Source organism: Ostrea edulis, chromosome 2 (assembly GCF_947568905.1).
Source record: "Ostrea edulis chromosome 2, xbOstEdul1.1, whole genome shotgun sequence".
Classification (NCBI taxonomy): domain Eukaryota; kingdom Metazoa; phylum Mollusca; class Bivalvia; order Ostreida; family Ostreidae; genus Ostrea; species Ostrea edulis.
This window is the reverse complement of record NC_079165.1, coordinates 25,670,159-25,897,481: the sequence shown is the minus strand read 5'-3', so window position 1 is coordinate 25,897,481 and position 227,323 is coordinate 25,670,159. Positions and strand designations below refer to the sequence as shown.

The 227,323-nt window shown below is 35.4% G+C and overlaps 11 protein-coding genes and 1 long non-coding RNA gene across 19 annotated transcripts in view; 4 read left to right on the top strand and 8 right to left on the bottom strand.

Annotated features, from left to right (window-relative positions):
• Positions 1–5,135, bottom strand: part of LOC125678933 (uncharacterized) — a 17,286-nt gene extending 12,151 nt beyond the window's left edge. The window contains exon 1 of the mRNA XM_056156516.1: positions 3,691–5,135. Coding sequence (XP_056012491.1) covers positions 3,691–5,040 — 1,350 coding nt within the window. The 5' untranslated portion in view covers positions 5,041–5,135. The remainder of the gene's footprint in view (positions 1–3,690) is intronic.
• Positions 5,136–9,235: 4,100 nt separating this feature from the next.
• Positions 9,236–11,350, bottom strand: LOC125678929 (uncharacterized). The gene has a single exon (XM_048917752.2). The coding sequence runs from the start codon at positions 10,713–10,715 to the stop codon at positions 9,324–9,326; it is 1,392 nt and encodes a 463-aa protein (XP_048773709.1). The 5' UTR covers positions 10,716–11,350; the 3' UTR covers positions 9,236–9,323.
• Positions 11,351–18,161: 6,811 nt separating this feature from the next.
• Positions 18,162–31,730, bottom strand: LOC125681590 (uncharacterized). Of its 2 annotated transcripts, XM_048921747.2 has the most exons (3): positions 29,724–31,730; positions 20,961–21,110; positions 18,162–18,762 (listed from the first exon to the last, which is right to left on the bottom strand). In XM_048921747.2, exons 1-2 carry the CDS (start codon positions 31,056–31,058, stop codon positions 20,997–20,999), a joined length of 1,449 nt encoding a protein of 482 aa, XP_048777704.2. In that variant the 5' UTR covers positions 31,059–31,730; the 3' UTR covers positions 18,162–18,762; positions 20,961–20,996. The 2 variants fall into 2 exon arrangements, with proteins under 2 accessions (XP_048777704.2, XP_056012490.1); XM_056156515.1 differs by lacking the exons at positions 18,162–18,762; positions 20,961–21,110 and adding an exon at positions 25,442–27,016.
• Positions 31,731–42,167: 10,437 nt separating this feature from the next.
• LOC125679444 (uncharacterized) lies at positions 42,168–50,671 on the bottom strand. 4 transcript variants are annotated; one of them, XM_056156512.1, is made up of 3 exons: positions 50,554–50,671; positions 48,716–50,186; positions 42,168–44,119 (listed from the first exon to the last, which is right to left on the bottom strand). In XM_056156512.1, the coding sequence occupies exons 2-3, from the start codon at positions 50,170–50,172 to the stop codon at positions 44,056–44,058; spliced, it is 1,521 nt and encodes a 506-aa protein (XP_056012487.1). In that variant the 5' UTR covers positions 50,173–50,186; positions 50,554–50,671; the 3' UTR covers positions 42,168–44,055. The 4 variants fall into 4 exon arrangements, with proteins under 4 accessions (XP_056012487.1, XP_056012486.1, XP_048774629.2 ...); XM_056156511.1 differs by lacking the exon at positions 50,554–50,671 and adding an exon at positions 50,314–50,453; XM_048918672.2 differs by lacking the exon at positions 42,168–44,119 and adding an exon at positions 46,459–47,693.
• Positions 50,672–50,931: 260 nt separating this feature from the next.
• Positions 50,932–52,606, top strand: LOC125679445 (uncharacterized). The gene has a single exon (XM_048918675.2). It carries the CDS (start codon positions 50,932–50,934, stop codon positions 52,369–52,371), a length of 1,440 nt encoding a protein of 479 aa, XP_048774632.2. The 3' UTR covers positions 52,372–52,606.
• LOC130052196 (uncharacterized) lies at positions 52,558–59,211 on the bottom strand. Of its 2 annotated transcripts, none has more exons than XM_056156513.1 (2): positions 54,697–59,211; positions 52,558–54,585 (listed from the first exon to the last, which is right to left on the bottom strand). In XM_056156513.1, the coding sequence occupies exon 2, from the start codon at positions 54,569–54,571 to the stop codon at positions 53,186–53,188; it is 1,386 nt and encodes a 461-aa protein (XP_056012488.1). In that variant the 5' UTR covers positions 54,572–54,585; positions 54,697–59,211; the 3' UTR covers positions 52,558–53,185. The 2 variants fall into 2 exon arrangements, with proteins under 2 accessions (XP_056012488.1, XP_056012489.1); XM_056156514.1 differs by having other exon boundaries at positions 55,978–59,211.
• Positions 59,212–59,353: 142 nt separating this feature from the next.
• Positions 59,354–62,450, bottom strand: LOC125679447 (1-acyl-sn-glycerol-3-phosphate acyltransferase beta-like). The gene is made up of 6 exons (XM_048918676.2): positions 61,964–62,450; positions 61,216–61,352; positions 60,743–60,924; positions 60,416–60,511; positions 60,092–60,164; positions 59,354–59,993 (listed from the first exon to the last, which is right to left on the bottom strand). Exons 1-6 carry the CDS (start codon positions 62,158–62,160, stop codon positions 59,854–59,856), a joined length of 825 nt encoding a protein of 274 aa, XP_048774633.1. The 5' UTR covers positions 62,161–62,450; the 3' UTR covers positions 59,354–59,853.
• Positions 62,451–65,569: 3,119 nt separating this feature from the next.
• On the top strand, positions 65,570–156,834 carry LOC125679045 (dipeptidyl peptidase 2-like). Of its 2 annotated transcripts, XM_048917948.2 has the most exons (13): positions 65,570–65,758; positions 75,463–75,602; positions 110,479–110,642; positions 111,323–111,458; positions 111,912–111,996; positions 124,511–124,677; positions 140,104–140,164; positions 141,218–141,333; positions 141,983–142,139; positions 148,454–148,518; positions 148,898–148,968; positions 149,728–149,786; positions 155,418–155,556. In XM_048917948.2, exons 1-12 carry the CDS (start codon positions 65,599–65,601, stop codon positions 149,753–149,755), a joined length of 1,350 nt encoding a protein of 449 aa, XP_048773905.2. In that variant the 5' UTR covers positions 65,570–65,598; the 3' UTR covers positions 149,756–149,786; positions 155,418–155,556. The 2 variants fall into 2 exon arrangements, with proteins under 2 accessions (XP_048773905.2, XP_048773904.2); XM_048917947.2 differs by lacking the exon at positions 149,728–149,786 and having other exon boundaries at positions 65,571–65,758; positions 155,418–156,834.
• On the top strand, positions 77,379–95,268 carry LOC125679051 (G-protein coupled receptor 52-like). Of its 2 annotated transcripts, none has more exons than XM_048917961.2 (2): positions 77,379–78,554; positions 90,030–95,268. In XM_048917961.2, the coding sequence occupies exon 2, from the start codon at positions 90,072–90,074 to the stop codon at positions 91,014–91,016; it is 945 nt and encodes a 314-aa protein (XP_048773918.1). In that variant the 5' UTR covers positions 77,379–78,554; positions 90,030–90,071; the 3' UTR covers positions 91,017–95,268. The 2 variants fall into 2 exon arrangements, with proteins under 2 accessions (XP_048773918.1, XP_048773919.1); XM_048917962.2 differs by lacking the exon at positions 77,379–78,554 and adding an exon at positions 82,403–82,643.
• On the bottom strand, positions 103,894–107,175 carry LOC130052195 (uncharacterized). The gene is made up of 2 exons (XR_008800581.1): positions 104,422–107,175; positions 103,894–104,194 (listed from the first exon to the last, which is right to left on the bottom strand). It is a non-coding gene; the product is annotated as an uncharacterized LOC130052195 (long non-coding RNA).
• Positions 156,835–161,177: 4,343 nt separating the features above from the next.
• On the bottom strand, positions 161,178–211,085 carry LOC125679055 (protein O-mannosyl-transferase 1-like). Its single transcript, XM_048917966.2, has 34 exons — positions 210,586–211,085; positions 209,293–209,441; positions 208,991–209,095; positions 208,801–208,872; positions 208,184–208,258; positions 208,044–208,086; positions 207,813–207,882; positions 207,369–207,510; positions 207,250–207,276; positions 206,092–206,170; positions 204,644–204,721; positions 196,827–196,876; positions 195,158–195,264; positions 194,606–194,699; positions 191,170–191,244; positions 184,846–184,861; positions 180,053–180,171; positions 178,445–178,530; positions 177,416–177,519; positions 177,177–177,227; positions 176,906–177,052; positions 176,284–176,392; positions 176,046–176,111; positions 175,697–175,790; positions 173,630–173,785; positions 173,190–173,422; positions 173,000–173,092; positions 172,730–172,826; positions 172,216–172,308; positions 171,937–172,051; positions 170,833–171,050; positions 163,901–164,027; positions 163,328–163,505; positions 161,178–162,763 (listed from the first exon to the last, which is right to left on the bottom strand). The coding sequence occupies exons 1-34, from the start codon at positions 210,701–210,703 to the stop codon at positions 162,571–162,573; spliced, it is 3,579 nt and encodes a 1,192-aa protein (XP_048773923.2). The 5' UTR covers positions 210,704–211,085; the 3' UTR covers positions 161,178–162,570.
• Positions 211,086–211,532: 447 nt separating this feature from the next.
• On the top strand, positions 211,533–221,599 carry LOC125679058 (uncharacterized). The gene is made up of 2 exons (XM_056156506.1): positions 211,533–212,569; positions 218,858–221,599. The coding sequence occupies exon 2, from the start codon at positions 218,970–218,972 to the stop codon at positions 221,472–221,474; it is 2,505 nt and encodes an 834-aa protein (XP_056012481.1). The 5' UTR covers positions 211,533–212,569; positions 218,858–218,969; the 3' UTR covers positions 221,475–221,599.
• Positions 221,600–227,323: the final 5,724 nt, after the last annotated feature.

Below are 227,323 nucleotides of genomic sequence, written 5' to 3'. Positions count from 1 at the left end.
CTATCTGTCTGTAACATTAGTTCTGGATGTTATCTCTAACAGTTCTTGAACTTTGCAATGAAATTATATATGGTGAATCATGAATCCTTATGATTAGAATAAAACCCTATTAATAAATCAAAAGTAAATGTAAAAATTAGTATATTGTAGAACATTCCAGAGGATGAAAGGGAACAGTGATCAATCTCATAACTCCTATAAAGGTGAAGATAACGAACAGTGATCAATCTCATAACTCCTATAAGAGGTGAAGATAACGAACAGTGATCAATCTCATAACTACTATAAGAGGTGAAGATAACGAACAGTGATCAATCTCATAACTCCTATAAGAGGTGAAGATAACGAACAGTGATCAATCTCATAACTCCCATAAGGACATAATTAGTTCCCTTAGAGTATTTGCAGTGGAATTCAATACAATGTCTCTTTATAATGCCTAATGTACCTATCTATGATATAATAGAAAATACCGCTATTGATTTTGAGTTTAAAAGGTTGCACGTCTAGGTCACTAGTTCATGTATTATTGAATCACTGCAGTCTCGTTTGAACTTTTGCAATAAACTTAGGGCAACGACTCTTTATCAATATCCCGTAAGGATCTGAGTTAGAATAGATCCTCAGTACCCATTACTTTTCGTAAGAGGCGACTAAATGGGGCGGTCCTTCAGATGAGACCGCAAAAACCGAGGACTCATGTCACAGCAAGTGTGGCACGATAAAGGTCCCTCCTTGCTGAATGGCCATAAGCGCCGAGCATAGGCCTAAATTTTGCAGCCCTTCGCCGGCAATGGTGACGTCTCCATATAAGTGAAAGATTCTCCAGCGGGACGTTCAACAATATACAACCAACCAACCAATCTTTATCCCTCAAAGATCAAAGTACGAACAGGTCTTTGCCTTCTTCTGTCCTTAAGCATGAAAGGGGTGGGTGAGATTTTCTGAATTATCTCATTTGATAACTGTGAAAATAGTTTAGCTATTTATTTACGTGATGAATTGTATGAAAAAATTATACAAAATACATCTATTCCCTGAAATTCGGGTTGGATTTCACTTCATGACTTAATTGGTTGTGAATAACAAGCTAGGACTATCTTATTTTCAATTAAGTGATTTCATATTAGATATAATTAGTAAATATAAACATAATTAACATAACGTAATGATAGCGTAATAAACATAACAAAGAATCACCGAAACTTAATTTGAATTACATAAATCAACTTACACAGCAACAAAATCTAATTCTTTTATGCAAAATGGCCTGGTACATAAATTTTACTTTTAATACATACAGTGTATAATTGAACAGAATAACCATTTATGGATTGATTTCACACGAATTCATATTGATATGTTTTCTCAAATATTGCTAGTTTTTACCAATAGCTGTTCTCAATAAACCTATTCAGAATGAATTTTACTATGTAGCAGATTTTCTGTGGGGATAATTTGGCTATAATAGAGGTGAAATGTCGCTACATCTTTCCATGGGGGTAATCCTGCTATACAGCCAGTTTACCGAGGGGTGGGGAGAAATGATTAGGGGAAAGACTACTATACAACACCGAGATTCAATTCTTGACTCTGTTGGTCATATCAAAAAATTGGTTCTTGACTGTCCCATCACCAAGCATCCTATATTAGAAGTGCAAAAATCACGGATCTTTCTTGTATGACCTTTAAAGGAACTGGTTTACGTTTTTTAAAGATTTTTTTCTCCATTTTTGATGTTTAACAAAAGAAAAATTATAACTCATTTAAAGTTGACAACCAAAATGTGGACATTCTTAATGCAAGAATATCTTAGTCTTAACTATGTATTATGTAAACAAGACAAATGGATTGTGGAATGTTGAATTTGTAATTTAAAGAATCCTAATTTGCACAGATACAAATATTCAATTTATTGATTCACGAAATTTAACTTTTAAGGATATGCGGGACGATGATCACGTGATGGTTGCGAATTTATTATAAATTTAGAACCTGAGGCAGCGTAGTTAAGCTTCCCGAGAAAAATCACAATACTGTACAGACACACTATACGACGTCATAATAAAAGAAGTATCTCACGACGTTGTATCGCGGGGAAAATGTCATCATATTTTGTTGTAATTTGCTACCGCTGTCAAGTGTTTTGTGTAAATCTGTTGATTGAATTCTTGTCAAATGATAATTTTCATTTTATTTCATAGTGATTACAAGTCTCTTTTTCATATATATGCAAGGTGAAGATAACGAACAGTGATCAATCTCATAACTCCTACAAGCAATACAAAATAGATAGTTGGGCAAACACGGACCCCTGGACACACCAGAGGTGGGATCAGGTGCCTAGGAGGAGTAAGCATCCCCTGTTATATATATTATATATATGTATAGTATGCGCCACAATAATTTTGATAGTATAGCCTACAAGTCACCGAAATCGCTCCTACATGCACATGCAATTTGCATCTCTAGGCATTTACAAAAAGAAAGTCAACCGTCTGTAAACAATGACTCAGTGCAAGTGTAAGATGATGATCGTTTGTTGCTATTTACTATAGTAGTGTGAAACTAGAACTGGACACACATTTCTCCGAATCTTGCTTGGGAAACGTACAAACTATTCAGGTGCTTTTATAATCGATCCTTGTCTGCGAAAAATAGCCCCCCCCCCCCTTATGACGACAATCGTTACTTTTGGTCAAATATTAACGTCCATACTAGGAATGTTTAATTTTTGCAAGCACTTTCATGTAAATATAAGTACGCTTTATCTCTGAAACTATTTCATATTCCAAATTATTTTTACTAACTTTACGAAACACTGCTGCGGAAATGGTAACTAATTTTAAAAATATGACACACGTCGGAATTTATGCGAGAAGCAGACATGTGAAAAAGAAAAAGGTGCAAAGTCACAACATGTGCGATACATAAATACCTTGAAAAATAGCATGGAGACGATCGAGTCGCGGAAATGCTGTTGATCTAGTAAAGGAAGTAGTAGCTCGTATTGACATTAACTAGATCTAACCCGTGGTTTGAAAGAAGACGTATTGTTTAGAGCAAGACTAGACGTTTTGTTCGAAGCCAGGTTTAATATATACATGTATATTTTAAAAAAAAAATTTAATTTGTTTCCATTAACTCAATTTTTCTTCCATAATTATGAAAATTCTAAATATTTCAATAGGTTCAAAACAAATACAATGTATAGTTTTTAACAATGTATTCCAAAACAGGCACGAAGAATTAGGCTGCCCCCCCCCCCCTTGCAACCCCCCCCCCCCCCACCCCCCCCCCCCACCCCCGCCTTTGACAATGAGCTTTTTTTTATTTTGTAGTGCAAATAAATTGAGACTGTCCCATCCCCCATTACTTTTAACAGTAGTTGTACATGAAAAGAATATAAGCTTGAAAGTTATTAACAAATATTTCGCCAAGCCTAACCCCAAGTGAACACTGTTGATCGTATACATATGTACGTGTAGTGTCTACAATGACAACAATGTAATGCAGTATTTACTCAGCCAGTACACTTTATTCAAATTTTATTCATCAAAGTTTGTATTCTGAACCAGTTTCTTGCCATTCTAACTTAGTACTCTCGCGTAAGGAAATTGATGTATGACATCAATGGTTTTAAAACATTTCTAAGGCAGTATCACGAAGCTCATTTTTGAAACATAAAACTTCAAATACTCTTACTTTTGCATTATCGTTATCCCCTACCCAGATCCTATTTTGACTATCAAAACACAAACTAGTAGGATGGCCAAAGCCTCTATTGGGTTTTGTAGTTATGAATCCGCACAAATCACCATTGGGAAGTAAAATATGGAGTGTTCCATCAACAATATTGGCTATCACAAGATTTCCGTCTTGATCATGGCATAAAGCCGTTGGCAGAAAAACATTCAAACCAATACTTATTCCCAAATGTCTGTCACCAATATTTGTAGTTGTACCTTTATACTTTCTAATAACATAGCCTTCCTCTGTCAAAATGAGAACTTGGCGCCATTCTCTATCACCCACACAGATTGTGTCGTTTTGTGGATTTACCGAAACACATAAAGGAACCTTGAATAAGAAGCCGCTACTTTCTTTGGAAATTTCTTTCAATAAAATTCCGTGTGTGTTAAATATCAGAAGAGCTCCATGATTTCCCGAATTTTTGAAAAGATTCTCCATGTCACTGTTAGGCACGCCAACAGCGGCTATTCTTCCGTCCTTAAAGGTAGAGAGTGATGCTGGCATGTATCCGTCACATTTGGCGAAAACGGCTATTCTAGATTCATCGACCATCTGAAGAATACTTCCATCGTTAACGTTTGAAAACAGAATTTTATCGTTTAATGTCTTAGTTATTCCGTGGATTCCTTCACTAAATACTTTCCTGATAAAAGGTCTCCCTTTGAGTGAGCATTCAATCATTTCGGGTCCTAGGCCCATAATAATTAGGCAAGTGTCTCTCGATTTTGGAAAAATGCACGAAACCTTTGGATGTCCATCCCGAGAACTGAAAGGCACTTTAAAAGAAGAAACAAACTCTGCAATTGATCTGGTTTTTGGTGAAAAGTCTACGGTGTGCAAAATGTGGTGCATCGACAAAAGTTGACTATCTTCCGAATAGTCACTTCCTTCAGAGTCCTCGGAGTTTAGACCAGATCCTGTTTTTTCGCCCGACATTTTTAGCGCAAGATTATGAGATGATTTGCAGGAATGGCACAGTTTTTGAGTACAGTGATGGCATTGGTTGATCTCTGCCTCTTCAAAACAGATATCACAACACTGAATAACAGCTACTTCTGGTGGCCTCAAAGTCACGAAGTAATTGTCCATTAGTCCATCTAAACCTCTGTCGTCCAAGCACTGCTTTTGTCGACATAGCGGACAGACAATTTCGTCCACTTCCACTTTTTTCGTGTAATCGAATAGACACGGCTTGCAGAAGGTGTGACGACAGGAAAGAAGCTTTGGCTGCAAGAAAGCATCAAAGCAGATGGCACATGTGCTTGATTCCTCCTCTGCGTCCAACATACTGCGAAATTTACTAAAATATTGTTTGGATGCACACAAATTGCAGTTAGATATTGTGTTGTAAAGTATTATGAATAGGGAAAAAATAGGGAGGAAAACGTGGTGATATCACTTTCAAGGCAGGAAGGAAATGTAGTGCGTACATGAACGTTTTAGTTTGAATCATCTTCGGGAAGTAATTTGTAAACACATATCTTCTAACTATGCAGATGCAATGATATGAAATGATAAAGAACATGCATCTGTTGCGGTTTGGTACCAGAGGTCCTTTTCTCAGTTCCACGCCCTTCTCAGACACAGTTGTCTTTCCGATCCTAACACCGCGTCGTCATAAAGCATAAAAATCTTTTAATGTTTTCAAATCCCCCATTCTCAGATTCAGTGGCCTCTTAAAATAGTTTGAGCACAATAACAAGAGACCCACAGGCCTTATCGGTCACCTGAGTATTAGTTAAAAGTATCACTAACTGCAAGGGCTATTGAATCGATGAGAAAATCCTGTTCTACATGTCTAAGCAAAATTCTGATATTCAGCAACAGTAACAAGATCTGTTCTGAAAACTTACATGCCCCGACAGTGTTAATACTGATGAAAGATTTAACATAATATAACATATGTTTAACATTAACACGATATGACCAATTTGGACCCGTTCTAGAGTCAAAACCCCAGGGTTGCGAAGTTCACAATTTTGGTATATCCTTTTCTACTTTTCCTAAATATCAATTTAATTTTCATACCATATCAGCAAACCTTAAGAAGTCTTTCAAATGATGCACACAATAATCGCTCTAATAATTTTGGCTTCACCCTGGAACCAAACTGTTATCCCCTGGGATCTTGAAATTTACAGTTTTGGTATAGGACGATCTACATGTAGTCCTTCTAAATATCTACTTAGTTTCAATCAAGTATCTATAGCATGAAAGGTGAAGATAACGAACAGTGATCAATCTCATAAACTCCTATAAGCAATACAAAATAGAGAGTTGGGCAAACACTGACCCCTGGATATAACAAAGGTGGGATTAGGTGCCTAGGAAGAGTAAGCATCCCCTGTCGACCGGTTACACCCGCTATGAGCCATATATCTTTTTCATACATATGGAGACATCACCATTGCTAGTAAAGGGCTGCAAAATATAGGCCTATGTTCGGCGCTTATGACCTTTGAGCAGGGAGGGATCTCTATCTTGCCACACCTCCTGTGACACGGGCTCTCGGTGTTTGTGGCTTCATCCGAAGGATCGCCCCATTTAGTTGCCTCGTACGACAAGCAAGGGAGTATTGAGGACCTTTTCTAACCCGGATCTTCACGGGATCAATATATTGGATGATATCATTTTACATGCAGGTAATCAAAATGAACTTAATAGTATAAAAGGAACTTGAGAGATGCCTTGAAAATGTTGTCAAAGTGTTGTATGGCAAAGGGTTTGCGGGTAATAGGACAAATGAGACTTGCAATATTTCACAGGTTATATTCATGGATCATGTGTTGTTGAGTTGTTAACGTTGCGAAGTAAAGTCAGGGAGGTTATCGAAATACACGAGCGTTACATTTCAACAGAAGTGGCGTAGCTTTTTAGAGTCTTTTAACTTACAATTCTAGATTTATTTTTGATCTAGTAATGATAGCTGCCTCCCTTCGCGAGGTGACAAATAATGATAGGGAAAATCTAAATACGAGTAAGGGTTGTCTTGGGGGTGCTATGATAAATCTATATCCACCAATTTCATAGGCAATGTAAGACGTGGGATCGTGCTTGTACAAAAGCAAAAAGGGGATTTTCGTGTTATTTCGTAACTATGTAATCCGTGATTTACTCGCAGACTGAGAGGGTGGTGTTAGCACTTGTGTCGTTGTGCTAACACTTTCATGTTTATCTCTATATGGTGCAGAGTATGAAATACTCAGTGAACACAAACCTTTTCAGGGTATATATTCTCTAAAGTTGCAAAAATGTGCTAGAATTGAACAATGGGCATTGCGAAAGCAACCGAACACGTTGAGAGTTTGGTATGTTTCTGGCCAAAGAATATAGCATACGTTTTCACGACTTGCTAAATAATGACCCTACTGAAATGCCATTAGATTTCGAAGATGGGAACGTTAAACTTGTTTCTAACCAATTTTAATAACAACATGCGAGATTGATAAAGCATAAGAAAATAACCTTAAAATCAATGTAGTTATATCTTGTACCAACAGCGACACCATGCTGATTATAAACAGTATTTGCCAGCACGTGGTAATTTGTGTTCGATTGGAAAGTTAGACTTGCGAGGTACGCGAATTGCAATTCCAACACAATTGCGTGATCAGGTTTTTGCACTTGCCCACGAAAGACACCCAGACAGTGCTATTATGAAATGGCAGTTCAGAGGCAAGGTGTGATAGTCAGGGATGGGTAACTATTGAGAAGTTTTACAAACGATGTTATAGCTGTCAGTTTACGGGTGAACCCTCTAAACCGAATTGCCTTCAGTGCCTTTGCAACATTCTACCACATATCTTTTAGGATCATTGCCGAGTAAGTAGTACATATTTTCGGTGGTTGATCATTACAATCCATATTGTGAGATCGCATTCACGAAATATACTTACGTCAGATAATTTTACAGCTTTTATTTCAAAGTTTTGTTTAACACATGAATTGCCACCTTCAATCCATATTGACATTTTCCTCAGTTTGTCAACACAGTGATTGATTGATTGCGGTTTTCCACCGTTTTTGGCAATATTTCAGCTATTTTACGGCGGATAACTAATTCAAATATGTTTGGTTGTGAGTGTTTGAGTTTCCCTGACGGCCCCCATTGAGCCTACTCGTTTTCATAAATCAGGAACAAAGCCTTTGTACCTGCAGGCAAATGGCTATGTTAAACGCCAAAAATATTGATTATGAAGCGCTTTCGAATTTTTCATGTTGAAATTGGGAATCCGAGCTTCATAAACTTGTGATGTTTCGATATACGCAACATACGACTGGTTCAGTCTGTCTCAGTCTATTTATTGACATTAACTGCGTCCGAAGTTGCTTGTGCTTTTTTTTATCATAATATTGAAGTCATTGGAGTACGCGATCGTGATGCTGAAAGAAAGGAAAACGGAAAATGTATTCAGATAATCACGGTGAGGCATCTAAAAGTGATTGTTAGCAATTATTTTTATTCATCTAAAACTAGCATTAAACTTATCGATTTCAGTGTCTAGGTGAAGACAAGCGGGTACATATATTTAATGACCAGAACCCAACCTCATCTGCCTATGCACTGAAGAAAATTGAGCTTGTTTTGATCCGATTACTCAAATACGTGAAATAGAACTTTTGCAATAGGTTATCTCTTGCAGGGTATTCAATGTCATTCTAGGTAGAAGACATCTAGATTGGCATGAAGTTCTCGCAAGGTTACTTATTATTTTGCTATCGTTACACTTTTCAAAAGACATACGAGTATTGTTATCATCATTGATACCATCATCATTATTCAGAATCTGATATCCGTGAAAATACATATGGTCACTTTTTAAATCGAGGCTAACTACTCACAAACAACTTGATGGTACAGGGATTTCAACTGCCTCGATTGAAGTCAGCATTCCGCAAATTCTATGGTCATTATAACGATCTAGTTCGTCAATACAACCTATCATTGAGTCAAATGCTGCCTGACGTGTTTCATACCGATTGTTAGATCATTCTTGGCACACTGATTTTGACTACGGATAACTCTGTTTACCTGATCAGGATATAGGGCTCAGAGCGGGTGTGACCGGTCGACAGGGATGCTTACTCCTCCTAGGCACCTGATCCCACCTCTGGTGTCCGTCTTTGCCCAACTGTCTACTTTTATATTGCTTGTAGGAGTTTATGAGATTGATCACTGTTCGTTATCTTCACCTTTCATACACGAGATTGTACTTTCTCTCAAAATGTTTGCGTTGTACTGCATTTTCCACGTGATGTTTAACAACGCCTGCGTAAATTTGAATGTTAATTGAATATTATACTAGAATTACTTCATCTAGAACAACTCATTGTTTGAGACGAAAACTGCATCACGAAGCAGAATCTTCAAATTACACTCGTGAAGGTTAATGTTCCAAATTGGCCATGAAATGATATCATATTTTGAATTTCAAGTACCAATGTACAGTACCTTTAAAATATCCAAGACAAAACATTTCCATTTTCATTTCTATTCCTTTATCTCAAATATTTAAAAGTCAATGTCACCAAAGCTCTGTAAAACAATATCATATCTTTCTTCCCAAGTACTAATGACCCCTATCCAGTAGATTATTTCTATAGGACAAAATCTCAAATATTTTTACTCTTCCGTGTTCACAATTCCCAACCCAGAGTCTACTATGACTATCATAACACAAACTAGTAGGATGGCCAAAGCCTCTGTTGGTTTTTGTAGTTATGAATCCGCACAAATCACCATTGGGAAGTAGAATATGGAGTGTTCCATCCACAACATTGGCTATTACAAGGTTTCCATCTTGATCATGGCATAAAGCCGTTGGCAAAAAAGCATTCAAACCAATGCTTATTCCCAAAAGTCTGTCACCAACGCTTGTAGTTGTACCGTTATACTTTCTGATAACATAGCCTCCCTCTGTCAAAATGAGAACTTGGCGCCATTCGCTATCAGCCACACAGATTGTGTCGTTTTGTGGATTTACCGAAATACATAAAGGAGCCTTAAATAAGAAGCCGCTTCTTTCTTTGGAAATTTCTTTCAATAAGCTACCGTGTTTGTCAAATATCAGAAGAGCTCCATGATTTCCCGAATTTTTGCAAAGATTCTCCATGTCACTGTTAGGCACGCCAACAGCGGCTATTCTTCCGTCCTTAAAGGTAGAGAGTGATGCTGGCATGTATCCGTCACATTTGGCGAAAACGGCTATTCTAGATTCATCGACCATCTGAAGAATACTTCCGTCGTTAACGTTTGAAAACAGAATTTTATCGTTTAATGTCTTAGTTATTCCGTGGATTCCTTCACTAAATACTTTCCTGATAAAAGGTCTCCCTTTGAGTGAGCATTCAATCATTTCGGGTCCTAGGCCCAAAATAATTAGGCAAGTGTCTTTCGATTTTGGAAAAATGCACGAAACCATTGCATGTTCATCCTGAGAACTGAAAGGCACTTTAAAAGAAGAAACAAACTCTGCAATTAATTCGGTTCGGGGTGATATATTTGAGGAATGCAAAAGATGATGCCTTGACACAGGAGCACTATCTTCCAAATAGTCACTTTCTTCAGAGTCCTCAGAGTCAAGATCTGATCCTGTTTTTTCGCCCGACATTTTTAGCGCAAGATTATGAGATGATTTGCAGGAATGGCACAGTTTTTGAGTACAGTGATGACATTGGTTGATCTCTGCCTCTTCAAAACAGATATCACAACACTGAATAACAGTTACTTCCGGTGACCTCAAACACACGAAGTAATTGTCCATTAGTCCATCTAAACCTCTGTCGTCTAAACACTGCTTTTGTCGACATAGCGGACAGACAATTTCGTCCACTTCCACTTTTTTGGTGTAATCGAATAGACATGGCTTGCAGAAGGTGTGACGACAGGAAAGAAGCTTTGGATGCAAGAAATCATCAAAGCAAATGGCACATGTGCTTGATTCCTCATTCGAATGCATCATACTGCGCAATGTACTAATATATTGTATAGATTTATACACGAATTGCAATAGGATATTGTGTTGTAAAATATCATGAATAGGGAAGGAAGTATGCTGAAATCACTCTCAAAGAAGGCAGGAAATTTAATATTTGGATGAAAATTAGATGTATTAGTTGAATTATCTTTAGAAATTTGTAGATTTCAATGATTGAGATGAATAACCCTAACCAGGCAGATGGAAAGTAGTTGTATGAGATAAAGAAAACAACAACACGCATCTGTATCGGTTTGGTACAAGAGGTCGTCTTCTCAGAGTTACCCCCTATTCAGACACCGTTGTCGGCTCCATTCCTAAAAGCTGGCCCGACCGTCATAAAACTTAATTATTTGAATGTTCTGAAATTTGAGAATTTTTCAAATCTCCCTTTCTCAGTGGTTTCATAAGATAGTTGAGCACATTAAAAATTATCAAAGTCATTATCACATATTTGAGTCTTCAAAAATGCAGACTTAACGCTCTCAAGAATGACATATGCTATAGTCAGGCGTAGGCCTCGACGAACACCAAATGAGCGTGTTTTAAGACTACCTTGGATATTTCGAGAAGGATATCTTTGTTTTTTTGGCCAGCCTAGAGAAAGACACTGCCAGGAACCGCCCTATTCTTCCCCTCATTCAAGTTTTGATATTTTTACGTAAAGCGAAAAGCTGTATTTCTTATGTTATCCTTATTGCGAGAGTTATCGTCCTTGTCATTTTAATTGCTTATAAGACATACTCCAATAAATATTCCATGATGGTTAGTTTTGAATTAAAGTACATACAATTATAATCATTGTGTGTTTCAATAGTAGATTCTATAAAGATTAGCCAGTTTAGGTATGATTAGTATTTTTTTCTGAATTTGTACGTAATTATACACTACGGATCATATATGGTACTGCGGATATTTAGGATTTTTCTACACGATGGTTATAAAACGGTTCTAGAGGTGAAATTCGTATCAAGGTACAGACTTCCTTACTTCTAATATACGTCTTAATAGTAAGTGTGCGGTCATCCCTGCTTATTACTGCCAGAGTGTGATCAACCCTGCTCTGGATTTGGAATCTCTCAGCTACAAGTGTGCGGACACCCCTGCTTGCTGCTACGCAAGATCAGGTGTGAGGATATATCTGCCTGTTTTGTGGTAGAACTCTGGTGTGCGGACATTCCTGCCAGTGTCTCGGTGTAGAACTGGTAATGATATAGTGATAGGTGTGCGGTCATCCCTGCCTATCACTACGCAAGGGCAGGTGTGCGGACATCCCTGCTTGTTCTTGTGGAAGTGCGCTGGTGTGTGGAATTCCCTGCCAGTGCACTTCTTCGCTACCAGTCAATAGATCCTATATAAGCGCAGTACAACTGATTAAGTCTGCGCATTGTACCTATTTGCAGTATCTCAGGGCTATCCGTTTCTATAACGGGTACGAGCCCGCGGGGGTTCACAGGCAGTGACCTCCCTTGCACGTTACATAAAATTTGGTGGTAGCGGTGGGATTCCTTGAGGTAGCTACACGATAGATGACATAGACAAGGAACTTTCTATGATAGAAGAGAAGCTCGCGGAGCTGAAAGAGGAGAGCATAAGGAATAAGAGTTTCCAGACGCCAACGCCTGTCAAGACGCGCAAGACAAAGTGAGAGACTCTGGCGTTGGTGCATCCCGTTTCTCAGGAGTATTTCAACAGACAGAAGAAAAGTCACCATCCCTTGACAGTGCGCCAGCCAAGCATGCGCATACCCTTACAGAACAGTCTGGTGAACAAACTCTCATGGACATGTATAGAGACGCTGGAGCACGACCCCGTGTTTACAGTGGTCGAGAATCTACTCCCAAAGTTAATTTGTACCAGGAAGGAGAGGCTGTGCGTAACGATAAACCTAGACTTAGACTTCCTCCCAAAGAACCTTACAGAGACGACCAAGACGATTCTCTTCTCCCTGGGATAACTAGAAGGAGATCCAGAGTAAGATTCACCAGTCCCCATAGTGATGATAATGCGTTGGCGGATTTTCTAGTATCGATACAAACGATCAAGCCAGCAACATATGATGGCAGTAGTCCTTGGCTAGATTAACATGCACATTTTGAAGCCTGTGCTGAGATAAGTGGATGGAAATACAACCAGAAGGGATTGTATTTAGCAGTTTCCTTTCGATGAAATGCACAGGGTGTATTTTCTAACATGCCAAAGGGGGCAAGACCGATTTGCACCTCCAAGTCAAAAAGAGCTATACAGGGTGCAGATGAGTGAGAGTCGCCAGAGAGCAGGGGAGTCTCTTCCGGAGTTGGGGCAAGCAATTTGTCGACCTTCCAAATAAGCTTACCCTACTGTGTCCGCTGAGATCACTTTCCAAAGAACAATTCGTGGACGAACTAGTTGACTCGGAAATGCGCATCCGCATTAAACAGACACGTCCTAAAAACCTTAATGACGCTATTCTGTTGGCTGTCGAATTAGAAGCTTACAATAGAGCTGAGAAAAAGAACTATGCGCGTCCCACCACCGTTGAACCCGTGGATGGGAAAACAGGCTCCATGTTTGAAGAATTATGTGCGAAGTTTGAGACATTACAGCGAGATATGAGGGAACTAAAAGCACAAGGAAATAAAGGCTCTCCCCAATCAAAACAAATAGAATAGAATCAAACAATTTTGACACAGAAAATATGCTACTTTTGTCGAAAGCCAGGACATATGCGCAAATATTGTAGAGCGTATCAGGCACAAAGGAAAGCTAAGAATCCATTTAAATCCCCAACTACGGAACGCCAACAAAATCATGGTGGGAGAACTAAGGACTTCGACGCCAAGGCTTCTAGCAGAAGTATCAAGACCAGCGAGAACGCTTCCATAGGAGCAAGTCCAGTCGGATTAGAAGCTGGTCTGTTCATTGAAATGGACGTCTGTAGTGTGAAGGAGAAACTATTAGTGGATACGGGTGCGACAGTGAGTCTAATCTCCACTGAACTGCTGCGTAGAATTCCAAAGGAGTACCAACCTAGATTGAGCTCGTTCAACTGAGATATACTGGATGCTGGTGGCAATTGTCTCCAGATAAGTAGCACGGGAACCTTTCCAGCACAGATAGGTGCCTTCTCTTGTAAATTGGACGGTGTGGTTGCAGAACTGAGCAATGATGGAATCATTGGCCTTGATTTTATGGAAGAAAATGTATATACAATTGATGTGACAAAGAAGAAAATGTGCATCAGAGGAAAACAATATAACCTTATAAAAGAAGGGAGCTATGGGTGCTACTACATTGTAGCGCTAAACACTGACAATACCAACAAACCAAGAGGTAGTCATAAAAGGGAGAGTATGTGCACCAGAGGGTGAAAGCATCCTGCTGATTCATGGTCTGGTGGAACAGAATGAAAAGTTTGTGTCCACGGGTACACTTGTAGGAAGGACTTTAGTCAAAGCAGATAGTGTGGTACCAATTCAGTATTAAATATGGGGCCAGAAAGTCGAACTATTTACAGTGGCACTCATATTGCTGAAATGTCATCCGTCTGCGCAGTCCAGGCAGAGAGGAAGACAAAGAATAGCTCTTTGTTGTATGAAAAGCTTGAAGATCTCTAAAGGCGCAGTAGCACTGACCTCACAGTGGATCAGAAATCCAAAGTGCGGGAGTTTCTGCAGCAATATTCTCATGCGTTTGCACTAAGTAAATCTGATTTGGATGCGACGAACGTGGTTGAGCATGAAATAGATGTTGGCAACGCACACCCCATTAAGGAACCCTTGCGGTGCGTTTCTTATCATGCTGCCAAGGAAAAAGGTAAACATGTAAATGATATGCTGAAGGATGGAGTCATAGAGCGCTCTTCTAGCCCCTGGGCAGCAGGGGTTGTTTAAGTACGAAAAAAGGTGGTAGTACTCGTTTCTGTGTTGATTAACGGAAATTGATTGGATTGACCATAGAAGACGTCTACCCATTGCCGCGTATCGATGATTCGCTGGACAGTATTTCCGGTAATGCATGGTTTTCAACACTGAACTTATGTTCGGGATACTGGTAGGTATCCGTGAAGGAGGAAGACCGACCCAAGACAGCATTTGTTACGCGCAAAGGCCTTTTTCAATTCTGTAAGATGCCATTTGGACTGAGCTACACACCGGCTACTTTCTAAAGGTTAATGGAGATCGTCATGGCTGGTCTTCATTGTGAGATTTGTCTAATCTATCTAGACGATGTGATTGTCGTAGGGAAAATATTTGAAGACATGATTGAAAACCTATCGAAGATGTTTTACCGCATTGTTGATGCCGGACTAAAATTAAAACCAAAGAAATGTGTCCTCTTTTCACGCAAAGTACTTTACTTGGGCCATGTTATCACAGAAGACGAAATCTCCACCGATCCTGAGAAGGCAGAAGCCGTCAGGAATTGGCCAGAGCCTTGTAATGTATCTGAGGTCCGCTCGTTCGTAGGTATCTACGGGTAATACCGGAGGTTTATAGAAAAATTTACCGAAAAAGCAAAACCCTTAAGTAAACTGACGGAAAAGGGCAACTCACGAGTCTGGACGCATGAGTGTCAAGATGTTTTCACCAGCTTGAAAACGCATTTGTGTAATGCGCCCATTTTAGCCATGCCAGATTTCAAACAGCCTTTTATTCTGGACACTGACGCCAGCAATTTTGCAATAGGGGCTGTCCTGTCACAGTGCATAGATGGAAAAGAACGCCCTATTGCATATGCCAGTCGAACTTTAATTAAAGCTGAGAGACAGTATTGTGTTACCAGAAAGGAACTTCTCGCAGTTGTGCACTTTTGTAAAGACTTCAAACACTACCTATACGGTAAACGTTTTACAGTGCGCACTGACCATGGATCCTTACGCTTGCTATTAAACTTCAAAATCCCAGTAGGGTCAAGTTGCACGCTGAATAGAGACTCTAAGTGTGTTTGACATGAAGATTGAACACCGCCCGGGTACCCAACATCGTAACGCAGATGCTCTGAATCGCATCCCATGCAAGCAATGTGGGTTTACGACGGACTGGGACAAACAACGCCCTGGTGAGGTTGTTGGGCAGGTTACCAAGGATGACTTAGGATCTTTATGCAGTCTTCAGGATGCTGATGCACATATCAAGCGGGTGAAAGACTGGGTATTGGCGAACAAGCGACCGGAGTTCTCTAAAATAAGTAGCCAGGACAGAGTACTGAAATCCTTCTGGTCACAATTCAATTCTTTGGAACTGATGGAAGGCATACTATACCGAAGATGGGAAAGTCCAGAAAAGTTAAAGAAAATGCAGGTCATACTACCAATGTCGGAAAGGCAAACAACACTTATGATGAGCCACTACAATAAGTCATCAGGATACCTCGGTGTGCACAAGACCCTTGCAAAGATTCGACAGAGGTACTACTGGCCTGGGCTTCAAGATGATGTGAGGACGTACATTGCTGGTTGTGATAAGTGCAGTCGAAGTACAGCTCCACTGAGAAAGAAGAGAGCCCCAATGAAGATTACTATATCTGGTGCTCCGATGGAGCGCATTGCCACAGACATTCTAGGAGAATTACCCGCAACAGCAAGAGACAACAAATATATCTTAGTTGTCGCAGATTACTTTTCTAAATGGACGGAGTTCTTCCCAATGCTGAATATGGAGGCAGCAACGGTGGCGCGCATTATTGTGTAACAAGTCATCACACGCTTTGGCGTCCCGTATACTATCCATTCAGACCAGGGGACCCAATATGAGAGCCAATTGTTCGCCGATATGTACAAGCTACTTGGTATAAAGAAAACTAGGACCACACCATACCATCCCAAGTCAGATGGTATGGTTGAAAGATTTAACAAGACACTCGCCAGCATGCTGCGTGCATATATTGATCATCATCATCGGGACTTGGATACGCATTTACCATACCTGATGATGGCGTACCGCTCTGCTGAACATGAAACCACGGGCTGTACTCCTAATGCATTTATGTTGGGTCGATAGGTGGTTACTCCTTTAGACATCATGTATCAAATGCCCAGCGAACTCGACCAAGTTCCTCAAAATCAATGGGCCTAGAAATTGAAGGAGAAACTTCAAGATGCACACAATGCTGTTCGGGAGCATATTAATGGCGAAATGCATAGACAGAAACGTTACCATGATGCCAAGCTGAATTTGGAAACGTTCGGCAACAGTGATAAAGTGTATGTATTTTTCCCAACCAGAAAAATTGGTAAATCGTCGAAGCTGACTAGCTACTGGAGGGGCCCTTTTGAGATACTACGCCAGGGCCTATATTTACTAAAGTTCGTAGACGTAAACGTAGCGTAAATCTAGACGTAGCGTACGTTTACGTGTGGGACGGTATTCACTAACAGTCGTAGACGTAGATTTACGTCAGAAATAAGCGTAACTCTACGTGTGATATACTAGTACACGTAAGCTGATCGTAACCTTAAGAATAAACAAAGCAAATGGCGAATTGTCATTTTTATCGATAATTTCTTGCGTAAAGACCTTACAAACCCTCTAGATGCATATAAGCTGGTTAGTAATACACAAATTAATTGTATTTATTCAGATTATCGTTTTCTTTGAGATCATCTGCAATTGTGTGACAATTCTCAAAATTAAAATCAAACCTCTCACTTCGCTCGATATACGGACAGTCGCTGTCCGTACATCGAGCAAAGTGCGAAATTTGATTTTAATCACACTGGGTGGATCTAACCTTGCCTTTAGAAATAGTTGGGAAGCTTTTTATTTTAGTCATGCAGGTTATTTAAAAAAAAGAATATTTGCCATTTATCTTATTATATAGGGTAGGTCTAGCATCTTTCAGGGAAATACATTTTTTTAATTTTCCAAACATGGTGGAATTAAAGTATATATATGCAATCAAACATGCAATGTTTTAGATTTGAAAAGAAGAGAGTCACTGTGTGTACAAGAATACATGGTGATCGACAGCTATAGAAAAACTATTTCTACTTATAGATATGTGATCTTTACTTTGTGGTTATAAGCAAATATCGGTAGTCCAAATAACTATTTGTTACATTGTATCTTACACAACAGGGAAATGAGCCTCTAAATAAATATTTCTTTTTTAAAAAAAAAGATATGCATTTCATTCCAAGAATACAATTTTGTGTAATTTGTTTCAGAGAGCAATTGTGATGCCTACTAGTGTAGTCATATGTAGACTTTCAATCTTTCAGAGTGCCATTTCCTTTAACTATAATCCTACAGGTGTCAAACCTTCATTGATAATGCATATATATGAATCTTTCTACCATTCATGATTTGTATGTAATTGACCTTTATATGTGATCAGCTAGGTAAAAGTCTTTGCAGTGTATATTACCAAACTCCAAGGATGATGCCTTCAACATACATATTTTGTTGAAGTACATCCCCCCCCAATTTACAAAAATCTCACTGATAAAAGTTCATTCTGAAGGCTTCTCACATTTAACCGACATATGTACTAATGCTCCTCTTTACAAATTTTAACCCACCAGACAACTTTGTTGACAAATATTTAAGATTTATTTATTATGTCATCTTTTTAATATCAAGATGTTAAAATCATTCTAGAAATGGAAGTAATACATGTGCATGTCAATATCAATAACAACATGAAAATTCATCTAAAAATTTATCTATTAACAAATATAATTACATGTACATAATTGTATGCATAACAATGCATGTACATGTACTTAATTTCTTAAACATGTATAGTAACAAATTCTATTTTGCTGAATATCAAACTTTTTTTTATTTTACTGTCAATTTTTAAATGTCCATATGATATAAATGAATAAATAAATATATAAGATGACATCAATGTAGCAGATGGACCATCAACATGGATTGATCAGTGGGTAGAGTACCAGACTACGGGTCATGGGTTAGATTCTCAATCCTGCCATATATTTTTGAATCATTCCTCTGCTCGTCCTTTTACACAATCATGGCAATGGAAGATAACATTTCTCGGTTTCGCAAAAGATTTTTCAGGCCATTACAGCAATGTACCCATAGACCTAGAAAAATAATAGTATTACATTGATTTAAATAAACAACTGTCATTACACTGCAATCAAATTTCATAAGGATTGAAAAATACATGCAACATAATTGTTAGTTAAATAAACTGTAAAATTGTGATAATACTGATTTTATTTACAGTATGTTCATCTACTGTACACCATATCTGGGAAGATATCATTAAGTATCACCTACAATTTCTAATTTTAATGATTTATAACCCAAGAGCCCATATTAAGAAAAAGATTTCAAATGACCCCAAGGTCAACTTTAGTATTTTTTCATTAACCATTCCCCTTGTAATGAAATTGGCTTCTTTCCAAACCAGAAAAAAATACTTTTTAACCAAGAATGGTAAGTTTCAGTTAAGGTCATTCACGTTTATAAATAAAAAATAATTTTTTGTGACATTTCATGTACAATTCACTTGCATTCTGTTTTCTTTCTACAAAATTCTCAGGTTTAATTAGTCTAGAGTTAACATATTTTGATAGTTCCTGGTTGTGGCAAGTAAAAATGTAAAATCAGCTGATATGTACTGCAGTAAGGTATATGAATGGGATTTACTGTAGCAAAGAAGGTGAGAAAAATCTTTAGCACAATTGAGTATTGAACCTGGTACCTTTGCACTGAGCTACTCAGGCTGACATATAATACATGGTAGTACATTATAACTTTAAAGGGGCATATTTGCTGTGAAAGTGATGGCAACCATTTTTATCTCTCAAAATCTCCCAATGGCAAAGGGATATGTATTACTGACTAATAAAAATATTTCTTTAGTAAAATAAAAAAACAAACAAACAACAGAAACCTAACAAGAGGCCCACAGGCCTTATCGGCCACCTGAATACTAGTGGAAAAGTATCATTACTTCCATGGACTATGAAATCTAGAAAAAAATTCCTGTTCTAAATATCTAAGCTAATTATAATCTAATGTTCAGCAACAGTATAAAACAAGATGTGTTCTTAAAACTTCACATCCCTCAAAGTGCATACACTGATGAAAGGCTTTAAATAGATGTACTCACATGAAAACATCAAAAGATATGACTAATTTGGACTCATCTTAAACTCATAACCCTGGGTTGTGAAATTCACCATTTTTCGTACATCCTTTTCTGCATTTATATTTTATACAGTATCAGCAAACTTACACATAAATACTATATACTAAGTTTGGCCCCACCCTGGGGTCAAAACCCTTACTCTGGGGGAAATCAAATTTACAATTTTGGTAAAAGATTACCTGCTCTATCCATTTAGTTTCAATTTAGTATCAATAGCATTAAAGAAGATGTAATTTAAGTGTTTTATACACATAAACACTATATAACAAGATTTGCCCCGCCCTAGGGTCAAAACCCCTACCCCGGGGATCATGAAATTTACAATTTTGGTAGAGGCCTGCCTGCTCTACATCACTATGCATTTAGTTTTTCTTATATATGTGTGTTTCTTGATAAGAAGATTTTTGAAAATTGGTCCCCCTTGTCCCAAGGATGCTTCATACCAAATTTGAAAAGAATTGGACTGGTAGTTATTAAGAAGTTAAAAATGTTCAATTGTTAACACACGACGAATGAAAACTAATTGCAATAGGTTACTGAGTATACTCAGGTGTCCTAATAAAAGTACATTTGATAACCACTTTTAGTGTAAAGAAGTATATAAAGAAGAATTATTGGCTTGCAAGATAATAATTATTTAATCACCAAAATTACATATATTCATTTGCTTGCTTTGAGATTAAAAGGTGTTTCAAATAACTGAATACATGTGTTATCACTGATCAGAAATATAATATAATATAGAGCAATTTTTATTGAGTGTTGATTTCAAATTTTGGTGACAAAATTACAGCTATTATTGTGGAAATCATGCAAGAATTTTTAATATCGAGGAGATAAAAAATAATTTCAAAGAAACATAGTGTATGTCCTTAGATTGGTTAAATTTCTATTTGCCAAAAAGGTGAAGATATGCTTAGACACACAGGTACAAAACATGCAAAATGGACAAACTTTGATCATAAAAACTCATAAATTTATGTTCTTAAATCTTTGCCTAAGGATTTAATCATCAATGCATTACAAAAATCATTACATCATGTACCATAATTTGTTTTGGATTTTTTAAAACTTTGTAAGTACAGAAATGATTAAATGTGTACAAACAGTGGATATACTTACATCATATATATGTACTGTACATCTTGCATCCCAATCCTAACCCTGAGGCATCATGGAAAATCTTTCAGGAGAGGACATGAAGAGAAATGCATCTAAATCAAGGAATGCTGCTGTCTGTTGGCAATTTATTTCTTGACCACCTTTATGACCCTTTGATAAATAACAGAGGTCAGCTAACTTTGATATCTAGTGCATGTTACATGTATATCACACCTAATATCTCCAATTAATATATAGTCAATGTTATTCTACATTAAATAAATTAACACTGACTTCACACAGTTGTACAACTGTATTTGAATGCGATTTCAATATTTTCTGAAAGTTTTGCACATGGATGTGCACAAGCAATAATTGAAATGATACTAAAAGAGACTGTAACTGTTCTCATCTGGTACCGAGTCCATTCACCCTATCTACCTGTTCGCCCAGAGTATATATTGTTAAAGCAATAATAATTTTCATATTTTATAACCATGCAATAGAGGGGCACGTACAAATCACACATTTTAGAATTAGTGCCTGAATATATAATGTATATTTTAGATTCATTTTTCACCAATATTCTTGTTTTTCTTTTTTGCGAAATGATGTGAAAGCATGTGCGTACTTGTGTACAGGTAGCTATGATACTGCTTTGATGTTGTCCCAGTCATGAAATTAAAAAAAATGGGATAAATAATTTTGAATTTCAATTGTGGTATTGTCAAAAGTTTGAAGTTACCATGTACACAAATGAGCTTGTGTCTTAATGTGTTAATAGTGGGCACATATAAAATTGTAAATAACTAACACATATGTATATGTGCTCACTATTTAGAAATTAAGATCCAGGCATTATAACAGCTACATAGGTTGAGAACAAAATGAATAAGGGATTATGATTCTGCGATGTGTGTCATGTACTGAATCCCCTTGAAGTCAATTTAACATTATTTAGGGGCCTAGTGACGAGTAGTCAGTGGTAAAACATTTAAGGTTATTACTAGAAAAACAACTTAACTTATTTGTCAGTCTTTTTGAACACCTACAGCATCGCAGATCCATGCACAAGTCAAATGCGTTAAATTTGATGAACCTTCCATTTGGATTTGTAAACAACACTGAATAACGGTACAGTTGATCGACATGCCGTTGGCAGGCATACGTATACGTTGAAATTCGTTGCTTTCTCACAAAGTTCTGTGTTCTTTTTCGTCATAATGCGGCGGTAGCGCAAGGAATTCAAGTAAATGAGCAAATTCACACTTTTTACGCTTCGAAGTGAAAATAGCCACTGCGCACGCGTAAGTGCAATCGTACATCGTAAGTTACCTTTGCGGCTACGAACGGTTTTGTGAATACCATTTTATGAGTACGTAACTCTAATCTTAAATCAGACGTAAATCCTACGTTTACGTTTACGTCTACGAACTTTAGTAAATATGGGTCCAGATCTCTGACCTTCTGTACGAAGTAAACTGTGGTAACCGTGGAAAGCCGCAGGTAGTTCAAGTTGATAGACTTCGTCTGCAAAAACCACAAGACCTGTTCGGGGAGATTGAAAAAAAGAAGACGCAGTTTGTACAGAGGAGGCGGATGATACTAAATCAGAGTGTCCAAAGAATGAAAACACATGTCATACTGTCAATGAATATGAAGGTGGTCGTCGACGCCATTCTCCCCGCTGGCATGAAGACTATGTCTTATGATACACGTTTAACATGTTTGGCTCCATTTACCATTGTGTTAAATAAAATATGGTATTTTGTTTTGTGCAATGGTAAAGACAGACTTGTTAAAAGAAAATGTGATATTTTAGCTCGGGATGACACACACAAGCAGATGCGTGCGCAATTCTTTATTTATTCTTTTAAATTGCCTTTGCCAGTCTGTGAAGTAAAATATTTATATTTTATTTTGAAGAATGATTAACACAAAGTTCACAAAAGCCAAACCTGGTCATCGATGTAGCCTATGTGGGAAAAGATTTCCAACAGAAGATGAGTGGAGCCAGCACACTATCCAGTGCACGAGAGAGCTGAGGGAAGAACTGACCTTTGAATGTCCAGAGTGCGTCTACGCAACCAAAAGAGAGGAATCTGAAGAGGCACGCAAAGTCCCATCACAGAACAGACAATTTCCCATGGCATGAAATGCACGTGCAAATTTGTTGAAGACGTTTTTGATTTCACTTGGACACAATATTGCCAGTTATACAGTTATTAATTTTTTAAACAGAAAAATATCTATTTTCCTTATCAAATTTTGAGTAGTATAAGTTGAGCGATGGAGGTCGTTATCGGAATTCAAATAACTGCACTATTTTTTTTAATTTGGGCTGTTTTCCTGCAGCTATGTTGAAGCCAAAATCAAACAGTGGTTATTGAACCTCAAAATGCCTCGAGATTTAATTGTCATATCAAAACTATATAGTGAATACGTTTCAGGGTGTGTGTTTTTGTACTGGAACACCTACATGATTACGTATTCACCGATGATGACGACAGCTAGATGTGAAGTACCTCAACAAAGAAAAATATGAAATGTGTATTATTTGTACTATATGATATAAAGGGATCTCTCTCTCTCTCTCTCTCTCTCTCTCTCTCTCTCTCTCTCTCTCTCTCTCTCTCTCTCTGCTGGTCATGGTAGTTCAGTGGTAGAGCGTTCACTTCGTAACCGGTAGGTCGTAAGTTCGAGCCCCGCTCGTGTCATGTCCGCGTCAAACCTAAGACGTAAACATAGTTAGTGATTGCTCCTTCGCCAAACGCTCAGCAATTAGAAGTGAGAATCACGGGTAGTTTGGATATGACATTAAAAAATGAGGTCCCATGTCGCGGTAGGCGTTGGCACGTTAAAGAAGCCTCACTGATACGACCCTGAGCGTTAACTTTGTGGTACTTCATCTACAACTGGTGACGTTTCAATGCAAGGTGAAGATAACGAACAGTAAAAAACTATCGACAGGAAATAAAACAAAAAATAAGATTAATATAAACCCTCTCTGCTATTTCATATTGAGCCACCGCCCTTGTTGTATGTTCACATGTTCTCTGTCATAATAAATGAGGTCTTACATGACGCATTCGATATAGAATCGTAGATATTTTTTTCACATTTTACAAGTGTAAATCTATAAACTAATAGTTCATTTCATTCAAATTGATATAAGTTGCCATGGATTGAACGATTGATTGTGGTTTTACGCCGTTTTGGCAATATTTCAGCCATTTTACGGCGGCAGCTGCCACAGAAGATTTGCTACAATATAATGCAAATCATTTTACATGAATTATCTCCCCTTGCTTGAAATGAGAAAAATTAGATTTCATCACAGAATTTGCTTGGTGACCTAGAGCTAATGTTTCCTTTATAGATTATGATAAACAATCGTTTTATACACTTATTCACCAAAGGTTTTCTTGCTATATTGACCGTTGTTTTAGTTTACATGTCAAAAACATATATTTCCAATTGAGTTCAATTAGGTAGCTCAGTCGTAGAGCGTTCGAAGGAAGGTCGTGATGTTGCCGCGTCAAACATAAGTAGTGATTTCTCCTTCTCCAATAGCTCCAGCTCGATATTTAGAAGTGAGAATCACGAGTCTTTCGAATAGGACCTTAAAAACGATAAAGAACCCTCATTGCTACGACCCTGAGCGCTAAGCATATGTCTAAATTTGTGGTAAGTCACCTAAATCCGGTGACGTCTCAATATCATATATATACTCAATTTATATAAGTGAAGGGGGCGAGGTCTGTCCCCCAGGGATCGGTCCTCGGGCCCGTTCTGTTCAACATCTGCACAGCATCCCTGGGGGCCCTTCTCAGAAAGAACAATGTCTTGTACCACATGTATGCTGACGATAAGGAACTGTATATCAGCTTTGAAGTCCAACAGGCCGCTCTTGTAGTCAGTCAGATGGAGTCTTTCTAAAGGTCAGTTCAAACCTGGATGGATTAGCATTCCCTCAAGATCAACACAGACAAGACTGAGGTGCTAGTTATATCCTCCAAACAAATGGCCTCTAAGCTGCATATACCATCACTGCGAGTAGGAGACGACTCTATCACTCCTGTTACTAAGGCCAAGGGCGTTGGTGTAATCATTGACTGTCACATGACCATGGAGGCACATACATCATTAGTGTGCAGAGGTGCCTTCATCCACCTTAAGAACCTGAGCCAGCTGAGGAGATATCTGGACAGGGAATCGCTGGAATGTGTTGTCGATGCCTTCATAACAACAAAGCTGGACTACTGCAACTCTCTTTACTACGGCTTACCATCAAAGCAGATCCAGCGGCTCCAGTCTATCCAAAACGCTGCAGCCAGAATCGTCTCAGGCACCCGCAAATATGACAGGATTACACCTGTACTACGCTCCCTCCATTGGCTGCCAGTTCAGCAAAGTCATCTTCAAGACATTGGTGTTAGTGTACAAATAGTCAATATCATGGCTCCATCCTATCTGCAGGAACTCATAACACCCTATGCTCCCTCCAGAACTCTGCGGTCCAGTGATTAGAGCCTACTACAAGTGCCATTTACCACCTCATCTGTGATTCAAACTCGAGCTTTTAGTGTGGCTGGCCCTAAACTGTGGAATGCTCTACCATAGGATATCAGAACTGCTGCTAGGCTCTGTATCTTTAAATCGAAACTAAAGACTCATCTGTTTACAATTCATTACAACTAGTCTGTGCAGATGAAATCTAAGTCAAGATTACTATGTTGTGCAATCATAACGAACTCCTTATCTTCACCTACTAGTCATTTGTTCTTATACAACTTATTTTATTGTTATTTAAATAGCGTTTAGAGCAATATGGATTTTACGTTTTACAAAAAAAAATTATTATTATTATTATTATTAATATGACAGAAAAATTGTCGACGGTACTTAAAATAAACAACCAACCAACCATTTAAACAATATTTTCAAAGTACAGATTAATTTTTCAAAAATATAAATCCAGAGTTTTTGATCCATAAAAACGATTTTGGGCTGATTATGTAATGGTTTAATCCGTATGTTACCCGATAGAGAATGCTACATTTACAGTAAAATATCAACGAAGATAACATAGGTACAGTGGAACGATAATTGATGTTTCAAATTAAGATTTGCAAGGACTTTCAGAATTTCAATGTAACAAACGTATCTTGCATATCCATCCATACCGGCCGGGTACCGAAGCAACGCTTTAGTTGGGTTGCATCCTCTATATCTTTTCCCATAGCATAGAGTTCAAATGCATAACGCCATATTTACCATTTTGATGCAATCCCTGTCACATCTCCGAAATTCGAAAGTCATCGCAAATCTGAAATTATAAGACCAGCTACCGTAACATCCGAGACTGGTCATTGACAAATGTATTTGTCATAACTTGCTCCGCAAATTACTGCGGAAGAATAAATACATCACATTAGCACCAGAAATTTCAAGAGCTCTGGAAGACAAGCCATCACAATCGAATGTCGACCGCAAGAGGCAGTCATTAATGTTGTGAATAGGACAGTAAACATTCTGCGAAAAGATAAGAGGTAAACGTTTCATTTGTGGGTTCGTTGGTTGGTTGGCTATATATTGTTTAACGGCGTATTGTTAAAACGAATAGTTTTCACTCATATAGGGAAGCCATTATTGCCGATGAATGGCTGCAAAATTTAGGCGTATGCTCGCCGCTTACAGCCTTTGAGCAAGGAGGGATCTTTATCGTGACACGCCTTCTGTAAGACGGGGTCTCAGTTTTTTGTGGTTTCATCCGAAGGACCGCCCCATTTAATCGCCTCTTACGACAAGCAAGGAGTACTGAGGACCTATTCTAACCCGGGTCCCCACGGTGAGCAGAGGACAGGGACCAAAGTGATGATGACATTTGTGTCCGCCAGAATTCTGTACTAAATTGCAGTCTTGTTGTGGGTGTTAGAAATGTTGATCTCACTACTAGTATCATTATAGACTTGGGGGCAAGGTATAACACGATGAGAATGCCTTTGTGGAATTATATGAATGACAATCGTATCAAATGGGGTTCCTTGAAAGTGGCAGGCACATTTACAGCAACCCTGAAATACAGAACAACTTGTTATCTGGATGTGGAATTCGTAATCATCGATGGTAATGGACAAGCTTTAGTTGGTCGGATTACAGCTTTACAGTTTGGTGTTTTACATATTGTGCGCCGTGTCCGTGAAACTGTCAATACAGATAACAGTGCCGTCTTCGACAAGTACCCAAAGTGTTTCAAAGGTGCAGGTAATTTCAAATCCTTTTACCAGGAAATAGAGATTTAGTCTGCTGTTGAGCCAGTATTTCAACCTATGAGACATTTGCCTTATGATTTGCGTGATAAATTCGACAAGAAGTTAAATCAGCTGCTTGATATACATATCAGTGAACGTTTTGAAGAGCCGTGTCCATGGGTGTTGAGTGAAAAAGGTGTTAAGTAACAGTAATAAGTCTCATAAATCCTATAAAGAATACAAAATTGAGACTAGGACAAACACATGTGTAGCAATTTGTGTTTAACCCAAAAAATCAGATTATATGTATTATATGACCAGTCGACAGGGAATACTTACTCCTCCTAGGCACCTGATCCCACCTCTGGTGTGCCCAGGGGTCCATGTTTGCCCAACTATCTATTTTGTATTGCTTATAGCGGTTATGAGATTGATCACTGTTCGTTATCTTCATCTTTCATGTAGACATGAAGCTGGCCAACAGTCATTGGAAGAGTTCGTCATCCTATTCGATCCATAGATAAACTTTTGCATGGAATATCCGCACTATATTTAGCAAACTTGGGCGATATTACCAGATTGAGTCAAAGTTTGATTCTTGAGAAATCACTTCTTTTACGACCCAAGTGTTTAGATACAAACGTCTTATGTTTGGCAAGAATTGTGCTCACGAAATGTATTAAAAGGTTATGCAATGCTATGAGAAGGTGCACTCTGAAGTTAAAATAAAAGATATGCTGAAGTTGCTCATTGACGGTATCTTTGTAGTCTTTGGTGATTAGGTCTTCTAATAGTCTATTGGAATTCCCAAGGGCACAAATTGTGCTCCGTTGTTAGGTGACCTGATTATATATTCTTATGAAGAAGAATTTATTCAAAAACTTCTACGTGAGAAAATAAAATTTCTAGCCGTGTCCTTCAATTCGACATTTAGATATATCGACGACGTGTTATCTATTAAAACCCAAAAAAATACCGTACGGTTTCTTCACGGATCACTGGATGTGGACGGAACTCGTCTATGGTCATTGGTATTTACCTGGCCAAGATTGATTGATTGATTGAATATTGAATAGGGACTCTCGAGAATATTTCACTCATTAGGAGACATCACAACTGCCGGTGAAGGGCTGCAAAATGTAGACCTATGCTCGGCGCTTACGGCAAATGAGCAGGGAGGGATCTTTATCGTGCCATACCTGCTGTGACACGGGACCTCAATTTTTGCGGTCTCATCCGAAGGACTGCCCCATTTAGTCGCCTCTTACGCCAGGCAACTAAAGGGCCTTTTCTAACCCGGATACCCACGGGACTTCAGTGTATAAGTTAAGTTAACTTTTATGACACGAAAGTTACCTATAACTTGACAATTGAGTACACATACAGTGACTCAACCTCTTCTGGCTATTCACAGAAAATAATCAAACTTGTCTTAGTCCAAGTACTCAAATAATAGCACGTGAAAACAGAATTTTTGCAATATTATAAATATGGTAATCTTGGTAGCTGACATCTAGATTCGTATGATGTTTTCGTAAGCTTAGTTATTCAATTCAAAAGGGACTGGTTCACGATTTTTAACAAAACGTTTTCATTTTTGGTGTTAAACATTAAAAATGTAACTCATTTAATGTTGACGGCCAACATTTTGACGTTCTGAATACAAGAATAAAATCAATAATTTAGCTTTAAATCTGTGTTGTGTAAATAAAGACTCGAATCTTTTTATGTATACAAACAAACAAGTGAAATATCAATTTTGTAATATAAAACATCTTAATTTTGCATAGTCACAAATTTTAACTTTTAGATGACTCATTTTACCCAAAGTATGCTTGAAATGTGAAAGATATTATAAACTTAGATCGATATCCATTTCCTTTCTAAATTTTGTTAACAATGACATACCGCAATCTTTGGTTACAAGACAAATAATGAACTCTCCAGAATGAGCTTCTGTGATAATTTTTATGTAAAATATTTTAAACACATAATAGACAGTAGATCTTGATCATTAAACAAAATTTTGGGGAAAATCGTGAATCAGCCGTATTATTATTATATTATCTTTGTTATTACTATCATCATTAAACAGAAGTCTGATACGACCTTGAAAATACATACCCGAGATTGCACTTTCTACCAAAATGATTGCGTTGTACTGCATTTTCCACGCGATATTTAACACCACTCGTGTAAAGTTTCATGTTAATTGTATATTGTACTAGAATTACTTCATCTAGGACAACTGATTGTTGAAGACGAAAACTGCATCACGAAGAAGAATCTTCAAACTTTACGACCAATTACAGAAATGATATATTTTGGATTTCAAGTACCAATATACAGTACCTTGTAGAATATTCAAGACTAAACATTTTCTATTTTAATTTCATATTCCTGTATCTCAAATATTTAAAAGTCAATGTCACCAAAGCTCTGTAAAAAAATATCATATTTTTCTTCCCAAGTACTAATGACCCCTATCCAGTAGATTATTTCTATAGGACAAAATCTCAAATATTCTTACTTTTCCGTGTGCAAAATTCCCAACCCAGAGTCTATTTTGACTATCAAAGCACAAACTAGTAGGATGATCAAAGCCTCTGGTGGTTTTTGTAGTTATGAATCCGCACATATCACCATTGGGAAGTAGAATATGGAGTGTGCCATCAATCACATTAGCTATTACCAAGTTTCCATCTTGATCATGGCATAAACCCATTGGCAAAAAATCATCGATAGCAGCCCTCATTCCTAAGTGCCTGTCAACACAGTTTGTATTTGTACCTTTATACCTTCTAATAACATAGCCTTCCTCTGTCAAAATGAGTACTTGGTGTTTCTTTTCATCAGCTACACCGACCGTGTCGTTTTTTGGATTCACTGAAACACGCAAAATAAAATCGAATAAGAAACCATTGTCGTTTCTGGAAATTTCTTTCATTAAGTTACCGTGTATGTTAAATATCAGCAGAGCTCCATGATTTCCCGAATCTTTGTGTAGAAACCTCATTCTTTGATCGGGCACACCAGCGGCAACTATTCTTCCGTCTTTAAAGGTAGAGAGTGATGTTGGCAAATATCCATCAGATTTTGCGAAAACATCTACTCGGGATTCATCGACCATCTCAAAAATACTTCCTTCATGAGCATTTGAGAACAGTATTCTGTCGTCTAATGTATTAGTTATTCCATTAATCCTTTCACAATATGCTCTTCTTATGAAAGGTCTTCCTTTGAGTGTGCATTCAATTATTTCAGGTCCTCCTCCCAAAACGACAAGACAATTGTCTATTGATTTCGGAAAAATGCACGAAACGTTTAGATGATCATCCTGATAACTAGAAGGCACTTTAAAAGAAGAAACAAACTCTGCAATTAATTCGGTTTGGGGTGATATATTTGAAGAATGCAAAAGATGATGCCTTGCCACAGGAGCACTATCATCCGAAGAGTCACTTTCTTCAGAGTCCTCGGAGTCAAGATGAAATCCTGTGTTTTTGCCGGACATTTTTAATGCAAGATTATGAGATGAGTTGCAGGAATGACACAGTTTTTGAGTACAGTGATGACATTGGTTGATCTCTGCCTCTTCAAAACAAATATCACAACACTGAATAACGGCTACTTCTGGTGGCCTCAAACACACGAAGTAATTGTCCATTAGTCCATCTAACCCTCTGTCGTCCAAGCACTGCCTTTGTCGGCAAAGTGGGCAGACAATTTCGTCCACTTTCACTTTTTTCGTGTAATCGACAAGACATGGCTTACAAAAGGTGTGGCGGCAGGAAAGAAGCTTTGGATGCAAGAAAGAGTCAAAGCAAATTGCACATGTGCTTGATTCCTTCTCGGAATCCATCATAACTTTGAATTCATGATGTATAAATGTACATATTGTGGATAGGGACGGAAATGTGTTCAAAACACTATCAAAGAAGGAAGTAATGGTAGAATGCTTTAGGTTTTAGTTTAACCTATTTTAAGATATTAATATACTCACTTGCTTGTATGATGTGGAAAATGACATACAGTAATACGTAATCTATTGGTCGGTCTTGATACCAGAGGTCCTTTTGCAGCACCACATCTACATTTAGATGCGAGGGCAGATCCCAACACCAGAAACCATTGTATGAAAACAACAATATCCGAGAGAAACTTGAAAATTGCATATCCCATAGGATCAAATCATTTCCTGACATTGCAGGGACGCTAGTAATGAAATGCAGATTGCATCAGGGTCATATCATGTGTTGCAATTGTGTATAGATAGCCACAACTTTACATTAACAAACAATTCAATCACATATTAGTATTTGAGGAAGACTCTCTTCTGAGTTGGTTAAAGATACGATTTCAAGACATTGCACCAGGTTAATTACACTGTGTTTGTGAATTAAATTGGGTTTGTACAAACATGGAAATGAAATCGAGAAGTCAACCTTACATTATTTTAAGATACATCTCATTCTTAAAAAACAATTGAATTACTGCAACAATTAAAACTTGCTAAAAAAAAAAAAAAAAAAAAAAAAAAAAACATCGGTAAAGTTGATATTTGAATTTAACATAAACACGAAAGTAACAAACATATATCATTGATTGATTGAATGAATATTGTTTAACGTCCCTCTCGAGAATATTTCACTCATTTGGAGACGTCACCACTGCCGGTGAAGGGCTGCAAAATTTAGGCCTATGCTTGGCTCTTATGGCCATTGAGCAGGAAGGGGTCTTTATCGTGCCACACCTGCTGTGACACGGGACCTCAATTTTTTGCGGTCTCATCCGAAGGACCGCCCCATTATTTTAGTCGCCTCTTACGACAAGCAAAGGGGTTATGAGGACCTATTCTAACCCGAATCCCCATGAGATTATACATGTATGACATGAAGAACGAGAACATATATCTTATGATAATTACCCAATGTCATCTTGTCATAGACACTCACAGCATAGTTTTGTCTTGCTTCGAGTACTCAAGTTTGTTATTAATATATTTTTACTTTGAAGTTAATAAGCCATGAGGTAGCGGACATTTTGATTGATGAAAAGTTATCTGAGATATTAATGAATCATTTTTAATTGTTAGTATATTTTAGTACAATTACTTCATCCAGAACAAACAAATATTTTTTATGAAAAACGAAAAAGCCCATGAGGGAGCAGTAACAATATTTTTCACCTGTATTTGGTGTTAACGTATCTCAACTGATTTTATATGCAAGAGCATGTTCTGTTATTTTTTTTAATCGAGGAAATCTACTGATTATTGAAAACCTGAAGATAACTAACAGTCATCAATCTCATGAGTTGGTCAAAATCGGATTCTTGGGCCCACCAGAGGTGGTATCAGATGCATATGGGCCTATGAGGAGTAAGCATCCCCTGTTCACCTGTCACATCCGCCGTGAGCCATCTATGGTTCAGTAGAAATATGGAATTTTTCTTGGAAATGGGGACTAATTGCAACAAAAGGTTTCTTTTCATTGTTAGTTAGATATATCTTTAAACACATATAAAAGATTTAGAAAAATATATTGAGGGAAAAACTGCTATTTGGGCTAAAACACCATTCCTTGATCAAAATTCCTCAAAAATTGGAAATTTCTATTAAAATCTCTGTTTCTATAGAGATGTTTTTATTTGTATCATATTTCGATGGATTAATGTATAATTAAACAGATATGACAAGTTCAGAGAAAAATATTGAAAGGATACGTGTTCTTTTGAGGCAAAAACACCATTTGTTGGTGAAAAATCATCATAAATTGGAAATTCCAATAAAAATATCTTCCAGTGGAAACTCTTTGATATCTAACATACTTTGGATACATTGATGTATCCTTACCAGAACAGATATAACACGTTTAGAAAAATATATTGAAGGGAAATTTGTTATTTTGAGGCTAAAACATCATTTTCTTGATGAAAAATAGTCAAAAATGGGAAATTCTAATTTGAAGCTTGATTTGTATCATATTTGGATAAACTAACGTATATGTATCTTTTCACAGATGTGACAAGTTTAGAAAACATTTTGAAGGGAAAGCTGTTATTTTAAGGTTAAAACATCATTTACTGATAAAACATCGTCGAAAATTGAAAATTTCAATGATAATGTACGCTTCAATTGAAATTGTTTGTTTTGTTTCATATTTTGGATAATTCATGATACAATGTATCTTGTAACAAAGAAAAAAGATTTGTGAAAATAGGAATAGGAAAGCTATAAGTTTAAGATTAAAATGTCACTTTTGAGTGAAAACCGACAAAAACTGAAACTCCACCTACGCAAGGATGACTGCATTGAGGATAGGCTGTAGCAAGTTTGGTTAATGTTGGCCGAATGGTTCTGGAAAAGAACCAGAAAATTTGAAAAGTCGGCGATGACACTGGTTAACAATACCACAACGACAGACAAGTTTTGATCAGGAAACCCTCACAATAGTATATGGCTTATGGCGAACTGTAAAGTATAATTCTACATAACTGTCTCTGAGTTAAAGTATATTTCACCAGACGTCTAGGTGTAGTCCAAAATAGCAGTCCCAGTTACTTTTAAAAGGTTACACGGATACAGAAATTAACATACCTGTATATGTACATGAAAAGCAACGTGTGTGTTTTACGGCAAATCGTCGTACCTATATTATGTTCGATTGATCATGATATGTGTATTAAAGCTGACATGAATTAACAAATACGTACACCTTTCTCATCTTATCCGCCATATTTCTCTCAGGTAGCCTAATTTACTCTATCCGTATATACCCCAAATGTGATTGTCACACCTGAGTGATTTTTCTAGGTGGACTCGACCAGTGCATATCTCCGATAGTAATATATAGGGAATGAGAAACAAATAAAATAACATTTTAAAACATCATGCTTTGCTCAAAATTACAAAATATTTATTCTATACCAATGCAACATTCTGGAAATTTAGATAAGTTAGACAAAAATGCAACAAAAAAAGCTTTTCTTGCATACTTGCAAGTGCATCCAAGTATTTGCAGTTTCTTATGCAATAAATGCGGAGAAATAATATGCCAATTACATAGTTTACTGAAAGAATGGAATAAGCAAAGAGCATAAAATATATTATTTATATAAATTCTTCCAAAATAAAGGTGCATGCCATATGCATAATATGTAATGCGCACGGTATATTCGCCCAAAAAACCCGTATCAAATACGAGCGTCTATTCAACAGGTATCGAAGATGTGCACTTACCGAAAATATTAGATTCTCTTTATTCTGATAAATCCACTAAACAAAATGATAAACTCCATGCATTTGCATCTCGTTAGAACTTTACAACAGGTTGTCATTCCATTATACAGACTGCGACACACTTCACCCGTGCCAAACAAGGTGTCTTCAATCAGGGGAGATGTCAGAGTCGAAATTGTTTCCTGCATTGAATGCTTGTCTGGTCGAGATTTTGCAGTTTATAGAAATCAGGAATCTAATATCTGGTTGGATATATTGCGTGCACAATTCGAAATATCTCGATGATCATATACAAACTTGGATATACAAATAAGGGAATAATGATCGAAAATATATATCTGTGTGAAAATGCGTGTATTACATTTGCAATCCATAATAAACAGTTGATTACACAAACACACATATCAAAGGAAATGTATAAACGAAAATATAGTTTTGTTGTCTCTTTTGGAACCACATAATTATTTACGGTCTCTGTATGTCCATATGCATTGATTGAACAGAGAGAGAGAGAGAGCGACCGTCCTACTTCGATGTATAGTATATCATTTCACAGAAGGAACGAAAATTGATCACTTATATAAATGTAAGCTTACAAGCATTAAATATTTCCAGCTATTTAAAAATTTGTGATTGACAATATATTGGAAACTTACAGGAGTTGATGCTTATAATTGAATTCATTACAAATTTTAAAAAAAATATTAGTTTGAACTGTGCATGTAGAAAATACTGACTTTGTATGTTAGAATAACGAGAAAAAAAAGTAAATTGTCAAAAAAGTGGGGAAAGCAGACCAGCCTTCCTGCCCACCCCAACCCCCTGTATACGTGCCTGAAACAACATATCAATTCGTGTTGAAAGAAAGATGCATATCTACATTTCATTAAATTCCAAAGGAGCTCGAATTTATGTGTTCCCCTATTAATTATTTTGTATGCAAGATTCGTTCCCGAATTTAGAATCATGCTTTCAGTCAGAGCAGAAATGAATTCATTTTGAAGTACATTTAGTTTGAATGCAAATGTTGGGTTCTTTCTTTTAATTTCATCAGACTCATTAGAACCCCCTCACCCAAACTATGCAGCTTTGTTTTTATTGATATCTAAATCGGTATAAATGAATCCGGATATGAATTATATAATGGTTTTTCGTGACCATATGGATATTGATACTGATAATGAAAAAAGAAAATGTTTATACTCTTGCCTTTTGCATATCCTACTAATGCATTACAGTATATTGACATTGTATCATATCAAATAAAACGTCAACACGAATTTTACTGATTTATTAAAACTAACATCTTGTCGAATACATTTGAATTTGAAATTTCGACGTTCAGCGGTATGGCCATTGGGCCAGATCTACGAAATGAAAATATTTATGAATAAATTACACTCAAGCCTAAAATTAATCATTATGACATGTTACAGAAACGTTAAAGCACGCATATGCTATAGTCCTCCAATACATGCATGCGATTTTTCTGAATGCATATATTTATGTATTTGTGAATGAAGTTCCTACCCTTGAAAATATCTTGGTCTTTATGCATTTTGTTTTGTGAGTTTGGTTTACCATTCCTTACACTGTGTAAATTAAGGAAAAGTTGGTAAAGGGTACAATTCTACACCATACAATTAGTATACATGCATGTGTTGCAAAGCAAAATGTACATGTAATAACCAGACATGTATCGTCATTTTTCATGGGGGGGGGGGGGTACAATAAGGGGTGGGGGTGGAAAATTGGATTCTTCAAAATTTCTTGCCATTCAAAATAATAATTAGAAAAGATGAACGAAACCAGCAATAAAATAAAACAAAACACCCAAACAAACCAAGATGTTTTATCCGACATTCAAAGTCCTAATGTGGGGGTGAAGGGTTAAAGAGTCTTTTACTTTGACTGCCTCAATAATTTCCCCCTACACTTCATTTACTTCAATCGTTGGGGGGTGGGAATGGGTGATTAGAGTCCTCTACTATGAGCGCCTCATATCTTCATTTTCTTAATTGGTGGCGGTGTGTGTCTTCTACTATTATATCAGAACTTTCAAGCTGGGGTCAAGTGGGGGGAGGGGTTGTCACCCAATATATCTTTTATTTGCATTACAAAATAACAAAAAATGGATATTGTTATTAAAGGTGGGGGACAGACACTCTTGTCCCCTCCCCTTGATTCTATGTGCTTGATAGCGACGCATAATATGATAAACTCGGCTATTACACTTTGCATTAGTACAATTTGCGTCGAGTTCAACGCAGAATGTAATAACGCAAATTGGCATAGAGATATAAGTTCTATTGAGCGCCGAATTAGCATAAAATGAAGTAATTGAAATTAACATTATTTAAAGATATATTTAATTCTTAATTATTGCGTACTTTAAATGAATCAAATAAGTCTGTATTATCAATTAATGAGAGCAATATTGAGTTACTAGTACTGTTCTCTTTTATTGAATTAACGATATCATTGACTTAATAAGAGCACGATTATTACAAGATCATCGGTTCTCTCTCTCTCTCTCTCTCTCTCTCTCTCTCTCTCTCTCAGGGTAAATATTATACTCTGATAATTCCCCTGATTGAAGATAGCTGATCGGCACGGGCTAAGTGTGTCGCAGTCTGTACAATTAACAATGGTATTTACCGTTGGAATGCAAATGGAGTTTATCGTTTTGTTTCATGGATTATGCAAATAAAGGGAGTTTTACTACTACTTAGAGTATTTTCGACAAGTGTACACGTACATCTGCGGTCCTTTACAGATATTACGAGTAGACCCAGGTAAATAGTCGTCCGCATTCGATGCGTTTTCATGGCGAGCATACATGTCATGTTTATAAGTACAGTAGTATTTATGTATTTTCCTTTTACTTGAATTAAATCCACCTATGATGTCATTCTTTTGTTCGAACACTCCATTATTTTTCAGGAATGGAGTGTTCGGAAAGTAGGTCAACCTTTATACAAGTAGATATAAATGCATGCAACAAAAGAATGAAAAACGTAAGACATGATTAAAATGCACAAAGTTTAGTTTTTATTTGGGCCCAGCAAAGGTGGATTTTAAGTGGGTCAATGTACTCGTATCACTCCATTCCTTAAAGCTGTATGGTCCGAATTGCAATATTTTTTTCCATCTCGTAAAAACGCTATTAAAATCATCGCACGTATGTAGTTATGAGACTGTACGACACACCATAAATTATTTCACCTGTTTTAACTCAAATAATTTGAGTATTAAATTGATGTTTTCAAATAACCGCGTCACTCTGCCATTTCAAGTGACAGTCACGTGACCAGTTCAAACTTTCAGATCATCGGTGGTCTTATCTGTGTAAAGCTGTGTATTTTGTTATAACAGTACCGTACCATAAGTTTAATAGAAATAAAAATGTCAAATACCTCTTAGTAAGTCGTTGTTTTTCGCTCTCTCAGCCTTAAAACTAGACATTTGCGTGTAGTAGGGTGAATTAATATCAATAATTTATTTTATTTTTAGTGTAAATAAAATATGTAAGTTGCAAAACATAAACTTTTATTGGGTTCTATAATGGTCTTCCATATTTCTCTATTTAGATATAAGGTGAAGATAACGAACAGTGATCAATCTCATAACTCCTACAAGCAATACAAAATAGATAGTTGGGCAAACACGGACCCCTGGACACACCAGAGGTGGGATCAGGTGCCTAGGAGGAGTAAGCATCCCCTGCTGACCGGCCACACCCGCCGTGAGCCCCATATCCTGTAGTAATGTAATTATGACCTTAATGGCTTTCCTTATGATTAAACCATGCATGCAGTTGTTGTTCATGGTCTATTTAGTTCATTTTGGTTGGCTAGGCTTAGTGTCAAAGGTTATATGTCATGGGTTGTGTGAGTTCTGTTGGATTTTTAGATAGTCAGTTGTATTCACTAGCAGAGTGTTGAAGGGTGGTTTTCTTTGCATATCTTTTGACATCGTTTTTTTCTGACTTGAGGTAAGAAAATGAATCTTAACATATTAATTAGTGTGAATGTGTTAATGAATGAAAGAAATGAAATTATGTACTTTATTTCATATTTAACAAAGGAGTAAAATAGAATTAATATTTTATACAGGTTCCTTGAAAATCAATTATCTTCCTATTTTTGATATTTTGGCTCTGGTACCATATATCTGGTAAGATCATTGTTTTGTATGTATTTCTGTGATGTCTAACTTGTATTTGTCATATAATTTCTTTTGTGTGTGTTCGATGTGTACTTTACCATTTAGTTTGCATAAATGTCATAAATGATAAGATTTATTATATCTAAATGCATTATGGGTAAAGAGCCTCATTTTGAGATTTAAATGTTATTTTATAATTTTTCTTAAACTTTACACAAAATAATGGATGAGTAATTTTGTGTTCATTGTATTAAAATTATTTCCCTAGTATTTGTATATTTTATGTGGTGTGTGATTGTGTATGCTTATAATTGTTTGTTATGTTTCAGAGCTGCTATTTACATGTCAGAAATACATTTATTTCTTCAATAAACTCATAACCTGTAACGGATGGTCTGTGTGGTCATTAGAACCGGTTTGCAACCCCGTAACATGAGTTAATACATCATGTTGGGATTCCCCTGACGCGTGTGGGTCTATTTATAGACGTCTATTATGGGATGTTTTATATATGTAGCCACTATATTTACTTTCTAAATAATATTCGCACTCTTTTCTTTTACATGCAGATGTTTTCAAGCATGTAATTAAGGGAAAGTTAATAACTTTATAAAGTAATTAATCTGCTTTAAAGTAATTATGTACAAAAATAATACATGAACATCGGGTCATACATCTTTAAAAGCAATGGACCTCGACCCCTTCGGGGCCTCGGTCCATTACTTTTAAGGAATGGAGCGATACTCGTGCAGTAAAGTAAAGTAAAGTAAATTTTATTTAAAGTCGGCACTATATACATTCAACATGTCAAACACAAGCTCTGTAGAGCTTTTTAACCAACTATCACATTCAAGTATATCAAGGACAAAGACACATAGCATGCATGTACACATATACACAGACATATCACAGATTAACAAAAGAATACAAAATAAAAGAAAACTTTCATGAAAGAATATACAGATACGAAAGCATAAGACTACGAGGAAGAAATAAAATACTACAAGCAAGAGTATATGTATAAAAAGCATCATTAAATTTCAAACCAATTAGCTATGTTTGCTGTTTCAAGTAAAAGCTGTATAGTATAAGAGTTTTTGAAAATAATTTAAATATAATTAAAATAAATGATGGTAGTAAATTAATCATGTAAATATTTAAAATTTCATTGCTGATGGAATTTACTAAAAAATAAATAATAAAAGTAAAAATAGAAAAGAAAGGTATATTGAGCCATGCAGACACACACATAAACGCTGCATAGATAAAAAGAACAGAAGCAACATATAAAGCCATATACAAATGGACCTAAGATCTGCATGATTTACACTTACATGTGGGGCCAGACCAAGTGGAAATAAAACTTTTAAATTGATTTAAGGTGGTAAGATGCCGAGCTTCATTTGGCAAAGAGTTCCAGATCTTAGGAGCACTGTACCTAAAGGATTGCAACCCATACCTGGTTGTCCTGACACTGGGCACAATGGCAGTGTTTGTGTATCTTAAACTGTAAGAGTGACCTTTAAATGCAATGATGTCATGAAGAAACAGAGGGCTGGATTTGTTTATTATTAACCCTTACGTAATTGTGAATGATATAGATTGTATACCCTTTGCTTATTCCATTTTATCAATAGATAATAGATGAAATATTTCTCCGCGCTTTTGTATAATTTTGACATATTTACTGCAAATGTACGCACATTCACGTAAAGAAAAGGTATTTTATATATATTTATCCAAAGCTTTTAGAATGATTTACTACTATACGATAAGCACTGCGTGGCGTTCCAAAACGTGATTTCATTTCTTCTTGATGTCCTTTAAATTAGTATCGGAGATGTACGTGTTACCTGTCGAAGCTACCCGAACAGGAAAATCGAAGACACTGATGTGAAGTGAAGCGTAGCAAAACTCGTCCCCTTATATACCATGCGAACCCTGATACATATAACAATAGAATATCCAACTAATATGGCGGATTAGCAGAGAAATATGGCGGACATATAGAATTATACTATATTTATTAATTCATGTCACGTTTTTGCATCAATTACATGTATCAGACATATTGGACTCAAAAGTGTTCAGTTACAAGGGGAAACCGTCCATCCATAAGACAAAGTTATCCAATATATAAAAACATTAAACAGTCTTTACAGAATGGACAGTTACAAGTATTAAAACGTTTTTGTTACGCAATCCTTTGTCTTTTTAGGCTTTTATATAGAAGAAAGTCCACTTGTAGTGAAAAGGTTACCTGTAGGTGTCCAATAAGTTGACAATTGCTGTCCATTATTTTTAAGAATGGACAGATACTGTCCGTTCTTAAAAATAATGGACAGTAATTTTCAACTTATTGGACACCTACAGGTAAACCCAATAACTTATTAGACATCTACAGGTTGGCTGAAAATAAGAGAAAGACAATACATTTGTCAAAGAGATACAAATTTAATTTTAAATTCCCTACAAAGTAAGAATCAACACAGATATCGGAAAAATCACTGAAACACTTAAAAATGATATTTCCCTTTAGTAGAATTCTCTGCTTCAACTCGTAAAATTCACAATTTTTTAATTCCAATGGCCATTACTATATCGCATCAAAACTTAAATTTGAAAGACATATTTCCATACTGTATTTGAATTTCGCTGGATTCAGAGGCACATTTCGAAACTTCTTCATAACGCTTTTTTATGTTTTCTTTATTAGCATATCCTAATTCTGAATTATTATTTTCGCTTTCATGAATAATTTCATTTCACGAGATAGGTGTATTGGGTTCTTTTGGCTGGTATTAGTTATTTCCTCATCCAAATATTCGCAAACACAATGTTTTTCAGATCAAAATTTGGCTTCATAACTTTTTCACCCTCCATATCCAGAATATTTGCAATACTTTCACTAAAATCCTTCAATTTTGACTGTGCAATGAAAATGCTCTCCCCATCAGAGGAAGACAAGTTGATATGGCTCAATACTATAGAGACTACTCACCTGACACCGTCCAATAGGTGAACAAAAGAAACAGAATTCTACGCAAGACTGGTTATATTGTCAGACTATTCAAAATAGCTTTATTCATAATTATCATTGTCAATGGGTTTACCTGAGACTGTCCATTCTTAGAACAAAAGATGTAATGTTTTAAGTAGGATATAAGCTTCAAACTGTCCATTCTGTGAGAGAAAGAACTGATCTCGGCCCTACGGACCTCGATCAGTTCTTTCTCTCACAGAATGGACTAACATTCCAACTTCACACCCCTTTAGATTCAGTAGACTCGATGTGAAAATCCAGTTTAGAAGCACATGGTTATATTTACACACGCACTTAGCCCCTACACTGCCAGTATCTACATTCTCAAAATTAATTGAGCGATTCTTCACTCATTCCCGTCAGTGATCATGACATTTTGGGAAAAAAATCTACTTATATTTGAGATCAGTTGACCATATATACCAACGGGTGCCTGGGATTTAGGACAGGTCTTTTCTATGGCAGTAAGTAAATCCAAAGCATTTTTATAGTTTATTTTCAAAAAGAAAAAGCAAACGTTTAAATAGTATTGTATTGTATTGTTTATTGGCTTTAAGCCTTACGCCTCATCAGCATAATACATATTCAATTACAAAGTATAAACAAAAAAGATGTATACAGTATGAAAAGTGGAGTGAATATTAGAGGATGGACATACATGAGGAGAGGTATAAGACAAGTTTACATAAAAAAGAAACCAACAAAAACCAGCATATACATTAGACGATAGTAGTAACTAATGTAGATTTCTACACACACTTCAAGGACCTTATCTAAAACAATATGAATAACACTAGCGCTGCACATGATAATGAAGTTGTGTATGATGAATTGGACAAAGAAATCACATGTAATTAAATTAAACTTGAGGCCAATGGGCCACATCGGTCATCTTGGATCAAATTTAAAGATTTTTCCGATATATTCGCATGCAAAACTTTGATCCCTATTGTCGCCCCATCCTACCCACGGGGGACATGATTTTAATAAACTTGAATCTGCACTATGTCAGGAATCTTTCATGTAAATCTCAGCTTTTCTGGCTCAGTGGTTCTTGAGAAGATTTTTAAAGATCTTTCCTATATATTTGTATGTAAAACTTTAATCCCTTATTGTGGCCCCATCCTATCCTCGGGGGACATGATTTGAACAAGCTTGAATCTACACTATGTCAGGAAGCTTTCATATAAATTTCAGCTTTTCTGGCCCAGAGGTTCTTGAGAAAAAGATTTTTAAATGACCCTACCCTATTTTTCAACTTTTGTGATTATCTCCCCTTTGAAAGGGACATGGCCCTTCATTTGAACAAACTTGATAGTCTTTCACCCAAGAATGTTTTTGGCCAAGTTTGGTTGAAATTGACCCAGGGGTTCTGGGGAAGAATTCGAAATGTAAAAAGTTTACAGACAGACGGAGAGACAACGGACAACAGACGATCAGAAAAGCTCACTTGAGCTTTCAACTCAGGTGAGCTAAAAATCAATTGGAAAGTTGAAATTAAACAAACGTTGTAGTGAGGACTTTATAGTGAAAGAAGTTTTTATTGTTTGTGAAGATATTTTGATGCCTATATTATACAAGCTGTTTAATAAAATATTATAGTCTAGTTTATATCCTGAGGTATGGACAAAAAGTTGTATTGTTCCTTTATATAAAAAAGATTATATTAATGATGTCAATAATTACAGAGGCATTTCAATCGTTAGCTGCTTTAGAAAATTCAAACAATGTCTTAAACATAGGTAGTGATAGCTCCTTCGCCAAACGCTCTTCATCGAATGAAGTGAGAATCACGGGTCATAAGAACTGAGAGCCTGTGCCGCGGCAGTTCACGTTAAAGAACCCTCACTTCTCTGACCCTGACCGCTAAAAGTAAACCAACACAAATAACTAATCTAATCTAAAATTAGCGGTAAAATTTCATCTTAAATGATCTGAATTTTCATTAATTTTTTGTGTAACGAATCCATAACATTTCTGACCAGTTCCGGGCCATTTCTTGAAATCTGATGTCGAATACAAAGCATTTTATTGTTATTCGTTGGGGTTTACCTTTCACTGAAAGCTTTCTAATGTGGTTTTTTTTATTCCAAAAACACCTAGTGCATTAGAGAACATGATTTATTTTCTAGCACGCGAGTATCTTCGAGAGATGAAAATGCATTAACAATATAAATCATACTTTGCATTGTATTGTGCTAAATGTTTGTAGAAAGGATAATGGTAAAAGTCTTAAAATTGCATACATTTATTATATCGTGTGTGATTAGGATCATTAACTTTTCTCTATAATTAGCCATCATCAGAAGCAGTAGATATACTCTGCATCAAAATAAATACTAAAAACAACACAAAGTCTTTGCAAAGCCCTATCAGGCATAGTCCATGTTGATTTATTAGTTACAACTGCTTTCATGAGTTATCCCAGCAAATGGAAACTATCCCAAAGATTGTACACAAAAACTCAAGTAAACGTCTGAAAAATAAAAAGCCTTTTTGGAATGATGAATTACGTGATTTATGGAACAATACACGAGAACAATGATGTACTAATGTTTTTTGGGGAACAGGAATAAAAAATGAACTAGTATTAAAATTATCATAGCAATATATTAAAGGGGTTACTGAACTCGGCTCAGTGATCTTTGATGCCCGCTAAATGTGAAAAATAACTCTCAATAATCTCGTTTATTTGAACACCCGATTTTCCAATTTATACTGAGAGCAGTTAAAGCTGACATGAATTAATAAATATAGTATAATTCTATATGTCCGCCATATTTCTCTGCTAATCCGCCATATTAGTTGGATATTCTATTGTTATATTACCAGGGTTTGCATGGTGTATATAAGGGGACGAGCTTTGCTACGCTTCACTTCACATCAGTGTCTTCGATTTACCTGTTCGGGTAGCTTCGACAGGTAACACGTACATCTCCGATACTAATTTATAGGACATCAAGAAGAAATGAAATCACGTTTTGGAACACCACGAAGTGCTCAAAATTATAATAAACATATCGTACAGTAGTAAATCATTCTAAATATATATATTTGGATAAATATATATAGAATGCCTTTTCTTTACGTGAACGTGCGTACATTTGCAGTAAATATGTCAAAACTATACAAAAATGCGGACAAATATTTCATCTTTTATCTATTGATAAAATGGAATAAGCAAAGAGTATACAATCTATACCATTCACAATTACTTCAAGTAAAAGGCAAAGACATAAATACTACTGTATTTATAAAAATGGCATGTATGCTCGCCATGAAAACGCATCGAATGCGGACGACTATTTACCTGGGTCTACTAGTAATATCTGTAAAGGACCGCAGATGTACGTGTACACTTGTCGAAAATACTCTAAGTAGTAGTAAAACTCCCTTTATTTGCATAATCCATGAAACAAAACGATAAACTCCATTTGCATTCCAACAGTAAACAACATTGTCCATCGTACAGACTGCGACACACTTAGCCCGTGCCGATCAGCTATCTTCAATCAGGGGAAGTATCAGAGTATAATATTTACCCTGTATTGTGCATGAAAGAGAGAGAGAACCGATGACCTTGTAATAATCGTGCTCTTATTAAGACAAATGATATCGTTAATTCAATAAAAAGAGAACAGTACTAATAACTCAATATTGCTCTCATTAATTGATAATACAGATTTATTTGATTCATTTAAAGCACGCAATAATTAAAAATTAAACATATTTTTAAATAATGTTATTTTCAATTACTTCATTTTATGCTAATTTGGCGCTCAATAGATCTTATATATCTATGCCATTTTGCGTTATTACATTCTGCGTCGAACTCGACGCAAATTGTACTAATGCAAAATGTAATAATCGAGTTTATCATATTATGCGTCGTTATCAAACATCAAGGGGAGAGTACAAGAGTGTCTGTCACCCATCTTTAATAACAATATCCATTTTTTGTTAGTTTGCAATGCAAATAAAAGATACATTGAGTGACAACCCCCCCCCCCCCCCCCACTTACCCCAGCTTGAAAGTTCTGATATAATAGTAGAAGACACATACCACCACCAATTAAGAAAATGAAGATATGAGGCAATCATAGTAGAGGACTCTAACTACCCCATCCCACCCCCAACGATTGAAGAAAATGAAGTGTAGGGGGAAATTATTGAGGTAGTCAATGTAAAAGACTCTTTAACCCTTCACCCCCACATTAGAACTTTGAACATCGGATAAAACATCTTGGTTTTTGGGGGTGTTTTGTTTCATTTTATTGCTGTTTTCGTTCATCTTTTTTAATCATTATTTTGAATGGCAAGAGATTTTGAAGAATCCAATTTTCCATTTTGTCCCCTGTTGTACCCCCCCCCCCCCATGAAAAATGACGATACATGTCTGGTTATTACATGTACATTTTGCTTTGAAACACATGCATGTATACTAATTGTATGGTGCATGTAGAATTGCACCTTTACCAGGTTTTCCTTAATTTACACAGTGTAAGGAATGGTAAACCAAAATCACAAAACAAAATGCATAAAGACCAAGATATTTTCAAGCGTAGGAACTTCATTCATGAATATATAAATACATGTATTCAGAAAAATCGCATGCATGCATTGCAGGACTATAGCATTTGTGTGTTTTAACGTTTCTGGAACATGCCCATAATGATTACTTTGAGACTTGAGTGTAATTTATTCATAAATATTTTCATTTCGTAGATCTGGCGCAATGGCCATACCGCTGTACGTAGAAATTTCAAATTCAAATGTATTCGATAAGATGTTAGTATGCATAAATCAGTAAAATTCGTGTTGAGGTTTTATTTTATATGATACAATGGCAATATACTGTAATGCATTAGTATAGGATATACAAAAGGCAAGAGTATAAACATTTTCTTTTTTCATTATTAGTATATATATCTATATGATCACGAAAAAACATTATATGATTTATATCCGGATTCATTTATACCGATTTAGATATCAATAAAAACAAAGCTGCATAGTTTGGGAGAGGGGTTTCTAATGAGTCTGATGAAATTAAAAGAAGGAACACAACATTTGCATTCAAACTAGATGGACTTCAAAATGAATTCATTTCTGCTCTGACTGAAAGCATGATTCTAAATTCGGGAACAAATCTTGCATACAAAATAATTAATAGGGGAACACATAAATTCGAGCTCCTTTGGAATTTAATGAAATGTAGATATGCACCTTTCTTTCAACACGAATTGATATGTTGTTTCAGGCACGTATACAGGGGGTTGGGGTAGGCAGGAAGGCTGATCTGCTGTTCCCACTTTTTTTGACAATTTACTTTTTTCCCATTATTCTAACATACAAAGTCAGTATTTTCTACATGCACAGTTCAAACTAATATTCTTTTTTTAAAATTTGTAATGAATTCAATTATAAGCATCAACTCCTGTAAGTTTCCAATATATTGTCAATCACAAATTTTTAAATAGCTGGAAATTTTTAATGCTTGTAAGCTTACATTTATGAAAGTGATCAATTTTCTTTCATTCTGTGAAATGATATATTATAAATCGAAGTAGGACGCTCTCTCTCTCTCTCTCTCTCTCTCTCTCTCTCTCTCTCTCTCTCTCTCTGAATATGGACATACAGAGACCGTAAATAATTATGTGGTTCCAAAAGAGACAGCAAAACTATATTTTCGTTTATAAATTTCCTTTCATATGTGTCTTTATGTAATGAACTGTTTATTATGGATTGCAAATGTAATACACGCATTTGCACACAGATGTATATTATCGATCATTATTCCCGTAGTTGTATAGTATATAGTTATGAGATTGATCACTGTTCGTTATCTTCACCTTGCATCCAAGTTTGTATATGGTCATCGAGAAATTTTGAATTGTGCACGCAATATATCCAACCAGATATTAGATTCCCGATTTCTATAAACTGCAAAACCTCGACCAGACAAGCATTCAATACAGGAAAAATTTTCGACTCTGACATCTCCCCTGATTGAAGACACCCTGTTTGGTTCGGGTGAAGTGTGTCGCAGTCTGTATAATGGAATGACAACGTGTTGTAAAATTCTAACGAGATACAAATGGAGTTTATCATTTTGTTTAATGGATTTATCAGAATAAAGAGAATCTAATATTTTCGGTAAGTGCACATCTTCGATACCTGTTGAATAGACGCCCATATTTGATACTTTTTGGGCGATTATACCTTGTGCATTGCATATTATGCATATGGTATGCACCTTTATTTTACAAGAATTGATATAAATAATATATTTTATGCTTTTTGCCTATTCCATTCTATCAGTGTGTAATTGGCAAATGATTTATCCGCATTTATTTTATTAGAAAATGCAAATACTTGCATTCACTTGCAAGTGTGCAAGAAAAGTTGGTTTTTTGTTGTTGTATTTTTGTCTACCTTATCTAAACTTCCAGAATGTTGCATTAGTATACAATCAATATTTTGTAATTTTGAGCAAAGCATAATGTTTTAAAATGTTATTTTATTTGTTTCTCATTCCTTATATATTACTATCGGAGATATGCACTGGTCGAGTCCACCTAGAAAAATCACTCAGGTGTGACAATCACATTTGGGGTATATACGGGTAGAGTAAATTAGGCTACCTGAGAGAAATATGGCGGATAAGATGAGAAAGGTGTACGTATTTATTAATTCATGTCAGCTTTAAATATAAATTACCGTAATGTACTACGAAAATAAACACAGCTTAAAGAAAACTTTTTTTAAATAACTAACTATAACACGTGAAGATGACTGATGCTTACATACAGTGCACCATTGTATAATAAATAAATTATGTGTGTGTGTGTGTGTGTGTGTGTGTGTGTGTGTGTGTGTGTGTGTGTGTGTAATCCAGATAGAAAGAGTTGATATCACACAGTCAAAATAATTCAATAAAAAAGCAGGAAAATATGCAGTTCCAAAATGTATTTAAATCACTAGCCCTAGTGATTTAAATATATTTTGGAACTGCATATTTTCCGGCTTTTTTTTATTGAATTATATATATACATTTATTTATGCAACGAACCTATCAGCAAAATGATTGAAAGAGTCTCGTTGATGGAAAGAGTTTTTGTAGCTAGAAATTTCGTAAATTCTAATTCTCCCATCAAGGCGATCACCTAACCAAATTCGATTGTGGGCATCCATCATTATTCCTGAAGGACGACCAAATTGTTCGCTATCTCTTGTTAAAATATAGCCTAGAAATTTCCCATCTGGTTGCAAAACGTGAAGTACACCATCCACTGTATTAGCAACGATAATATTTCCATCGGGATCGTGACACAAGCAAAGTGGAACAAATTCTGTACGATTCCAAAAAAGTCCAAATTGTCTAAAACTCTGCCCCGCGTCATAACGAGTCAATAGCTCACCCGTTTCGCTAAAAATAGACACGCATTTTGAGTCTTGATCAGCAACACATATAGTGTTATTGAAATGACTGACAGATGTGCACATTGGAAACCGCAGAATTGGTCCGTCAGTGCCCTCCATGACTTCTTTCATTAACTTTCCATCTTTGTTATAGATAAGCAACATTCCTTTTCTGTCGTCCTCCTCCTCTTCCTCCTCATCTTCTCCCCCTTCCGGTGACCCCTTCTTTACACGACGTTCGACAAAACCTGCCACGACTATACGTCCATCCTTAAATGAAGATAGACAGATCGGTCGACAACCTTTACAGGGAGCAAAGATTGATATACTTCCTCGAATGGTGATCTCCAAAAGTAAACAATCAGCAGGATGCACAAACAGTCGACGTTTGTCCGGCGTTTCTATGATGTCAGCAATACCGGACTGGAATGTAGACCGGTTTATTTCGGTCCCATCTGGTTTGTATTCCACGATTTCCGGTCCAGTGTTAAGGACCACCAGATATCTATCATCCGCCAATGGAAATATTGTGTATATTGGAGGATTTCTATTTTCTTCAGCGCTATTCATCATAGAGGATACTTTAAAAGCAGTTAAGAGTTTTACATTAAACTGCGTCCGTATTGCTTGACCTGCAAAAAGAAGATTGATTGGTACGTTTGCTTCATCTGTTACATCTCTATCATCCAGATCTAGATCTACCGTGGAATTTTCGTCCGAGTCAGAACTGTGTTCGTAACTCTCTCCAGCTAACTTCAAAGCTAGTTTATGGGATTCTCTGCAACTTGGACAATGCTTTTCGGAACAATGGGAACATGTCTTTAGAATGGTCTCTTCATAGCATATACTACAGCACAACAGTTCCGGTTGTTCAGGCGGGCGAAGCTGAACAAAGTAATTGTCAAGTAAACCATTCAAGCCTTTCCCGTCGAGGATTTGTGTCTGGCGACAGACTGGGCACTTTATCTCTGTGGAATTGTCAGATTTCTTTATATAACCGTGTAGACAAGGTTTGCAAAATGTGTGACGACATCGCAGAATTTTGGGCTGGAAGAAGTCGTCCCAGCAAATGGCACACATGTTCCCGTCCTCGCATGTTTCTGCCATTATCCCTTGAATTTCTAAAGAAAAAGTGAATAGTTCAATTTAACGGGAAATCGAATGCCGTCTGAATGTGATTTTGACGAATAGAGATACAAACGTTTACATGATCATTAATTGCTTTCAAAATCTGTTCAAAGTCTTTACCTCATACAAAAATATCCTGATTGCTCGTCCGTAGTATTTAGTTTACATGAATGTCACAGAACATGATTAAAGAATTCCAAAGCTATGTCATTGTATACATCAATACAGACACACTTAATGACCGTTAATGTCAAACGAAAGTAGGAAATCTAAAAAGAAAATTTCCGGCTATATCTTTTTTTTATATCATGAACATAAACAGTACTGATAAATGTGATTGTGTATTATTCCTCAGTTTACCTGTACTTCGGGATCCTAACGAGTAGTTTACAAAAGTTTTCGTCACCGTTTTTTATGCATAGGGATTTTATACAGTCAAGGTGAGATGTTTACACCCGAGTGATTTGATACACGAAAATCCCCAACACGAAACGAAAGTTGAAAATACTATTAGTTTACGTAAGTACAATTATCATTTATGCATATTATCTTATTCTTTTGATTTAAACAATATTTTATTCACAAATAAGTGAATGGGATTGGACAACAGGCACAGCCTATTTTGTACATACAGCGATTGTATGACATGTATTTTGTGTCTGACTAATTACATATGTATTACAATGAATATATAACTGTTCACGAAGTGTTAATTTTCCTTCAGGTTGAATTTGTATTATGGAGATAGAAGATGCCAGAAAGTGTTCCATTTGTCTGGATAATTTCCGATGTCCTAAGATGTTGCCATGTAAACACTCATTTTGCAAGCGATGCATTTCTGGTTACCACAAGCAAAACAACTCGGATAACGAATTCCGTTGTCCACTTTGCAGAACCTTGCTAAATTTACCGGAAAACGGAGTGGCTGGATTTTGGGATAACTATTTTATCCGAGACATTTTCCCGGACCGCGTATGTGATCTCTGTAATGCTGAGGAAGATGACGTGGACGGCTGCTATTATTGTGGCAAGTACATTTGCTCCTTTTGTGCACGTGATCACGTTTGCAAACGATCACACCGAAGGCATGAGAAAGTATCACTGTGGGATTCCGATTCCAGCTCTGACACTAACTCAGTATCTAGTGAAAGTGAAGATGATACAGTTCCCTTTGAATTTCGCAAACATGGACCAACAACCATTGTAAAGACTGTTTTCTCAAATATTGGTTTACAAATATCTGAAGAAGATTGTGTATCGTGCATATTTCCTGTGTCAGACAACTTAGCGGCATTTCTTACATTCGGTGGTTTTACTTGTCATTATTTCGACACCCACGATGGTTCGGTGACACGTGAGGTGTCAGTTGCTGATGGAGCCACCGATTTGTGTGGAACAGGAGAAGGCACGGTCTTTACATTGATACGAAATTGTTCACTGATAATTAAAACAATCGGGAATGATCAAACTTATACGTCAGTCATTGCTATTAAGGATTGTGATCCTCTGAAAATACGTCCGATTAAAAATAATCGCATTCTAATTTTAGGAATTGGGAAAAAATCTTCCCTTGTTGCTCAAATCTTAGACGTTTCCGGTGAAGAACTGGACCGATTTAACTTAAATGTTGAATTCTACCCTCATTCGGTCGCAATCAATGGTAGCTGTACTGTTATGTGCATATCGTACGCAGAAATAGACTTTGTAGATATCAGAGACATACACGGTCATCTAATCAAAAGATACGCTGGGTGCCCCCTAGAGCAAACTGAAGAGAAATTTAAACCAATGTCTGTGACATCTTTCACAGATGATGGTTTTCTGGTATTGAATGGGACAACTAAAACAATACACATCCTTTCACCTGCTGGAGAATGCATGGGAGTTCTCATTTGTGAGGACTGCGAAAGTCCATGCAGTGTTCACGTCGACAACGCCAATAAAATCTGGGTAGGGGACAGCCAGGATGGTACCCTAAAAGCGTTTACCGTGGACACGTACTTTAATATATTTCCGGGCCCCGAAAACAATATAGAAAACTTGAAATTTAAAAAGGGAGACGATCATTCTTATTTTCATCGAAAAACTCCTTTGCTCTCTTCGAGACGACGTCGTCTTGAACCTCTCTTGAGCTTCTCTAGAGGATTTCGAGATTCGTCTGACGAAGATTTTCCTTAATATTCATGTATAGATAGATATGATGTGTGATATAATACTTCAATACTTGTGAGCAGAAGTAGGTTGAAATGCATTTGCTTTGTCATCATCATTGTTTACATGAATTCAGGCTATTCCTCAGCAGCTGCACATAATGCATGCACTACAAACAGCTTATCCACTGTTGGATATCAATCACTCCAAACAAAATCTTTGTACATTTTTATTTTTATGAAATAAAATACCACAATCATCAGTGCATCTATTGTTGTTTCTGTGTGTAAATCTTATTATATCATGTAGTGAGTAGACTAAATATTTGAGTTCTTGAAATAAAGATTATCTTTATTTTAAACCGTTCGGAATATACCTGAAGTAAATGTACGAGTGAATTCTTTACTAAAATTCTTCTAACATGTGATAATTAGTCTACAGTAGTTTATATATAATTAGTATGGTGATAGTTAATTAGTCTACAGTAGTTTATATATGATTAGTATGGTAATAGTTAATTAGTCTACAGTAGTTTATATATAATTAGTATGGTAATAGTTAATTAGTCTACAGTAGTTTATATATAATTAGTATGGTGATAGTTAATTAGTCTACAGTAGTTTATATATGATTAGTATGGCGATAGTTAATTAGTCTACAGTAGTTTATATATGATTAGTATGGTAATAGTTAATTAGTCTACAGTAGTTTATATATAATTAGTATGGTAATAGTTAATTAGTCTACAGTAGTTTATATATGATTAGTATGGTAATAGTTAATTAGTCTACAGTAGTTTATATATAATTAGTATGGTAATAGTTAATTAGTCTACAGTAGTTTATATATAATTAGTATGAAATTCTTCTAACATGTTATTGAAACTCGAAATTTCGTAAATCCTTATCCCACTGTCATCCATATTCCCGACGCAGATTCTGTTTTCGTCATCAACGTGGAGTGCACATGGCCGTTTAGAGCCTTCTAAGTTCTTCGTTAAAACATAGCCCTGGAAATCTCCGTTTGAGGACAACACATGTAGCATACCGTCCAATATGTTTGCCACAATAATGTTTCCTTCGGAATCGTGGCATAAAGCAGAAGGCAAAAATTGAGAACGATCCCATTGTTCCAATCCAAAATTTCCGTCGTACAATGAAAGGATGACGCCATTTTCTGAAAAGACGAAAACGCAGTGAGAGTCTTTGTCAGCCACGCATATTTTGTTACTTGTGCTGACTGATATCGATACGGGGAATTTCACAAATAATCCATCAGCACTCTGTACGATTTCTCTAATTAGTTTTCCATGCTGGTCATAGATGATAATTGCCCCATGTTCATTACCATCTGACTGATGATAAGTCGGGCCACCGGAGACTATACGTCCATCTTGGAAGCATGACAGAGAGAAGGGCTGATAATGCGAGCTATGTGTAAAGACGCGAGTGTCGCTTTGACAATCCTTTCTCCAGATAATTCTGTCTCCAACACTTGAGTACAATAAATCACCGTTAGGTGCATATATAATATCACTTACACCATCCTGGAGGGAAAATCTGTTGATTTCCCTTCCCATCATATCGAATTCAACCACTTCCGGACCAAGATTAAGGAGAACCGAATAACTGTCGCATCCACTCCGACGTATACAGCGAATCGGAAATAGTCCACTGTCACCGTGATCGAAAGCACTATACATAGATTGCACGTTAAAAGACGATACGAGTGATGCATTGAGTTGCACTTTCATTGGATGACTGGACAGAAACACTGGGGTCGGCGTTTGAAATTGAAAGTCGTCTGAGTGGTCTGCTTCGATGATATCGTCTCCATCTGAAGTGTCATTGCTACAGTCTACCCCGCTTAGTTTCATCGCAAGTCGATGAGATGCACTACAGTCCAAGCATAGGTGTTCCGAGCAATGCTGACATGCTTTTAGGCGAGCTTCTGTTAGACAAACACTACAGCTGAATAGTGTCGGTATCGATTTGTCTTTTAGTGGGACAAAGTAATTGTCTAGTAATTTATCGATGGCCTCTTCATCTAAGTAGAAAACTTTACGGCAGAGAGGACAGGCTATTTCGCCATGCATTGTTGCAGTGTTGAACAAATTGACAATGCAGGATTTGCAGTAAGTATGGCGACATGGTAGAAATTTAGGATTTTTAAAATCATCACAGCATATGGGGCAAATAGGTTTATCAATCCGTGAATTGTGTGCCATTCAGCAATACGGGCCTGAAATGAAGTCAAATGTGGTCAAAGTTAACATAATGTTTACTTCCTTTCCTAACTCTTAATTGAATAATTTTTTTTTACAATGCATTCATAGCCTATATCTATACTTACTTGCTATTTTTAAAAATACACGGTACACACTCTCACTTAACTGGGCTTATTTCATCCATACATGAATACAACTCATAACTAATATAGTGATTGGCGTGAAAATTTTCAGTTTGGCAAGAAAATGTATGCCTATTGTATCAGTTCATAGTTAAAGTAATTCGATCGATATCACAAATTCTCAACATGTTCATGAAAATCCCTTGGTATAATTATAGAAGCACATACCTTTACCATCAGTTAGGGCTAATTAGTTGTAGTTTCACAACCCAACTTTTAATTGTACCTTTCCTAACATTGAAAATTTTCGAAAACTTACCAGGAGTCATTTTTTTTTAAAATTAGGTTGCGTTTCTGAGGTGACTGTTACGGGTTAAGTTTATTTCGCTGAAATGTTCTGTTTTTAGAGTTTCATTGTACTGATTTATTTGTAGTTTCATTGTATTGATTTATTTGTACTTCGCAATTCTACGTTTCTTAAACATGAAAATCCTTCTCTAAATTTTCAATGTTATAGATGTAAATTCATAATCGAAACATCAGATTTTTATAAACATTATATGTTTGTTAAAAATCCTAAATTACCTTTCATTGAAAATTATCAAGTAAACATCAGATATAATTATAAAGATTAATTACAATTCACACCATGCTTGAGAATTGGATAATTATATTTTTGCTGTTTAATGATACACGTATTGCTAGAATAGTTGACATCTCCTCTGCTGTTTAATGATACACATATTGCTAGAATAGTTGACAAAATCTCCTCTTGATTTAAAAGGGCATTAGATGTCATTTTTGTCAACAAAAATTCAATTCAATGAACATTGCTCTATATCATATATTTCAGTAATAACACCGGTATTTAATTATTTCAAACACGTTTTACCCTCAAAAGCAGGTACATGTATGTGTAATTTTGGTGATTAATGTCTTCCAAAACATTAATTCTTCCTTATATATCCCTTTACTTAATAGCGGGGATTTAACTTAGTTTTATTAGGTTTCTCTTATTTTTGTACAAAATTACAAAATAATTTTTTTTTATTAGTCATTGATATATATTCCTATGCCATTGAGAGATTTTGAGAAAAAATTGTTGTCATCATTTTCACAGCTTATTGTCCCTTTAAAATGAAATACCGGGTATGATATGAAAGATTTAAAATGAAACACCTCGTGTAATATCAAAGATTTTGGGATGTGCACAGTGGCGGTTATTAGTGCTATAATTTCATATGGAATCGGTGCATGTATACATTTGGCAGAGACCTGTCTTACATTTCAGGAAATGAAGCAGTAAGTTCTAAAACCATTATGGCGTAGATAAAGCTTCTGCACAGGGTAATGATGATACGGATGCCTGTTATAATGTAACAACCAGATGTAAAAATCATAGACACCACACGAGTGTAATATTTGATGTTTACCTCATACCGAAAGTTTTGTTAAGGCCTATATTTTGTGGCGGATGAATTTATTGAAGATCACAAAAAAGGCTGAAAGCTTTATTTCATCTGCAGTATCTAAACAGCTGGAACAGACATTTTCCGTTACAAGAACTAAAAAAGTATCAATTGCTTACAAATGTTCAGGTGGATTCTAAGCAATGGGATTTATATGATTCAAATTATATCATATTGAATATTTTGTAACATTTGACTTACTTGACTTGTTCCTGTTCGCTCCGTGGGGAGCATAGAGCCGCATAATTTCTTTTTATTTATTTATTGGGGGAGTGGGTTAATATTTACATCTCCAATATTTTTTGCTTTTGGTGTCTTTACAATTTGTGATGATAGCCATTTCCTCATGGGTGCGCCACAGTGATGATAGCCATTTCCTCATGGGTGCGCCGCAGTGATGATGGCCATTTCCTCACGGGTGCGCCGTAGTGATGATAGCCATCTCCTCATGGGTGAGCCGCAGTGATGATAGCCATTTCCTCATGGATGCGCCGCAAACATTGCGCGTGTGAATCTTCAAAGCAATCTCTACCCAGAGTTGTCGTTCCTTGCTCTCACTTACACCTATGTCAACGTCTCAAGGGTAAGATTTTTGTAAAATGGCACGTATGCTCTAACAAAGTATGGTTTTGACTTCAGTTACAAAAATATACGTAAATAAATAAATAAATACTGACCAGATGTCAAGTCTTTTTGTGACACAAGAAGCATTGATTTGGGTTGAAACGTGGATATTAGGTTGTTCTATTGCACCAAGCCTATACATAGGTACATGAAGAATGTATAGTAATGGAAAAAAAATCTACAAATAGTTTCTTGTCCTACATTTTCTCAATATTTTACAAAGTAGTTCTTAGTTTTATTAGCCATAAAAAAAGTGGACATTTTTGTGAGTGCAAGAAACGATAACTCTGGGTAGAGATTGTCTTCAAAGGTATAGTAAATGTACGTCTATGTTTGGGGGGTGGGGGGGGTCTATAGAAATTAAAATAGAATGTAATATAAAAAATCAAATTCATTAGGGTATGAGCTGCAACATGCACATGCAATGCTTCACACAGGCATACTTTTCATAGAGCGTTGACAATATACCCCGGTACCTCGGTTTGAAGCTTTGCAGTTTTCAAAAATTAAATTTATTTCTTGAAGGGGGATTATCTGTAATTTTGTCACCAAAAATTGAATTCAATGAAAATTGCTCCATATTATATGTTTCAGTAATATCACCAGTATTTAAAATTATTTCAAACACTTTTACACTTCAAAGCAGGCATTTTGGTAATTGAATAATTAATTAATTATTGTCTTACAACAATAATTCTTCCTTATATATTTCGTGACACTAAAAGCGGTTATCTAACGTGGGTTTATTAGGTTTCTCTTCTTTTTGTACAAAATAAATGTTTTATAAGTCATTAATATATATTCCTATGCCTTTGCGAGATTTTGAGAAAAAAATTGGTTGCCATCAGTTTCACAGCTATAATGCCCTTTAAATAAACACGCATAAATCAGGGGAAATAGCACGTGTTGATAATAGACAAAAATCTAAATTTCCGACATGAATTTTTATTTTCTCTATACAATGTACATTTATTTAGTATAAGCTCACGACAAATGCTACCTGTGAAGTTTTAAAGAACATTTGCTCACATTAGAAGTAGATATGATAGGTCCAAAAAATACATGGAGAAGATTTTGTAACTTCTTCCAGCTAATTACTATTATCATTGTCAATATTTCATCTTTTTGCACTAAGTCATCAGTGTTCTATATGATATATATATATTCAATTCATCTTGAAAAAATAAAATATCCATCCGTATTATGTATCATTTTGAATTCCTTAGGTGGCCTCTACTCTAGCTCACATATTTCTATATAGAATTTAAAATTTCGTATGAACGTAAATTGTTGGCTTCGTTCAGATTTCTTCAATATAATTCACGCACCTGTAGGTTACTTACATTTGTACTTCGCTGTAATTGATTTCTCTATCAAAGCTGATTGAGTTACAGTTTATTTTCGTTACAGCTGTCATCTGACAACAATTTGTTTTACGTGTAGGCCTACATGTATACCTTAATGCATTGAAATTTTTTCTACAATATTCTGGGTAATTTTGTATACTACGCATAATCCAGCAAGTTTTATGAAATGTTATTGAAGAAATAAATTTCGTTTATGAAAAATACACGAGGGCATGAACTGCGAAGTACTCCGTGAAGAGTTAGCGGTTACGTGAAGCGTTAGTGGTTACGTGAAGCGTTAGCGGTTACATGAAGCGTTAGTGGTTACGTGAAACGTTAGTGGTTACGTGAAGCGTTAGTGGTTACGTGAAGCGTTAGTGGTTACGTGAAGCGTTAGCGGTTACATGAAGCGTTAGTGGTTACGTGAAACGTTAGTGGTTACGTGAAGCGTTAGCGGTTATATGAAGCGTTAGTGGTTACGTGAAGAGTTAGCGGTTACGTGAAGCGTTAGTGGTTATGTGAAGCGTTAGTGGTTACGTGAAGCGTTAGTGGTTACGTGAAGCGTTAGTGGTTACGTGAAGCGTTAGCGGTTACATGAAGCGTTAGTGGTTACGTGAAGCGTTAGTGGTTACGTGAAGCGTTAGCGGTTATATGAAGCGTTAGTGGTTACGTGAAGAGTTAGCGGTTACGTGAAGCGTTAGTGGTTATGTGAAGCGTTAGTGGTTACGTGAAGCGTTAGTGGTTACGTGAAGCGTTAGTGGTTACGTGAAACGTTAGTGGTTACGTGAAGCGTTAGCGGTTACGTGAAGCGTTAGTGGTTACGTGAAGCGTTAGTGGTTATGTGAAGCGTTTTTGTTCATACCCTCATGATGCACGTGTTTTCAAAAATAAAATTTATTTTCACATTTTCATTTTACTTTTATTTCTATTTGAAAATTCCCAGCCGTTAGAATAGTAGTAATTTATTTATCAAAATTCTTACGCACATTGTTCACCTTCATGGGTGGTCATATCACTTGGTAAAGAAACATTGAAAATGGAAATAGACGTATTATAATAACCCTATACAAGTATACTACATTATGTATTTTGATTAACACCATAACTAAATCGTAATGTGCAGGGTTTTACAAGATTGTACCTATAAGTATACGTGGTAACTGTAGTCTGATGTATAAACGGCCTAGTACATGTCCTAACAATTGAATTCACACAGACACAGTAAATGATGTACATGTATTTAGATATAGAAATACAGAACATTTCAATGTAATAAATATACGTACATACAAACATCATTTAAGACAGCACAATCTAGTTTATACTCGCGTAGAAAATGAATCTGATAATTTTTCTCATTAATCCGTGTTTGAAAAGAAAATATAACCCATGACTCAGCAAACGTTTTCCGTCCATAATTGTATTGTGGAAAAAATATACAATCTTGAATCATGAACGTGTACGAACTCATGCCACGTGTAATAAATTATGTAAGCTCTCTGTTCTGTTTATTATAAGCTTTCTACTTCCTCAGTAGTTCTATTTATTATAAGCTTTCTACTTCCTCAGTAGTTCTATTTATTGTAAGCTTTCACCTTCTTCAGTAGTTTTATTTATTGCAAGCTTTCCACTTCCTCAGTAGTTCTATTTATTATAAGCTCTCTAGTTCCTCAGTAGTTCTATTTATTATAAACTCTCTACTTCCTCAATAGTTCTATTTATTATAAGCTCTCTACTTCCTCAGTAGTTCTGTTTATGGTATCCTGCATCACGCTCCGCACTTTGTGTATTAGATCATTGACATCATTTAAAGTCAGTCCTTTTGTTGGAATGGGCGGAAGACACGTCACAATCACAGAGCCTGTTAATGAAAACGTCATCCCAAAGATCAAAAGGAATAATTTGTGGCAAAAGTGATGTTAACATTGTGAATGTATCCAATAATTATAGATATTTTACCTTTTTTGAAAATTTTCTTTTTCTTGTCGTAAAAATGACGGTAACTGGACGCAACAACGGGGAGGATTGGAATCTGCAAGGGAGGTTAAGAAGTCGGGATGTTATATAAGCTTCATGTAACAAACGGGCACTTATATCGATAGGAGGCTTTATTATTATATAACAGTACTTTTATATTGTAATTAGGCCTCCTAGCGATATAAGTGCCTGTGGTGTAACAATACGCACATTGATAACCGCCGGGTATCATTTCTAAAGCAAAAACATAAAGCTACCTGTCCGTTAATCGCCATCACAAAGGCACCCTTCTTGAATGTTACCTACCTGCCCGTTAATCGCCATCACAAAGGCACCCTTCTTGAATGGTAACATTTCCTCCCCCATGTGACGAGTGCCTTCTGGATAGAACTGTGGTTTTAACTGCAAGAGATAATATTGATTTCATTATGTTGTGAATATTGTTTTAATCTATTCCAAGTTCTAAATACTGATAATCAATGAAGACCCTTTGAATATTCATCGGGTATCTAACTTCTTTTGGACACTAGTAGCTGAGAAGTCAACAGTAATTAAAGAGATAAAAGTTGAAGAAGTTGACTATGTGTTATGTGCTTCACATTAATCGCACGTGCATTCCTAATGCCTCTGTACCTTTTCCTTAATGACTTTATCTAGAGCATTATTGAGTGATTCTTTCGCTCTCTCGGGATTTTTCCTATCGACAAATATAGACCCACTACAATAAAAGGCAAGTCCGAGTAGTCCCGAGGCGTACAGCAGGGATTTCTTCAGGATAACCGTGGAACCTTTATAATTCCCAAGGTGGACCATAACTAAAATAAATTACAGCACAAAAATGAAATTAAAGTACCTTAGATATAGCATTGATCAACATAGAGATGCAGAGCAGTAGCTCTCTGGAGCAAAAATGGAATATACCAACTTATATTTTTACTGCCCCCCCCCCCCCCCCAACGAATTTTATAAAAATGTGGAATGATATGGGATAAAATATATAATAAAAATTTGTACTATTCATGAACATTACGTATTCCAAATTTTAAAAAAGCATATTGATTATGGTATATCGTATAGTACCTTGATGTACTACTGTTGGTACTTACAATTACCATCCAGGGAACTTTGATGATTGGATACGATGACACATGCGAAGTCGTCCTCCAGGATTTGCTGGCCCCTCACTATGTACTTAGTTCCGATGAGATATTTGTTGGCGAGTTTTACTCCTATGCTAAAGAACCTAGGAGATAATAAGAATCGTAATATCATTAGCAATTAGCTCTTCTTGTTCGTGTTGCGAACTACGCGGATCTAGAGATCTAATTTTAATTTTAAATTAAATAGATCATGATTATAATATTTCGTAAATTTACCCATTCAGCGTTCTCTCTCTCTCTCTCTCTCTCTCTCTCTCTCTCTCTCTCTCTCTCTCTCTCCCTCTCTCTCTCTCTCTGTGGGGGGGGGGGGTCACTATTTACACCACCACTCTGAAAACAATTTACACGATACCTCTTCTTCATATATAACATTATTTAACATGTAACGGAAGGATGCCCCTCTGTCACAAATTATATCCCACCATCTTGTGAATCACAGTCTTCCTATTCGTAATTCTTCTCGTACAAAGCTTCTAATAGCCTACCATTGTTTAACATTTTATCTTTAAATGAACTCGTGTAAATAAACCTGATATACATGTATAAAGCTGTTTATACGAGTTATCATGCAATGATCAGAGAAACGAATGGACTTTGGAATCATTTGTCAACACACACACGAAAAAAAGTATACGATATAATAATATATAACAAAATATTTAGAAAATATTTGTAGTAGCTATATACAATATACCTTCTGTTGGTAGGAATTCTTCCATAGAATAACGAAGAAATTATAGGAATTAATGAAAACACCTGCCAACTCAAATTGGCGATGAAGTGTTTTGCAAAAAATTGAATTTTATCGAAGAATATCCATGTCAATATCCCCACGCTCAATGAAGTGATGAGCACCGAATAAGAGATCCCAAATATCCCCTCGCTCTCCATCGCCCTGTTTGTTTGTCATACACACATAATAAAACAGCCCGATCGCATCCACGTGGAGATTGTTTGCTTTTTTGATTTACACCTAGTGTTGGCACAGAAAACGTGAATCACATCAAGCAAAGATTAAATCATGGGTACAACGTACGCGATATCAGTCCCTCGAGTCGTGAAGGGTTAAGAATACGGAAGTCTCTGGTTCTCAGCGTGTATATTGCCCGCAGGGTTGATGTACATTGTATACATCAGCTGTGTATGTGTGTTTATAAGAACATACATAATGTACATTACTTCTTTAATGTTATGTAACTCCCTACTGCGTGTGTAACATTATGTGTATACCTCCGGAGTAGCATTTACCTTCGTCATGCCTTTAAATAGGTGTTTGACCTACCTTATCGTTTTGGTCAGGTCAATCAAATCTTATGATGAAATGTTAAGTTGAAAATAGGTCATAGAATTTACTCTCTGTCGGATGATACATTGTGTATCAGTTACTGGTATTGGAAGCTAGAAAGGGGTCTGTTTTCCTCGTTATAAGACATCAGATTTACATGTGTATCTATGCCGTATACAGAAATTGGGTACATCAGTGGTGGATTTTAGGGAGAGGGTACCTCCTTTTTTGTCGGGTTTTGAACAAACTTTAATCTGCACTTCCTGAAAATGCTTACATATTTTAAAATATGAATATTCAAAGCCCTGATGTTGTAGAGGAGAATTTTTTTCTTACATATTCCCATGTAAAACTTTGATTCCCAATTGTGTCCCCACCCAACCCCCGCAAACCATGCCACAATTTGGACAAACTTGAATCTGCAACACAGTGTACCAGCTGGGGAAGCTTACATTTTAATATAAGTAGCCATGGCATAGTTGTTCTAGAGGAGATTTCTCCTGTATATCCCCATGCAAAACTTTTATCCTCTAATGTGGTCCAATCCTAACCCCTGGGACCATGATTTCAATAAACTGGAATCTATACTGTCAGGAAGCTTTCATGTTTGTTCAAACTTTTCTGACTTAGTGGTTCTTGAGAAGATTTTAAAATGATCCCATCCTATTTTTGCCTTTTCTTGTTTATCTCCCCTTTGGAGGGAGCACGACATTTCACTCGAACACATCTGAATCCCCTTTTTATGACAATGACAATCTCTTTATTCTCATAAACTAATTTACATCAGGCTAGAGAACATATAAGATACATACATATATAAAATACAAATCGGCACATACGCAATTAGTAAACCTTTAAAACCAAAACTGCTTCAGGAACTCGAAAACTATATAGACTTATTACTGGTCTGAAGCTTCCGGATAAAAGCGCCCATATTTTAGCGTAAATTAGGGACTACCACAGGCACCTGAAGTGAGGATAGTGTGCGTAGATTGTATATATACCCCTTCCCCCTCTACCCAATGAAAAAATAAATATATCTACCATGCACCAATCGTTTATATCCAAATATATGTGATTTCCCCGCCGATCACCTTTATAAGTCGTTTTAATCAGTTTCTGCAAGCTTTCGAGATGACCACTTGTGAGGTATACTAATCATTAACATATATACATGTGTATTAGTGGTCAAGGGTACTGAAAGTTTATTATAAGCACTGTCTATATAAAATGTACAAAATCATTATAAACTATTTTATAAATTTAGATTAACTTCAAGTATGTGCGGTAGTGGTAAGCAATTTGTATGTGCGGTAGTGGTAAGCAATTTGTATGTGCGGTAGTGGTAAGCAATTAGTATGTGCGGTAGTGGTAAGGAATTTGTATGTGCGGTAGTGGTAAGCAATTTGTATGTGCGGTAGTGGTAAGCAATTTGTATATGCGGTAGTGGTATAAGCAATTTGTATGTGCGGTAGTGATAAGCAATTTGTATGTGCGGTAGTGGTAAGCAATTTGTATGTGCGGTAGTGGTATAAGCAATTTGTATATGCGGTAGTGGTATAAGCAATTTGTATGTGCGGTAGTGGTAAGCAATTTGTATGTGCGGTAGTGGTATAAGCAATTTGTATATGCGGTAGTGGTATAAGCCATTTGTATGTGCGGTAGTGGTAAGCAATTTGTATGTGCGGTAGTGGTATAAGCAATTTGTATGTGCTGTAGTGGTAAGCAATTTGTATGTGCGGTAGTGGTATAAGCAATTTGTATATGCGGTAGTGGTATAAGCCATTTGTATGTGCGGTAGTGGTAAGCAATTTGTATGTGCGGTAGTGGTATAAGCAATTTGTATGTGCTGTAGTGGTAAGCAATTTGTATGTGCGGTAGTGGTAAGCAATTTGTATATGCGGTAGTGGTATAAGCAATTTGTATGTGCGGTAGTGGTAAGCAATTTGTATATATGCGGTAGTGGTATAAGCAATTTGTATATATGCGGTAGTGGTATAAGCAATTTGTATGTGCGGTAGTGGTAAGCAATTTGTATGTGCGGTAGTGGTAAGCAATTTGTATGTGCGGTAGTGATAAGCAATTGGAATATCCAGTTCAACCAACTTGTCGCTGAATTTTCGCATTTTCTGAGGTTTTCGTGATCTTTTATTCATGTATGTGTACGATGCGCAGATGTGTGCAGATTCTTTCATTAAATGGGGATGTTATCTAGCGCACATGTATAGATATCGGCCACTTGACATGTTTGAAGTTTGTCGTCTGATAAACTGATTAAGTATAGGCCTAAACTTATTATAGGATACATTAATCAAAGTACATGTACTCCTTCTTACTTACACGTGTGGCAGTCAGACAGGTTTGATCATCATGGGCCAGATAACTCAGTTGGTAGAGTTTCTAACTAGAAATTCAGGGGCCCGGGTTCGAATCCTGGTCTGCCGGTTCTGTTGCGTCTGGGGAAAAATCCCTTCCTGTTACACACGATATTTTCTTCACCCAAAATGTATTTCTCTCGGAAATAAATTTGATAAATATTTACTATCCTTCATAAATTCATGTACATGTTAGAAAGTCATTTCTGAATATTAAGGACGTACTCTACATCGTCATAATGGCTGACTTCCTTTTACATGGATGAAAATATAAATATCAGCAAATTTTGTCTATTCATTTAAAATATTATTACATAGCTAAGTATTGAGTAGCTCAGTAGGTTAATTAGCACGTCAACTGTTGAACTGTGGATCGCGGGTTCAAGTACAACAGAGAGTTTTTAAAAAAAAATTCAGATATTGCTTTTTACTAAAACTACATTTTTTGACTAGGCCTAAATAAAGTATTTGAAAGTTTTCAATTTCTCTGGTGTAGCATTCCAGCTTAAACTTCATCTTCCATGTGACATAAAATATCAATCGTAACTAGTCGGCTATTTTCATAACCCCAAATGAGCGTGATGCGATTGATAAAACATGTGACAGCTTTAGATATATATGGCATCGGGATCGTCCTTCACAGTATTCTATAGCACGTGACCGGGAAAAATGAAAGGTGGTGTAATTTTTCTGTCTCTGAGTTTGAATTTTTTATTTATTTGTGGTCACTCCGTTCCCTTTAAGGAGCTGTACATAGATCAGTACGTAGATCATTACAACCTCGTTTCATTTGGCGAACGCACATTCAAAGAAAGATATCTAGTGCAAGGTTTGTACTGTTCTGTAGATAGTCGATAGTTGTCAATGGTAGGCCTATTCTAGACTTATTGATTACATTATTTTTCTTGTGATATAATCAAAATTGAGCTTAACTACTTTTTCGGTCTTATTGTAAATGATTGAATTGAAAAGGTTATCGGGATTATATAGGTGTTATGATTTTTCAATTATAAACCACCACACAAATGACATATATACATAATTTTTGACACATTGAAAATAACACTATTCCACATATATGTTATACATATATGCTAATAGCACCTAGATCCCAGATATTACAACTTTTAAAGCTATGCAAGTATTGGATTCATGTATGCAAACATTTTTTCCTGAGATAAACTGCATGTTCAGAACTTGAGTTCTCTGGGGGAATTGGACTTAGAATACAGATCCACCCCTAAAAGCATTAATTTACAGCACAACGTTTATGTATTGCTACCTCAACAATTTTATGTAAAAAAAATTCTTAACAAATTTCCCCACTACACTTCATAGGTGCTTCTAGGCTATTGATGAATGTAAAACTAAAGGAAATAATTTTCCAGAAAAGTTGTAGGCCGTTACATCTGTAACAGAAACAAATTTGAAATGTAATAGCAGTGTATGATATTTCTTCTCTTGATAATAGTATAGAATTGCTGGAAATCATATGCTTGGCATTACTATTCGGTACTTTCATTAAGTGTCGATTTCTCTTTGACTTTCTTTGACCCTTTTTATACAGTAAATTCAACATTAAAGAAGCATTTACTTCCATAGTCATGTTTGCTGACAGTGATTTTTAAAGACCCATTTTAGGTCTGAATATCGGCCCTTTTCCCTCCCCAAATTTCTGATATTTTCCCAATTTAACCTGCACTTTTCCCAATAATAAAATCTGGGGGTAATGTATAAGGTGAAAATCAATTTCAATGTGAATAATTTACAAATGCCTTAAAGCTGTATGACCCAATGTTCATGTATTATTTTTGTGCATTATTACTTTAAAGCAGATCAATTACTTTATAAAGTTATTAACTTTCCCTTAATTACATGCTTGAAAACTTCTGCATGTAAAAGAAAACAGTGAGAATATTATTTAGAAAGTAAATAAGTGTGGTACATATATAAATCATCCCATAATAGACATCTATAAATAGACCCATGCGCGTCAGGGGAATCCCAACATGATGTATTAACTCGTCTAGTTTTAAGGCTGAAAGAGCGTAAAACAATGAATTACTAAGAGGTATTTGATATTTTCATTTCTATTAAACTTATGGCACGGTACTGTTGTAACAAAATACACAGCTTTACACAGATAAAACCACCGCTGATCTGAAAGTTTGAACTTGTCACGTGACTATCACTTGAAATGGCAGTGACGCGGTTATTTGTAAACATCGATTTAAAATCAAATAATTTGGGTTGAAACAGGTGAAATAATGTATGATATGTAATACAGCCTCATAACTACATACGTGCGATGATTTAATAGCATTTTTACGAGATGGAAAAAAATATTGTAATTCGGACCATACAGCTTTAACAAAGATGCATCAATTTTTTTGTCCATCAAATCCTTTAAGATACTGTTCTAAATGTTTTATGTAATCAAGCATTTCTGAAATATTGACAAAATGTACATATAAATGTGGTTGATTATTTGAGGTTGCAATCATGTCTCACAACTCTAAATAGTACTTAAAGAAAATAAAGAAAAAAGATGATAAAGGACTTTGTAAAATTAACCACTTCTTCTCAAAATCACGAGCTAATAGTAATGCAGTACTGTCGCCAGGCCCACAGTGGGCTGTCAAATTGGAACTGTCGGTGGGATCATCATCCATTGCATCTGAAAACACCAAATGGGATGTTGGGATTGTATTGTCAAACAGTACTAGCACATTTATTAACATATCTATCAAAACAATTCTGTCAGATTCCAAGATACCCAGGACCATATCTGAAAACACTAAAAAAAATGGGTTAGATTTGTTGCTAGCATGGAAGATACCAGTTCTGATGTACATTGTCACCATGCAAATTAACAACAAGAGGAAGTACCTGTCATCTACTAGTGTCATGGAAATGAACTGCATTTCGGACTATCATGAAAGAGAACTCTTGTAAGTCTGAAGGAAAAAGAATTTTCACTGTTGGCAGATGAGATCACAGATCTAGCACACCGACGCCAGCTTTATGAAATCAGAAAACATTTCCTTGGATTTGTTAACTTAGACAGGGGTATATTGTAGAAGCAATCATGGAAGCAGTTAAATTGTTTTTAATAGCATAAAAAATTGATGTAATCATGATAATGATGAGAATCATTCTCCTTTGTCCCAATTGACTTTGAATGTATTACACACATGTATCTGTAATATTAAGGGGGGGGGGGATTTAATACAGGGAAGGAAATCTATATAATGATGACAATTATCAATCTCCTTTGACCTAATTGACTTTGAATGTATTTCATGTATGTAATTGTTAGTTTTCATTGGTTTGATATTAAGGAAATTTTTTGTTTAATAGCTAGGGTAGGAAATGCACATAATGATGACAATTATCAATCTCCTTTGACCTAATTGACTTTGAATGTATTACATGTATGTAATTGTTAGTTTTCATTGGTTTGATATTAAGGAAATTTTTTGTTTAATAGCTAGGGTAGGAAATGCACATAATGATGACAATTATCAATCTCCTTTGACCCAAATGGCTTTGATCGAATGTATTACATGTACATACTGTTAGTTTAGTTTTCATTGCTTTGATATTAAGAAGTACATGAACATTATGTAGTTTGTGTATATATACATTTTGATTACAGTGTCCCCCAAAACCTGTTGGCTAGAGATTCGGCTATATACTGTTATCTGGTTATAGATTCCACTCAAAGAATTGGAGTTTCAGTCTATTCCATTCAAAAACCAATTTGATGAAAATAAGATGTGTAGCAGATCAAAGGATCTGATTTTAATCAGATTGTTTCAAAGCACACACTGAGTTCAGATGGTTTTCTAATCTGGACTTGACTGGTTATAATTAGATAGTGAGTTTTGTCCCCAGAATCGCTTAGCTGAAAGTGACAGGTGTTGGAGAGTGTAAGTTTACAACTTCTCTAAATAGTGTAGATTTTTGTGATCGATATATACATTCAGTTGTTTCTTTCCTTACAGTTGTAAGTTTTGATTTGATATGGTACTGAATGTATGAACTTCACACATAGTGAACATGATTTACATTGTGAACTATTAATAAATTTACATTTGAAATGAAATTTATTTTTTAAAATAATCAATACTGCAAATTTTAAATAATGCAAAGGGTTTCCAAATATAAAAAAACCAATGGATCGTCTTTTGTTAGAATGTGGGTAATTAAGAGTCTACATTTTAAGGACTTGGCTACAAGAAGTTGTAATTGTGTATTGTTTTCAGTAGTGAGGTGTTTTGATTCATTTGATTAATATAAATGTAATTTACTATATCCTATAAGTTCATGATATGTTTTAAAACAACATGGAATAAAAATCATTTCGCTGTAAGGGTGGATTCATTATCGAAGTGTGTTCGCTGTAACATATTTTACTGTATATGCATTTAATATATACAGGAAAAAAACTACTACACAAATCTCTTTATGAATTTAATGTATTACGTAGTTGTTATATATACGTACAGGATCAAAAATCTTTTTATTCATCTTGAATTCTTGAGTTTGATTGACTTTTGAAATTTAGTCCCATTAGGACAGTTCTAGTTATGTCCAGGCCTACCATGATACAGGAACTTAGTAAGGTCTTATTCCTAAAGTCCTGTGGCTTTCAGTTCTGATGCAGAATGCGCTTCAAGCAACGGAATCGTCACTTTCTCTTTTCATGCCTGCAGGTCTGACTTTTCTCTTTTCATGCCTCAGGTCTGACTTTAGGATTCAAAACCACAAACATGTGGTTGTTGTTGTTCAAGTGGTATTTGATATATATCAAAACCTAATGTATATGTTATAGACAAACTGATGAACAGCAAGACAGACGGACGGACGGACCCAAATCTTCATGGCCACTTTCACTAAAGCATTAGGTACAAACATTTTAACAACTACAGTGTATTGTGAAGCAGGGGATATGAATTCAGTGGTTTTGTGTTCATGACATTGTTTGAATCATATGACTTGTCACCATGATAGAAGGTCCAAAGATCATAGAATTATGATTGACTTATATCAGTTAGGTGTTGTGGCCCATTCAAGATACAACATTTCTAAATGTTTACATGTACATTTTTGATACTGGGTCAGCTGACAGTGTTGGTATTAAATATCAATTTTTTTTTAAATTTAAACATTTGAATCTAATATATTCTATTAGCTAATTATCACAATTATTAAGTTTTTCTCATTAACAGGAGTTAGCTGTCACATATTTTCCTTCAGGCATTTGGAGTTGTCTCTCTTTAGCTGAATAAACTTATGGTTTCATTTCACCTGTAAACAAAGTAAGGAGGGGGTAGCTGGTTAACATAGAATCACCTTCTTGTTTGTCAGCTCTCAGTGGTCTATAAATGGAGCAAGAATGGCCACGTGGGAAGGAGCACAGGGTACTGCCACATGTAAAAGGAAAAAAAATTCAGCATGAATGAATAGGGAAAATATGTAGTGCATGGGGAGGGGGTCTCTGATGGAGGTCACAGGGGTGGATCAAGGAATTGAGGTGGGGGGGGGGGTGGCACAAGTTTATTAGGCAGGAGATCTGGGGGCCTGGATTTTACAGATTTTATAGGGCCTGAAATATGTCTTCCAAGTAGTCATTTTTCACTATTTTCTTTCATATCTGATAAGGTTAGATTAATAAAATGCAAATTTTAAAAGGATTTTTGGAAAAAATGAGAGTTCTCCTAATAAAAGTAATTCAATAAATCGAAAGATATTGTCATTTATTTCTCAGAGAGTGGAAGAAATTATTGCTTCTTTTACTGTTTGCATTTTCCTAAACAAGAGACCACGATTTACCTTAATTTTGAAAATTTTAGAAAGGGGGGGGGGGGGATGTGCCGGCAGCGACCCCCTTTAAATCCACCACTGGGTCCTTGAATAAAAAATGTTTTGAAAATGGAAAGAAACCCCAGATTTCATGAATTAGAATATTAATAAACATAATAAAAGTTACACATGAATGACACCTAAAGGCTTATAGAGCTAATTATATGGCCATATGCCTGGCGTGCGGTGTGCATCAACTTTTTGGAGAAAGGGCTATATCTCAAGAACCCCTTGTCCAATTTTTATAATTATTATTAAATGGATTTTGATGCATATCTTGGACACTTTTGAGCCTATGATCATCAAAAGTTGTCAGTTGATGGATCATGGGACCTTGAAGTGCGTCATGTGAAAAGTATTTCACCATGACCTACCTTCTGAATTTTATGGCTAATCATTTATGAATACATTTTATAATAATAATAATAATAAATTCTTTTATTTAGACAGGATAGCACAATTAGTACAAATGACTAGTTTACATTGTGATCCTGTATAAAACAGACACGGACAGATAAATGAGAGAATAGAAAAATAGATAACATAATATAAGATATATACATAAAATACACACACGATATCACTGGGGGGAAAATAAACATATACATCATATCTACATGTATATATCACTTATTGAGAAATAATGCTGCAAATATGCTGATTTAAAAGATTTAATAGAACCACAGCTTCTGACAGACTATATTTGGATTTTGGCGGCTATATTTGAATATTTCAGATACTATTTGACTTACAATCATCAAACTTTGTCAGTTGATGGATCTTGAGTCTTCAGAGTGTGTCGACCAAAAATTAGGTCACTGTGACCTACTTTTGGAATTTGATGTTTATATCTGAATATTTCAGATACTATCTGACTTCAATTATCAAACTTTGTCAGTTGATGCATCTTGAGTCTTTGGAGTGTGTCGACCAAAAAGTAGCTAGGTCACTGTGGCCTTCTTTTGGAATTTGATGGCTATATTTGAATACTATTTGACTTGTCATTTGATGCATCTTGAGTCTTCAGTGTGTCGACCAAAAGTAGGTCACTGTGACCTACTTTTGGACAGTTACATTTAAATTTTCAGGTACTATTTGACTTAACATCATCAAACTTTGTTAATTGATGAATCTTGGTTAGTGAGAATGTTTGCCGATTCTACAATGTGTCAGAAGAGCGATTCTAGGCCCATGGGCCTCTTGTAATTAAAATGTTTATGTGTCACTTTTCAATCGTAGAAACTCATCTGTAAATATTACCCAGACATGTCATAAATATTGATTTAGGATCTCAAACTGACTGGACCTGCAGTCTAGGATCTGTTTGCATTAGTGTGAAGTTTGTTATGATGCGACATTGTGGCACATTTATAAACACAATCCACACAAGGAATCTGACACTCAAAAAAACTGCATGTACATTAAGGAATGAAAAGTACTCATGTATTTGTGCATTTTCCATACATTATAAATTGGCATAATTAAATATTATAAATGTATGTGAACATAATGGATGTTTTTCTTATAAATTTTTTTGTAGATTTTTGAGTTTATAATTCAGTGATGTCATATGCATGTGATGACTTTAAGACCCCAATACTCATGCACAGAAGCCTCGAAGATAATGGAATTTTGGTGAAATTCTGTACACTAGCTGGCCATCAAAAAATCATGAAAAACGTCAACAAAAAATGATCAATAATATTTATCAAACAACTTATGTACAGTAGCATGTAATGTTATTATATATTATAAGCAGTGCAGCATTATTGATGCATATTTGGCACAATGCCAAATTACTATAGGGGTGGCCTACATGTACATGTTGATTGTTGAAACATTGAAAACAACTGGTGTAAATTTTCTTTGATCAAAAATATTTGTCATTTTAAGGAAAATATATAGACCAAATTAAAAGTTAACCCTAAATTTTCACATTATAAACACTATTTAGTAAATTATCCCATAAAGCTAAAAAAAAAATATATATCTTCACTAATTGTATCCATGAATTTGTGTACCGTGGCCCACAAAACAGAAAATATTATGAAACAATGAAAATTTCTTGACCATCATGAATTACGTGACATCTCTTGGCTTAACAAAAAATTCACAAAAAAAAAATCACTTTCCTATACTTTAGAATATTAGAATACCGATAATCAGAAATCATCGATTGTTGATGAAAAAATTAAGCTACCGATTCCAATGATCGATGATTTTTTTCATAATCGATCATCAGATGTATATACATTTCTTATACAGTCTGAAACAGACACTTCTAGAAACTTCAAAAGAATTAAAAGGTGCATCTCTATATACATGTATATATAGGAAATGCACAAACAACTTCACATTATAGAAAACACAACAATCAAACATAACTGCTCTAATTAATAAGTGAAGAAATGTGAAATAGAGCACAGAAAAATTTACTACACTGTGTAAGTGGATATCCACTCCTGCTCCTGTCCGGGGTTAAACTCACGACCTGTGAAACTAAATATTGTGGCAGCATGTGACCAGCATGTTAGACCTCTCGAACATTAAGTCAATGAAACTTGCTTTCTCGCCACACTGTTACTTGCTACACAGTCATTGAAAATGGATATTTGACATAACTTTAAGAGGATCATATAAGATTCAAGTGGATTTTGAAATATTATATATAAAGCACAAAGATTGCAATGAACTCTTAAATAAAAAGAACTAAATATATAATTATATTTATTTGTAAACTTATAAATATACATATGTAAATGAAAAAAACTCATGGATTATGCATTTTAAAAAGAAATATGTCTTCCGATTATAATTGGTAAAATCGCATCAGAAGCAGCAACCAATTCCAACTGATGATCAATTATGAAAATTAACTGTTGTCCCATCACTAGTAGGTACCCATGCAGGTCCCAGTTTTACACAAGTATGCATTACTATAGGGAAAGAATTTTGAATGGGTCTTAAAATCTTGTCAACTAAGAATTTAAATGGCTACAAAATTTTAATCTTCTTACATTTTATTGATACTCTCTGATATTACAGAAAGTGCACAAAGAACTCTAAATCTGTCACAGCCATTTTTGACCAAAGAATTGTTTCTTCTTCTTTTTTGATTGCCGCAGTAACTGCATTTCTGAATATATTGGATGGACGTTAAGTGTTTGATACTGAACAATTTAATTATCAGTAAAGGGCAAGGTCAAAAGTTCAATGTCTGACAAAAAACTAAATTCACATAATTTTCACCAAGACCCACCCACCCCTTTAAAACTAAATATGACGAATGGTTAAACGAATTGAATACAAGAAAAAACATATGATTAGACATAACACTCTGCATACCTTTTCTACTGTTTCTTCACAAATGAAAATTTACATTAAAACTATTAAATGTTCATTAAAATTTAATTTACGGTATTATGTGGTTTTTAACTGTCGCTTGTCTTTTTTTTTTTACCACTAAAGTGTAATTGATGTCGGATGACAGAAACTTACAGGAGTTTTTATCCCTCTAGCTCCCTCTAACTATTTGAATTTAGATTTTTATCCATTGTCAGTCTTTTGATCTCATCCCTAATGAACATTTGTTAGTTAAATTAGTTAATGACTATCCATTGCAAACAGCCAGGTTTGTTTCAGCCTATCTGTTAAGAAAAAAATATATCCATATTAGTAACAAAATGCATCTGAATGGAAATATTTACTTACATATAAAGACTGCTAATTTAAAATAAGTGCTTATACAACCTAGGCATGCTACTGGTCTTTATCTGACTCAAACTTACATGTTTTATGGAATATTTACAGAAATAATGGTACCTCCTGTGGTGCAGACACCTTTGCTATTTTATTGTCAAATGCCCAGAGAGAAGCAAATAAGGCATGCTTCATTAAAATTTAGCAGACTGATATTTTATACGATGACATAAACATGGAAATCTTTCATGAATTTTTTGTAAAAACATGCAAAAAAAACCCAAAATTCTGAATATTTTCCTTCAGATAAAATAGTGCACATGTGTTGCCCAACTTAAAATTCAAATATTTGATTATTGATATGACCATGTATAATAATTGATCAAATTATGATGGGTGACACATGTGAATACCATTTCTTAGAACTTGAAAACTACAAAAAATATACTGCAATATATTTACATGAATTTTTCCTTAGATTGTGAATAAATTATGTCACATTTATTAAACATAGACACTTAGCTTGTAACATTTTTTTTTTCAAAACGTCTAGCAAACAATCCCTGTTTGCATTTTGTCAAATCTTGAAATATCTACATTGAGCTACTTTTCAATTTTAAGGTCAATTAATATGTACAGTACCTATCTCTTTGATAAATACATTGTTACGGTAGATCTCTCATTGTATGATTAATTGATAGTTATCTTATTGCAGAAGTTTTAGTCACAAAATGAAAATGTTTGCTATTATTTATTTTGTACCAGCTAGTATTCAGGTTTTACCATGATTGAATAATGACAGGAAAGGAGTTGGTAGCAGTTAGGACTGACATACATTCACCTTCATCAGAGTAACAGCTGCTGTTCTGATCAATTGACTTAACTGATACTTTCCAATCAGTGTATGTATATGCTAAGTCCTAAATGAATTATGATGGCACCATTAGTGATCCGTTTGATTTGTAGATAAATGGTGGAAACCAGGAGTTGGACCAATTTTCTTCTACACAGGAAATGAGGGCCCAATAGACACATTCTGGGACAATACGGGATTAGTGTTCGATATCGCACCAGAGTTCAATGCCCTTATAGTGTTTGCTGAACATGTATGTATCATTTTATGTTCCACGTGGTGTGTCAGTGGTACTGTATTTAATCCAAAATATCCCACTGACATTTAATAATTGAGCAATGATTTACTTCTCTCGGTACTATTTCCATATCTCACACAGCAATCAAAGCAGCTAGTCTGACTTGTATCACTGTACATACACAACAACTGGCCTACACATCAATTCTGACTTGTAAAACTATACACAGCAACCCACACAACTATTCTGACTTGTATAACTATACACAGCAACCCACACAACTATTCTGACTTGTTTAACTAAACACACACAGCAACCCACACAACACAATCATTGAACCACAATACCACACAACAGTTATTGAACCACAATACCACACAACACAACGGTTGAACCAATATACCACACAACACAGTCATTGAACCACAATACCACACAACACAATCATTGAACCACTATACCACACAACACAGTCATTGAACCACAATACCACACAACACAGTCATTGAACCACTATACCACACAACACAATGATTGAACCACAATACCACACAACACAGTCATTGAACCACTATACCACACAACACAGTCATTGAACCACTATACCACACAACACAGTCATTGAACCACAATACCACACAACACAGTCATTGAACCACTATTCAACACAACACAATGATTGATATGAACAACAATACCACACAACACAGTCATTGAGCCACAATACCACACAACACAGTCATTGAACCACTATTCCACACAACACAGTCATTGAACCACTATACCACACAACACAATGATTGAACCACAATGCCACACAACACAGTCATTGAACCACAATACCACACAACACAGTCATTGAGCCACAATACCACACAACACAGTCATTGAACCACTATTCCACACAACACAACGATTGAACAACAATACCACACAACACAGTCATTGAGCCACAATATCACACAACACAGTCATTGAACCACAATACCAAACACAATGATTGAACCACAATACCACACAACACAGTCATTGAACCACTATTCCACACAACACAGTCATTGAACCACTATACCACACAACACAGTCATTGAACCACAATACCACACAACACAGTCATTGAACCACTATTCCACACAACACAATGATTGAACCACAATACCATACAACACAGTCATTGAACCACTATACCACACAACACACAGTCATTGAACCACAATACCACACAACACAGTCATTGAACCACTATACCACACAACACAGTCATTGAACCACAATGCCACACAACACAGTCATTGAACCACTATATCACACAACACAGTCATTGAACCACTATACCACACAACACAGTCATTGAACCACTATACCACACAACACAATGATTGAACCACAATACCATACAACACAGTCATTGAACCACTATACCACACAACACACAGTCATTGAACCACTATACCACACAACACAGTCATTGAACCACTATATCACACAACACAGTCATTGAACCACAATACCATACAACACAGTCATTGAACCACTATACCACACAACACAGTCATTGAACCACAATACCACACAACACAGTCATTGAACCACTTTGCCACATGACAGAGTCATTGAACTGCTATACCACATGACACAGTCAATGATTCTCTACTCAAAACCATGTATAATGGTCAATGAATTACTATACAACATGTATAATGGTCAATGAATTACTATACAACATGTATAATGGTCAATGAATTACTATACAACATGTATAATGGTCAATGAATTACTATACAACATGTATAATGGTCAATGAATTACTATACAACTTGACACAGTCATTTAACTACTATAGCATATGGCATGGTCATTGAACCACTATACCACCAACAGAATTCTGCCAATCTCCCACTTGTATACAGTACCTGAACAACATATGTACTCATTGAATCTGTGGCTTGTGAATGCTATTTAACGAAAATAAGTTCACACTCATTCACAAAACCTGTTATATATAAGGTACTGATATTCTCAGACATGACTAAGCTGTAACCCAGAAGGTACCAGTAAACAGATTGTGCACTGATAACCCCGGGATGAGGTAAACAAGCTTGTTGTTTTTCCTGTGGTAGTTGGTTATTAAAGATTCCCTGTGGTGCATTATTCTAACAATGTTTACTGTAGAATCTGCTTATATCAGGGTCCTGTAATTATGGTATTGCATTAGGTACTAATTATATATGTGTGTGTTACTTAATTCATGATATACTTAACTTTGCAGTATTTTATGACTGTTAAGCAACAATTATTACATAATTCATCATAATAGTAATGGATATTACATTGTATAATCATTTCAGAATTCAGATATGATTATATTGTAGTTTTCATATCTGTCATCAAAATAATCTTATTCCATTATTGATGAATTCAATAATGTGTTTAAAATTTCATTCATATGTGGGACATCTTGGATTTTTACATGCATTATTCACGTCAAGTATTTTACTATGCCAGTCAGCTTATGATTAGTTCTTTACTAGTACACCACTTTTCAATTGCCAAAAATTCTCCAGAAGTACTATAATTAACATCAACAAAAGTATACACATATCAGTTTTATCTGCCTTTTAATTACCAGGGATTGGTAAGAGCATTCCAGTAATTAATTAGTAAAGATTTTACTCCGTGTTTCTCTACAAGAATAGAGAGAGGGGAGAGAGAGAGAAAGTGTTTTATATTTTTGATATATACGTGCAATTTACACCTGTGCCGAGAGCCTCCTTAGAAGTGACTGTCACTATCACAGTGGGCGCTGTCTCCTCGAGTTGGTATTGCTATTGATCTACAAATCTCGCGTACAGTCAGCAGCCATAGCATTAAAGCTGGTAAATGCCAGGCACATTGATAGAAAACAACATGACAAGCAACAGGCCAATTCAGAACCTCCGCTTCAGGAATAAAACATAAACCTATCAGGTAAGACTAGTTTTGTGTCTTTGATATGAATTTTGTATCAGGCATGAATTTCCTTTTTTAATTGTATTAAGGGGTTTATTGTATATGTTTCAGTTTTATCATAATGAAAGTTAGGGGTTTATTGTATATGTTTCAGTTTTATCATAATGAAAGTATCTGTAGTGTAAGCCTGTCACAAATAAAAAAAAATTGCAACATGTTTTGTCATGGAAGTTTGTTAATCACATTCGGTATAGCTTCACACTCATTTTGGTGAGAAATCTTCTGGATCAATTCTCTGGATTTGCTCTTTGATAATATTACTCATTATATAAGAAATGTCTTTTGAAATGATATCAGCTTGAAGTACTAATTACTTAAAATTTAGTAATTAGTTTAATACCTGGGTTCTGACTTTTAAATCTTATCATGGGAGTAATCTGAAAGTAGCTATAGAGCATCTAATACAATACCTATTGTTCATTAAATGTAAACTTTGATCTGTGATATAATTTAAACACTTATATACATTATACAATATCTGTGATATAATTTAAAACTTATATACTATTATACAATAAACACTTATATACTATTATACAATAAACACTTATATACTATTATACAATAAACACTTATATACATGTACTATTATATATGAGAAAAACATAAAGACCACCCTTTGAATTAAAAAAAAATGCTGAGAAGTTCAGTTGGTTTTTGTGCTAGCTAGTACATAATTTTACACAATTTATTGAAGAGAATATGAAAACGCATGGGTTATTGATCTCATTAAAACTCTGAATTTTTTGAGAATGGTGACTGAATAATGGATAACATTAAGTTGTTTGTCAATTTGGAATATGACTCAGAATTTCTGAGAATGAAGGTTTTCATGATAATAGAGAAATCCAAACAATCAATACTAATAGCCAATCAGAACTACAGATTAAAGTCAACTGAGGAGCTGAAATTTAGGAGTTTTAAATGGTGATGCTCATAATTCGTATAATCTATTTAATTATTTTAGATAATGACTATTCTTTTTTTTGTGTTTTAACTGCATATGTTAATTCAGGAAGAGTGTGTTAATAAAGCGTAACCTCAAAGACCAAGATTAGATATATTACCTGATACAAAATTGGATTTGCAGTAGTCTGTAAGAAATATTAAAATAATTAATTTTTTGGCCTACAAAGGAAATTTTATTTCATATGTTATAAAATATTGTAGGACAAGTTTATTCTGAGAGTATATTTCTTAATCATCTAACCACATATATAATTATGATTGGGATTGATTTGGTCATTTTTAATCCAGTTATTCAGCCTAGAATCTGTGTTTTATTTTAAGTATCATCAAGACCATGTCAATGATACAGTTCAGATTGATATCAGATTAAAGTATATGTATCATAATTTTACTGATACCTCTCATGATGGAAACAAGCTCTCCTGAAAACTTGGAAGTAATTGGGCTTGATTTCCAGAATAACATTTAAATTTTTAATGATAGTAGAAAATAATACAAAAAATTATATGAAGATCAGGACCAGATAATGACAATGCAAGGACCTCTACTGTGGGAGGTTGTAACCAAACATCCATTGGGAAATGATAGCCACTAATTCTGCCATTGGATAATGCTTGAGATAGTGAGCTATGAAAGCTAACATCTGATGGATACAAGAAATATTGTCGGTCTGGTTTGGCATCAGCCATACTGTCAGTCTGTGGAGAGCCGATTGTCTCAATTGATGGTTGCCAATAGATGATAGTCAAAGATAATTAAGGTTGATTGTTATTGAATGAGACCATGCATTATATCATGCTATTGAATGGAGGATGTCTGATACAGCAACAATCTGTTGTTCCTGTGCTTTAGCCAGTTCTTGGTAATTCTGAGTTTTATTGCTAATTAACTTTTTCTAATTTTAAGTCAGGCTGTTGAGTGTAGTCACAATAATTTATGTTAGTTTAATGCAAAATAAAACTGTGCAAGTATTTTTTTTTATTTCCATTTTGGAGGGGTGAGATCAAATGTTCAATGTCTGACAAAAAACTAAATTCACATAGTTTTCACCAAGACCCACTCACCCCCCTTAAAACTAATATGATGAATGCTGAAACTAATTGATTAACAAATAAAAATATAGACTCTGAAGTATAAATAACACTCTGAATACCTTTTCTACTATTTATTCACAAATGAAAATGTACATAATAAAAACTATTAAATGTTCATTAAAATGTAATATATGGTTTTTAACATTCACTTGGGTTTTTTTTTCCACTAAAGTGTAATCATGCAATGTTAGATGACAGAAATTTTACAGGAGTTTTTACCCCCTGCCCCTAACTATTTGAATTCAGATTTTTATCCAACATTGATCTTTTGATCTTGCCCCTAACACTTGCATGATTATGATAATCAATTACTTGTTTGAAATTCATTAAAGAAAAGTGTAATTTTTGCCAAGATTCTAGATTGTGAATTTCCTTAACCCACATGAGTAAATTATCTTTCTCACATTTTGAAATTACTTGATATGATTTTTACTCGAATGTGAAAGCTATAATTCAAACTCAGAAAGAGCACCCTTACCAAAAATGATTGTCCTCAAGACAGTGTCATTGGAAAGGAAACTCACTGACAAAAGCAGCAGAAATTTTGCTTCACCATGTAACATAATCTACTCTACCTCAGACAGAAATGTGGTGTATAGAATTTAATACGTGATCGAGATTTCCCATAATTCATTTGTCATTGTGGTATTGTATTGATGCTTTGTTCTTTTCTGTTTTCTATGCTTTGTGTATATATATATATATATATATATATATATATATATATATATATATATATATATATAATCCAAATACAAAGAGTTGATATCGCACAGTCAAAATAATTCAATAAAAAAGCGGGAAAATATACAGTTCCAAAATATATTTAAATCACTAGCACTTTCTGGATTTTAACATCCATCCTCAGGTGAATACAAATTAATAAGGATGGATGTTAAAATCCAGAAAGCGCTTGTGATTTAAATATATTTTGGAACTGTATATTTCCCTGCTTTTTTATTGAATTATATATATATATATATATATATATATATATATAAACCATATTCCTAGCCCTCTGACTGTTTTCAATCCTCTTTAAATAAATAAAGCATTAGAACAAAAATGTGGAAATTTTATAGTTTCTGATTAAGTCATGTGATACACTGTATATTAAAATGTGGAAATTTGATAGGTCCTGATTAAGTCATGTGATGTCCTGTAATAAATGTGGAAATTTGATAGTTTCTGATTAAGTCATGTGATACACTGTAATAAATATGGAAGTTTGATTGGTTCTGATTAAGCCATGTGATACACTGTAATAAATGTGGAAGTTTGATTGGTTCTGATTAAGTCATGTGATACACTGTAATAAATGTGGAAGTTTGATTGGTTCTGATTAAGCCATGTGATACACTGTAATAAATGTGGAAGTTTGATTGGTTCTGATTAAGTTATGTGATGTCCTGTAATAAATGTGGAAATTTGATAGTTTCTGATTAAGTCATGTGATACACTGTAATAAATGTGGAAATTTGATAGTTTCTGATTAAGTCATGTGATACACTGTAATAAATGTGGAAGTTTGATTGGTTCTGATTAAGTTATGTGATGTCCTGTATGAGAGGCAATTGGATGTCAATGGCGGGTACAAACCTTGCGGGATGTCACATTGGCGAATTTTAATTTTTTCCTTTACATGGTGTTTAATCATGGTGTCGAGCATCATCTTAAAACACATTCATGCCACTCCCAATTTCCATGATATACCAACCCTGATAATGTATAGAAAATGAATATCTGATGTTATAATCAATGATGATGTAGAGGTGTGAGGCAGGGAAACTCCCTTGACTGTCTCACTTGGGTATTTCCAGTCTCACATTTGCAATGATTTTTGCGAACAATTCATCTGGTGTAATATGTCTCAATCCGTCTGTCACTATGGGGACGTTTCATTTTTGTGTTGCCTGCAGAAACAGAGCTACACGTTTGTTTGTCTACTGGCTTGTCACACCTTAGAACTTTCAAACTGAAAGAGGTAAGAGTTTGATTCTTGACGTGTTCTTTTTCACGTATACAATAGCCGCTGATGGTCTGAACTTTTAATGTATACAAATGATTGATACTGAGATCTTTGCAAGCAACATGTGTTCCTTAGAACACTCTATAGTAACGAGGCACATGAAAGCTCACGAGCATGAAGAAGGAATTGCACACATAGACACAATTTTCAAACGGGAGTATACCATTGGAATCAGGAATATATTTTTTCTTATCGTTTGAAAACAGATCACTTGTTTTGTTGGCTCAATAGATAAGTATTAGACCGGCATTCAAACATTAGGTTAGCATTATACAGTAGGTCAGTGTTTTATAGATTGAATGTTCGAGTCTAGTGGTCTTAAATTTTCATTAATGATGTTTTACTAAAATTGCAAATTTTTGCCACATAATGATAAGAGGTATATTAGTTTTAGATTTGCAATACCAGTTTTATTATATCTATTCTTGATTTCTGATAATTCTGAGCTAGGTATGTTATTCCTTACTTGTGTAATGATTGGTACGGTAAAACCCCATAGTTCTGACAGAGAAATCAAATTTATGTGGTTGTGTGTACTTTTACTATATATTACACAAGCAAAATGATTGATTAAATTGTTAAAGCAATCAATGTCCTCTGGAGATGATTTTGTGTGATGTTAAATAGCAAAGTAATTCAAAATTCTTTTTCAAAAAATCTTATTCAAATCCATTGAAATGAGCATTTCAACAGCAAATTTTATTAGATGTACTGATTGGTATGGTAAAACCTCATAGTTCACAATTCCTGCCTGAACAACATGCTGGTGAGAAGTAGATGAACCCAGGGAAGAAAGATAATGATTTCATATTTTTTGAGCAATTCTCAGGATTTTTTTTTTTTTCCATTTTACATAGAACAGATTGCAGACAAAAGTATTCAAATAACCTTGTATTAATTAAATTTTGATTTCCTGCAACTATCTATGCTTGTACATGTGAGTCAATATGATGCGACAACCACGGAAATAGCCTGGCTGGTTTCTTGAATGTAATTGGTTAAATTTGCATTATGATATCAGTGTGGTTTGGTTGTGATGACTCACACAGATGACGTTGGGAATTTGAAGATAACCTGTAGCTTGTAATGTAAATGTATATGCTTTTTATGTGAAGTTAATTTGATATATTTTAAATTCTCATTAATAGAGGGCTGTATCTCATGGAAACCCCAAACTTAACAGTTATATTCCTTGATTACATTTTGAAAAATACTGTATATTACTTGTAGGAAAAAAAATGCATTGGGAGACAGTACAATAAAATAGACCATGAATTTAAACAGAAAATTTATTCAAATTGGGAATTTAATTATTATTATTATGGGTTTATTTTTCATACTATAATTAACAAACAATCTTGAAATCTGTTCGGTAATTTTGACAAACGTATAGCTTCAACATCAAATTCATTGCAAAAGAATTTAAAAGAAAATAGGTTAACACAAATATTTTCAGATAAGATGAAAGAGTGATCGATGCCCATTGAAATGTTAAATATATACTGTAGTATTGAATGAATACATTTCTCAAGGAATTAGAAGAAATGTTTCCAATTTAATACATTTCTATGATTTAAATCTGATCAAGTCTGGTAGGCAAGAGTTATATCCCTTGCCTATTATGATACATTTTTATGTATTCCAAAGTATTCCCACTATTTTGACTCTTCATGGAATTTCGCACATGCCAAGCTTGACCAATCACAGCAATTCATTAAGATGCTTTGCATGGTCATTCTTCTTTATACTGTCTACTCCGGATATATTGAAGTTCAAGGGACCAACCTGAATTGTTCATTATATCCAAAGTTCAATATAACCAATTTTGAACTTAGATGTTACTGGAGATTGACTTTTACTTCAATATAACAGACAGTTTAAAATAAGTGACTTCAATATAAGTGGAGTAGACTGTATACTCGGAGTGAAAAGACCACACATTTTGTTTACTGGGAATTTATACCTGCCATTCTTCCCAGCATCCTCCTTTGTGTGCTTATGTGCGAGTGTGGCACCCTAATTTTACTTAAAACCCGGCCACCTTAATATTTGATTGCAGGGAGCACGTACTAGTTTGATATTTCATTCAGTGTTTTAGGGTGTCAGATTGCATTATTAATCATACTTATGGGATACATATGATACATATGTTCTTGTTTGTTTTTTTCTAGTCACTCTGACCCCACTCTAGTTTAGTTTTTTATATAGTTTTTGAAATGAATGACATTTTTTTTCAATGCCTTTATGAAGTGACAAGCAAAGAAATCATATTAACTAAGGAACTTAAATGGACTTTTGCATGGCAAAAATACTTGGAATACAAAAAACTTAAAAGAGTAGAAATTTTCAAAAAATGTCCTTTTCATATTCTTATACTACTAGAAAATTTGAATATTTAAATTCAAGTGTGTGAATAAACTTAACCTTGTGAGTAAACAATTTCTGAAACTTGAAGGTGTATGAATCTCTACACTTAGACAGAATTAAAAAAGTGTATGCAATCATGTGTGAACACATATCCCCCCCTCCCCCCCAAATCTTAGAATTCAATACCCATTGGTTGCTGTAAGCCATATGATATACATGTATATTATGACAAGCATTATTTTATGGCAAACTTTAGAAATCAGTGTTCAGTTGCGGAAGAGTACATGTGCTGTCTGATGCTTTTTTGTTGCCATGGATATTATATATTTTTCATAATCAATATTAGACCTATAACATAAGTTGTTTTTAACTAATAATGCTTGGTTATACAGACATGAGTCTATACTTTGTCATAATTTAGGGCTCTCCTTCCAATTGTTTGATGAACAGCATACCTTACCTCACACAGTCAAGTACCGAGGGATTGTGTTGTGCATTGTGATGAGTTTTTAAGAATTCTGGGGAGATTTGATGTAAACAGAGATTAAGAGGAACCAAGTCCAAGTACTTTCTCCATCAGGGAAAAAAAATCAAGTGTTAAAGAGTTCAGAATCGGCTCTGTGGTTTTTACTGCACTGTACAACTTAAAGTGGCTAGTGACACAATGCCTCTGTTTCTGAACCTTTGGAATTTATTTTTTTTTGGTTGCTTTGATGTATCATTTTTATATGTTTCATTATATACATGTAAGTAACACAGGGTGACGAAACAGAAACCTACAGAAACATCCGATCACACTCGCAGGGAAATGATTAACAAAATACTTTATGTAATAATGAATTAGTTCAGAAAGGGATTTACAATGGAGTGTTTAAAGGGTGCGATTGCAGGAGAAGAGGAATCATTTCTCCAATAAAGCACACATGGGGGGGAAATTGAAAAAGGGGCACTTATTTAATATATAAATTTATGAAATGATGATAGGTCTAAAGAGATATGGTGCAACTTTAAAACTCATTTAATACCCAGTTATGAGAGTTATATACATTTGTATTATTGTACCAGTGGAATATTTAGGTCTATACCTCCATATGGAAGGCAATTCAATGCACAACAATTATATCGAGTCTTAATTCTCTCTCCTGACAATACATTCCTGGGAGTCAATTACTGATCAACTATAAAAGTGAATGATTTATACAATGTATTTTCTGTTGTTATGGTCTTGAAATCAAGAAAGAGCCAACTTTAATGTAACTTTTATTTCAAACTTCTGGTAAATCCTTAGTGCCTGACTGAGAGAATCAGTTATGCAGTAAATTATCTTCTTTCTACTTGTCAACAGTGAAAACTGGGCTGCACATTGAAATATATTGATTTTTGTGAAATTTAAAGTTAAGAGGAGGGATTATAATTATTTCATAAAACTATTGTCAAAGATTCAAAATAATGAAATTGTCACCCCGCCCTTCTTCCAAAATTAATAAAAGAATACCCCGCCCTTCTTCCAAAATTAAAAAAAGAATATCCTATCTAGTGAGTTAGTACAGTTTTTATCAATTAATAACTTGGCATTTAACAGTAAATGAATTTTGCTGAGAAAGAATTTCATTTTAAATGTGATATGTAATACTTCTCATTGATTTTTTAATGGACAACTTATTTTGTTTGGTGTCTTCCTTTAGGTTTTCAGCAAGAGTAACAAAGCTTTTTTTATGTTGGATTAAGTCATAACTTTTGTCATTAAATTGATCCATCGCAAGTTAAATCCATGTTCATGTATACCCATTAAGCTACGATAGTGTGTGTATTGTGAGGATCGTGCTTCTAATGAATTTGTCTATATATACCACTTTGATTGCTGTCCGGCAGTGATTCTTTTGCTGAAAATATATCTATTTTCCCCCCTTTTTTTCGAGATATGAACAGATTTAATTTACACAGATTTAAAAATGGAACATTGCATTATGGTGTTTGATGATGATGTACAATTAAACAATTTAATGACACTAAGCTGGTACTAGCACGTCAGGAAGTACCTTGGATTTGACAACTCACAGAATCTTGGATTGAATTTGAGACAAGTAAATATTTCTATAGAACCATGGAATTAACCTATATTGATTAAAATAAAATAAATTAATGAATTTTTGGATGATTGCCATCTTCTCTTTTTGAAGTTGTTTGCTTTTAATTATATAAATGTGTTTATATCCAAAACAACATGATTTTGCTTTGATAATAAACTTCAAAAAGTTGGTTTGACATCAAAATACCACATTAAATAATAATGCTGACATTTCAATGCCAATCCAATCGATTATGTTGAAGAAAAACCCCACAGCTGTTCAAATTTGTTGACTAATGCGAGCATAAGAGAGTTCTAGAAAATGAAATATTGTACTTTTATCATTCGTCATATCCATCATATATACTGACCAAGAAAATGTCAATAATTATTTTATTATGAAAAGTGAAGATAACGAACAGTCTTCAGTCACATAAGTGAATAATTCAAAACATTGAAACTATACCTGATCGACCATCTTTGTATACAGATAGAGTGCAAGACCGAATCAAAATTGATTAGAGAAGCAAATTTTTATTGGACAACCGAAAGTAATCAATCTTATTAATGTAGGAATTCAATTTATATTTGGTCTCATGCGGGAATACTCAAATGTTATATTCACCTTGAAGGCATGTGGAGGTGAATAGTGTTCTATTTTTTTTTAGCTCACCTGAGCTGAAAGCTCAAGTTAGCTTTTCTGATCATCCTTAGTGTGTCATCCGTCTGTCTGCATGTTAGTAAACTTTTCACATTTTCGACTTCTTCTCCAGAACCACTGGGCCAGTTTCAACCAAACTTGGCAAAAAAACATCTTAGTGTGAAGGGCTTTCAAGTTTGTTCAAATGAAGGGCCATGCCCCCTTCAAAGGGGAGATAATCACAAAAATGTAAAAATAGGGTGGGGTCATTTAAGAGCTGAAATGTACATGAAAGCTTCCTGACATTAAAGTGCAGATTCAAGGTTGTTCAAATCATTGCCCCCAGGGTTAAGTTGGGGCCACAATAGGGGATCAAAGTTTTACATGTGAATAGATAGGTAAAATCTTTCAAAATCTTCTTTTCAAGAACCACAGGGCCAGAAAAGTTTACATTTACATGAAAGCTTCTTGTCATTAAGTGCAGATTCATGTTTGTAAAAATCATGGCCCTTGGGGTTAAGTTGGGGCCACAGTAGGGATCAAAGTTTTACATGCAAATATATATTGGGAAAATCTTTAAATATGGGCCAAGGTGAGTGATGTGACCCATGGGTCTCTTGTTCTGGTATTTTGGATCTCGGTCAGTCAGAAAGCTTGGGTTTATTCAATCCTATGATAATGTGTTATTCAATTTATCTTTATACTGTTGCGTATAATCAGCACAGTAGATATTTATTTTTATGTTTAATGTTAAAATAACCCTTCATTGGTCCAGGAGATTAATTCAGAAGTCTTGCAATATACTAATCATAACTGCTATCAACAAAATCTGATATCCATGACATTACAATGTTTGTTTCTGCGTGATCTCTATTCAGTAAAGTGAGTCTTATTTTGTCTATGAATCTTTACAAAAACCCAATATGGATGAAACCATAAGAATCTTCAAAAGGTTTTTATTGGACATCTGCATGACTATGTACTATGAAACTGTAGCAGTGATATATTTAGATGTTGGATTTACTCTTCCCAGAATTTTATTTATTGATGTATGTGTTCCTTATAAATTTTCAACACAAAATCTTAATTGCTTTGAGGAGTGACTCTTGAGTATCTTCTCTGAATTTTTAAGTTTTGTTTTCGATAAGTCCTCTGAAGCTAGCTGTAGCAGTGCTCTATTTAGATGTTAGTAATTCATGGAATTTAGCCTTCCTCATTCATGAAACTTTTTCCCTGTTTAGGACTTACAGATTTACAACACATCTGTATGTCAGTTCCAAATTTATCCATTATAAATGTTTTGTACATAATCAGTAATGGGTCATTGGAAAGATTGAAAAAAAAATCTTTGATTTTTATTTCTATTTACATTTTTATGTTTATTTTTGTATGCCCTCAGTATTTTTCCTCACAATATCATTTCAAAATTAAAATTTCAGATAAGACTGTGTGATAACAATGTATACTATTAGACTGTTTGTAATAAGTATATACAGTACTACAAGTGTGTTATTTTTATCATACATGATCATTATTCTAAATATTAAACACTTGTTGATGAATTCCACAAATGTTTATAAAATCCTTTCAAATACAATGTACAGTGAAAACTGCCTAATTCGATACCTGTGTAATCTGTTTCCCTGGACACTCCGACCCTTATTTTTATTCTCAGTTTCATATTTTCATTGTATTTTACTCTGTTTATTCTACCACACTGTATTCTGACAAAAGACTTGTCTCTTAGTGATGGTCAGATTAGACAGGTTTCACTTCTGATATCACAAAATGTTTGATGTGTTTCACAATATTGAGAGCAGACACAAGCAATTTGCTTGTCAGATGCCTATATGTTGCACTGAGCACAGACAAATGTATTGTGGTCAGTGTGCTCGATATGAGTGATTAAACAGCACTACCTTTTGTCCTTGTCCCACATGGTCAGTGCTTTATATTAATTAATTTCATTAGCCTCTGAGACATAATTCATGTTAATGACTCATTGTATTTTCAGTTTTATAAAGGTACTGACAAGAAAATTTCAGTCATGTATTTCAAATCCCGATTTTATGGGGGGGGGGGGGATTCATTATTTATTTTATTTCTTTTCCTTTGGGGGGAGGGGATTTTATAGATACCAGAAAAGCTTTAATGATACTCCCTCTTTAGGCAACATGTTTACAAATCTGAAATGCTTAATTTACATGGCATTGCAGACATTCAAGATATGAATTTTCCTAATAGATTTATTTTGTTTGATTTGCAGCATGACCTTGAGATCAGGTCGGAGTGAGACGTTGCCAGGGTGATGGAGTTCAAAGCTGAGAGCCTGGTAACAGTATTCTTCACAGCTCTCATTGTTTGCTTCAACACTCTCACTCTTCTCGTCATTGTGTGGACTGAATCCATTCGTAACATCAACAAAATTTACTTTGCCTCACTGACAGTCTCGGACTTGTGTGTTGGAGTTTTCATTACGCCATTTGCAGTCTTCAGCTCCTTTAGCAACTCGTGGATTGTCAATGATGAGAAATTTTGTCATATTGAGGCCTACCTTTTGGTCATTTTTTTCATCGCAGGTTTGTATTCCCTAGCATGGATCAATGTGGACCATTATCTTGCCATCAGAAAACCACAACGACACAAGGTTGCCATGACAACAGCCCGTTCCCTATGCTGGATCATATTTGTTTGGATTGGAGCTGTCAGCTTCTGCAGCCCAACTCTCTTCTCTTTCAAGAAACAAGCCAAGTATTATGAGGAGGTTTTCCTGTGTTCCATTGATGCTGGCTCTCACAAACCATACTTTGTGACAGCAGGGATTTTGGTTATCTTGCCTGCTTTCTTCGCTTTGGTGTCTACCAATGCATACCTCTTTACCAAGTCATTCCGCAAAAAGAGACATATGTATCAAACCATTCTGGTAGATACAGCTTCACGACCAAATAACTACTTCATGAACTTCATTATATCCATGATTTTTCTAATAGCATGGATCCCATGGTTTGTTCTTCAGATATATGGAGAGTTTATTGAGAAAATATCTGACTATCCACATTCAGTGCATTTTTATCTGTTGTGGTTTGGGATTGGAAATTCCTTTTACAAATTTTTTGTGTATTTGTTGTGGAGTCGAGACTTTCGACGTGGTCTGCGACAATTGTGTTGTCATAATGATTGTCGATGTCCAGAGTGCTCCGTGTCCCATAGCGTGAGTTTGAACTTTGGTACAGCAACTGGTGCTGGCAAGTGAAATCTAGGTCCCATCTTATTGTATTACTGTAAAACAAAGTCATGACTTAGGCTTCTGGGGATGATAAAAAAATTATATGTTGATTCAATGTGTTAACAAATTATCATCATTTTCACCTCTTGTGGATAGACATGTATTACATTTTTAAAACAATTTTCCCCAGTTTTAGCTAGAATTAAGTGAGTTATGATACATGCAACAGAAATTTGTATATTTGATAAACGAAATGATTCTGTAATATTCTCTAAAGAATGCATACTTTCTGATTGAAATGTACATGATAAGTACAGTATACATTCTATAGGCATACCTGAGGTACGTGGAACATATTCACTTCTGCAGATTTAATATTGACTAATACAAGTAATTATTATAAGTATAAATACTTTCAAAGTGATGAAAATAGAAATCTATGGATTAAAAAAGTAAAGATATATATTCTGTAGAAATTAATAATCATTATGTTGTTACTAAGAATTTTGATATTCTGTTGCATTTTTTTTTTTTAGAAATATCACTTTCTGATATTGAAAAAGTTCATTGATTTTTAGGAAATCAAATACAAGTGGATTTCCTGAACATCAGTAAAACTACATATTTTTAGTGCAGTCAAGTCTAAAAATGTTGTGCACAATTTACAATATGAAGCGATCATTGATTTTTTTCTCCTTGTGATAAATTTTCAGCGCACTACTTTGGAGTGGTGTGGTTTTAATGATATTGATAGAGTTTTGAGAGGGTTTTTTCATATTAGTGACTAAAAATTGTTATAATTGTTCATTTTCATAAGCTTGCTGTGATGTTATAGATTTATGCTGTGATACAACTGAAATTCCAGAGCATCAATTTTCTCCATGCATACATACTTGAGCATTAACCAGATTTATTATAAATAGCACCATTTTAACCTGCACTCTCTCCATATTATATAATAATCCATGATGCATATAAAAAGTTATGAATAATTGATCTAATAACAAACTTAGTAGCAAGTGATGCTTACGTATAAATTGTCATTTTCTTTATGAGTTGAAACAGTGACATGTATATAGCTTCCTTTCTTTGAAGATAAAATTGTAAATCAATAGGCAAGTCTTATTCAATCATTAATGGTCAGCTTTAGTATATGGGGAAGTTATTTTTATGCCCCCATAATTGCAGATTCAGAGGCATATAATTTTTCATCTGTCTGTCTGTTTGTCCACAAAAACAAAAACTTTGGTCCTAACTTTTGAATGCTTAGTGCTAGGGCTCTTGTATTTTGCGTGTGTATTTTTTGTGACAAGACCTTTCTTTGGGTGCCAGAATGACTTGGCTGCCGTACAGGGGCATCAGTGTTTCACAAACACATCTTGTTTTATCAATAATAAGGTAGTGATCTATGGGTAATGAGGAAATTTCACAACTGGTACATCCTGAAATTTAATGAGAGTATAAAGAATTTACCTTGTCTGTTAAGAAGTTCTAAAGACTGTTATTTTACTGCATACCGAAGCTGAAATAATACTGGTGAGTTCATGGGACAATGATTATCCCTGGTGATTTTGGGGTCAGTAGGTCAAAGGTCAAGTAAACTGGTCATGTAACAGTATATAAGGAAATGGTTAAGAATTGTTAAAAGCTACTATATTGTATTTCATTTTATGTTGATGCTGAAAAAATTCAAATTGCATCAATATAGTGTACATGGGATAATTAGGGTCATCTCTGTGATATTGGAGTCATTCCATCCAGTCAAGAAGCTTTTAAATCTATTAATAGTTGAACTTACACCAATGGTAAATACAAGAATCATTGCTGGCGATTTTGAGGTCAAAGGTCAATTGTAAACTGGACAGTGATGTGGGATGAGGATGATCACTTTTGATTTTGGGGTCGAAAAGTTCAGATCTGAGATTTATGACATAAATGATTTCCTTTTTTATTGAGTCACATATTTCACACACAACTCAGACTTGCTGTGGGATAAGATTTGATTTTATACACAGTTTTGGGTTTGTCCCACAGGAGATATTATTAGTTTAGTAGGATATAGCTCTAGTTTTCTAGGTCAATTAAGTTACTCCAGGACTTACGCGTACCTTGTTTAGACAATTATTTCACATAGTGATGTACAATTTTAACATACTTAGCATTATGTTCACAGGTTACTTTCTCATAACCCTGTGTGACCAACATTACTATGAATCAGCAGGGCCGTAACTGATTTGTAATGTTTGTCTTATAACATGCATTTAATATGCTTACATTTTTTATTTATCCCCCCCCCCTCTAAAGAAGAAAGAAATAAAAAAAAAAAGATTTTAAAAATCATATAAAAGTAAAGTCAAAGAAATTAAGAAACAAAAACAAAGTTTCTCGTTTGTTATTTGTGTATGTAATAGAAGAAGTGGGGTCATCAGAGCAACTGGTGTGTGTAAAACTGGGTGCAATATATGGCATATTCCCATCTGTTGTTGTAGTATATATGTTACCTGTACACAAGAAATACAGTCAGGTCATATTTTTCTAATAAACCTTTTGCAATGAATTCCACAATTAAAGTAAAGCATGTGTTTGATGAATTTATTAAGGTTTTTGCTATATATATTAAGAAATTGTCAGACCTAAAGCCTACAGGGGTTTTGTCCCCTCTGGTACCACCAGCGCCTCACTCGAGACCAACAACTAAAAGTCTCAGGGGACCCCAGGAACCCCTATCCCAGTTTGCATCTCTTTCAGAAACAGAGATATGGGCCTGAGCTCCTGAGTATACATGAACCCATTTAGATCACCTTATATGTAATGCCACCAGGCAACAGTGACAGCCATGCTTTCTCTCTGAAATGTTTTCATTAGATTGTTATTTTATCAAAACATTTCTAGAAACCTAATCAGTAAATCTTTTTGATGTACACATGCTATAGGTTTTTATAGCGACATGAAATAGGTTTTACAGAATACTCATTTTGTTAACATCATCTGGTTATGTACAGAATTTAAATTTGATGTTGATTTATTTATTGGCATTATATAAACAATTTTATGTATCAATGATGACTTCATGTCTTTTTAAGATATTTTGTTTTCTCTGTTTTAATGCCTAAGAGGTTAAAATATTGTTTTATATGAATTGCCCATTTGTTAATATCAATTCATACTCTGGACATTGCCAGTAAAGCATTGTCTTTAACATTTTTATTTTACAATTTGTTTGTAGTGTACAAATGTCCATTTTTTATATATATACAAAATATATATTCATATTGATTTTGTATATTGTTTCTCGTGTAATTTTATCAGATAAGACACAGATACCATTCCAAACAATTAGTCTTTATTCCAAATGTTATCAGTGAATGAATAATATATTTGTTGTTATTTTGTACCAAATATTAAGAAACTTTTAAATTAGTATTTACCGTAACTGTGTTTTATCCACTTTTTTGGTTTAGAAAATCAAACATTTTACGTTGTATATGCATCATTTTGTGATAGAGAGGAAAAGTTTCCAATAAGGTGCTGAAGTTGTTCAAAGGAAATTGAAATTAGGCTGTTAGATAATATAAATGTATAATGATTTGATAATTGAACTTATATAGGGTGAATATTGGAAAACGTTTGAAGAAAAATGCAGGAGCTTGAGAGTGCATTTTTACACCCAAGTGCCAATATTCACCATTTTAAGTTCATTAACTCCTTTGTTATATAGCTTAAACATATTTCAGATTATTTTTTCCATTTCCTTGTCAAGTTTAGAATTGAAGCATTATGAACACTGATATGAATACACAGATATTTATATTTTACAATATTCACTCAATTGCATGGTTCAGGGCAAGTGTTTCAAATCATGAATAATATTTCATGGTCTTTAACTTAAAGTCTGAATCAAAACAGTGTTCCATTCTCATCAAACTTAATTGATATTTAATAGACAAAACATCAAAATTGGCTACCAGAACTTTTAACCCACACATTAATATCTGGTTCACCATCTTTGTTTACAGCTCGAGTGCAATGACATTAACTTGTGCCTGGAACATTTTAATGCGGATCATATTTCATGAAAAGTTGGCATTCAATTAAGGCCAAGATATATTGCACAATAAAATTCTTTAGAATTTTGGAACATTTCATTACATGTACTAGTAAATAATGTGTTTCAGCTATATAATGATGTGTAGTGTAGCTTTTGAAGTCCTTTGTTTCCATGGTATTGTCTGACATGCATGACTGGATGTATCCTAATAAACAAAGAAAAGACTAGAAATACTTTGTTTTATTTCAGGTACATGTATATTCCACTGCAAGAATAAGTAATATTTCCATGTTATGATTGTATTTCTCTATAAATAGGAACCTGCTGGCTACCAATCATAAATTGACAGCAACAAATAGTGGAGATGCCTGGATGTAGTAGTAGTGAGATTATTATTTCTCCCCTCAAGTGACTGTTGATATGTATGATGTTCTTAATACACAATTCCAACCTTCAAAAGGAGAATCAGATTTAATTAACATAATTGTTGCTGTTGGGTGAACTTTGATAATATTAGGCTAAGCAACTGCGGAGTATGAATTAATAAGTATGAAAAAGCATGCTACGCATCAAAACTTGGGTTGTTCACATACATGTAACTGTGCAGAAAGATAAATTCTAAACATTTTTGTTTGGCAAATAGTATTATCCCAATTAAATACCTGTAACAGTTAATGGGTTTTATTCTCTTGGAACTTTCTTCTAACCCAATCAAGCAATGATAACTTACAACATTGTGAAGGAGAGATGTAGTAAATCGCTTAACATATACTAGAATCTTTTAGATTCAGTCTCACAATGGATTTTTCTACTACAATGCATTGATACATGTACTTCCTGAATCCTATTAAATTTCTATATCTCTGCCTATTTTCTGGATTATCCCAGGCAAAATTTGCTGGGTAGTAAATGTTATGACAATAGGATGTCATTTTGGGAAAAATCTACCAGCAAGTAAAATGCATTTCTTGAAGGAGAAGACATAGAGTCTGCCAATCGGGTATGAGGGCAGGAGATCGAAGACCAAGTCTGTCAATCGAGTAAGTATAAGCAGGAGAAGACTTCAAGTCTGCCAATCAGGGGTAGGAGAGCAAGAGAATTTACTTTGAATCTGCCAATCAGGGGTAGGAGAACATATGAGAATACCAAGTCTGTCAATCAGGGGTAGGAGAGCAAGAGAATTTACTTTGAATCTGCCAATCAGGGGTAGGAGAACATATGAGAATACCAAGGCTGTCAATCAGGGGTAGGAGAGCATGGGAAGACATTGAGTCTGCTAATCAGGGGTAGGAGGGCAGGAGAAGACTTCAAGTCTGTTAATCAGGGGTAGGAGAGCATGGGAAGACTTCGAGTCTGCCAATCAGGGACAGGAGAAGTCATGGGGTCTGCCAATCAGGGGTAGGAGGGCATACTGCTGGACATTGTTCTAATGTCAAAATAATCCACATACCACGTCATGTATCATCAACAATAACCTGTGTGTAAATGGTAGGATAATAAACCAAATACAGTTCTTCCTAGATATCCCATTTATGGCACCCATTGCAATGACAAATATTTAGAATATAAAAACACTCTTCATGCCACTCTGATATTATAGCATAAATGGATATATTTAGAATTACTGTACATGTATTTTGCAATACGTTGAAATGAAAATTGAGAAACGACAGCTAACTTACTGTAAAATATCGACCAATTAAAGTTTTAACTTATGTGGAATTGATTCAGTGATGTACATCAATCAATCAACCTAAGCAGGGCCCATTCATGTGTCACATACAGTGTACTTGTATCAAGCAGGGCCCATTCATGTGTCACATACAGTGTACTTGTATCAAGCAGGGCCCATTCATGTGTCTCATACAGTGTACTTGTATCAAGCAGGGCCCATTCATGTGTCACATACAGTGTACTTGTATCAAGCAGGGCCCATTCATGTGTCTCATACAGTGTACTTGTATCAAGCAGGGCCCATTCATGTGTCTCATACAGTGTACTTGTATCAAGCAGGGCCCATTCATGTGTCTCATACAGACCGTGAGGCTGAAGTGTACTACTACACCCTGTGAACTGTTTCGTTCTCAATAAGAACCATACCATTCCCACACCAAATCGTTCTGTTCAAACTGTTCAGCGTTCTGTCCCCCAACGAAAGCGTTCTGTCCCCAGACCAAAGCATTCTGTCCCCAGACCAAAGCATTCTGTTCCTAGACCAAAGCATTCTGTTCCTTAGACCAAAGCATTCTGTTCCTAGACCAAAGTGTTCTCACTGTTCTGTCCCCCGACCAAAGCATTCTGTTCCTAGACCAAAGCATTCTGTTCCTAGACCAAAGTGTTCTGTCCCCCGACCAAAGCATTCTGTTCCTAGACCAAAGCATTCTGTTCCTAGACCAAAGCGTTCTGTCCCCAGACCAAAGCATTCTGTTCCTAGACCAAAGTGTTCTGTCCCCCGACCAAAGCATTCTGTTCCTAGACCAAAGCATTCTGTTCCTAGACCAAAGTGTTATGTCCCCTGACCAAAGCATTCTGTTCCTCGACCAAAGCGTTCTGTTCGTAGACCAAAGCGTTCTGTTCCCAGACCAAAACGTTCTGTTCCTAGACCAAAGTGTTCTGTCCCCCGACCAAAGCATTCTGTTCCTAGACCAAAGCATTCTGTTCCTAGACCAAAGCGTTCTGCTCCTAGACCAAAGCGGTCTGTCCCCAGACCAAAGCATTCTGTTCCTAGACCAAAGCATTCTGTTCCTAGACCAAAGCATTCTCCCCAGACCAAAGCATTCTGTTCCCAGACTAAAGCATTCTGTTCCTAGACCAAAGCATTCTGTTCCTAGACCAAAGCATTCTGTCCCCAGACCAAAGCATTCTGTTCCTAGACCAAAGCATTCTGTTCCTAGACCAAAGTGTTCTGTCCCCCGACCAAAGCATTCTGTCCCTAGACCAAAGCATTCTGTTCCTAGATCAAAGCGTTCTGTTCCCAGACGAAAGCATTCTGTTCCTAAACCAAAGCATTCCGTTCTCATCTAAAACCGTTTGTTCCTGCATGGTGCACATCTTATTGAAGACCTGAGAGATGTAGATACAAGTATGTTATTTTAAATCATATATTCAGAATTGTACCTCGACGGTTACAGCCTACATTGTTCCTGAGGGACTGTATGTCGGACGTTTGAAGATTTGTATAGATGCTGTACAATTTTAGTGGGACTGACATTCCACCCCAGGGTTTGTAATTGGCATCATTATGAATGCTTAGAAGGTTGCATTCTGGATCTGTGCATGCATTGTGCCCACTGGAATACCATCTTTGTTGTCTCTTTTGATCAGCTTACAGCATATTACAATTTCAGACAGTACATCACAAGAAAATTTTGACACGATGAGATTAATTAAAAGTTAACAAGCTCAGAAGGTGACTTTCTGCTCTAGTTACTGGTACCTGTATCACTTAGGATGACTCCTTCCACACTGATGATTATATCGTTTGTTTCTTTTAATCAATGCATTCATTCAATGTGTTGCTGTTAAGCACTGTAGGCTGCATCAGATCTGTTTCAAATGCTCCAACATCTCTCAAAAATCGACATTAATGTGATATTTTTTATAATTACCCATTGTCAAAGTTTCTCATTGCAAGATAATATCACCCTGAAAGGTGTGATTTTTAATTTAAACATCACAGCCGCCATGACTTTACTTCCACAGGAAAACATGTTTTTTAAATTGTTTCTGGACAATTCAGATTCAAATATTTTACATGAAACTATAGGAAATATACATTGAATATTTGAGGATTATTTTTACTGTTACTCAATTTATTTTGGAGACCTTAGAATAATACATGTAGTAAATGAAACAATTCATAATTACAGTCAATGGCAGATATCAATAAATCAAAAGAACTTTCAGAAAGTACTTAAGTACTGAGTGTGTGAATACTGGTATTTACATGATTTATATGGCTTTACTTCAGCAACATATAACAAGAGTGATTATTAGAATTTTTTGACTTGCAGTAAACTTAATTTTGAATGTGCAATCCATCACAATTGATATTTTAAAGGAAAACTGGATACTAGATCATGTATGCCTATGTAGATACAGGGTTTTCTTCAGGTCCGCTTTATGTAAGGTTGGGTCTAGCTCTGTTCTACAGAGATATATCAGCCAGCTAACTCATTAACGACAATGGCTGCAAGACTGAATTGACATTTAACCCCATAAGGCTAGACTGGTCCTCTATCTGATATCTCATCAGAAGCTATAGCAGACGTATCCCACTTGTTTTCAAAGTCATGCAGCTCCTAGATGGCGGTCATTTGGAAACGCGCGCAAGAACAAATTAGAACATATACCATAAAATTGCTGCAGGTATGCTTAAGTGCTTTAAAAAAAGGACACAATTCTATTCTGATAAGATTTATACCTCATTTGGATATAAAATGATTTTTTTTTTCTTTTAAGATTCCTTGTAACATTAAATACTGTATTAACCGTTATATATACATGTACAGTATATGTTTTCAGTCCCATTTGTATATGTGTGTCTGTATGTTACTGTGACGTGTTATCTTTAGGCAAAATAACATCAAGCCTTTAAAATTGACCTTGGATTTCATTCAAATTTTCACAAAAGAGAGCAAGCACAATGAGAGGCTGAGGAGCCTAAGCAGAGGTTTGCAGTCTTAAAACACTCTCATTTGGCATCTGAATTTTTCGATATTTTCTAAATTTTTGCCTACTGATGAGAGCAAAGCGGATGAAAGATACAGTGGACTTCAATCAATATTTTGGTCATTAGTGCCTTTCCCTAATGACTTAAGGTTTTCCTGATACATAGTGATTAATTTCCTTCCAAATACTATTTGTCCAAGTGGTGAAGAAAGATCATTAGAAGCAAATAACTCCTGATTATTGGATTTAGTTTTTTCTACCATAACAATAAGATTTTGCTTGACCTTAGCCATATCATGGTGGTATAGTGTTGCATGTAGAGATCTAATAACAAATTCATGGATGCTGACACATTTATGGTTTTTTTGCTTCTCAAGGGATTTTATTTGGTATATGGCTTGTTGATTTCACAGCTAGTTTGTTTTGATTGAGGGCTGTTGATCAAGTCTTATCCATGACACTTTGCTTAATGTAGTGTTCAGTTCAGCTTAATCAAAGAGAGTGCAGGGCTCTGATACAGCAATTTCCTACAAGTTATTGGAACATATTTAAGCCTTGCAAGTGCATGGACATTAAGTCAGGTTGAATATAACTTTGCAGTTTTGAAAATCTTAAGAAGGTATCACACATAAAATTAAAGGATATTTGTTAAAAGATGTTGTGATGTTGGAAAAGTAAACTTTGCTTTTTGTTTAGCAAAGAATGCACTTTTAGAGCGAGATTTTTATGAAAAAAATTTAAAAACCCTGCAGGTCTCAAACTTATGATTTACAGATTCTCAGTGGCGAGCGTAATGCTTTAATCCAGTGAACGAGTTCTGAAGAACTTGAAAAGGACTAAGGATATATTAGTATTTATGGTGAACTAGCTCCCATTCAAAAAATTTGTGACATGATGTTCTATTTGTCTATCAATGATGCATTATGCCAAAACTGATTTTTTTTTTTGCACGACAACAAATTATACATTTCTGTTGTTTAGACTGACCTTAAAAATGGAGCACAGGCTGAAAATTATTTGATTTAATTTTAAAAAGAAAGTGCTCTGAACTGTGATTTTTTTCTTCTTCTTTTTGGTCTCTTAATTGTGATGTTCTATATTTATGCCTCCAAGATTGAAGATGGGGCATATATTTTTGTTATTTGTCTGTCTCTGTCTGCCTGCAACTTTCACCCTGATTATAATTATACAAGGTAGATGGGTCGATCATGCTTTGTGGATTAGAGGTTGAATGTCAAAGCTGCGTGACTGATAAATGTCAAGGTAAATTTGTTTAAGGTCAAATCTGACGCATTTGAATGTGACCATGCTGGGGACCATTTAATGTGTCATACACACATCTTTCTATTTTATGAATGATTGATATGGTCAACTATTACAATATAGGAGAAAGGTGCTAAATTTATAGTTGAGTCCTAATTTTTTAATTGTATAGCCAAAAAGTCTTTGATATGTGCATGTTGATCATGGTCTTTTAGTAATATCTTTTCAATCATGCTGGAAACAAATTCACTATAGGGTAAAAATCTGCTGATTCAGAAGGTATGCAAATTTTTTTTCTTTCTCTTTTTTTGTATTGAAAATTCATTTGGGAATGTTAGAATTACACAAATCTTTTGAAGATAAATGAGTACTTTGTTGTCTTTTTTATCTGACAATAGCGAATTGCATGAAGAAAGATTCATTTGATCATTCTATTGTAAGTCTGGTAAGGTTTCTTTTATCTGTTGGCATTACAGGGATCTTAATGAGCAAGAATTCATAAAAATAGCAGTACAACAATTGAAGAACAACAGATCCTCAGACGTATGATGGCACTTTGATCTATATTTACTACAGGTGACTCTCAATGAGTCCAACCTTAATCTATCAATGTTCTTGATCTCTTGAAGTGAAATTACAGCTCCATTTTTCTCTCTATATAACATAGCAAATTTACTCTCGATCTCTCGAATGCTCAACCTCTGGAAGTTCTTGATCTCTTGATGTGAAATTTGGGTTCAGGAAGACATATTTAATTGTTTTCAAGTTTGGATCTCTCGAAATGGTGATATCGTATACACACATCACTAAAGCGAATAGTAACCATTTCTGCTCGACCTTAAATTCCTGGATAATGGTGATCAATGCTTCAGGCTAGCTCGGCCATGTTCATTAGGTATTTATTTAGATATAAGCTCTTCTGTGTCACTGGTCTAGGTGTCTGTACTGCTGTCTGTATTTATAAGATCTTCTGTGTCACTGGTGTAGGTGTCTGTACCGCTGTCTGTATTTATAAGATCTTCTGTGTCACTGGTCTAGGTGTCTGTACTGTTGTCTGTATTTATAAGATCTTCTGTGTCACTGGTGTAGGTGTCTGTATCGCTGTGTCACTGGTCTAGGTGTCTGTATCGCTGTGTCACTGGTGTAGGTGTCTGTACCACTGTGTCACTGGTCTAGGTGTCTGTATCGCTGTCTGTATTTATAAGATCTTCTGTGTCACTGGTCTAGGTGTCTGTACCACTGTGTCACTGGTGTAGGTGTCTGTATCGCTGTCTGTATTTATAAGATCCATACATGACTTACTTTTGACTTAATTCCTTCTCTCCTCGTGGAGAATAGGGCCATGAACAAGTCCTCTCCATTTAATTCTATCCTGGGCTGATCTTGCTGCCTCTGTCCATGACCCAAAACCTAGTTCTTTCCTCTCTCTTTCTATTGTTCTTCACCACGTTTCCTTCGGTCTTCCTCTCTTTCTTTTTCCTTCTGGTGTCCAACTAAGGGCTACATATGGGTGTGTTCTTTTATCCATCCGTAGCACATGTCCAATCCATTGCCATCTGCGTGTTTTTATCATAGTGCTGATCTTTGCTACTCCTGCTATCTCTCTAACTGCTACATTTGATATTTTCATTGGCCAGTAGATCTTTAAGATTTTCCTAAGACATTTGTGCTGGAAGGTATCTACAAGTTTTTCGTCCCCTTTTGTCATTTTCCAGGTCTCACTGCCATACAATAACACAGCTATTACATTTGAGCTGAAGAGCTTCATTTTTGTTTTTCTGTTGAGTTGGTTATTGCTCCAGATCTTGCGTAGCTTATGGAATGCTACTCTTGCATGGCCAATTCTTCTTCTTATATCTTCATTAGTACCTCCTGTCTTGCTTACTGTTGCTCCGAGGTAAATGAACTCATCCACATCGTTTATGTTGTTCCCATTGATGGTTATTGGTGTGATGTTTGCAGCATTTAGACGCATAACTTTGGTTTTTCCTGTATTGATTTTTAAACCTGTTCTAGCTGCATATCTGTTTAGAGAGTTCAGTTTTTGTTGTATTTGATCTTTGCTGCTGGATAATAAAGCGATGTCGTCTGCAAAATCTAGATCGTCTAATTTTGTTGTCATATTCCATCTTATGCCTGAGTTGTTATCTGCTGTTGTCTTTTTCATTATCCAGTCAACTACCAGGAGGAACAAGAAACCCGACATGTTGCATCCTTGTTTGACACCAGATTTAACATTAAACCATTCTGTTGTACCATTCCCATCAACAACTGCGCATTCACTGTCTTCATACATTAATTTAACCATACTGATTATTATGTCTGGTATTCCATAAGATTTCATGATCTTCCAAAGGGTTTCCCTGTGTACGCTGTCAAAGGCTTTTTCAAAATCGACGAAGCATAGATAGAGGTTGGAGTTCCATTCTATAGCTTGTTCTAGAATATTACGTAGGACAAATATCTGTTCCGTAGTGCCTCTTCCTGCCCTGAATCCAGCTTGTTCCATTCTCAAATGTCTGTCTACACCAAGTACAATTCTTTTTATTATTATTTTCCCCATTATATTTATTTTCATGTTAAAATGTCGTGAATTTTGAGCTTTGAAAAAAGGTCGTCGCGCGCAAAATCCCCCATGGGGATTTTTTAAAAGTTGGCATGTATGGATCTTTTTTTTTTTTTTTTTTTTTTTTTTTTTTGCCAAAAAAAAAAGATCCATACATGCCAACTTTTAAAAATCCCCATGGGGGATTTTGCGCGCGACGACCTTTTTTCAAAGCTCAAAATTCACGACATTTTAACATGAAAATAAATATTTGTCCTTTCAAATAAAATATCAATCAAATCATTGTTAATGTATCATATATTAACACAACATCAAATGTGTTTGACCATTAACTATATAAAAAAAACTTTGAAAGATATACATTAATATTTTATTAAAATCATCTATTCAGCAAAAAATCTTCTCCAACAAGTCACATACATAATATCAAATAATATTTAAGGTTGCATCCTTTTACACCATACAATAAACATTGGCCGGTCTATATATCAAAATTTAAATTAAAGCACATGCATTTAGGTACGACTGCAAAGGCGATCTTGCTTGTCTGTAAACATGGGCTTGCAGAGACTGGTGGAATAATCTGCATTGCAACCAAAAAAGGAGTGATCTGCCCTGCTATGAAGTTTGCGAACAAAACCTTTGCACCCATGACATCTGAAATAATTACCAGGAAAAAAAAAACACATCAAAATATTCCGTTTTACTTGTAAATTAAGGCTACTTGCTAAATAAAAAATTCAGTACAGACTTGTGCGAATTACGCATCACAAAGTATATTTAATGAATACTACACTATATAGACTATATAATACATCGCTATAGACGGATAGATTTGGATAGCCTATATTATTATAGTTGGAAAAAATATATACTTGACGTACCTTATTGCAAATTTTGGATGCTGTCAGCGAGAGGCGGAATGTCCGATTGTTTGGTGGTGACACTAGCATCGTTGTCATTCACGTTTGTGTAAAGGATAGGTCAATTTGAAATCCGTCTTCCCGATTAATTACTATCAAAACATGCTTCGTACTGTCCAATAAACACCCCGACACAGGCAGACCAACCCGACACCATGCGACACAGGTAAACAGCAATGGCTGACTATTGTCCCGATTTCTGATTGGCCAGTTCAGAAATGACGCGGGATTTCCAATTCTGGTCACAAGATTTCACGATTATCCCGCTTTCAAACTCGTTTTCAATCGTGAAATCGGAAATTTTGGTCGGAAAAAATTTCAAATCGGGATTTTAGGGTAATTTTGCTTTCCCGATCGGCAAAGCGGGACCGGAGGGTAAAATCGGGAAGATCCCGCCTAAATCGGGAAAGTTGGCGTGTATGAAGATCATCTGTGTCACTGGTCTAGGTGTCTGTACTGCTGTCTGTATTTATAAGATCATCTGTGTCACTGGTCTAGGTGTCTGTACCGCTGTGTCACTGGTCTAGGTGTCTGTACCACTGTGTCACTGGTGTAGGTGTCTGTACCACTGTGTCACTGGTCTAGGTGTCTGTACCGCTGTCTGTATTTGTGAGCTCTTCTGTGTCACTGGTGTAGGTGTCTGTACTGCTGTCTTTATTTATAAGATCTTCTGTGTCACTGGTCTAGATGTCTGTACCGCTGTCTGTATTTGTGAGCTCCTCTGTGTCACTGGTCTAGGTGTCTGTAACGCTGTCTGTACTGTTTGTTAGGTAGGTCACATTGACCTTATTTAAGAGTTATTTTGACCAAGTATGTAAACAATCATCACTCATCATTTGTACACTAAGGGTGTTTATAGAATTATGAAACCTTGTCAGCTGATATGCAGAGTAGGGGAAGGTATGTCGCAAACTAAAACTAGGTGCAGTGCTCTCCATTAAGAATGATTTGTATAGTAAAAGCCTGTCTGGTTTGATTCATCTAATCTTTTTAGTTGATGTGTCTTTGTAGAAAGGAATGTCATGACCCGAAAACTTAGGTCACAGTGATCTGGTTTAAGAATGAGATGACCAACCTTAATAAAACCCCATCAGGATAAAGACATATATTCACAGAGATTAACAACTTTCCCAAGTCTTGTGTTATCTTGCAGTCCCCTGTTTTTCAGTAAAAATGGACACACTGATTTAATGATTATAGAAATCTGACCTATTCAATAGACTCTTGAACTATCTAAAATAGAGCTTTTATATTTTGTATATAGATTTCTTATGGCAAAACCTTTCATTTTATACCACTGATCTATGTGACCTTGACCTTCTCCCAGAACAGCAAGGTCATGTTAGTCATTAGTGTTGAGGCATCACCTTGTTGCGTGAATATATGTTCTGAATCAGTTAAGTCAAGATCGACCATTTAAATTTTTTCATGGGATTAAAGATTGAAAAAAAAATCTTTTAAAAATCACAACAGCTGAACAAAAGCTGGGCCAATGTGACTCAGGTGAGTGATGTGGCCCATGGACCTCTTGTTATTATATTTAATGCATGGGCTGATTCAATATTGATGCTGAAACTCTGTTGAATGATCATGGCAAAAAAGATCTCATTAATTGATATATCCACTGGGCAAGAATAATTAGCTGCCGTGAATGATCAGTGAGGGTTATGTTGATCTTGATGGAGCTTCTAATATCGCTAATACTGTACCAAACGTTGAAGGCTGAAACACACTTGAGAAGGCAAATTGTTGAGAAACAATACACATCTGAATCTCACCCTTTATTGTGAAGAGAGTGACAGTCTTTCTCATCTGCCATTCCCACCATGCAGTACTCCAGGTCTGATTATTACCTCCACAGTGAAAATTCTCTCTCAGCTGGAGGATGTCAAGCATATCTCATCCCACTCATCAAAATGGAAGCATTTTAATGAGTCTGAAGTTGATAGTTAATGGTACAATGTATTTGGATTTTATATAAAAGATGCTTTGGAGAAGTATACACAATTGCAATTGACTTCATGCATGCATGACTCAGTCAGATGATTAACTGAAGGAATATTTGTCTAGTTTGATTGTATTCTAGAGGGTATTAATACAGTGGAAGCATGTGCATGGGATATTATTTGTACATAATCAGCAATATTCATATTATGTAATAAAACCTTTTTTGTATTATGGCTTTTATGTCATTTGAAAGGTCATTGAGAAATATGTTGTGGGGGATATTAAAACAATGAAGGCATGGGGCATCATTTGCATAATAGACAAATTCCATCATGTATTCATATTACATGAGAACACCCCCCCCTTTGGTTTTTGTTTTTGTTTTTAGTTTTGTATTAAAATATAAGCACATGTATTGGCTTTTATGTCAAGTTGAAGGATCATTGAGAAATGAAAACATTGAAACAGCAAATTAAGGTTTATTAAAAATAAAAATAAAAATTGGTGAATATTAATATCTGTAGATTGACATAAATCATAAAACAATATACGTGTAATAGATCTATCATAATCTTAGGTATAACATTCAATACAAATAATAAAACAATATACGTGTAATAGATCTATCATAATCTTAGGTATAACATTCAATACAAATAATAAAACAATATACGTGTAATAGATCTATCATAATCTTAGGTATAACATTCAATACAAATAATAAAACAATATACGTGTTTATAGATCTATCATAATAATAAAACAATATACGTGTAATAGATCTATCATAATCTTAGGTATAACATTCAATACAAATAATAAAACAATATACGTGTAATAGATCTATCATAATAATAAAACAATATACGTGTAATAGATCTATCATAATCTTAGGTATAACATTCAATACAAATAATAAAACAATATACGTGTAATAGATCTATCATAATCTTAGGTATAACATTCAATACAAATAATAAAACAATATACGTGTTTATAGATCTATCATAATCTTAGGTATAACATTCAATACAAATAATAAAACAATATACGTGTAATAGATCTATCATAATCTTAGGTATAACATTCAATACAAATAATAAAACAATATACGTGTAATAGATCTATCATAATCTTAGGTATAACATTCAATATAAATAATAAAACAATATACGTGTAATAGATCTATCATAATCTTAGGTATAACATTCAATACAAATAATAAAACAATATACATGTAATAGATCTATCATAATAATAAAACAATATACGTGTAATAGATCTATCATAATCTTAGGTATAACATTCAATACAAATAATAAAACAATATACATGTAATAGATCTATCATAGTTTTAGGTATAACATTCAATACAAATAATAAAACAATATACATGTAATAGATCTATCATAGTTTTAGGTGTAACATTCAATACAAATATTGAAGATGTTTAAAATTTGACATCTAATAAATATGAGCAGTTTTTCAAATTTCAAAGACAATTGATAATCAACCAATGATAAAGATACCGTAGAGATTCCTTATTTTATGCGAGTATTTGACATCACGAAATTATACTCGTATATATCAAATTGTGAGAACATAAATTTACGAGTGCTCTGTTGATGAAGAGTCATTGCATGTATTGTAGCAATATGCAGTAATTTTAATTTGCAAGTGATACTTGTCGCAAAAATTACTCACTTATATTTCGGAATGTACAGTAATTAAGTCTAATGCAATATGTCATTCTATTGTATGTAAATTTTGTCATTATTATGAATTTAGCTTTGTGATGGTAATATCATAAGCAGCATGTTTTCCATTCCATCACTATATGAACACCTCATTATTTCCTCACAATTCATTGCAAGAGGGATAGCTGAGACCTGTTCATATGTGGGTGCGTGATCAGTCTGTATGTGTGAAATGCTGACCTACCTTGTAGACACTCAAGAGGGTGCATGCTTTGCTTGATTTGATACCTCACATATAGCTTTGTTATCAAGGTAGAAAGAACCCTTACTGCTTTGGAGTTCAAAAGGTGTAAGGGCAAGGTCACTAGAGGACTTAATAGAAAAAGATTGTAGACACTCTAGAGGCTGCATATTTTAATAAATCTACTTTTAACTACTGTACAGTAAAACTCAAATATAGCAACACGGACATAGCTTTATGGCTATAGCGAGGCTCAGCTAAGATGGAACGGTCATGTTATGAGAATGGGTGATGACCGTATCCCTAAACAGCTGTTTCTCTCAGAGCTTGCTATGGACACACGTAATCTAGGAGCTTGCTTTGGGCACACGTCGTAATCTAGGAGCTCCCTTGAAATGCTACAAGGATGCAGTCAAGACTCCTCTCAAAGCCTGTGACATCAAAGTCCATGGATTGGAGTCCCTGGCCAAAGACCATGACAAATGGAGGACTGAGGTCAACAAAGGTGTCAAGCTCTTTGAAACCACACGTTTTGATGGCCTTGAAGTGAAATGTCAGGCAAGAAAAGAGAAACAGTAGGGCACATCCTGCAGCATAGCTTGTCCGCAGTGTGGGAGACTGCACATCCGCATTCAGACTCTGCAGTCACATGAGGCGACACTGAAAGCATCGTCGATTTGACGGCTATCCAAGAAGATGAGGTTAAATCGATTTCCTAAGCAAATTGTTGATGTATTCTAGACAATATAAAAATTATTCATAATGAACACAGATATAATGAATTTAAGCATATTATAATGAAGTGAATTTCTCCCTTTGAATCCTTATTTACATAGCCAGTCTATACTATATGTATGCATCTTGTACCCACCCAAATGTTCAACAGAATACTGAACGTACCTCCATCACAAAAAACTGATATCTCGGAAATTGCGGATTTTTCTGTGTCTGTCGTCCGTTAACAGTTGAACATTTTTAACTTCTTGATAACTACAATTCCAATTCTTTTCAAATTTGGAATAAAGCATATTTGGGACAAGGGGGATATGAATTGTAAATTTCAGGACTTTTAATGTATTGCACCCCTGAGGCCTAGGGCGGGGCAAAGATTGCCAAAAATTTACCAATTTTCAAAAATCTTCTCTACAACTGCACATGTGTAAGAAAAATCAAATGCATAGTGACGTAGAGCAGGAAGGCCTCTTCCAAAATTGTAAATTTCATGATTCCTGGGGTAGAGGTCCCGACTCCAGGATGAGGCTAAACTTGGTAGTAGCTAAGTGCACATGTATATAGTATTAAAGTGTAAAAACATTTTTAAACAGTTTCTTTAATGTGTTTAAATCTAAATTGAAACTAAATGGATTATTTAGAAAGAGCATGCAGGTAGTCCTTTACCAAAATTGTAAATTTCATGATCCTTAGGGTATAGGGTTTTTTGTATTAGGGTGGGTTTTTCTCTTGTTTTGTTGATTTTTGATGAATATATCATGAAATGTGTACATTTGAATTACAGTGTATGTTTTAGCTTCATTCTAATGTGATGGCATACTCGAGAACTGGTGCTCATTTAATTGCTGCTAGCCTCAGTGTATTAACCAATCACATTGCAGATTACAAAACAGTTGTAATAGAATTAAAACTCTGTGATTGCGTAGAGTTTATACATGCCAACATCTGCTAAACTTTACTGCAAAAGTGGGAATGATCCACTTTGCAGTTCCAATGTTAAATCCTAGTAAAGATTGATCCATAGGGCTTGATTGGACCTCTGTTGTTGCTCAGTGTTGAATTTACTGTATCAGGAACAAAATCCTTAATGGTTGTTACACATATTACAAACTCTGGTATTCCATTTTACATTTAATATTCACTGCTGTAAATTTTCATAAAAAATCGATTGATTTTACATGTATGAATAAAGATTATTTCAAAGTTTTAAAAATTTTAAACCTGTCTTGACCTTCATTATTCAGCTGATATCAGAACTTGAAGAACAAATTGAAAAATTACATCCCTTCACCTTCAGGAAATTTTAATTTACAACGAATTGTCATCTTCGCACATTTTCAAGCAGAGGAGACACTTCATATTGACAGCTTGACAAATACTGATGTACTTAATTTTTTTCAGCGTTTTTATGGAAAATCATTACCATTTGGAAACCAGAGTTTCTCCCACCCATATATTGGGTTACTGAGCATTGAACAGGCCCTAGGAGATTATGCTGTTTTGTTGACTACCCTGAGGCAGGAACTGAATGCCACCTCTTGTCCAGTCATCGCTTTTGGTGGCAGGTTTGGCAATATTTTCACTCAGCTGATTTGTCTTAACTATAAGTCATGAATGGCTTTCGCCTACATGCCAAAGAAATTGAAGGCAGTACAAAAATGTGTACAATTCAGATATATGTAAAAGACCTGGCTCTGGAGACATAAAACTAGACAAGTTCTGGTCCATCTTTATTGTCAAATGATTGCAATACGTGGGTGTAATTCCTTAAAACAGATGATACATTGAAATTACATCTCCCATGAACTGGTAAAAAAATCTGCAATCAACGAAAATTAACCTTCTCAAAAAATGATTCCACAGTGTTCTATCTATGATAATGGGACTTAGATTAAAAGTTATAGCTTGTCCAAGTTTTATGGCTCGGAGCATTACCTGACTGCAAGTTTTATGGCTCGTGGAGTCAGAGCATTACCTGACTGTTGTTTTATGACTCGGAGTCAGAGCATTATCTGACTGCATACATCCTTGCCATGGTCTCTTTGAATTACCATTTCAAAAAATTGTTGCAAAAAAAAAAAATAGTTGCCAACCAGTTGCATAGATCTAAACACTCTTGTTTACAGTAATAAAGTTTTACTTAAAAATAAAATGATACTGTTGACAGCAGTCACAGTTTTTGTATGATTGAATTCATGTAATTTGTTCGTCTTGTTTACATTTTCAAAAAAAAAATACATTTTAGTTATGGAGGAATGCTGAGTGCCTACATACGATTTAAGTATCCAAACTTGGTGGCAGGCAGCATTGCAGCAAGTGCTCCGATTAATCTACTTTCTGCAGACTCAAAGAGAGACTTTTTCTGGGAGGATGTTACCAAGGTATTACTACAGGATTGATCATTTCATGTTCGCAGATGTACGGGTTTAGATGACTACAATCTCTAAGGCTCCTCAGCCAAGGATATTACCAAGCTTAAATAAACAGCTCCGAGACAGCTTATGAAGTAATTGGGTGTATCGTATGGAGGCCTAGAATGGTTACATATCACAATTTTAGTTTCGTTAATTGGTAACAAAGATAATTTGTTGAACTAAAACCACTCTATAACCTCAGAATATGTACATATAAAATGAAAAATGTTGTATCCTTGTTTATCCCCCCCTCAAAAATACTAGGACATAAATTCTTGTCCATCTATCAGTCTGTAAGAAAATATTTGGTGAATTAATAATATTTTTCTGAATGCTTTGCTGCTATCTCAACCCCCCCCCCCCCCCCAACCCCTTACACACAAACATTCAAATTCTAATTTGCTTGTGATTTTTTGGCAGGATTTCAATCAAGTTACACCGAAGTGTGTTGACAGAATAAGGAGAGGTTTTATAGAGATGGACACATTATCCATGAAACCAGGGGGTAAGTTTTAGTTTCATCTCCATCTGTTGATTCATAACAGGGAAAGGGGGGGGGGGGCATCAACTCTTCCTGTGAGTCATAATTAAGGCCCTGCAACATGTGGGTGACTTACAGTGATCAGCCTGCATATGCATGCATCTGTCCATCCATACAAATGTGCGCTTCTCTGGCCTTGTTTTATTATTCCTGTAGTTGTTGAAATGGAAATTTATTAATGGGTTACAGATGAAGTTTTGTTGACCTATTTTTGAGAGAGTTATGGACCTTGGACTTTGCAAATAATGCCACAAAGTGGGGCCCCTTTGTGGTGCTTGCCATCATAATATCTAAGTTTATATACTGCATTCCATTTTCCTATTGATTTCTCAGTAAGTGGAGTCAGTATATTTTTTCTTTGATGGGTAATTATGTAACATTTAATAGAAGTTTTTATTGCCTATATACTCTTTGTCTTTGGCCATGACTTTTAAATGGTTCAGCACATGGAGGCAGTAGTGTTTTGTATTGTGTATTGATTTCTGCTTGCAATGGTACTAAGGCATATATTGTATGACACACCCTGCAAATTAGTGATATGAATCTGATAATGGTATATGGTTTGGTTGATATTTCTTGTTAAAAGTAACATCATTACATGAAAGTGTGTGATGCATGTGTTAGCTATACACAATTAATTTCTATAAAAAATTGTATTATTTCAAAAGGCCTCAAAATGTTGATTATCTACATTTTTCTCAGGACAATTATTTTCTGAAATAGACATGACAGGATGGTATTTGTAAGATCACATGATTCCTTTAGACGTCCTGTTGTAGTCAATGCCTGTTTCTTGTGGTGTGTTAGCATTTGAACAAAATTGGTATGTAGCATCTTTAGGGGTAGGGAAACAATGACTGCAATTTATAGTCCTATTACAGCTTGGGACTTTGGGGTAGGTTGAAATCCTCCGTAGTTAGTGTAATCTTTAAAGACCATCTTCTCTACACCAGTGCATCTTAGAAACAACTTTGTATTGTAATTATGCTATCCAGGGACCTGCAACTTTCTACTATGAAGTTATGAAATTTATGACCTCTTGTTTAGGGGTTCAGTTTACTAACAGGAGATACACATAAAATGAAAACTGCCTAATCCGACACCTGTGCAATCTGTTTCACAGGGCATGTTACCCTTATTTCATATTTTCATTGGTTTGTTCACTGTTTGTTCCAAAAAACTGTGTATTCCAACCAAAAAATTGTCTCCCAGTGTATGTCTGATTAGACAGGTTTCACTGTACTTAATGTCTCCCAGTGTATGTCTGATTAGACAGGTTTCACTGTACTTAATGTCTCCCAGTGTATGTCTGATTAGACAGGTTTCACTGTACTTAATGTCTCCCAGTGTATGTCTGATTAGACAGGTTTCACTGTACTTAATGTATCTCGGTGTATGTCGGATTAGACAGGTTTTGCTGTACTTAATGTCTCCCAGTGTATGTCGGATTAGACAGGTTTCACTGTTCTTAATGTACCCCAGTGTGTGTCGGATTAGACAGGTTTCGCTGTACTTAATGTGTCCCAGTGTGTGTCGGATTAGACAGGTTTCACTGTACTTAATGTCTCCCAGTGTATGACGGATTAGACAGGTTTCACTGTACTTAATGTACCCCAGTGTATGTCGGATTAGACAGGTTTCACTGTACTTAATGTCTCCCAGTGTATGTCGGATTAGACAGGTTTCACTGTACTTAATGTACCCCAGTGTGGGTCGGATTAGACAAGTTTCGCTGTACTTAATGTCTCCCAGTGTATGACGGATTAGACAGGTTTCACTGTATATGGATTATGTCTGAAATGCAGTAAATTTTTCATGTAGATGACCAAGCTTAGGCTATGTATGTAAGATATTGGGAAGAAAGGAAAAAACTTGTTTTGTTTAAAGTACTACGGGAATTTCTAATATCCCTGAGTATTGTACGTGTAGTTATTTTTAGTAGAATCAATTTTGTTAAGCATCTTTTACAGTGAAGCAAGAAGAGTGCTAATTTATATGAACATTTCTATTTATTCGATTATCAACACAGAACAAACACTAAATCATATGATAACACCCAATAGTGCATCAGATTCATTTGCAGCAAATTTTGAATACTAGTAAAGTAAGTTCACATGCAGTATAAAGAAACATTAGTTTGAATACTAGTAAAGTAAGTTCAAATGTAGTATAAAGAAACATTAGTTTGAATACTAGTAAAGTAAGTTCACATGTAGTATAAAGAAACATTAGTTTGAATACTAGTAAAGTAAGTTCACATGTAGTATAAAGAAACATTAGTTTGAATACTAGTAAAGTAAGTTCACATGTAGTATAAAGAAACATTAGTTTGAATACTAGTAAAGTAAGTTCAAATGTAGTATAAAGAAACATTAGTTTGAATACTAGTAAAGTAAGTTCACATGTAGTATAAAGAAACATTAGTTTGAATACTAGTAAAGTAAGTTCAAATGTAGTATAAAGAAACATTAGTTTGAATACTAGTAAAGTAAGTTCACATGTAGTATAAAGAATGCTAAAGTAAGTTCACATGCAGTATAAAGAAACATTAGTTTGAATACTAGTAAAGTAAGTTCACATGTAATATAAAGAAACATTAGTTTGAATACTAGTAAAGTAAGTTCACATGTAGTATAAAGAATGCTAAAGTAAGTTCACATGCAGTATAAAGAAACATTATTTTTTCACAAATTGTTTTTTGAAGAGCCAGGTCAAAACAGTTTTCTGAATTGAAATGCAAGTAGACCCTCTTGTAATATTCACAGCTAACATGGGAAAATGACAAGTGTTTAAAGTTTAAGAGAATTGTTACTGCTTAGGTAAGCAATGTGGCTCATGGACTCTTTCCAATTGAAAATGATTTATTTTCAGCACTGAATAATATACACTAATAGAAAATACTTAGCTATGGCATAAAATGATTCTCAGCTCACCATAATTAAATGCGTGATGAGCTTATTGTATGGCCCATGGGACAGCGTGTGTTTTATGATGTGCAGAAACTGTTTGGAATGTGGGCTACATCTTGGAAATGATGCCCACGGGATAGTGAGCATTATGTGGTGTGCAGAAACTGTTAGGAATACCGGTTATGTCTTGGAAAAACTAGGCCAATGTTTACCATATTAGGTCCAAAGTATCATTTAACCCCACCAAAATGAAGGGAATAAATTTGAAAACACACAAAATAGTTGTAGTTAATTTTAAATACCAAAATTGCACATGAGCAACACAGTGTGACATAAACATTTTCAAGCCTCAATATCATTTTGAGTACAATTGACATAATTTTCAGAAACATTATTTGAACTATAAGAGATGAGGTCTAATTCATATCGCATATGTGTATGTCTTGTGACAAGACCTATCTTGTGACCTTGACCTTTGATCTACTTCAAAATAATTTCTGCCAATAACTTTTGGGTTTTTAGGTACATTCTTTTCTACCAAAGTCTTAGTCTACAATTACTCTTTGCTAAATTGTATGGATCAAACCTTTTGATTTTTTAAATGGGCGTATGCAGTAGATAGAAATCTAAAGGTTAAGAACTTAAAGCATCAAAAAAATATCTGCTTAATCCAGATCACGTTGTTTACATCAGTAACCATTAGGCAAACTGGAAATGCAAACTAAGAAAATGTGTGTTTGGTTTATGAATCTCAATAATCTTGTCTTTAAAGAAACTGATCACAACAAAAATAAGATCTACTTCGATATTTATTATGTCCCCCTTCAAAGAAGAGGGACATATTGCTTTGCACATGCCAGTCAGAATGTAGGTAGACCACATGTTGTCCACTCAATATCTAGAAAACCATTCACTTGATCATAATGTTATTTCTTATGTGGGTTGGATATGAGTGAAAGAGGACCCTTATTAATTTTGAGATCACATGGTCAAGGGTAAATCCACTTTGGACATACATGTAGGAAGATACTGTCCACTCAATATCTTGAGAACCCTTTCCTTAACATACATCAAACATGGTACTCTAGTACATTGTAAGAAGTAGATGATCCCAACTGATTTTGAGGTCACATGGTCAAAGGTCAAGAGTCAAACTGGACATACAAATACATTGCCTACTCAATATCTTGAGAATCCTTGCTTGACAGACATCAATCTTAGTACACTGGTACATCCTAAGGAGTAGATTACCCCTATTGATTTTGAGGTCACATGGTCAAAGGTCAATCAACTCTGGGCATAGGAATATACTATCTGCTCAATATCTTGAGAACCCTTTGCTTGACAGATATCAAACTTGAAACACTATTACATCATAAGGAGTAGATCACCCCTATGAATTTTAGGTTCACATGGTCAAAGGTCAAGTGTCAAGCTGGACATGGTAATATATTGTCTCCAACATTTTTAGACCCTTTGCTTGATTGACACCAAACTTGGTACATGTTAAATCCTAAGGAGTAGATGACCCCTATTGATTTTGAGGTCAAATGGTGAAGGGTTTATCCACTCTGGACATAGGAAGATATTGTCTGCTCAATATCTTGAATTGGTTTGGCACTACTATCAATTAAATGATACAAATATATAACCCTTTTCAATTTTGCACCATAGGGGGCATACATGTTTCTATCTTTCATTAAGATGATATATGTAATTGAAATAGAAACACATGGAAAAGCAGGGGACCGTGAGGTAATACAAGACTTGGGGAAGTAGCTTTAGTCTCTGTTCTATGTGTTTCTGCCATAACTTTGTAATACAGGGATAGCAGATTCAAATTTTATATATGGAATAGTTTTTGAGAATTCGTCATTGGCACCAAAATTTAGAACCTTGTAAACCCTTATACCAATTGTGTAAATTTCCTGATAAGCATGTTTTGGGTTTCAGCTTAGTACGTATTAGGATGTAATATCCCATTTAATCAAAAAGCAAGCATCATTTGTAGATGTAATATTCTATAACTGGAGACGATTTTTTAATGGAATGACGTGAAACCAGAAACCAAACATAATGGTTTTTTTCATGAAATTCCAATAAAAAATCATCCATTTAGTGTCTTCGGTCTTTGTTTCCTAGACCACAAAGTCTTGTTTCATCAATTTGTTAGTGCTTTCATTCAGTAAACCTAACTTCAGCCTTGGTATAGATCCATTTTTACTCAAGTAAGCTGAGAGGCAGGACAATATCCTTAAGAATAATGCAATCTTTACCGTAATTAAAAATTTTCTTTTACTTCTGGATATTTATCAGACAGACTGCATGCAGATGCATATTAATTAGAATTCTATGACCCATGGATCAGGGATTCTGGTGCCAGGGTGACATGTAGCTTGACATATAGCAAAAATGTGCATTATTTACTGCTTTATGAATCTTCTTCTTGACTCGTGGACACGTAACTTTATAGTAATAAGTAACATGAAGAACTATACCAAATTGTGAAATTCATGTCCCTATAAGCTCAGGTGTTCAGGGCCAAGGGCAGGGTTATATTGATCATATATGAAAATACATTTGTGTAAAGTCTTCTTGTCCTTTGCGGGTATGTTAAGGCAGGTCATGCTTCATTTATGCACGTAAACTGCATAATTTTTAAAATCTGTCTTACATAGAGAGAGGGAGCTACTAACTCTTAAAAACTATTTTGCTTGTTTACATGAGAACATTTTGTATCATAACAACATGACAAACATGCGCTCCTGTATGACGTCACTGTATGACTGTTATAAATAGAGTATGGAGGTACCTTAATAGAAAATGTAAAGTAGCACATTATCCCAAGATTCAAATATTGGTCTAACTGGCGATAATGATGGTAAAATACCCATAGTATATCAGAATTACTGATAGAATCCTACCACTTTCAATAAGAAATAATTATTGAACATTTAAACACGAAACCATCTAGCTCATATGTTTTACATTTTGCATGATGCTATGTAGTTTTCTTTAAAAGTTTTCTTAACAGAGGATTATGGAGCGCCAAATTAACATAAACTCAAATAATTGAAGATATCTTCAATTATTTGAAGATATCATCAATTCATTTGATGCGCGCATTAATTGAATTAAAGATCTCTTCAAATAATTAATGATATCTTCAATTCTGAATTATTGCGCGCATTAATTGAATTGATGATAGCATTAATTCTCCAACTGAATTGATGCGCGCTTCAATTGAATTAATGATCTCTTCAAATGAATTAATGATATCAACAATTGAATTGATGCACGCTACAATTCAATTGAAGAGAGCAATAATTGATATAATGCGCGCATTAAATCAATTGATGAGAGCAATAATTGAATTGATGCGCGCATTAATTCATTTGATGATAGCAATAATTGATTTAATGCGCGCATTAATTCAATCATTGCTCTCTTCAACTGAATTAATGATATCTTTAATTCATTTGAAGAGAGCAATAATTCTTTTAGAGAGAGCAACTATATAATTAAAGATATCTTCAATTCAACATATCCACAATTGAATTAATGATATCTTAAATTGAATTGTTGCTCTCTTTAAAAGAATTGATGCGCGCATTAATTCCTTATACAAAAGCATTGTAAATGATTTAAAGATATCTTCAATTGAATTAAAGAGATCATCAAATTATTTAAACCGAGCTCTAAATTAATTATTGCGAGCAATATTTCTACTAAATTGATGCTCTCATCAAATGAATTGAAGAGAACAATAATTGAATTAATGCGCGCATCAAATCTATTATTGCTCTCATTAATTGAATTAATGCGTGCATCAATTGAATTGAAGAGAGCAATAATTGAATTAATGCGCGCATTAAATCAATTATTGCTTTCATTAATTCAATTGATTCGCACATTAATTCAATTGATGAGAGCAATAATTGAATTGAAGCGCACATTAATTCATTTGATGAGAGCAATAATTGATTTAATGCGCGCATTAATTCAATTGAAGAGAGCAATAATTGAATTAATGATATCTTCAAATAATTGAAGATATCTTCAATTATTTGAGTTTATGTTAATTTGGCGCTACATAGAGGATTCTATCAGTAATTGCTGTGTACATTTGTTTATGACCTTTCAAATGGTGTATAAAAAGTCTCTAAAAGTATGCGGGCTAATGTGCTACTTTTGCAGTTTTATTTCAGTCTGTGACAGAGGAAAATCGGATCGACATGCTAAATGGAATGCTTTCTCCGTTAAACAAAGTTGTCAATGAATGATATCAACATACCTTCTTAATATCAATAAATTCTCAGCGTTTCACATATATATTCCATATATCCCATGTCATATATTTCAAATACTCTACATTTTGTCGATATTTGCATGGCACACATGAACAAATTCCTTGCATGTGTCAATGTCACTCGATGTATAGTCATGACGTCATCAGTTTACTTTCATATCGATCAGACAGATTAAATTACACAACAGCAGTATAGCATTTCGAATTTCGTTGGATCTTAGTAGCTGGATGGTTTATTTTGTGCATAAATAAAACTTAAAGGACATATCTCATGTTTTCAAAGTATACAATATTACATGCATTTTGTCTTCTTTATGCTTATAGTAATTAATTCTAATAGTTCGTTCGCCGAAATTTTGCGATAATTAACCACAATACAGACTTAAATCTAAGCCCCGATTTCAAAAAGTCAAGTTAATTAGGTAGGTAGTCACGTGGTACAGTGACGTCACATGCGCCCTTCGGATTGTGAAAGTACTGCGAGATATTATTAAAAACTCAACTTTTAGGGGCCTAATTAATTTACCATGGGCAACATTTAAATCGATGTTGATAAATTGTCCGAGTTTTATATGTGTTCGCCACCAGTGCACACATATATAACGATGTAAATACCCAAATATAGCGAGTAAAGCGTGTATGAAATCGGCAAAATTGTGAGTAAATAATGTTTATATGGGTCGCTGTCTACAAACTGTTTGGGGATGTTATTCCTTTATACATCTGTAATTGGCGCTGTTTTTCTAAAATAAACAGTGCAATCATTATTTATTTTTGGATTAGACAAATTATGATACGTTGAATTGTTGACAACTAAGCCCTATGCCAAGCTATTGTCATGCGTGCATTTCGGAAAGAAAGAAAAAGACAACACACACACAAATCAATAAAAATATTCAAATTTAAAGTGGTAATCACATTATTTTATTTTGATAAAGCAATCTTATTACTATTTTTGAATTGTGATCTGCACATCTTTAGGAAGTACGAAGTGGGAGCACGGCGTTATAGCCTACCGAAGCACTCAAGATGCTACGAGTTCAATAAAGAAATAATTTTATAATTCAATCTAAAGTTAGGAAATACAATATTCTATTATTTGTATAATTAAAAGTTCAATTATTTTGTATCTTTATTTTTTGTTGTTGTAAATCTACCAGTTGGTAGAAGTTACATTGTATCGTCGATATATATATGTTGTTACAAGGTGAAGGTCAGTTGATCCGAGTGTGTATTGAATTTGAAGAGCAAAACAGAATGTATGCTATAGGCCTACCAGTGCTTATAGCTTCGATATATCCATTTTTCTCGCAGTTTATCAGGGTCTCTATCCAAGCGATGTTTGAAAAGGTGACTGGGTGTGTTTTTTAAGGTAAAGTTCTTGCTCCAACAAAAAAATTATCCACGTCTTTTTTCTCGTACCTTCCTTCGAAAAATTGAAAAATACTCAGTCTAAATCCTTTCTACCGACAACTAGTACACCCGAGCACGGCATAAAACATCTTAATGCATTATTATTTACAAGCCGTTAACATGACAATTGGTTTTTTGTCGATTAAATCTAATCTGTTTATGAAATGGCTAATAGATGTTTTCAAACCAGAGGGCGCATGACGTCACACAAAATGGCGCGTAAACTAGCGAAAGAAAATATGCATATCGCAAGATTTGAATTTCATCTCTTTCAAACTCGAAAACTACGCAAAATATTTCATTTAAAACACAGTTAAAGTAGTTTTAGGCATAAAAAGAGTTAAATTTGCTGAAAAAATGAAAAAGTTTAGAAACATGCGTTGTGTCCTTCAAATAAAAAATAAAATCGGAATTTAATATATACTTAGTGATATACTTATTTCAATTATGACGTCACATTGTTTCGCGGATTTTATCCCAGTAAAAAATTTCATAACCTGCCTTAACGTACCCGCGTTCAACATCTTGGAAACAAACTTTTTTCAGTTATATTGAGCATCCGAATGCCTTAGGTCCACTGAAAAAGCGAAATTCATGGCCCATGTGAGAGGGGTCCTGGTTGTAGGACGGCGCTGTATGGGTAGTTGTAGGACGGCGCTGTATGGGTAGTTGTAGGACGGCGCTGTATGGGTAGGGATGTTTTAATAAAATATCTTCTCTACCTTTGAATATTTAAAAAATAAACTGGATAGTTATATGGAGGCTAGCTTCCACTAAAATTATGAAATTTTTGCCTATCAGTCAGGGGTTAAAATAGGTCCCCAGGAGGAAGATCATAAAATGAGGAAGATCATAAAATGAAAATGTTTTAACTTTTAACAATCCTCTTATTTTTAGACAACTCGCACGTGAAATCCCTGGGACAGGGGTCTGGACCCTAGGGTACAACTGTATGGCTCATTATAGACTGAAAATACATTTTCATTATCACTCTTTAATTTTGATCATTTAGCTTATAGATATTATTTAGCTTACAGGTAGTAATAGAGATCTATTAAAAACTGAAATATACAGGTAGTGGAGTGAAACTGGTGGTCACGGCTGTTCAGTGGTAGAGCGTTTGCTTTGTAACCAGAGGGTTGTGAGTTCGAGCCCCGCTTGTGCCATAGTCGCGTCAAACCTAAGACGTTAAAATTGGTAGTGATTGCTCCTTCGCCAAAATGCTCAACATTTAGAAATGAGAATCACGGGTCTTTTGGATATGACCTTAAAAAACAGAGGTTCCATATGTCGTGGCAGGTAAAGAACCCTCACTGCTACGCCCCTGAGCATTATAAGGATAGGTCTAAATTTGTGGTATTTCATCTACAACTGGTGACGTCTCAATATGAATGAAAAATTCTCGACGTGACTTGTAAACAATCAATCAATCAATCAATCTTTAAAATCAGAATGCATATTGTATAGACTGTGTGATTTGATTTGAACATACTTGATACAATATACCATATAAAAGGATTGGAAACAAGTTCTGCAGACAACTTACAAGTTTCACAACTGATGTTAGTATATAAGATTCGGTACAATTGTCAAATGGCTATAATTACATCGAAATAAGCTAGTGGTATAAGGTTATAACATGTAATAATGAAATCTACCAAATTCAGTTATATATTTGTGAATTGCTGAGAAAATAAAGCAGTTCATATCGTAAGGATCAAGTCATTACCCCATAAAGCTTCTTCAAGTCTAAACATTTTATTAAAGAGGTTGTTTCTTGCCATATATAGTAACCTTCTGCATATAAAGAAAAACTTAGATATCCTCTTTCATGCCACATGTAAAGTTCAGATATGCTATGACATTTCATCTGAACAGATCGTAGTTCATTAAACATGCAGTTATGTCTTAGTGTGAATAATATTGATAATTCGTTTGCCAAAAAAAATATTTTGGTGGTTTATATATAATGTCAGTAATGTGTTTCTTAAATACACTGAGAGAATGGGTTTCTCTGACTTCGAACTCGGAGTTCGGTTGCGGATTCCATTTTCGTATGGTAGCTACAGAGGTACAAAAGATTTTTTGTACAGTTCAATCTAGTCTGCTGCTTGAAACCTCATAATAGTCTTCACTGTTTGTTATAGAGGGAAACATAATAGTCTTCACTGTTGTTTGTTATAGAGGGAAACCTCATAACAGTCTTCACTGTTGTGTTTGTTATAGAGGGAAACCTCATAATAGTCTTCACTGTTGTGTTTGTTATAGAGGGAAACATAATAGTCTTCACTGTTGTGTTTGTTATAGAGGGAAACATTTGGGGGGGGTGGGGGGGGTATATTGCTTAAATACTCAGGTACTGGCATTTTTAGTATGAATTTTGTATAAAAGTTATTAATTTAGCAGTGTATGTGACAATGATTGACAAAAGGTTTCTAGCCTGTTTCGAAATAAAGTGAATCTTTTTATGCCAAAATTGGTGGAGTTGTAACAATTCTTGTGGCACATAACTGAACCTCTTCCAATCTGTCGATCATATCAAAAATGGCACAGCCATCCCATATTACAGAGGCATATTCAAGAACAGTCGAATAAATGTAAAAATATATACATTTTAGATGTGAGAGTATATTTAGAGTTTTTTGAAGAGGCAGGCTATTACATTTTTTATGCATGGCTAACTATATTACTTGCATTTTAAATAAGAAAGCAATGTATATATGAAAAGATTTTGTGCATTTCATGTAATATTTATATGTAATAGATTAATTTTAAAAGATCAAATACCATAAATTTGGAAATATTTGCAGATATATTTTTGTAGAATTGGGCCCAGATTTCTTTACAGTGTGTGTGTATCTGAAATTTGTAAATGAACATTATTACTTATGAAAGGAAGCCACTTTCAGGGAATTCAAGTGTTTTTGTGAATTACATAAATCCACAGAATTACTAAAGATATATTGTGCAAAAATGTATTTCAACTTTGTGGAGATAAATCACATATTCTCTTTGTTTGCAAAATTTGTAAAAATTCAAAAAAATTAAATAAAGCATTAGGAAATTTTTTCACAATAATCCTAAAATCTGAGTACATTACAATTATAGGTTTAATTGTTCCCAGAAACTGATGTTTCATCTTCTTAAGTGCTGGTCAGGTGGTAGAAATGATTAAATGAATTGACGTAAGTCTGAGCTCAATTTGTCAATTGCAGCTGGATAGTAATGTATCTGTCACTTAATAATGGGGGACTTTGTCAAAATTGTAAGGTAATTTTATCTTCAACTGCTACTTTTACAATTGATGATCATAAAATCTGAGTGCATTACAATAAAATTTTATTACTGGTGGAACATAGAAAGATGAAATGAATTGATGTCTGAGCTAAATTTGTCAACAGACCAGTGCAGCGTAAATTTAACTATTGAAACATACCACTCGCAAGACAAGTCCTAGTGGAAATCTAATTTGGTGTTGAAGATACTTTTTTTTTTTTCCCCTGTGCTGAATTATAGTGTTAAATTGAAATGAATGAGTCCTAAGTTCCTTAAATAACAACAGGCACTCACAGATTGATTGTGCAACAATGCAAAGTATAAAAAATATTTTAGATTGATTGTACGGGAATCTTAAAGATTGATTATACAACACTGCAAAAATATAACTGAAAAGAAATGTACTTTAGATTGTATACACAAGTGAAATAGATAAGAATCTACAAAAATAAAATGATATATATATGCTTGTAGATTACTTGTTTTGTAAGGATAATTGATATTTTAGATATTCTTTCTTTTGAAATCCTATACAAATAATTATACATGTACATTTAAATCCATATTGTAGGTCTGAAGCAACTGTCCACTACATTTGGTCTTTGTAAACCAATGACATCTAAGAATGATTTTCATCATTTTCTGGGATGGATAAGGAATGCCTTTACTTACCTAGCCATGATGGATTATCCCTATCCAACATCGTTCATGGGTAATCTGCCGGGGTACCCCGTAAAGGTAAAACATAATAATCTACGTAATACTATGTGACTATACAAAACGATGTTTCAGAAATAATATCATGCATATTATAGTTCATCAGTAGAAATGACGTCACCTATCAGGCTGACGAAATCTCTAAATCTCGGCTGAGATTCAGCTCGGCTGGATATTTGGACTTATGCCTTCACTGAAAATGATATATGATACAAATGGTGCATGATTATCTAATATAAAATTTGACTTGTGGAGGCTACTTTGATGCATGCATTGGTGTGTGTGATGTCATAATTCCCTTACTTTTTGAGAAATACAAGTATTTTTAATGAGCATTTTCAGGACATGCTTTTCTTTAGAAAAAGATTAATGCCGGTGTCAAGCGCCACCAAACTGATATTTCACAAGTTATATTATAGCACCATATTCTATGTGAATGTCTTATCGCTTCATGTTTTGTTGTGCTCTATATTCACTAATCTAAAACTACCAAATGAAGACACATTTTCTATCACTGTTGATCAAATTCCGGGGTGATTGGTGTATTTGTGATGTCATAATTAAATAGTAAATGAGTATTTCGCAGGAATGTACACTGAATTTAACACTTTACATCTTCATAATAATATCCATCTTGTAAAAACCGCTTTTTGACATTTCTACCATTACTTTGATATTCTTTTATCAATTAAGATATCATAGCAACCATACCTATTCCTTATGTAGTAGCTAGAGTCCCAGTTAACACTTTATCACTCCTCATGTGTACCTTGGAATTACGCCGTGTTGAAAAAAAATTAAGATGAAAGGAAATGGAATAAGATGAAAATGAAATATAATGAAAATAAAAACAAAAACATACATGTGTGATGTAGTATCACTGCAGAACCTCTAGCTGGCTAGATTAGAACCGTCCTACTTTTTAATGCATACTCTAAAAACTTGCCGAATTATCATGATTATATATGTTTCATGTATTTTAAAGCAGATTTGCCTTTGTTTATGTGCAACATAGGAAATAGAATAAACATTTATTAATTCACTTATCATGAAAACATTTCACATGTATAACTTGTCCTTGTAGTATCAAAACAACAATCAATTTTCTCAGAAAAGTAGTTTCTCTAATCAGTTACCAGAGAGACTCATTTCATCAGGAGACATTCCAATTTTCCATTCTCTTTAGCCATCTTAAACAGCCTAGCCATATAAGGTGAAATTGAAAACAGTAAAGATGCCATTAGTAGTCCTTCACTGCTTCATTGTCACTATAAAGGAAGGGAGGTCTTCATTTGAATTAGCTGATTATATCTTGCAAAGTTTCTCTACCACATGAAATATATTGCTTCATGATTGGCATTTCATTGTGATTAGTTTGCAACTGAAACTGGTATTGATCAAATTTGCTAATTGTGTGTTCTGCTGACTAGAGTATTAAATGTGCTAGGATGACAGGTTCAGTATTTTGTTTTTATTAGTTATCATTTTCTTATCAAATGATATGATCAGTATTATACCTACATCTGTACTTCGATAGCGGTGCAATGAAGTGTGACAGTCTGGACAAGGTCCTTAAGATCAAAATTCGCTATACATATTATTTTTGGTCTGTTTTTCTGTCAGTTTCTATCTCACTCAGACTGTACTCCAACAAGTTAGAGCCTCGGTTAATGTCCCTTTTATACCTCAGTTACGCGGTGCCAAGTCTAAAGTATCTCGTTAACCTCTAGTATGCTGGAGTAACTCAGACTGCAACTTTAACTATATTGGTGATGAATTTAAACTATTAAGATAGGCCAAATTAATTAAAAAGTCAAAGTAAATACAGTGCTCCCTTGATAATAATGCCAATTACCTAACACCCATCAGTATTATACCTACATCTGTACTTTAATAGCAGTGCAATGAAGTGTGACAGTCTGGACAAGGTATTCAGGTTAATTACTAATGATTGGAGAATCAAACTCAAGATAATCTAAATGTTTATACAGAATGGAGTCCAAATAACTTTATGGTACTAAATTTTGTTTGACTGCTCAGTGAATTGTCCGTAATGGTGAATTCGTTGTATTGCCACCCCCGCTTTATTGCCCAAATTTGTCTTGAACAAATGTTGGCAATATATCGAGGGAGCCCTGTATATAATGATAATGACCAGGATCATTCATTGAATTAAAATTTTGTCACAATTGACTGTGCATATGCTATGCTTTTGGGCATCGTATCTCACAAACACATCTTGTTTACCAAAATGAAATGGGTTATTGTTGATAAGAACATTTCAGCATTGTCTGCACATGATACTTAATAGTCTAGCAGGCGTGTACTGGTGATGACAAAGTCCAGCTGGTGACAATGTCGAGATCTGAGGTCCTTCGGGAAACCCTGTGGCAAAGCAAAGATGAGGAAAAAGGTGTTGTGATGCTTAAGTCATAAAAAGGGCAAAATCCTTGTAGCCATTGTCCATTTTCATTGAGCTTGCCAATGTGTCCTAAGGAGTGGTTCTAAGAGCTATGATCTGTGTCACTTGGGAACTACATGTAAAATCTCTGAGTAGGAATATGCGCTTATTTGCCAGTATCTCGCTGACCTTAGCATCAAGTTCCTCATAGAATACAGCCATACTTACTTATGCCTGCATAGAGTCATAACTTCAGCACTTAAACATAGTGTGGGAGCATCAGACACAAATGATATTTGTGACTCCAGATGAGGTTAGGAGAGGAAGGGAGCAAGCCCTATGTATAGTGCCTCCTTGTGATGTCATATACCACATCAACTAGGTACCTCAAAGTCCCAGGCTAAACTGCAAGAGATCCATCAGAGGTCTGACCCCCCTAAATGTACGGCATGTGTGGCCCACTAGTGGATGGATACACCCTGCTGCCCACAAGAGGCTGTGTACTCACAGGAAATTGCTTACAATTTATATAATGGTATACACAGTTTGATGTGGTGGAGAAAGCTAAATGATATCTACAAGGGTTCCTACACATAAATATTTTATATCCCCCCCCCCCAAATTTTTGGAATTTTCACATACCTTCTGGTATTTTTGGATCATTATGGGGGTCATGGATGTAATGAACCAGGTATGGAGAAGTTTCCAAAGAAACAATAGATATTAAATGGCAGGTGAAGAACATCATTTGCGATGTGAAACATAGGAAGCCCAAATGACTATTTACAGTATTATTCACCGGCAAAAAACAGTATTTCATTAGTTGTTAAAATGACAGTGTATGGCATGCATATCCAGTGCCTCCAGCCTTATTTCATTTTAAGTTTCAGACTTTTCATTTTAAACAATTCCATACACAGTGTTGAAATTCAGCTGGTGATATAGTACATTGTACATTCAGCTGGTGATATAGTACATTGTACATTCAGCTGGTGATATAGTACATTGTACATTCAGCTGGTGATATAGTACATTGTACATTCAGCTGGTGATATAGTACATTGTAAATTCAGCTGGTGATATAGTACATTGTACATTCAGTGTGGTGATATAGTACATTGTAAATTCAGCTGGTGATATAGTACATTGTACATTCAGCTGGTGATATAGTACATTGTACATTCAGTGTGGTGATATAGTACATTGTACATTCAGTGTGGTGATATAGTACATTGTACATTCAGTGTGGTGATATAGTACATTGTACATTCAGTGTGGTGATATAGTACATTGTACATTCAGCTGGTGATATAGTACATTGTACATTCAGCTGGTGATATAGTACATTGTACATTCAGTGTGGTGATATAGTACATTGTACATTCAGTGTGGTGATATAGTACATTGTACATTCAGCTGGTGATATAGTACATTGTACATTCAGCTGGTGATATAGTACATTGTATATTCAGCTGGTGATATAGTACATTGTACATTCAGCTGGTGATATAGTACATTGTACATTCAGCTGGTGATATAGTACATAGTACATTCAGCTGGTGATATAGTACATTGTACATTCAGCTGGTGATATAGTACATTGTACATTCAGTGTGGTGATATAGTACATTGTACATTCAGCTGGTGATATAGTACATTGTACATTCAGCTGGTGATATAGTACATAGTACATTCAGCTGGTGATATAGTACATTGTACATTCAGTGTGGTGATATAGTACATTCAATGTGGGTTTAAGGACTGCACAACAAACCCAGGCAAAATGTGGACTGAAAATGTTTGAAATCATGTTTAAATTTTACAAGCAAAAGGCAAATTGCTTGTTCCTAGAAATATCCATTGATGAAAATTTTCAAGAGAAAGCAATCTATTCACATCTGAGATTAAAACTCAAACTTAAACTATACATCAATGAATGACTTATAAATTTAATTACTTTCAATGAAAACCATTTTATAACATATAGTTCAACAAAATTTGTCCTATGAGAATTCTTTTAATTTATGAAATCAATTAATGTATTGCAATGATCATTGTGGTATTCTAGAGTATACATATGTGGGACTTAATATAATTCCAAAAATTTCACTGTATTGGAATGTTGAGTTGTAGAGTACTGATTGCTTCTCCATTCCAACTATCTGTTAATTGAAAATTCAGAGGGTTTTTCTGTGGGAGCAAATTTCATTGGTGAAATGGGAGTAATATCCTGATAGAGTTGTTAAAAGCAGGAAACAATGTTCAAAGAGTTGGAAATTATCACATAAGTTTTACCCAGTGGATTACAGTAGTTATTGGTGTCATAATACATATGTTTATATCTATTTAGCAGCAGGCCACATTTGTCTGTATGAACAATAAAAAAAATATCTGATGTTATAATTAGAAAAATTGAGTCCAAACAAATTACTAGTTATCTATCAGACACTCAGCTATGATAGAATGTTCCTCATTGACCTTATTACAGTATGAGGTTGAACTTGAGCAATTGATTTTGCTAAATATTGGACTAATGATAAAATTTCCAAAATCACATTAGAAAATACATGTATTCTATGTATGAGACAAATAATTTTTTTTGCTGAGTCACCTGGCCAAAGAGTAATATGACCTATGGCTATCACTTGGTGTATGTTGCTTGTCTGTTGTTGTGAACATCTGTCAATTTACAGTTAGTTACAGTATATTTTAATATTCTTCTATAGAGTGGCTGCATATAATACAGTTACCATCCTTGATACAAATATATCCTAGTATATTGGTCTTGGGGAGAATTTGATAATGTAGAAATCCATATTCTAATATCATTATGGTGGATCATGTGGTTGACACAAAATTGACTTCTAAAGAACTGCCCAGTCACCATATTTGGTATAAATGTTCCTCTAGTATAGTCACAATGAATGGTTGTTCCACTTTTTAAATGCAAAACTCCAATATAACAGCAATACATTTTAACTGCATGACAAAAAAGTTTTCTCCTCTAGAACCTCGTTAGATTTGTTGCATGCAAACTTGACTTGGTACTATTAATTACACAGTTAGTTAGTGACCTGATATGGAAAAATACATGCATTTTTCCGTATCAGGTCACTAACAAACTGTGTAACGAATTTATCATGTCAAAGACTTCTAAATGTATATATGGGGTCTATATCATACAACTTATTGCTTCGCCAATTTTGTCATGGCTGCAAGTCGAACCCAACAATAATTAAATTACTTGCTCAATACAGATTTTTCTCGCATGATACTTTTTTTTCACGGATTCATGTGACCAAGATCGGACCAATTAGATTTCAACAATTTTGTCTGAGGCGTGATAAAATGTTTCTCTAATGGTCCAGTAGCTGCAGAACTATAGCTCTCGAGGAGGAGGGGGGGGGGGGTATACCAGATGTGGTGTATTTTATTTTTTCCAAGAGATTTACAGTATCATCCAAAAGAAATGTTGACAATTTTAACAAATTTTGAAAATCTGAACCGGGGAGGGAAGAATGGACTGGGTGGTGTAAACTACAATGGAGTAAATCAAGACTTTATGTTTTTCAGATGTCAATTTAGATATGACCAATTAATGCATAACCAGGTTACCCGAATTTGTGCTATTTTATAATAGCTCATGGACTTCCCCTCTTTGGCAAAGGAAAGAAAGTTAAAGAGACACTACAGCTCATTTTGCGCAAAAATCATGAAATGACAATTTCCTCAGGGCTTTTATCAATTTTTGTTGCTTTGTTGAAAGTATGAACTTTGCGAAAATAACACTTATCTAAAGTTAAAAATTCTTGTTTTAACATAAAAATTAATACTTTTTGAAAGCCTATACAAAAAATATCGAGTCTCCTCCTTCGGTCTTCAGACGCATGCGCATAGACAGTAAACAGTGCAGCATGTCGTCCAGTGAGAGAAAGTGTAGTGGATAGATCCAGAATTTTGAAAGATTCTGCGAGAAAAGAGGTAAAAATAAAATGAGATAAAACTCATACGTGAAATAAAATTGACCTTGGGATCAGTATGACCGTTGGAAAAAAAAGAGCTAGGAGAAACGATTGTAACTCAGTGGTGGATCTAGGATTCCCGAAGGGGGATGTGAAAGTCCAATATCAGCCAAAGTAATCGGCCATTCTGGGTGCAGAATTTGGAGTTTCACTCACAATTTGTGGCGAAAAAAGGGAAGGGGATCCTGGCCCCCCTAAATCTGCCACTGGGACAAGCCGCGAAGACACTGCTTTAAAAGTAAGTGTTATTTTCATCTGAACACGACACGTGTTAACTAACTAGTTGTAAAACATCGGTCAATAGGAACATGGGAGGGTTTCTGTTGAAATAATGATTTATATAATTATTTACTTATTATAATGAGCAGGGAATAATTTTATACTTGAAAGGTGAGTGTGGAAGGGGAATTTAAATAATTTCTTACACAACACCTTCGCTGTCATTCAAAACCACGTGATGTAAATAACCATTCAAAAGTCCGAGTCAGCATGAAGAAACCTTTGAATTCCGGATGATCTTCAAAGCGCAGTATAGAGCAAATTGATGCATTCAATTGTTCAAAATTGTCAGTATCGATATGATTTTTATCATTTTATTAATACATGTTTTTAAAAGCACTTTATTAAAATGTGGAAAATGAGCTGTAGTGTCTCTTTAAGGTTTAATTTAGTACATTTATTTAAAAAATCTTTGTACCTTAGATTGATAGAATCCTTCATTAGTATGAGTGTGGGATTGATAGAATCCTTCATTAGTATGAGTGGGATTAATAGAATCCTTCATTAGTATGAATGTGGGATTAATAGAATCCTTCATTAGTATGAGTGTGGGATTAATAGAATGCTTCATTAGTATGAGTGTGGGATTAATAGAATCCTTCATTAGGATGAGTGTGGGATTAATAGAATCCTTCATTAGTATGAGTGTGGGATTAATAGAATCCTTCATTAGTATGAGTGTGGGATTAATAGAATGCTTCATTAGTACGAGTGGGATTAATAGAATCCTTCATTAGTATGAGTGTGGGATTAATAGAATCCTTCATTAGTATGAGTGTGGGATTTATAGAATCCTTCATTAGTATGAGTGGGGGATTTATAGAATCCTTCATTAGTATGAGTGTGGGATTAATAGAATCCTTCATTAGGATGAGTGTGGGATTAATAGAATCCTTCATTAGTATGAGTGTGGGATTAATAGAATCCTTCATTAGTATGAGTGGGATTAATAGAATCCTTCATTAGTATGAGTGTGGGATTAATAGAATCCTTCATTGGTACGAGTGTGGGATTAATAGAATCCTTCATTAGGCCAAAAATAAAAATGGATTTGTTTGATGTACTCCGACCAACCCATCAAATCTGACCCTACCCGATCATTTTTTTTCAGCAATTTAAAATTTCATATTTGGGGGGGGGGGGGGGGGGGGGGTCCCTTGGAAAATAGAAAATCCTCCTTATTTTAAAAGAAAATATAAGAAAAATTAATTGACATTCCAAAAAAACCCACCTACCTACCAACCCACCTTGAAAAATGTGGGTCGGAGTACATCAAACAAAAATATTTTTAATGATGGCTAGGCCAGCTTAGTACAGGTGTGGGAGAGGGAAATTCCACTGAGGGGACAAGATTCGCAGTCCAGGACGAGGCTTTGCTGAGCCCTAGACAGCGAATCTTGTTCCAGAGGTGGAATATCCCTATCCCACACAAGTAAATAGTGAAGGATTATTTTTCTCGCCATGAAAACATAGTCTTGACATAGCAATATATATATATATATATATATATATATATATATATATATATGGAAAGAAGCTTGGCTTCATTTTATTTGACTGACTGACACTATTAGACCCATGTGAGTGTTTTAAGATCTTGAACGCCTCAATATCCAGGGCAATAACACTACATCCTAGGAATGTATTCACAATATAGAATAGTTATATTGTAGTACCTGTGAACTGCCGAATTTTAATGGGAATGATGCAACCAGTTGGGAAACAGGTTGGGAAAGCTGGGAGTTTCTGAAAGGCAGAAGGTCTTGGGGCTGCCTCGGGACCACCAGGGCCTCATGTTAGTCAATGACAGACAGATGTGACCAAGAAGCCTGGGGGAAAATGACCGGAAGCTCTGATTATTCTAATACACAGAAATCTGATTTTCTCTATACTAAGGAGTGTTCAGTGGATGCTGATTCAGTATCATTATACAGCCAAGTCATGCCCAATAACCTACATCATAGAGGATGCCACTCCATCCTTATATATATACAGCCAAGTCATGCCCAATAACCTACATCATAGAGGATGCCACTCCATCCTTATATATATACAGCCAAGTCATGCCCAATAACCTACATCATAGAGGATGCCACTCCATCCTTATATATATACAGCCAAGTCATGCCCAATAACCTACATCATAGAGGATGCCACTCCATCCTTATATATATACAGCCAAGTCATGCCCAATAACCTACATCATAGAGGATGCCCTCCATCCTTATATATATACAGCCAAGTCATGCCCAATAACCTACATCATAGAGGATGCCACTCCATCCTTATATATATACAGCCAAGTCATGCCCAATAACCTACATCATAGAGGATGCCACTCCATCCTTATATATATACAGCCAAGTCATGCCCAATAACCTACATCATAGAGGATGCCCTCCATCCTTATATATATACAGCCAAGTCATGCCCAATAACCTACATCATAGAGGATGCCACTCCATCCTCATATATATACAGCCAAGTCATGCCCAATAACCTACATCATAGAGGATGCCACTCCATCCTTATATATATACAGCCAAGTCATGCCCAATAACCTACATCATAGAGGATGCCACTCCATCCTTATATATATACAGCCAAGTCATGCCCAATAACCTACATCATAGAGGATGCCACTCCATCCTCATATATATACAGCCAAGTCATGCCCAATAACCTACATCATAGAGGATGCCACTCCATCCTTATATATATACAGCCAAGTCATGCCCAATAACCTACATCATAGAGGATGCCACTCCATCCTTATATATATACAGCCAAGTCATGCCCAATAACCTACATCATAGAGGATGCCACTCCATCCTCATACATATACAGCCAAGTCATGCCCAATAACCTACATCATAGAGGATGCCACTCCATCCTTATATATATACAGCCAAGTCATGCCCAATAACCTACATCATAGAGGATGCCACTCCATCCTTATATATATACAGCCAAGTCATGCCCAATAACCTACATCATAGAGGATGCCACTCCATCCTTATATATGCCAAGTATCAAGTAGCACAATGTCATGGAAGTCCTTAATGAAAAGCAAGATGAGAGATTATTGTCAGAAACAATAAAACGTGAACTGACAATGCATTGCCTAATGAGGAAGATTATAGGTATTAAAGGTATATCAACATACACAATGAAGACAGTGAGTTGGATTCTCCATACACTAATATCTGCTAGATGAAGGGTGTAGTCTGTTAGCAGAGGGATGTTTGACATTTCAGCAGGTTCTCATTTTGTATTGATGGGAGGAAATCAAAACATATTCAATTATGAGGTGTTTTGGTTATGGCAAAAGATTTATGGGTAATATAATAGTGATGCCTATTGCAGCCACACACACATGCAAAAGTTGTGCATACACTTATCAGAATATATAACTACAATTTTGGTGTTCATTTACCTAATTCATCATTCATTGTTCATACTTGGCAAACTTTAGTAATGTTTAGTAAGGCCTGCACGCTCTTGGTGTCATGATTTTGTTAATAGTAATACTCTGTTTACAGTTTCCTGTTTCTTACCTCCACGTAATTTAATGTCAGAAAAAAAACTAAATTTAAAAAAAAAATTAATACCAGAAAAACAAAAATTTTAAAAACAGTAATTTGTGTCACTTGCCAAAAAATAGGCAAAGTATTATATGATATACTTATTCTTGCCCGACTTTATTTGATTAGGTTTGTTGATGCAGTCAGTGATGCATCAGCCAGTCTATGAATAACTGTCCAGTCTGTTAATTAAAGTTTGAGTCTCCAAATTTGTTGAGCAATAGGATTAATTATTACTAGCTGTTACAATTTCTTAATGTGTTGTACATATGTGTAGAAATTTTGCTTAGTTGTCGAAGTGCTATATGTCAATCATTTAGGTTTTTGCATGATTTAAACCAATTCATTAAAAATCACAGATTATGTCACTTTGAGATAGTAGTACAGTATGTACTGAGTTTTAATACCAAATAGAACAATTTTCTTAAATAGGGTAGCGCTGTAACCATTATAAATGTATGTGTAATTACTAGATTGGGAAATAAGTCTTTAACCAGGAAGTGAAAATTCCATGAGCATGTAAATCTCACATCTCAATTAAATCATAAAAAATTCACCTCCAGAAATGAAAATTCCATGAACATGTAAATCTGACATTACAAATCATAAAAAATTCACCTCAAGTTAAATGACTTCATGAACATATAAATCTAACATCACAAATCATAGATTTTCAACTCATGAAGTGAAAATCCCATGACAATGTAAATCTAACATATCATAAAAATTTCACCTCATAAAATAGAATTTCCATACACATGTAAATTCTGACATCTCAAATCATAAAACTTTAACCTCAAGAATTGAACATTCTATGAACATGTAAATCTGACATCTTAAATCACAAAAATTTCACCTCATAAAATGAAAATTCCATGAACAGCTAAATCTAACATATCACAAATGAAAGAAATGAACACCCCATGAACATGTAAATTTGACATCTCAAATCACAAAAATTTCACCTCATAAAATGAACACTTAAAAAACATGTAAATCTGACATCTCAAATAAAAATTTCACCCTACGAAATTAAGTGATTTCTGTAATAAATTCTCTTCACTGAAATTTTTAGGTAATGTCAGTAAACTGACTGATAATTCAACTTAAAGCCCTCTAGGGTAATCTGAAAGATGGCATACACAGCTATTGAATCCATAAAAAAGTCCTCTTATATAAGATGCCATCTTACGTAAAACTTGTTCTTTTCTCCTGAGGAAGGGACAGGTTGTCCTGAAAATTTAACAATCTAAGTGTTTGCGTTGGTCATTTTAGTGCTTTATAAAAGAATTATGCCCCAGGAATCGAAGATTTGGGGCACATATGTGTACATGTATATAGTTATTGGCCTGTCTGTCTGTGGCATAAAACTGTAACCTTACACTATAAGAGGTAAAGCTTTCATATGTGGTATGTATTCCTTGAGGCAAGACTTTTCCATTAACACCAAAATCATTGACCTTGTGACCTTTACATTGACCTTTGGCCTCCTTTAAGAAAATTCAAATATAAGCCATATCTTTCAAATTTTAAGAGGTACTGGTTTTATATTTAGCATGAAATTGTGCATATCTTGTGAGATTGTGAGAAGACCTTTCTAACAGTACCTGATTGTGAGAAGACCTTTCTAACAGTACCTGATTGTGAGAAGACCTTTCTAACAGTACCTGATTGTGAGAAGACCTTTCTAACAGTACCTGATTGTGAGAAGACCTTTCTAACAGTACCTGATTGTGAGAAGACCTTTCTAACAGTACCTGATTTGTTGACCTTGTGTCACCCTGACATTGACCTTTGAACTAGTTTGGAAATTTTCAAAAAAAAACCTACAATGTCTTCCAGTTCCATTTTGTTGTAATCCATTTGTTTCACAAATACATCTTGTTGTGTTTGACCTTGTATCCACTACATAAGGTATCTTGTTATGTTTGACCTTGTATCCACTACTATAAGGTATCTTGTAGTGTTTGACCTTGTATCCACTACTTTAAGGTATCTTGTAGTGTTTGACCTTGTATCCACTACTTTAAGGTATCTTGTTGTGTTTGACCTTGTATCCACTACTTTAAGGTATATTGTTGTGTTTGACCTTGTATCCACTACTTTAAGGTATTTAGTATTGTTGTGTTTGACCTTGTATCCACTACTATAAGATATCTTTTTGTGTTTGACCTTGTATCCACTACTTTTTAAAAGGTATCTTGTTGTGTTTGACCTTGTATCGACTACTTTAAGGTATCTTGTTGTGTTTGACCTTGTATCCACTACTATACAATATCTTGTTGTGTTTGACCTTGTATCCACTACTATACAATATCTTGTTGTGTTTGACCTTGTATCCACTATTTTAAGGTATCTTGTTGTGTTTGATCTTGTATCCACTACTTTAAGGTATTTGGTATTGTTGTGTTTGACCTTGTATCCACTACTTTAAGATATATTTTTGTGTTTGACCTTGTATCCACTTCTTTAAGGTATTTAGTATTGTTGTGTTTGACCTTGTATCCACTACTTTAAGATATCTTTTTGTGTTTGACCTTGTATCCACTACTTTAAGGTATCTTGTTGTGTTTTGACCTTGTATCCACTACTTTAAGATATCTTTTTGTGTTTGACCTTGTATCCACTACTTTAAGGTATCTTGTTGTGTTTGACCTTGTATCCACTACTTTAAGATATCTTGTTGTGTTTGACCTTGTATCCACTACTTTAAGGTATTTGGTATTGTTGTGTTTGACCTTGTATCCACTACTTTAAGATATATTTTTGTGTTTGACCTTGTATCCACTTCTTTAAGGTATTTAGTATTGTTGTGTTTGACCTTGTATCCACTACTTTAAGATATCTTTTTGTTTTTGACCATGTATCCACCACTTTTTAAAAGGTATCTTGTTGTGTTTGACCTTGTATCCACTACTTTAAGGTATCTTGTTGTGTTTGACCTTGTATCCACTACTTTTTAAAAGGTATCTTGTTGTGTTTGACCTTGTATCCACTACTATAAGGTATCTTGTTGTGTTTGACCTTGTATCCACTACTATAAGGTATCTTGTTGTGTTTGACCTTGTATCCACTACTATAAGGTATCTTGTTGTGTTTGACCTTGTATCCACTACTTTAAGGTATCTTGTGTTTGACCTTGTATCCACTACTTTAAGGTATCTTGTTGTGTTTTGACCTTGTATTCACTACTTTAAGGTATCTTGTTGTGTTTTAACCTTGAATCCACTAATTTAAGATATCTTGTTGTGTTTGACCTTGTATCCACTACTTTAAGGTATTTAGTATTGTTGTGTTTGACCTTGTATCCACTACTTTAAGATATCTTGTTGTGTTTGATCTTGTATCCACTACTTTAAGGTATTTAGTATTGTTGTGTTTGACCTTGTATCCACTACTTTAAGATATATTTTTGTGTTTGACCTTGTATCCACTTCTTTAAGGTATCTTGTTGTGTTTGATCTTGTATCCACTACTTTAAGGTATCTTGTTGTGTTTGACCTTGTATCCACTTCTTTAAGGTATTTAGTATTGTTGTGTTTGACCTTGTATCCACTACTTTAAGGTATCTTGTTGTGTTTGACCTTGTATCCACTACTTTAAGATATCTTTTTGTTTTTGACCATGTATCCACCACTTTTTAAAAGGTATCTTGTTGTGTTTGACCTTGTATCCACTACTTTAAGGTATCTTGTTGTGTTTGACCTTGTATCCACTACTTTTTAAAAGGTATCTTGTTGTGTTTGACCTTGTATCCACTACTTTAAGGTATCTTGTTGTGTTTGACCTTGTATCCACTACTATAAGGTATCTTGTTGTGTTTGACCTTGTATCCACTACTATAAGGTATCTTGTTGTGTTTGACCTTGTATCCACTACTATAAGGTATCTTGTTGTGTTTGACCTTGTATCCACTACTTTAAGGTATCTTGTGTTTGACCTTGTATCCACTACTATAAGGTATCTTGTTGTATTTGACCTTGTATCCACTACTTTAAGGTGTCTTGTTGTGTTTGACCTTGTATCCACTACTATAAGGTATCTTATATCTATAAGGTCAAACACACTACTATAAAGAAGTGGAAAAACAACTTTTAAAAGTATAGATAAACTAAATCGTTCAGATCTGCTGAAATAAAATAAAAAGAAACAATGTGATCGTGTTCCCTTAGTACTTACCTATTCAAAAGGACTTCCAAATATTCACAACATCTTAAAGAAGCGTCACCAAATCCTGGAAAATTCTGATCGTCTAAAGACGCGTTTAAATTCAAACCTATTGTTGCCTTTAGAAGAGACAAAAATCTGAAAGACATTCTAGTTCATAAAAAACATAACTTATTTTTTAAGAAAGGAAATCTGTGCGAGCCGTGTGGTGCTAAGAAGTGTATTCTTTGTAAATATGTTGTCAAAACAAGCCAGTTTGAGGATGATAATGGAAACAATTATCACATCAAAAATTATATTAATTGTAAATCTTGCAATGTAGTGTATGAAGTTTTTTGTAAAAAATGTAACAAGATTGTGTATGTGGGAGAAACTGGTGGGACTTTATATCAGAAACATGTCTTGAATTTATCACTCATCAGAAGGGAAACTAATGACCATTTTTATTCCGATTTTCACACCATAAATGATTATAGCATAATAGGCATTGAAAAACTGTACAAGAGCGATATTTACCGGAAATATAGAGAAAATCTATGGAAGAAAAAGCTTAATACATATGTACCAGTTGGTATAAACAAAAGGGAACATTACTGTCTATAAACTATCTTAATGAACATTTTTGGGTGTAGTATATGTGTACTATCTATTTTAAATTTTTTTTTTTAAATATATGTTTATGTATATGCAAGAATTTACTTTACACCAATTAGAGTGCACTTACAGGTATGATTGAAAAGGTTATTACAGTAGCTCTCGCAATTTTTCAGATGTTTTTGGCGCAATTTTGATACATGACGTTGCCTTTCAGATGTATGTACATTGTGACATCATAATACGTTGTTCAACGTTAGTTGCTATGCATTTTAATAAACACGACTGATGAAGGCTGGTAAAACGGCTGAAATATTTCGAAAAGTGTTTTAATGTTTTTTTATTATTCTTACAAAAGAGAGACTTTGGATATATATTTATATATATATATTGCTTACAGGTAGCATGTGGTATGATTCTAAACAACACAAATGCACTGCAGGGATTATATCAGGCTTCAGGTACGCAACATGATTATATTCTTAAAACTTTGAAAAATAAAATTAATGGATGACTAGTATCTGTGAATGCTCTACGCTTCCATTGTAAAGGTGTTTTACTTGTGTAGCTGTCTTAAACTTTTCATAATTGAAATTTTGCCCGTGTTGCATATTAAAGTATCTTTCAACAGAAGGGGTTTATTTTTGTTCAAATGAAGGACCAAGGAGAGATAATTAACAAATATGAAAAAATTCACTCAGTAAATTTAAAGATTTATTACAAAGTTTATCAAAGGGCAGCTTCTCAAACAGTGTTGATTTAAGATATGTTGAAATCTGGCTCATCAATGGCCAGCTGTCATTAAAAATGTCCTTTAAAAAAATCCACTACAAATCGTGATATTGTTATGAAATCATCCTATTGTAGATTCTATATTCTGCCTGAGGAGATCAAATTGTATGACATTACTGAGTAATGTGACCAAAGGCAGATTTTAGCTAATCAACAATTTTACGCGATCAGAGCTGATGTGCTGTGGCATAATCGTGATTTAGAGCTCGTTCTGTGTTTGATAATATTTAGAGATATTCATATTTTAATACAACCTTAAATTAGCGGTCTTTTCTCACTGCTAAAGCCACCAAAATTTGAATCCCACTATAATAAGTATGCGTAAAGAAATTTTTTATGTTCTCAAGTTTAGCCTCTACAAAGAAACTTCACTGGTTTCCTTTTTTATTCCAGACATCATAGCAAAACACCATGTAAACTGTAAATGTCATATATTCAATAAATGATATGATATATACAAAACATTAAAAAAGGTTAAAGGACTAACATGGTATAACATAGACATATTAGGCATCAAAAGCCAATTCTCATGATAAATACCTATATTAGGCATCAAAAGCCAATTCTCATGATAAATACCTATATTAGGCATCAAAAGCCAATTCTCATGATAAATACCTATATTAGGCATCAAAAGCCAATTCTCATGATAAATACCTATATTAGGCATCAAAAGCCAATTCTCATGATAAATACCTAATGATATGACTTGTCTTTATCAGCAATATTCTACAATGGAACTGCTCGTTCTTGCTTTGACATCTGGAGTGACTTTATTGAGTGTGCAGATCCCACTGGGTGTGGTCTAGGACTTGATAGTATGGCATGGGATTTCCAGGCAAGTTGATAGTAGGGAGCAGGCTATTAGCAGGGGCATTTACTATCTTGTCCATATCTTTGTATTAGTGTTGTGTCTTTATGTACAAAGTTGATAAGCTGCATTTGTCAGATTTTCATCAAAGTTACAGGAATGTTTCCTTGAGATCTGGGTCTGTTCATTCCTATGGATGCAATATCCAGTTTAAAGGTTAAACGTCAGGGTTACTTGATGGAAACTTGGAACTATTTTGTATCCAATTTCAGTGAAATGTGCAGGGATGCTACCTTGCACATAGATCTGGGGTATCTACCAATTTTCAATTTTAAAGGTCAAAGGACAAGGTCACTGCTTAATATGCTATAATTGAAGCTTTCACGGCATGATACTGCATAGAGTACTAACAGTGATGCGTGTTGGCCAATGTTACTAGGCTTTATCTATGAAGGTTGAATTCAACATAGAAATTATAGAATTTGAATGTATTCACTTATAGTGTAAAAGAAACAATCACTATCAAGCAGTACTTTTTTAATTATCAATGAGAACAACATGTGGGCCTGTGTACATGTGCCTCTTAATAACTCAAATATTGATAATAGTAAGATATATCTCAATGAATACACTTTGTAAGAAAGTGGTCAATATCTGCTGACTATACTTATCAAAGGCATGTACGGAAATTCACCTGCCTGCTGGGAGTAACAATTTGACGGATATGTTTCCTGTGCTTCCATTTACTGAGGAGATCAGAGGCCAGTACTGTCTGAACAAGTGGGGTGTGGCTCCCAGAGACCTATGGAGCCAGGCACAATTCTGGGCCAAAAGTAAGAATGTAGATTAAAGGGACATGGACACAATTTGAGCTGACAATTTTCAATTTATTTATTTTTTTTTTTTTTCATTTTTAATGTTTAGAATGCTTAACGAAGTTATTTTTAATAGTCAGCAAAAATTTGAATGTCAGTAGTTGAGGTACGTGGGTGATACAGAAGTCACAATTTTTTGTAATGTAAACAAGGCTTGTGCCATGTTTTTGTTTAGGCCAATTCAACTTAATTAGTAGATTATCATCCAGGGTCAGCAAAAAGTATGGGGCGGGTGGGAGGATTTTATTTTTTAATTTTTATTTTCTGAGAAAAATATTAAAGACAAACGAATTCTTTTCCCCCCAACAGATCCGCATCATTTAATGGCAGATGGATATCAGTCTATGCTATTTTCATACACTAATTCCAGGTTAAGCTTTAATTTAAGGATATAACAGAAATATACCTAACTTCAAGATTTACATCATTCTGTAAGAACGCGAGAAATTAAGAAAACCATATAAATCTACAATCGGAACACACTCGGCCTTTTAAAAAAAGTTATTTGTCGGTAACGGAAATGGCCGAGTTGTTGCGATTGATAAATCCATTTTCTTCACGTGACTTTTCACGTTCCTATACCGGAAATATAAACAAGAAGTGTAAATACCGGAGTCGGACATGAAAATATTCCGGAAATCGCAAGTTTCGCAAAATAAAAAAATCCGGGGCGGGCCAATTTTTGAGGGGCGGGCAGGGATGATAATCTATCAATTAAGTTGAATTGGACTTACATCCGTTCAATATACATGTACCAGGAAAAGTTTTGTTTAAAGCAGATTTTTTTTTTTCAATTTAAAAGTTAATTCTGAACACAATCAAATAGTTTCTAGTGTTTAGCACCTCTTATTTTGTTTTAAACATGTTATTTTCTATTAAGTATTATATATGTAAACAAAAACATGGCATGGGCCTTGTTTACACAACAAAGAATTGCGAGTGCAGCTGTATCTCACTTGTAACTCAACAACTAATATTCAAATTTTGGTTAGCCATTTGAAATATACTACTCAAAATTTGATAAGGATCACTAGTTTATATGTGTGTAATTTACCACTAACATAACAAAAGACATAAATTTGACTCAGAAATGTGTTTACTCAGGTTATGAATGAAAATTCATGAACGGCCTGAACTTTTATCAATACGGAATGCTTGAAATCTGATAACAACACCAAAAGGCATTTCATTACAAAAAATTAACAGCAAACCAGAGAAAGAATTACACAGTTTTGGGGGATAGTCCATCATTACACTTAGTTGATAAAGTGTCAATACCGGGTATAGCCTCCCCTTGCATCAATGACGGCTTGACAACGTCGAGCCATGCTGTCAATAAGCACCCGGATGTTTCCAATGGGAAGGTTGTTCCACTCTTCCACGAGGGCGTTTCCGAGCTCTGCCAAAGTCGTGGGTTGTGCTCTACGGCGTGAAAGGGCAACCTGCTGCATGTTCCATACATGCTCAATCGGGTTCAAGTCCGGCGAGCACGCTGGCCAGTCCATACGGACAATTGTCTCCTGCTGAAGGTACTGCTCCACCACCCTGGTGCGATGAGGACGAGCGTTATCATCCATTAGGATGAACTCAGGGCCAACAGCACCAGCGTAGGTTCTGACGTAAACATCGAGGATCTCATCCCGGTACCGCACCCCCGTCATTGTTCCTCTCTCCAGGACATGAAGATCTGTCCTTCCATCCCTGCTGATTCCACCCCAGATCATGATGGAACCACCACCATAACGGTCATGTTCACTGATGTTGGCATCATGGAAACGTTCACGTTGTCGTCGCCTGGCACACTCGGTGCCTCCTGTCTGTAAAGTCCAAACAATACCTGGACTCATCGGTGAACAGAACTTGAACCCAATCGTTCGGTGTCAAAGTGACATGATCTTCAGCCCAGTCCAATCGCTCCCGCCGGTATCGAACAGTCAGAGGGACTCGAACACATGCCCTTCTCAAGTTGAGACCTGCATTGTGAAGCCGATTCCGTATCGTCTGAGTGGACACATTCACCCCTGAGGCGTTCAGGGGGTCGTTACGTAGGCTGGTTGCTGCATGTCCAGAAGGGATGGCGTCGTGCCTGAAAAGCCACAAAATGGTCTTGACGTAGGGTTTTCGACCTCTGACGACCACCCCCATGTCGGTGTGCTGCTGTACAAAAAGTTTGCTGTCGGTTCCAGGCCCTGTTTACAACGCTCTGGCTGACATTTAGTGCATTTGCAACGTCACGTTGTGAATAGCCAGCGTCAAGCATTCCAATACATCTGCCCAGTTGTTCTGTCGTCAGGCGACGCCTTACACGTTGAGGAGGCATTGTGTCGATAAACGTAGTGTAAACACTCAAGTGAGTTTGAAATTTTAGAAAGAATCAGACACCGATGCCTGAGTGAAAATCGTGCAATGGTAGTAAAAGCATAAACTGTGATGAGAAACGCATTTCCCATGGTATGAAATGCACGTACAAGTTTGTTGATGACGTTTTTGATTTCACTTGGACACAATATTGCCAGTTATGCAGTTATTAATTTTTTAAACAGAAAAATATCTATGATCCTTATCAATTTTTGAATAGTATACTTTAGTTAAGCATTGTAAACAATAACAAGAGGCCCAGGGGCCTTATAGGTCACCTGAGTATCATGTAACAACCTTCCAATGTTTGAATTAGGTTTGTGTTTAAATATAAGAATTTTACTTTTGGATGGAAGAAACATTGAATAGCTATGTGGTCAGCCCCGCCTTTGCACCAGAACCCCTGACCCAGGGGCCATAAATTTCAGTTTTGAAAGAAGCATCCTTGATCATCATTATCATACTATTAGTTTGTCTACTTAATGCCCAGCAGCAGAGGAGAAGATTTTCAAAGAAATAAAATGCATTTTCACTATATGAACAATAGGGCCCCACCCTAATACCAGAACCCCTGACCCAGGGGCCATGAATTTCACAATTTTGAAAGAGGCATCCTTGCTCATCATAACCATGCTATTGGTTTGTCTACTTAATACCCAAGGACAGAGAAGATTTTCAAAGAAATAATGCATTTTCACTATATGACTTATAGAGCCCCACCCTAGCACCAGAACCCCTGATCCAGGGACCATGAATTTCACAATTTTTAACAAGAGGTACTGTGAGCAATGCTCACTAAGAATACCCCCCGCTTACCCCAATCTCCCAAAGGGTGTTGGTAATAGGTATAAACTACCTCTTTTCTGAGTGTTGCTACTTCAATGTCCAGTGCGCATGACCTTTGACCTTTTGACCCCAAAATCGATAGGGATCATCTTTATCCCATGGGTAGTCCATATATATGATATGGTGACTGTAGGTGGAAAGGATAACGCTTTAGAGCCCGGAAACCATATTGCTACTTCAATGTCCAGTGCGCTTGACCTTTGACCTTTTGACCCCAAAATCGATAGGGAACATCTTCATCCCATGGGTAGTCCATATATATGATATGGTGACTGTAGGTGGAAAGGATAACGCTTTAGAGCCCGGAAACCATATTGCTACTTCAATGTCCAGTGCGCTTGACCTTTGACCTTTTGACCCCAAAATCGATAGGGATCATCTTTATCCCATGGGTAGTCCATATGTATGATATGGTGACTGTAGGTGGAAAGGATAACGCTTTAGAGCCCGGAAACCATATTGCTACTTCAATGTCCAGTGCGCGTGACCTTTGACCTTTTGACCCCAAAATCAATAGGGATCATCTTTATCCCATGGGTAGTCCATATATATGATATGGTGACTGTAGGTGGAAAGGATAACGCTTTAGAGCCCGGAAACCATATTGCTACTTCAATGTCCAGTGCGCTTGACCTTTGACCTTTTGACCCCAAAATCGATAGGGAACATCTTCATCCTATGGGTAGTCCATATGTATGATATGGTGACTGTAGGTGGAAAGGATAACACTTTAGAACCCGGAAACCATATTGCTACTTCGATGTCCAGTGTGCTTGACCTTTGACCTTTTGACCCCAAAATCGATAGGGAACATCTTCATCCCATGGGTAGTCCATATATATGATATGGTGACGGTAGGTGGAAAGGATAATGCTTTAGGGCCCAGAAACCATTGCATCTACAGACAGACAGACGGACAACCCGATTCCAGTATAACCCCCCCCCCCCCCACACACACACACACACACAACTTGTTGCGGGGGGTATAAAGAGGCATCCTTGCTCATCATTACCATGCTATTAGTTTGTCTACTTAATACCCAGAGACAGAGAAGAAGATTTTCAAAGAATTTCTACATTTTCACTATATGACCAATAGAGCCCCACCCTAACACAAGAACCCCTGCCCCAGGGGCCATGAATTTCACAATTTTGGTAGAGGGCTCAACGCTCATTATAATTATGCCCACAGTTTGGCTTCTTCATGTCCAGGAGTAAAGAAGAAGATTTTTTCAAATTACACTCATTTTGATGGGTTTTTGCCCCATCCCTCAGGCCCCACGGGGGCAGGGACCACGAATTTCACAATTTTTGTTCCCCTCCACCCACAGATGCTATATGCCAAAATTGGTTGAAATTGGTTCAGGGGTTTCAGAGAAGAAGCTGAAAATGTTCAAATGTTAACGCACGACGCACGACGACGGACAAAAACAGATAGCAATAGGTCACCTGAATGAATTCAGGTGACCTAAAAATGGAAAAATAAACTTTGAAATTTTTAGGTCAAATTGTGTCCATACCCCTTTAAGGATTAAGATGTGTGGTAAAGAATGTTACGTAAGTTCTAAAACCTCTTAAGTTGATAACATCACAATACATCAGCACACTTTTTTGTTGAGAGAATTGGTTTAACATGTTACGTACAGTAAAAATGATGTACACAAGCTGTAATTCCATTTTATATTTGTTTTTTGCCAATTAATAATGGATGTCTTATCATTGTAGTTTGCATTTAGAAAGATATCAATGAGGATATATCAGTTGATTTGTCCTTATTCCAGTTTCATGTTTTGTTTGATCTGATGATTTGCAGTTTTTAACTTGATGTGATTCAATTCTTTAGATTAGGTTACTGTAGTGTATGTACAGTGTATTGAGATTATATTTCCACCTGAACTTCTGGGAAACGTTTGTGTGGATACCCTCAGGAAAACTAATGAGAGAAATGTGACTTATTGTTTGAGACGTTCATCTGTTGTATTGTTTTTCCATATCATCACTATTGCAAATTAAGCTATGGGAGAGCACTACATGTTCAAAGTTGATTTTACAATAACAAGGGATTAAGTGTGTGCCCTCAGGAAGCCTCTAATATGAAAGTTGATATGAGACAATTTATTTCTGTGATGATGTTTTGTTCTGTAAATGAATATTTTATGTCAGTGTTCTTAATCTTTTGATCTTTTTTTCGTATAAAACAGATTTAGGCTGTTAGTATAAAACAGATATCAAAGCAAACTCTCGGAGTATATTGACCATCAGCAAGAAATCTGGTGAAAATAAATGACATTGAACTCATTTGCCATGTTCCTCAGAAAAATAAACTTACACAGAAATTGTCATTGCTGTGACACTGCTGGGAAGGGGAAATATTTTGTGTAGATTTAACTGAGTAAAATTGGTATAAATTTATTTTAGTGTATTAAAATATTGTGAGATCACCTTTGTTGCATGCTAAAAACATGATAAATATTTCTAGGAATTTATTTTTAAGAATAACATTTCTGTGAATTTGATAGACCCTTAATTAAGATAGCTAATAATTTAAATATCTACAGCAAAAACTGTCATGGAATCTTCTTATTTTGAAAACAATTCAATGTTTCTATTTCAAGATTAAGTTATTGGTATAATTCATATTTTGATTGTATTGTATGTGTACTTAGGAAATTTTAAGGAATTGTGGGAACTAATTTAGAAAGAATTTGAATTCATATAATCATTGTTTCTTTATTTGTTGCAGGTATATAAAGTATACAGATTTATATAATGACCGTGATATTGAATAAGTACACTTTCAACTACATGTACCAATATGAATTCTGCTTCCAAAAAAAAGTACACATGGAATATATTACATATAGTATGCTGTTGTATATGTTCATCTAACCCTGCAGGTCCCTCTATGATGTAAGAAAGAATCATTCTTGATATGACCCATTTGTGACCCTTAGAGCCATGCTTAATTGTAATCTATTTAACTCAGACTCTTAATTGTAATCAGAAAAACAATTATATGTATATACTATTTGATACTTTGATTGATTTCAATGATTGATCTGTTGCAGATATCAAGTCAGCCAGTAATGTAGTTTTCTCCAATGGTGACCTTGACCCCTGGCACAGGGGAGGGGTAAATACATAATTTAGATTTTACATACTGATTTCTTCTGGAATTGAATGATAAATGAAAATAATCAAGCTGAAAACTCTTTCTCTTTTTATTATAATCATAGTCATAATCATTGTCAATGTCATCATGATTGTAATCATTGCCATCATCATGGTTTTCATCATTGTATTCATTGTATCTTTCTTCTGAAATTGAATTAGAGTATGTTAAATTAATGAAGGTTGATCAGAATCATCATCATTGCAGTCATTAATTGTCATCATTGTATCTTTATTCTGGAATATTGGATTAATCAAAATGAAACTCTTAATCGTTTTCATCATAGTCATCATCATCACAATCATCATCGTTATTATTATTTCATACACCTTTGTTTTAGGTGACCACTCCCCCTAACCCCAGTGTAGGAGTGATTACCATAAAGGGAGGGGCTCATCATTTAGATTTAAGGTAAAGCAGACATAAATGATTTTTATCGTTAAGTTTTAATTATATTTCTTTGTTACTTTTTACCTGTATGTTAATTTCATTAAATTTAATCATAATCCGGGACATGATTTGACACTTTGTCTGACATGTTGTACATAATTCATTGACAATACCATTGTAGTCCATTTGGTCAGTTTTATATCTGTGATTCAATGAACACATAAATAAGGTACAGAATATTGCTCAATCTTTTTTAATGTGATTATCATGATTATTTCATGATCATGTTAAGGGTTTTTGGTCCACTTCGCTCCCCACAAACTCTTGGGAGATTACGTGACTAGAACTTGGCCTGCAGTAGGTTGTTCTGAATTTTAACTTCATGTTACCAATTGGGTAAGAGTTTTCCTAATACTGATCAGTTAGTAAATGTAAACAAATTCCAGTTAATGTTGCAAATGTTGTTTGTTTTGAATAATGTAGATTATGTTCAAAATGCAAGTTTTGCAATATTGATGACTCCATGCTAAAAGTACAGATCTTGTAGCATTTGTTTAAAACTTTAAACATTATTTCAGGGGTAATTGACCCACACATAATGACACAGGTTCATCATAGGTATCAATCACATATTTTTTTTTTTATTAAATAGCTGATAAACACATGTGTTGACATTCAATGTTTCTTGTGAATGAAAGCTTTTTTTTTCATTGGTTCTAAGATTGAACCTTGGAGACAATGAAAATTTGGCCCCAGATTTAGTGATGTAATCTACCATAGGTTTGTACAGAACAGAGTTGACGAATAAGCCTTGGCTTGTGAAGACGGTTCATGATTATGTAAGCCATAGTTAATGTGATTATTATGATTATTTCATGATTAAACAATGGGTTTATACATGATTATGAAATAATCATGACATACAGTATTATCTGGCCATAAGTAGTTTTCGGTAGGTCATGACCCAGGTTATGAACCAAGATGATTTGGCCAAGATGAAGGAGGATTAGAATTTTTGTAATGGAGAGAAGCATATAATGGTATACAGGTTACTTATGGCCAGATTGTGTGCATGCATGTCAATTTTTGAAAATCCACATGGGGAATTTGAGTGCAGCGACATTGTGGCTAAGTTTGTGACGTCATGAAATTAAATATTTGTCTAATTTGTAAAATATTGATCTAATACATTTTATCATATATTAACTCAAACTTACAAAGTGTGTTTTATAATCTATTACTTTCAACTAAACTAGAAAAACATCTAATTTGTAGAAAAAATATTTGTTTTATTAAAAACATCAATTTAGCAAAAGGCACACACATAGAGACAAACACACACAAAGGTATTACATAAGTACCAAGTATTCAATCACAAGGAATCACAGGGGAGATGATGAACAGTCCTTGTTATATCCAACACATGCTTTTTCTCTGCTGTTTTTAAGAGGTCCTTGGAAGTTTTCAGGGTATGACATTGCTGAGTATTATTCACTTTAACAATCAGCAGTGCACAAAGTGTAGAGTTGTCCAAGTTTGATCTAGTATTTGTCTGTATTTTTTTCACCATGAAGAAAATCATCTCACACTCACCATTGGAGTTGGGGGTGTTCATCACTGCTCTCACATCAATGGGAATGGGGGATGTTGGTGATTCTGTTCCTCATTGCTGTAACTTCTCCCCAGAAGACTTCAGTCCTTTTACCCTCACAAAATCTGGGAAGCTCCATCGCATGAACTACTCCTCTAACTGCTTCCACTGGTCTTGTGGTATCAAGGAAGGAAATCTCCTGGCTAGATCAATCATGGTGGATGGTGGCAAGTCCCTTATAATTGTAGGGTTAAGGAACCTTAAACTGCTCACTACAGGGTCCTTAAAGGGGAACTTTTCCAGCATTGTTAAAGTGACTGCCTTCCAGAACTTCCTGACGGAAAGAAAGAACCCAGACAAAGATGATGACTGGATCTCATCAGCATGGTTCACCATGTAAATCCTGGTTGTCAAATGACCATGAAGTTGACAGTCAGAATTTTTAAAGGGGACTTTTGTCAGGTCCTCAGCAAATGGTCAAAGATATTTGCTGCAGTGGCAGTAATGCAGACAGGCATAGCAAGGGAGCTGGTTCATGACCGGTCAGTGAAATACCACACAAGGATGGCCAGGGATTTGTCACAATTCCTGTTGTTGCTACCATCTATGGATAGGGAGAAGGAATAGACTGCACAGATGTTGGACAACCTCTTGATTCAGGGATGGGGCTATGGATTGTTTGATGATCAGTCTTAATGTTTTAGTACAACTGCATGAGAACTTGCAAGTGATCTTGCTGTCCATGGACATGGCATTGCAGAGTCTGGTGACACTATCTGCAACCAGGAAAGGGATATTATGATCTGTCACAAAGTTTGATAAGAAAACTTCAGCTGATGTGAAATCTAAAATATTTTTTTAAAAAACATAAAAATACAGATATTGTTCTGCATATCATTGTACACCAGTTAAATTGATATCAAATTAAACATTATCAAGAAATGTTTGTAAAACACATATGCCCCCATGGTGCAAAATTGAAAAGGTTTATACACATGCATTATTTAATGAATAGTAGTGCCAAAACAATTCAAGATATAGAGTGGACAATATCTGCCTATGTACAGAGTGGATTAACCCTTGGCCTTAGACTACATGACCTAGAAATCAATAGGGTCATCTACTCCTTAGGGTGTACCAGTGAACCAAGTTTGTTGTCTGTCAAGCAAAGGGTTCTCAAGATATTGAGCTGACAGTATATTCCTATGTCCAGTTTGACTAATGACCTTTGACCATGTGATCTCAAAATCAATAGAGGTCATATACTTCTATGTTTGATGTCTGTCAATTAAAGGGTTGTAAAGATATCAAGAAGCCAGTATATATTCTGATGTCCAGTTTGACCTTTGCTCATGTGACCTTAAAATCAAAAGGGGTCATCTTACCAGTGTACCAAGTTTGATGTCTGTCAAGAAAAGTGTTCTCAATATAATGAGTGGACAGTATATTCCTATGTCCAGTTTGACCCATGACCTTTGACCATGTGGCCTCAAAATCAATAGAGGTCATCTACTTCTATGTTTGATGTCTGTCAATTAAAGGGTTGTAAAGATATCAAAAACTCAGTATATATTCCGATGTCCAGTTTGACCTTTGCTCATATGACCTTAAATGAATAGGGGTCATCTTACCAGTGTTCCAAGTTTGATGTTTGTCAAGAAAAGTGTTTTCAATATAATGAGTGGACAGTATATTCCTATGTCCAGTTTGACTCTTGACCATGTGACTTCAAAATCAATGAAGTCATCTCCTTACAATATACCAGCTAGTGTACCAAGTTTGATATCTGTCAAGGAAAGGGTATCTTCATATGCCCTGAGTGGGTTAACCCATGACCTTTTGACCTGAGAATCAATAGGGGTCCTCTTCTACTCATAACCAACCCACATATGAACTATCATTACAATCAAGTGTCTTCCGACCGACATACCAACGACCGACCGACAGGTGCAAAGCAGTATGCCCCTCTTCTTTGTTTTAGTGTGAATTCTTCTGTTTCTCATACACACTTTTCCCGACCCATAACTTTTTTGTCTTGACATTTAGTATGTGGGTATACCATGATAAAAAAGTGTGTTGTGTATCATTTTTGATGACCCTTGACCTTTTATGTAAAGGTCAAATAATAGATGATAGAATTGTCTGGACTCCGGACCATAACGTTTTGGTCTTTTGACATAGGCCTTTGATGTTTCAAATTGGTATGCAGGTAAACCATGAAAAGACAGTGGGTCACATGCCATTTTTTGATGACCTTGACCTTTTATGTAAAGGTCAAATAATAGAATTTTGGGGCAATTTTTTTGTCCAGACCATAACTTTATTGTCTTTTAACATAGGTCTTTGATATTTGGTATGTTGGTATACCATGATAAGACAGTGTGTCACATGCCAATTTTGATGACCTTTGACTTTGGTCTTTTCCACTTTAAAGATGATCCCTTAAAAATGTTTTAAAGACTATGGAAAATGGAAGGGAAGACATCAGTTTTAGTGTGCTAAAACAATTCTTCCTAGTTTGTGTTGAATTCATAAGGGCTTTATTCCCTGATAATGAAGAGTCATATGAGCTTTAAAGTTAGTAAAAAGACAGTAAGGAAAAATAAAGCAGCACTAATTAGTATTGCTTACATTTCTTGGTATCCAAAAATTACAGTTGATATTTTTTATCAGAAATTACCTCAAATATTCTAGAACAGCCCTTCAAAATGAATTTGCAATACTCAAACATCCAACCAGAGGTGCTAATTACCAAAAAATAAATCTGCAAGTGTGAAACATAAAGCTAAAACCATGAAAAAAATCACAGAGGATTTTATTGCATAATTTATTTCAATGGGGGTTTCTTCATCTCAGTTTCCTAATGGGACTCAACAATGAGACAAAATAATGGGCATGGTTTGATTTATTTTACCAGAGAATGACGAAGCATAGCCAGAGTTAGTTACTATTATGGAATAAAATTGGTTTCGTGTGCATGGGCAGCAATTTGTGAAGTTTATTAGATCTGTCGCAAATCAATCACAGCTAAATTGTATTGTCGTTTTTCTTCCATGAATAACTTGTTTGAGTTAAATTACCAGTGTTGATGTCCGAGTTGTTAATTTTCAATCGGCAAATATTTTGAGAAAATCCAATTGAAAGAAGATTTCGTTCTTGCTGATACTTCTTTATCTCTGTGCAGCGTAAAAAAATCTGACAATTCTTGTTCAACATTTTACGTCTGGAGCACTGGAGAGAATTGTGTTAAATTTTCCCCATATTGCCTACAAGGCAATGTTGGGGTTCCAGGCAGAAACCTAGCAGAATTGGGTAGGAATTTTAAGTGGAAAATGCAAATTAGTTCTGCCAAGAAAAAATTATGTTCATCAAAAAACAAAGTGATTGATGCATGGAAAAAGCTAGAATTCTTCCAGGAAAATCTCAATCCCTTGTCCAATTGTGCATTTCTACCCTCTGACCTAGCAACTTATGCTAGTGCAGCAATGAATGGTTTCAGTGTATTCATGAATGTGAGGTGACAATGATGTCTGAAACTAATAAGGAAATCATGCACTTAATGTAGCTGCTTTAAGCACTCAGATCTTCAAATCTCTGTAGATCCTGATGTGTCATGAGAAGCCAAAATATTTTGATGTTGATATACTTGCAGCCTTTTGACTAAATTAGTTTTGTAAATGTTGAATTTGTTACTGATATACATCATGTGTTAAGTAAAAATGAACGCTGCATGCTCACCGTCTTCCACAGAACTCCATACACGTGGGAATAACACACAGTGGTCCTCAAATCTTAGTGTCCACATCTATCATTGATAAGATTTATTTGTTTTGCCATGTACATAAGAATTTATTGAAGAAATGTAATGTCATACCATGTACTCAGTTTCTTTTATCCAAGTTCGAAGAAAAATAAAGAATCTTATTTCCATGATGACTCCCTCCTACCTGACCAAATTCAAACTTTACCTCCTAAATGAAAGAGACTGTAATTTGATTAATACTGAAAAGTTGAAATACTAAACTGTTATAGGAATGGGAGGCATGATGTTTATTTATGATTTCCGGTTATTTGTAATATGCTGAAACAATTATGCCTGGAAAATTTTTAAGGGAGGCAGAATTTTCTGATGTGTAATTTTTGAAATTCTATCTCCTCAACTTAACACCTGGATTTGTTAGAACAAATATAAGCCTCCGATTGAAATATGCTCATATTCCATCAATTCATTGACCAAGTCAAGATATACTCTGGACAGATTATGTCTACAGACAGACAGACTGAACAAGGTGAATCCAGTATTCCCACTAAACTTGGGGGGGGGGGGGGGGGGGGTAATGAAGTGATGATTTGACTGTGTTGTCAGTAATGTTGGGTATAGTAAAAATTAAGGGACCAAAATATGCCCTCTCGATATATACCTTTTTACTTTGTCATCAACTATTCTTTATAGTACCACAATAGTCTAAAAATGATCTATTTAAATACCAATAGCAGTTCTTCAGGACGTAAGGATTTTCTAGGAATACAAACTGATTTGACACAAAGTAAATCAAATCAAAATGATGGAAGTACAGTGGAGTTTTGTTTGAGATATTATCACGGCTATTTATAAATCCTACATGTATAGTTCAGTACATGTCTTTTAAAATACAAAAACCAATATGGGGAGTTCAAGTTGAAGAGACATACTCGACAAAGGCAAGGCAGGGTAAATAAAGGGCAAGTAGCCCCATTTGGAGTTATTATTATTTGTGCACTGAAGTAATAAATTTTGAATTAGATTTGTGTCAAGAGCAGGTTCACTTTATGCTGCCCTGTGGGTGTATTCAGTAACATGGTTCTGTCCCTCAGTACATTGGTTTTTTGTGTATTACAGGGGTAAGAACAAAGATGACCCAACCTCAGTAACAGCAGCTCGGAGCCAGGAAAAAGCCTACATAAGGAAATGGATTTCACAATACAGAGCATCGCAGTGATAAAGGAAATACAAAACTTCATGAAATTTTGAGCCGACTGTGATTCCAGTTTACCGTCTATTGTGTAGACCTATAATGCAGATTTTATCTAATGTCTCTTGCTTTTTAATATTCATTTTTCTCTAGAGAGTGACATGGATGTTGTTATAACAGTTATCTAGTTTTTACCATTTAATGAATTATTCTGGATAAAATATTCAAAAGAAGTGATATTTCAATATCATCATGTATACCCCTGTGGCTTTCTATAAGAGGAAATGCCAATGTTAGCAAATTTGATTTGGGTTTCAATCGATTATCAATTTTCGGGAGTTTTGATCGTTTTCAAGTTTTCACTTCTGTAAAATTTGTTTTTCATCAATTTTTTGTTTCAAATTAATGATGATGTACTGCCAAAATGTTTCCATATAAAATCTTGATTTAAGAATTGCATGCCATCATTCAGATCCCAGAAAAGGTAATATTAAAAGTTGGAAAGCAGGCTGTAAGTTGTACCATTTCCCTAAACAATTTGTCTAAAACTTAATTTGTATTTGATAACATCTTTATCCAAATAGAAGAAATTCTGTTGAGGTTTGCAGTGTTATTGTTGGTTTCAATTTACAAATTGAAATTGTATCTTTCAAATGAGATGTGCCAATTGTTGAGCAAAGTATAGATTTTTTTTTCCTCATAAGAGTAATTTGTCCAGAAATTTAGTGTTGGCTTAGAGCCATATTCTGGAACACGTCAATTCCATTATACTTACTGCAAATGAGAAACTCAACAGTGATATTCATATACCACTATACTTACAGCCAACAGGGCATACAATGGATACCGCCATTACAATCATTATATCACTGTCCACAAATTGTACTGTATTATTACTAAAGCCTTCTGGCACACACACAAACAAATCTGAACTCAATACCAATTGTTTATCTGTTTACCTCTCACCTCCTCTATTTCTGGAGGATTTTTTATCCCTAGCTCTCAACAAAGTTCTCCAGGAGATGTACGTAGTATCAGCGTCTTTATATTCAGGCCATGTTTTTACCAAACATTCACAGATGTAAAGGGTTTTATCTATTTTTAAGAATTTGAGTGTATTTTTTATCTCATTTTACTTAGGTGTTTAGCAGCTTTGCACAACAATCCTAGACACATATACATCTATTATTCACTAGATTGATGCTCTTTCTCTGTCTATAAATGAATATAATGTTAGATATTTAAATGGAAATACACCAGTTTGTAATTTCATTTGTAATCCTACAAATAGATGTATTTGTAAAATGAGCAAAATTAATAAAAACAAAACTCTTTTATACTTTAGAGGAAAATATTGATGTAGATTTACATCCCCCATTCCATTTTTTTCCTTGACAAGAATATTGTTATATTCTCCTCGCCTTCCCACCCCCTCCCAACACACTTGAAAAACGATGTTTACGTGCCTATTACATACACATGTTGTTGTCACCTCTCATTGAGTATATACGGATAACTCGGTTTACCTGATCAGGATATGGGGCTCACGGCGGGTGTGACCGGTCGACAGGATATGCTTACTCCTAGGCACCTGATCCCACCTCTGGTGTGTCCAAGGGTCTGTGTTTGTCCAACTCTCTATTTTGTATTGCTTATAGGAGTTATGAGATTGATCATTGTTCGTTATCTTCACCTTTCATACAAACGTGATAGCCGGAGATATCACGGGAGAGGGCATGAATCACTGAGACCTTCAGTGTGGCAAAGCACCATCATTCCAAGGACAGCGAGTCACTTCGCGTGATCGAGTGTGCAATTGGTTGTATGGTTTCAATAAAAGTGAATTTAGATGACCACGCTATGCCAATATTTCAACGTGATTGGTCAATGAGAACAAAGTGAAATCTGTTTCATTTAAGTTTATGAGAAACATCATCCAAAAATGTGTATGTTGGATCAAACGAAGTGACATGCTGTCATTGGAACGGTACAGTTGTCATCTAGACCATCTTTGAATAATCATATTTTAAAAATAAAAAAGAGCTACTTGTCAGATTTGCAATAAGGACAACTTTTCCAGAAATTGAGCTTAATGTAATTTTTATACACACCTCTCTCTCTCTCTCTCTGTATCTTTCATTTTGAAGACGTTTTCTTCGTCTTGTATGATATCTCTGTCAACGCTTACAAGTTGATACTTCACACATCTTAAGGAAGACTCCTATCGAAAGTTAAAAATGAAGGCCACGCGGTGCTACCCCTTGTAGAATGGACTCCGCACAATTTTTGTAGAGTGCATCTTGTAGGGAAAAGAGTACCAATTCATTTCCCATAGACCTCTATGTTAACCTTTGGCCCTCTCACTAATTAACTATATCGATTTTAAACAAATGACCGCAAACATTTCAAAGTTCATTCCAAGTGTTGATAAAAAATGACAAAAAATATATAGGGTCCCGTGCCTTTTATAGGCCATATTTGTACTTTTTTACAACACAGAGCAATCTGCAGTAAATTACACACTTCATTTTAAGCACACCCCTACCATGGTAATTTCCTCAGTCATTTCTCGATTTTGTACGATAATTTTTCATCCTGACAATTAATTTGAACCTCTATAATATTTCTTTCAATTCCAAATAATTTCACTCTTGATATTAGCCAATCACGCAACACCTAGACATTTATACCTCCGCTCAATCTTGGGTAAACTGCGTCCGGGTGACGCATGGGTGACGCATACGGGGGTTGGTACTCTCATTCCTATATTCCCTTTCTTTCACATTGCGAGTTTTCTTATGCCTATTCAAGGCAAAGTTGTCCTTAATTAGATTTATAGCAATCTAACAAGTAGGTCCTTTTTTATGTGACAACTTCTGATACGATTACAAGGGCATAGGAGATGAAAGCAGCCAGGGCATGTGCCCCCCTCCCCACTTTTCAAAGTGGGCGGCACAGCGATGTCTGTGCCCCTACCCTCTTTTCAATATCAGTTATGTAATTAACATTAAAACTTAACTACAGCCCGTTTTGTTTATAGTTGCTGTTGTCGTTATGTTCATTCCTATTTCCTATAGTTGTTTTTGTTTCCTCCTTCCTCTTATTTCTTATTCCACAATTAAGGCTACAGATTGGGGTTTCTTTTTAACTGACTTTCTTTTCACAAACATACGGATTGATTTCTGCCTGTGTTTTAATAATTTATGTTATCGGTTCGGTCATCCATTTGAATGATACTAACTAATATCAGATTATATCACATCGTCGCAAACCACGAGCTTGATTACGTCTATTTAAGAAATTTAGGTCGCGTTTTCGTGTATGTTGCAGGATAACCCCCGAGGTTGAGAAATGTTTTGAAATATAAAAGTTTAGGCGTTAGGCGAGGCTTTTATATTTCAAACAACAAATCGAGGTCGGGGAGGTTATCCTTCAATATATAATACGAAAACAAGCTTTGTTTCTATTCTACTACGGTCAAGAAATATACAGCTGATCGTTAACCTATACAACTACGAATTAAGTCACCATGACGTAATGATATTTTCCGAAACGGACTGTTTCCTGACGAAAAAGATATACTAGATATATTTCAAAAAATATATCAAATATTTTATATCAACTGCTTTGAATATACAGTCTAAGTGTGTGTATCCACATGTTTGTGTACATGTGTATCGATCTCGGAATGCAGACGATTGATTTATACTGAATGGCAAATGTTCTTCAGTCTTTTACAAACTTGTTTTGCAGCATATACATGCATTGATTAATTTTTATAATTATAAAATTGAATTATCAGTTATCAACTTTATTGTTGTATTAAGCAAAACACGAAGTGCAAGCGAGATGTATATACATTTTCTCATCATCGGTTATTACGTAGGAAAGTATATCGCAGAATAATGACCGAGGCATTCCTTTGCAATGACCGTGGTAGAATTTCCATTATTTACAATTAAATATGCAAATTAAGTTATTCATTGGGCGACTGTTCCTTTACTATTATTGATCATAGTAGTGAAGCGGGAAAATGTAAGCTTGAAGTTATGAATATATTGACTCCCACGTACGGAAGAACGAGCGCTATCCCACCCACGCGATTTAGGATTTTAAAGATTTGCAAAAGTAAGATAATTTGTTAGTTTTTTTTAAATCATTTTTATTTTCAGATTCAATTTTATTGTTTTAGACAAATTAGCTTCTCCTCCTGCTACGGATTATTCAAATCAAAATTGGTCCTACTTTACCACAAGTAGGACAGATATGGAGATCTTGTGATTCTATCTTCACTCGTGATTCCTGAGGCCATCATCTTGGCAAAAATTAAAATTTGTACTTTGGCATATATATATGTGAACCCAGCTACCTGATTCCTTCCCCGTGACCCAGCTACCTGATTCCTTCCCCGTGATCCAGCAGCTACCCGATTCCTTCCCCGTGATCCAGCTACCTGATTCCTTCCCCGTGATCCAGCTACCTGATTCCTTCCCCGTGATCTAGCTACCTGATTCCTTCCCCGTGATCCAGCAGCTACCTGATTCCTTCCCCGTGATCCAGCTACCTGATTCCTTCCCCGTGATCTAGCTACCTGATTCCTTCCCCGTGATCTAGCTACCTGATTCCTTCCCCGTGATCCAGCAGCTACCCGATTCCTTCTCCGTGATCCAGCAGCTACCTGATTCCTTCCCCGTGACCCAGCAGCTACCTGATTCCTTCCCCGTGATCCAGCTACCTGATTCCTTCCCCGTGATCTAGCTACCTGATTCCTTCCCCGTGATCTAGCTACCTGATTCCTTCCCCGTGATCCAGCAGCTACCCGATTCCTTCCCCGTGACCCAGCAGCTACCTGATTCCTTCCTCGTGCTATAAGTTAAGAAATACCATCCAATCGAACAGAAAAGACAGTATATGTACATTGATTCTACAATAGGAGCTGAAACCTGTGTTACACATGACACTGAAACCCACCCGGCTCAAACAGATGTACATTCACAAAACTTAGTATAATCCTAATCTCAAAGACAGAAAGCAATGTATTGATGAGGTCTGAAATAAAAATGCAAGAAATGTCTTCAATATAGAGATAATTTTAAGTTTTTATAGTGATCAGGTTAAATTCCATCAACCGCCGAGACTGTCCACGAGTGTTTGAAAGAACTAGCACGATTTGAAAACATTCAAAGTTATCAATAAATCACAAACTAATCCTCACATGTGCGCAGTATTTCCCCCTATAACATCTATAAAACCGACATATTTTGAATTTCAACCAACAGTGTCCGTGTTGAAGCTCTGCCTCGTCACTGACACCCCCCACCCCTCACCCCACCGTTGTTCCAACAAGGCGAGTATTTTTTAATCAACTTCTGTGGATTTTCAAAAAAATAGTTTCCTTAATGCGCGTAATTTAAAAAAAAGCTACTCTGTTTTTATTTCACGAACATTGGTATTCAACAAAAACAAATATCGGTAGTAATAAAACCACAGTATTTGTTTTTACACAGCAATAAAGGTAGACGACTCACAGCGTTCATATTCGTCCACAACACTAAGCAAGACATTGATTGATCTCACACTTGTCAATCATTTTAGTTCCAGGAAATATTTAACCTTTCTTTGTCTGTAAAAACTGAGACAATCATCTTGTAAACTGGTTTGCCCACTTCTTAATAAATTAAAGTCAATTTTTTTGCATTTTTTTAAATGAATTTATTCACATGATATAAATTGTCTAATTGTATTAAAAAAATATATAAATATCACAACTTTGGTTTAGAAAACTCACAAAAAGGCAGTGTCAAAATGTGTTCCTAGGAATGAGTAATCTATACAAATACTATTATGTTAACAAGACATCTAACATTAGAAAGTAGCAAAGTACTTCTATCAAAGGAAATTATTAAACAGTTACATAAATCCTACAGCAGAAGTTATTTTTCAGAACTTTCTAAAACTATGCAATTTAATGCATGTGTGTTTATGAATTGTAAAACAAATACAAGATAATGATCCTTATTTTTGATTTCAGTGTTACATGAAGCAACATAACGGACACAGCTCTACCACATACTGTGACACACAACACAATTGGTTTTTGAATTGCCATAGAAACAGAGAAATTTTCACACTTAGTTCTTAAGGTGAATCTCAGATGTGGGTTTCAAATTCTTGGCTAGAGCGCTACAAAAATAATGTTTCATCACAGTGGAGTCCCTACTTTTTATCATTGACTATTTTCATCAACACTTTTCAATGAATATTACAAACAGTCTACAAGTTTGTCCCTGAAGAGAAAATTCATTGTACATTTTGATATTCAGACTCCACAAAACATAAAATCACAGTATTGTGTTCAATAAAGCATCAATAAAAATCTAAATGCCTTAAATAACCATTTAGAAATTTTTACTTGGATTAAATAATATGTTGACAGAGCTATGATAACCATTAAAGAAAGCACAACTACACGTATATGAGAAGATCCCGGGGTCTACCTTAAGCATTTTTAGGGGTCTAATTGAAATGGACTAACAGGATTAGGGTTTTTTACGACTGGAAGTTGTGTGCCTGACACAACCTCTAACAATGGAACTAAGATATCTGATTTACAAGAAAACGAAAAATATGTAGTGAAGCTTCAGCTTGGACTTTTTCATCAGCTTTAGTCATCAGAGCGGCTCATTGCACTCGCTATGAAAAGCAAATGAACAGAAAGTGATGATCAAGAAATATTTCTGAAAGGGGCGATCCACTATTAAAAGTGAAACTGCATAAAATAGGCAAAAATATGTATATTTGACCAATCTCAAAGGTGTCTCTAACGCCCTCCCTAACTCTGGTTCTGCACATATATAGAGTAGTATTTTCCCACTGCGCCAGTCCCACAAAGAATGAAGACAAAGTGAAAGGTGGATAACTGATTCTGTCTCACGTGTTGCCTGAATGAATGGTCTGCATGTATTTGTATGTAGACGAGAGATTCTTCACTTTAAACTTTACAAAATCTCCTAATGTAGAGCACCTTTCAATTCTCTAAAATTCTCTCTGTAAATTGCATGGAGTCAATCTGCTGTTGGCCTACTGTGGGGGTGGTGATACAGAGGCACGAATGAGGAAGTCCCAAGTGTCTTTCCACATCAGCCCTAAGATCTCCTCGGCCTTCAGACTCGTGCTTCCATAGGAAAATGGTGATAGTTTATAGAAAGCCCACAGCATGGCTATCACCAGTCCTAACATGAGGGTAGTGAGTACAGTTGGAATGTATGCTACCCTGTAAAGAATTCACAGAATGATTACGCACAATGATGGCAAAAGATTGCTTTCTTTTTTTCCTTGTCTTAATAATTGACTTTATTTACAATTCAAATTGTACCTAACCAGAACGAGGGATATACATGTACGTCTAGCAGAACCTTAGATCACTGGAAGAAAAATGTCTCATTCTGTCCAAAGTAACACATGTAAAATATTTGCTAATAAGGTATTCAGTCTTATTAAAACAGCCTTGTTTAAAATTTCCAAAACACAGACTGGATTATTTATAATTAAAGACTGTTTAGCTTATGTTAATGAGTGATGTCTTAGAATGAAACAAAAGCTCACATCATTAGAATTTATAAGATGCATTATACCAATTTATAGGTCACAGCAGAACCATGACTGATAGCATGCATCCCTTTTGCATCATTCTTGTAAGTTTGGACCAGGCAGGGCACATAGTTACTTGGGAATGAACTTATTCTAAAAAAATGAGCAGGGGGTTTATTTGATAAGAGTTTTGTAAGAATTCTCCTGACTTCACCGATTTAATAGTAGAAACACTCGAAAACGCTACCTGTTTGTAAGAAAATAGAAGTGATCTGTGAGAGCTGCCAACACCAATATCTTATACACCACACAAGGGAGATAACTGTGGAGAAATAAGGTGCGGTCTGTGAGGAAGAAGGGGAGGTAATGCAGTAAATATCCTCCCACTAGAAGTTCTCCCAAGAATGCAAATTGAGTCCAATCCTCTGGAAAAAACAAACAGGAAATAGAAAAGTATTGCAACTGCAGAATGTCTTAAACTAATAAAAACAGGCTTTCATTGATGGGTTAGCATGTAATCATAGCTAAGGAGAGTGTATTTCATCAGAAGTCTCGGGGTTTTTTTCGTTTGAAGTGCAACCAATTACAGGTTTTATGAACGACATTTGGCTAAATTGCATTTAACTGCAAGCTCTTTCCAATCATCATGGTAGTTTGTGACAACCTCCTCAGGGGACAATGATGTTCTGATATACTGGAGACTGTAATGTAGTTTTAAAATAGGTCTGTCTAGATGTCATAACTAATATGTTTATTTTTAGCTTCATTGTAATTAAAATGTAGCTATAACACAATTCTGCAATTACAGAATTTTCTTTACCTTCTTCGAGATCAAAGAATCCTCGTTGTCTCCTCATTAAATACAGAAGGAACAGACCTAGGTACACCATTACTGACAAGAAGGCTGAATACCAAATGACAGGATTCCCGATCAGATGGATCTGTTCCTGTAAAACATCAAAGCTTAAGCTTATTGCTCCTCACAGTCAACAATGACAGATGACAAACATACAAATGGACGATTCTAAGACATTTTGTCGTGTAGATGAATTTCAAATTAATATCTCATTACCTGTCAAATTGACAACATCAGGATCTCTATCTGGTAGAAGCAAATGATAAGAGAGGAGATAAGAAGAGGCCCATGGGCCACATCACTCACCTGAGTTACCTTGGCCCTGCTAACTTGTTCAGCTGTTGTGATTTTTAAAAGATGTTTTTATCAATTTTTATTCCCATGAACATTATTGACCCCATATTGTGGCCCAACCTAGCTCTAAAGGATCACAACATAACTGAAAATGAATTCACCTAACACAGAGATGCCTCAACACCAATATGACTGACACGATCCTGCTGTTCTGGAAAAGACGAAGGTCACAGGGTCATAGACCATGGTATGATATCTTGCCAAAAGAAGCCTTAGACTATATACACAAGGTATGAAAGCTCTATCTTAAATAGTTCAGGAGATTGAGTAAGTCAGATTTTTATTAAAAGTAGGTCAAACTTCCAGATCAAGGTCACAAGGTCAAACACCAAGGTATACTGTGAAAGTGGTTATTTACACTGGGGGTTAAGTACGCGTTTTTCCACATCCAACATTATTGGGGAAAAATATGCATGAACTGAATATATTATATTTAATATTATATCAACTATTTATAACTATATACACGTGGGGGAAATTTACACGCTTAACATTTGACTGTGTAATTAGTGTAAATCCCCCCCGAGTGTAAATAATCACTTTTACAGTAACAAAGTCTTGTCATAAAGACTATATATAAAATATGAAAGCTTAAACAGTTTAGGAGAAATTGATTAGGTCAGGTTTTTAAGAGAGTAGGTCATGATCACAATATCAAATACAATTGTATCATAATGTTTTGTCAAAAAGAATCTTCATACAAAATATGAAAGCCCTAGCTTGTATAGTTCCTAAGATATTTAACAGTTTATATTTTCTTAAAGTAGGTCAAATTTCAAGGTCACAAGTCAAAGTTCATAGAATGAAACGAAAGGTCTTGCCACAACTTAACAAGAGGCCCATGGGCCTAGAATCGCTCTTCTGATACATTGTAGAACAGGCAAAAATTCTCACTAACCAAGATTTATCAATTAACAAAGTTTGATGATGTTAAGTCAAATAGTAAATGAAAATTTAAATGTAACTGTCCAAAAGTAGGTCACGGTGACCTACTTTTGGTCAACACACTGAAGACTCGAGATGCATCAATTGACAAGTCAAATAGTATTCAAATATAGCCATCAAATTCCAAAAGAAGGCCACCGTGACCTACTTTTTGGTTGACACACTCCAAAGACTAAAGATGCATCAACTGACAAAGTTTGATAATTGAAGTCAAATAGTATCTGAAATATTCAGATATAAACGTCAAATTCCAAAAGTAGGTCACAGTGACCTACTTTTTGGTGGACACACTCTGAAGACTCAAGACCCATCAACTGACAAAGTTTGATGATTGTAAGTCCAATAGTATCTGAAATATTCAAATATAGCCGTCAAAATCCAAAAATAGGTCACAGTGACCTACTTTTTAGTCAACACACTCTGAAGACTCAACATTCATCAACTGACAAAGTTTGATAATTGTAAGTCAAATAGTATCTGAAATATTAAGATATAGCCGTCAAATTCCAAAAGTAGGTCAAGGTGACCTACTTTTTGGTCAACAACAAACTATGAAGACTCAAGATGCATCAACTGACAAAGTTTGATGATCCTAGCTTTCATAGTGTCCAAAATATGCATCTAAAATTGAAAATGTGAAATTTGAATGTCTGCAAAATTCAAAAAGTAGGTCACTGTGACCTACTTTTTTTTTATAAATATGTTTCGAAGCCTCTAGACGCATCAACTTACAAGGTTTGATGATTCTAAACCTCTCGGTATCTGAAATAACAACCTAAAATGTATTCATAAATGATTAGCCATAAATTCAGAAAGTAGGTCATGGTGACATACTTTTCACATGACGCAGTTCAAGGTCCCATGATCCATCAACTGACAACTTTTGATGATCATAGGCTCCAAAGTGTCCATGATATGCATCAAAATCCATTTAATAATAATTACTTGCGAAATTCAAAAAGTAGGTCACCATGACCTACTTTTGAGACAACATGATATTAGGTCCTAAGATGCATCAACTGACAAAATTTGATGATCCTAGTCCTTATACTAAGCAAAATAATCAAAGTTTTAACAAAACAAAATTTAAGGTCAACTTTGAAGTGACCTTGATACCACACCCTTTGCCCCAGGATGATGCCTTGAACATTTTTTATCTACAACCTATCCTCATCCTTATGCATAAGTTTGGTGATAATTTGCCCAGTGGTTCTTGAGAAGAAGATTTTTTAGCAACCACTACTTTTGTTTGCATTTTCCTAATTATCTCCCCTTGTTAAAGGGTCACAACCCTAGTTTTAGTAAAAATGAAAGCCCTTGGGCCAAAGATACCCTGTGACAAATTTGACAAAAATTGGCCAAGGGGTTCTTGAGATATAGCCCTTTTTCCAAAAAGTTGACGCACACCGCACGCCAGACATGGCCATGATTAGCTCTTTGAGCCTTCAGCTCAGAAGAGCTAAAAATCTACACATAAATTATGAAAAATCTACCTTATGTAGTCCAGGAGATATTGAATAGGTCAGAGATTTAAAAAGTTGGTCTAACTACAAGGTCACAAGGTTGAAATAATAAGGTCTTGCCATAAAGAATCAATATACAAAATATGAAAGCCCTAGCTTAAATAGTTAAAGAAATATTTTAAATTTTTTCCCTATATATCAGCATATAACACTTTGATCCCCTATTGTGGCCCCTAACTACCACGTGGACTATGAATTTTTACTTATCACAGCCATTTTCACCGGTGCCACTAACTACACATGTACCCAAATAAACATCATTATAAATCGTCAAACACCTGTGTCAATGTGATAGATATAAGAAGACATTAGTATCTTTATAAAGACATGTTATTGGCATAATTTATGTATTATGTATAATGAATAAGTATTGATAAAAATTAGTATTTAAGTTTCTAAATTGTTATGGGTCTGTTCATCCTTTTGGGGTAATAGTTGTACTAGTCAAAATGGCTGTAATCTAAGTGAAAGTATATTTATAGTTCTATACCTTTACTCTTTAATAGTAAATTCAAACCCAAAACGATATAATTGCCTGTGGTTTGGAATACAAAGGATCTAATTGTTCGTCTGACGATGAAAAATTGTTGATGTGACTGGCATTTGCATTGATTATGGGTACAAAGTGATATCTTTGTACAACAAACTCGTGTCCCTCCTCCAGTTGCAAATGGGCTTGCATTTAATCCAGTTGCGATCTCTTATGACATCACAAATTTGGGGAATCAGAAGTGATAATCGGCATTCAGCAAACTTCAGCAGATTCCAGTACCCTACATCTAGCCTTGGATGTATGATGGTAAGAGTTATGTAGCTACGCCTAACATTTGCAATGCTGTCGTCTATTTACTCTCCCAGAAAAACTTCCACTTTCAGAAAGCAGTGATCAAAATATTAAAATGAATTTATCAAGTTTTTTTTGGAAAACTGCCCTCTATTTCGAGGGGGAAAAAACCCCATAATTCTCAAAGAAAAATAGTTACAAACATTGAGATTGATGTAAAAAATATGTTAGAATGGACCGTATTTCGTGGGAGCTGTCAGTAGTTCCAGTTGATCAGTGATGTTAAACATGTTGTTATACGTCACTGCATACGTACTATGGCGGAAAACGTCATACATCCGAGGTTAGATGGAATCGATAGAGGTGTTTTGATAGCAATAACCGGGTAACAATTTTCTATTCAGAGTATCTTTGCACTTTGATTTCTTTGAGAATATTGTTATTAATTTTTTTTTTAAAAAAGCATTTTTAGGCCAATTCAACTTAATTAGTAGCTTATCATTTGGGGTAACAAAAAAATATGGGGCGGATGAGAGGATTCTATTTTTTCATTTTCATTTCCCGGGGGAGGGGGGGGGAGAAAAATTAATGACAAAAGGCATCACACAAAGTGTTAGGGTTAGGGTCATTTTCCTCATATTTGGTAAACTTCTAGCATAGAGGACCTTCAATACAAATATTTCCAAGTCATGTGAGGATTCTTGTCATTAAAGGGGGCTATGGATACAGAGGAGTTATCTTCCCTGAAAACCAGTGAAAATCGATTAACATCACCTCACAGTCCTGTTCAACTTTCTCTGAAATTAATTTCCCTCTGAAATTCACACTCACTGTAGGGAATTGATAACTCTTCAATTTTCAGTATCTTTTCACATTTTGTGGTCTAGACAAAAGTGTAATCAATAATGCATAAAACCCCAGTTAAATAGTCTTGTTACAGACACATTTATCTAATTCAATAAGAAAATGTGTAAAATTCTTTTCAGAACACATCAAAATAAACTATTTTTATCGACTTAAAAAAATCATGATCATGCCTATCCTTAAACTGTAACAATAGTAAACTGTGGGCTTGTACTGTAACAATAGTAAACTGTAGGTTTGTACTGTAACAATAGTAAACTGTGGGCTTGTACTGTAACAAAACTAAACTGTGGGCTTGTACTGTAACGATAGTAAACTGTGGGCTTGTACTGTAACAAAAGTAAACTGTGGGCTTGTACTGTAACAAAAGTAAACTGTGGGCTTGTACCATAACAAAAGTAAACTGTGGGCTTGTACTGTAACAAAAGTAAACTGTGGGCTTGTACTGTAACAATAGTAAACTGTGGGCTTGTACTGTAACAATAGTAAACTGTGGGCTTGTACTGTAACAACAGTAAACTGTAGGCTTGTACTGTAACAAAGTAAACTGTGGGCTTGTACTGTAACAAAAGTAAACTGTGGGCTTGTACTGTAACAAAAGTAGACCGTGGGCTTGTACTGTAACAAAAGTAAACCGTAGGCTTGTACTGTACCAAAAGTAAACTGTGGGCTTGTACTGTAACAATAGTAAACTGTGGGCTTGTACTGTAACAATAGTAAACTGTGGGCTTGTACTGTAACAAAAGTAAACTGTGGGCTTGTACTATAACAAAAGTAAACTGTGGGCTTGAAACGTAAACTGTGGGCTTGTACTGTAACAATAGTAGACTGTGGGCTTGCACTGTAACAATAGTAGACTGTGGGCTTGCACTGTAACAACAGTAAACTGTGGGCTTGTACTGTAACAAAAGTAAACTGTGGGCTTGTACTGTACCAAAAGTAAACTGTGGGCTTGTACTGTAACAAAAGTAAACTGTGGGCTTGTACTGTAACAAAAGTAAACTGTGGGCTTGTACTGTAACAAAAGTAAACTGTGGGCTTGTACTGTAACAAAAGTAAACTGTGGGCTTGTACTATAACAAAAGTAAACTGTGGGCTTGTACTGTAACAAAGTAAACTGTGGGCTTGTACTGTAATGAAAGTAAACTGTGGGCTTGTACTGTAACAATAGTAAACTGTGGGCTTGTACTGTAACAGCAGTAAACTGTGGGCTTGTACTGTAACAAAGTAAACTGTGGGCTTGTACTGTAACAAAAGTAAACTGTGGGCTTGTACTGTAACAAAGTAAACTGTGGGCTTGTACTGTAACAAAAGTAAACTGTGGACTTGTACTGTAACAAAAGTAAACTGTGGGCTTGTACTGTAACAAAAGTAGACCGTGGGCTTGTACTGTAACAAAAGTAAACTGTGGGCTTGTACTGTAACAAAGTAAACTGTGGGTTTGTACTGTAACAAAAGTAAACTGTAGGCTTGTACTGTAACAAAAGTAAACTGTGGGCTTGTACTGTAACAAAAGTAAACTGTGGACTTATACTGTAACAAAAGTAAACTGTGGGCTTGTACTGTAACAAAAGTAAACTGTGGGCTTGTACTGTAACAAAAGTAAACTGTGGGCTTGTACTGTAACAAAAGTAAACTGTGGGCTTGTACTATAACAAAAGTAAACTGTGGGCTTGTACTGTAACAAAGTAAACTATGGGCTTGTACTGTAACAAAGTAAACTGTGGGTTTGTACTATAACAAAAGTAAACTGTACGTTTGTACTATAACAAAAGTAAACTGTGGGCTTGTACTATAACAAAAGTAAGCTGTGGGCTTGTAATATAACAAAAGTAAATTGTGGGCTTGTACTGTAACAAATTAAACTGTGGGTTTGTACTGTAACAAAAGTAAATTGTGGGATTGTACTGTAACAATAATAAAAATTGGGCTTGTACTGTAACAAAAGTAAACTGTTGTCTTGTACTGTAAATCTGGACATTTTGTGTGGGGATTTTATTGTTTGTGGTATGGCGATACCCATGATTGTAGATCCTCTATGCACACTAGAAACTGAAGTAAAGCCATGAAATTAAAGCCCACCTCCCCTTTTTTATTTCTCTCCCAAAGATTGAAAGTTTGATCCCATGAAATAAATCATTTTACCATATTACTTCAGTGTTGATCAACTTTGATGAAAAGGAAAATTATCTGATGATCTTCATCTTAATATTCGTAAAATCATCATAAAATGGCTTGAACTGTTACATGTTGTCAAACTGTCGCAGTAGCCACCTCTTTCACAAGGCTACTAGCAGTCAATCCCTCCCTTTGTGCATTTCTATATTAGTGGCCAACTTCCCAATATAGCTAGTAGCCACCTTAATTAAGTCCAGTCCCTGTATTTAGTGGCTAGTTTGTACATGTACCTACATTGCTACACTTACATTGCTATGTGGGCTCATCCAGTAGGCCACGTTCTTGGAGAGGAAGGGCCATTGTATGGGCTCTGAGCTGTACTTGTGCTCCATCTCCACATCTCCCTTCGCCATGAACATCTTGTACTGGAGTTCCAGGAACTTGGTCCAGAAGGACAGGTGAGTGGGTTCTGTGGGTATCATCTCAGCATGGGCCATGTCACGAGTTTGACTCTCTTTGTCTGTACCTGATAGAGAGGGTGAAAAAAAAGTCATACAGAATGAGAGGAATATGTATTATATCAGTGATTTTTCTACATTTATTACAAGGGTCCTGTGGCTTTCAAATTGGGAAAAATTGCCGACATTTCAGTCAAATTGGGAAAAATCAATTTTATCTGTAATAGTTAACTTTTAAATTCATATCAAACATTATAGTATCTTTACTTTACACATCTTATTTTCTGTAACCTTCTAAAATTTTCAACTATTCTATCCAAATCATTCCCATAACCCTTCGTTAAGTCGTATGTACAATGTATATAATACACATCGCATGTTTATTTTTTTCAAATACGTTTTCCTTTCATATTTTTATTATTGGGAAAAATGCAAGCTAAATTGGGAAAAAATTGGCAATTTTTAGGAGGGGAAAGGGCGGAAATTCGGACCCAAAATGGGCCTTAAAAAATCACTGTATAACATGTGGTCTCTAACATGTTCCTTAGACAAGATCAAAGACAAGGTCATAAGACATTATTTAGGCAATACATTTAGAGAAGGCTGTAGACACTATAAAACAGTTATTCTGTAAGAAGCCTTTCATAATTTTCAGTCTTGTTCGTGAAGTGTGAAATTCCTGATAATGTACTATACTAGTACTATCTGATATACTGTCTGTGAAGTGTGAAATTCGTGACAATGTACTATACTAGTACTATTTGATATACTGTCTGTGAGCTGTGAAATTTGTGACAATGTACTATACTAGTACTATTTGATATACTGTTTGTGAGCTGTGAAATTCGTGACAATGTACTATACTAGTACTATTTGATATATTGTCTGTGAGGTGTGAGTTGTGAAATTTGGGATAATGTACTATACTAGTACTATTTGATACACTGGACTTACTTTTGGTGTACCTGTGCTCCTCTACATTCCACACTGTAGCGGGTTGGTCCGTCACTCTGTCTGTAGTCACCTCTAGCTGTGAAAATCCCCAATCTGGCAACTGCTTACCTGTGGACTAACAAAAATCCCACCAAACTGTTCAGCTGTATTTTCAGTATTCCCACCAAACTGTTCAGCTGTATTTTCTCCAATAATTTTCATCAACAATTTGTTAACAAAATGCACACAAATTTCCAAGTTTATAGTACACATAAATCCTTTTGACATATGAGGGCATACCTTGAGGGCCTGTCCTGTCCCCATATGATGTAAGCGGACATGGCTATTGATGGTCTGCCAGGCCTCATTATCTGACTTTCTGTTGACTATCTCCTACAAAATCATATGTATACAGTTACTGTAAACCAAACTGTATTCCTGACTGCTTCTGTTGACTTTCTTTTATTGATCAGCTTTCATGGACTACTTTTAATGGTATATAGCCAATGTGATCTCTGAAAAACATGCACTAAGCATTTGTACATACAGTCAAACCTCGTTATCTTGAACTCGATGGGATCAAGAAAAAACTTTGAGATATCTGAGGATTCGAGATATCGAGGGTAAAATACTTAAAGAATAAGTGGTTGGGATTTCCGAATCACTTTGACATATCCATGGTATTTAAGATATCAGTGTTTGAGATACCCAAGTTCAACTGTATATAAATGAAGTGACTAGCTGGCAAGAACGATCAGACATTTTGAATTCACTAACATCATGTAAAAATGAAAGCTAGTGTCCAAGTACTAACCACTTTCCACAAATTCTGGGCTGGCATGGAGATATTGTAGTCAATATAACAGGACACTTCCTGATTCTGGGGGGTCAGCGGTGCAGCCACATCATGACTAAAACCAAAATAAGACATAATCTGCCAATGTGTTCCTTATTGTATAAAAGAATGGAACTTTTATGTGTCAAACTTTTATCTAAAACATATCTACTTTATATTTCATAATGTATTTGTAAATGAACTATGAAGATTAAAATGCTAGCATTTTAATACTCCTGATCTGAATACCTGTTGAGGGCACGGCTAGTTATACCATGAACAAGTTGTATCAAATCGCCATGTTTGACAGGTTTGGGAGGCTCATCAACAACCAGTAAATTACTAGATAAAGAAAACACATTTCATATAATGACAATGCATATTCACTAAAATAGTATTTAATGGGGAATAACTCTTGCATGGCAAAGAAAAGCATCACCTGTCTGGATGCTTAATGATCCACCAGTTGTTGATATCTTTAAACACATAACATGTGACTTGCTGTTGATGACTGCTGCCCCGCCCATCTGCATACCTGATTGGATAAACATGAGCATGGGAGTGCAGCCAGCATGGCTTCCCTGGAGATAGAGAGTTTGTATGTCTCAGTGTTATCTGAGAACCAAAGGCTATCCTGAGCGGTTGTCCTTTTGTTAAGGCAGCCAGACCTCCCTGTCAAAGGAAAATGCAGTCAAATTCAAAATGTCTGATTCCTCATCTTGTTTTATTCCACATATTCTTTTTTCTTTAAATGAATTCTGAATTCTTTTTGTTTTTTTTTGAGACACAGCATGTCATAATGTTTAGCCAACACATCATGATAAAAGCAATAAGATCTTTGAATTTCAGGAATTACATGTAACTTGCACTACCACGTACCTCTAAACTAGCTTGAAATGCACTTGTCATGATATTATCATGTGGTCCAGCCTTGGTGAGAAGAGACAGATGGATATAGAAGATAAACAAGTAACTGATGATTGGCACAGTGAGCAGGAAGAGAGCTCGGATGAACAGGTGTTTCACCAGGCCCAGCTGAAACGCAGAGGGAAAAATCAACTTTGGCAAAAGTTTCTTGGACTATCTTAGAGAAAAGCTTTTGAAACCTACTTAATTTATCAGGTGCATTTCATCTAAACAAGAGCAATAAGGAATATGTACATGTATTAAAGATGACTGATACATATAGGATCTCCAAGGGTTTGTGGTGTGATATGATTTATATATTTACACACAACGAGTTGAATATATATCAAATCAAACCACAAACCATGGAAGATTCTTTTTATTAAATGTTCAAACACCGCCCACCCCCCACCCCCCCACACACACACTTATTCATTTATGTTACTGTAGTGATTGGATTTACTTTGCTCTCTGACATTTTGTAAACGAACTACGAAAATTGACATTTCTTTGTGATATTACAAACAGCGTAGGAAAACAGAGTGTAATAATTAAAATTTATGTAATGGGTGATATCCACTGAATAAAGGAGTAAACATATGATAAACAAATATATTTCCTTTGATATAAACAATTGTTTAAACTTATCTATCAATGTAGATCATAGTGAACCAATGACATATAAATAGGATATCCATTTGTTTAGATAAAAAAAGACTTAGAAAACTTGAGACTTTACAAAACATTAGAGTGAAATTGACGTACAATACATGGTTCCAATAGGATTTGAACCCACTCATAAAATACAATAGTGTTTACTGGTACTAGTATAACCACTCATAAAATACAATAGTGTTTACTGGTACTAGTATAACCACTCATAAAATACAATAGTGTTTACTGGTACATGTATAACCACTCATAAAATACAATAGTGTTTACTGGTACTAGTATAACCACTCATAAAATACAATAGTGTTTACTGGTACTAGTATCACCACTCATAAAATACAATAGTGTTTACTGGTACTAGTATAACCACTCATAAAATACAATAGTGTTTACTGGTACTAGTATAACCCCTCATAAAATACAACAATGTTTACTGGTACTAGTATAACCACTCATAAAATACAATAGTGTTTACTGGTACTAGTATCACCACTCATAAAATACAATAGTGTTTACTGGTACTAGTATAACCACTCATAAAATACAATAGTGTTTACTGGTACTAGTATAACCACTCATAAAATACAATAATGTTTACTGGTACTAGTATAACCACTCATAAAATACAATAGTGTTTACTGGTACTAGTATAACCACTCATAAAATACAATAGTGTTTACTGGTACTAGTATAACCACTCATAAAATACAATAGTGTTTACTGGTACTAGTATAACCACTCATAAAATACAATAGTGTTTACTGGTACTAGTATAACCCCTCATAAAATACAACAATGTTTACTGGTACTAGTATAACCACTCATAAAATACAATAGTGTTTACTGGTACAAGTATCACCACTCATAAAATACAACAATGTTTACTGGTACTAGTATAACCACTCATAAAATACAATAGTGTTTACTGGTACTAGTATAACCCCTCATAAAATACAATAGTGTTTACTGGTACTAGTATAACCCCTCATAAAATACAACAATGTTTACTGGTACTAGTATAACCACTCATAAAATACAATAGTGTTTACTGGTACAAGTATCACCACTCATAAAATACAATAGTGTTTACTGGTACAAGTATAACCACTCATAAAATACAACAATGTTTACTGATACTAGTATAACCCCTCATAAAATACAATAGTGTTTACTGGTACAAGTATAACCACTCATAAAATACAATAGTGTTTACTGGTACATGTATAACCACTTCAAAACTATTCCTGTATAAAGCAAGTGGACATTTAAATAACAGGCATAATTAAATTTCTTTAGTCAGAGACAGAGCAGGATATCAATCATCACATTAAAATCCTAAAACCATTTATTTTAATTAGAAAGTCTTACATCTGTTTTGGTGACGTCTGCCAACATTTTCCAGTAATCTTTGGCTACTTGCATCAATATCAAAACAGCAGTGAAAAAACCAACATATTTTATACTGTAAAGAAAAAACCAACATATTTTATACTGTTACGGTAAAGAAAAAGCAACGAAGATAACACATACCTACATCTAGGTACCTTGTATTCTTATATTTATTTTTTTTTAATTTATCTTTTTTCATATTCACATAATCATCAATAAAAGTAATGAAGACACATATTAATATGTATATTGTATTCTTAGTCACATGATGATTTCAGATTCTTTTGTTTAAAGTTTTTAAAGATTTGTATCTGATGCAATGTCTTACCTCAAACTGCAGGCAAATGAGACTCCAGTTAAACTGAGCCAAAAAAACCACTGCACTGAAAATTCTCTGAAAAATCACAAGAAAGGTGTCTCATACCTTTAAGATGTTACATGTACGTATAGCAAACTTCAATACACAAATACAATAAACATGCATGTACCATCATTATATGGAGAATAGAGATGCAGTGAAATTTTTCAAGTACATTGTACATGATTGTAAGACTATTATCAAATACCTGTGAGATAAATTTCTAAACTTTAAATAGCTGTACAGCGATAGACACATGAAGAACAGTAACATCCCTTCCATCAACATAAAGCGTGACTGCACTAATATAGCATTATCTGTAATAAATAATATTATCAGTAATAGAAATTATCTGTAATGAACAGCATTATCTAAAATTAGTAGCATGCAAGGTGAAGATAACGAACAGTGATCAATCTCATAACTCCTACAAGCAATACAAAATAGACAGTTGGGCAAACACGGACCCCTGGACACACCAGAGGTGGGATCAGGTGCTTAGGAGGAGTAAGCATCCCCTGTTGACCGGTCACACCCGCCGTGAGCCCCATATCCTGATCAGGTAAACGGAGTTATCCGCAGTCAAAATCAGTATATCAGATCATAATGATGTTATGAATGAGTTTTTACTTTTCTCATTAAGTAATATTGAAAGCACAAGCAAATATTTTATAGTATATAGTGTATGTAATATAATTTGATTTTCATTTCATCCTCAAAAGATTTTTTCTTTCTGCTCAGTATCCTATACAACTGAATGTGGGACATGCATCCATATTTCTAGAATGATTGAGATAAGACTAAGAACTTTAGATTTGAAAACTGCATACCAAAAACAACGCAGAGCCCTGCCAGCAGAGCAGCCCAGCGAGACAGGCGGAGTTCTACAGCGATCTGATACACCAACGGAACAACCAGACTTCCCAGCACCGCAGGAAGCAGACGCATCACGTAAACAGGGAACGACGGAGAGAAATCTGTAACATGATGGAAATTCAGTATGCCAAACAGGAATTTTTTTCTATACAGAAAACGGATGTTCCATTGTGCCAGATTGATATACATTTGTAAATGTACTAGCAATTCATTAGATATTCTAACCTGCACCAATATGACCAAAATCTGCATTGTTTCCCAGTCCACCATATCCTCCTGAAAGAAGATGACAGAATTAAGTACATTTTGTATTTGCAACGTATGGGAAGATACAAATTTTAATCCATCTCCATGAGACTTTCAACAGTTGTTATATCAGAAATCTTATAAAACAGAACATCCAGGTCCATTATATTTGTCAGTAATGATGTGATGTTAATCAGTTTGTAACAATCATCACGTACCTGCTAATGCTAACAGGAGTTTGCCTAGAGGTGGATTAACATCAAAGAAAAATATCCTCTTCATGTACAAGAAAGCAAACTTGGCAAAATGCAATTCATCAAACCTAAAACAGAAAATTAGTCACCATATCATACGTTTGGACTACCCATGGGGCGAAGATGTTCCCTATCGAATTTGGGGTCAAAAGGTCAAGTGCACTGGACATCGAAGTAGCAATATGGTTCATCTCTTATCCATTTCTCCCTAAAGAAGAGACTACCCAAGGTTTTGTCATGCCCTTTCTTTTTTACACTCAGGAAAGAGGTAATTTATACCTACATGTATTAACAACACCCTTTGGGAGATTGTAAGGGGTGGGGGGTATTCTTTGTGAGCATTGCTCACAGTGCCTCTTGTTTTTCATAAAGTTTAAAGAAACTTCAGAAATATGTAGTAGATGTGAATCAAGTCCAAATATTTTTTAGAATTACACACAAAAATCGTCTCACCACACCCACATAATGTTTAAACATCTCTCTTAATTCACGAATCGTCTCACCACACCCACATAATGTTTAAACATCTCTCTTAATTCACGAATCGTCTCACCACACCCACATAATGTTTAAACATCTCTCTTAATTCACGAATCGTCTCACCACACCCACATAATGTTTAAACATCTCTCTTAATTCACGAATCGTCTCACCACACCCACATAATGTTTAAACATCTCTCTTAATTCACGAATCGTCTCACCACACCCACATAATGTTTAAACATCTCTCTTAATTCACGAATCGTCTCACCACACCCACATAATGTTTAAACATCTCTCTTAATTCACGAATCGTCTCACCACACCCATATAATGTTTAAACATCTCTCTTAATTCACGAATCGTCTCACCACACCCACATAATGTTTAAACATCTCTCTTAATTCACGAATCGTCTCACCACACCCACATAATGTTTAAACATCTCTCTTAATTCACGAGAATGGCTTAGCAATTGATTGAAAGATGATTCTGATGAGCAAACACCTACACAACAGCCCGAGGATGACCCAGCATCCACATTCTTGTTGCCAGAGCTGCCAAAAACAGGAGGATCTGCACAATGTCTACTTCAAACTGGACAGAGAATGGTTTGGATTGTCCAACTTTAAATCTTCTGTCCGATTCTTGTAAGTTTCCTGGCATTGGGGAACCATCTCCCTGTACAACAGAGATGACCTCACAAGTTCTTACAGCATTTGACATCAATTTTCCATTCATGTTAAAAGTAAGGAATTCATACAATACATTCTACAATGAATTATTCTATATCAAAATTACATGAGAGATGCCCCCCTGGTCTATGGTTAATTGTAGTAATATTACATTGAATTTCCTGTACGTATCATATACAGTAAATTATCTGTATCTCGAATACCCCACTTACGTCAAAGTCAATTGTCGGTCCCAGTTGTATCGTATTCCCTATATAAATGATTTTAAAAACTCCTGATATCTCGAACATGGTAATCTTGAATACCCCACTTATGTTGAAGTGTCAAGGTCCCAAAATCCTAATTTCACCTTGTTCATCTTGAAGTGCAGTCAAATTTTCGGTCTGCTAGACATAACTGGTCTCATTACTCCAGACATTCTTACCCGCGGTTATTCAAACCTTATTTAACTGGTAGTTGCTAAGTAACTCCCATCATATGCAAGGTTTCCATGTCGCAGTAATTGGTATGACAGCTTGGGTATAGTGCAGTCTTTGAACATTAAATGGGTAAATTCACAGCCAATGATACATAATCCCACCCATTATAGACATGGATAGTGTTTTAATGATAGACAGTTTGATAGGTAAACGCAAAGATTTTCAAAGCACACTGGAAGTTAATAATAATGAAAACGATAAAGTATTAAACAATTTACGCTTTATTATTAACATAGAAAATAGAGAAACATGATTCAAAGAGAACTGAAATTAAACAATTACGATGACAGTTGAATAAAAAAAGAAGTACAAAATTGTTTTCATCATTCCACATGTCTCAACACAGTAAAGAAACAAAGCTACAAGCGATTGCAGACAGGTTCTTTAACTTCAACGCAATTAGCTCCCATTTAAACTTGGGTCAATATAAACACAAGATCTGTGTGGTTATTATGTTTTAGTATAAACTGTATATATAATGAGATGTTTGATGGGGGAAATGGAAATCTTTTTCTTTGAATTACTACAACTCAGATCAGGGTGAAAGTACACCAAATAATAGAATATATTTGAAATTCAATCTATTTACATTTCCAAAGTTTTTTTGTCTTTGATATCTTTACAAATTGTAATGATAGCCATTTACTCCTGAATGCACTGCAGCTGTGATCAATGCAAGTTTGAATCTTCATTATATACAGTACATTTATCCTAATGGCTGGAAATTCTGACAGAAATGAAAGTGAATGTAAATATAAAGCTACATGTAATTCAATTTTTGAAAATCCATGATGGCCTTCACCTTGGCATATTTTTCATGAGGTACTAACACACCTCATGAAGTTTGCTGTCTTGAAGCATTGCCGTTCATACTTTCATGTGTTTTCCAGAAATGAATTTATTTCTTAAATAATATCTAAAGACTTCATATTAAAAAACAAATACCTCAACTCTTTGTGGTTCAGGCATAAGTCGGTGATGAATATCATCTTGTGGATAAGAACTTGACAGAGTTCTTTCCCCTGACATCTCCGGTGACGTAGTGCTTTCCACCTCCATGTTTACTTTACATCCAAGAAAATCTGTTTAAAATCATACTTTATAAATAACATCTACTTGATCAACACCTACGGTATTTCCAAATTTCAAACATCTTCAGATTTTTTTTAAATCAAACAAGAGCTCCACAAGGTGGAGTATATCCCCTCACAATGAGTGTCTACAAGCATTTTCTAAGAAGTCCTGTAGTGACCTTGACCTTTTGACCCAAAATCAATAGGGTTCTTCTTCTCTTCGTAACAATGCTACATGTGAAGTATGAAATAAATGGAGAAAAAATGTGGCTTGTCAAGTGTCTACCAGTCGTGTAGTGACCTTGACCTTTGACCCCCCCCCCCCCCCCCAAAATCAATAAGATTCTTCTTCTCTTGATAACAAAGCTACGTGTGAAAAGCAACAAAACAAAAAGTGGCTTGTACAAGCTTTTTCTATGAAGTCCAGTAGTGGCCTTGACCTTTGAATCTTTAAATCATCAAGTTTCTCTTTTGAATGAAATGCACAAATTATGTATTTTATATTCCTATTTTTCTAATATTGTTCATAAACAACAAATATATGTTGCATTAAAATATGAATGTGTTTTAGGGGTTGGATGCTATTTATTTCAACATGTTTTCCCATATGAAGGCTTTTTGAATGGACTCTAGCATTTGATGGTCTGATTATATTGGCAATAGCTGCTTGAACTTAGAAGACAAATCAAAATTGAATACAAGAGTTATGTCAGAGATTTTGGTTGAGCAATGATAAATAGAGGGCAAAGCCATTTCATGGCCTGAAGGCATGTGAGAGCAGAGCTCTCCCTATAGGTAACACGTATACATGCAGGTTTATTTTAAAAGGAAAATATAGAACCGTTAATGAAAAATTAAACCAAACCTATACCTATGAAACATGAAAATTTTGGTAAAAATGGTGTCTATTTGAATGCAAGCATGAGGACATATATTTCGCCATTTTGAATCTCATCTACCCAAGTTCACGTCGTACTGAGATGTTACACAAAACCCATAAAAGCATGTGAAACATATTTTCTTAATCTTAAAATTACTCCTCGATTGTACGAGGTTGCCTAATTTTGTAAATTTGCTAAACACCAATGTTTAAATATTGACGTCACAATGCACTTTTGACATCAATTGCTTTATATTTCCCGTGATCAATGAATAGGCTGATCAAATGTCTAAAGTTGTGCAATAAGATCTTAGATGCTTTGACGAATGTAAGACAGAGAATCACAGGACAAAAAATCACGGACGAAATGACCATGGACAAAAGTCACAATAAGAAATTTTTATGAAAGTAGGACAAAATGTCACAGGGGAAAAAAGTCAGTTTATAGGAAAATATTGATTTTGATATAAATTTGAAAACATATCTGTTCTCTTTGTAAAGTTTAAGAAACTAATATATGCATTTGGTTACCACCTGTTATTGTTAGCTTAAAAGTATATATATGGAGTCTCATTTGCTAAGTCAATCATCATTCAAAAAATGGAACTCATGCAGAGTAATAAAGGTGGTTTAAAGTTATGGTGTAAAAACAACTTTAAACAATCTGTGGATATTAGATCAATCTAATTAAAATCAGATCCTAAGATAAGCTCACAATCGCTACAATATGCAAAGTATACGGCGTGGATCTAAAAAGACTGATTTTAATTAGATTGATATTAGATAAATGGTGATGTCATAGAACAAGAAACGCCATTTTATTCATGCACAAAATACTGAGAATGAAATGAATATCAGCATCCTATATTTTATAACAGAATAAGTTTGTCTTTTTTTCTTTTCTAATCAAAAGTAATTTTTGTGACTTTGTTCTACTGATTGTGACTTTTTGTCCTGTGACTTTTCATCCTATCTGATCAAAAGTCTTCATTGCGACTTTTTGTCTTGTGACTTTTTGTCTGTATACGGCTTTGACAGCTGTCCATACAGTGCATGGGTGTACATTTCCAGATTACTTTGGAATTTTTTTTATCCCGTAATTTTTTTTATCGGATGAAAAAAAATTATTGCAGCGTTACTTGTAGCTCGATCATTTCGATGGATATACTATCAAAAATACAAAATTGTTTGTACATGTAGTTTCTTCACATGAACAGGTTGGGAACACTTCCCCTATCGCGAGATACTCTCGCTAAAACATTAAAACATGACAATCTCTTTTTAGCGAGAAAGTTAACATTACCATAAATAAACAGGTGTTTTGGTGTCTTTATTGAAAATAATGGCAAATTCTTTGCAATGCTGAATAAGTGTGACACACATTCAGCATGATGCGATTTATCTCTATAAAATTTACAACACAGACAAGAAATTTCATATCAACGTTGCTGCGTAAAAGGGAAGGACGCTGGAATCCATTGCACGTACATCGTGAGTGTTTTTGTTTTTATTAATACATTTGTAGAAGTATCAGACATTTTGGCACTTTTTCTTCTTTCCTCGTGAAACACAAAGAGATGTACTACACGGGTGTAACCGTGTTTCTCTCGGTTGCATCCACAGGCACTTGTTTCATACATGAGTCCCCCATTATTAATGGTATTCATGTATGAAACAAGTGCCTGTGGTTGCATGGGATATATTTTCTCTAGCTTGAAAGGGATAATCGCATTTTAGCGAGAATATCCCGCTGTAGGGGAAGCGTTCCCAATCACAGGGGCCTGTCACGAAATATTTACATTCTTTTATATATGAACCTTCACTATATATAAAATATATAGAGAATGGTCATATATAAAACTAAAAGAACGCAAATATTTCGTGACAGGTCTCTGTGTTCCCAACCTAATGAATCACGATTTCAAAATCATTATGTATATATCTGTAGGTGTTGTGGTGAAATCGATAAAAGAGTACGATTAAAACCCCACTTTCAGAATACTTCGGTCTGTCGGGAAAGGGCAAAAAACTTGAAATATATTACGGCGACATCGAATATTTTTTATCCAATGCAGTCTGTTCCGGAAAATTCGTGCACTGTCCCTGTCGCTGTCTCAATACTTGCCTGCAGGCCTGATATTTGTTTGGCAACTGAAGAGTTTTGTTTTCTGCTGGATATTAGTATGATCTAAAAATCGGCATCATCATACATAATAAAATCACCATATATTCTTTCCTCGGACTAAATCATAGTCACCGAATTTTCTCCTCAATCAATTCATAACCGGAAATACCTACAAACACCTAAAATTAAAATCCAATTATCCGGATTTTCAGATCAATATTGTAGAAAATGGACTAGGCCTAGTCACAGTGGTGGAGCGGACAGAGTAAACGATAAGGAGAGGAAATAGGCAGAAACTCTGGGGATCTAAGCTCTGTCCCCCTTAATGTTTTTGATCTAGAATCTATTATAAAGCTTTTAAATTACTATCATTGAAGGGAAATGGAATTTTAAAATTACTGCAAAGAAGTAGGTACATATATGTACTTGTGTGTATATATATATATATATATATATATATATATATATATATATAGGATTACTTTGTTTTATCTCAAAAAGGGGTTGTTGATACACAACAGAGCATGTGTCGGATCAATGCCAGTTGAGTCTCCCAAGTCCATCAACTACAAAAGTACGCGTAACGTACGGTGACCGCCCAGTATTCCGATGGCCCGATAGTCCGACGGTCCGGTAGTCCGGCACTCCGATAGTCCGAAACTACGAAAATTTGTGGCCACATATAAGAAATCGCTATGTAATAGGCAGCAGAAAACAGGATTAAGTGCCGTACACGTGCCAGAACGATTTTTTTACGTCACAAGAGCAGAACATCGCATAGTGGGAAAACTTTGAACGGGTTCGACCTACATCGGGTACCTGTAAAGTGCGAAACGAAACGAAACAAAATCTACCGAAACGTAACCCACCGAAACGAGACGAAACAGATCGTATATACGAACTCTATTAATTATAATAATTAAAAATGGCGTATAACCGAACTCTATTATAATTATAATAATTAAAAATGGTATCTTAAGCCCAAGTTACAACATATAAATAAAATTCGCCTCCCCATCGATGTAAGCTTTCGGCTTGACAGATACAAAGTTTTAAAAGTTGGAAGGTGGTAAGTAAGTACAGAGTTCATATCCGAAGTTGATTGAATACCATGTGCAATTAGTTTCGGATCCATAAATTTCAGAACAGAGGGTTACAGTTCGGCATAAATACACGTTTCAGTATTTTTTGCTCTAAAGACAAATCTATGTATACATGTGGATATTGTGTATTTGTATGTAGTATATCAAACAGTGGATTCTGAGTATGTCTTCCCGTTCTCTTTGTAATTTCTGCTTCCCTTGTTCATAAGCCTTTTGAGTTTACAAAATGTTGACCTCCTCCTGATATTATTGCATAAAAAATTCTGTTTTCCGTCCCGTTTTCAATTTCCCGTCCTAGCAACACCACAAATGTATAGAGTTATATTTAGACTCACTACATATCAATAATAATTTTTAATAACACATGTATTTATATTTTACCGAATTGCATTCATATAATATGGTATACTATCTAGCTTTTTCCATTATTGAAAGTACTCGCACCTCAGCAGTTAGAGATAAAAACGTTAAGAGCCCTTCCTGCTTTCAAATTTCTCAGACACCAGGCGGATACAATGCCAGCGACCCCACCCCTTGTTTAGTGTGTTTCGCCAGACCTCTGAGACTGTAACTCTCCGTTTTGAAATTTATGGATCTGAAACTAATTGCACATGGTATTTAATCAACTTCGGATATGTACATTTTGCTTACTCACCACCACCCCCCACCCCACCCCTCTTTCCAGAACTGTGTATCAGTCAAGCTGAAAGCCTACATCAAAGGGGAGGCGAATTTTATTTATATGTGGTAATTTTCACAGGGGCCTAAGATACCATTTCTAATAAAAGAGTTCGGTTATACAATCTGTTTCGTTTCGGTAGATTTCGTTTCGTTTCGCACTTTACAGGTACCCACCTACATCTACATGTATATATTTCGGCATCGTCGGAAGCCCATGGTTGATTACGCTTCGTTCCTTTCTCCATCACCCGTGGGTTCATTCATTCCTACTCGCTGTGTGTGTGTGTCTGTCTGCTGAATTTAAGGAACATTTTCATCGTGTCTTTATAGAGAGCTATGTAGATACATGTAGGTATATACACACACACACACACACATATATATATATATATAGAGAGAGAGAGATAAATAGATAGATAAGATAGATAAGTTTATTATTCCAATTTTGGGCCCAGAGGGCATAACAGTAAGACATTTTATAAAGAAGGAAATTCAAAAAAGAAAGAAAGTTTACAACATTAACTACAGGTTACAGAGACTGCAAACTGCGTGTGGATGCAGCATGTTGGGGAAACAAGTACATATATATGAATTGCTAATCATGTATATATACAAGTAGATGGACAGTATCAGTATTATACCAATATATGAATAATAAACTATAATGATTTTTGCAGTTTTAAAGCATCACTTCTTTTTCTGAAAGTTTGCACTAAATATTCACTCAATTTGACAATTACTGGCTTGTAGGGAGGGCTGACAGCGGATACTCGTCAGGGATGTAGCAACAGAAGGGGGGTGGGGGCTGATCCCTTCCCCACTTTTTAAATGTTAAAACTCTTTTTGGTTCGGGTGCCCCCCCCCCTCCTTTTTGGCTGGCCCCCATTCAAAAACGAGGCCACGCGCCTGCTCGTGTCCCCTTAAACACTTTCAAAAGTAGGGAGTGGGGACAAGAGTATGTATGTGCCCCCTCCATACACTTCTGGAACCCCAAACGAGATCCTCATCTTTATATCAAATGTTGTTTGATAACATCCTCCCCTTAATTCTAGTGCAAGAAATTTCTGTTCAAAAATTGTTATTTGTTATAAAGAAAGGTATACCATAAAATTGGTATAAAATTCGGATATATACAGATTTGCGTTGAAAAACTTAGATAGGCTCTGATTGGCGCATACATTTGTAATTGCATTATTGTCGTCCCATACAAAAATTGATTTCCTTATTGATTGTGTTATACAGAAATTTTTCATTTGATAAACTTTTGTCCGGGGATAGGGGGAGGACTTGAGGCCTACTTAAACTTTTAAGACTGAGCAGGGTGTAGGGATTTCTACCATTTTTAGCTTGTTATTTCATGGGTTGGGGTAGTCCGAAAAATCTGACGTTTTCCTGGCTTTTTTAATGATTTTGATTTTTACTGTGCCAGCACAGTAAATATCAAAATCATTAAAAAAGCCAGGAAAACGTCAGATATTTCGGACTAGGGTTGGGGGTGATTATGTAGGTTACCGTCGCCATCTTCATGACGTTTATATGGAAAATTTTGGAATTGAATCCCAGTTTAGTATGTGCCCCAATCTAAGTTTTGTGCTCCCCTACCAACACTTTACGATGTTTCACTACGGAATTGGCGTTGCCTTATAGCTAATAACAAATTCGTTCGAACAAATTGCTAATTCGTCCGATCAAATTACTAATTTGTCCGAACAAATAGCTAATTCGTCCGAACGAATTACTAATTTGTCCGAACAAATAGCTAATTCGTCCGAACGAATTACTAATTTGTCCGAACAAATAGCTAATTTGTCCGAACGAATGTCTATTTCGTCCGAACAAATCCGTAATTCGTCTGAACGAATTACTAATTTGTCCGAAAGAATTACTAATATGTCCGAACAAATAGCTAATTCGTCGGAACAAATTGCTAATTCGTCGGAACAAATAGCTAATTCGTCCGAACAAATAGCTAATTTGTCCGAATAGCTAATTCATCCGAACAAATTGCTAATTTGTCCGAATGATTTTCTATTTCGTCCGAACAAATAGCTAATTCGTCCGAACGAATGATATATTTATATATGGCCTTTCTACGCCGCCGTAAGTTCACACTTGAATGATTTTGGTCAGAAATTGATTGTCTGATTTATAATCAGGCCGTGTCGATTTTGGCGGTTTCTGGTAATTTCCATAAAATAATGCCTGACATGAATAAATTTTAACTCTATTAATTAAAATTTTTGGTGATGGTCAACATGTCGGACTATCGAACCGTCGGACTACCGGCCCGTCGGACGGCTTGAACCGTACAGCACCTACAGCTAGATTTACTGGATCCAGCAGCCGAATAATGATTGATCATGATCTATAGTAGTAAAGGCTATATATGGACGGTGGATAGCTCAGTGATCGATTAGAGTACCTGACTATAATAGATGCACGAGTCCTCTTCCAACCATAAAATTTTTCCTTTCCTATATTACATTTGTTGCCGTTGACCACTCCTGCACTTCAAGTGAAAGGCCTGCCAAGGGCAAAAACAATCTGAGCTGTGTGTCGAGGATGTGAAAGGCCTGCCAAGGGCAAGAACAATCTCAGCTGTGTGTCGAGGATGTGAAAGGCCTGCCAAGGGCAAGAACAATCTCAGCTGTGTGTCGAGGATGTGAAAGGCCTGCCAGGGGCAAAAACAATCTGAGCTGTGTGTCGAGGATGTAAAAGGCCTGCCAGGGGTAAAAACAATCTGAGCTGTGTGTCGAGGATGAAGAATTAGGGAGAAGGGATGAAAATGTGGTAATTAGAGCTATATGAACCAGGGATATCAGTCTGGGTAGCTCAGAGGTTCGAGCACCTGACTAGTAATGCAGGGGTCCTGGATAACTCAGAGGTTCGAGCACCTGACTAGTAATGCAGGGGTCCCACTAGGGGTGTTGCTAAAATGCGGAACAGAAAACGGAAAATATTTTATGCAATAATGTTATGAGGAGGTCTGCATTTTGTAAAATCAAAAGGCTTATTATGTCAACAAGGGAAGCAGAAATTGCAGAGAGAACAGGAAGTCATCCTTAGAGTCCACCATTTCATATTAATACCACATACTAATGCATTATTACGAATTTTTACACGGTGTATTTTGTGGATGAATGTACCAACAGGCGCTTGTTTAATATTTTGCATAGTAAGGTTTAATAAAAATATTATGCAAGCGCCTGTTGGTACATTCAGGGGTATATAAACCACATGTGTTCTTTTCATTCTCTACCTATAGGTGTCATTGCTCGCTAACACCTCTGTCAATGCCGAAATTTCAAAATTCTTGTAAAATGCTTTGTAAATTCTTATACAAACGTTTAACTTAATTCGCTTAATCAATTTATGATGTAAAATTGAGTTCTTTTACCTTGTAAACAATATCCAAATTGTTGATTTTAATCAAATTGAATCATTTCCCCCGATTTTTGGCGTTATCTTATCTAAATTAATCATTTTAAATTCCGTTCCGCGTTTTAGCAACACCCGTCCCACTAGGCAGTTTCAATTTCCAATTCAGCCATAAGTCATAAATGCTCTACTTTCCTATACTACACATACATCATCTCTGCAAGGTTAACCACAAAGAACCTACATGTACTGTAGAAAGATCCTGCTGTAAAAATCTATTATCTTTATCTGGAAAATACACAAAAGTACATGTAGGTTACAATACACAAAAGTACATGTAGGTTACAATACACAAAAGTACATGTAGGTTACAATACACAAAAGTACATGTAGGTTACATGCAGTATCCCAATCATGATGTGTTCATTATCAATAGTTTGTTAAAATTGGACCATTTAAAAAACTTAACCCAGCTGCCTAAACCATGGAATGAGAGTGGTAACATTAACTCTTCGTACATTCATCCTGGCAAGCTGAAAAATTGCTCATGTATGAGTATTTTTAAAAATTCAATGGGACAAAGAACAGAAATCAGAGCAATACTTAATTGCTGTTGCTCTAAAAAAAAAAACCATACAGTCATGTAGAAGATAATGTGTACAATGAATGTTAATTCAAGTAATACCGTCGCACAGAAATGAGTGAAAACAAGGCTTGGAATGTATTGATACATTTTATTTCACAGGCTTTTCTTAAACTGGTTTAAAAAGTTCAATTTCTTCATCTGGTAGGAACCCTGCAACACAACATAGAATTGGAAGAGTTGAGATTTGTTAAAAGCTCTTCCTCATTTCCTGAACCTGACACACTAGCACGATACAAAAAAAAAACAAGAGGCCCAAGGGCCTAGAATCGCTCTTCTGATAAATTGTACAACCCCACCATTTCTATTCTTAGCCTCTTAGTATTCTAAATCTTTAGTTAAATCCTAAGAATTCAAAAAAAGTAAGTCAATGTGACCTACTTTTTGGTTTACACATTTGAGAACCCAAGAAATATCAACTGACAAAGTTTGATGATTTTAAGCCAATTAGTATCTGAATATTGAAATATAGCTGTCAAATTTCAATCGTAGGTCATGGTCACCTACTTTTTGGTCAGCAAACTCCGAACATGCAAGACCCATCAACTGACAAAGTTTGATGACTGTAGGTCAAATAGTATCTGAAATATATAAATATAGCCGTCCAATTCCAAAAGTAGGTCAAGTTGACCTACTTTTTGGTCGAAACCTTTCGAACATGCAAGACCCATCAACTGACAAAGTTTAATGACTGTAGGTCAAATAGTGTCTGAAATATATAAATATAGCCGTCCAATTCCAAAAGTAGGTCAAGGTGACCTACTTTTTGGTCGAAACCCTTCGAACATGCAAGACCCATCAACTGACAAAGTTTGATGACTGTAGGTCAAATAGTATCTGAAATATATAAATATAGCCGTCAAATTCCAAAAGTAGGTCAAGGTGACCTACTTTTTGGTCGACACACTCCGTAGACTCAAGATGCATCAACTGTCAAAGTTTGATGATTGTAGGTCAATTAGTGACTGAAATATATAAATATAACTGTCAAATGCCAAAAGTAGGTCACAGTGACCTACTTTTTGGTCGATACACTCCGAAGACTCAAGATGCATCAACTGACAAAGTTTGATGATTGTAGGTCAAATAGTGTCTGAAATATAGTAATTTACCTGTCAAATACCAAAAGTAGGTCACGGTGACCTACTTTTTGGTCGACACAAACCGAAGACTGAAGACGCATCAACTGACAAAGTTTGATGATCCTAGGTTTTACAGTGCCCAAAATATGCATCTAAAATTGAAAATGTGAAATTTGAATATCTGCAAAATTCAAAAAGTAGGTCACTGTGACCTACTTTTTTATAAATATGTTTCAAGGCCTCAAGATGCATCAACTTACAAGAGTTGATGATTCTAAACCTCTCGGTATTTGAAATAACAACTTAAAATATATCTATAAATGATAAGCCATAAAATTCAGAAAGTAGGACACGGTGACCTATTTTTCAGTTGACGCATTTCAAGGTCCCATGATCCACCAACTGACAAGTTTTGATGATCATAGGCTTCAAAGTGTCCAAGATATGCATCAAAATTAATTTTAAAATAAATACCTGCAAAATTCAAAAAGTAGGTCACCGTGACCTACTTTTGAGACAACTTGACACAAGGTCCTAAGATGCATCAACTGTCAAAATTTGATGATCCTAGTCCTTATAATGACTAAAATATCAAAGATTTAAGGAAATATAAATTTAGGTCAACTTTGAAGTGACCTTGAGACCACGCCCTTTGCCCCAGGGTAATGCCTTGAACAATTTTTAATCTACAACATATCCTCATCCTTATGTGTAAGTTTGGTGATAATCTGCCCAGTGGTTCTTGAGAAAAAGATTTTTTAGCAACCACTACTTTTGTTTGTATTTTCCTGATTATCTCCCCTTGTTAAAGGGTCACATCCCTCTATTTAGTATGTATGAAAGCCCTTGGGCCAATGATACCCTGTAACAAATTTGAAAAGAATTGGCCAAGGGGTTCTTGAGTTATAGCCCTTTTTCTAAAAAGTTTACGCACACCGCACAAATGGCCATAGCATTAGCTCTTTGAGCCTTCGGCTCAGAAGAGCTAACAACCTGTCAATACAAACAACTATCATTTAACTTACTTCATCTTACAAATAAAATTCATTTTTAATGTCTATTTTTTTTATGGGTAACAAAGTTTTTTGTATACGTACAGAGTCTCTATCTGTGGACCCGAATTCTACCAGCACGGCTATCAGTTTTGTGGTATCCAGCACCTCGCCATAGACCTACAAAATCAGTAAAAGACAAGCATGCAAATATCTTCAGTTTAGAAAGTTGTGCATAAAACAGGGCACTCCGAATAGGGCATTTTCTTACAACAGGACGCAATTCAGTGGATACCATTCTTAGATTAGAATACGGAGTCGGTGAGGTAGGATGCTGTAGAGAATTTTTAAAATCATACATTACATGTACTACAACTAAGGACATAGAATTTATAAAAGTTTGTAATTACAGGAGTGATTATGCTCTCTTTCAAAATCTGCATTTCCATGTTTAACTGTAGCATGATTGGTCGATGATTAAAACATGAAAGCTCTAAGTGTCGTAAACTTAATGGGAAGTCTGCTGTAACCTTGGCTTCATGACCAAAAAATCTATAACTGTCTTCTTTTCAGGATCAACTACCTTTGTATAAAATATGAACAAAGATAGTGACAAACACACAGGCAGATGGACAGACACTCATAATCTATAAGTACAGGCAGATGAACAGACACTCATAATCTATAAGTACAGGCAGATGAACAGACACTCATAATTTATAAGTACAGACAGATGAACAGACACTCATAATCTATAAGTACAGGCAGATGAACAGACACTCATAATCTATAAGTACAGGCAGATGAACAGACACTATAATCTATAAGTACAGGCAGATGAACAGACACTCATAATCTATAAGTACAGGCAGATGAACAGACACTCATAATCTATAAGTACAGGCAGATGGACAGACACTCATAATCTATAAGTACAGGCAGATGAACAGGCACTATAATCTATAAGTACAGGCAGATGAACAGACACTATAATCTATAAGTACAGGCAGATGAACAGACACTCATAATCTATAAGTACAGGCACATGAACAGACACTCATAATCTATAAGTACAGGCAGATGAACAGACACTATAATCTATAAGTACAGGCAGATGGACAGGCACTCTATAGACAGACACTCATAATCTATAAGTACAGGCAGATGAACAGGCACTCATAATCTATAAGTACAGGCAGATGGACAGACACTATAATCTATAAGTACAGGCAGATGAACAGACTATAATCTATAAGTACAGGCAGATGAACAGACTATAATCTATAAGTACAGGCAGATGGACAGACACTCATAATCTATAAGTACAGGCAGATGAACAGACACTCATAATCTATAAGACAGTACAGGCAGATGGACAGACACTCATAATCTATAAGTACAGGCAGATGAACAGACACTCATAATCTATAAGTACAGGCAGATGAACAGACACTCATAATCTATAAGTACAGGCAGATGGACAGACACTCATAATCTATAAGTACAGGCAGATGAACAGACACTGATAATCTATAAGTACAGGCAGATGGACAGACACTGATAATCTATAAGTACAGGCAGATGAACAGACACTCATAATCTATAAGTATCTTCTTTTAATAAACAACTACCTCTCTGTAAAATATGAATGTTGTGTGTTGAAAATTGTGTCACAATGAAAGTGAATTAAACTTGGATTGAAGGTCTCACGTGACTTTGACCATAAATTCTGTAGATATCTTTCTTAACTCATCAACTGCCTCCAACAGTATATTATTGGCTTCTGGAATTTTATTTCAGTTCTTGGAATTCATAAAACAGAGCTTCTATAAAATTCGAAACGTCTATGTTGAAAATTTTCAACTTATCATATCACTGTGACAATGAAAGTATAGTATAGTTAAAACATTTAATGTCTGTTGTGACCTTGACCTCTGATCTCAAGATGCAAAAACCTGTAGGTATGTTTCTTCAATGGTCAACTACATATGTATAAAATATGAACGCTTTATGTTGAATACTAATCAATATAGTGTGTCACAACAAGTGTGAAGATAGATGTATAAAATATGAAAGCTTTATGTTGAATACTAATCAATATAGTGTGTCACAACAAGTGTGAAGATAGATGGACAAACAATGTGACACCCATATAGAGCTCCCTCATTTTCAATGCAAGGTCGTAATTAATGACCTTGACATTTGAACTAGATATCAATAGGTATCATCTCCCTCCCTCTTACAATGTTAATACCTAGAATGAGGCTGAAAGATTAAAAGATTGCCTCCACATTTGTTGTATTGTAGACGTATCTACACGGAGTCATAATTTCGTGGATTATAATGATCCACAGGTACGAAATTTCACTGAGTTGCATATGACTTACATAAAAATAGCTTACAGGCTTTAAGTACGCTGGTATGAAATTACACGGATTTTATGTGACTGCAGACAGAGTGGAAATAAGTACCACACGTAATGATGTACATTTACAGTATTTACATGTTGATACTGACAGTGACTTTGACATAACTCCTCTTTTGTTATCTCTGTGCACGAGACAGAGAACAGGTATAGTCATTCCTATATGGTGTTCACAACACTGTTACATTTAACCATTAATTGGGACATTGACTTAGTGAGACTTTTTGACCAATAAATCGATACAGATCTCCTATAGTTCCACCTTATCTAATTGCAGCAAGCATGAGGCTTAATATATTGTTTTACAATGTTCTGGACATAAGCATGGTTAATATACACATACTATATCAATACAACTCCATTACTTAGGAATAAGGATGAATTTTAGTAACCATAACTCAGTAATAATGGTAATCATAATCAATAAGATATTGAAGGTTGATATACATGTACATATTAATGAGATAAATCTATGAAGACTATCCCCTTCATTGGAAGAAACTTGCTGTTTTACTGGTATTAAATTAGCTTTTACTCACCATCTGAAGTTTGGTCGCCTCAAACTCCCTGTTTCCCAGTGGTCTGACAGCTAGGCGTCTGCTGATGTAGTCCCCCAGTACAGAAACTGAAGCCACCTTTACAAGAGCAATGGAGATTTTGTATATCAAAATTACATTTGTGGACTGAAATATCTTTATAAAGATGCTATAAAAACAAAACCTGACAGCTCCTTTAAGTAAAAAGAATGTGTTACTGTGTCAATTTCAATTACAGTAAACCACAGCTAACATCTTACAAATTTACAATAAACACTTAGTTGTAAATGTCATACAGCTTTGGTGTGAGAGAGCAACAATAACATTGCAATAAAACGTTGTCAGGCTCGCCAACTGAAGGAAACAGTTTCCTGTACAATGTACAGTCTACTCCGGATATAATGAAATCCAGGGACCGACCTGAATTGTTCATTATATCCAAAGTTCAATATAACCAATGCTGAACTAAACAAATATTGCTACTGGGGGATTTATTTTAACTTCAATATAACAGATATTTCAATATAACCAACTTCAATGTAAGTGGAGTGGAATGTATATTGTTAGACTTTATCATTACCGGCAAGTACTCTTGCAAACTTGGTGTCCACATTTGTAATTCTGCTCTAATCTCCTCAGACAATTTCAGCTTATGAGCTGGACTTAACACCAATCTGAAAACAAAACAGTGTACACTTGCTCTGAATATCAATTTGCTCCTTGTTCTACAAAATTTACATCACAGCATCCAAATTTTCATGGGGTAAAATGTTAACTGAATTGAGGGAAAAGGCCATATTGATTTCATGGTTGAAGAGAGGATTTAATGAACGGTCATTGTGGACAAGAATTTTGCTAAAATCCACACCATGATAACAATTAAAATTAGTCCCCCCCCCCCCCCCCCCACCTCCCTACCCCGAGATTTGTCACTCTACAGTAATAAGCAATTTACAAACATTATTTCTTTCAAAATAAAACCATAAAACTAAACTTTCAAAATGAAACTAACCTGATTGGTAAATCACAAAATGAAACTAACTTGATTGGTAAATCACAAAATGAAACTAACCTGATTGGTAAATCACTAAATGAAACTAACCTGATTGGTAAATCACTAAATGAAACTAACCTGATTGGCACATCAAAGTTCTTATACAGCTGCACTATAAGCTGTTGTAACTCTTCAAATTTTTCATAGCAGTCTTGCAATGTTGAATAAACTCCAAATAAGTTAGTCTGTGAAGTAAAGAAAAAAAAATGTGAATCTTACAGTTAAAAAAAAGAAAAGAAAAAGTTCAACAGCCTGTCATTTGTGGACTTTTTTTGAAAATATGTGTAAAACTTCTGACAATATGAACAACCTTCAAGTTTGTACCAAGCACAACTGAACAGTACTAACTTGAAAACAAAGAGGATTATTTAGACAAATCATGTGCCCCAAATGCAAAAAAAGTTCATCAACTCTTAAGTGCAAATTTTAAACAAATACATACATATATATTTACATTTCTAATGTTTTTTGCCTTTGATATCTTTACAAATTGTAATGATAGCCATTTCTTCATGAATGTGATACATTTGTGAACAATGCACGTATGAATCTTGATAAATACAGTACGTAAATTTTAATGGCTGGAAATTTAGACAAGTGAAAGTAGAATGTAAATATCAAAGATGAATTTCATTTTTGGAAAAATATGAGGGTATGAACATGAACGCTTCATACCACCACACTTCATAAAGTATGCCGGCGTGAAATGTCGCAGTTCATATCCTGATGCATTATCAACAAGAGCAACGCCAACGTGGCATAATACGCCCATAGATTTTGCTCAAGGAAAACATATTTTAGTGTGATTCATATTTTAGTGAAGTTAGCACTGTCCTCTGTGAGCCAATTCATTATTATGCTTGTAGAAATGGATATCAAGATATAAAGAGGGATAGCTTTAGAATGCACTACTTCATAAATATGTTAACGGTTCGGTTTGTATCCTGCCCATAAGGTTTTCCTAATAAGTGATACTACGACCTTGACCTTTGACCTGGAAAACAATAGGCACCTTCCTCTCATCATGATGATCTAATATACCAAGTTATAATATCCTGGAGCTTACGGTTCGGTTTGTATCCTGCCCACAAGGTTTTCCTAATAAGTGATACTACGACCTTGACCTTTGACCTTGAAAAACAATAGGCACCTTCCTCTCATCATGATGATCAAATATACCAAGTTATAATATCCTGGAGCTTACGGTTCGATTTGTATCCTGCCCACAAGGTTTTCCTAAAAAGTGATACTACAACCTTGACCTCTGACCTTGAAAAACAATAGGCATCTTCCTCTCATCATGGTGATCAAATATACCAAGTTATAATATCCTGGAGCTTACGGTTCGGTTTGTATCCTGCCCAAAAGGTTTTTCTAATAAGTGATACTACGACCTTGACCTTTGACCTTGAAAAACAATAGGCATCTTTCCCTCATCATGGTGATCAAATGTACCAAGTTGTAAAGTCCTAGGGCTTATGGTTCAGTCTGTATCCTGCCCACAAGGTCCAGACAGACAGACGGACGACGCCATACCATAATATGTCCCGGCGTATAAAAATGAAATTTATTTCATAAATGCACAAACACCCTCATATGAAAAGTTCTAGCTTGAAAGCTATGTTAGGAGTTAACTTGACATAGCATGTGTAAACCTAAAATAGGACAGATGGACAGAGGTAAAACAATATACCCCCAACTAAAATTGGGGCAGGGGGGCATAAAATACTCGAAAAGTTTGACTTACTTTTGAGGTTTGTGCTGCAGTAAACAATCCAGGGTACTTTGAGACACTCACTGAAACCAACGGTATAAACAAATAAGTAATGATCTGATAGTCTAACACTGAAACCAACAGTATAAACAAATAAGTAATGACCTGATAGTCTATCTATCACTGAAACCAACAGTATAAACAAATAAGTAATGATCTGATAGTCTAACAATGAAACCAACAGTATAAACAAACGCAGTATTAAGTCTTCCCCGGAAGACATGTGTCGCCTGCTAGTTCATTCTATATGTAATATATCACGTATAATGTTGAAAAAGTAAATTATTCAAATGGTTTTTGTCAGTTTAATACTCCTTTTAAAGGTTTCGAGAATTACTAAACATTCTTTAACGATAACTTAATTGAAATTGAAAGATGAGACATTATTATGCAATGGAATTTGTGGGAGAATCTGTTTGAAATTAAGACATTTATTAAATGTAGACTGAATGAAAACATATGTTTGAAAATATGTATCAACCTGTTACTGTGCTCTTCAAGACAATGGTAATAACCATAAGTAATTATCTGTTGGGTTTACTGCTTAGTGTTGTTGTCTTTTTATATATCCAATTTACTGTTTCTCAAGAAAAATCATAATTAGTGCTGTTCTGAAATCACATATACTGTCCTTTAGTATGGGAATTACAAATACTGTCCTTTTGTACATAAAAATACTGTCCTTCAGTTAATCATAAAATAAAATCTTCAGCAAAAAATTTTTTTGCTGTAAAAAATTCTAAGTCCCGGCAAACAGGAAGTTGATAAGCGACAGATTCGATAATGTCTTACACAATACAGTTGGCCACACTGATGCTCTGTGCCAAATATCAGGGAGTTGCCCCATGTGGTTCTTGAGAAAACCGTGACAGAAATTTTTTTGCTGTAAAAAATTCTAAGTCCCGGCAAACAGGAAGTTGATAAGCGACAGATTCGAAAATGTCTTACACAATACAGTTGGCCACACTGATGCTCTGTGCCAAATATCAGGGAGTTGCCCCATGTGGTTTCTTGAGAAAAGTGTGACAGAAATTTTTTTGCTGTAAAAAATTCTAAGTCCCGGCAAACAGGAAGTTGATAAGCAACAGATTCGAAAATGTCTTACACAATACAGTTGGCCACACTGATGCTCTGTGCCAAATATCAGGGAGTTGCCCCATGTGGTTCTTGAGAAAACTGTGACAGAAATTTTTTTGCTGTAAAAAATTCTAAGTCCCGGCAAACAGGAAGTTGATAAGCGACAGATTCGAAAATGTCTTACACAATACAGTTGGCCACACTGATGCTCTGTGCCAAATATCAGGGAGTTGCCCCATGTGGTTCTTGAGAAAACTGTGACAGAAATTTTTTTGCTGTAAAAAATTCTAAGTCCCGGCAAACAGGAAGTTGATAAGCGACAGATTTGAAAATGTCTTACACAATACAGTTGGCCACACTGATGCTCTGTGCCAAATATCAGGGAGTTGCCCCATGTGGTTCTTGAGAAAACTGTGACAGAAATTTTTTTGCTGTAAAAAATTCTAAGTCCCGGCAAACAGGAAGTTGATAAGCGACAGATTTGAAAATGTCTTACACAATACAGTTGGCCACACTGATGCTCTGTGCCAAATATCAGGGAGTTGCCCCATGTGGTTCTTGAGAAAACTGTGACAGAAATTGTTTTGCTGTAAAAAATTCTAAGTCCCGGCAAACAGGAAGTTGATAAGCGACAGATTCGAAAATGTCTTACACAATACAGTTGGCCACACTGATGCTCTGTGCCAAATATCAGGGAGTTGCCCCATGTGGTTCTTGAGAAAACTGTGACAGAAATTTTTTGTGACGACGACGATGCCAGACGACGACGCAGGACGACGGATAGTGATCCCTATATGTCGCCACTGCGTGTAACGCAGGCGACACAATAAGTAATGACCTGATAGTCTAACACTGAAACCAACAGTATAAACAAATAAGTAATGACCTGATAGTCTATCACTGAAACCAACAGTATAAACAAATAAGTAATGACCTGATAGTCTAACACTGAAACCAACAGTATAAACAAATAAGTAATGACCCGATAGTCTATCTATCACTGAAACCAACGGTATAAACAAATAAGTAATGATCTGATAGTCTATCTATCACTGAAACCAACGGTATAAACAAATAAGTAATGACCTGATAGTCTAACACTGAAACCAACAGTATAAACAAATAAGTAATGACCTGATAGTCTAACACTGAAACCAACAGTATAAACAAATAAGTAATGACCTGATAGTCTAACAATGAAACCAACGGTATAAACAAATAAGTAATGATCTGATAGTCTAACACTGAAACCAACAGTATAAACAAATAAGTAATGACCTGATAGTCTATCACTGAAACCAACGATATAAACAAATAAGTAATGACCTGATAGTCTAACACTGAAACGAACGGTATAAACAAATAAGTAATGACCTGATAGTCTATCACTGAAACCAACAGTATAAACAAATAAGTAATGATCTGATAGTCTAACACTGAAACCAACATTATAAACAAATAAGTAATGACCTGATAGTCTAACACTGAAACCAACAGTATAAACAAACAAGAGGCCCAAGGGCCTAGAATCGCTCTTCTGATAAATTGTACAACCCCACCATTTCTATTCTTAGCCTCTTAGTATTCTAAATCTTTAGTTAAATCCTAAGAATTCAAAAAAAGTAGGTCAATGTGACCTACTTTTTGGTTTACACATTTTGAGAACCCAAGAAATATCAACTGACAAAGTTTGATGATTTTAAGCCAATTAGTATCTGAATATTGAAATATAGCTGTCAAATTCTAATCGTAGGTCATGGTGACCTACTTTTTGGTCAGCAAACTCCGAACATGCAAGACCCATCAACTGACAAAGTTTGATGACTGTTGGTCAAATAGTATCTGAAATATATAAATATAGCCGTCAAATTCCAAAAGTAGGTCAAGGTGACCTACTTTTTCGTCAACACCCTTCAAACATGTAAGACCCAACAACTGACAAAGTTTGATGACTGTAGGTCAAATAGTATCTGAATTATATAAATATAGCCGTCCAATTCCAAAAGTAGGTCAAGGTGACCTACTTTTTGGTCAACATCCTTTGAACATGCAAGACGCATCAACTGACAAAGTTTGATGACTGTAGGTCAAATAGTATCTGAAAAAAATAAATATAGGTGTCCAATTCCAAAAGTAGGTCAAGTTGACCTACTTTTTGGTCGAAACCCTTCGAACATGCAAGACCCATCAACTGACAAAGTTTGATGACTGTAGGTCAAATAGTATTTGAAATATATAAATATAGCCGTCAAATTCCAAAAGTAGGTCAAGGTGACCTACTTTTTGGTCAACACACTCCGTTGACTCAAGATGCATCAACTGTCAAAGTTTGATGATTGTAGGTCAATTAGTGACTGAAATATATAAATATAACTGTCAAATGCCAAAAGTAGGTCACAGTGACCTACTTTTTGGTCGATACACTCCGAAGACTCAAGATGCATCAACTGACAAAGTTTGATGATTGTAGGTCAAATAGTGTCTGAAATATAGTAATTTACCTGTCAAATACCAAAAGTAGGTCACGGTGACCTACTTTTTGGTCGACACAAACCGAAGACTGAAGACGCATCAACTGACAAAGTTTGATGATCCTAGGTTTTACAGTGCCCAAAATATGCATCTAAAATTGAAAATGTGAAATTTGAATATCTGCAAAATTCAAAAAGTAGGTCACTGTGACCTACTTTTTTTATAAATATGTTTCAAGGCCTCAAGATGCATCAACTTACAAGATTTGATGCTTCTAAACCTCTCGGTATTTGAAATAACAACTTAAAATATATCTATAAATGATATGCCATAAAATTCAGAAAGTAGGTCACGGTGACCTATTTTTCAGTTGACGCATTTCAAGGTCCCATGATCCACCAACTGACAAGTTTTGATGATCATAGGCTTCAAAGTGTCCAAGATATGCATCAAAATTAATTTTAAAATAAATACCTGCAAAATTCAAAAAGTAGGTCACCGTGACCTACTTTTGAGACAACTTGACACAAGGTCCTAAGATGCATCAACTGTCAAAATTTGATGATCCTAGTCCTTATAATGACTAAAATATCTAAGATTTAAGGAATTTAAAAAAAATTTAAATTTAGGTCAACTTTGAAGTGACCTTGAGACCACGCCCTTTGCCCCAGGGTAATGCCTTGAACAATTTTTAATCTACAACATATCCTCATCCTTATGTGTAAGTTTGGTGATAATCTGCCCTGTGGTTCTTGAGAAGAAGATTTTTTAGCAACCACTACTTTTGTTTGTATTTTCCTGATTATCTCCCCTTGTTAAAGGGTCACATCCCTCTATTTAGTATGTATGAAAGCCCTTGGGCCAATGATACCCTGTAACAAATTTGAAAAGAATTGGCCAAGGGGTTCTTGAGTTATAGCCCTTTTTCTAAAAAGTTTACGCACACCGCACAAATGGCCATAGCATTAGCTCTTTGAGCCTTTGGCTCAGAAGAGCTAATAAGTAATGATCTGATAATCTAACAATGAAACCAACAGTATAAACAAATAAGTAATGACCTGATAGTCTAACACTGAAACCAACAGTATAAACAAATAAGTAATGATCTGATAGTCTAACACTGAAACCAACATTATAAACAAATAAGTAATGACCTGATAGTCTAACACTGAAACCAACAGTATAAACAAATAAGTAATGACCTGATAGTCTAACAATGAAACCAACGGTATAAACAAATAAGTAATGATCTGATAGTCTAACACTGAAACCAACAGTATAAACAAATAAGTAATGACCTGATAGTCTATCACTGAAACCAACGATATAAACAAATAAGTAATGACCTGATAGTCTAACACTGAAACGAACGGTATAAACAAATAAGTAATGACCTGATAGTCTATCACTGAAACCAACAGTATAAACAAATAAGTAATGATCTGATAGTCTAACACTGAAACCAACATTATAAACAAATAAGTAATGACCTGATAGTCTAACACTGAAACCAACAGTATAAACAAATAAGTAATGACCTGATAGTCTAACAATGAAACCAACGGTATAAACAAATAAGTAATGATCTGATAGTCTAACACTGAAACCAACAGTATAAACAAATAAGTAATGACCTGATAGTCTATCACTGAAACCAACGATATAAACAAATAAGTAATGACCTGATAGTCTAACACTGAAACCAACGGTATAAACAAATAAGTAATGACCTGATAGTCTATCACTGAAACCAACGGTATAAACAAATAAGTAATGACCTGATAGTCTAGCACTGAAACCAACAGTATAAACAAATAAGTAATGACCTGATAGTCTAACAATGAAACCAACGGTATAAACAAATAAGTAATGATCTGATAGTCTAACACTGAAACCAACAGTATAAACAAATAAGTAATGACCTGATAGTCTATCTATCACTGAAACCAACAGTATAAACAAATAAGTAATGACCTGATAGTCTAACACTGAAACCAACGGTATAAACAAATAAGTAATGATCTGATAGTCTATCTATCACTGAAACCAACAGTATAAACAAATAAGTAATGACCTGATAGTCTATCACTGAAACCAACAGTATAAACAAACAAGAGATGTTTGTAAAACACATATGCCCCCATGGTGCAAAATTGAAAAGGATTATACACACACACATCATTTAATTGAGAGTAGTATCATCAATTCAAAATATTGAGCAGACAATATCTTCCTATGTCAAGAATGGATTGACCATGTGACCTAAAAATCAATAGGTGTCATCAACTCCTGAAGATGTACCAGTGTACCAAGTTTGATGTCTGTCAAGCAAAGGGTTCTCAAGATATTGAAGGGACAGTATATTCCTATGTCCAGTTTGACCCCTGACCATGTGACCTCAAATTCATTAGTAGTCATCTTCTCCTGATGATGTACCAGTGTACCAAGTTTGATGTCTGTCAAGCAAAGGGTTCTCAAGATATTGAAGGGACAGTAAATTCCTATGTCCAGTTTGACCCCTGACCATGTGACCTCAAATTCATTAGTAGTCATCTTCTCCTGATGATGTACCAGTGTACCAAGTTTGATGTCTGTCAAGCAAAGGGTTCTCAAGATATTGAACAGACAGTATATTCCTATGTCCAGTTTGACCCTTGACCATGTGACCTCAAGATCATTTGGGGTCATCTTTTCCTGAAGATGTACCAGTGTACCAAGTTTGATGTCTGTCAAGCAAAGGATTCTTGAGACATTCAGTGGTCAATATATTCCTATGTCCAGTTTGACCCTTGACCTTTGACCATGTGACCTCAAAATCAATAGGTATCATCTTCTCCTGATGATGTACCAGTGTACCAAGTCTGATGTCTGTCAAGCAAAGGGTTCTCAAGATATTGAGCGGACAGTATATTCCTATGTCCAGAGTAGATTGACCCTTGACCTTTAACCTTTTGACCTGAAAAACAAAAGGGATCCTCTTCTTTTTATAACCAACCCACATATGAAATATCATTACAATCAAGTGAATGGTTCTCAAGATATTGAGCGGACAACTCATGGTCTACCACATGGGGTTAAGACCAGCAGTTTGACCTTGACCTTTGACCATGTGACCTGAAAATCCATAGGGATCATCTACTCTCTAAGGAAAGCCTCTGTATCAATTTTGGCTATTATCAAGCAAAGGGGTCAAAAGATATTGAGCGGACAACACATGGGCTTAAGACCAGAGGTTTGACCTTGACCTTTGACCATGTGACCTGAAGGTCAATAGGGATCATCTATTCTCCAAGGGCAACCCTTGTACCAAGTTTGGTAGTTATCATGCATAGGGGTCAAAAGTTATTGAGTGGAAAACACATGGACTATCAGGTCATCACTTATTTTTTATACTGTTGGTTTCAGTGTTAGACTATCAGGTCATTACTTATTTGTTTATACTGTTGGTTTCAGTGTTAGACTATCAGATCATTACTTATTTGTTTATACTGTTGGTTTCAGTGATAGACTATCAGATCATTACTTATTTGTTTATACTGTTGGTTTCATTGTTAGACTATCAGGTCATTACTTATTTGTTTATACTGTTGGTTTCATTGTTAGACTATCAGGTCATTACTTATTTGTTTATACTGTTGGTTTCAGTGATAGATAGACTATCAGGTCATTACTTATTTGTTTATACTGTTGGTTTCAGTGTTAGACTATCAGATCATTACTTATTTGTTTATACTGTTGGTTTCAGTGATAGACTATCGGATCATTACTCATTTGTTTATACTGTTGGTTTCAGTGTTAGAGTATCGAACATTTTGTTTACGTCTTCAGTTCTGAATTATGCTTCATAATCAACTTCTCTGCAGCATCCCATTTAGTGCAACAACTAGAACTGGAAATTTAATATGCACTTTATTTTACGTTCTAAGGGTAGCACTCAAATGCTTTCGTCTGCTATTGGTTTAGTGCTAAATTTTGACTGATATCCTGCTATTGGTTTAGTGCTAAATTTTGACTGATATCCTGCTATTGGTTTAGTGCTAAATTTTGACTGATATCCTGCTATTGGTTTAGTGCTAAATTTTGACTGATATCCTGCTATTGACTGTGACAAAGACACTGGTTTTTAAGAGTTCTTCAATGGGAAAAGTCCCCTTCATCGTGAAAGTTTTTGAGATTAGTCTAAGATGATGATAAGATTATACAATTCATGTATCTTTCCTCAGAAAAATAACTGCATATACCTGAGTCGTAACTTGGACCGGTTGAGACTAACTGTAGTGGAAGTACCTTCTGAGGAACTGTCATCTTTGTTAAATATGCTGTAAAATAAGATGAGACTTTCTAAAACTTTGATTCAGATTTACATGTAACTCTTAAATCAATTCTAAACTACACACAGTGTACTTTTTGCATGTCTTAGTAATTTTAAATTATCAATTTTTCAATTTCTTTTTTTTTTTGTTTTTGATTTTCTAGTTTTCACTTGAAGATAATTAGAATAGTGATTATTTTAAATCAATATACCCTTGTGATTCCCGAGAAGAAGAGTTTTCCTGTACATTTCTTTGTAAAATTCTGAACCAATATTATTAAACATTGGGATCATGGTTTGAATACATTCAAATTTTTATCAAACAAGGAAACTTTCATACAAGATTTGGCTTTTCTAGTTCAGCAATAAATACCACTCTCTTTCCAGTACATGTATTTCTTAATTAATTCCCCTTCATTTCAAGATACATTTGTACAAGAATCTCTTTCACTTAACGGACCTTTTTGACAAGGTTGGTTGAAATCAGCCCTGAAGTTCTTAAGAAGTTGAAATTGGGATCATTAACAGATAAGAGTCAGAAGACATGCAGACAACAACTAACTTCAATCACAAAAGCTAACTTAAACTTTCAGCTCGGCAAATAAGAAGCCAATGGGTCACATCCTATACCTGAGCATTTCCCCTATGGAATATCATAACATCCCTACCCTTTGAAGCCATGGTTTGAACAAATTCACATCAACATTAGAAGAAGATGCTTAAAATATTATACCCAGGCCTGGAGGTCATAAAACTTTTTTAAGCATGTTTTCATACTCAAACTAAAACTCTGTCCTCTAAATCATACTCATACTCAAACTAAAACTCTGTCCTCTAAATCGTACTCATACTCAAACTAAAACTCTGTCCTCTAAATCGTACTCATACTCAAACTAAAACTCTGTCCTCTAAATCGTACTCATACTCAAACGTGAAGGTTATACAACGTTTATAAAATCAATTTCATTCTCAAATGAAGTACATGCTCAAACTTTTATTCGAGTATGCTTGAAGCTTGCTCAGAGATGTACTCAAAACAAACATGGCAGAATTTGAGTATGAGTACGGTAAAAGTTTTATAACCTCCAGGCCTGGTTTACAAGATTTTCAAACTCCTACTCTGGGTCATGGTGTAATAAACAAGAGTTCCATGGACCACTATGTAAGAATATTTACATTTTAATTTGACATCTTGTACTCTGTTAACTGGAGTTCGAAAAAACAATGTTTACAATTTTTGTATGACTTTAAATTTCTCTTGTAGCTCAACCCACACTCCAGGGGTCATGGTGTTGATAAACCTACATCTACACTACATGAGAATGCTTACATATTATTTGTTGTACCCTTGTGGTCCAGGTTTTTAAATTTACAAACCTGCAAATGATGCTTCAGAAGCACCTAAGACATTGTAGTGTATTTCTTTATCAACATGGGGCTGCTGCATTCTATAAGCCTACAAATACGGAATACATCAGATAACATAGCTTAAAGTATTCATTTCTCTGTACCTATGTATTGTACTTAAACAGAATGTAGGGGGTAGAAAGATATCCCTGGGGTTTCAGACATATTAATCTTTATAAACTTCCAAGTATAATTCATAAATGATAAACATAGAGCAGGATAAAAAATATTTCGGTGATTTCAGTCAAGGTTTTTGTAATAAAGCAAGGTCAAGAGAGAGAGAGAGAGAGAGGGAGAGAAGAGAGAGAGAGAGAGAGAGAGAGAGAGAGAGAGAGAGAGAGAGAGAGAGAAGGGAGAGAGAGAGAGGGAGAGAAAGAGAGAGAGAGAGAGAGAGAGAGAGAGAGAGAGAGAGAGAGAGAAAGAGAGAGAGGATTTCACATAGTAATTTCAACCGTAATAGTAAGAGTTATTTCCCTTTAATACAAATTTATTCCATTTTACCCTTCATTACTTAAAGACACTTCAATATCATTACAATTTTTTAAGATGAAATTAAAATAAATCTCAAAGTTGCTTATAACTAGTTTGAGGATGTAACCTTTTCTCCATGTTAAATTAGTTTCACTTGCACTGCATGTTAACTTTTTACTATGCCCTATTAAACATTGTTTTGAGAAAACTTTCAATGAACAGTTGGCATTGCTTCCTTCTATTCAAATTCATTAAATATGATCAGAATCAAGCTTTATGCTTATATACAATAAACACTATGTGTTCGTAAACAGTTATTTACCATATCCTGCAGTAAACCTGTTAAACTCATTAAATTGTAAATATTATACACTTAGTAAAGGAATAGAGGGTAGTAGTAGTAAACCTGTTAAACTCATTAAATTGTAAATAATAGACTTAGTAAAGGACTAGAGAGTAGTAGTAGTAAACCTGTTAAACTCATTAAATTGTAAATAATAGACTTAGTAAAGGACTAGAGAGTAGTAGTAGTAAACCTGTTAAACCCATTAAATTGTAAATAATGGGCTTAGTAAAGGACTAGAGAGTAGTAGTAGTAAACCTGTTAAACCCATTAAATTGTAAATAATAGACTTAGTAAAGGACTAGAGAAATTACCATGTCTCTTCTTCTTCCACATCCTTCCTGAAAATAAAAAAAGACAGATCTTGTACAGTGTAGATCTAAAGTTGAACCTTGAGATGATTGTAAAGTGACAATGCTACACTGAATCTTACAATGACAAAGTCTTTACAGAAGTCTGGTGCCACAATTGGAATGAACCCGTGTTCAGTAATCCTGGCAGAGAAATATGACAGCAGGTTTTGCTGAGTCTCCGCAAGTTCTCCAAGAAAGTAAAATGCTCTGTCTCCAGCTGAACTGAAAGAATGAATGCTCCGAGTACAGACTTCTGAATCAATCATCTGCATAGCAAAAATCAACCATATGCAAAGCAAGTGAATATTAGACATTACTTATGATGACTTTTTCTCATTTCTGACAAATCACAATTACTGAATCTATCATTGACATCAAATTTTCAAATTGTACTTGTCTCATTAACAACAGTTGTTAGTAGAAGCAATACATCAATTTGGCATCCCTATACAAAATCTATCTTACTATAAAATGCCATACTTCAACATCTCTAAAAAAAATACTTCTTTAATATCAATTCTTACCTGAATTTTATCATATCACTCTTTTTAGCAAGATCAATGTGAGAGATGGAGTTGCTCCCTTCGTGTAATTCTGTGCAAAATTTGAATACAGTCCAATGATGAAAAAAAAACAACACTAATTCACACAAAGATGTTCCATACAGGGTTAGGGTTAGATGTTCTATACACAGCTGTAACAGACAACGGTGAAGCCTTACCACAAAAAGAAGATGTGACCACATCTCTACTTACCCAAAGATCCATGGGTTTCTAAAATGACTTCATTATCTACAGGCTGTGAAATAAAAACAGAAGAAAAGTTTGAAATCATAGCATGACACATAATTAAACAAGCTAAAATCTTCTTCATCTTACAAGAACTAAGAACTTACAGTTTTCTCATTCAGCACATTGGGAAGTCCAAATGCCAAAAGTCTGACTTCATTTTGAATACCCTGAAGGGATTTCTGCAGAGATGAAATAAAATTAATACTAATACCAGTCTACAAACCTCTTCATAAAATCATCTACACTTGCAGGGTTGACTATTTACAAAACTTGTCAGCCTTAACAATATTTCACGACCTCTCCAAGTCACCGACAATGTAATGCTTTCTTACAATTCATTCCTTATTCTAACAGAATACAGAGTTATTTCATACATATCAAATGTAATGTTTTCTTATCATTCATTCCTTATTCTAACAGAATACAGAATTAATTCATATCAAATGTACTGAATTCACAATCCTTCCGTACCTTACAATTTGATTTACATTTGAGGGTAGCCTTAAAATGTTGTGCAAAATCATGATTGGCCTGACCTGGCAACCCCCAATCCATGCTAACAATTACATCTCACTGATAAATTCAACCAGACAGAATGAGATGTACGCAATTTCAAAATTCACAATTTTACTTTTCTTTTTTAAAGAATCATATTTTGAATTAATAAAACTAATACGTTTAAATAGTTTGATAATCACAACTGACAGTTGTTCAATCATACCACTGATGTGTCATGCCTTTCTCTTAGTTCCCTGGCCATTTCCTTTGATTTTTCAACTTCCTCCTTCTGTTCCTAGATAAATATATTATAACATAATACTGGTTCACATTCAAATAAAACTTCATCAAAACCAAAAAATAAAAAAAATTATATCCGCATGCATGCCAAATATCTTTTATAACTACAGTACCTTTTCTTTGATCATACTTCTTATTGTCTGCGATAAAGACTTTCTCTCCTGTTCTAGACTCTGCTTCTCCAGTGATAATTTCATCAGTCTATTGTACTTGATCGCCTGTAATACATGTATTAAGAGCAATCAAATATCTAATGTTAAGATCTTCATATAAAAATTTGTTGACTTTTGCATACAATTTGACAATATTACATGTGTAGATTTTTTGTTCTGATCTATATATTAATATATCTGCAAAGTTAATGAGTTTGTAAGTTAAAAGAAAGAAAATGCAAATTTTATGCTGTGCACTGTACCAGTTTTTGTATGCTGATATGTTCTAGTTTTCGTGCCTGAATATTATTCTGAATTTCCATGGGGTTTGAGAGTCTTTCACCAATATCTAAATCAGGATCTATCTGTGATATTTCAGATATCACACTGCTCCCAAAGTCTGGGAGATTACCTATAAAGGAGAATAAAATAGAAAAATCTTTATCTAAATTCCCAAACCAAACTCGAACTCAACAACATTTAGCTGCATTTTGTTTATTGTTAACAACTTGTTTTGTGTTAAGTTCTTCATTGAATGAAAATAGAATTCAATATTTTGAGCACCAATCATTATATTTAATACCATATCTTAACAAATTCTTTTAAACCAATACAGCCTAGTTTTTAACATGTTGGGAACACTTCCCCTATAGTAAGATATTCTCGCTAAAATGCGATTATCCCCCTCTAGCGAGAGTAAATATGTCCCGTACAACCGAGAAAAACACCCGTGGAGTACATCTCTTCGTGTTTCACATGAAAAGAGAAAAAGTGCTAAAATGTCTGATAGTTCTGCAAATATATTAATCAATACAAAAACACTCACGATGTGTACTGGATTTCAGACTGCTTCAGTGTTCGAAATTAACCATAGACCGAGTCTATGTCAAATGACACTTGTCTATGCCAATTGTAACTGAGATAGACCAAATTGTCTATTATGCCAATTTTCTAGGTTTAAAGTTATCCCAAAAGTTGATGTCTGATAAACGTTAAGAGGAAAGGGGGACATTGTTATGGAAATGGAAAGCAAATATGCTTTTTAAGTACATTAGAAGTAAATAACAATTAATGCTTAAAATTGTGTTATCTTTTTTTCAATGTTGCGGTCTATGCCAATTCGATGAGGTCTATGTCATCTTGTTTTGGCATAGACCCGTGGTCTATACCAAGTTTTAAACCAATTTCGAACACTGCTGCTTCCCTCTTATGCAGAAACTTTGATATGCAATTTCTTGACTATGTTGTCAATTTCATAGAAACAATTCGCATCATGTTGAGTGTGTGTCACACTTATTCAGCATTCACTGAGCATTGCATGGGATTTGCCATTATTTTCAATAAAGACGCCAAAACACTTGTTTATGGTAATGTTTACTCTCTCGCTAAATAGGGATAATTGCGTTTTAGAGGGAATATCTTGCTATAGGGGAAGTGTTCCCAACCTGTTTAAATAAAATAAATACAATAAATACAGCCAAGCTGAACTGATCACCTAGTCTACTTTCTAAAATTGTGTACGTACTACACTTGTTTAATAGCTGAAATGCACTAACCTTCTTGACAACATCTCGTCTTCATCATTGATATATGTGTAAAGTTGCACTGCCTCTTAATCTTAATTATCTTATCGTATCGGACTCTACAGTAGGATAGTGAGAGTGCTTTCGCCATGATCTACTCTACTAGCCTCCTACTGTTGGTATGGCCTATTAGTGTTCTACAATGCAGAATATATGTAACGCAGTCATTACAAAAAGTAAATTATACTGCGCAGTAACGGTTGGAGGAGGTGTAGATTGTTAATAAATCCATCCTTCTTTCATGTTGGCATGTGTTTTGTGTATTTTCATTTTCGTTATGTCAGAAAATCTCTAACTCGATCGTTAAAATGTCGCTTCACTAAATTTTAAGAAAATGTAGGTAACACTATTTATAAGAAATATGAAAGGTTGAATGAATTTAAATACGTGTATTATCCGATCGTTTAATATTTTTTTTTAAAAACTGTATCTACGGTATAATTCCTGATGCGAATAAGACTAAGGACAAACTACTGCTCATACCTTATTCGGCATGCCTCGGATGTTTCCACTACTTGTGAAAGTATGAGCATACTCCACATAGTCCTCTGCGTCTCCGTTGGTTTGTGTGCAAACGACCTCTGGCGGAAGTTTGGGAGGGTAACGGGACGTTTCGCACCAAAAGACGTTTCGTACTAAGACGATTCGCACCAGGACGGTTCGCCCCAATTTGCGGTGCGAAACGTCCCATGCATTTTCCAATTACTTTGGTTATTATCTATATAACTACATATCTAAGAAGTTTTGTCTGATTACATTTGATGTTAACATATATAGACAGGCATGATGCTAGTCCATGTACCCTGAATTTCCTCAATTAAATTAGATCTTGATTTTAATTAGTACTTTCAAGAGTGTGATTGAAGTTTCCTTTTGATATAAAGCATTCATATTTAATGATATACAAGTCTGGTTGGACAGGGCAGCTTAAACATTTTATATATGATTTATGGTCACATGTTTAAGTAATACAGATTCAATTTTTCATATTTCTTAATCGAAATTATTCATGTATATTCAATAGCGGATTTAGGAGGGTATATCTAAGGAAATCATGGTCTCTTATTTAGAAAAGCAATCTTTTTTTATTCACTCTCAGAGAAATAGATTTACAACTTGGAACAAATTCAAATGTTAATCTGGTACGGCGAAATATATTTTTTCAAACAGAACACTATGCAATTTTTTTAACACAACACCAATTTTTAAAATCATCTATATTAATGTATCTGGTATTGTATATGAAATTTTCATATTTTTGCCAATGCAAAAACCCGACTTTTTTCTAAAAAAAAAAAAAAAAAAATTATACATGTAGTATATAAACGTAATCTCATAATTGAAAGGAGTCTCCTTATTATATTCTCCGTGGAAATGACATCTGGAGCATCTCCAAATTATTATCGATCCCGGCAAACGCAAATTATAGATGCAATTAACTTAATATTTGAAGTGGTACCGCCATCGCAGTAGTTGTCTTTAATCTCGCTTAGATCACTTACCTAGTTTGTTGAGAGTGCTAATCCCTATAATTATAATTCCACCTGGTTGATTATTTCTATAACATATAGACTATTAACTTATTTTTTAATCAGTATGGATATTTATAAACATTAATCTACAAATTAAAGAAAATAAAGACAATCACCAATGTAAGTTTAATATCTAAGTGCGAATCGTCCTAGGGCGAAACGTCTCGGGGTGAATCGTCTTTTGGGGCGAATCGTCTTAGCACGAAACGTCCTGAGGTGCGAAACGTCCCGTATTCTTTGGGAGTATGAGCCCAATCGGAACACGCTCGGCCTTTTAATGTCGGTTAGGGAAATGGCCGAGTTGTTACGATTGAGTATGAGCCACGCGAGGAGCTCCGAGTGCACACACCCTTTTTCGCGCTCAAATATTCGAAATGAAAAAAGTAAACAACGAAGTTGATTTGTCAAGATGAAGACTTATGGAGGTAAGATATCCGCAGTCAGTAATTACGTATCCATCCACAGGCACTCGATGTTTTAAATATCTATAATAAAAAAAAGTATTCACGTGAATATTATGTTTTTTTTATTATAAATATTTAAAACGTCGAGTGCCTGTGTATCCATCAAATATAAAAATCTACTTCAGCATTTGAATCTTGTTTTAAGGTACCGCGTGATTAAAGGTGATTTAAATAAAAAGGAAAGCCCCCGGCATTATGTAGAGAGCCACGGGTCTTTCGGATGATCTTTTAAAAACCGGACCTCGATATCAAAACCCAGATCATGGTAAGCATAAGCATAATAAAGACCCCCCCCCCCCCCCCCCCCCCCCCCCTGCTACGGCTCTGATTGTCATACATAGGTCTGAATCTGTGGTACTTCACCTACACTACAGCTGGAGACGTCTTAATCCGAGATTCCTCTGACTCTTAGTCTTAGCACAGGCCTCTGAGGTCTTAGTTACCCCCGCTTTTACATTGTGATATGTGCGGACATTATAGGGGTGAGAGTCAGAGGAATCTCGGATTAGAGACGTCTCAGTCAACATATGGAAGAATTGAAAATTCTCGAAGAGTCGTAGAACAAAAGAAAACAAATGATTAAATAGATATAAATATAAGCATTTGAAATACACTCTTTTATTTCTTTAATAATATTTTCACCATTTTGTTAATTTTTTGTTCATAAAATTTAGATCCGTGGCAGATCTGTTTTTTTTTTTTTAAATCATGAAAAGGTGAAGATAAGGAACAGTGATTGATCTCACAACTTCTACAAGGAATACAAAATTAATAGGGAGTTGGGCAAATATGGACGGAAGTGTGATCATGTGCTTAGGAGGAATAAGCATCCCCTGTTGACTGGTCTTATATATCTTGATCAGGTAACTAAAACAAAGTAATTCGTAGTCAGAAACAATGTGCCAAGAACGGCCTAAAAATTGGTATGAAACATGCCAGACAGCATTTGACCCAATGACAGGATGTATTGTCAAACTAGATCATATAAAGCTTATCTTTTAAAGAAGATTAGTGTGCTAGTGCCATATCTATTATCTACTATGCAAGTAGAGGTCATTAGAAATGTTTATTAATTATAAAATTTCTATCATAGTAATTTAAATTACTCAGAATTTTAAGATTTTTATTTTCTGCAAGTGATGTTTGGGAATTTTATTTATCGATGTTGCAAATGTGATGGAAAGATAGTGTATATAATTAGCCTACATTCAGTGTAATATAAGGAATAGAGAATTTGGGAAACGACATTTAACCCTAATAAATGTGAGGTAATCACCTGAGCTGAAAGCTCAAGTGAGCTTTTCTGATTCGAGTACCTGTAAAGTGCGAAACGAAATCTACCGAAATGAAACGAAACTTACCAAAACGAAATGAAACCTAACGAAACAAAAGGAAATCTAACGAAACAGAAGGAAATTACTTTAAAATCATTACAAAATGCTGAACTCCTTTCAATATATCATTACATAAAATATTTTTTGTGTTCTGTTCCGTTGCCCGTTTTAGCATCACCCCAAATACATACAGTTGTCACTAGACTTACTGCATATCAGTAATCATTTTTAACCGAATTGTAATCATATAATCAGTGGTGGATTTAAGGGGGGACACCCAGCGTGCCCCCCCCCCCCCCCCCCTCTAAAATTTTAAAATTTAAGGTAAATCAATGGTCTCTTGTTCAGAAAAACACGTCTCATGTGATCTGATGATCCGCGCCTGTCAACTCGACGTGATCCAACTCTTCGGATCAAGTTACTGTAGTAATACTATATATTTATTGAGTTACTTTCATTGGGAGAACTTATATTTTTTTTATATAAATAAAACAACCTTAAAATTTGTGTCCTTTGTACTTCATTAAAAATGCAGAAAATGACTACATAGGAGACATATTTCATTCAAGCGCTATAAAATCTGTAAAATCCAGGAGCTTTGCCCCCTGGACCCACAGGCAGTCGTATCGCTTGGCTTCAAATGTGTACTCTTTAATAGTAAATTCGAACCCAAGTGATATAATTGTCTGTACCTGGACCCACTGGGGGCCTTAAGGTGCCCCCGACCCTCTGCCTTATGAAGTTGCTTGCCCTAACCTCAATTGCTGGATCCGCCCCGATAATATAATACTATATAATTTTTCCATAATTGAAAGTACTCGTACTAAGACACCAGCTTCTTCAAACAATGTTTGATGCTAATTAACCGTTGGACTGCTAAAAAAAATGTATCAGTCAACCCCAAAAGATCATATAATAAATATGTGATAACAGGGACCACGCGATTCTCATCCATACCATTTTTAGCCGAGTTGCAACGAAGTTGAACTCGGCTATTGGTTTGGTGATGCAGGTGGGTGGGTGGGTTGGCGGGCGGATGGGCGTCAACAATTGGTTTCCGGATGATAACTCATAACTCGAAAAGTTTACAATCTAATCAAATGAAACTTTGATATATTGTTGGGTACCAGGCAAGGAAGACCCCTATTGATTTTGGAGAAAAAAGGTCAAAGGTCAAGGTCACAGTGACCAAAAATAGAATGAAAATTTCAGAAAAATTTGGTTTCCGGATGATAACTCCTAAAGTTTAAATCCGAATCAAATGAAACTTTGATATATTGTTGGGTACCAGGTAAGGAAGACCCCTATTGATTTTGGAGAAAATAGGTCAAAGGTCACAGTGACAGTCTTCACGAAAACTCAGTGGTCCGAAGACTGAGGCCAGTGAATTTTACGGTCGGGTCAGTGAAAATTAAAAATCAGAAAGTCCGATGGGCTAGTAGACTTTTTGTAAATCACATTAAACATAATGTTGGATTTAGATATTCTGAACATCTTATTTACTTAAATTTACAATCAAAATAAAAATAAATCAAAAAATAGCATATAAAGTAAATGTTTGGACATTGTGGTTTATTTCGTAAAAAACGGTAACTATACTTGTAATTGTCAAGATAACTTATTAAACGAACAACTTGTTGAAACAACAAGAATGGCTGCGTTCTATATCGGCACTACACACCGGTAATTGCTGCTTTATTGCATTGTCCAATTAAAATGAACTTCGACAATTGCAGTTATCTCTGATTTTATACAATTTCTATAGTTTGTAGAATTTATCAATGGTTTCCATTTGATGTTGGTAGAGAAGGCTACTCCCTAAGGTGCACTCGGGCTGTTTTCATGTTTGTGAAAAATATGTGAATTTGTAGTCTTGTTGTTTGCGGGCGAAGAGAGAGAAAATACCGTGTACAGCCAGTGTTGTTTTTCTGATATCGACAGAAAGGATGTCTTAGGATAGATATGAATACGAGTAATAACCAGGATAGTTTCAGTAAATTAATTGTACAATATTACAATACATTCCATTAATGTATGTGATAAACATGAAAATTTAGGGGGCCAGTAAATTTCACCGTGGGCCAGTAAATTCAGACAGTTCACTGGTCCGACTGGCAAGCAAGTTTTAAATGTTTTCATGAAGACTGCAGTGACCGAATATATAATGAAAATTTCAGAAAAATTTGGTTTCCGGATGATAACTCATAAAGTTTAAATCCGAATCAAATGAAACTTTGATATATTGTTGGGTACCAGGTAAGGAAGACCCCTATTGACGTTGGAGGAAAAAAGGTCAAGGTCACAGTGACCGAATATAGAATGAAAATTTCAGTAATATTTTGTTTCCGGATGATAACTCAGAAAGTTTAAATCCGAATCAAATGATATTTTAAGATATTGTTGTGTACCAGGTAAGGAAGACTCCTATTGATTTTGGAGAAAATAGGTCAAAGGTCAAGGTCACAGTGACCGAAAATAGATTTTAAATTCCAAAAAATTTTGGTTTCCGGAGGATAACTCAGAAAGTTTAAATTCGAATCAAATGACACTGAAGATATTGTTGTGTACCAGGTAAGGAAAACCCCTATTGATTTTGGAGAAAATAGCTCAAAGGTCAAGGTCACAGTGACCGAAAATGGATTTAAAATTCCAAAAAAAATTGGTTTCCGGAGGATAACTCGAAATTTTTTAATTTGAATCAAATGAAACTTGGATATATTGTTGGATACCAGCAAAGCAAGGCCTCTATTGATTTTGGAGAACAAAGGTCAAAGTCACAGTGACCGAATATAGATTGAAAACTTCAGACAAATATGGTTTCTGGACAGTAACTCGAAAAGTTTAAAACTGAAATTAGTTCTTCACAATTATAAATATGCCACATCATTCCTGTCTTTACAATGTATCCCATGCAACTCGGCTCATGCACCCCTGGGTGCATATACTGATTTTTATTACAATTGTCGAGTTTTGTTATACAGTTTTGTTTCCTTCTGTTTCGTTAGATTTCCTTTTGTTTCGTTTCGGCAGATTTTGTTTCGCACTTTACAGGTATCCTTTCTGATTGCCTGTTGTCCATCGTCTGTCTGTAAACTTTTTACATTTTCGACTTTTTCTCCAGAACCACTGGCCGAATTTCAACCAAACTTTGCGAAAAGCATCCTTGAGTGAAGGGCTTTCAAGTTTGTTCAAATGAAGGGTCTAAATCACAATAATGGTGACGTCTCCATATTCATGAGTGAAATATTTTCGAGAGGGACGTTATTCACGTTAAACAATATACAATCAATCAATCTTCTCAAGAACCACTGGGCCACAAGAGCTAAAATTTACATGAAAGCTTCCTGACATAATGCAGATTCAGTTTGCAAAAATCATGGCTCCCGGGGGTAATAGGGTGGGTGCCACAATGGGGATCAAAGTTTTAAGTTTGAATATATATAAGGAAAATCTTGAAATATGGACCAAGGTGAGCCATGTGGCCCATGGGCCTCTTGTTTGAAATCCCTATGAATCTTGTGAAACATTTTGAGTCCCTCTTACAGTCCCATCTTGGAGCCAGAGTGTGTACAAACCACAATCTACACTACATGGCAAAGCCTCTTTAATATAAATTTGACATACTTAATATATTGTTGTTCTTCTCATTATGAATATATTCAAATGTCAAACTTTTGTGACCTTACCCCGAGTCCAGGGGTCATAATATGGACAAAAAAACTATATGCCACATTTGGATTCTTGATATCTTTTTGACTAATCAGGGTTGATTATCCTAATCTTATTAGTATTCTTTTTAATTCTTCTATATTCTTTCTATCACGTTTTGTGCCAATAGAATTAACCATGTAAGTTTTGTTTGACTCTGAAAAACAAGTCTTCTTTTAATCATTGGGAATGTGTGTACTTAGACCAGTATTGGTATCTCCTTGTGGATCACAGACACAAGGTGCTGGAAGACAGATAAAAACACTGCAACAATATACCAGAATACCATCCATTTAATTATGATGTATATAACATTAGATGATTTAACTAATTGAATAAAAAATTATTTCAAATGAATATTTTAAAAAATTGTGATTTTGAATGAGAAATGTCTATTTTAGGTTCTTTTTATCAATTACCCAGTATCAAATACATGTATGTGCACAAATACAGTGTGTTTATAGGTGTCAATTAAATATGACAATTTTAATGCCCCCCCCCCCCCCCCCCCCCCGAGATCCAAGATGGGGGGCATATTATTTTTGTCATTCTGTCATAAACTTGAACCTTGCTAATAACTTTTGAACAGTAAGTGCTAAAGCTTTGATATTTCACTTGTAACATGACCTTCCCGTGGGTACCAACATTTCTGACCCTTGACCTTGGAGTTTGACCTACTTTTTGAAAACTTTAACCTTGCTAATAGCTTTTGAACAGCAATTTAGTGCTAGAGCTTTGATATTTCACAGGAGTATTCCTTGTGACAAGACCTTTCCGTGGGTACCAACATTTTTGACCTTGACATTTGACCTACTTTTTAAATTTTTTTTACATTGGTCATAACTTCTAAATGGTAAATATTAGAGCTTTCATATTGCACATGAGCATTTCTTTGACAATATCTTTCTACTGGTACCTAGATATTTGTCCTTGTGACCTTGGCCATCTTAGGAATTCATTGGCTATTATTGGGGGCATTTGTGTTTTACAAACACGTCTTGTTTTTCTTCTTTTTTTTTGGTGTCATTTCAGTTCAGTAGACCCCCACTAAATTCCTGAAAGATTATCTGCAGGAAAATTAGCTAGATTTATTGATTACGGTTTATAAAGATACTTCATATAGAACCAAGTTAAATTGTATTTACAATGTAATATTGTGTATGTATGACATGCAATATGGAAATACACATTTTTTGTTCATTTTCAGATAGGAATGCACTGAACTGATTGCAAAAGAGACAGGGTCACTCAGAGGTGGTTTCTTATGACTTGACTGCACTTAAAGTAGCAATTTGATAAACTCTGGTGATGAGATTCATATGATGTTTGGTAATGAGGATAAAATGCTGCAGCCGGAGACTCCTTTAAGACGATGCTGCAGTGTTAGTGATAAAGTCGATTGGTCAGATGGCTCCATTTACCTATCTTGTATTAATGATGCAGAAAACTGTCATGAAAAGGACATGTCCAGCTTCAATTACCTCAGTATTGATTTGAGGAATGTTAATCCAGAAAAAAAAGATATTCCAACACAATACGAGAGTGGCAAGGTTGAACAATTTCAAAAAGAAGCTCAAGACACAACTCAAAGACTTTTCTGTGATTCAAGTGTATCAGATGCATACACACACACATGGAACTCAGATATTTATTCACGGCGCAACTACCTGTGTCTAAACACAGATACCTTTAACCCTTCCACTACAAATCCGGGCATCAGTTCCTTGGACAACATCATTAGATTTGTGCAGAATGGTATAGCTCACTTTCAGAATGCCACCAATGACAAGTGGACTCTGCGGGAGGCAAACTTCTATGAAAAGACCATGATAGACTTGTCTGTGATAGAAGAGAGAATAACACAATTTCATCAGAGAGGTCAAACCAGTGTGATGAACTGCAATACTCATCTGTTGGACATTTACAGGTTGAATGTTGAAAGTCTTTTGTTAAACATGGAGGCATTTATAAGATGCTCAAGTAGTCTACAAAACTTCAGAAATAATGGAAGTATTGCATTATACCCTGAAGAGTTAATCCATTCCATGAAAGATGTGATAGAACAATCTTCCAAGGCTGTCAATAGTGCCTGGATGACCTTTCTCCAGTCCACTACAAACCAGACTGATAGTGTCATTCAGACTCAGCTATCAGACTACCCAGTACCCATGTCCAGTAGTTGTGAATCCTTTGATTATTCAACACAAAATGAATCGTATCCAATCAACCCGAATCTGAAAGAAAATATGCTCTCTCCAAATATATGTTTGAGGAAAGAACACAGCAACATAGACCATCAAACACAGAACCATGCAGAAGAAAAAAAGTCGTCCCCCTGCACCCCGTGTGGTACGCCTTCACGACAAAATCAACATACACTTATAAAAGAATGTTATGTCCCTTTAGAAAAATGTGACGACAGTTTTTTTCCTGCAAGACCAGATACTATTAGAAGTAGAAAATATACCAAGCTGTCTGAAAATGATACTTTTCACAGGAAACAACAATCAAAGAATCAAGAGTTCATCAGTGTAGCACCAGGGTATGAGGATAAACATAGTGAAAATATCACTAAGGAAACTCCGAAAAAAAGTATATTTAGAACTCGTACCACCAAAGCAGACGACAGCAGACAGAAGACACTCTTACACACAGGAGATAAATGTCAACATGCAATGGTGGGTTTTATTCCGTCGTGCAAACCTCTAGTGACATCTATAGACCACATAACACCTGTTGGAATATCATCCAGGAAAATTTCACAGAATTCCAAACTTTGGAAAAATTCCTCAGAAAATGGTGCTCAGATACTCTGTGCAAGCATAGGAACTCAAACAGCTTCAAAAACCAAACCTTTTTCCACTAACCATACCTCAGATCACCACAAAATCACTGAAAATGAACATCAATACAAAGATCATGGTAGTCATTATGATGAATTAAAAGACAAGAGGACCTCTGTGTCTATCTGTGAATCATCGAACAAACAGAGAAGAGGTGATTCCATACTGTCACAGTTATCACAGAAAAACAAGGGGAGACGAAATTCATGCCAAAGAAGGACAAAACTTTTCTCCGAGTTGAACCATAACACCAACTTGCCAAGTAAGGAGGATTATTCAATCACAACCAAAGATCAGTCTCTGATATCATTTGTATCTTCAGTCAAATCTTACAAGTACAACCCTTCGTCTGTTCATGTGTCACTCCAAGTGTCTTGTGTCAAAAGAAATGTATTAGCTAATAAGCTCAGAGCAGAGGAGTCTGTCAAACGATCCCAGAATAAGAAAGAACATTGGTTAAAGACTGAAAATTTAGATGTGCACAGGAAGTGCAGCCCAATCCAAAGTTATAAAAGGAGTTCAACAGAGGAAAGGTGCAGTTTCATCCCAATAAAGCGCATTAAAAATTATTTGGAGCAGGATGCGATGAAATTAAAGAATTCAAACAATGCTGAAAAAGATGACAGCAACAGTACTGAGGTGGAGGTATGGAATAGAAAGAATTCAACCCCCGTCAAAAGCAGTAAATTCCAGTTCGAACCAGTCGAAAAACATAGTGCTACATGTTTAATTAGAGAGAATTTAAAGAATGGAAATGCCCGTGGTCAAACTTTGAAACTGATAGAAGATGAAAGCAGGTTCTTCTTGAATCAACAGGCAGAGCTGACTGCTAAAATCAAGAGCTTGAAGAAGCAGAAGGCAAACATTGTGAAAAGTTCTATGCCGTCTACTGTAAATTCTACCCAAGACCAAGTGGCTGACAAGGCCAAACTTTCACACAAGTTACCCGACCTAAATAACAATTTGTCGCTATTGATGTAATGTATACATTTAGATTTGTTCTAAATACTTTTAGTGTACTAATACAGTTGGTACTTGTCTGTAAATTTGTCAGTTTGTTTTGGGTTCCTGTAAAATGCGAAACAACGAAACCGACTGAAACGAAATGAAACCAAACAGATTGTATAGAATCGAACTGTGTAATCATGATAATAAAAAAAATGGTATCTCAGGTCCCTGTGAAAGTTGCCACGTATAAATGAAATTCCCTTCCCTGTTGTTGTGGTCTTTCGGGTTGACTCATACATTTTTAAGGGGTCCATCGGTTAGCATCAAACATTGTTTGAAGAAGCTGGTGTCTGAGAAAGTTGAAAGCAGGAAGATGTTTAAACCTCTAATTTTATCTGTAACTGCTAAGGTGCGAGTACTTTCAATAATAGAAAAAATGAAAAAGTATACCATTTTATATGAATGCAATTCAGCAAGATATACATGCATTATTAAAAATTATTAGAAGAAAAAATCTCTTGCTGTGGCCTCCAATTTGACATTTTATCTATTAACATTAATAATTTTCATTCATATTGTCGAAGGCTCACGGTCGACAGGGATGCTATAATACTCCTCCTAGGCACCTGATCCTGCCTCTGATATATGCAGGGGTCCATGTTTGCTGAACTCTCGATTTTGTATTGCTTATAGGAGTTGTGAGATTGATCACTGTTTGTTATTTTCACCTTTCATGCAGCAAGTCTAAAGATAATTCTATATGTTTGGGGTGTTGCTAAAACATGGAATTGAAAACGGAACAGGAAATGGAAAAATATTTTAATATGCAATTATATCAGGAGGGGGTGACATGTTATAAAATCAAAAGGCTTATGAACAAAGGCCACATCGATCATGTGAGCGTTCCTAGCAATAAACAAGCTTGAGCAAAACTATCATTATACAAGCAGCTTGGTTCAGAGAAAACTTTTCAAAGGTAACGACTAAAAATTCATTAATTATCAAACTTAACTATGAAACTTGACTACAAATTCAGTAATTGTCATATGCCCTTGTAGACAGGTATGGCCTTTCATATTAACAAATTTTCATCTATGGATGCTTTGTACCAAGTTTGATCCCCAATACATTCACATGTAAAACTTTAATCCCCTATTGTGGCCCCACCCTAACACCAAGGGTCCTGATTTTTACAAGGATAATCTGTATCAAATTTGATTGAAATTAACCGAGTGGTACTGCACTGGAGGAGATTTTCCTTCATATCAGCATGTAAAACTTTGATCCCCTAATGTGCCCCCCCCCCCCCCCTACCATTGGGGGGCCATGATATGAACAAATTCGAATCTAATCTATATCGGGAAGCATTCACTTCCACTCCTATGGCCTTGTGGTTCTTGAGAAGATTTTTAAAGATTTTCCCTATATATTCCAGTGTAAAACTTTGATCCCCTAATCTGGCCTGACCCCTACCCCAGGGGTCATGATTTTAACAAACTTGAATCTCTACAATGTCCGAAAACTTTCATGTAAATTTCAGCTTTTCTGGCCCAGTGATTCTTTAGAAAAAATTTAAATGACCCCCACCCTATTTTTTGCAATTTTGTGATTATCTTCCCTTTGAAGGGGACATGGCCCTTAAATTCAACAAACTTAAATCCCCTTCACCTAGGAATGATTTGTTCCAAGTTTGATTGAAATTGGTCCAGTGGTTCTGCAAAAAAATTTCTTATATAGGCTATAGCTGCATGTGGCCCTACCCTACCCCTGCGGGCCATGATCTGAACAAATTTGAATCTACACTACATCAGAAAGTTTTCGGGTAAATCTCCACTTTTATGGACCAGTGGTTCTCGAGAAGATTTTCTTTAAATATAATCACATGTATAATTTTGGTCCCCTATTGTAGCCCAAACACATTTAATTGATACAAATTCATGCACAGGGGCTTCTTGTCCATTTTGTTTTAAAGGTCTTTATATATAGATTCAGAACACAATGGATAAGAAGCCACTGTGGTTCATGCATAAATTACGACTTCAATAGCTGCGGGCATGACCAAAATGAGGCACATGGGTTACATTGCTCACCTTGGTCAACTGCCCCGTCATTGTTCAGCTGTTTGGATTTTTAAAAAACTTTTTCATCAATCTTTATTCCCAAGAAAAAATTTGACCCCATATTGTGGCCTCAGCCCCAAAGGATCACAACATATCTAATAAAATGCACCGCCACGGCACACGATACGCCCGTCACATATTGTTAACAGTATAGATTGTACCCATTAAAACATTTTTTTTTATATCAACTTAATTAAATGTCACAGTGACCTTAAAGTAGGATGCGACACACCTTCTACCTAAGATGCATTAGTTGACCAATTTTGGTGATTCTAGGTCCAATAGTTTTCAAGTTATGAGCCGGACAAGTTTTTGCCATATATGGCCATATCTTCTTAATGAAAAGTCACAGTGACCTGGTTTTAATGTGCGACACACCTTCTACCCAAGATGTATCTACAGACAAAGTTTGATGATTCTAGGCCTTGTAGTATTTAAGTTACGGTCGGACACGAAAAAGCTAACAGACGGACGGACAGACGGATATCTTCTTAATGAAAAGTCACAGTGACCTGGTTTTAATGTGAGACACACCTTCTACCCAAGATGTATCTACAGACAAAGTTTGATGATTCTAGGCCTTGTAGTATTTAAGTTACGGGTCGGACACGAAAAAGCTGACGGACGGACATGAACGCCATACCATAATACGTCCCGTCTTAAGACGGGCGTATAAAAATGAATTCACATAACACAGGGATACATCAACACCAATATTACTAACACAGTCTTGCTGTTCTAGATAAAACCTAGGTCACAAATCATGATGCGATATGAAAGACCTTGCAAAAAGAAATCGATATACAACATATGAAAGCTCTATCTTATACAGTTCAGGAGTTGTTGTTGGTTCCTTTTTATTCATGTGCAGATGTACAGGTATTGTCCACACTAGTGGACCCTCTTCCAGGTATCTGGCTGGCTGCACGCATGGCAGATCTCACCTCAGATCTCCATTTTTTCTGGTCATGAAGGTCGGCAGTAGAGAGCTTCCATCTTTCTCCATCAGCTCTCTCCATGATCGCATTGGCCAACCAACTCTGCGCCTACCAGGAACTATTGAGAGCGCACTTGACTGCACTGCTGGATCCGACAACATGGCCATACCAACGGAGTCTCCTTTCCCTTAAGATGAGATTGAGGTCATCGATACCAAGCTGCCCCAGCAATTCAATTGAACCTACAGTGGTCATGCATGTATCTTCAGGCTTGATGTTGCAGATTTGTCATATCATTGTGCTGTATGTGATGAAGATTTGAGTCTTGTACGACAGGTGGCAAGATGGCAGCACCGGTAGCAGCTCCTTGAACTTCTTCCAAGCGGTCTTCACACGCATAGTTATTGCAAGGTCACAGTCACCAGCTGCGGAAAGCACGTCTCCGAGGTAGCAGAAGGAACCTCCAACTTGGACATCACTCTGCGACCTGCAGTCAAGAGGGCGAGCCGTTCCCCTACATCTTTAGCATATCAAGTCAGGGTCCAGAAACAGGCGCATGAGCCCACTGCATTTCTTGTGCACCCAGTGCTTGCAGCCATTGCAGAAAATACTATTGCCGCCTACACCTGTACGACACACAGCACATGGGAAACTGCCCGAGTCCTGAGGTAGGTCAAGACCTGTACCACAGATCATGATTTTGGTTTTGCCCGCATTTAATCTCAGTCCTTTCCTTTACACAGCTTCTTTCCAAGTCGGGAATCTCTTGACACATCCATCCAATTAGTCAGCAATGATAACCAGGTCATCTGCATACAGATCCTCCCAAGGAACACTGGTGCGAATTTTGCATGAAAGAGCCTCAAGCATGATGATGAAAAGCAGAGGGCCGAGTACTGACCCCTGATGGATTTTGACCTTCACCGCAAACTCCTCACTGTAGCCTTCACCAACGTGAACACAGCTATAAGCATTGGCATACATCCCCTCCAACAGATGCACAATCCACTCTTCCACACCAAGTTTTCGCAGTGCCCACCTGATCACCTTCCGAGGAATACGGTCAAATGCCTTTTCGAGGTCCACGAACGCCATAGAGAGTCATTTGTTTACTGAAAGATATTTTTTTTGCAGCTGCCTAACAAATATTGCGTCAGTTGTACCTCTGCCAGGGACGAAGCCAAACTGGGAGTCATCAATTGTCACCAACTGCCTAATGAGGCTGTCCACAATCCTCTCCAGGACTTTCATGACTTGTTCTGTCTGTTTAAGTCCACGGTAGTTGCCCCTGTCCAGAGCATCACCCTTGCCCTTGTAGAGGCAGACAACGAAGCTCTGCTCCTAGTCAGTGGGGACCTTGCCATCACGGACTATTGAGGATGCAAGGTCATGGATCATGGATACACCTGCGGCTCTGATCATCTCCACTGCTATTCCCGATGGTCCAGCTGCTTTATCCGACTTTCTCCTAAAGGTGTACCAGTGTACTAAGGTTCTCAAGATATTGAGCAGACAGTATATCACCATGTCCAGTTTGACCTTTGACCATGTGACCTTAAAATTAATAGGGGTCATCTTCTCCTGAAGATGTACCAGTGTGTCAAGTTTAATGTTTGTCAAGCAAAGGGTATCTTAAGATATTGAACGGACAGTATAGTTCTATGTCCAGTTTGACCCTTGATCACGTGATGACCTCAAAATTATAGGAGTCATCTTCTTCTAAAGATATACCAGTGTATCAAGTTTGATGTCCGTCAAGGAAAGGTTTCTCTAGACATTGAGTGGTCAGTATATTCCTATGTCCAGTTTGACCTTTCACCATATGATCTCAAAATAGGGGTCATCTACTCCTTACTTTCATGAAAGTTATGCCCAGGAAAGGGGGAAAAATATCAGTTGAAGGGGAAGACATTAGTGGGACGGAAGAAGACATTAATTCTAGGACAAGCAAAGGAAGACAGGCATTTGCCATGCTAAAGCCTGTATGGAAATCCAACGTACTTTCTACAAATACAAAAATCAGAATATTCAACACAAACGTAAAATCTGTTCTACTCTATGGATCTGAAACCTGGAGACTTACCAAAGGACTTCAACACAAAATCCAGGTGTTTGTCATTAAATGTCTTCGTTATATAAGTAGAATATGGTGGCCTTGAACCATTAGAACAAGAACCTCTATATTCAAACAAAGCAAGACCCAGTGAATGAACAAATTAAAAAATGATCTTGGCAGTGGATTGGACATACTTTGAGAAAACCTGTGAACAACATAACAAAACAGGCGTTGGACTGGAATCCACAGGAATGCAGGAGATGAGGGAGACCAACAGACAGCTGGAGAAGAACAAGGCTGAAAGAACTGAATAACCTGGAGAGAAGCCAAACAAATTGCTCAAAACAAAGTTAGATGGAGGATGACTGTTTCAGCCCTATGTTCTGTAAGGGACGAAGAGGACTAAACATCTACTCCATAGGATGTACCAGTCTACCAAGTTTGACGTCTGTCAAGCAAAGGGGTCTCAAGATACTGAGCGGACAGTATATTCCTACATCCACAGTAGATTGACCTGAAAAACAATAGGGGTCCTCTTCTACTCATAACCAACCCACATATGAAATATCATTACGATCAAGTGAATGGTTCTTAAGATATTGAGTGGACAACATGTGGTCTACCGACCGACAGGTGCAAAGCAATATGCCCCTCTTCTTTGAAGGGGAACATAAATATTATAATAAAATTTTGTACCAAAACCATGTCCATGCCCCTTTAAGCTGTAATTCATATTTCTCCTCTTGGGCCAAATCATTGTCCAGTTAG

Excerpts from the sequence above, each read along its gene's own strand:
- LOC130052196 (XM_056156513.1), bottom strand. The coding sequence starts at position 54,571 with ATGGCACACAATTCACGGATTGATAAACCTATTTGCCCCATATGCTGT.
- LOC125679051 (XM_048917961.2), top strand. The coding sequence starts at position 90,072 with ATGGAGTTCAAAGCTGAGAGCCTGGTAACAGTATTCTTCACAGCTCTC.
- LOC125679058 (XM_056156506.1), top strand. The coding sequence starts at position 218,970 with ATGATGTTTGGTAATGAGGATAAAATGCTGCAGCCGGAGACTCCTTTA.
- LOC125679045 (XM_048917947.2), top strand. The coding sequence starts at position 65,599 with ATGAAAGGTGGTGTAATTTTTCTGTCTCTGAGTTTGAATTTTTTATTT. Across the intron at positions 124,678-140,103 it reads TGCCGGGGTACCCCGTAAAG|GTAGCATGTGGTATGATTCT; the intron begins GTAAAACATAAT and ends TATTGCTTACAG. Across the intron at positions 142,140-148,453 it reads GGCACAATTCTGGGCCAAAA|ATATCAAGTCAGCCAGTAAT; the intron begins GTAAGAATGTAG and ends GATCTGTTGCAG.
- LOC125681590 (XM_056156515.1), bottom strand. The coding sequence starts at position 31,058 with ATGATGGATTCCGAGAAGGAATCAAGCACATGTGCAATTTGCTTTGAC. Across the intron at positions 27,017-29,723 it reads GGAATTTTGCACACGGAAAA|GGTTGCTGTAAATGTGCCTG; the intron begins GTAAGAATATTT and ends TCTGTATTTCAG.
- LOC125678929 (XM_048917752.2), bottom strand. The coding sequence starts at position 10,715 with ATGATGCATTCGAATGAGGAATCAAGCACATGTGCCATTTGCTTTGAT.
- LOC125679447 (XM_048918676.2), bottom strand. The coding sequence starts at position 62,160 with ATGGAGAGCGAGGGGATATTTGGGATCTCTTATTCGGTGCTCATCACT. Across the intron at positions 61,353-61,963 it reads AGAATTCCTACCAACAGAAG|GTTCTTTAGCATAGGAGTAA; the intron begins GTATATTGTATA and ends ATTATCTCCTAG. Across the intron at positions 60,512-60,742 it reads ATAAAGTCATTAAGGAAAAG|TTAAAACCACAGTTCTATCC; the intron begins GTACAGAGGCAT and ends TATCTCTTGCAG.
- LOC125679055 (XM_048917966.2), bottom strand. The coding sequence starts at position 210,703 with ATGGCGAAAGCACTCTCACTATCCTACTGTAGAGTCCGATACGATAAG. Across the intron at positions 207,277-207,368 it reads TCTGTAAAGACTTTGTCATT|GAAGGATGTGGAAGAAGAAG; the intron begins GTAAGATTCAGT and ends TTTTATTTTCAG. Across the intron at positions 191,245-194,605 it reads GTTTGCAAGAGTACTTGCCG|GTCTATGGCGAGGTGCTGGA; the intron begins GTAATGATAAAG and ends CTGATTTTGTAG.
- LOC125679445 (XM_048918675.2), top strand. The coding sequence starts at position 50,932 with ATGGAGATAGAAGATGCCAGAAAGTGTTCCATTTGTCTGGATAATTTC.
- LOC125679444 (XM_048918672.2), bottom strand. The coding sequence starts at position 50,172 with ATGGCAGAAACATGCGAGGACGGGAACATGTGTGCCATTTGCTGGGAC. Across the intron at positions 47,694-48,715 it reads TTCAATCATTTTGCTGATAG|ACTGCGACACACTTCACCCG; the intron begins GTTCGTTGCATA and ends TCCATTATACAG.